We start from the raw sequence: 211,220 nt of genomic DNA, 5'->3' as shown, positions 1-211,220 counted from the left end.
AAAGGTAGGTTTGAAAGCAAAGGTTAAAAAGACGAGATCTTAAAGTATCTGTATACTTTTCAGGTCAAAGGCTAAGTTTGGGAATTGGAGCTACTGAGTTAAAATCTCTATCTGGGACAGCCTGGGTGTGCCACTTTGCCATGGGGATAGATTGCAGGCAGACAGGTTTTTTTTTTGTTTTGGGTTTGTCTGTGTGTTTTCCCTCAGAAACAGTGAGGCAGCTTGGAAGACTGTAAGAAGGCAGTTGTATCTGTCAGCAGCTGGAACAAAGGGCACTAGGAACCAGGGCTGTTCCTGAGCTGGAGTCACTAAGCAGGAATTGAGAGTGTTGTGCATGCTCAGAATGAAAATTCCAAATTCATGAGGAATTGAAATTGTCAGATCTATCTGGCCAAATTAGTGGAAGAGATTGCCAGTGGAATTCTCGGAGAGAGAGAGAGAGAGAGAGTGAGTTCTGGAAGTCTAAGTATCATACTAAAATACTGAGGAGGCTAAAGTGAATTCTTGAGAGTTGTGGCATACCTTGATTTGGTCCCAGGAGAAGTGAAAGGACCCTGATGATTATGGAAAGTATTGAGGTGGGATTAATGACAGAACAGGAAATGGTCTGTTAAGATGAAGAATAAGTGTTTGTGAAATATAGGCCTGAATATTGCCGTCAGCGTGTGGAATCAGGCCCAACATGCCGTTGCACAAAATGACGTGCGTTCCGACGTCATCATGTGTCATTTAGATCTTTCGTTCAGCAGGCGCGCGCCAGAGGCGGCCGTGCACCCGCCGATATGTCAACGGCCTATTAAAGCTATTAAAAAAAAATCAAGTTCATTAACAACGCTGCCTGTCCAACCTTAAAGTTGGCGGGCGGGCAAAAAGGCCAAGCAGCCTTTGTTTTTCAAGAAACCTCATCCATGGGCAGGGTGAGGTTTCCTGAAGGGTTTATTAAATAAATTTTTTAAAATTCCTGAAATATAAAAACATGTCTCATCTCATGTTTCACAGTCACATGAGGGGACATGTTTAGATAACTTTTTAAATGCTTTATTTAATTATTTTAATATCAATTTAATAACGCTGAGGCAGCTCCGTGCCTCAGGGAAATTGCTGCGTTCTTACGCGCAAATGCACGAAAGAACGCAGGCCCCGACTCCCCCTCCTCCCCCCACCCGTACAGGTAGCGCTGAGCACTACCGGTCGTGTGTCACACTGGACAGGCCTTAATTGGCCCGCGCACATAAAATGGCAGTGTGCAGCCGATCCCGACAGCAATCGGTTCCATGCCCACCCCCGCCCAGCCCAGCCCAGCCCACCCGACATAGGTAAGTTTCTGGCCATAGTGTTAAATCAGTAATTCTCGCTTTGATTCTTGTACAGTAGTTTTTTTGTTTAAAACGTGAAACCCCATGGCCTAATTCTTTCAGTTAATATCTGTAAGTTCAAATTTCATTTTAAAAAGTAATGGTTTCCCTCAAGATCAAAAGACTTCTAATTGAATTGGTGCAATGTTTAAAAAAAATAAATTGTTCCTATGTTGTTCTTATTTACTTGTTTGGACTGACAACCAATAGGAAGTGATGCTAATGTATCCATAGTTTAACATCAACAACACCTTTATTTATGGACAGTGAAGTGTAAATACAAGTATTTCACTTTCTGACCAATTATCTTGAATAAATTGCACTTATGATTAAACTTCAAAGTGAGAAGTGTTAATAGGATCCAAGCTGCTTGGTGAAGTCAAAACCAAGACACACAGCTTTTCTTTACAGAGAGAATTTATTGACTTTATTCAGTCTCACAGCTCTCCCCACACACGCAGTGTCCCAGCAGTCCCCGATTATGTGCTCCATGTACTTAATTAAACAATACCCTTCACCTGTGTTTCCTAACAAGTTAATTAACATACCATTAACAAGAAGACTGTACATTAACCTGCTATTCCAATTTGTGCACAGATGTAATCCTTTGACCTTTGGAACAGGCTGGAGAATATCTTTAGTCAGTTAGAGTTATTTTCTGAAACAAAAACAGAATTACCTGGAAAAACTCAGCAGGTCTGGCAGCATCGGCGGAGAAGAAAAGAGTTGACGTTTCGAGTCCTCATGACCCTTCGACAGAACTTGAGTTCGAGTCCAGTTATTTTCTGCTCTGACACACATGAAAGTCTTTCAGTATGTTTAACAATCTCTGAATAAAGCTACTGAGAGAGAAATTCAGATAGGTACATTTTCTGTTTGCTGAGTACAGACTGCACAATCTTTTCTCTTGGTAAGACCTGTGTAAATCCAGAGAGTGTAGATGTAAGTTTAGACTTAGTGATCCACAAGTGTCAGGGTCTGTTGGAATTGACCAGCTAAAATTATATTGCCATCCTGTAAAGAGCACCAAAAGCCCTCCAGCTGTATGTTCTATCTATTAAAATATTGGCTTGTACAGCCAACTGGAGCAGCGAGAAGAATCCCAGCCATCACTTACAGATCCATTCTCTCCAGTTTCCATAAATGAACCAAGCTGGCTGGTCAATCATCAAGAGTGCCCTGCAGTACTGTGTTTCTGCCTCTCTGACACTATCATATAAAGCACTGTCGCCATGAGAACTGCAAGAGGTGGTTTACTTCTCGAGGAAACCAGGGAAGGATAGCAACCGTGGCCTTAATTGTCATCATTGCTCAGATTTGTTCAGAGAGCAAATAAAATTAAAGTCCTTTTGGATCATGGGTTGTGCCTAGTGATTAACCTCCTATTACAGACTGCCTGACAGTACATCCTGATGCCTAGTAATATACAGGGTTACTGTTACATGCTCCCTTAATTCAAATGCAGCAAAGTGAAAAGGTCAGTTGCAGGAAATGATGTGATTTATTCTATCTCAGCTAAGCAAGGCTTCTCCTTTTTTCTCTCAAATATTGTACTATTACAGAATGATTACAGTACCATGGGAGACCATTCAGCCCATCATGTTCATTGCTGGCATTTTGCAGGACCAATTCCCCCTCCCCTGCTCTTTCTGTGTAGCCCTATTTCTTTTTCTTTTCAATGCTCATCCAATTTCCTTTTGAAAGTTATGATTGAATCCACCTCCACCACACACTTGGACAGTGCATTGCAGACTGTTACCACTTGCTGCATAAATAAGTTTTTCTCCCATGTCACCATTAGCTGTATTGCCAATCAGTACCCTCTGGTTCAAAACTTTTTCCATTGGTAGAAGGGTCTTGTTCTATCTGTTCTGTCTAGACCCTTCATGATTTTAAACACCCTCATGATTTGTTTCTATCAAATCTCTTCTCAACTTCCTCTTCTCTAAAGAGCACAATTCCAGCTTCTCCAATCTATCCAAATGACTGAAAACCCTCATCCTCGAAACCATTCTCTTAAATCTTTTCTGCACCCTCTCTAAAGCATTCCTCAAGTATGGTGCCCAGAATTGGACACAATGTTCCGGTTGAGGTCAAACCAGTGTTTTATCAAGATTAATCATAACTTCCTTGCTTTTGTATTCTATGCCTCCATTTATAAAGACCTGGATCCCATATGCCTTTTTATCCACTTTCTCAACTGTCCTGTCTCCTTTAACAATTGATGCACTTTTACCCCCAGGTCTCTCTCTTCCTGCACCCGCTATAGAATTGTACCTTTTAGCTTATATTGCTCTCCTCATTTTTGCTACGAAATGTATCACATCACACTTCTCTGCATTAAATTTCTTCTGCCACTTATTTGCCCAATCCACCACCCTGTCTAAGTCCTCATCATAGTTCACAATTCTTCCAAGTCTTGTGTCATCTGCAAATTTTGAAATTGTGCCCTGCAAACCCAAGTCTAGATCATTAATATATATCAAGAAAAACAGTACTGCAAGTGAAAGATAAATATTTTATCCGGGCCTTGTATAAAAATTCGTCATTCAATAGGTGTTACTCACTGGGTCTAATGGGTGAGCCACAAACTCTTATAATATGATATAATGTATATTTATGTTTTTATATACTTCACTTCAATCTATCTTCTGCTCACAACTCCTGAAAATTGAAGGTGTACCATATATTGCATCCTTTATTGAACAAAAATAATCCACCAATAGTAAATGAAATGTTTCCATATCTAGAACTGGAGTAAGTTTCATGTTTCTGATTTATGGTTTACTGCTGTTTAAATGAACAATTCACTTGAGTATTGCTGGAAAAAAGGGAAATGTCAAAGCTTTCCATCTTGCACTCATCAGGACACTTCACAAGAATACCAATTATAAGGGGAAAACAACAATTTATACTGTATGAGAAGAGAGCACTGACAAGTGGCAAGTTGACAAGTGGACGCTGATTGGTAGAGGTGTTGCCATGGTGAATGCACCAATTGATGGTGACTGACAGTTAACTGCCAAGCATTATTTGAAATTTAAACCAGGCAGCTTGACCCCGATTGGTGAAGGCATTATTCTGATGAATGAGTCAGCGAATGGTTGACATTTATTTTGTTTAGCTGAAACAGGTGCAATGTATGTATATGTTCAGTTTGCAAAGAATAGGGCCCTGTGTATTAATATATGTAGCTTCCAGTACACACAAATGCGCCATACTGAGTGCCTGACTGACAATCTTAAATTGTTTGTCCGAGTAATTCTTAGCAAACGGAGGATTAATTAGCAAATGTTGTCCAATCATGGAATCACATCTAATGTTGGCCATTGTGTTTTGAGTTTTGTAAACATGGGCTGGTTGGGTGCGGTCTATACCCTGCCCATTGCAAAAAGCGACTGGGACATGCTGTTTGATACGATCTGCCAGTCTTTGGACATACAGCCTACATACCTAGCATCACACTGGCACTGAAATTCATATACCACACTACTCATTTGTGTGATAGGCAGAACATCTTCTTGGCTTGACAGCAGTATCCTGTTAGTGACGAATTCAATTCATGTTGCTACTGCATAGTAGTAGCATGAAACAGCTAGCTTCACCTGTTGCTCAAACTTTTCAGATACCTTGCCCTTCCAGGTAAGGTATTCACTGCTACCTTCCAAGCTATTAACTGCCAAATTCTTTAATGTTTTATTAATCATGTACTTTGTAACATTTACACTCCTCATTTTTTTTTTTACAGGAAAATGCTCTGTTTGGTTTAAGTTCTTCTACGGATGCACCTCCATTAAGAACCTCCCTCCAACACCCCAACTGAGTGTGGGAATGTACCATGTTAAAATTGTAGGTGCACGTCTATCGTGTGTCACATTACAGTTCATATGGGTTACCATACTATGGTATAATCACAACATCATCCTGAGATCAACTTTTCTCGTTGATTTATAATTCAGTATCCAGAAATGCAAGCTAATATTAGATCATCTTTAACAGAAAAAAGCTTAAACATGGGATAGCTTCAGCCATAGAATGAAGTCCTGTACATTTATTACAGCATAAAAAGTTTCTACAGAGTTTTCCAGATTGGCTTTCAATAGTTTTTGGTGGTGGCATGGATAGAGAAGCTAACAGGAGAACACTTATGCTGTATAATTTTACACATATAAGTCATCTTGACCTGAAACACTAACTCTGTTTCTCTCCACATCTGCCGCCTGACCTTCTGAGTATTCCCAGTATTTTCTTTTAAGATTTCCAGCATCTACAGTATTTTGCTTTTGTAAACAATACTTTACTTGGTTGCCATATTAGAATGAGTGAGACTTAGCTATAAAGGTCCCAGTATAGTACTGAACCAAATGAATATTTAATTGGGCCCAAAAATAAATAGCCATTAATTTTAAATGTTGATTGTATATATAGACTGACCCATGTAAATTTGATCCCCAACTGAGTTAGATGATTACAGCAAGACTGTCAGAAGGGTGTGTTACAACAGACATTAGTGTTCTTGGGATTTGGGAATGGCAGAAAATATTAACCAATGTTTCCACTTCAGACTCATTCAGTGACCCCCACAGGATGAAATGCACATGGGGTGAGGACAGGATCAGATTCAGCTGCGACCCTCACTGCATTGGAACAGCCTGCCATCACATTATCAAAGCATACAAGAGGACCATCCACTTGAGAGCAGCAGTGGAATGCTGTCAGTACCACTGGAACTGGACTTAGTGGAAGTCAGCACTTTCTGTGGAAGAGGCAAGGAAATTAGAAGAAAGAACACTGGTTATGTCTCACTTTTAAAAATATCAATAATTTGGCAGAATGCTGCATATCTGACCTTTTTAAATTTATATCCCCCATTTTTTATTTGTTCTCTCTCCTGTGCCATTCAGCTAACTTACATTGAGGGCACTGCTTGTGCAAATATAGCCTATGCATAAAAGATGTGCCATGTTCAAATATTGAAAAGCCAGTTTATAACTTATCAGGGGTTTGGTGCACAGCCCCTTCCTCTCTCTCTCTCTCTCAGGCAATAAAGTGGGTGAGAAAAAAATTGTACAAGGCACATTATAATTGCCCCAAGTTGGAGATCTAGCAGGAGTAATGGGTGGAAGTTTGAATCCTCATGCTGCTTAGCTCCAGGTTTTATCAGGAAACCTGGCAAATGTCTTTTTGTCAGTTTTGTAAAAACTGGGTCAGTGTGGGTGTGGGGGAGGTGGGGTCAGCTTTCACCAACCCCTCAAGGTGTCCTGGGAATACAGAATTACAGGGTCCAAATACCCAAGTGAAAGGGGGCTAAGACTGATGCCAATGCGCACCTGTTCATGTGCATACATTTCCCAGCAGGGTTCACTATGGAGCAATCATAAGCAGGAACCTGGGCAGATATCCCCCAACTGCCCCCATCCAGGAGCACTAAGGATATCTATATCGCCCATGCTGATGCCAGTGTTGAAATCAGTTAAGTTAGCACAAGCCCCAGCCAACCACTGGATAAACTTAAATGAAGCAACGGCAGCAGGTTCACTCCGGAGAAGAGAAAATCTGAAGCAAAGTTTCCCTCTAACTGCTCCTGCCCTCCTTTCAAAAGTCAGCAATAGCAGAGAAAAGTGCTAAATTTTATCCCTTTTTAATTTTTTTTAAAGACTGGGGTATCAGATTTGATGGGGCCTTAAAAATATGCACCCATGGATTTTAAACGTTGATATGTATAGACAGTGCAGCAAGAAGCTGTCAATCAAGGAGAAAGCTGAGTCAATCAGGTAACAGATAGCCAATCAGGGAAGGAGGGTGTGGAGGTGTGGCGATTGTGTCCAATCATCTTCAGCCGATGGCTGATGTGCAATGATGGGCTGATGTGGTGTTATTGTTGAAAGGGGCAGGGCTTAAATCAAAGGGCCTGGCCAGTGTGTTGCAGAAACCAGTACTGCAAAGTTGTGAACTGAAGTTTATTCCCGGTCATTCACCTCAAAACACTGATTCAGGATCAGGAGATTGAAGGGTTACTAAAAGTCATTTATAGCACTGCCTAGCATTCGGGATACTGCGAAAATAGTGTTATCAGCATAAAACCTACTTTCTTTTACAAATCTGACAAATATTCTGTTAAAGTAAAATTACTGAATCAATGTTAAATACTTGAATGTTTAAATATAACCAAATGAAGAAAGAAATACTTCATAATATGTGATTCCCAGAGTCACTCTGAGAGGACATTTGGAGAGGGAAGAGTCTATTTAATCCTTACTGCTGTATTCCTACACTATTGTAGCGCTTCTGATTGGTGACGCCAACCATATTATTTTAGGAACTCAAAAGCTTTGCACATTTTAACATCAAGAGGACTTGATGAAAGTTCAGGTTGGCCGTTTCCGAAATATCAAATGAGAAGCACAATTCCCTGGGAAGATATCCCCAACCCCCACCCCCTTCCCATTTTCTCTCCCCCTCTCCTAGGGCCCTAAATCTTGCTGGGATATATATGGTTGCCAGATAGGGACCGACAATCCTTGGAGACCTTAACCACAGGTGAAGAACTACACATCCTTCCCGTGTGTCACAGAGACATCATGACACAAAGGAAGGTCATTTGGCCCATCGAGTCCATACCAGCTCTTTGTAAACCAATCCAGCTAGTCCTATTCCCCCTGCTCTGTCCCCTTAGCCCTGCAAGTTTATTTCCCTCAAGAACCTATCCAATTTCCTTTTGAAATCATTAACTGTCTTCACTTTCACCACCAGTGTGGGCCGTGAGTTCCAGGTCATTACCACTCGCAGGGTAAAAAAAGTTCTTCACTGTGTACCACTTGCATCACTTGCCCCAAACCTTAAATCTGTGTACCAGTAGCTAATGGGAACAGCTTTTTTTTGTTTATCTTATCTAAATCTGTCAAGTACATCAGCCGAGCCTGATCCACTTCTCACTTGGCGTTCACTCACATTGGGTGGGAGCCTGTCAGGCTAACAGTCAGAGAACCTTGGGGGCTGGGGACCTTGTCAATTCTGCAGTGGGAGCCTAACATAATCAAGTGCCTTTAAGTGGCCACCATCAGCTTACTGAGGTCTCTGGCGACGGAGGTCCCACACACCGAGAGCCGCCAGCCAACCAGAGGTCGCCAGTGCCAACAGGAGTGATGGCAGCTGCTGGCAATGCACCCACCAGAGGTCCAGGTTCATTGTGGACCCCCAGACCAAAGGAGGGTGAAGGCAGGATGGAGATCATGGGGTGGGTCATTGGGGGGAGGGGGGAGGGGGAGGGGGAGGGGGGGGGTGGAAGATGCAAGGCAGTTAGAGTCTAGGGCAGGGAGGGTGGTATTCAGTGTACCCACTGTTGATCTGTTGATGCTTGGTTCCTTGATCAGGCACAGAGTGCCTGACTACATGGGACCCCCCCAACACACACACACACACACACACACACACACACACACTGCAACACCCTTCCTCCTCTAAGATAAAATTAAAATATTGCGGATGCTGGAAATCTGACACAAAAACTGAAAATGCTGGAAAAACTCAGCAGGTCTAGCAGCATCTGCAGAGACAGAAACAGAGTTAATGTTTTAAGTCCGTATGACCCTTCTTCAGAATCTACTAGTGTAGAGGGGTTTTGTGTGGACAGAGATAATCTTCCAGTGGGGTTGGCCCATGACACTACATGGGGGAGGCACACCATGGGGCACAGAGTACCCGATCAGAATCCACAGGCAGACCTACCAGAGAATACCTGGTGGTGACCTTACCACATGACATGGCCCAACAACACTCCCCCCACCCCTCCCCCAGCTGAATATCAGCAGTGATGGGATAGGTCCCTCAAGTGGCCCTTAATAGGCCTAGGGATGGAAGGTCAACCAGGACTTTCCCAGCCCCTGACTCAATCGGGGGTGGGAGGTTTTGGGAAGGTGACATGCTCTCCACCCTCTGCCTTCTCACCCAATTTTACAGTCCCTGCATTTCCCAGCTTGATTCTGGGAGAGGGAACTAAATTCCACTTGGTAACTTTTATATTGGGACTCATTTCTCTAATAATACATCATACACAATTGCACCAACATCTCCTGCTTCTTGTTCTTCTGTTCATAAAAGGACATTCAAGCAATTATTTTTACTAAAGAAGCATCTTTTGCCCTCAAAATGCTGGGCATGTTGACATTCCTTCCCTCTCAAAAATGATCATTCTACACCAGTTGTGGATTAACTAAATTGCTATCACTGCACAATTTCTCAGGTCTTTAGCATAATTCAGATGTTAAACTGAGGCCCTTTCTGTTCGCTCAGGTGGATGTATAAAAACCTTTGGCACTATTTTTAAGAATAGGGGAGTTATTTCCAATTCCCTGGTCAATATTTATCCCTCAGTCAACATCACTAAAACAGATCATCTGGTCATTATCACAGTGCTGTTTGTGGGAGCTTGCTCTGTGCAAATTGGTTGCTGCATTTCTTATATTACAACAGTGCCTACACCTCAAGAGCACTTCATTTGTTATCCTTTTGGGATGTCCTGAGGTCATGAGAGGAGCCAAACAAATGCACATCTTTGAGAAACAAGAAACCATGTGATGAAGAAGACCATTTTTCTAATTTTAAATCATCTGTCAAGAACAACTCTATACTTCCCCAAATGATTCTTAAATGTTTCTAGGGTATCTGCACTACGTTCAGAAATCCATTCCAAATGTGGATCACTTCAGTGCATTCCTAAAAGTAAATCTAGTTTGAACCTGTTTCCCCTCCTATACTTACTGTTTATTTTAAAGCAATATTCCTCATTACTTTCTAACATCCCTTTGTTAGGTTGCCTCTCAGATGTCTCATTTCCAAGCTAAAACCCTGAGTCTTTCCATAATATCCCCCATAATTCATGATGGATCGACCTTGTGGCTCTTCTCTGAACAGGGTCCAGTATTTGAATGTCTTCCTTGTTTCTCAACAAACTGAACTGGACAAGGTACTCAGTTCGAACTCAACTTTCTACAGTTTTAAGTATGCAGTTTAATGTTCTGTTGTTTTGTTGAATTTCCCTTGGACATACTGGCCAGAATTTTCCTGTTGGCGTGTGGGGACAGCGCATAAAATGATGGGCAGTGACGTCAGGCAAGCGTCCCGACATCACTGCGCACCGTTGCGATATTTCATTGGGTGGGTGCTCATTGATCTCCGATGCACGGCCATCATTAATTAACGGGTCACTTAAGGCCCTTGAGAAGCCAATTTACGGCGATTTTTCGGCGCCTATGCAATTTTCGGGTTGGAGCACGGGTGCAGCAGACAGGCAGGATGAGGGCTCAGTGGGGTCATGAGTGTGCTCTGTCAAATATTGTTTTTTCAAAGTTGCTGAAACTTGCAATACTTCAAAACACATACCAGTTACTTGGCCTAGACTCACAACCTTCAGGTCAGCACTCTGCAGCGAGGAATCTTTTTTGGGCTTGCAGGCTTCAGGAAGCCTTCCCTTCACCCGTGTATAGGATCTGATCTGTCCAATGGAGGTAGCTCCTCTGAGGAGGAAGTGAGGGCTAGAAGAGGGAGGAGGCCAAGAGTGCACATTCAGCCTCCAGGGGAGCCACCTTTGGGAGTACAGGCACAGGCACAAGGGGTGCCAGGCCAAGAGATTGTCCAAGGCGGAAGGGGCCACAGAAGATGCCACTATCCTGCTGCCAGGGTATGCAGGCGGTGAAGCAGCTACCTCAATATGTCTGAGGTGCAGTGCCGAAGGAGGCTCCGGCTCTCAAGGGAGACAGTCAGCTATATCTGTCAGATGATTGGGCCTGAGATCCCCATGAACTGTGTGGGCAAACACTCCATGCCAGTGTCTCTAAAGGTCACAGCTGCCCGCAACTTCCATGCCTCTGGCTCCTTCCAGGGGCTGGTGGGTGATCTTTGCAGTGTCTCCCAATCAGCTGTCCACACTTGTGTCAAGCAGGTTATAGATGCTCTGTTCAGGTGCACACTGACCTTCATCTACTTCCGTTGGGACCAGGCAAGTCAGACACAGTGAGCCAGAGGCTTCGCGGCCATTGTTGGCTTCCCCCTTGTCCAGGGTGCAATAGACTGTACACATGTGGCCATCAAGGCGCCAGCAGGTGAGCCCGGTGCCTTTGTCAACAGGAAGGGCTTCCACTCCATGAACGTGCAGATAGTGTGTGATCACAGGATGCAGATTTTACAAGTCTGTGCAAGATACCCAGGCTACTCCCACAATACCTACATCCTCAGACACTCCCAGGTTCCGGGGCTCTTCAGTGCTCCAGCCCAACTGGATGATTGGCTGCTGGGTGACGAGGGCTATCCCCTCAGAAGGTGGCTCATGACGTCTCTCCGCCATCCAAGAACAGAAGCTAAGCAGCGCTACAATAGGAGCCACGGCACCACAAGGGCTGTGGTGGAGAGAGCCATCGGTCTTCTCAAGATGCGCTTCCGATACCTGGACCGCTTGGGTGCGCACTCCAGTACCCCCCAGATCGTGTGTCGCCAATAGTGGTTTCATGCTGCACTCTCCACAATCTTGCACCGGAAAGGGGGGACGCAGTGGACGATGAAGACGTAGACAAAGTGGCTGCGGCTGCACACGATGAGTCCAGCAGTGAGTCTGAGGATGAGCACGCACGGGGAAATACTGAGGGGGTAGATGCTGACCCGGGCATACTCCAAGGAGGCAGGGACACCCGGGAGGCTTTAATCCAATGAACCTTCAGCTAGCACACCACATACGGACCTCCAGGATAAGCCTAGGCTGCAGGCTCCATACTCGATACCTAAGTGCAAAATCTGCCTGGTGAGGAACATTAACCAAGGGCATTATTAATAAAGCTGAATGTCCCACAAAACACTCATAACATTATTGGAAACCATCCACCTGCTGAATAAAAGAGGCACCCTCAGCCATGGTGACATGTTTGAATATAATATTACAACCAAAGGAACTTATGAGAACAAAATGACAAAGAATCACACCAACTCATAAAGACCTCATTGCGGACCAACATAAAAGCACCAGTGATAAACCCGTGGTGTGCCTAAGGTGTCTTATGTTTACATTTTCGGGTGCTACATCTTGGCGCTGATCCCTCGCTGGGAGTGGCATCTGAGACAGCCTGTTGGCCTTGATGACCTTGGCGGCCATCCTCTGGCCCGTGGAGTCTGTGCCGGCCCCGTCTGGGAGGGAGCTGCCAGTTCCACAGCTGGCATCTGCCAAGTCGTCGCAGCCTCATCAGATGCACTGGTCACTGGCAGAGGGGTGGAGGAGTTGCTGCCCTCATCCGGAGTGCCCTGAGAGGAGCCCGCAGAGATGACAGGCAGCTGCTGCACCAATGTGAGGTCGCTTTGGACCTCCCTGCTCACTGTGGATGGATGGGCACCAAACTGGGAAACTTGGTGCCCAGACTATCTCCCACATTGGCAATGACTAGCTCTGGTCAATGCCAATGTGAGGGCTTGCTGCTCCGAACACATCCCCAGGAAGCCCTGATTGGTCCCATGGAGAAGCCTCTCCACGAGAGTCACCACTCTCTCCATGTAGAATGTATGGCGCTTGGCCATGAGGCTCATTGCTTTGGCGATGATCCGCGTAGACTCCTCCATCACGGACACCGAACCAAGCATAGCCTCATGTATCTCCACCAGATGCTCCTGCATACCTTGCTGCATTTCCTGCGTTTGCTGTGTCGTGGACGACTCCAGAGGCGCATCACCAGGCACCGACTGAGCATGTGCCTGGTCCCCTGCAGTCCTCCAACTGCTGGCGCTATGGCCGCTCTGTCTCTGCCAGCTCCTCCAGCGACTGTGAAATGCCCTCACCGCTGTGCCCCGGGACACTAGCCGATGTTCTAATTCCCACCGAGGTGCTAGTATCTGCGCTGATACCTGCCTGGCAGAAATGGTGTGACGCTGGTGAGACTTCCGGGCCCTCAGGTGTGACGGGGCCCTTGCTGCTCCTCCTCCTGGCCCTGCTCCGATGATGCTGAAAGGAAGAACAAGGTCACTGGATCAGTTAATGTGGAGACAGTTTCAATGTGCATCCCTGTCCCCTGGATCATTATGCGCTCATCCTTCCATAAGCAATGGTCAAGCCATGTTGCAAACTTCAATCACTGAACATTCAGCACTGCCATGGCTGTTGGGAGAACAATGGTGACCTCACTGGTAGGCATAAATACCTGGCTGTGGCACCCCAGCCACACCAACACCGGTGGACCTGGGTGCTTGGCGCCTCTCCAAATCTAGGTCCTCCTGCTCGAAGCGGCTGAGAATCGCCAGCTGTGCCGGGGCCATCGCCAGTCCTCACCCACTCGGCAGCATTATGTGCATTCTTCTCCTGAAAAGGAGAGAAGAGCATTGATTAGTGCTACGTACCTGGATTCTCTTCGCCCACCCCAACTAGAGTGGGACATTGCAGGGCCCCAGTGCCTCCTCACCCCGCAGCTGCTGCACACACACAAAAATGCCAGGCCTGTACCCCCCACCCCCGTGGCCACATCTGCCTACATCACATTAGGCACCACACGGTCTAACCTTCCATAGCAAGGAGGCGCAGCATGTGGAACACAAGAGGGCAGCAGATCGATTGGTGCCTTGCCACCTTGAAGCTCCCCTCCCAGAATGTCATCACCCTGACTTTGACATGTCCTGGAGTTCCAGCACTGCGCCTAGGTGCAGCTCCTCCAAGTTGTCCCCAAAACAGTAATGTGGGTCTCACTGTACCACATGCTGTGGGGGCAAAACCCCATCTTTTCACCAGCCTCTCAGGTTGACCTCAGCACAGGCAATATCTGCTAGCCCACCCAGCAAAGGACACATGCCATCAATGATACACTGCAGTAACTGCACTCAGAGGTGGGGGTGGGAGGGGCGCTGGGGGGAAAGCCTACCTGCTGGGTTAAGTGACCAATGCCAACATGGTACTCACCCTTCCAGAGCGCAGCAGGTCGTTGAAGCACTTGTGACACTGGATCCAGGTGCGCCCCAGCATGTCATGGGAGCTCACCATCTCTGCCACCTCCTCCCAGGCACATTTGGTCATGTGGGGGGGCCACCTCCTCCCATCCTGGCATATGAGGACCTCCCGCTGTGCTGCCACCTCCTCGAGGAGGGCAGCAAGGCAATCGCCTGAAAAACGAGGGGCACAGTGCCCCCCTGCCCTACCCTCCTGCCTGACCTGCTCACCAGAAGCGCTCTGGGAAGCCCTTCCACTGGCCGTGATCCACAGCCTTTGAAAGGCTGGAGCAACTTTTTAAAACAGGCCGCAGGGTCGCCATTGGACCTGGCAGTCACTACAGTCCCACCACCACCCACCCGCTCCCGCTGTCCTCGGGAGCCGTGATTCACACTGGGCAGGCCTTAATTGACCCGCCCGCGTAAAATGGCAGCATGGACTTCTGCGCCCCCCCCCCCCCCCCCCCCCCTCCAACCCCGCTCTGCCTGCCTGAAAGGCAGAAAATTCTGCCCTTTGTGTTTTCAGTCTACTAAGTCTCTGAGGCCTCTTTCAACTTAAAAATCTTACTCCTTCAACATCATTCATGGACTACGTATTGTCATCCATTTTTTTCCTTCCTACCATAGAATGACAAAGCCCAGAAGGAGGTCATTCAGCCCAAGGTGCTTGTGCTGGTTCTTCGGTGCGCTATCAGAATCCCACTCTCCTACTCTTGTCCTATAGCCCTTCACCTTATTTTCCCTTCATGTACAGGACAGGAGTGATTAAATGACAGGAGGGGCAGGGCTAAAGGGGCTGATATCTAGAAAAGTAACGAAACAAAAGATGGATCCAAAGGAGCGTAAATGGTTACAGCAGAATAACAAAGGGGTAGGCTAGCAGGAAAGGTATAGCAGAGAAGATGCCTGTGGCTCGGGAATATGCCAAAAGGATGATGGGTAGGCTCCAGGGTGCGGTCAATGCCACCAACCATGTGTCGAATAGATCTCTGTATTTGACACACAGAAGGTAGAGAAAAATGTTATGCTCGATGATATTCTTTCATTACTATTAAAACTGAACTTTAGTGCTTAGTTGTTTTATGATTTTGAGCCATCTAAATTTCATTAAATTAAATGTAAATTTTAGGTTTTCATACACAGCAGTGGAATTTTCTCAGTGTAAGCAAGTGTTTCAGTTTTCACAAGGTCAGCCTATGTTACAGAGTGTCCTTCACAAACATTTAATATTGCTGGGAAAAGATGTACATATTTTAGATGCTGCAAAGAATGATGCGTTATGAAAGGCCTTTTTAAAATCAAGGCCAATGATAGAAAATTCATGATTAGTTTGAATGAATACAATGTAGTGTTTTGCCCTCCTCTTTGTGTACATTTTAGAGGTCACTGGTTCAGATCATGTAATTTAAGTCTTACACAAAGCCATTTAAAGATTAATGAAAATTGAAAAAATTGATATAAGATTTAATTGAAACTACCACTACTGGTAGTCAGCTATGAAACCAACATATGCATTTGCATGTAAGCCTCAAATGAATTAAAAACTTAATATGTAATTCATAGAGTTAGTTAAGTTTATTAAGTGAAAATAACCATGCTGCTATATCGCAAAGTTATTTCATAAGGGTCTTTCATCTTTCACAAGATATAAGGCTATTTCATATGCATTAGCTGTATGTTGCATAAATTTTCCTCCTAAAATTATAGAATAGGTTCAATGATCACTGTATTCTATATTAAAAATGATTTAAATGAACAGGTTATTTATGTAGTAGTATGTAAAGCACTTGATAAAGGGCTCCACAACTGACTTGTGAGTAAAGTTAGAGCTCATGGAATAAAAGGGACAGTAACAATATGGATGCAAAATTGTCTGAGTTACAGGAAACGGAGTTAATGGTTATTTTTCAGATTGGAAGAAGGTTGATTTCAAATTTCAAAATTTGTGGATGATACAAATCTTGGAAGTATTGTGAACTGAGAAGAGGATAGTGTAGAACTTCAAGAGGATATGGACAGGTTAGTGCAATGGGCAGACAAGAGGCTGATGAAATTTAATGCAGAGCAGTGTAAAGTGATTCACTTTGGTAGAAGAATGTGGAGAAAGAGTATAAAATAAAGTGTACAATTTCTAAAGCGCATTAATTCTAAAATTCTAAACATATCATAAAAGGGCTGCAGGAGTGGATGGACCTGGGTGTATATGTGCATAAATCATTGAAGGTGGCAGGACAAGTTGGGAGAGTGGTTAATAAAGCATACAGCATCCTGGTTTGGCCTCAACTGAAGTATCCCGTTCAGTTCTGTACACCACACTTTAGGGATGTTGTGAAGGAGTTAGAGATGGTGCAGAAAAGATTCATGAGAACGGTTTCAGGATGAGGAACTTCAGTTACGTAGATAGATTGGAGAAGTTGGGACTCTTTTACTTCGAGAACAGAAGGTTGGGAGGAGATTTGTTGGAGGTATTCAAAATCATGAGGGATCTGGACAGGGATCTAGATAGGGATAAACTTCCCATTGGTAAAAGGATCAAGAACCAGAGGGCACAGGTTGGAGGTACTTGGCAAAAGAAGCAATGGCAACATGAGGAAAAACCTTTTCGTGCAGCAAGTGGTTAGATCTGGATGCACTGCTTGACAGTGTGGTGGAGGCAGGTTTGATCAAGGCATTCAAGAGGGAATTGGTTTATTATCTGAAAAGGAAGAATGTGCAGGGTTATAGGGAAAGGTGTGGGAGTGAATTTCTCCTTCAGAGAGCCAGTACAGACACATTGGGCTGAATGGCCTCCTTCTGTGCAGTAACCATTCTCTGATTCCATTCAACAGACTGGCAGGCTTCTCACTGGTGCAAGAAGTAAGTGATAGAATGCTTATGACATTCAAAGCCCCATAATGACAACCATCTTAATTTTATCTATGGAAATATCATTAATTCTATTAATGTCTAGCTTGTGCACAATGTCACTCACCTTATTCTGCTCGTCAATGCCAGGTACCCAGGAAGCTGCCATGGTCTTTATATCATGTGCAGTCCATAATTTCTGCGCTCATTTCAGAGCCATTAATTCAGATGGCTGAGTGGTAATTAGGACTATTCCCCGTTGTCATGGCTAATGACTCTAGCAAAGCTTTCACAGAAAGAACAAGGTGAAAGATACTCTGAGGCTCACTTCACTATAAGTATCATGGAGTAGAGAGTTCTATATGAACTCTCAAATGTGATGCAGCCCTGCAGTTTGGCCTAGAAAGAGATTCATGAAGCATTGTACCTTGCTTTGTTCTTTGTAACATGGCAATGAGGAATGGCTTGTGTTTCTCCAAGCTGAAGACGATGATAAAGGAGTGGATTTGCTTCTCTCCCCACAGAATGTTAAGGGCACACAGGGAGGAGAAGATGTGGGACAGGACAGCCAATATTCAATAGCCAGTGAAAGAAGATGCAACTGATAGCTCACTGATTTTAATAAATGAAAGCGTACTCACCAAATAAAGTCACTTCAGACCTCACAAAGTCCCTTGCTGTTGAAGACTTCTGCCAATTTCCCTCATTAGATAAAATATTCACATGCCAATATGCCAACCTGGTCAAAAGCTAAAAGCATCCACAGAAATAAACTCAGAACCCTGTGCGCACAAGTTATGCTTACTTCACACACACATTCTCCGAGAAATTCCAATCACCTTATCAACAGCCACTTCTTAAACTGTGTCTAGCCTTTCAGCTAGCTAAATTATTTCCTTGCACTCCTAATCTACTGCTCTGGTGAGGTGCTTCCTGATTGAGATGAAGCTGAGAGGTGGATAGTTGCAGGATGGTTCCCCCTGGGGTCATTAGAAGCCTGAGATGATGCACATCGCAGGAAAGCAGCTACCAGAGTTCCAGTGTTTGGTTGTGTTCCCCTTGCAGAGTTTCAGGTCCATGTTTGTAGTTCCCTCATGAGTATTGATCATTGAAAGTACAAGTCGAATAATTGTAACGAGCTCTTCGAATCCCTGTGAAAACTGTCCTATACAGATTACTATTAGCTGGCACTGCTTAGTAGTTGCTCCTAGGATCTTGATCTCGCAGAAATCTTCTGGACTATCATAGTCTCCAGGTTGCTTTGTAAATTGTGGAAAACCTTCCACAGTGCATTAAAGACTTGTGTGGAGCAAGAACATTGGCATAGACCTGTTGGGGTGAGTGTCCTGTTTCTATGCTTAGCTGCTTTATGATACTTTGTAATATGGACTTCTTCCATTTATCCATCATTTCCACCGTTTGCATAGAAATGTAGTTCATTGTCTCCATTGTGATACTGCTTAGCTTTTTAAATACTGGACATCTAGGACATTGACATTGTTGACAAATTATGTTTGAAAATCAAAACACAGAAACTGGACAGCTCCATGAGAGATCTGGGTTCCTATGCTCCTCAGTCAAGGGTGGTGGTTTCTCCTCCCTCATGTAGGAATGGCAGTCTCCTTTTCCACTCCCAGTTCCTCAGCCTCGGTGCTCAGTTTATCAGCCAGTGACGATCTTAATGACTCACAATTCACTTCCTCCTGAGTGGTTATCTCTGTGCAGGTGCTGGTGCAGATATGATGTTATGATGCAGTTGGTGAGAGCAGCAGCAGCAGCTGATAGACAATTCCCCTTCGAATGTGCCTGGGTGCTCATCATGTTGATTAGCTTATTCTTGTAAGGTATTCCCTGTGATGTGCGACTGAAAAGCTTGTTTATCTGGGCAGACAGGGTCATTCCTTCCTGAAGGCCCACGATAGTACAAGACATAGACTGACAGTACCTAGGGAGCAATTCAGCATCAGAGGCCTGGTCCACACTCTCATGTGAATGTAAACATGATATTTTCCAAAGATGAATAGGGAATTCTCCTAGAATCCTGAGTAACATTTATCCCTCAACAACACATTACTGATCATGTTTTTGAGCCTGAGTGTTTGCAAGTGAGTTGCCCTGACATCAAGATAAACATGTGAACTTAATAAAAAGTAAAGTAAAGGCTACCTTGAGTGGTAAAGGATGAATAATACCAATGTGGTTAGACTTACTGTAGTTACATTTATGAGGTCGATAAACCTCTCCCAGGAGTACAACAGTTTTTGGGATGGCAGGGGTAGCACTCCCACTAAATGGCCAGTTGTGGGTCTTTCTGCTCTCCGAGCCCGATGATCTTGCTCTTCTGGTCCTGCTAAAAGGACCTACAGGACCACCTCTAAGAATTTGAGAACAGTTCCAGCTGCATGGGACTCAGATGCTGGTGCTTCAGCCTTTCTTGCAAAAATACATAGCTGCCCTATTAAAGGTTGTAATCATATTATATTCCCCTCCTTACTAGTGGCAGCAAATCTATTATATGTGGTATTATTGTTACTGCTTCAAACTTGACTGAAAAATTAATGAGAACCCTAAAAATACAGCAGGTTAGGGATGGATTTACATTGGTGTTCATTATTGCCACTTCACTTTTAACGCAGAATTGAGGGAATTTCAAGTCAGCATATCTGGGCCCAGTTGCCAGATATCTGGTTGCCTCAAAACTCCCTGAAATCTACCAAGGAACCTCTAGGGGCTGAAGGTCCCAGGCATAATTATACTATCATTGTACAGCTTCTCCTTGTGATAAGTTGTAAGACAACCAACTAAGGGGGAAATGGAGTGGGGAGTGGTTGCTTGGGAAGTGTCTTAGAGGGTGGGGTCAGTGGTGTCAATGGGGGAAAACTTTGGTGGGTGACAGGGACATGGTATAAGGTGGTGAAGCAAGTTTGAAAGGTGACGCACACCATTTTTCCGAACTGACCTTGACCATGTAGTTAGTCAATCGGTGAGATCCCCTGAGGTGGGAGAAGGGTCTTTTCAGGTGGGTAGAATTCAAGGCCAGCACAAGTCAAGTGGCTGACTAAAGGGACACACTAATAATTGAGGCAACTGGATGTCAAAGATGCTCAGTTGTGATCTCTCTATGGTGAAGCCCACATTGCAGCAGGTTTGTTCCCGGCTCATGGATCTCATAACATCGAGAGGAGCTGCTGTTCATTCAGTGCTATTTGCCATCGGCTGCAGCCAGAGGCAGGGATAAAGGGAGGGAGGGAGGTGGAATGCCTCCAAGAGGCACAGATGGTGGACGCAGCCAACTCGCAACTACAAACCCCCATCTTCTTGGGTGAATGATCACGGCTGACAAGGGACAAGGTTCTTCTATGCTGCCAAGACAATGGTCTTTCTATAGCATCATGAGGGTTGTGGAGACAAGCAGAAAAGTGTCTGCATGAGGTTTCTTGCAAATGGCTCTCATCACCCTGGTCAATGAGCAATGTCTCCATACACATTAATTTATGAATGGGAGGAACACCCATCTCTGGTCTTCCAGGATGTCCTTTACCAGGAAAGGGTGGGGTTGAGATGCCATATCTAGATAGAGACCAGATGAAGGGTTTAGTACTTGCCGGCTGATTTTGAGACAGAGGGAAACCTGTAAAGGACATGCTCACTTAATGTATCACTTCAATTTGTTCACACATCCACTGAGGCGTTGATGCAGGCTGCAGGCAACCCTGCCTTGCTAATGGTTCTCATCCAGTTGAGGAGAAGGATGGCCCATCACCGTCTAGCAGAGGGTCATGAGAAGAAAAGGTCTGAGCAGCAAGAGGCAGTGGGGACTCTGTATGTTCAAGAGGCTGCGAACATGGACCACTGCAATAGCGAGCATTGGCCTGAACATGAGTGTATCATTGCAGGCGCTCTTATCTAGAGATGAGTGAAAGGCAATGCCGGAGGCACCCTCGTTATGTCCTGGGTTGTGCTTGCTCACATCTGCCAGCTTCTCAAGTACAAGCTGCCACTGCAAGGACTCTGGAGGAATAGTCCACAGCTCCTAGCCTGCAATGAGTGAATGTGTCTTAGTGCCCTCTAAATGTGGCGCCAGGACCTTCGACCCCATGAGGTAATGGCGGGGCGGGTGACTTCCTGCCTGCGCTACCATGAGATTCGCTGAGCTCCTTGTTGATGCATAATTAATGAGGTGAAAAGGGGAAGATTACGCTCGTTCACCCACCTCAACTTCCAGCAGGAATCACACTGACTTTTCTGGCCGCCGCTGGACTTAGTCTCCAGAATGGAAAATCCCAGCAGATTATGTTGACTGACAAGTTCATATAATTTTTCTTTTGCTGGTACTGACGATGGAGTAATGCTGGCCAGGACACTGGGAGAACCCCCTGCAATTCTTTGAGTACTTTCATTGGATCTTTAATTCCCATCTGCACCACTGGAACAGGGTTTTGGTTTAAACTCTCAACTAATGAATGGCAGCTCCTCTAAAGCAGTATTTCCTCAGTATCGTCAAAATTACATAAAAGTGGTGTTTGAACCTATAAACCTCTGATTTAGAAGTGACATTGTTTCCAATTGAGCCACACTAATAATTCCAGATTATGTCCCCACTGTTCATGAGTTGGAGTGCTTGTATCTGTCTATGGGGGTGGGAAGAAGTTTTCCCAAGTTTTACTGTGCATATAGAATTCTAGTAGTATAGGAATAGATATGTAAAGAGGACTGAGTTGTGCTCCCATAATATTAAAATTCTGTTCATAGTTTGACAGTAAAGTAACAATAGTACTTTATCAAAAACAACTGTTATATGGGAGAATTGTGCTGATATTCCTTTTCAAACTTTTTATAAATTCTTTAAATTTATAAAATAATATTACTTCCAAGCTATATTCAAAATCTCTCAATTTGTTTCTCATATTTTTAATATGCAACACCTTTACTGTTAAGGAACTGAACCAATGATTTCTTATTGATAATGCATGCAATGAACGTATGCATTAAGCCTTAACTTTTACTTTTAAATATGATTCTGCAGTAATCGATATTGGGATATTATGAAGTAATATTACATGAAGCATTACAAAAATAAGTTCATAAATAACTTTGAGGTCAGAAAAATTAATGCATCAAATTGTATGATCTGAAGAGCAGATACTGAGATCTAAGAAGTGCAGAACCACTGTTGAAGTGAGGGAATTTAAGTCAAAGCAGATAGAAAACCGGTTCAGAGTTTTCTGACATATTAAATCCATTGGCAGAAGATGGGATTTCCTTGTTTGGTCTATTCCATAATGATAACCTTTGTGAAAAAGACCTTGTTGGTACGTAACAATTTGTATTTATTATACAACAGAAGTTACCTTCGGAAACAAAATTCATATATTCACAAATAATTTGAGATGTAATTAGAAAAATACAGCAATTTTCTATGAAATATAAAACATCCGTTCTATGGTGCAACAATTGTAGCTGTTCATTCAGTTAATCAATTTTAAAATATAATTTAAAAAGTAGCCTGTTAAAACAGAGTTCATATGTAAATTCTGAAAATGTTGTAGATATTCAGCAGATTAGGAAGCATCTCTCAAGGAATGTAAGATTAATGTTCGAGGTTGATCTTTTGTTAGAACCAAAAAGAATATCGACCTGAAACATTAATCTATCTTCCACTCAACAAATACTGCCTGACCAGCTGAGTATTTTATTAATTTTTTGATTTTATTTCAGATTTCCAGAATCTGCTATATTTTCATTTTAGTTCTGCAAGTAAAGGGTTTGAGCCCAACCATGTGAAGAGTTTGAGGTTTTAGGTTGAAACTTCCATTCAAGCGATCCTATTTGGAGAAGTTTGATCAGTTGATTGGATTTCTAGGAATTCTATGTCAAAACGAGACTTTCCAGTTTAAGAATGCAAACTGATGGACCTTGTCTTGCTCTAGAAAACACAGCTCCTCATCATAAGTTCTGTAAATGACACCAAGGCCAAATTATTGTTTGTGGCCTAGGTCTATGGTTTTTAAAATTTTATGACTGAAGAAACACCTGCAAATATTGACACAATTGGGAACCAACTATTCTGAGAAACAGATTCAGCTGCACAAATAGGAAATTATTAATACGCAGCAACAGAATAATGAGCAAATGTACAAAATACTTGAGATACTATTGTCACTGCACATGGTAAGTTTGTGCCCTGCTGCATAAAGAACTGATTTTTTTTGCCATTTCCCATGCAGCAGCCAGCCAGATTGAGAGGCTGGTGAGCAGGAAGGCTTACACTTGAAGGCTGCAGCCAGAGACTGGAGAGGAGAGGGATAGTGGAGGGGTTGGGGGAGGTGGTTGCCAGGGAGAGCAGACATCATTAGGTGGGGGACACAGTGGGGGATTAGGTGAAAGGCTGATTGTGTTAGATTAGTTGGTGGACCAGGGAGAAGCGTTCCTGCTCCTTCTAACTCACAAGCAATGCTATAAAAGGCACTTATCTCCTGAATTCAGCAATTTGCTCCTCCCTTGAGCTGCCGGGTTTCCTGAACACTGGAACGCCAACCTGCAGCCATTAAAATCTAATAAGACTGCTAAAATATAACATATAGCCTCATTAACATAGTAAAATTATTGACCTGCTTCCAGAGAACAGACGACTTACCCTCCCTCATTCCTGGTTAAACTGGAAAGAGGTATACTGGGGGTCAGGTTTAAGATATTTTAGAATTTAACCTCCATTCCTTATCCTGAGGCTAAAATTCCACTGTCCACCCCACCTCCATGCCTAAGTTATGAGATTGAAATCTTATTTAGCTCAAAACAAATTAATTCCAAGAGATAGATTATATTTATCCCAGAATATTGAAAGAGATGAAGGAAGAGATTCATGAAACACTAACAATCATCATGAAGAAGGCTTTGGGCACTAGGAAAGCACCAAAAGATTGAAAACCTATCAATGTGACGCTCATATACAAAAAGGTGACAAAGCAGATGCAGTCAATTAAAGACTTAATCGTCTTACTTTCATTCCATGTAGAATAATCTAATTGATTATCAGAAATAAACCTCAGGATTTTCTGTAGAGCGATGATCTAGTAAACAATTGTCAACACGATCCAGAATGGGAAGGTTCTGCTTGACCAGCCTCCTTGATTCCTTTGAGGAAGAGATAACCCAACTGGATCTTGGTAAGTATTATATGATAGTCTCAACTTAAGAAAGCGAAATTCGACAAAGTTCCTGTAACATTGTTGAAAGTAAACTTGTAAGATTCCTGAAGCATATGCTTGTTTTCAGGAATCAGACAGTGACCAGTTTAGGAAGCTCAATGTGAGAAAAAAAAATCCTGTCTGGTAACTGTAACACTTGCACCTTTTGTTTCAGACTTTAGCTCATAAGAGACCTTAGTCACGGATATTGTAATTTCTAATCTTTGCAGTTTTTGATGAATGTTTCTGTTTTGTTCCAGTGGCAGTTAGGTGGTGAGGTTTTGCCTTCTTGTGGACACTAGCTTTAGCTCCTTGTAAGGTGTATATTGGTTCCATTCTGGCTTTCTCTATGGCGATTGTGTCTTGTGTCAACAGCACCGATTCTGCCTTATTCCCAAGTTTTCTTAGGTCAACATCATCTAGAAAAATAAACTTTCTTTTAAAGAAAATGAGTATGCTTGAAACAGTGTGTTTTTCCATCAGCTACAATTTAACAAATTAGTCTAGAAGATTTGATATAGTGTCCATTGTTATACAGTGGGGAATGACAAGTCCAGGTTTTTTACTCCTGGGTTGAGTGTGCAGAATTGGAAAATTTCCTGGCTCCACAAATCCAACTCAGGAAAAAGTGCCCCAGAAGTTGGGATTTTTGTTCCAGTGTGGTGGGGTTCTCTAGGAGTTGGGCCAGGCGACTCCAGAACAATTGCAGAGGCTACCAGGTGCACAGGCAGGCTGGGCGGGAGGCCTCTTTCTGTGCTCCAGCACTGTGCTGACATTTAAAAAAAATACATAAAACAGCCCTCCATCCCTCACACCCAACCCCCCACATTCTCCATGCTCTATCCATGCCAACCCAAGCCCCTGTCCCGACCCCATGGCCCCTTATACCCTCCATAACAACCTATGGTCCTCTGCTCAACCTCCGTCCCTCTGCTCAATCTCCATGGTTCCTCTTACCCTCCATGCCAACTCGTGGCCCCAACCAATTCCCAATAGCCCTTTATAGCCCCTATGCTAACTTAGTGCCATCCCATGTCCTTTTCCCTTACACCTACCATGCCAACTCACCCAGTATCCATCATCGGCAGACCTCAGAACTTTATATTATTTCAGCTCAGCGTGGCTCCTAAGTGTGTATTGCAGATTTTATTTTTTTTAAAAAAACACTCATTCATAAAAAGCCATTTACATTCCTTCAACTATATAACCCCTGATAAGAACAAACATTTAATTCAAGTGTATGATCCCTAATAAAAACAAACATTGGAATTCACAGCTCCCTACTTCAAAGGGTCTGTAACCATTTGTAGCTGTCACTCAAACTGAAATGGCAAGCACCCTGTGATAATGCAAGGTTGTGAAATCAGTTATGCAGCACTAATCCAATAATGGTAACCTTCAGGCATATGTCATAAACACTTTAATCATAGAAAATGGTTCATCTTCAAGGACTAAGAACATTCTGGAAGAATTTGTTTTTTTTTTAAAAAGACATTGTCCCTTAAAAAGTTAATGCTAGGACTCTGATTGCTGCTGGTTTTGGAAAAGACAGCATTTTACAAGAAAAAATAATTAAGCAGTTTTAAAGAAGCTGGAAACCTCTTCAATTCTGGTGGATCAAAAGGGTTATGTAGTGGTTTATGGCTTTGAAAAAAACTCCATGCCTGGAAACCTGTTTTTAAAAGTTGGTTTTGGATTTGCTTTGGGGGAGAAAACAAGAAGGATCAACTGCTTTGGTAAAGACGACAACAGCTCCTGAAGCTCCAGACCCAGTCCCAAAAGAGAGAGTGAATGGAAGTTGCTCCTAAATCGCTCTATGTTCTGAAAACGACTTCGAAATCCACCTGAAAAGTAGAGCAAGAGTCATCGACTGTTTTCCCAGCCAGTGCTGAGAAACCAACCGTATAACCCAATGCCATTTGAAGGACTCCACCATCTATCATTTTCCCTTGAACCATTGACTCTTAATCTGTTGGCAGAACTCCTGTTTTTTTTTGAGGTGTGTGTGTGTGTGTATATGAGAGAGCGCGAGTTAGGGTTTTTAGAAAGAATAATTATTGTACTCTTATATTTCATACTGTATGTTAATAAGCTTTGGCTTTCTGCCTGACAAGACTGGTTTTATAATAAACTAGTAATTTTGTTGTTTATTGAAGAAACCTGGGTACTGAGTGGTCATTCTGGAATTCAAATTTGGGCATTCAGCTAGCTGAAGAAATCATTTAACAATATGCTGTGACCAGTGGAGTAGTGAAACTAGAGACAGACAGTGCACTCCTCCCATCTCAGTTGAACAGTCGACATGACAGAGTGAAACAGCAATCAATATTTTTTTTCAAACACTCCAGACAATTTTTTCTCCAAAGATTTAAAGGGGAGGAATTTTAAATGCCTTGGTAATTGCTTTTTGACAGTTCATTTTGACATTTGACAGTTCCCATGAACTTTTTATGCACATATATGCCTACTTTTAACAATCCTATGGGACACCTTACCTCTCCCAAAGGTGTGCTGAGACCAGATCCAAAAGCTATCCTACCTCTCCAAAAGGGTACCCCACTTCTCCAAAGGATTCCACAAAGTTGAGACCTGTTCCTAACAGGTTTAACCTGCACAGTGTTTCCACACACCTGAGTCACCAAAATTAGACATGAGTGGAGGTAGCTGCTGTTTTACATGAACAGCTGCCTCCACAAAACGCGCATGAGCAAATTCTGCCCCGTGCCCATTCCCACCCCCCTGCGACAGTGGTAGGTGATGTGTTCAGGGAGCAGGACTTCCAACTTTCAGCCTCTTCCACCATTTTTGCAACTATGGAAAGGCGAAAACCCAGGCCTGTGTGTTCAAAAGGGCAAAACTCAAAATCCAAAGAATTAAGATAGAATGGAGCTTGGTCCCGAAATAGCATCTGTCTTCTGATAGCTTTCACTCCTTCCCCACATCCATCAGTATTAACTATAACCTGGGAAAACATTTGCAAATTCTTCCCCTTTCTCCTCCTATAAAAATCACCAATCCCTGATCCTTAATCCAGTAAAACCCACTTGAGATATTTTGAATGCACCTTTTTCAAAAATATGCTGATTATTGAATGCAGAAGGTATATAGAATTAGCCATAAAGTGTAGCACCTCTAAGAAATGCCATAGATGTAGAATGTAATTTTTTTTTGCACATAAAGCCTTTCAATTGTAACTAAATTATGAGTCATAATTCTTGATGATCACACTCAGTGTTTTGTATAGTGATACTGTTTAAAGTTAAGCAAACCTAACCGTTTGTCATACTTTGGAAATTTTGAGCATCAGTGACAAGCCTGATCTTTATTGTTCAGCCCTCGTTGTCCTGAGGTGGTGGTACTGGATTGCCTAGTCCAGTAACATAATCATTACACTAAGTTCCTAAAATTAGTAAGATTTAAACCATCCATTTTGCCCTTGCTGCTTCCCTCCCTTCCCCTGACACATCGGGTCAAACTTCCCTAACGTTTCCCCTACCCTAGTCCTGAACTCATGACTTCTATCCTCCCTCATGCCATTTCTGAGGACATCTTCTCCATGAGATACACCTCTTGATCCTATTCTCACAAGACTTCTGACAACTCGACTTCCCTTCCTAACCCTCATAATAGCTGATATTGTAAATCGCTCCAATGCCTCAGGTACTGTTCCCCTCCTTTTCAAATCTGCCATCATCATCTCTTCCTCAGAAAAGACCCTTGATCCTTCTTGTCCTTGCAAACCACCATCCACCTCCAAGCTCCTTTTCCTCTTTAGTTCTTAAACATATTGTCACCTTTCAAATCCATTATTCTTTCCCAAAACCACTGTTTACACCACTCTGGTCAGATTTTTGCCTCTGCCACATTACTGAAATAGTCCTAATCAAAGGACAAAATGACATTCTGAGAGATGTTGGCCATGGTGCACTATCCCCCCTCCTCCTTTTCAACTTGTCTGTCATTTTTGACACAATTGACCACATCATCCTCTTCTAACACCTCTCTCCTGTTTGTCCAGCTAAGTGAGAGTGCCCTCACCTGCTCTTACTTATCCAGTTATAGCCAATCTCCTGAAATGGATTCATCCTTGGCCCACTCCTATCTCTCCTCTATTAGTTGCTTTTGTGACATCGTCTGAAAATAAATGCCAGATTCTACATGTATGCTATTGACACCCAGTTCTACCTCAACACCGTCTCTCTTAACCTTTGTAAGGTCTCTTTGTTAACCAACATCCAGTCCTGCGTGAGCTGAAATTTCCTCCAATCAAACCACTGTCTTTGCCTCCCACCAAAAATTCAATTCCCTAGCCACTGCCTCAGACAGAAGCTGATGCTTCAAGACTCTGTGTTGCAGTTGAATCTGATCTCAACTTGCGTCCTTATACTCAATCCATCACTAAGAATGCCTACTTCCATCTTTGTAAAGTCTCCCCCTCTGCCCTTGCCTGAGCACATCTGCCACTGAATCCCTCATCTATACTTTTGTTGTTACCTCCAGATTCGATAATTCCAATGCTCCCCTGGCTAGCCTCCCAGCTTCTATCCAAAACACTTCTAACTCACAGTAAATTCTGTATGTTCAAGACCCTTCCTCTTGCTGACCACGTTGGCTTCCAGTCACCAAATACCACAATTTTAAAATTCTCAACTGAGTTCAAATCCCTCCAATGCTTCACCCCACCCCATCTCTGAACCTCTTCCAGCCATACAACCAGAACTCTTGTTCTGCCATGTGTCCATCCTTACTTCCTTCACTCTACCATTGGTCAGCCATGTCATCAGCCGCTTTGTTCTTAGCATCTTGTCCATCCCCTAAACTCTCTGCCTCACTCCTCATTTAAGACTCTCTTCAAAACATATGTCTGAATAAGCTTTTGGTCAACTATCTTAATGTATCCTTGGGCTCAATGTCAAATTTTGTCTGATAATCACTCCTATGAAGGGTTTTGAATATTTTACTATGTTACAGGCACTGTATAAATGTTCAAAAGCAAAATACCGCCAATCTGAAATAAAAACAAAAAATGCTGGAAATACTCAGCAGGTCAGACAGCATCTGTGTATTGGAACAGAGTTATCATTTGGGTCAAGATGACTTTTCATTTAAATGCTAGTTGTTGTTGTTGTTGGATCAAGCAGAGGCCAGTATTGCAAGGAGAATGCTTGGAGAGAGCAGGGCAAGTCCCTGTTCCAGGGAAAAACCACACCGGTGTTTTAGTACCTGCAAATCATTCATTGTTTCGTTCTTGCCAGAAACAACAAAGAAGGCATACTTATCTTCTTCTCCAAGTAGGAAAATAATTTTAACACCAGCCATTCTATACATGTCTCTAATCTGTTTTATCGTTGGAGTCTTTGATAAAAAAATGCCTTTATTGCTAATTAAATCCAGATTATACCACTGTGACAAATCAAGAATGGAATTTTAAAGAGAAGATTTAAGGTCTACTAGTAGTTTATCCAGTGAGTGCTTAAATTACACCCAATTCCCAGTCTGTGCAGAATTAGTTCACTGGAATGATGGGCACATGCTCAATATACGGGAGACAGTGGCATAGTGGTAATGTCATTGGACTGTTAATCTGGTGCCTCAGGTTAATGATCTGGGGGCATGGGTTCAATTGGCAGCTGGTGGAATTTTAACACAATGAATTAATAAATCTGAACCTGAAAGCTACTTTCATGGTCACCGTTACTGAGACTAGCTTTCAATTGTTGTAAAGACCATTTGGTTCACTAATGTCGTTTAGGAAAATCTGCCATCCTTACCTGGTCTGATCTACATGTGATTCCAGATCCACAACAATGTGGTTGACTCTTAAATGCCCTCTGAAAAGGCCTAGCAAGCCACTCAGTTCAAGGGCAATTAGGGATGGGCAACAAATGCTGGCCTTGCCACATCCCATCAAAGAATAAATAAATACTAAGGGAAAGATCTAGATTAGTCAGGTTCATGTTTCAGCAACCCAACTGGAAGTGCATATGTGTGAATAATAGATTAGAATCAGGGATGTTTCTGATCTCAGTTTTGCTTTAATAGCCTGCTTGAAACACTCTCTCAACACTCAACTCTTGAGTGACATAACAAAATGTGACAGCACTGGTGGAAAAAAGGAAGTAACTTCTGACAGGGCAGTAGGTGAGAAAATGACTGATAAATAAGGACTAATTCCATCAGAAATCTTTCAAAAATAAAATGAACAGTGTCTAAGAATTAAGACCATCATTGACATACAAGCCAGAACTTTTGAGGCCTTCAATGATGAAAAACATTTGTTATCTGAATGGGAAAGAGAAAGATGAAATAGAACCAGGTCTCCTATTTTTCCAATGATGAGCACTTACTTTTATAATGCCTGTGACTTATGGGATTCTGTGGTTTATACAGTAACTTATAGAAAGAAAGATTTGCATTTATATAAAGCCTTTCACAACCTCAGGGTTCTCAAGTTGCTTTGCAGTAAATGAAGTACTTTTGAAGTGCTGTAGAAAAAGTTACACTATCATTTAATGTTACATTTACACATATAAATGCAGCACAGAAATCTCATTTAGAGTTACTGCATCCAAAGCTGTATTGATTCCACTGATTCCAAGTCAACATATCTGCTTTGATTTAATACCAGGAACTGAAACATTGTCCAAAAGATGACATGAACCAGAGCCATCCTAAAACCACTGAACGGCATGATGCTGAGCATTTGATTTATTTACAATATGTATCTGCATGTAACAACAACCCACACTGGTTGATCTGACTTCTTCCAAAATGGAAGATCACATAAGAGCAGGAATATAGACATTGGAACATAAGAAACAGGAGCAAGAATAGGACATAAGGCCCCAGGAGTTGCACTGGCTGATTTTTACCTCAATGCCAATTGCCCACCCAATCCCTGACTCTACTGGCTTGTTGGCCTTGATGATCTTGGTGGTCATCCTCTGGTCAGTGGAACCCGTGCTGGCCCCCTCTGCGAGGTAGCAGCCAGTGCCACAGCTGGCATCTCACCAGTCATTGCAGCCTCATCAGATGCCACGGTCACTGGAAAAGAGGCGGAAGAGCTGCTATCATCCAGAGCACCCTGAGAGGAGCCCGCAGAGACGACAAGCAGGTTGTGTGCCAACATAAGATCGCTCAAGACCTCCCTGCTCACCATTGATGGATGGGCACCTGGGTGGGATACTGGGTGCCTCATCCATCTCCCACACTGACACTGACCATCTGAGGTCATTGGCTGTGTGAGGGCTTGCAGGTCTGAGCGCAACCCCAGAAACCCCTGATTCTCTCCCTGGAGCTGCCTCTCCATGAGAATTGCCTCTTTCTCAATGGAGGAGGCAGTGCGCTTAGCCATGAGGGTCAATGCAGTGCTCATGCTCCGCATGGACTCCTCCACAACAGAGACGGTGGCAGGCAGGCCCTCATGGATCTCCGCCTGATCCTCCCGCACATCCCACTGGACATCCAGCAGCTGCCACCTAATGGACAACTCCAGAGACACATCATCTGCCTTCGACTCAGCGTCGTCCTAGTCTCCAGCAGTCCTCGGATTGCCGGCGCCCTGGGCACTCTCTGCCTCCGCCTTCGCTTCAAGTGAGTGTGAAGTGTCCTCACTGCTGTGCACCAACATTTTAGCCACTGATCTAACACCCACCAAGGTGCTGGTATCTGCGCTGGTGCCTGGTTCAGAGAGCGGATGAAACGTGGGTGCATCTGAAGCCAGGCGCTCCTCTGGCATCAAGAGTGGCTCTTAGGCGTCTTGCAAACGAGTGTGTGCTGGCGAATCTAAGGGCGAACAATGACCTGTCATTAGTTTAAGTCATCACACTGTCATTGTGCATGCCAGGCACCCTGGTGAGACAATGGAGATCTGCATCATGGTGCCATAGTCTTTCAATAATCAATGGGCACTCCAGTTTTGAGGCTGCTATCAATGAAGAGTCTACACAAGAATCTTTGCACAATCTGAAACTCTCACCTCTGTCAACTGCACTCTTACGTTCATCAGGGATTCCTGCCACTCCACATCCGGCTGACCGAGGTAGGTGGAGGCTCTCCAGCTCCAAAGCGTCCATTCATACCTCATCAATATTAAGTTTGGGAGGGGGGCCTCTGCCTGTCCTTGACCTCTCTATGTTGTTATGGGTCCTCTTCTCCTGAAAGGACAGAGGAGCATTGATTAGTCCATTCTCTAGCTGCAGTGCCATTGCAGCCTGCCCAACCCCACCTGAGAAGCACCTTGCAGGGCACATCCGAGTCATGGCCCTCAAGCTGCAAGGCACTCAGGCCAAGCAGCCAGGGTTCACCCCCTCAGTCAATTCTGGCGTCATTGGCAGTTGGCACTCAAACTCTAACATCCCTGAGCTCCACAGGAGGAATGGCCAATGCTTAACACTTCTCCACACTGATCCATGCCAACGTGGTACTCACCCTTGCCGAGTGCAGCAGGTCGTTGAACCTTTTTGTGGCATTGCACTCGCGTGCGCCTCACGACGTCGTGGCTGCTGAACCCGGCTGCCACCTCCTCCCAAGCTGTTTTAGTCTGATGCAGTAGCTTTCTCCTGCCATCCCACTTGACACCCACCTCCTCCACAAGGACTATGAGGCACTCATCTGAAAAAATGGCGTGGGCGAGGGGAAGAGTGCCCAGCTGACCTGCCCTTCCACCTGACGTCTCCAGCCGCTGTTGAGGCCATTGCTCCAATCTCCAAACTACAGATTATAATTCTCCACTGGCATCCTACAGGGAGCTGCCCCTGCCGTTTGTACACTGCCTGTCAGGTCACCATTGGACCCCGCGCCCGACAAGGCCTTTCCCCCACTTGGCCCTTCCCGACCATTGGGAAGACGCGTTTCACGCTGGGTGGGCATTAGTTGGCCAGCCAGCGTGAAATTCCGGTTGTGGGCCGATCACAGTCAGGGGCTAGTTTCCTGACCGTTCCCGGGCCCATTGATCGTGTGCACCTGCCAAGGGAAAAATCAGGCCCAAGAATTTATTGATCTTAGCCTTCAATATAATCAATGATTGACCATCCACATACCTCAGATGCAGAGATTTCAAAAGATCCACAACTTCTGCGTGAAGAAATCTCTCCTCACCCAAGTCCTAAATGGCTGAGCCCTTGTTCTGAAGCTATGCCACCTAATTTGAGATACTTCAATCGGGTAAACAGCCTCTCAGCATCTAAAACAGGTCCTGATCAGCTGAAATTTCCTTCAATTAACCACTGGGAAAACTAAAACCAAAGCCATTGCCTTTGGCCTCTGCCAAAAACTCTACTGCCTCACCCTGAAAAATGCAATGGAAGATTCACAAACAATATATTAAATGTCTGGCATTTAGCACACTTTGTCACACACCTCCCTTAACATTTTTCTGCTTCTCTGTAACAAGAGTCAACCACAGTCAAGTTATTCACAGTCAAACTTAGTTTAGGCAATCGTATTTTAATGCACATTGGGAGATCATCATTCCCATATGATTGACACCTAAGCATTAGTCTTATCAATCCTGACTTCCAATTTTTCAAAAGCGGCAGCAGATAACATAAACAAAGTAAAACATTTGAAAGCTACAAACTTGGCCTTAATGGAGGAAAGTTTAAGCTTTTTAAACAACAATTCTTAGGATAGTCTACTCTTTTTACCTCTGCTCTTCAAATGACAAAATTTGGACTCGATCTGCTAATTTAACCCGAGACCTGAGCAGCCAGGCAACCTGCCAGAAACAGCAGCCAAGGCCAAAAGACAAGAGAGTTTGTAAAATTTTATTGAGTTCCTAGAGGGCCAGAAAGATCAGGGTCGGAGTCTTCAGCTCAGCAAGCGGGGCCTGCTTGCCGACACGTAAAATGACGCACGGTGACATCGGGTGTGCGCCCTGATGTCACTGCACATCATTCAGATTTTCAGTTCGACGGGTGCGCACCCAAGTCGGCTATTAAGGCCATTTAATTATCAATTAAGACAATAAACTGAGCTGCCTGTCCAACCTTAAGGTTGGTGGGCAGGTGAAGAGCCCAGGCGGCCTTTGCATTTATCATGAAACCTCATCCATGGGTGGGATGAGGTTTCACGAAGGTGCTTAAAGTTTTATAAAGATTTTTAATAACATTCATAGACATGTCCCAGCTCATGTGACACTTTCACATAAGGGGACATGTCTTAATTTTTTTTCTTTATTAAAATTTTCAGAACTTAAAACTAATCTCCCTCAGATTTCTGCGCTCTTTCATGCGCATGTGCGAAACAGCACAATCCCCGATTCAGCCTACTGCCCCCGGCTGCATAGGGAGCGCTCAGCGCTTCTGGGCGCACGACACATGTAAAATGGCGGCACCCAGCTGATCACGGGCGGCTATCTGTTGCGCACCTGCCCACGCCTGCTCCCGCCAAACCTCCCCGACGGGGAGAAAATTCTGTCCCAGGAAAACTTTTCTGAGCACCACATGAAAGCCTTAGTCCTTCCCTTCCCCAGCTCCCCACTGCCCCCTTCCCTACCCTCATCAAGGGACCATGATTCCATTGTCAGGCTCCAACAATCCACTTATCTTGAGCCAGGGACCATTTCTTTGGGTCCCCAGTGGCAGCCTCCCGTCACCCAATTTTAACGGCAGGGGACCTACTTCCTGTCAACTTACTGGCCTTTTTGGTTGGAAAGTTGGCAAGCGGAATACTAATCAGGCCCAGTCAGTAAGGAACAACCAAGCCAATCTGGTACCAGTTTGGAACACCCTCGCCACTTACTTCACCACATTCCTACTTCAGAGTTAAAAAACAAGAACATATATTCTGGATGTTTTGATTATGCACAATTGGCCAACCATCTCTGGGTATTTTCTGCATATCTACAGATTGTAATTCACCACCTGTTACCAGTTTGCGCTTTCCACTTATTTATTTACTCAGGGGAACTTATTATTTTCCTGATTCATTATTCATGGATCATCATGCAGATGCTTTTCGTATTTATAAAACAGTTCTCTTTTATAGTATTGTCAAACTGTTCACATAAAATTCACAACTGACAACAATTTCCAAAACAATATTTCCAACTGTATTATCTGTTCTTTTTTCACATCAGTTTGAAACAGAAGGAAATCACCAGCTGTCTGATTTCTTTTGAGTTTCATTATCTTTATGAAGATAAGAAAAGAAACCTTCTTTACATGTTATTTTTCCCTTCAGAATGAATAAATGTTACTTACTGGATCATACTCTGCATTTTTCTCTCACTTAATTCCTCTGCCCCACAAGATCTTGTTCGACAAAGCCAATGTCCTGTTGTTTTAATATTGACCCCCTCCAATCTAGAGTTCACTAGAAGTGTCTAACTCAATCCCAGCAAAATCCTTTTTAAAATTGATCCCTGATTACCAGAATGCATAGTATTCCCATGTTTGTTTCAAATCAAGTAACTACCTATTCAATCTTATTTAGCAAAAGTTGTTTGACAAAATACTTCATTGCTGTGCTTGTGTTTACAAAAAAATTAAAATATAATCTACATAAATAATGGGATTCAGCTATTTGTAGAATTTTATGATGGCTGATTTAAAGCTGTTAAATGGAAGTGGTTCCAAATTTTAATAAAAGGCAAAACAAAAATCAGTTTCTGAACATGGTGTTCATTTTTTTGTATGTAGAACGCTGCAGAAATTATACGGTTTACGTAAAACAGAACACATGAAATGTCTTAAACATTTTATTAATACTGAATTTTATACTTGTGTAAGGGCTAATTTGAAATAAATTAAAGAATAGCTTGTTGGAAAGTAGGTGAGGTAGTTGCAAATTCAGATCAAGCAATTTTGCAATGTCATATTTCATAAGTAAAAGAACTCTCTCCTATCTGAAACTTGTTGCATAATCCACCCACTGCAAATTAGGATAGTCTAGATTGTGGTCACCCCATGTGCTCAGCTACTGATATCTGCTAGTCTTGCATTGTCAGTCAATCATTTATTCAGTCAGGTTATCTGCTGACAGGCAACAGTTCCCTGATGTAGACACAATCTAAAGTATCATAATTATTTCAAATAGTTCCCAAAACTGATAACCTTTCCATCCAGTCAAGAGACAGTGGTGTGCAATCAAACTGTTCCCAAGATAAAAGTCTCTGCAGACCTAAAACAAACAAGTGCCTGACCTGAAATGTGCAACAAAGTTAAATTCAGTTCAATCTCAGGATTAAGGCTGCAATTTTGTTGCAAAACTTTTCCTTGAAATTCAGCAGAATGGTTGCATAAATGGCTGAGAGTAAATACACCATCCAATGTAACAAGGAACTATTACAGACCAGGAAGGGCTGGGGCCCCATTCGATACTGACGCTAATCTCAGCCACAAAGGCTGTTGGATTCCTCCAGCAGTCTGAGCTACGGTTCCTTCTCCTGGTCACTACATAATGACTGTATTTGCGTGTGCCTGCGCATGCTGAGAACAGGAAAAAGGCTCAGCTATTATGTCCTCTAAAGTCAATTCGTCTGGGTCACTGTCTTGGTTCAAACATGAATGTCCAACTGGGCAAGAAATACACACAGACGCAAAATGCAGGAAGATACACTTCTGTGAAAATCATCAATATTGTACGTATATCTCAATGATACTATCTCTTGCATCATGTGGGATTGCCAGATCTGCTCAGCGCACTCAGTGATCACTTACATCCCACATAGTATTTTAGCAACATGCTGCCTTGAAAGATGGTACAGATGTAGTGCCTTCCTCAGCTGTGAGTCTGCTGATAACCTTTATTGAGCATCATGTGTAAGGCATGGCAACTCTGTTTAGGTTCAGGTAGGTGACAGGATCCATGAAGCTATAATGCAACACAAGTCCGTGCCTTTAAAAAAAATGAGGATTTTAAAAAGTGTCCATTTTACATTTGAATCCTGCTATATTTTAGTTGAGAGTAATTAGTTATGACCAGGGAATTTTTTGTATTGCATTCAATGTTAAATAGGTTGGAAATTCAGTGTCCATTTATTTAAATTTAAACGTTGCTTTGGCCTTCAGTAACTTTCAATTTTATTGGGCAATAACATATATAGGACAGTCACACCCTGGATATAAAGAGTGAGAAAACAGTAGGGTTGCCAACCTTCCAGGACTGGCCTGGAGCCTCCAGGAATTGAAGATCAATCTCCAGGACACTGTTGGATGCAGCCCTGGAGAAATATCATAAGGGCATTAAAAAAAAAATGTTTCTTTCTTCATTTTCTTTGAACATTTCTCTTTACCAGATGTAAAAATATTGAAAATTGGAGAAAAGGCTGTTTAACTGACAGTCAAGCACCATCCGATTGGGCAATGAGTATTTTTGTTTTCCAATGGGATAGGAAGGGTGGATGCATTGGCTGACTAATGGCAGGAGTGTGAGGAAAGACATGAGGCAAAACTTCTGGAATAAATTTAATTGCAGTTGACAGCCCTAGAAAACACAGAGCTGTGTTGAGTGGTTGTTTCTTGGACTCGAGGGAGGTATACAGTGTTCCCCCAGGTTCAGTACTTGGACCATATACATTAATGACTTGGACTTGTGGGTATAGGGCATGATTGTGAAATTTGCAGGGAAGTGCAGGAACATGAATAGGACTGTGATAGTCCTCAGGAAGGCACAGACGACCTAGTGAAACAGGCGAATGCTTGGCGAATGAAGTTTGGCACAGAGGGGTGTGCGTGATGCATTTTGGTGGGAAGAGTGAGGAGAGACAATACAAATTAAATAGTACAATTTTAAAAAGGATGCAGTAACTGAGATACTTGGGGTGTTTGTACATTAATCTCTGAAGGTGGCAGGACAGTTTAATAAAACAGCTAATTTTGTTATATAGACAGAGGCATGGAGTACAGGGACCAGGAAATTGTCTGGAGTACCAGGTCAGCCCTGGCTGGAATGCAGTTCTGGGCATCACATTTGGGAAGGATGTAGTCTGTGGTGGAGATTTACTGCAGTGGTTCATCAAGTGACGAATTATAGTTGCTTGACTGGACAGGTGAGCTGGGGTTGTTCTCCTTGGAGCAGAGGAGGCTGGGTGGAGATTTGATAGATGTATTTAAAATCATATAGGATTTAGATAAAGAATAAGGAGCTATTTCCAATGGCTAAAGAGGTGATAACCAAAGGGCATAGATATAAGCCGATTAGCAGGTGACATGAGAAAAAGATTTTCTATGTTACAAGTGATTTGGATTTGCAATAGGAACATAGGAAATTGAAGCAGGAGAAGGCCATTCAAACCATTGAGCATGTTCGACAATCGTGGCTGATCATCTACTTCTCATGCTATTTTTTCCCACTCTCCCCATATCCCTTAATGTTATTAGTAGCCAGAAATCTATCGATTTTTGTTTTGAACATGCTCAATGATTGAAACTTCCACAGCCTTCTGGGGTAGAGAATTCCAAAGATTCATCACCCTCTGAGTGAAGAAATTCCTCCTCATCTCAGAGTTAAAAGGCCAGTCCCCCCATTTCAGGGCCATGTCTTCTTTGCAGCAGTCGTGGACTGGAAGCACTGAGAGGTGTGTGTGCGGCTGGACCTTAAATATGATGCCCAGTATGCTGAAATGGCGAGGTGATGGCTTGGCAGACGAATGAGTACCCGCTTGCCATGGAAACGGCATGTTTCCCAGGAGTGCATAATTATTACAGTGGGCTTGGGACGATATGGCGTGAAAAGCCGCCATTTTACCTGCCCACTGCTGGACTTAGGACGGAATTGTCCCAGATTTGCACTATCAGTTCTCCTAAAGAATTGAGGATTGGGGCAAGATTCCAGAGGAACTGACAGCTCTTCAAGTGGGTGTACTTCATTTGTGAGATTTGAAAGTGAATATTAGGTGTTTTGGCTTTGATATTAACCCTTGCCCTGGCAAGTGGGAGAGATTGGGGGCACCTTAAAGACTTTAATGTGGAGAACGTGTTCCCAACATACCAATTGTGCACCCACTGCCTTTTTTAAGGTGGCTGGTATTGTGGTGTCACAGCAGGACACTTCATTAATATAACAAAACTGGGCATCCACAGTGTAGTTGGAAGCCAAATTTAAAATTCACTGCTGCTGTGAAACAGAGGTGGGAGCTGCTGATTCCCCAATGTAATTGCCTTTGTCATCACTCTGTGTGGACTGTAGGGGGGTACTGCCCCTCGCCCTTCAATTAAGTCTTTGGACTTCCACACTGCAGATTGCAGCTTCTCTCTGCACTCTCCTCCAAATCGGTGAGCTCCCCCTTCCAGCCACGATGTCTGACCTTTACCATCTCCACTACAATTCTGATACTTCGTCACCCCCTACTTCCCCGCCCACCACACCAACTGTGATGGCTGATTTTCCATCCCCATCCTCACGGCCATTCTTCCGCTACATACTTTGCCGGTGACTGTCCCAAGGGTTGCCAGCTATGGCCTCCTGGCTACCAGGCGGGCTGTCAATTTGGTGAAAAACAGATCAAAAGAATGATCCTTAGTTGGATTCTTTGGCTGATTTTCTTGCCTTCCTGCACCTTTTTTGCCTTCCCATAAATATCAGTAGCTTTGAGTCTGGAGGGCATCACATCTAGATTGTAAATTCTCCACTGCAGTTCTCCAACCTGGGCAACTTTCAGGCTTGTGACATGTAACTATACAAGTACCAGGCAATGACCATCTCCCAGAAATAATCTAATCACTTTCCTTTGACATTCAATGGTGTCATTGTCAAATACCCCACTATCTATATCCTGGAGGGATCACCATTGACCAGAAATTTAACTGGAACACAAGAAATAGGAGCTGAGTAGACCATATGGTCCATTGGATCTTTTCTGCCATTCAGTATGATCATGGCTTATTTTAGGCCTCAACTCCACTTTCCCTATATCCCTTAATTCCTGAGAGACAAAATTCTGTCTATCCCAGCCTTAAATGATCGCGTAACCAAAGCCTTCTGGGGCAGAGAATTTCAAAGATTCACAACCCTTTGAGTGAAGTAATTTCTTCTTATCTCAGTCTAAATGATCTGCCCTTTATCCTGAGAACGTGCCCCCATGTTTTAGGTTCACCAACCAGCGGAAACAATCAAGCCCTTTCAGAATCTTGTACATTTCAATGAGATTGCCTCTAATTCTTCTAAACTCCAGAGAATATAGGCTCAATTTACTCCGTCTCTCATCATAGGACAACCCCATCATCCCAGGGAACAATTTAGCGAACCTTCACGGTGCCTCCAACGTAAGTATATCCTTTCTTAAATATGGAGACCAAAACTGCACACTGTATTCCACATGTGGTCTCACCAAAGCCCTGTACAATTGTAGCAAGTCTTTATTCCTGTACTTCAATCACCTTGCAATAAAGGCCAACATGCCATTTGCCTTCCTAATTGCTTGCTACACCTGCATGCTAACTTTCTGTGTTCCTTGTATGAGCACAGCCAAGTCTCTTTGAACATCAACATTTACAAGTTCACACTTTTAAAAAAATATCCTGCTTCTCTAATCTTACCACCAAAGTGAATAATTTCGCACTTCTCTACATTATTCTCCATTTGCCATCATGATATCCACTCACTTAATCTGTCTATATCTCTTTGTAGCCTCTCTGTATTTTCCCAACAGCTTGCCTTTCCATCTAGCTTTGTATCTTCAGCAAAATTAGATACAATACTCTCTGTCACTTCATCTAAGTCATTAATATATATGTAAATAGCTGAGGCCCCAGCACAGATCGTTGTGGCACTCCACCAGTCACAGCCTGCCAACTTAAAAGTGCCCCACTTATGTCCACGTTCTGTTTCCTGTCCGTTATCCTATCCTCCATCCATGCTAATATGTTACCCCTAACTCCATGAGCCCTTATCATGCCTATTAAACTTTGGAAGGGCATCTTACTAAATGCCTTTTGGAAATCCAAGTATACTACATCTACTGGTTCCCCTTTATCTACCCTGCCATTTACATCCTCAAACAACTCTAATAAATTTGTCAAACAGGATTTCCCTTTTGTAAAACCATATTGATTGTTCTAATCATACTACACCTTTCTAAGTGATTCTTAAGATATCCTTAATAACAGATTCCAGCACATAAATACTGTGGATAGAAGACCATGTCAGAGGCTCTTGATTCCTCAAAGCCTGTCCACCATAGACAAGATAGAACTCAGGAATGTGATGAAATACTCTCCACTTGCCTGGATGAGTGTAACTCTAACAACACTCAAGAAGCTCTACACCATCCAGGACAAAGCAGCCCACTTGACTAGTACCCTATCCACTACTGGTGCACCACACCTACAACCAATTGCAAGGTGCCCTGCAGCAACTTACCAACATTTCTTTGACAGTACCTCATTGAAGCTTGGATGAGCTTCCGAAGACTCTATGAAAAACGCTTGATAGGCAAATAGAAGACATGCTGTCATTTTTATATTGCTTCATTGTATTGTTCCTCCCTCCTGAAACCTAGCGCTTTCTAGTATAAAGGGGGTAGTTTCATGAAAAAAACTGAAAAGTTTCCAAAGCAGTTCTAAGTATTAACAAGATACTGAGTGCTTCTCCAGCTTATCCCAGCAAAACTACTCAGACAGCAAAAGCTAAACATTGATATAGGGGTGGTGGCAGAGTAAAGAACAGAAATGATAGTGTTCACCACATATAGGAACTGTTAATCTGATAGGACCAAGATATCTTCATGACCCTGATCAAATAAATTCTAGTCAATGTCCAGTTGGTACGACATCTTCATTGATTACTTAACAGCAATGTCAACAGATTGATCGCTGTTAGATTTGCAAAAGCAAATGTTACATAAGCAATGGGTGGAATTTCAGTGATGGCTGAAATTTGCTAAAACGAAGGACAAATATATATTGAAATATTCCATCGACCCTGTTGCATGTCCATCTGCTCTGAAGGTATTGATTCTTGCTTGGCTACAACTTTATTGGACCAGCTATCCTTCATTTTCCATCTGTGCAAGGGAAGAAAATTGGATAAGACCTGAAAATGGACACAAGAATCACAATACGTGATTAACCCTTGTCATTTGTTGTGATGCAGGCAGTAAGTGAACTTTGAGCTGCCTGCTAATTTAAATGATAGTGATGTGCAACCCAGTGCTAATGATGCTGCTGTGTGGCTGCCTATCTCTACAGGAGACCCAAGCTCGGGCAAGGCCAGCACCACTTAAAAGTGAAGTTCATTCTCAGTACAGAAGATGATACAACTGTATTTTTGGAAAAGTCTCTTAGCAGGAAGTGCAGAAATGGCACAACAGGGCAGGGTGTGTGCTCCCAAGGTTCACTGAACCCCTGGTGCAGGCAGTGGACAGAAGGAGAGAGGTCCTTTAGCCACACAGAGCCAGAGGGTTTCCAAACAGACACTGAGAAGGTAGTGAGAGCAGATAACCATTGCCGTCAATGGAAACGGTCTAACCCAATGACTTCGATAGAAGGAAGAAGGTTAATGATCTCACGTGTGGTCAAGGTCTCCGAATGCATCACCAAATTCCTTACAAATGAACCACTATCCTCATGGACTGCTCTATTCATCATCCACCCTTCAATCGCCTAGAGTCTCTGACAAACATGACTCAGGTCTCACATTCATAGCCTCATCTTGCCCTCACACACTTTGCAGTGCCACAAGCCTCAAAACCACATTTCACTACTTGCAGACACTGTGTTCAATTATGACAAGAACATCACGCAAATGCTTTGCAACACACTCACTAACTTGGTTTACTGTCTCTTGCAGGAAAGGTGGTGTATAAATGGAGCCATCAACACCTAACTGGTGGGGGACAGGCACAGCAGTATGTTCGGAGCCCTCCATGGGGGAGACAGTGCACACCATCGTTGGAGCAGTCACGAGGCCAAGGCCAGTGGTGAGACTGAAGCCATAGAGGATCACCATATGTTTCTATCTAATCCACTTTCTCATATCCCATTTTCCCCTCATCGCATGTTGTCTTCTGATATACAATCTGCAAATGGTGAAAGTAAGAGAGAGGCTCTTGTTTTCTCTCCCTTCCCTCACGGCAACACTACACTTGTGCTTCTCTCTTTACAAATACCCAAAAACTGCCACCTGGTTAAGCATTATTGTCCAATTTGAAGTCCAGAGCAGCAGGATACTGATGAAGAAGAAACACTGTCACTCGATTTCACACTTGTTGCCACCAGCTTAGATATTGGCACTGAGTGTACTTTAGAGAATAGCATAGAGGTGCAATCTGCACATAGTGAGTCACCAGGCACAAATGACCTGCAGCCAGGGCAGAGGGAAAGGGTAGCACAGGTGCCAACTCCTCTGAGTGTGAGGATGCACCTGAGTTCTGATACTGAGGACTCAGATAGGTATTTTGATCGAATGGTAAAAGGAAACAGGTTGATGGACATGCACAATGAAACAATTGTTGCATTGGCAGGCCTGCCAGAAAGCCTGCTGAAACTTTCAAGCAGCTTGGAGGCATCTGGCTCAAGGTTTGGCATGGAGTTTGAAGCCCTTCCTTTTCAGCATGGAATTGGTGTCCAACTCCATGAGAAAACTGGCAAACTGAAAATGATGCAGATTCTGATGAGTGATGTTTCTGCATCTGCTGCAGCATGAGCAGAAGCCACCCAATTTCTGGGTGCTGCAGTGGAAATTCAGAAGGGCCATGAAATCTCAGCTTGTCACCATGCAGGCTCAATATGCTCAAGGCTGCAGATACCATTGCTCAAAAGGGCTTGCAAGCTTGGAAATTACAGCCCAATGTTTCAGTACTTTCACCTCTCATTCTTTTAAACTCCAATGGATACAGGCCCAACCTGTCCAACCTTTCCTCATAAGATAGCTCCGTCATTCTAGGAATCAGCTAAATGAACCTTCTCTATACTGCTTCTAATATAATTATGTCCTTTCTTAAATAAAGAGATCAAAACTTTATGTGGAATTCCAGATGTGTTCTCACCAATGCCCTGTACCACTGTAGCAAAACATCCCTACTTTTATACTCCACTCCTCTTGCAGTAATCGACAACATTCCATGTGCCTTCCTAACCACTTGCTGTACCTGCATACTAACTTTTTGTGATTATGTACTGGTACAACCAGGTCCCTCAGGACCACAGAGTTCTGCAATCTCTCTCCATTTAAATAGTATACTGCTTTCCTATTCTTCCTGTCAAAGTGGACAAGTTCACACTTCTCCACAATATACTTCATCTCTCAAATTTTTGTCATTGACTTAATCTATCTGTATCGCTTTATGTCCTCTTCACAACTTATGTGCCTATCTATCTCTGTGTCATCAGCAAACTTAGCAACTATATATTCAGTCGCTTCATCCAGGCCATTGATACAGATTGTAAATAGTTGAGGCCCCAGCATTTATCTGTGTGGCTCTTCACTCTTTAAAACTTGCCAATCTGAAAATGACTCATTGCTGCCTACTCTCTTCTTGTGTTTACTAACCAATCCTCTATCCATGCTACTATGTTACCCCCTACACCATGAGCTCTTATTTTGTGTAGTAGTGTTTGATGTGGCACCTTGTCAAATGTCTTCTAGAGATCTAAGTACGCCATGTTCACAGGTTCCCCTTTATCCACATTGCTTGTTACTTCCTTAAAGAGCTCTAATAAATTAGTCAAGCACAATTTCCCTTTCCCAAAATCATGTTGACTGCCTGATTGTATTGAGATTTTCTATGACTTCCTTAATAATAGATTCCAGCATTTTCCCTACGGCAAGGTGTTAGACTAACTGACTTCACAGAATCACACAGTGCAGAAGAGGCCCTTCGGCCCATCGAGTCTGCACCAACACATGAGAAACACCTGACCTACCTACCTAATCCCATTTACCAGCACTTGGCCCATAGCCTTGAATGTTATGACGTGCCAAGTGCTCATCCAGGTACTTTTTAAAGGATGTGAGGCAACCCACCTCCACCACCCTCCCAGGCAGCACATTCCAGACTGTCACCACCCTCTGGGTAAAAACATTTTTCCTCACATCGCCCCTAAACCTCCTGCCCCTCACCTTGAATTTGTGTCCCCTCATGACTGACTCTTCAACTAAGGGGAACAGCTGCTCCCTATCCACATCCCTCATAACCCTGTACACCTCAATCAGGTCACCCCTCAGTCTTCTCTGCTCCAACGAAAACAACCCAAGTTGATCCAACCTCTCTTGATAACTTAAATGTTTCATCCTGGGCAACATCCTGGTGAATTTCCTCTGCACCCTCTCCAGTGCAATCACATCCTTCCTATAATGTGGTGACCAGAACTGCACACAGTACTCCAGCCATGGCCTCATGAAGGTTCTATACAACTCCAACATGACCTCCCTACTTTTGTAATCTATGCCTCGATTGATAAAGGCAAGTGTCCCATGTGCCTTTTTTACCACCCCACTAGCATGCCCTTCCGCCTTCAGAGATCTATGGACACACACGCCAAGGTCCCTTTGTTCCTCAGAACTTCCTAGTGTCATGCCATTCATTGAATATTTCCTTGTCAAATTAATCCTTCCAAAGTGTATCACCTCACACTTTTCAGGGGTAAATTCCTTCTGCCACTTATCTGCCCATTTGACCATTCCGTCTATATCTTCCTGTAGTCCAAGACACTCAACCTCACTGCTAACCACCCGGCTGATCTTTGTGTCATCTGCAAATTTTCTAATCTTACCCCCCCACATAATCATCTATGTTATTTATATAATTAACGAATAATAAGGGATCCTGCACAGATCCCTGTGGTACGCCACTGGACACTGGCTTCCAGTCACTAAAGCATCCTTCTGTCATCACCCTCTGCCTCCTACAACCAAGCCAATTTTGAATCCACCTTATCAAATTACCCTGTATCCCATGTGCATTTGCCTTCTTTATAAGTCTCCCATGTGGGACCTTGTCAAAGGCTTTGCTGAACTCCATATAAATGACATCAACTGCATTACCCTCATCTACATACCTGGTCACCTCAAAAAATTCAATAAATTTGTTAGGCCTCCCTTTGACAAACATGCTGACTATCCCTGATCAAACTTTGCCTCTCCAAGTAGAGATAGATTCTCTCCTTCAGAATTTTCTCCAATAGTTTCCCTACCACTGACGTGAGACTCACTGGCCTGTAGTTCCCTGGCTTATCTCTACAATCCTTCTTAAATAGCGGAACCACATTAGCTGTTCTCCAGTCCTCTGGCACCACCCCCGTTGCCAGAGAAGAATTAAAAATTTGGATCAGAGCCCCTGCGCTCTCCTCCCTTGCCTCCTTCAGCAGTCTGGGACACAAATCATCCAGATCTGGAGATCTGTCCACTTTTAAGCCGGCCAACACCTCCAATACCTTGTCACTCCCTGTATCAATTTGCTCAAGAACCTTGCAGTCTCTCTCCCCAAATTCCATACCTTCATCCTCATTCTATTGGGTGAAGACGGATGTGAAGTATTCGTTCAATACTCTAGCAATGTCCTCTGGCTCCACCCATAGATTGCCCCCTTGGTCCCTAATGGGCCCTACTCTTCCCCTGGTTATCCTCGTCCCATTGATATACTTATAGAATATCTTTGGATTTTCCCTACTTTTACCAGTAGGTGCTTTCTCATATCCCCTCTTTGCTCCTCTAATTGCTTTCTTAAGCTCCACCCTGCACTTTCTGTACTCCACTAATGTCTCCGCTGATTTGCTTCCCTTGTACCTTCTAAAACCTTTATTTTCCTTCTCATTGTATCCTGAATATCTCTGGTCATCCATGATTCTCTGGGCTTGATACTCCCTCCTATCACCCTAGAGGGAATATGTTGAGCCTGAACCCTCCCCATTTTCTTTTTGAACGCCCCCCCTCACTGCTCTTTTGTAGATTTCCCCACAAGTAGCTGTTCCCAGTCTACCTTAGCCAGATCCTACTAAAATCCGCTCTCCCCTCTGGCTTGTAGAACAAGACCTCAGGCTTGTAGAACAAATAATATTGCCTTGTTGAACAGAAAAGCTCAATCTGCTATTTAACATCTGACTAGCAGGCCACACAGAAGGAGCTCTCGGCCAGGTTGGATATCTGGCCCCATCTAACTTGCTTCTGCTGGAAGTTCTGTACCATCACCTCCAAGATTGATTCATCTCTGCATGCCTATCTCATCTTGTGAAATTCACACCACTGGAAAAGTGGATTCTACAACATCGTTTTTTAGATGCAACCTCCGTAGAGGAATACCTCACTGGATTTTGATTCTGGACTCTGGAACTCACATGAACCAATATTTATTTTCTCTGTGGTCTCCGTACTGGAAAACCTTCTTTTCTCCATCTCTCTCTTTACTGTCTGAGTCTGGAGGCGATGTATGACCTTCCCTTTGCATTTTGAATGTGTGCAATAAAGTAACCCTTTTTAGTTCATTCTATCTTGAGTTTACTGTGGGGTTATTAATAGAAAATTGGATCACACAAAAACCGAAGGTTTGGGAAATACAACGCTGCTTATAAAGAGGGAAACAAATCAAAACACATTTCTGTTTACGGATGGGTGGCAAGAGGAGAAATTAGTGCTGTTTAAATTAACTCCCCTCCTGTCTGTAAAAGAAATTGGGAGCTCAAATCCAGGATAACCCAGTTGAATTTGACCAGAGTCCAAGTTTAAGACATGAGCCAAATCTGATATAAAAGTGTCAACTGGAAGCCGAAAGGAAAAACCCGGGGGCAGGAACAAATTTTAAAACATAAGTAACTTACCATAGCAAATTTCTTTTCCCTAACACTAACAAAGTGACAACTTTGATGTCCAAATGTGGGTCAAGCAAGGAGATCTGAATGGTGAAACAACACTAAAACAGCACTGAAAGCTGTAGCTAGGGAGGTACAGTTAAAGTTACCCTGTAAGGTGAAGTGAACTGGTCCAGTTGTTGGTAGGACATTTGGATTTCACATACCTAACAGAAACAGGTAGATGAAGATCCCAACGATGACTTTGAATCTCCTCCCCTAGCCAATTTCGAGCTGGAAAAGCTCAGAATGCAGATAGAATTTCAGGAAAGAGAGAGAGAAAGGGAAAGAGAAAGAGGGAACAAGATAGGGAACGAGAATTCCAGCTCTGAAAATTGGAAATGGAGCTAGCAGCACAAAGAGAGAGACAGACCAGACAGTTGGAAGCTGCAAGGGAAAATCTCTCTCTATCTAATAGCAAGCCCTTTCTTCCTAATCTAGAACTGAGGCCCTCAAATATGCTAGACTAATTTCCAATTTTGAAGAGAGTGATGTGGAATCATTTTTTGCCACTTTTGAGAAAGTAGCTAGACAGTTAAAATGGCCATTAGATATCTGGGCCTTTTTAATTCAAGGGTAGCTGTCAGGGAGAGTCCAAGAGATCTACTGCATGCTGCTTCCTGATGTGTCCATGAATTATGAGTAGACCAAGCTGCCATCCGAAGTACCAACAAGTTAATCCCAGAGGCACATCGCCAGCAATTTTGGAAAGCTCATAAGAAGCCCACACAAACCTACGTTGAGTTCAAACAGTTGAAGCAAATCACGTTTGACCGATGGGCAAGGTCCTTAAGAGTCTCACGCACCTATGAAGGATTGCGCGAGTTGATATTGTTGGAGGAATTAAAAAATTGCTTACCCTCCAACTTATGGATGCACTTAGAGGAGCAGAGAATTCTTGCAACCAGGGTTGCAGCAGTCATGGCAGACAGGTGCGATTTGACCCACAGGCTTGGAAACTCAGGCGGACCCTTTCCAAACGATTATCATGCACATTGGAAAGATAAACAGGGTGATCTAGATTGGAGTGGCTTCCCCCACCATCCAGAAAAGAAAACACAAAGGACAGTGCAAGAAGCCCTCCTGCAGCCCAAAAGAACCCCCCAGAGACTGATGTGTTCCCATTGTAATAAAATGGGCCATTCCAGACAATTGAGTGCTGAAAATTGCGAGGAAAGGCTATAAGTCTAATAGGGCTCCATATGAGTAGTCCTCTGGGTCGTGTGGTAGAGCAGGTAGAGACTCTTGCTGCAGAAACTTACCTCTAGGAGGGCATGACACTATGTGTGCCTGAGCCACACAAACTCCCAGAGAGCTTCCAGAGTTTTGTCCTTTCAGAAACAGTGTCCCCTTACCCATCCCAAAACATGAGCAAGTCTGTTGCACTGCTTTGAGAAGCAGGAGCCACTCATAATGGTGGGGGAAACATAAATCTACCTCACCCCCTCTTCCCTCCCCCAACCCCAAATCCTCCCTAAGGCCAAAGCTCAATGGAGTGGGAGGAGGATCTGTGTTTGCACCCCTCCAAAGGGTCCACCAAGAGTGTGATCTTGTTTCAAGCCTTGTCATGGTAGGAATTGTCCCTGAACTACCAGTAGCAGGAATCGATTTCTCCCTTGGAAACGATTTGGAAGGCAGCAAAGTGTTAGCCAGAAATCTGCAGGAATACAGAAGGCTGGGGAATGTTCAGAGGCCCAAAAGGGTGAAATAAAACCCATAACCATTGAGCAAGAGCTGCTTGAATGTAACAAGGCCAAAGCCGGGCCAGTAAAGTTAAAATATAATGACAGAATATCCCAGGATTAAACAGGGACCAGGGAAGTTCCAAAAAGAGATAGTGAGGGAGATGCCCAATGTAGTCGAAGAGCCTGAAGGAAGGCAAGTTATTAAACCAGGCACGGAAAAGGTTAAGCAATTGCCAGAAGTGTGGCTGAGAGAAATCTTCTTTTCAAATTTAAATAGAGACCCAGGGAGTCCCCAAGCAGGTGAGCAGGTAGAGACAGATGCCTCCCCCAGCTGAAAAGCAACAAGGGAGCGTAGCTGGCGCTGCACCACCACTTGAGGACAGTGGTATTCCAGGTGACATGGAACCAGTTAGGTGAGCGCCCATTCCCAATCCAAAGGCACTGACTAAGAAGCCACTGATTGGTCTAGCCGAAAGCTTTATGGCAAATTTAAATGGGAACTACGCAAGTTCCCAAATCCACCCAGAAAGAGTGAGGGTTATGCCTCACTTAGTTGAAAGGCCGCAGGGAGGTACAGCAAGAGTTACCATCCACTAGAAGGCAGTAGTATTCCAAAAGACATGGAGCCTACTACCTAACTGACCAGCAGAGAGACTCCAACGAGGCCACACTGAAGGAGCTCTGGCCCAGGTTGGACACCTGGCTCCATCTAACTTGCTTTTGCTGGAAGATCTGTAACATCACCTTCTAGACTGATACATCTCTGCATGTCTATCTCATCTTGTGAAATTCACGCTGCCGGAAATGTGAATTCTACAACATTGATTTTCACTCTGCCAACCTCCGTGAAGGAATACCTCATTGCATTTTGATTCTGGATTCTGGAACTCAAGTCCACCAATATTTATTTTCTCTGTCGTCTCTGTACTGTAAAACCTTTTCTCTATCCCTCTCTTTACTGTTTCAGTGTAATGGGGATGTTACTATCTTCCTTTTGCATGTGTGCAAAAAATAACCCTTTTTAGTTCATCCTATCTTGAATTTGCTGTGGCTATCAATAGAAAATTGGATCACACAAAAGCCGAGGGGTTGGGAAATACGTCACCGCTTATAAAGAGAGAAACAAATTAAAACATCTTCCTGTTTACGAACGGGTGGTGAGAGGAGAAATTAGTGCTGTTTAAATTAACTCCCCTCCTATCCATAACAGGCGCCTTTACTATGAGGTCATTAATCAATCCTGCCTCATTGCACATTACCAGATCTAGAGTAGCCTGCTCTCTGGTTGGCTTTAAAATGAGCTGCTGTAAGAACCTGTCCCAACAACACTCTTTGAACTCATCTTCCAAGGTACCTTTGCCAATCTGATTCGGCCAATCTATATGTGAATTAAAATCGCCTATGATTATTTCTGTACATTTCTCACAAGCACTCATTATTTCATCCTGTATGTTCGTCCTACTGTGTGCTTATTGTTAGGAGGCCTATAACCTACTCCCACAAGTAACTTCACTATTTCTTAACTCTACCCAAACTGATTCTACATCTTGATCTTTAGAACTGAGGTCTTCTCTCTCTGTTGTGCTGTCATCCTTAATTAACAGGGCTACCTCATGAACTTTTCCTAGCATGCTGTCCTTCTGAAATGACATGTACCCTTCAAAATACAGGTCCCAGCCTCTGTCACCTTGCAGCCATGTCTCTGTAACGGCTATCAGGTCAGGCGTATTTATTTCTATCTGAGCTGCCAATTCATTCGTTTTGTTATGAATGCTATGTGTATTCAGATGCAGAGCCTTTAGTTCTGTCCTTTCACTATTTTCACAATCTCTGGCTTTATCTGCTGACGCACTCTTACGTCTTCCCTCTTTAATTTATCACATCTTCCCCCATGTGATCCCTTGCCCCCACTATATAGTTTAAAGCCCTCTCTACTGCTCAAGCTGACTCGCCACAACACTAGTTCCAGCATGGTTCGGGTGAAGACCATCCCAATAATACAGCTCCCACTTTCCCCAGTACTGATGCCAGTGCCCCATGAATTGAAACCCATTTCTCCCATGCCAATCTTTGAGCCACACATTTAACTCTCTAATCTTACTTACCTTACACCAATTTGCTGATGTCTCAGATAATAATCCAGAGATTATTATTTTTGAGGTTCTGCTTTTTAATTTAGTGCCTAATTGCTCATACTCCCTAAGCAGAACTTCTTTCTTAGTACTACACCTGTTGTTTACCTTCGTGGACCATGACAACGGGATCATCCCCCTCCCACTGCAAGTTCCTCTCCAGACCAGAGCAGATGTCCCCAACTCTAGCACCCCAGCAGGCAACACAGCCTTCTGGACTCTCATTCTTGGATGCAGGTCAATGAGGTAGTACAGCATAGGAACACCAAGACAAGCAATGAAAACTGCAAGACTGGCATCAAGGATATGTACAAGGGTGATTAGATGACTTTTGAATAGAATGTTAGTTGGTTTGTTGGATAAAGTTGGTTTGAAACAGCTGTCTTTTGGTGACTTTTATTTCAGCAGTGTAGCCAAAGGACATGGAAATGGACAGTACAAGGGGGCTTTGGGTTGTGTTCAGCGCAATCATAGTCAGATGAGGCGATCATGGATAGCATGGTTAGAAAGGGGTGAGTTGGTTGCTTCTTCCCTTCCTCCTGCTCCTGTTCCTGTTCCTGAGCTGCTCATCATAAACCTGGTGGCAAATGTTGTGCCCTCATGATGGCCAGGTTGTAGAGCATATGGCAGATCACGATGACTTGGGGGACACACTCCAGTGAGTACTGCAAGATTCCTCCAGATCAATCCAGGCAGTAGAACCATTGCTTAGGCACCCAATAGTCTGCTCTATGATGCTTTGTGTGATAACATGGCTCACATGATATGCTGGCCATGTGTGTTTGGGTTGCACACCAGAATCAAGAGCAAGGTGATAAGGGGATAGCCCTCATGATCATCCAGCAGGCACCCTCTGATTTGACTTGGTGGCTCATATACTGAGGGAATGGAGGACTTGCTCAGAATAAATGTATAACTACTGCAAAGACAGCGAGTACCCACCAGCATGATGTGTCAAATGTAGTTGCATAGTAACTGTACATTCAGCAAGTGGAACCCTGTGCAGGTGCAGTACATCTCAGCAGTTAGATACAGCACCCATAAAACCACGTGCATAAAGTCGATAACATCCTGCATAGGGGAAGTCCATTATCGTGGCAAAGCCCCGTGCATTTTCCACCTGCTTCTCACTGATCAGACAAACACAATGAACAATGCTCTCTTGATGTAAAGAGCATCAGTCTGTGCTCCATCTCCCTCTCATGCTGCAGGCTAGGGGACTGGGAGGCTGGCTACGCTCCCTTGTTGCTTTTCAACTCGGGGAGGCATCTCATTCAGTATATGCTCATCTGGTTGGGTCTCCCTGGGTCCCTATTTAAATTTGAAAAGGCCAGACTGGGAGCAAGTTGTCTGACCTGACACTTGGGGCTGAATTTTGCCCTTGATGGGTGGGCGGGCTCAACCGACTCGGTCGGGGGGCAGGCAGCCGATCGCCGCCGCCAAAACGGGCCCCACCGCCATTTTACATGGGCAGGCCAATTAAGGCCCACCCAGCCTGCCGCCTGACAGGAAGCGCTATGCACTTCCTGGACGGGCAGAGGTAGGGGAATTCCCCAACTGTGAGAGTGCGCTCTTTCGTGCATGTGGTGAAAGAGCGCACATCTCCCTGAGGCTAAGTGCTGCCTCAGGGAGATCGCTGAAAGTCTGTGAAACATTAAAAATAGAAAAAAAAAATCATGTCCCCCTCATGTGAAAATGTCACACGAGATGGGAAATGTTAACGAAGTACACAAAAACTTTATTGAACCTTTTTAATTCCGATATCAAACCTCATGAAGTTTGATAAAAGATCATTTACCCGCCTGCCCGTTGGGCCCGTGCACTGAGACAAAGTTCACACGGGCCCCTCAAAATCCTCATTGATTGGCGACTTAATGGCCTTAACAAGGCCTTTAGTTAATGGCAGGTGCGCGTTGCGCTGCATAGCACGCCCGCCGACCTAAACATCGTGATGCCGCGCGCTGATGTCGGGACGCTCATGCGACATTTAAGCGCTGACGTGCGGGCTCCGCTACCTGCACCCCAGCCAGAAGATTCAGCTCTTGAAGTCAGAACCAAGGCCTTCTCCATGTCCAGCATCACACCCTGTCAGCCTCACCAACTTTAGCAACTCTGGCAATCACCAAGCACTTTTACAAAACAGTAGATATTAATCAGCAACTAAGTGGAGAGAAGTGCAATTCACAGTGAGAATATGAGATCAGACATGGAGAAAGATGTAGAGGAAGAGACAGGTTCAGACAGAGCGGAAGAGAAAGTTAAGAAACACAGGAAGCTATGTCACTTAGGAGAGCACAAATGACCATATAGCACTTTATATTATAAGTACTCCATCTTATGCTGACATTAAGTTTTTAATATAAAAATATCTACTAAAATAACATTTGCTCTGTACCATTTTCACTATTGAACAAATGAATTAAACTAATGCTTTGCACTTTTCCTCATTCCCCCCAAATTACCTGGCTCACTGTTGTTCTGTGGAGTAAATATGGAAGGACTGGATCCTCCCTCTAACATCTGCCAGATATCTTGAATAGAACTGTCAGCTCCATAGGATGACATCAGTAGTTCGGATTGAGTGGATGGACCATGCATCATTGGTTGTGACTGGCTGGGTTCTGGTACAAGCAGATGTGACTGGCTAGTTTTGGAGACCACACTTTTTGTTTTGCTATTCACAGTATTTCCTGTTGGTGGGACAGTTGTGCTCTGAAAGTCAAAACAGAAAAAAAAAACACACACCTTACAAATTCAGTTGAAAAATTGACTATGCCTTTCATTTTCAGTCATTTACATATTTTGTCAACTCTCCCACTTGCTGAAGAAGTTGACATACTGCTGGAATATAATTCTACCAGCAGCAAGAACCTTGACCAAATGGCTATTATTTGCATCATCCTTTACAATGAGTTTCGACAGGGTAATTGACCACTGGAATAATAATAGCTAAGCCAAACCTTATCCCCATCATATGCCCACCGCTGTGTATTTCCAGCAGGAATCCATGAATAGTAATCAGGAATGGGAATGATTGACTCTTATCCTTCCAAAGTCCCTAACTCAGGAATGAGGAGGCTAACTGTATAACTCTTACTCTAACTAAAGATAAGTTAACTTAGCTCAGACTAGGGACTGGAGATGATACTTTCCTGGTCTGTGCTCAGCTACTTTTTGGATAAACTCAGTGAACCAAACAATCCTTTTAAACATGCCTTTCCTATACTGAAGAGTCATTCGGACTCGAAACGTTAACTGTATTCCTCTCTGCAGATGCTGTCAGACCTACTGAGTTTTTTCAGCTATTTTTGTTTTTGTTTCAGATTTCCAGCATTCGCTGTATTTTGCTTTTACCTTTCCTATACAGTTTGGCTTTCAGACGATGCAGTAGGAATATCCTTTCTCCCATGCAGTCACTTGCTAAAGGTGCAGGATGCTGGCTCCAACTACAAAATCCAATATCATTTGTATATTAAGAACTGCTTCTAATACCCGTTAAATCGCAATATTTTCTTTTGCTCTACCAATTTTCCCCCTTTCTTCATCTTCCTCTCTTGAAGGCCAACTCCTTATTGGGTTGCAGCTCCCCGAGTGCAGGCTGCCATTCCCATTTCATTAAACTGACCACCCTTTATGCATGAGCCCAGATAGTGGAAGACTATTCAAACATGGGGGTAATCGCAGATGAGCTCAATCTTCTCCTCACCCAATGTCCACGGTTGATTTCCACGCCTGAACCAAGTTGACACTGATACCAAATGCAGTCTTCCTAGATCTGCTTAAATGAGAATCTATCTGGGGCTTTCCTGATTTGTTTGGGTGGGGGGTGGGGGGGGGGGGGGCGTGGTGGGGGAGCATGTAAAAAAATACAGCACAGAAGGCAGTCATTCCATATTGTGCAGTGATTTACGCTTCAAATTTTGTGTTGTTATTTTACAGATCAGAAAAATGAAAGCAAACAGAAGAATAATCATAACTTTTTCCACCAACAGCAAGTTGCTGTTTAGCAGAGTTAGGATGGCAAGATTCCTGAAGGAGATCAGCCATGGATTTCCTCAACTGGCAAACCTCTGGGCTCGAATATCCAGAAAGTACAAAGTAAAATTCTAACATGACCCTGAAAGATAACTTTTCACCTTCACATTCGCAATGGGGAAGCCTGCTCACTAACTGTGCACATTGAGAATTCTGGTGCTTGCTAAGCACAATCTTCTAACAACTGATTTAAATGGTCAATCACGTACGTTACCCCTCAAACTTCCAAAAAACAAAGCCTACCAGTGGGTGAGGCATCCCACAGAAAACAAACTGTCAGAAAAAGATGCCTTTGCTCTTTGCAGAATCCAAGGACCGCTGTATGCAGGGCAGGCACACTGTATTTGCTGCCCTAGACGAACTTTCAGTCTGATGCCGCCCCCCACCCCACAATGAACTTTCCAAAATGGATACAGTAAAATGGTCCCACTCTCACGCAACCGCTAAAAATTGTCAAGTTCATGGATAGTTATCAGTGGCCTGCCCTCAGCCCTCGCTCCGGTCTCAGCCTCCCAAGTCCCCTTTGCTTCTATAGCACCATGTTCCCTCGGCACCGCTTAGATTTGGGCGCTCTGCTCCTTACGAGACTTCAACCCACATCACGAGATCATCACCTGGAGGGGCAGAGGAAGAGAAAGCAAATGGAAGCAATTGGATGGCCAGCGAGCACGTGCACGCAGAGGGAAACGGTTGGGAGGCTGCGAGCATGCTTCGTGGATGGCCCGGGGGGGGTGGGGGGGGGAGAGGCCTTGGAAAGAGTTGTCCTTGATGTTGCCTGCTAGAAAATTCCAGAGGGATAGAGGGGGAGTGAAAAGGGACTGTATTGAAACTGCGTAGTGCCCTGCCCCCAGACCCTTGGTTAAATTGCTCACACTAATAATCAAGTCATATTGATAGCATTTTAAAAGTTTCAGGAGTCAGAATTCAGTTTTTTTTTTCTAACCACAGTGCTGGCGTGCTGTAGGTGGTGGCCACATGTGTGCCATCTATGGCACCCTGGATGTGGGGGAAGCCAGCAATGGCCGCGAAGCCTCTGGTTCGCTGTGCCTGGCTGGCCTCATGCATGCAGTCAATGCAGGCCTGAAGAGAACGTCTGTAACCTGCTTGACACAAGTGTGGACAGCTGACTGGGAGATTCCACAAAAGATCACCCACCAACCCCTGGAAAATGCTGCCCTGTGTGAACGCCTAATTCTCCTTGCGTTTGCGCCAGCCTTGACTGGAATTTCAACAACTGAGCTCTGCTGGAACGAGCTTGATATTCGATGCCACCTATTGGCTAAGGTGGTATCAACATCCCAGAAATGTGAAACAATAAGTAATACCACAAAATACATACCGATGAGGAAGGTGAACTTGACGCTTCCATCCGAACAAAACTACAGTTTATTAAATTATTTGATGATTTTCATTTGCACTAACTCATAAGAAAATCCATTCCATTTGTTGACTGTTCTGTGTGCAGAATTACGACACAAGTCAGTACTAAATCTTACCTATTATTATAGTTTGAACCCATGCGCCATGATTTTTATGTTGAAGTGACAACAGAGAAGAGAAGTGAGTAGCTGGCTATTCTTTATTTAAGTAGCAAGTTTCACAATCTAATAGATAGAAGAATGGCAGGGCAGCTCCGACTTCTGGTGCGCACATCCTGTTCCATGTGGTAACTCCAGGACATTTACTGTGTCCTGGATAACCATATATGCAGGGAATGTCATCAACTGCAGCAGCTCAAGGTCTGGGTTTCGGAACTTGAGCAGCAGCTGGCATCACTGAGAGCTTTGTGGATAGCTTGTTTATAGATGTGGCCACCCTACCACTTAAGAGTATGCAGGGAAAGAAGGAATGGGTGATCACTTAGGAAGTCAAGAAGAAACAGACAGGTAGTGCAGGAGTCCCCCGAGTGCAACCAGTATTCAGCTCTGAATACTGATGAAATTGGTGGTCCATCTGGGGAGCGCAGACAGAGCCAAGTCCATGGCACAACAGCTGGTTCAGCTGTACAGGGGGGTACAAAGGAGATTGGAAGAGCAATAGTGATAGGAGATTTAATAGTTGGGGGAACAGACAGGAGTTTCTGCAGCTGCAGATGGTATGTTGTCTCCCTGGTACCAGGTTCAAGGATATCACTGAATGGCTGCAGAGCACGCTGAAGGGAAAGGGTGAACAGCTGGCAGTTGTAGTCCACATCAGTACCAATGACATAGTTTGAAAGAGGAATGTGGTCTTGCACTCAGAATATAGGGAACTGGTAGGAGATTAGCAAACAAGACCACAAAAGTTGTAATCTCCAGTTTACCACCAGCACCTCACACAAGTGAGAATAGGAATTGGAGGACAGAGCAGATGAATGTGTGCAGCTGCAGAGATGGTGCAGGAGGGACAGCTTTAGATTCTTGAGACATTGGGATCACTTCTGGGGGAGATAAGACCTGTACGGCCGGACAGGTTACACCTAAACAGAGCTGGGATCGATTTCCCTGCAGGTCAATTTTCTAGCGCTAGTGCAGAGAATTTAAACCAACTCAAATCAAAACAGTTACAGAACAGCTTTCCCTTATGCCTGCAAATACTTATTTTTTAACAAGATGCTTCCTCTGGGTCACAGGAATCCATATTTCAGGTTTTCTAAAGTACAGTGATAAATAATGGCAGTTTTGTACTGGAACTATTGCACTGACTGGCTTAAAAAGATCAGTTACAATTTGGGGACATTGGTTAACCTACATTCTGCACCGTATCTTCTGTTAAATCAAATTCTTGAAATGATTACTCAATTGGTAAAAATACTTTCATTTTAGTTCTCCAGCACCTTACCGAATTCCTGATTTGTGCTCTTGTTCCAATGTTCTTACTTAGGACATTCTGGTCATTTTCACTCTCCGATGAATTCTGCTGCACTGTGATGGGAACTTGTTTGAAGTGTTTCAGCTGTGCATATTGCAGCTCCTAAAATCACACAACACTTCTCTAAAGTTAAGAGTCTATAAATAAACACAGCAGTGAACTGATGATGGGGATAACTAAACACTAAACTAAATACAAACGGCAACCAGAATCTAGATATTACTCTAGAAGGGAGGAGCAAAGATTCTCAGCAAATTGCATCTATGAATAGCATCACACAATCGTCAAAGTAATCATGGGAGCTGTGGGTGACCAAGGGATCTAAAGGATAGGAAAAAACTACCATAAAAAAGGGCAAAGAAAAAAAAAGAAAATTTTTAGAAAGAGCATTTTTATGAAAAAGCATGAGGTAGACTAATGGAGAAGAACTTTATTTCAGTCAGGTGTTGAGAAATATTACAAACACTGAGAACATCATCACCTGTGTGGTGAGTTGGTACTGTAAGCGCTCCAAAGCAGACAGACGATTCTGTGCTTCTTGTGCTAGCTCTTTGGGAGACTGAGCAGGTAGATCTGAATGGCCTACAGTAACAGAGGGCTGAAAAACTGTAAGAGAAAAAAAGGCATAGTTAATGATTACAGACAACAGCATCTGCAAGATAATGTAAACATGATCATAAGATTTAAATGGCAGTGAAATGCAGAAAATGATATATCACTGTAACTGGAACTGAGCATGGACTGTAATGACAGAATTTATTACTTACAATTCTACATATTACAATTTTCTAAACCTAAAAACGATAAGTGATGTAACTGGTGATGTACCATCTAATTTAGGTCCAACCAGTTCTGCACGGAGTCGATTTCCCATCTCAATCAATTGCAATTTGTCACGGGATAGCTGACTGATGTAGCGAGCTGCCTGCTTTAGTTTGGCTTGCAAAACTGACGCGGTTGAGCTTTGCTGTTTTGAGGGGCTGTTAACTAATTGTGAGCGAACCAGTTGCTGTCGTAGTTGGAGAATTTCTCCCTGAAGCTCTTTGACAAGTTCACTCTGAAGTGGAAGAGGGACAAATAAGTAATCACCAATTTATTCCAAAATACTATAATAAGCATTTGATGAGATGAAAACAACAAAAACATGTGTGTAGGTTTGACATCTTTTTCCTGGCAATCTTCATGACCCCATTGCTTCCAAATTATTTCAAAGCATAAGGATATAACTTTCTTATTCCCTCTTCTTTGCTTTTGGAGGCAGCTACTCAAGATCCTGCCATTCGCACCTCCTCTAGACACATCTTTTGTTCCTTTACTTGTCCCGTTACCACTCCCTTTAGTCTGGCGCAACAAAACCTTTTGTCATTTAGCCTTTCCTACCTCCTAACCTCTCCCCTTTCACTTGCTCAAAACCTATTAAATTTCTAATTTTTCCCAGTTTTGATGAAAGCTCACAGGCCTGAAACCATAACTCTGTTTTTCTCTCCACATATGCTACCAGGCCTGCTGAGTATTTCCAGCATTTTGTGTTTTTATTTCAAATTTACAGCTTCTGTAGTATTTTACCTTTACATAGGATATAACTGGACTTGTATTCCATGGGATATTTGTGGGGGTCATTTATCAGAGCCTGTTGAAAATCTTCATTTCCTAGTATCCTTTGCAAAACCCTCAAAACAAAAAAAAAACTAGGGAAGCTTCCTATAAAGTTCAAAAGTGTAGTGGTACAGCCCAAAAGTGTTAAGCATCTTCATTTTCAATTGAAAACCAAGGTGAATGTCAAACTCGACCAGTGCAGACACAAAGTTAGAAAAAAAGGGAGAAAACAAATGTTATGAAAGCATACTTTATGCAAATGACTTACTTATTGATTGAAACAATCAATTTAATTTTTTTTTAAAGTCACATTCCAAAGACTTGAAATCACAGTTGAAGATGCTGAACATTTGCATCACCATATCTTCTACATTCCAAAGCCATTAAAATGGAGACAACCTGTCTTAAAAGCCTTGCAGGAACAACTGCCTCAAAGGAGTATGAATGGGTGCCATCTCCTATCCCATTAGCAAAACATCCAGACAATCACCTGGGTACTCAACTGGGTGGAGACAAACCATTAGACATAATCATTTGGACAAAGTGACTCTGGCTATGAAAGGAAAATGCCCAGATGTACAGGGGGTCCTTATTTAAAGTTGTGGCTGCGTTCCTGAAAATCACAACGTTAAGTGAAACAACGTTAAATGAGTCGTGAGTTCCTGTAGGAATCAATGTAAACGTCAGAGTTAGGTTCCTTTGGACATTTGTTGCCAGGAAAAAAAACATTGTTTAAGTTGAAATACTATACCATATGTGTGCAGCACTGTGCATTCTTAACTGAAATAACTTAAAAATAAAATAAATCATTACATATAAAAGAAGTACAATACATGGTATAATTTTAAAAAAATTACTTGCTACAGTAATTTTAGATTGACCAGGCTCCATCTGGTGGCAGCATTTGGTTTGTATAGGGAGCTGATGGAATCCTAGGGCTCTTTGCACTGACTAATGCCTGTCACTAGATGGAGCGCAGGAGCTTCAGAATCATTGCCAGGAGCGGAGCTGCTGAAAACAGACCCTCGTAAGAACAGAGAGGGAGGCGAGGGACGGAGGCAATGCCAGGGTCGATGTACGCCGGACAGCAATGTCAGGAGTGAGGAGGGGAGAGGGGGAAAGAGGGGGGAGACAGGCTGTCTGGAGAGCAACAGGGGAGGGGGAGGGGTATGGAAGCATACTGGAGAGTGACAGGGTTGTGGGGTGGGGGGGTGGGGGGTGTGTGTGTGTGGGGAAGGTGGAGGCACACTGGCCAGAGAGAAACATCAGGTAAGAAGGCGGACGGGCTGGACAGTAATGTCGGGAGGCAAGGGCGGTGGCGCTGCAGGAAATGTTTTGTGCGCAGGCAGGTCACAGAAGAGGAAGTCTGAGGCAAATGATTTTAAAGTGAAGCTGGCAATGTGAAATGGATATGCTGGCACTACTTTATTAACGACGTTAAAGTGAAATGATGTTAAGTGAGTCAACGTTAAGCGAAGACTTGGTGTGTGTGTGTGTGTGTGTGTGTGTGTGTGTGTGTGTGTGTGTGTGTGTGTGTGTGTGTGTGAGAGAGAGAGAGAGAGAAAGCTGGAGCGTTCTTACTATTTTTCTTAGACCAGGTTAAGTACAATTAAAACTCAAGGAAACCTGTCCGAATGTGTCTTTTATAGTCATAGCAGGTAAACAGTTAAAACACTCATTGAATTGGCAAGCACATATATTTTAAGAAAATCTTGTTGTGGTCAAACAAAGAGTGGGAAAAGAGGGAGGGCAACCTACCCCTCCTCACCTGGTCATAAAAATGAACCACAAATTAGAGGGCTTAATCGCAAAATGCAGCTCTGAAGCATCACTGGTTTTGGCATTGTGTGAGCCCGGAGTCCACCCCTATAGGCTTCCAGTGAAGCACATGCCAATCAGTGTGTTAGGAAAGGTAGATGCATTGGGCATCCCTTGACTGCTTTGGAAGCATGCAAAATGGCACATTGTGATGCCAATCAGCATCTAGCACTGATGTGGCACCCAACCTACCATTTTGGACCTTGCAGGTCCTGTTGATGTCTCTCTTAAACATGCATAAGTGGAAATGTTTTCAGTTGCAAAAGGTACCACCCCATTAGTACTATTTAAATAAAGGGATCACAATGGAGCTTACAGTGAGGTGATTTTGACTTTCTTTTGTTATCGCAGTTAGTAGAATTACTGGCTCAAAACTTACGTTCAGGGTTGGAACCCCTGTTTCCGACCCTGAACAGACAAAAAAAAAAACACTTACCTTCCTCCAATATTTCAGGGCAGTCTTCTGATCCTACAGAACTGCAATAAACCTCAGAGGGAGCAGCAGAGAGAATCTGTACAGAAACTATGCCCCCCGTTTATGGCACTTACCTACCCTTCCCCCTCACACACCATACCCCCTTACACACCCACTTACCTTACCCACTATACCCCTTACCCACTTACCATTCTCTCCGTAGGTTTTCAAAGAAGCTTTGGGACATTTAAACTCTTTACGTACAGAATACTCCCCACTAACCTGACCTGACTAGCCAGCCCCCACCACAAAATGACACCTCCGACTCTCCCGGCCAGCCAACTGCCTTACCCCCACCACCGACTCCTCCCGACCTGACCTGACTAGCCCCCAACTCCTGCCTTGACCCGACTCCCTCCGACCCGACCACCTTACCCATCCCTGGAGGATCTGGGCCATGGTGTATTGTGTTGTTGGGAGGAGCTCACGCAAGTTGTTTGAATTGGGAGTGGTGCTGGACCTTTGCAAGGAGCGGAGTGGGTTTTAAAGGGCTCTGAGCAGCAACCTTTAAAAGGTGCAAGCTGGTTTTAGGGCGCACTGGTTGCCTTTAACATGTGGTAGCCATCCACATACCTGGGCTGCTACTAAAGTGCGCAGCCTATCATCAGCATATTAATGCTGGTTTGCATGTCCTAATCTTGGATATGAGCAGGCAGCATGAAGTTTGCATGGTGTCTGCATCACCTCCATCAGGTGATGGATAGCTGCACATCCCAACACAATGCCCACAAATGGGCCACATCCAATTTTTAGCCTCTTGAATTTTAAAATACTTCTGATTTTATGACCATATGAATTATGAGCAGGAGTCAGCCATTTAGTCCCTTGAGCCTGCTCCACCATCCAATAAGATCATAGCTGATCTGATTGTGGCCTCAACTCCACATTCCTGCCCACACTCGATATCCTTTGACTCCCTTGTTAGCCAAGAATCTACCTAGCTCTGCCTTAAAAATATTCAATGACCCTGTTGCCATTGGTCTCCAGGGAAGAGAGTTCCAAAGACTAAAGGCCCTTGGAGAGAAAACATTTCTCTTCATCTCAGTCTTGAATGGGAGACTGCTTATTTTTAAACGGTGTTCCCTAGTTCTAGTCTCTCCCATAAGGATAAACATCCTTTTAGCATCCACCCTGCTGTTAAGTCCCCTCAGCATCTTATATGTCTCAATAAGATCACTTGTCATTCTTTTAAACTCCAATGGATACAGGCCCAGCCTATTCAACCTTTCCTCATAAGATAACACCCCCATTCCAGGTATCAGTCGAGTGAACCTGCTGATGAACCTATAATGCATTTATATCCTTTCTTAATTAAGGAGACCAAAACTGTACACAGTACTCCAGGTGTGGTCTCACCAAAGCCCTATACAACTGTAGCTAAACATCCTTACTTTTATATTCCATTCCGCTTGCAATAAACGATAACATTCTATTTGCCTTCCTAATCACTTCTTGTAACTACATTCTAACTTTTTGTGATTCATGTACCAGGACACCCAGGTCCCTCTGCACCTCAGAGTTCTACAATCTCGCTTCATTTAAATAGTATACTGATTTTCTATTTTTCTGGCCAAAGTGGACAAGTTTACATTTTACCAAATTATTTCCATCTGCCAAATTTTTGCCCACTCACTTAGCCTATCTATATCCCTATGAAGGCTCCGTATGTCCTCTTCACAACTTACATTCGTACCAAACTTTGTGTTAACAGCAAATTTAGCCACTCATACATTTGGTCCCTTCACCCAAGTCAGGGAAGAGAAAAATGTTGCACCAAGTATGGGAGGCAGTAGTGTAATGTTAATGTCACCAGACTAGTAATCCAGAAGCCCAGGCTAATGCTCTGGGGACATGGGTTGAATCCCACCATGGCAGCTAGTGGAACTTAAATTCAGTTAATAAATCTTTAAATAAAACCTTGGGCAGGATTTTCAGCTCAGCTTGCGGGTGCATGCCTGACACACCTGAGCGCGATGATGTCGGGCGAGCATTTCAACATCATCGCGCATTCATGCGATAATTCAGTTGGCAGGCATACGCAAGTGTCGACAGCACATCCGCTGACAATTAATAGGCCTATTAAGGCCCTTAAGCTGGTAAATAAGTTGAGTTTTTCACTGCCCGTCGCCGGCGGGCGAATAGGCCAAGTGACGGGATGACGTTTTCAACAGTGAATAAAACGATGAAAATTTTTTAATCTCATTTTTAACATGTCCCTGCTCATGTGACAAAAGCACATGTGGGGACATGTTTCCCTTATTTTTCAAATCTTTATTTTTAATTTTTAAATCCTTCAGCTCCCTGAGGCAGCTCTGTGCCTTCAGGGAGCTTTCAATGAGCGCGCATGTGCAAACTTCAGTGTGTGCACTCCTCCCACCCCCAGCCAGGCAGCACTGAGGCTCTGAGCATGCATTTCAGACTGGCTAGCTGTTAACTGGCCAGCCAATGTGAAATTGCAGTCTGGGCCCGATCACGGGCGGGGGACCATTTCTCGGCCGTTCCCGGGCCTGCCTGACGAGGGAAAATCCTCCCCTTAATCTCAATAATAACGACCATTGTTGTAGAAACCCGTCTGTTTCAATAATGTCCTTTTAGGGAAGGAAATCTGCTGTCCTTACCCATCTGGCCCTACATGTGACTTCAAACACACAGCAATGTGGTTGACTCTTAATTGTCTTCTGCCTAACAAGCCATTCACTTATATAAAACTGCTAAGAAGCCTACAAAAAGAATTGACATTGAAGGATCAATCAGCATCGACCTAGGCACCAGAAACAACGATACCGTAGGCGCTATGCCAGACTATGAGGTTACACGTTGTGGTTGCATACAATTCTGTTGCTGCTGATGGCCCACAGTGCCTCATGGATGCCCAGTTTTGAGATGACCCTGCAATGCCCTCGCTACTAACATCTGAGGGCTTGTGCTGAAATTGGGAGAACTGTCTCACAGACTAGTCAAGCAACAGCCTGACACTGTAAGGCATGATTCCGTGAGTATGACTATGTCAGGCTGTTACTTGACTAGTCTGTGGGACAGTTCTCCCAATTTCAGCACAAGCCCTCAGATGTTAGTAATGAGGGCATTGCAGGGTCATCTCAAAACTGGGCATCCACGAGGCGTTGTGGGTCATCAGCAGCAACAGAATTGCATACAACCACAATGTGTAACCTCATAGTCTGGCATAGCCCCACTCTACTATTATCATCAAACCAGGGAATCAACCCTGGTTCAATAAAAAGTGCAGACGGGCATATCAGGAGCAGCGCTAGGTATACCTAAAATTGAGGTGTCAACCTGGTGAAGCTACAAAACAGGACTACTTGCCAAACAGCAGAAGCAGCATGAGATAGACTGAGCTAAGCGATCCCACAACCAATGGATCTAAGCTTTGCAGTCCTGTCACAGTTGTGAATGGTGGTGGAAAATTAAACAATTAACTGCTGGAGGAGGAAGCACCAGAAATATCCCTATCCTCAACGATGGGGGATCCCAGCACATCAGTACAAAAGACAAGGCTGAAACATTTGCAACAATCTTCAGCCAGAAGTAGAGTGAATGAACCATCTCGGCTTCTCCTGTGGTCCCTGGCATCACAGATGCCAGTCTTCAGCCAATTCGATTCACTCCACGTGATATCAAGAAATGGCTGAAAGCACTGGATACTGCAAAGGCCAAGGGCCCTGAAAACATTCAGGCAATACTAGTGAAGACTTGTGCTCCAGAACTTGCTGTGCCCTTAGCCAAGCTGTTCCAGTACAGCTCCAATGCTGGCATCTACCCGGCAACGTGAAAAACTGCCCAGGTATATCCTGTCCACAAAAAGCAGAACAAATCCAAAGCAGCCAATTACTGCCCCAACAGTTTTCTCTGAATTATCAGCAAAGTAATGGAAGGGGTCATCAACAGTGCTATCAAGCGGCACTTACTCAGCAATAATCTGCTCACTGTTGCTCAGTTTGTGTTCTGCCAGGCTCACTCAGCTCCTGACCTCATTACAACCTTAGTCCAAAAATGGACAAAAGAACTAAATTCAAGAGGTGAGGTGAGAGTGACTGCCCTTGACATCAACACAGCATTTGACCAAGCATAGCATAGGGGAGCCCTAGCAAAACTGAAGTCATTGGGGATCATGGGGTAAAATCTCCACTGAGAGCACAAAGGAAGATGGTTGTAGTTGTTGGAGGTCAATCATCTCAGTCTCAGGATATCACTGCAGATTTCTTCAGGGTGTATCCTAGGCCCAGCAATCTTCAGCTGCTTCATCGATGACCTTCCCTCCATCATAAGGTCAGAATTGGGGATGTTCACTGATGTTCAGCACCATTCGCATCTCCTCAGATACTGAAGCAAGCATGTCCAAATGCAGCAAGGCCTGGACAACTTTCAGGCTTGGGCTGATAAGTGGCAAGCAACATTCATGCCACAAAAGTACCAGACCACGTCCATCTCCAACAAGAGAGAATCCAATCATCTCCCCTTGATATTCAATGGCATTACCATTGCTGAACCTCCCCACTATCAACATCCTCGGGGTTACCATTGACCAGGAACTGAACTGGACCAATCATATAAACACTGTAGCTACAAGAGCAGGTCAGAGAACAGGAATTCTACAGAGAGTAACCCACCTCTGACTTTCAAAACTCTATAGATTTTGGAAAGATTTCTGCTGACTGAAAAGTAGCAAATGTAACCCCACTATCTAAGAAAGGAGGAGAGGAAGAATGGAGAACTACATACCTGTTAGTTTGACGTCAATAGTAGGGAAAATGTTAGAATCAATTATAAAGGATGTGATAACCAGACATTTAGAAAAGAATGGTAAAATTGGGCAGAATCAATATGGATTTATGAAATGAAAATCATGTTTGACAAACTTGGAGTTTTTTGAGGATATTATTTGTAGCATTGATAAAAGAGAACCAGTGGATGTGGTGTATTTGGATTTTCAGATGGCTTTTGATAAGGTCCCACACAGGAGATTAGTAAATAAAATTAAAGCACATTGGATTGGGGGAAATATACCAGTATGGATTGAGAATTGGTTAACAGACAGAAAGCAGAGAGTTGGAATAAAAGGATCATTCTCAGGATGGCAGGCTGTTATTAATGGGGTACCACAAGGATAGCGTTAAGTCCACAGTTGTTCACAATCTATATAAATGATTTGTATGTGGGGACCAATTGTAATATTTCCAAATTTGCTGATGACACCAAACTGGCTGGGAATGTAATTTGTGAGGATAATGCCAAGGAGGCTTCAAGAGGACTTGGACAGACTAAGTGAATGGGCTAGAACATGGCAGATGGAATATGATGTGAATAAGTGTGAAATTATTCTCTTTGGTAGAAAAAATAGAAAGGCTGAATATTTTTTAAATGGTGAGATTGGGAAGTGTGGGTGTCCAAAGTGACCTGGGTACCCTTGTTCATGAGTCACTAGAAGTTATTAAGCAGGTGCAGCAAGCAATTAGGAAGGCAAATGGTACATTGGCCTTCATTGCAAGGGGGTTTGAGGACAGGAATAAAGATGTCTTGCTGCAGTTATATAGAGCCTTGGTGAGACCACACCTGGAGTTTTGTGCACTGTTTTGGTTCCCTTGCCTACGGAGCGTTATACTTGTCATAGAGGGAGTGCAATGTCACGAGATTGATCCCTGAGGTGGTGGGATAATTTTATCAGTAGCAATTGGGGAGACTGGGTCTGTATTCCTTAGAGTTTTGAAGCATGAGAGGTGATCTCATTGAAACTTACAAAATTCTTTCAGGGCATGACAGGGTGGATGTAGATAAGACGTTTCCCCTGGCTGGTGAGTCTAAAACCAGAGGATATAATCTCAGAATAAGGGGTAGGCCATTTAAAACTGAGACCAGGAGGAATTTCTTCACTCAGAGGGTGGTGAATCTTTGGAATTCTCTACTCCAGAGGCTGTGGAAGCTCAATCATTGAGCATGTTCAAAACAGAAATCAACAGATTTCTGGAGATTAATGACATAAAGGGATAATGGATTTAGCGCCAGAAAGTGGTGTTGAGGTAGATAATCAGCCGTGACCTAGTTGAATGGCAGAGCAGGCTCGATGGGCTGAATGGCCTATTCCCATTCCTACATTCTTATGTTCCCCAAAGCCTGTCCATCATCTACAAGGCACAAGTCAGGAGTGTGATGGAATACTCTCCACTTGCCTGGATGAGTGCAGCTCCAACAACACTCAAGAAGCTCAACACCATCCAGGACAAAGCAACCTACTTGATTGGCACCCCATCCACCACCTTCAACATCCACTCTCTCCACCGCTGACGCACAGTAGCAGCAGTGTGTACCATCTACAAGATTGTCTGCAGCAACTCACCAAGGCTTCTTCAACAGCACCTTCCAAACCTGCGACCTCTACTACCTACAAGGACAAGGGCAGCAGATGCATGGGAACCCACCACCTGCAAGTTTCCCTCCAAGCCACAAGACTTAGAATTATATTGCTGTTGCTTCACTGTCGTTTGGTCAAAATCCTGGAACTCCCTCCCTAATAGCACTGTTTGTGTACCTACACCACATGGACTTCAGGGGTTCAAGAAGACAGCTCAGCACCACCTTCTCAAGAGCAATTAGGATAGGTAATTAATGCTGGTCTAGCCAGCGATGCCATCTGTGAAGGAATAAAAAAAAAGTAGAGGTCCAGCCCTGCGATGGTAGCAGCTTCACGCAACTGGAATTCTCTGATTTTGCTTGAATGCAACAAATACGAATCTTTTGCCTCTCATGTCAGCAGTAAAACAGAGAACATCCAGTCCCACCCCCATTTCCCATATGCATCTTGGTTTGACAGCAAAGAAAGCCTTTCCAAAGTTGGTTAGGGGCAGTGAAAAGAACAGGTCAGTGCAGTGAATACCAGCCCAGATACACCAGAGCTATTCAATACCAGAAGTGGTTAAAAGTTACATCAAGTCAAGCTAGTTAAAATCAGTCAGTCATACATTCCAGAAACTGCAAGGCTAACAGGAAAGACAAGGAGTGGGACTAGTTGGATTGCTCTTGCAGAGAGCCTGTACGGGCTTGATGGGGCCAATGGCTTCTTTCTGTGTTGTACATGATTCAATGAATACAATGTACAAACATGTTAGTCACTTACAATGACATCCCCTCACACTTGTTAAAGAGCTTCAATCATTTAGCATGATGAGGTAGTGTCTGTTCATCCCCATTGCCTTTATGTGGAAGCATTTCTGTACTTCAATATTTTTAGTGCGTAAAACCCTTTTATGGTGTGTAACTAACTGCGGCTTGCATCACACAATATGGACTGCGCGTTGAGCAATGTGAATTACCGCATGGTCATAAAATAACATAAGAGATCCTTGGCTTGTAAATAGAGAAATAGGGTACTAAAGCAAGAAAGTTAAGTTAAACTTTTATAAGTCACTGGTTAGCCTCAGATGGAGTACTGTCACCAATTCTGTACACCTTAGGAAGGAAGACCTTGGAGAGATTGCCAGGGTGATGTAATAAAATGGTTCTAGAATTAATCAGTTTTGTGGAGAGACCACAGAAGCTGGGGATCCCTTTAGAGTAAAGGAAGTTAATGGCACTTTTAATAGAGGTGTTAAAATTTATGAGCAGTTATGATGAAGTAAGTAGGAAGGAATGTCTCCCCATGACAGGAGGATCAGTAACCAGAGGACATGGGGGTGGGTGTGAGGGGAATTTTTTTTCACACAATGAGCTGTTATGATCTGAAATGTACTTCCTGAAAGGGTGGTGGATGCAGATTCAATAGTAATTTTCAATAACAAATGGAATATGTACTTGAAAAAGAAAAAAATACAGAGAAAGAACAGGGGAGTGGGACTAATTGATAACTGATTCAAAGGGTTGGCATAGGCACCATTCACTGAATGGCCTCTTTCTGTGCAGTATGTTTGTATCATTCTAGGAGCTAAACTTGATTTGGTGCCTTGAGAGACAACACATGTCAATTCTATAATTGCTGCACCAAGGTGTACATAACAAACAGCCCCTGAATCTGTAGAATCTGATTTAAAGGGAAGCAATGCAACAAGCTGAAAATTTGCAAAATATGAGCTTTTAATGCTGTTGATTCGTTGCATTTTCTATTGCTAGAGGTCTAAAAGCAAACAATGAACAATGAAATAAATGCAACTAAGTGCTTGATGGGAAAAATATACTTCTTCAGAACTTACATTTTTCCCCATCAAGCATTTATTTTCTTTAGAACTTAAGTAGGCATATAAGGTGTTCATAAGATCCAGGTGTAGAAGTCCACATTCCTACAGTCTGAAATAAATTCAAAGAATTGACTTAATTATGAAGATATTGGTTATGTGTCTGTTACCATTGAAAAAGAATGCACTAAATGTAGGTTGGATATTTACTTTAATAAAGCATTGGTTCTGTCAAGTTTATTGCAATCATTGTTGACATAATTCATACTTAGAAATAATTTGACTTACAAAGCTCTTCAGAAACATTTGAAGATAAAAACACATTTGACAGTTTTAAACATTCAAATACTTTGAAAGCTTTGTTGTGCATTAGCAAAGATTCAAATTTGCTAGCCACAGATAGGTTATTGGATTTTGCAATTCTGTGCCATGTTATGCAGAGTAACACTGCAAGCACTTGGTTTGACTGCATTTCAATGTCACTACACATTAACAATCAGAACAATTTATCCCTGTGGACGATGGTATGTTAAACTATCCTATTGAAGGAAGCTATGTGGAGATGAGATCCTCCTAAAGGCAATATGGGAGGAAAAGGGTTACTCATTGCAGGATACCTTGTAAATAATAGTTGTGAAATAACCATGTACCTGTTCAACCACCACTGGAGCACGGCCACTCACCAAATCCAGCTTCAAAGCTGAAACCTGCAAAGAAGATTCACTTTTTGAGATGATGTTTTTCTTCTCTGTCCTTCCAAAACTGTTCATAGGTTACTCGGCATAAAAGCAGCAGGCAACCTGTTCTCTGGTCCTTCTCAATGGAACTCATAAACCAAACATGAGATATGCTGTACTTTATGGTGGCTCCTTAAAGAGATACATCTGACTTGCATCAAATGTCTCTCCTAACTAAAATTAGCAACTTTCCAAGAGTTTCTCTGAAACTGCATCAGCATGACAGTAGATACTAAGTGAACTTAAAGTACTTTTTTCAGAACAGGGAATGCTCATTCTCTTCTTTGTTGACATTTCAGGAATGTTTTGGCAGACCCAAAGAATAAATTAATAATTACCTTCTGGAATATTTTATTTTTTCATCCTAGCCAACAGCTTGTATTTATATATCACATTTAACATAGTAAAACATTCCAAGGCACTTCAGAGGAGTGTTATCAAACAAAATTTGATGCCAAACCACACAAGAATATATTAGGACAAATGAACAAAAGCTTGATTAAAGAGGTAGATTTTAAGGAATGTCTTAGAGAAGATGTAGGTAAAGAGGCAGAGAGGTTTAAGATAGGGAATTCCAGAGATTAGAACCTCTGTAGCTGAAGGCATGGTCACCATGGGGCGATTAAATTTGGTAACATGCAAAAGGCCAAAAACGGAGGAGTGCAGAGATTTTGGAGGATTGTAGAGCTGGAGGAATTTAGAGATAGGGAGGGGAAAGGCCATGCAGGGATTTGAAACCAAGGTTAGAATTTTAAAACTGAGGTACTGCTGCATCAGGGGACAATGTAGATCAGTGAGCACAGGGGTGGTGGTGAATGGAACTTTGTGCAAGTTAAGATACTGGCAGCAGAGTTTTGGACAAGTTCAAATTAATGGAGGATGGAAGAAGGAAGGCCGACTGGGAAAACATTAGAATAGTCAAGTCTAGAAGTATCAAATGCATGGATAAGAGTTTCAGCAGATGAGATGAAGTGGGGTTTTACATGCGATGTTATGGAAGTGGAAGTGGACAAGTCTAAATCGTGGAGCAGACCTGACTGATATGTGGTCAGAAGCTCAGTTTCAAATAGGATGCCAAGGTTGCAAATGGTCGGGTTCAGCTTTAGACAGTGACCAAGAAGTGGGGTAGGATTGCTGGCTAAGAAACAGAGTTTGTGGCAGGGACTGTAAACACTGACTTTGATCTTCTCAATAATGAACTGGACAAAGTTTCTGCCCATCCAAGACTGGATGATGAACAGGAGCATGAAAATTCACAGACATTGAGAGGGTTGAGAGAGATGGTGGTGAAGTAAAGCTGGATGTCATCAATGTACACTTGGAACCTGATGTTGGGTTTTCAGATGATGTTGCATGTGGATGTGAAAAAGGAGGGAGCCAAAAATTGACTCTTGGAGGGCTCCAGAGATAATGGTGTGGGAGTGGGAATAGAAGCCACTGCAGGTGATTCTCTGAATATGACTGGATAGATAAGAATAGAAACAGGTGAGTGCAGTCTCACCCAGCTACAGGACAGAGATGTTGGAGACATACAATAACAGGAAGAAAAATGGCCTCAAAGATGAAACACATTTATTTTGGGGTTTGCTCAGTGGTAGGATTTAGCTCATTACCTGATTTCCTAAAGCCACTGCTTCTGAGTTTTGTTGAAGATTACCCTTAAAGTATTCATCTGCCTCTCTGCGTGCTTCTACCAGCTGTAACTCCAGTTCAGCAATTCGCTCATTTAGTCTCAAAATTTCTGCACTTGTTCGCTGTTCCTGGCTGGTTAATTCATATCGCAATTGGTCAATTTCAACCTGTTTCTGGCGTGTCTGTGAAGAAGGACCAAGAGCTCAGAGTTGCACACTTAGTAGTCCAGGTAAAATAGGTAAATTTCAGACCTCCATTTAAACTGATATATGTGAATCAAAACACAGGGTTCCCCTGCAATCTTATTTGCAATTGGCAGTGAGGAGCATCCTGCATAGCACAGTGGATTTTATCATAACATCCAACAACTGTCAATAAACATGGTAAACTATGAAATTTATATTACCAAACTCTGCTCATGATACTAATAAAAAATTTAAAGAATTATGCTAGAACATAATGGGCTGAATTTTACAGGCCACCTGCAGGCAGGAAAGTAGGCAGATGGACCCCTATATAAGGCCCACCCATCCCCACCACGATTTTATGAATAGTGGGGGTGGGTTGGGTGGGTCGCCCACCTGTGGTCCAATTGGGTCCCTTAAGTGGGCATTTAGTGCCCAATTAATGACCTCATCCCATTTCTGCCCTTATTTAATGGGCAGCAGGAGAAACCAGTGCTCAACGTGCAGTCTGGCAGGTTTAACCCTGGCTGCTGGCCACTTCAAAGGAGGGAGGAGGTCAGGTTGCCTCTTGCTGAGCGCCAGTGCCAATTAGAGGCTCCTGATCACAGTTTTATTGTTCCATGTTCACCCTTACCCCCCACCCTGTCCAGCATGCCCCCAACACCCAATCTCCAGGGCCTGTCAGCCTGGCCCCAGGGAGATCCCAGGACATACCCGAATGTCTGGGTCCATCAATGAATGCCACCTCCTTAGCCTACCTGTAGCACCAGCAGTGGCCACTGGTCCTGATTGGCGCTGCCGGTGTGCAGTGCTGCCAGCTGTATGAGGCCGGACATCCTCCTAGAGATGGTCAGTAAGTCCTGCCTCATGCTAATTAAAGGGCTGTTCCCAAAAAATTAAAACGGAGCAAGGAGGCTAAGCAGAGGTAGGCTTGCTCCTGACATTTATGCTGGGATGCGGGGAGCCCGCAATAGGCATACAACCCAGCCCAATGTCATCCCATCACTGGAGCAATCAGGTGCCCCATATGTAAGATGGTAAACACTCTGCACAAGTTTGCAGTTGCCCAATTTATGCTAATCTGTTTGGATGGGATGTAAGTACATGAGTCCCATACATTTGTATTGGAATAGGACATGAAAAGAACAGAATTACAGAACCCAAGAACAAAAAAAATCAAACAGAAGAAAATTCTGATCACTGCGTCTCTAAACAATTTGACTACTGGATGACTATTCCAGTGGTAAAATACCCCTGTGATTTAAGGCTTCGGCCTCATTCACATTCACCAGTTGTACCAAGGTTGTCAAATAGGCACCATGCAAAGCTTATCTGATGCAGCAAAGCTCGTCAGATGTGCCAAAGCTTGTCAGATGCGGCAAAGGAAAAAGGATTGGAGCTGCTGCCAGGAAGGTAAGTCATGGAGGATGTGGCAGTCCCAGAGTGGCAGCTGTCCAGATTGTGTCTGTGAGCCCCAATTTGCCTTTGATGGATACCTTTTCTCTTCCATAACCCATGTAACTAATTGAAGCCTGCACTGCCTGAATTAGCAACTGTGGTGTTATTTACATCATAAGACCTTGATTTCCACATTAAATGGAAGCTCACATCTGAAATAGGTGAGCACTTTGAACACCCAGGTGAAGACCCTTTTTAAAATGGTATCGGCCACATCGCCAGTGTTCACAGGGCAGGAAGGCCATCAATCCCATTTTGAGCTGTTATCACCCAATTAATGTCTGGCAAAGGGAGTTAAAATCAACTCAACTGTGTTAGAGTTTTAGAAAAAGGAAGAGAGAATTAATCATGTTATTTTTTAATTCATTACAGTTATTTGACAGCAGTAAAAACAAAAATGGCAATTCATTACCTAAAGGAATCATAAGATGAGGGATAGAGCGGGAAAGTGGAGTTGAGATAGAAGATCAGCCATTATCTCATTGAATGGTAAAGCAGGCTCAAGGGATAGTATGACCTACTCCTGTTCCTTTTTTTAAGTTCTAAAGCCTACACTCCTGCTCACATTCTGTGATCTTTCATTTTGGAGGAAGTCATCAACCAATAAATGCAGTCAGTACATGCAGGCACATTTTATACCTCCAAATCAAATGGTCAGCTTCACATTGTTCAGTAGCTTTAAGATGGCTCTGGTCTATTAATTGTTTGGCAATATGTCGGCTCCCCACGTTAAACTAAAGTAGATATGTTGACTTGGCTCTCAGTAGAATCATCACGACTTTGGATTTAATGGCTCTAAACGAGATTTCTGAGCTATGTTTATATCAGTACAATTGTGAATGTGGCATGAAATCCGAGTGTGACTACACTTCAAAAAGTACTTCATTGCTGCAAGGCACCTTGGGTCATCCTGAGGTTGTATAAGGTTCTATCTGAATGCAAGTCTTCCTCTCTATAAGTTACCATTCAAAGCACAGAACTCCATTCTTCACAGGTATTATAAAAACAAATGCTCTTCAATGGGACAATAGATTTGGAAGCTTAAATGCAAGATACCTACATTGTTGGTGTCTGCATGCATTTAAAACCTTAAAAAATGCAATTATATTTCTTCAAGCAATCAGAATAAAATATATCTCATAGTCTAGACTTATGGAGTAGAAACTGGACAGCATCCAAAATTGGGCTCAATTCTGGCATAGCACAGTGATAGCAGTAGGTTAGCCTGAATAAAGTACTGTGACTTTGTGATAATTTTCATTGTCTAAGTTCATAGGATACATAGCGGACATTCCAGGTATTCTCCAGTAATCAATTTAATTGTCAAACCTGGGTTACACTAACTCAATATGTTGAGAGTGCAACAACCCAGGTTTCAGTTCATAGGGGTCTCCATGTTCACGGAAACAGTTGCCAAGCTGTTTACAACATAAACAGCTTAAAACCTGTGAAAGCAAGTAAGTGGTTTATAATGTTGCCTAAACTCTAGGTTGTGATAGCACCACAGAACACACCCAGATCTCCCATAATGGTTCAGCAAGTTTATCCAGTGACTAGCTGCATCATACAGGCTAGGATAGTTCTATATTCAATCTCCGGTCTGATTATCTCAGTCAGATTGCACTTGACCTCGATGTCCTCTAGCTTACAGAGGGAAAAATGAATCAGCCTGAACATTATAGTGATCCTGTTGGAAATGCATGTGAGTGAGAGTCAAATAAAGAAAGGATCAAACTCAGATGTAATGCCCCTGTTATTGAATAGTCTGACAATATTCATCAAGACTCACATATGAATATCAGCTATGCAGATGACACAAAACTTAAAATCATTGGCTGTGTCCATATGCAGCAAAACCTGGATAATATTCAGGCTTGGGCTGATAAGTAGCAAGTAACATTCGTGCCACACAAGTGCCAGGCAATGACCATCGCCAACAAGAGAGAATCCAACCATCTCCCCTTGACATTCAATGGCATTACCATTGCTGAATCCTCAATTATCAATATCCTGGGGGTTACCATTGACCAGAAACTGAACTGGCCTAGCCATGTAAATACTGTGGCTACAAGAGCAGGTCAGAGGCTGGGATTTATGCAGAAGGTGACTCACTTCTTGACTTCCCAAAGCCTGTCCACCATCAACAAGGCTCGAGTCAAGAGTGTGATAAAATACTCTCCACTTGTCTGGATGAGTGCAGCTCCAACAACACTCAAGAAGCTCGACACCATACAGGGCAAAGCGGCTCACTTGATTGGCACCAAATCCACCACCTTCAACATTCACTCCCTCTACCACCACCAATGCTCAGTGGCAGCAGTGTGAACCATCTACAAGATGTACTGCAGCAACTTACCAAGAATCCTTTGACAGTTCCTTTGAAACCCGTGACCTTTACCACCTAGAAGGATAAGGACAGCAGATGCATGGGAACACCACCACCTAAAAGTTCCTGTCCAAGTCACACAACATCCTGATTTGGAGCTATAGCGCCATTCCTTCACTGTCACTGGGTCAAAATCCTGGATCTCTCTTCCTAGCAGCACTATGGGTGTGCCTAATGTTTTGATGAGGTTTCAATTACTCTATGAGTGACTTGGAGGTAGTCAGCATTTAGTTTTTTGAAACTATTTATTTAGAACTATTTATGTCCAAGACCTCATGGTGAGCACATTGTTCTCAGGACACAAACTGAGCTGTGATAACCTGAATGTAAAGGCAGTGAAAACCAATCAAGGAAAAACTGATTCAAGAGAGAAACCTTCAGGACTCGAACAATCACAACCCCTTGAAAAGGAAGACAATTAACTGACATTTTGTCTGTAATCTTCTTCTGCATTGCACACTGGGGGATGGTAAAAGCACTGGCTTGAGAAAATGAAGCACTTTCAGCTCCTATGAAGAATTTTGCAGTGGCATCATTCACTGTTGCTGTGATAAAAGAAATATTCAATACCTGAGACATGAATGAATCTGGTAGACAAAAAGAACAAAGAATATCCTGAAGACACTGCCAGATACAAGGAAAGGAAGACTTCCCTACTACTCTTAGGGTAGAAATTTCACTTTCTGGAGACAGTGGTATCATTCAATGCTTGCTTCAGCATGAGGCTGCTCCGCTACAGACAATGGGATTCACTGGGTTCACATGAGGAAATAGGATTGCTTCATCATCAACAATGGAATAAACCTCCAGACCAGGATCTATAGGAAGTTCCTGGATGGTACTCTCCAGCTGTAGAAGATCTGTAGTTTGGGCCTCTGCTTCTTTACTGAAAGAAGGTTTGAGTGCATTCCTGACTTGCTGGTGAAATCCAAACGTGAGCTGCAGCTTACATTTGCACAAATTAATAAGCTCTGAACTTCCATGTTGGTTTGATACAACTTGGAGTTATGCATCTCATTCTCCTTGGATAGCTTTCTGCTGACTGCATGCAGTTATTATTGCATATCATCAGTGGGTTCAGTGGAATAAGTAGACAAATTCACCTCTTTATTACCTTCTGCAACAAAAGGATAATTCTCCTCAAAAGACACAACAAAGACTTCACAAGCATTGACAGTGCAGTCAAAGAGTGTAGAAAGATCTAGGACCTCTTCTTCCAACAGATCATCTGCTTCTGCGGTGGCTTCATACATTTGAACTCTGTCCCAAAAGAGCCAACCAAGGTTTGGAAGCTCCGATAGCCGATGGTCACTGTCTTTGTTAGTGCATCCTGTTTCAGCCTCTTCTAGCCTGTCTGCAAAGGGAAATGGGAGATCTGCAATTTCCTCCTGTGGTCCTGTGGATGGTGTTTCTGCCATAAAGACCAGCTCACTGTGTTGACTTCAATTTCTGCTGAAGTTTTGAGCTTTCCAAGTCCTTCAAGCAACTTTGGAAAATTCATCCCCGAGTATTTCTCTGCTGTCTTCTATTGTTACCTCATCAACCTTTTGTAGAAGACCAAGCTCTAGACACACTGACGGGCTAAGCAGAGAAATTTGCTGGCTCAATAAGATATGAAGAGTTTTGTTAATTTCTTTATCTTCATGCCTAAAGTCTGTAGTGATCTGACCATTCACTCTTAAAGTCTGCACTCCAAGGCCCCTGTTGCTTTATTTTAGATGGCTGGATTTCTACTTCCTTAAGCCAGTCCAATTTGTCCAATAAGACTGTGCACCCAGCCCTAGTGTCTAGTTTAAACTCTGTTCTGTATCCAGCTGTACAGACCAGAACTGCTTATCAGGATCTTTAAGTTCTCCTAGGAAATCGTCAGGTTGAAATGCTGTATTTCCAATTTCCTGGACTTCAAAATGGTTGGAAGCTTGTTCCAGCTTTCTTCCTCTAAATTGAAATCAGAGCTGCAAAATTGCTTAAAATGTCAGGGCTTGCCTCACAGAAAGCATTTGGTTCCCCCTGCTGGGCAGTCTTCACAGTGACACTGCCTTTTGTCGCCACATCTGGAACATTTTAAAATTGATGGAAGTGTTCCGCCTGCCCCTTTTTTGGCGGGCTTTCTTGTGGGTTTTTTGGTGGGCTGGGCTCCCAACTTTGGGCCTAAATACTGGATAGACCCCTCCCAAGCCTCGACATCTCCCCAAAGTATGCCCTGATTCTGATGTCGCAGCTCCATATGCCTTGCAAACTGTTCAGCCTTCTCTAATGTTAAATCCTCCTTGGTTTGCTAAATGTTCAACAGGCTGTTCTGTGTCTTGCTCCCTTGGAGCTTCTCGATCATCTGACTCTGATGTCCTGCTTACATCTTCATTAACATCTCATCATTGTCTAACTAATATAACGATTAACCCTTTGCTCTACACTATAACATATGGATAGCAGTGGTTTAAGGAAATTGCTACACTTTCTCAAGGGCAATTAGAGATAGGCAATAAATGCTGGCCTAGCCAGATATGCTATGACGAATAAAAAGAAAACTGTGAGCAGAATAGCAATAAAGCTCACGGGATATGGACAGGCTCGTGGACAAGTAACACATGAAATTTAATGCAGGTAAGTGTGAAGTGATTCATTTTGGCAGGAAGACCAAGGAGAGGTACTATAAAATGATGAGCACAAGGAGCAGGGGAAACTGGGGATATATGTGTACCAATTATTCAAGGTGGCAGGACAGGTTGAGGAAATGAAAAATAAAGCATATGGCATCCTGGGTTTTATCAACAGGGACATAAAATACAAAAAAAAAGGAAGTTTTGATAAACCTGTATAAAACACTGGTTCAGCCTCAACTAGAGTATTGCATCCAGTTCTAGGCATCATGCAAAGCACTTTAGGATATCCTTAGATCATGAAAGATACTATATAAATGCAAGTTTGTTCTTTCTTTTATTTAATGTTAAATGACTCTGTCATGGAGTTTCACAGGATGTGCTTAAAAGTAGAACCTTATGGAGGGGTATCATCAATATTAACTATTCTACCTCTGTCCATTAGTCAGCAATTTCAAAAATCTCCTATTTGATGGCAGGATTTTAAAAAAATTTCCCTTTCTTGCAATCTTATGGAGGAGATGCAAGTCAACTGGAATTGAATAAATTAATTGGGCTTTGACAACAAACAGTTTTACTGAATCAGCAAGAATTGGTAATCTTTTCCTTTATATTTAGTGTTTCAGAGTTGCTAGTAATTTTAGCCACGGTCTGGCAGGCAGGAAGATCAATGCATCTGTTTGGAGACATTTTCACTGTAGGTTCCCATATGATTTTTTGCAGAATATTACCTGCTGTGTGAGCTGTATTACCAGAGAGTCTAAATGTACAATCCGAGCTTCATGCTTCTTTGTAGTAGCAGCTGCAGAGACTTTTTCAGCACGAAGGCCAGCTAATATAAAGGGAAAGAAGGGATCGATGTATAAAATAATCTGCAATACAGAAAGGGTCATTACAATGTTTTTAAGGTACATTTAACAGTCAGTTGTTTTCTGATCACTTAACAAAAAGTTACGGGCTCAAGCTCCACGTTGAAGAATTTGAACTCTAACCCTGTGAATGCCCCAATAAGGGCTGTATGAATGTGGAATGCTATTCCATAGAAGGCCATGGATCCAAAATTGATAGAGATGTTTATATTCATATAGCATGTTTAACATAATAAAACATCCCATGGCACTTCACGGAAGCATTAACAAATATGCAGGCAGATATCCAACAGCTTGGTAAAAGAGATAGGTTTTAAGAATCATCTTAAGGAAGAAAGGAAGGAAGAGAGACAAAGAGGTTTAGGGAAGGAACTGCAGAGCTTAGGGCCTTGGCAGCTGAAACCATGGCTGTCAATACTGGAGTGATTAAAATAGGAAATATGCAAGAAGCCAGAATTGGAGGAGGACAAATATGTTGCAGTGTTTTGGAGATGGAGGAGGTTACGGAGAATGGGAGGGGTAACAGCATAGAGGAATTTGAAAACAAGGATGAGGATTTTAAAATTGGGTGTTGCTTAACTGAAAGCCAATCAGCATGCACAGGAGTGATGTGAGTTAGGACCTGAGGAGTAGAGTTTTGGATGACCTCAATTTTAGATGGTAGAACTCAGTAGGCCAAGGAGTATGTTGGAATAGTCAAGTCTAGAGGCGACAAAGGCATGGATGAGGGCTTCAGCAAATGGGCTGTGGGGTAGGGGTGGGGGGGTGTGCAGTCAGACAATGTTACAGAGGTGAAAATAGGCATGTTAGTGATGGGACAGAAACGTAGTTGAAAGCTCTTCTTGGATCAAACATGATTCCAAGGCTGTGAACAGTCTGGCTCAGCCTCAGACAGTTACCAAGGAGAAGGATGGAACTGGTTACAAGGGAATGGAATTTTTGACAGAAACGGTTTTGGTTTTCCATGTTAATTGTATAAATTAAAGTGTCTACTGGTCGGGGTTTGTAGAGTTAGGAGCCATACATTTGTAATGTTTTACTTTGTGAATAAAACTAAACTGAGTGAAGATGTATGGCTCCTAGCTCTACAAACTCCACCTGTAGAAACCTAACCTTAAGTTATACAATTGGCATTCCCAATATTTAGCTGGGAAAATTTCTATACATTCAGTATTGGGTGTTGAACAAGCAGTCTGACAATTTAGAGACAGTGAAGGAGTTAAAGGAGGTGGCGCTGATGTAGAGCTGGAGGGGTCACCAGCATACATGAGGAAACTGACACTGCTTTTGATACCGCTAACATGCAGCATGTAGATAAGAAATAGGAAGAGTGAAAGAGCAGGGAGATAAGTTGTTGCGGGTAATTCGCTGGCTACAACTGGATAGACAAGAATGGAACTAGGGGAGTGTGGTCCTAATCAACTAGACGATGGTGAAGAGATGTTGCAGCAGGATAGCATAGTCAACCTTGTCAAAGGCTGCAGACAGGTCAAGAAGAACAAGGACAGACAGTTTACCCTCGTCAATCACAAGGGTGACAGAAGCAAAACAGAACCAATCCACATAAAGAGAGGCAAAGAAGATGCCCATTTGAGGATTGGATAATTACCTTTACAGAAACATATTGTAGGGCTAAGGTGAAAAGGCAGAGGAGAAGGGTTAGCTGAGTTGCTCAACCTGCATGAAACCGATGGGCCAAATGGTTTCCTTCTGTGCTGTAACCATTCTGTGAATCTATCACCACTACCATTCAATATAACAATGGACCCTCTTATGTGCTCATTAAAACAAGCAAATAAGGCATGGCAGAGCATATAAATAACAGGTCCGTCAGCTCCACATTGCTTGGCTTTGTGGACAATATTTTAATCTTCTGTTATAATGATATGCTGGAATGACTGACAACCTCAAAATTGTACATCCATTTTGTAAAAACCTGGGGCTCAAGATTAAAGTTAAGAGAATGGCAAACTTCTACTTCAAAAGCAAGAGGAGGTCTTTCCTGTAGAACCACAAAGCGAATTGATGGATTAAACAGCTAACACAGGAGGTAAGGATTTTAAGAAGAAAGAGAAATGAATTGGGAGAACAGTGATGGTGAAAATGTGAAATCAATTTGTGGTAATGAGTTAAGAATATCATGCAACATTATTCAATACCTTGAAAACAATTAGTACCAATACATTAAATAAGGCTGCTGGAAAACAGTGAATTAGAGGATCTTTGTGACGGATGAAATTTTTAAAATTGCACCATTTATAATTCTGTTCGTTCCAAAAAAATTGTTTCTGCATTCTCACCTATTGTCTCATTTAAAGTACAGGTGTGGTTCTGGAGATAGGCATTATCTGCAGTAACAGGGAAGCTTGGGAGTGGAACCTTTGTTTTACTGGAAGTTTTTGAAATGTCCTCCATTTGTCCTTCCAACTTTCTGCACTTCTGTTTCAGTTCATAAACCTCATCTTCCAAAGATTTAACATACTCTGGAAGTGAAACAATATTACATAGTAACTTTGCACCTGTTTGTTCACATTATTGTACGCTTGGGGCAAAAGTAGAAAATTTGCCTCAATAAGTGCTGCTGGTTGGCAGAACGTACAGCCAGCTGATAAATGTGATGTCAGTGGATTTGATTCCAGATACAATCTGAGATTTTAGGTAGCTTCTTTTTCCAGCCTATTAAGCGTAACAGAATTCTTCTTTAACTGTTAGCAAATCCATTTTGACTTTATTAAGTGGAGCAGTAAAATCAGACTGAGATAGGAAGTAATTATAAAGTTGAACTACAATGAAGGACTTAATGTGAAAAGCAAATAAAATCACATCATCCAGACTAGCTGAATAAGTGGACCAAAGCAACACTAGGGCCAGGATTTTTCAGTCGGCAAGCAGGGGCGGGCCCGACATGCTGGCGCAAAAAATGACAGCAATGACATCGGGCATGCATCCTGACGTCATCACGCTGTCTCGCAATGTTTTGTTTGGCGGGCGCATGCTGGAGTCAGCTGCGCACCCGCCGATAACTGATAGGCCTATTAAAGGTCATTAATTAATTAATTAAATTGTTTACGGTGCCCATCCAACCTTACGGTTGGCGGGCAGACGAAAAGGCCAAGTGGCCTTCACATTTTTTAGGAAACCTTGTCCATGAGCGGGATGAGGTTTCCTAAAGCTTTTATGAATCAAATGAAAAAGTTTTCTGAAATATAAAAACATGTCCCATCTTATGTGACGCAGTCACATCAGGGGACATGTTTAATTAAATTTTTTTCCCATTTATTTATTTATTTCAATAGCGCTTCAATCTCCCTGAAGCGCAGATCTGCCTCAGGGAGATTGAAGCGCTGCTTCGCGAGCATGCTCAAAAGAGTGCTGGTCCTGACTCTCCCTCCTCCTCCCCCCATCCGCACAGGTAGCGCTAGATGTTATGGCTCGCGTCTTACACTGGGTGGGCCTTAGTTGGCCTGCCCACATAAAATGGCGGCGCGGAGCTGATCGCAGGCGCGGTCAGCTCCGTGGCCACCCCCGCCCTCTCCCATCGAGCCTGCCCGACGCAGGAAAAATTCAGGTCAAGGTCTTCACATTACACCCCATAGCAGCCCTCCCCATACCCCTTCTAAATCCCCGACTCACTGCACTGAGTATCAGTCTGCACCAAGATCCCATTCAATGTACTGGGTATTGTACTAGGCCCATGTTCAATTCCTGATTTATGTAAAGTTAACCAGTTTGGATAGTGCATGAATGACGTGTGAACTTCTCAAGCTGGAAAACTGCCAAATAGGCCAATTACTCCCCAGTGTTTGGGGCTGCAAGAAGTCAGGCCTCTTCCAGATCACTTGTCCTGAGGAGCTTTAGGTAACTTGTAGAGTCCTTGCTACCAATCTGGTAGAGACCATCTAACTGAGCACAAGCCAAGAATCAAACTGGGTCCTTCTGATCTATACTGCTAAGTTATACACTGCCTAATAAACTGAACATTTGGAAGAACTGTGAAGAGTTTCTTTGCATGATTGCATGTGTAAGGTTTAGCAAAATGCTCGTTACCTGAATTGTATGGGGTTATAGCATCTTTAGAAGCCTCTTTGGTGCTCTTGGGTGATCCTAATTCGTCAAATGATCTGTCCTGGCTTTGGTTGGCATGGATTTGCTCACTCAGCATCTCCATCTCTTTCCTCATTTTGGCAATAACTGTACGCAGGTTTAAGTTCTGCTCCTGGAGCTTCTGAATAACATCTGAAGGGAACTCTACCTTATTCACATTTCCTTTCTTGGGCAGTGCAGTCTGTCAAGGTGAAGACAAAATGTGATGATTGTCTGTTCAAACAGATACAAACACTCAGGCCACCGACAGTCATTCTGGCTCAGCAGGAGAGAAAAATAATTAATAAATACTGAAGGGACAAAAGACTAAGAAAAAACAGAAGAGACTGGAATTCATGACAGAGAAAGACTCAAGAAAACAGGACCCAGTAGAAGAGAAACAAAGTGATACTTCTGTGTAATTGAATAACACTATTCTGTTATTTATTTATTTCTTCGGTGCTGTGCGCCTTTTCTTTTGAGATGACAGGTTAATGTTTTAATGATTTTGCCTATTCATCTGAATCCTTGAGGCGATATGAATAGCAAGCCTTGGGACCAGGATTTCCTTTTCCTCCCAGAAAAAAAGGTTCTCAAAGAATCATAATTTAGACAAGGGAAGGGGATTCCCACACATCTTTTAATGTACTGAGCAAGTCTGTCACTTACAATGATCTCTCTCTCTCTCTCTATCTCTCTCACGTGCTGTTAAAATACTTGACTCGCGTATCATTAAATCCCAGGTAGAAGCATGGCATGTTTAACATTCCTAGCCTCTAACTAGAAGTGCTCCATGAATGACAATGCCACAAAAACTTTGGTGTAACTGCTTGTCATCACACTTAGCAGCAGCATGCAGACATCTGTGTGTTACTGCACATCATGACTACTGACAGAAATTTGGGTCATTCTGTTCAGTTGATAATACTCTAGTTTCCAAGCCATAGGACAAAACCCCACTACTGAAATTGCATACACCATCTGGGTTAATATTTCTGAGCAGTACTGTGGAAATACATGCATGTGTACATTAACAACATACAAAAAGAGGGAAACACACCATTGCCACCTCTCCTGCAATTCTTGTTTGAATCTCTGTTGTCACCTTTCTGCCACTCCCACAGCATCAAAATAGTCGTAAGCAATGTTATGGATGATATTCTCTGTGACTGTGGCACACTTATCTCTCCTCATTCTATCTGACTTCTCTGCAATCTTCATCCACTGGAATATTAATTAGCAAAGCAGAACATTGAAAGATACCTAACAGGATTCTACTGGAGTGCTACCCCAGGTCAAAGTGGGAACATTCAGAGCCCTTGTGGTCTCCTCAGTGACAAGCAGAGTGGCATCAATGAGTACCCAAGGGATCCTCAGGTTCCAAACAAGTGTCATCAGGCACTGAGGGAAAGGCCTTAGTCAATAATCAATTATCCAGAAACTTGCCTTTGACTCATGAATAGCACTGACTATAGGGACTGTTTTAAAATGAAATGGCAGATATGGCAGCTGCCTGAATAGCTTTCTTTTACATTCATAATGAGATGCTTTGCATTACACGTCAGCTGTGTATTGAGACAGTGATACTGTTTCCTGTAAGAAACCAGCTTTCTGAAAATGGGGAAGTATGGTTATATGGGTTTGTGTAACACTTCTGTATGTAAAATGAATATAGGAAATGAAATGGAGAGTTCACACAAACAAAGCATCAGTTACTTTCTGATACAGGAGTGGCAGCATATTGACTGAAGTTGGAAGTTACCTCTGTGCTGCCTGAAAAATGCTGACATAGAAAGGAGTGCCCCAGCAACTTTTAGTGCCATGTTAATGTTGAGCTTCTGGTGTAACTCTTTCGAGCACAAATAAATAAACTAAATTGACAAAATCAGGAACAAAGTAAAAGCCAGCCCCTTAAAGGGAAACTGCAAAAGACAAAATTTAAAGGAAACTTACAAACATTAAATCAAAATGTGATCAAAGGGGTCTATAAAGCACCCCAGTCCCCGCAGTGCCCACTGAGCACGGGAGGCCTCGACGTACACCAGCTCTTGGGCAAGCAGGCGGCAGATGTCTCCAATGGTGCTTGATGAGGTTTCCCTCCCCAAGTTTCTCTTCCTCATCTTACAGCTCATCGTTTCAAGGCGCAGGTACAACAGAATCCTTAATAGGAAAACTATTGTGCCCTCGACTTAATGGTTGAAATGATCTCTCCACGAACAGCAGCAATGCTGACACTATTGGTAAGTTGGAGATACCAAAATCTCCACGGCCAAGATTTCCCAGCCCCGCCGTGGAGGGTTCCCACACAGCAGATGTGACGAGCCATTCAAATGTACAATGGCTTTGGCAGAGCCAGAAGATCCCGCCAGTGGGAGGGGCCAGAAAATTCTGGCCATATAAATATACATATATATTTTTAGCCGCAAATACTGAACAAGTGCATTATTCTAATAAGAAAGCCTGTAGCAACATTTCTGCCTCTCTAATGATAGCTAGCAATGCTCCTTTATAAAATTAAATGGGAGTTATTTGCCCCTTCTTTTACGTACATGAAAATGCCCTCTGGTGGAGAGATTTACCTAAAACTGATTGGGGTTGAAAGTAGATCAGATTTTCCTGCTACCTGATGTCCACTTTGTGGCAGATTTGGGATGGACTATGGAAGAAAATTGGACAAGAATGGGCAATGACCACTGGCAATTTAAAGAAAAACACCCTTGACCCAAACTGACAAATTGGAGATCCCTCCCTCTAGCCAAAGCTAAGAAAATCTTCAAGCTTCGTTTAAGCCCTCACAAACTTGGCTTCTTCAATCCGAGCACAAGTTCCCACCCACATCCTGCATGGTGAATAACAGATATTTGCTGCCTCTTTCTCTCTGCTCTCTCTCTCAGATTCTAGCAGACTAACCGTGTCTGAGAGGTTCAGAAATCTTTTTAGAAGAAATCTGGAACCCAATCCTACAATGGCTTCCTATGGACTTCTTCCTTCCCAAACTCACCTCCATGGCAACATGAGCCACATGAACTTTGTATCCATGTAGAAATGCTAACTAGCTATCCTCTAGACCCTCAACTTCATTTTATCTTGGAATTAACTAGACAGTTTAAGGTATAACCATTTACAAAATTGACATTCCTAACACCTCCTGGAGACTAACAATTTGTACACTGTGAGCACAGCTACCCTGGTCATTGTTTGCAGGTGTGAATACGTTGCACCTTCTTCTCAGTAAGATAACCCGCCTGCCAATCCCCTTTAACCTTTAACAACCAAGGTCCCAAGACTGTTGTCGGGCGGGATGCAAAACAGGTCACATGACCCACTTCATTCCTCCATTTTACCAAATTACTGTCCCAAAACATAACAATCTTGTAAACTTCATTGTTGGAACAACTGCCTTGACATCACGTTCTCCTCACTTCATATATTTCAAAATTTCTCTTCCCAAGTTCATGAGCTCAGTTACGATTTACTCAAAGGCGTAACTTGTACCTCCTTTGATTCTTTATCTATATGCTGCTCCTTTTCCACAACCACGTGGTCAGCTTCGACATGGACACCAATGACTTTGAACTTTAGCCTGTTCCTATAACCTGCATGCTGGACCTGCAACTTAACAGCAAAAACAGTTCCAGACCAGCAACTCTACGCGCATGTGTCAACTCCACCTACCTCTCAAACAGCTCTCTCAGATTCAATTGACAGCTGCAGAATATTGATATCCTGCTCAACCCAGGAATAAGATTCAAACCCACAAATGGCCCACTTTCACCTCAAGGGCCTATCTATGCTGCATTACTACACAAAACTCCAACATCTTCAAAACTGCATGTCATGCATCCTATCAACACAAAGTCCCACAAAGTTATTTTCCTTTTCCTTGAGCACCTCCACTAGTTCTCAATCAATCAAAATATTAATTGCAAAATCTTCTTCCTTATCTTCAAGAACATGTTCCATGTTCTATCTCACCTGAACAAGCTTCACCAGTTCTACATCCAACAATCTGGAATCATAGAATTGCACGTCACTGATGGAGGCCATTTAGAACCACACATGCAGTGGGCTATAAGTAACTCAATTATTGCCCTGCACTCTCCCTGTATCCTTTTAAAAATCTCTTTTGCAAATGTTTATCGTGATTGATTGACATCCTTCCATCTGCGACAGAGGGTGGGAATGCAGCTCCAGAACTTTGGCGAGGTCATATGAGATCACCTGTTGTATTTTTGATGGTTAAACAAGCCGATTTTGGAAAGGGAAAATTTGCTACAAGTGCCACACATGAAGTTGTCCCTTGCTGGTGATGCGGGATGATATCTGCTGATGCCTCATTTGCAGGGTAGGTGGCTGCTTTGGAGCTTCTGAAACCACACGTCTTCATGGTGGCAAATACTTACCCACAGCTGATGTCACCATTTGTATTTTGCAATGCAAATCTTTTTCACTTCCTTTTTAAAAACTATTACAGATTCTGTTTCCAATACTATTTCTGCAAGGCCAATCCATGTCCTAACACCCTCCAAAAAGAAAAATATCTTAACCTCCCTTTTTGTTTCGAATCTTAAATTCATACTCTTTAGTTATCAACTCACCCATCCAGTGAAATAGATTTTCCTGATTTATCTGCAAAAAAATCCACAATAATTTTGCATCAGATCTCCTCTCGACATGCTTTGTTTTAATGTTCTAAACTTTACTAATGTCCCATCCCTAATATCATCTTTGTGAATCTCTTCTACACCCTCTTCATGGCCTTGACATCCTTCCCAGGGTAAGGCACCAAAGCTGGGCAAAATAATTTAGCTGTAGCCCAGCTAAAATATAGTACAGCTTTAGCATCATTCTTGGCTTTAGTGCGCTATACTCCTACTTATGAAACCAAACAACCTCTGTTCTTCCAACTCTAACTCATTCATGAAGCTCCCCCCTCTGCACCAGAATCAGTGGCACATACTTCAGCCTCACATCTGTCTTCTAAATTTAACTCCTCTAAACTTAACTCTTTGACTCTAACTTTGGCCACCTGCACTACCGTATTCCTTATTTCCTATTTGGTGCCCACCATTCTTCTTATAAAGTACCTTGGGATGTTTTGATACATAGAAGGCACTATATAGATGTAAATTGTTGATGCTGTAGTTTCATTTCTATAAGCAATTTAGTTCAGTTAAAGAAGAAAATGAGTGTTTAAGGGCAGTACAGAGCCACAAGTATATGTCCTACCACAGACTAAGCTAAATTTGTTTAGAAACACATGATCAATACTAAGACTGAGCCAAATATGTGACAATTGCTGGGAATTGATCTTTTTTCTAACTAGATTTTACCCTCTTTCTTCAGGAGAGTGGATTTACTCTTTCATTTGTCATACCGCAAAATTGGAGGTGCATGGGGACCCACCTGTTTTCCATCCTTTCAGGTCATGAAACAACCAATCTTGGCTGAACCCCTAGACTTGGAAGCACGGCTAAGACCGGAAAATCCAAGTATAAGACACTTAATTCTAATAACTCTGGATAAATTTTCCAATTTTTATTTTTCTGCCTTCATAAAAGCACGAAAAGCGAGAATTTTAAATCTGAAATTCAAACAGTTAAGCTCACAACCAATGATATTTGTCTGGTTCCTGTGAAATATTCTGTGTCAATTGTGTGATCAATAAACTGCAGGGATTAGGTACTGGAAAATGAACTACTTTAAACAATCTGTATAATTTTAAACAGGGCATGTGTAAGGTATGAATAACTTACTCCAATATTAAATTGGAGTTAGCTTCGAAGGGAATAATCTAGTATCAGGTTGGTTTGCGGAGCCTTGTATGAAAATCTCCTTTCCAGTGAGCTTTGTCAGAATTTTTATGATAATGGAGAGTCTGGACAATTTTGACAACTAACATTAAAGAAGTCCTGCTTTGGGGAAAACAATATCAGAGGCAAAGCTTGGTAAAGTCTTTCCCTTTTAAAAACAGAAAGTGGGGAAGGAAGCAGAATACAATGGGAGAACATTACTGGCATTATATCACATTAATGATAAATAATTTTCACCTGTGAATCTCGCTCTGGAAAAACACCATGCTCCTGCAGTGCAGCTATTGCTTGGTCTCTTTCTAGGGTCAATGTTTGAACTAATGTCTCCACCTCCTGCAATTTACGGTCTTTTTCTTGTAGTTCAGCCGTAACCTAAAGAGAATTGTATGGACAGGCAATCACTTTCAAGAACTTGCTGCAGAAGCTGGGTCAAGATCTAAAGAATGGTAAAATCACTCAGGAGTTCTCTTCTGCAGTAATTCTCAGCAGATCGTTCAATTTACCTTAAAAAAAAACAAATATTCTTGACAATTTTTAAAGGCAAATTTGTTCCCTTCCCATTTTCTTCTGATGGTCTTACCTTACTGGGTTACAGTTCCAAAAATGCTGGTTTCACTTTGGTACTTCACCCACATGGCCAATATTCATGCCATTAAAGTCAGGAGGGTATCACAGACAAGTCCAATTTTAACTAATTCGCCCTTCGTGCCCCAGAAGCAAAAGGGAACAAAAACCAATGCATTATTTCTCCTGACACCCAGCTTCTTTATATTCTTTCATGGGATATGGGCAGCACTGGCAAGGCCAGCATTTGTTGCCCATCCCTAACTACCCTTGAGAAGCTGGTGGTGGTGGTGAGCCACCTTCTTGAACCGCTGCAGTTCATCTGGTGGAGGTACACCCACAGTGCTATTAGGGAGTGAGTTCCAGGATTTTGATCCATGACAGTGAAGGAACGGTGACATAGTTCCAAGAAAGGATGGTGTGTGGCTCGGAGGGGAGCTTACAGGTGGTGGTGTTCCAATGTGTCTGTTGCCCCGAGTTCGCGGGTTTGGAAGGTGCTATCAAAAGAGCCTTGCTGAGTTGCTGAAGTTCATCTTGTATATGGTACACACTCCTGCCACTGTGCATGGTACACACTCCTGCTACTGTGCATTGGTGGTGGAGGGAATGAATGCTCAGGTTGGTAGATGGGGTGCCAGTCAACCAGGCTGCTTTGTCTTGGATAGTGTCAAGCTTCTTGAGTGTTGTTGGAGCTGCACTCATCCAGGCAAGTGAAGAGTATTCCATCACACTCCTGACTTACGCTTTGTAAATTGTGGACAGGCTCTGGGGATTAAGGTGGAGAGTTACTCACCTCAGAATTTAAAGGCTCTGACCTGCTCTTGTAGCCACAGTATTTAAATGGCTGGTCCAGTTCAGTTTATGGTCAAGAACTAATATCAATAAATTTCAATGCCAATTAACCTCTCACTATCCCTAAAACAGTGCTAAAACCGAAAGGATACTCATATATGCCTCCTATTCCTTCGCCAATTGTTGCTCTGTCAACAGACAATGCAGAAAGCTGATAGGAGCCATGGGAATTAGATTCAGAACACTGGATAACAGAGGAAGAACAGAGAGAGGGACAGAAATCTTGCAGTAGAATGCCATATAGTCAACACATCATACGTCAAAAATTCTGAATTCCAACCAAATTCCATCAATTCCATCCTTTGATAACAAAAGCACAGTGGAGGGATTGTGGCAAGGAGGGTGCACTTGCTGGAGCAGTTTGGATACATTCTGTACTCAGTAAGGGGAATTCCATTCTGGAATCAGGTCACTTCCGAGACTCGACCCTGCACCACAATGGTAACGTGCACATTGTGGTTTTGCTATGTAAGACAGTTATTTGGCCTAGTCATGTTTGCCGCCCAGTTAATGCCAGTGGACATGAGAAGACAGGACATAGGCAGCAGTGCACCCAATTTAAAGGCAGGGTAGCAGCCATTGCTGAGGCTTGCCATTTGTCTAAGGGATGGGAGGAGGGTGCAGAATGCATTGAGCAAGATGACCCCCAATCTCCCTGCAAGGGCAGCCTCCCTTTTTTCTGATGCTTTACTGGAGGTGCTGCTGAAAGCGATGATTTGAGCACCAAAATATTCTGTTCCCTGCCAGTGACAACGGAAAGCCTGCAAGGCTTACTGAGGGAGGTTGGCTGAAGGTGGCTCATGAGGGCTGCAATAGATGTGTGGCGACAAGTAACTGGTCTCAGTATTGGAAGCATTTCAATGGCATTCTCAGATATGGAAAGACGAGTCCACAGGTAAACCCAGATGGCATGCATCCTGGCCAGCAAAAGTGCAAAAGAGACAGGTATCCTGAGGGTGAATAGTGTTCTCCTGACGATGGGAGAGATGTGTGTTCAGCAGCCTTGATGACCCATAAACAAAAGTCAGAGCCCTAGTACTGTTGGTCAGGAGGCTGCAGTGCAGGCTGCAGCAATGTTCGAGAATGAAAAACTATGAGTGGTAAGGAAGAAGGGCATTGTCCTAACTGCATCTTTATTCACCTTGCAGGCCAAGTGTGAGTTAAATGCCAGAGAGAAAGAGAAAGAACACCTTGGCACCAGGGTGCCACAATGTCACTTACACACTTTGGCCAAATTAAGGGCCAGCTGCTCAAAGTGTCAAGCCACAAGAGACACTGGGGATGGAGAAACAGGGGTCTGCCGTAGACATGGTGACGTTAGGATATTTTTACCATGTTCAGGGGATGCATGGCAATGCTCTCCATGCTCCCTAAACTGTCAAAGCGTGAGCTGTCATTTCAATATTTTTAGGAGCTTGAGCACTTGTTGACTGTCCTGATCTCTCATAACCATCTTCTCTTATGTCTCCCTCAGAGTCGGCCACAGAGGGCAGGAGCCCACACCAAATAATGTTCCCAAGGAGTCAGGTGGAAGATACCTCGGGAAGGCACCATCAGATCTTTCCTAGGCTGCCTCCACCAGTGCAGGTATTCACACCTCAGTGGGTCCTCATGCATTATTAGAGAGTAGCACAGAATGAAGCGCACATCACATCAGAGCAGGAGGATGCAGAAGGAAGCAGATTTAGTGGTGGCTAGTTCCCCTTGGAGGACGGAAGACAAAGATGCAGGGCAAAGATGCAGAGTCTAAGGAATCACACAAAAGGTGGCTCTAACTGGAGAATGTCAGAGTCATTGGACATTAACTCTCCGCTGGTTGGAGTCAGACCTAGTTGCAGTTGTTAAAGGTGAATCATCTCAGTTCCAGGACATCACTGCAGGAGTTCCTTAGGGTAGTGTCCTAGGTCCAACCATCTTCAGCTGCTTCATCAGAAGGTCAGAAGTGGGGACGTTCGCTGACGATTGCACAATGTTCAACACCATTTGCAAATCCTCAGATAGTGAAGCAGTCCATGTCCAAATGCAGCAAGACCTGGACAATATCCAGGCTTGGGATAACAAATGGCAAGTGCAATTTGCGCCACACAAGTGCCAGACAATGACCATCTCCAACAAGAGAGAATTGAACAATCGCCCCTTGACATTCAATGACATTATCATTGCTGAATTCCCCCACTAACAACATCCTGGGGGTTACCATTGACCAGAAACAGAACTTGACTAGCAATATAAATATTGTGGCTACAAAAGCAGGTCAGAGACTAGGAATCCTGCAGCAAGTAACTCGCTTCCTGATCGCCAAAGCCTGTCCACCATCAACAAGGCACAAGTCAGGAGTGTGTTGGAAGACTCTCCACTTACCTGGATGAGTGCAGCTCCAACAACACTCAAGAAGCTTGACACCATCCAGGACAAAGCAGCCTGCTTGATTGGCACCCCATCCACAGATATTCACTCCCTCCACCACCGACACACAGTGGCAACTGTGTGTACCATCTACAAGTTGCACTGCAGGTGCTCACCAAGGCTCCTTAGAAAGCACCTTCTAAGCCCATGACCACTACCATCTAATGTTATCATTTGTTGCAAGGGGAATTGAATACAAAAGTAGGGAGGTTATGCTTCAGTTGTACAGGGCACTAGTGAGGCCACATTTGGAGTACTGTGTACAGTAATGGTCACCTTATTTAAGGAAGGATTATAAATGCATTGGAAGCAGTTCAGGGAAGGTTTACCAGACTAATACCTGGAATGGGTGGGTTGTCTTTTGAGGAAAGGTTGGACAGACTAGACTTGTATCAGCTGGAGGTTAATAAGAGGTGACTTGATTGAAATATATAAGATCCTGAGGTGTCTTGACAGGGGAGATGTGGAGAAGATGTTTCCTCTTGTGGAAGAATCTAGAACTAGGGGTCACTGTTTAAAAATAAGGGATAGCCAATTTTACAACAGAAATGAGGTGAAATGTTTTCACTGAGAGGGTCATGAGTCCTTCTGAACCCTCTCCCTGAAAAGATGGTGGAAACAGAGTCTTTGAATATTTTTAAGGCAGAGGTGGATAGATTTTCGGTAAGCAAGGGATGATAGGTTATGGGCAGTAGATGGGACGCAGATTTCAGGTTACTTTCAGGTCAGCCATGATCTTATTAAATGGTGGAGCAGGGTAGAGGGGCTGAATGGCCTAATCCTGCTCCTTGTTCATATGTTCGTTTTAAGAAGGACAAGGGCAACAGATGGATGGGAACACCACCACCTGGAAGCTCCCCTCCGAGTCACTCAGCATCCTGACTTGCAAATATATCACCTTTCCTTCACCGTTGCTGGGTCAAAATCCTGGAACTCCCCCCTAACAGCACTGTGGGTGTACCTACACCACATGGACTGCAATGGTTTAAAGGCGGCAGCTCACCACAATTTTCTCAAGCACAATTAGGGATGGGCCAGCCAGGAATGCCCCCATCCCATGAATGAATAAAAAAAAAATCTGAGGCACTGCGGAGTCATGGGATGAGAATGGAGGAGTCCATCCATCTCATGTGCTCCACAATGTATCAATGTTTTGAGCACATGAGCTCCTTCTTTGAGGGAGTGGTGAACCTCATGGAAAGCCATATTCGTCATCACTCAGAGTGGATGCAGGAATAGCGCAGTGACATGCCTGGAATCCATGCCACATTATGCGGCAAAGACTGGCCTGTGTTGTACACAACATAATGAAGCATGGAGTGGATGCGAGCAGTGCCCGAGCTAGTAGCTTTCTCCAGCAATCAAGGGTGCCAGGAGGCAACAAGTGATGGTGAGGAGCCACCGCTCACGGGGCTCTGTCATCATCATTCGCCTCCACAGCCCCTGCAGTGATGTTGGTGCAGCAGCCTTTGGTGTGCGCCTCCTGGTACCTCCATACTGAGGCCAACTGCCGCAGACATCTCAAGTCCAGACAGACACTAGCGAGCAGTCTGCCTTGATCTTATCCTCAGCCACAGTAGCAACACCATGTAGGAATGGCTGTGAGCCAGGCCACTTTGTGGGTCACTTGGGTGTCTCTGATGGAAATAATTTCACCCTGTACTTTAGTAAAGCACTGGGTATGTTTTTGCATGAAGGTAGAATTGTGAGTATTCATTTCACCATGGTGACAGTTGCTGCAAACCCTTAGATGACTGTGAACGATGGCACACATGTCAGCAACTGCCTGGACAGGCATAGCTGCTGTGACAATAATATTCCAACATTTTCATTTTTCCGTTGATGTTGCATTGCCTTCTTACCCATTGTTCCTGACCCCTGCTCTCCTGCTGCCCATGGATGTGCCTCTGCTCCTGTAGATGCCACTCTTCATTGCTAGTCAACCCTATCTCATTTTTGTTTTATTCTATGTCCTTTTAAGTGCTTCCTTCCTTCTAGCACCCTTCCTGAGCACCCCCTCTCATGAACCTGGGAAATCTCTAAGCAGAGGGCCCTGTCAACACTCCACCCCATCCTTTTCCCCGACCCAAGAGACCCCACCCCCCACACCCGCTCCATCCTCAAAATGCTGTGCAAGGGACAGGTTTAAGCACCCATCCACCCCAAAATCACCGTCTCAAACTATTAAAAATTCCACCCAATGATCCTGGGGAGCAATGCAGAAAGCCGTGAAGTAACAATTCCCACAAAATTAGTTCCATTTCGGATGAGTCTGCTTACTTGAAGCAAGTCTCCACAGCAAACAGTCTAGCATAATATTCCCACCTCATAGCAAAGAAGCATATTCCCCTGCTGAGTTGACAGATGTACATGCGGGTAAACACCTATCATATGCCAGTTAGACAAGGTCTCATCACCCTGGACCTTTTCTGGCAGTCTGTGCAGCAGCACCTTTTGAAGATTTCATTGAAACCACATGCTTTTATCTTTGTGGAAAGGGGAAAATAGTGCCAGGCAAAACAGAAGAAATGGCAATAATTAACTAAATGCATGGGAGAAAACAATCTAAATGGAGCAGAAATTAACACAACCACCAGACAATTATAGGCAGAACCCTTGACATAACAAATAGGGAGATCTCAGATTCAACCCCCAGTATATACAGAGTGACTAACATCAACAAGGACAGAGGTAAGGCCAATATTTGAGTCTCTAGACTGCAAAGAGGAAAATTAGCAATGGGATCCGAAAGTTGAATATCAAGCAACTCCTGCTGGGAGGGTGCACACAAAGCCAAGGTCAATAAAGACAGAGGAGAAAAAGTGAGATGGGAATAGGGTCATTATGGGACTCAGGTCAAAGATCACAAACAGCGACAGTGAAATATCAGAAATAATAAATAATCATTTTACTTCAGTATTTGGAAAGATGGACCAACTGAACATGACATTGGAACTTGAGAATAGAAATGATATAACTGTATTTAAAATAAAAAGAGAAATATTAACTGAACTAATTTATCTCAAACAGGATAAATCCCCTGGTCCGGACAGATCCGTGCATTACAAAAGAATCTAGGCAAGAATAGCAGAGGCACCGTTAAACACATTTAATAATTCACTAGAAAAGGGGTAGTACCAGATATAGCTAACATTACAGCTATATTTTAAGAAGTGATATGGATGGTGTCCAGGAAACTATAGACCAGTTAGATTAACATTAGTAGTAGGAAAAATAATGAAATTACTACTGAAGGAGAAAACAGAAAAATATCTGGAAACCAAAAATATAATAATGAACAGTCAACATTTAAAAGGGAATGTCTTGCTTGACCAACCTCACTGAACTGTTAGAAGAGGGACCAAAGATTAAATAGGTAAGGGTAGCACAGTAGATGTAATCTATAAAAGGCCTTTTGAAGATTTAGCTAAGGTACCACACAATGGACAAATGAATAAGATCAAAGCATACAGAGTCAGGGGACAAGTAATGGAATGGATAACTGGCTAGCTGAAAGACAAAAAGAAGAGAGTAGGGGTAGAAAGTAAGGAGATTGTACATTACTTAGAAAATAAGATTCCAAATGGGGTAGAGAAGCAAAGGGATCAGGGAGTACAAATACAGAAATCACTAAAAGTTGCAAAGCAGGTCAATAAGACAAACCCAAAAGCAAACCATGCACCACTGTTTACTTCCAGAAGGACAGAATTGAAAAGTAGAAGTTGTGCTAAACTTATATCAAACCTTGGTTGGGAGCACCATATACAGTTAGGGGTACTATATTATTAAAAGGGTAGAGGCACTAGAGAGAGTGCAAAAAAAAAAAGATTTACAAGGATGATATCAGAACTGTGAGATTATACCCAAAAGGAAAGAAGAGTCATCTGCACTCGAAATGTTACCTCTGTCTCTCTCTCTCCACCGATGCTGTCAACCTGCTGTGTTTTCCCAGCATTTTTTGTTTTTGTTTCAGATTTCCAGCATCTGCAGTATTTTGCCTTTATGTTAGGAAAGGACTGAGTTTCTTTTCTCTTGAAGAGAAAAGGATGACCTAGTGCAGGGTCTTTAAAATTATGAAATGTTTTGATACAGTAGACACTGTGTTTCCACTTGTGCAGAAGAACAAAACTAGAAAACATCAAGATAGGATGGCCAGGAAGAAATAAAAGGAACTTCTTTACCCAGAGAATGGTTAGAATGTGGAACTAGCAACTAGGGGAGTAGTTTAGATATATAGGATAGATGCATTTAAGAGGAAGCTATATAAGCACACAAGGGCTAAGGGAATAGAGTATTATGCTGGTACAGTTAGATTAGGAAAGACAGGAGAAGGCTTGAGAAAGCATAAATGCTGGTATGGACTAGTCGGGCCAAATGCCCTGGTTGAGCTATACATTCCATGCAACTGTAAATATGGAACTCATCTTTGACTCCATTCAATTAAATACTCTGCCAACACTCAATATCAGGGCATATATGTAAATAACTTACGAAGAGCTAGAGAATATCCCATGCATCTAGGACCATCAGAAAGAGAGAGGAGGAGAGAAAACTCAAGCAGAAAATTAACCACACACACAAAGCATGCAAAATATGTAAACCAGTGACAACAAATTATCAGTATATATTTCTGCAAAAAATGCTAACAAAATATATAATAAATCAATCAAATGGGAACGTTTTTGAAAAAAATACATTCATTCAATCGAGTTGATGCAAGTATCTCTACCACTGAAGTTGGGTGGAGGTAATGTTTTTGCCCTGTTAGGTTGGAAACAACCTAATAGACTATCTCAAAAAATAATGGACAGATTGCAATGCAAGTTGGTACACATATAGGGTATAGCCCAAGGAATAACTGCCAGTTTTTGGCAAAGATGCAGATCTGGATCCTGGAATTTCTTTAAAGGATTCATTAAGATTGGAGCACAGGGCAATTTGACTCTTGTTGAAGAATGTTGTGGGCTGTTTTATTTGGAATGTCGTTGCCGATTTTAGAATGTTGCGGATTGTCTTAGCTGCTGCTATGGAATTTGTCACAGCTGTCAAAATGTGAGCAGAGTTTTCAAAGCTGGTTGTTGTTTATGGATTGGCCTGAAGCCTCCTCACTGCGATGGAAGCTCTTAATAAAAAGTATTGTTTTTCAGCTTTGTAATTAGAGGACCAATCAGGCATGGAAAAAACTTAAAGAAGAGCTGTGTAATTGTATTAACATTGAGTTAACACAGCGTGATGGAGGTATGCGCTCTTCTGATTGCCCTCTTCACTTGTTTGGAATGTTTAAGGATTGACACCCAATCATATAAATTGGAACTGACACCTAAACCAGAATCCCAAAAATAATAATCTTGGGGAATGGACTCAGGTGCTTTGAAATGGGATGTCGAAATGGAGGTCTGATCTGGAATAAAACAAATTTACTGAATTTCTTTTCCGTGACTTACCTGGTCTCGGGCTAGGCTCAGACTATGAATAAGCTTTTCTGATTTTGCATACTGACTTCTTTCTATCTCCTCACAGTGCTGCTGCCAATCCAACTCTGCCTGTACTTTCATTTGTTCCAGATCCTGCTCCCTCTCCACTGCTCGGACAAGTTGTTGTTTATATCTAAATCCAGAATAGTTTCAGTATGAGAAAAGTAAAAATTTTTGAAAAAGAATTATCCAATCAGTTTTTAAAGACTGTGATTATGGCTGGCCCCGAATATGGAACAGTAATTTGATCTCAGGGAATTTGCTGGTAATTACAAATATCTGACATCTTCAGAACTGCTGAAGTGAATTATCTTGAAATCTGTTCCAACCTGCATCAAGCACAGTTTGTCCATCCACCTGGTCCTTGCTAAACTACAACAGTGATCATAACATTCACATTCAGTTTGAGGGTGAGAAAAATGGTTCTACGGCTAATATCTTAAATTTAAATAAAGATTATTACAAGGATATGAGGACAAATTTGGCTAAAGTGAACTGGAAAAATGGGTTAAAAGGTAGGACATTAGGGAAGCAGTGGCAGGCATTGAAGGAGATATTTCATAACTCTCAACAAAGATATATTCCATTGAGAAGGTGAGACTCTATAAGGATGCACTATCCATGGCTAACTAAGGAAGTTAAGGATAGTATCCAATTGAAAGAAAAAGTATGCAATACTGTGGGGATTAGAGGTAGGTCAGAGGATTGGACAGATTTTAGAAACCAGCAAAGAATGACTAAAAAAAATGGAGGGAGAAATTAGAGTATGAGAGACAGCTAGCTAGAAATACAGCTAGTAAGAGTTTCTAAGAGTATTTAGAAAGAAAAAGAGTAACTCAAGTGAGTGTTGGACACTTAGAGGGTGAGACTGGGGAATTAATAATAGGAAACAAGGAAATGGCAGAAGCGTTGTAATTCGTCTTTACTATAGAAGGCACAAAAAACATCCCAAGAATGCTTGAAAATCAAGAGGTAACAGGGAGGGAGGAATTTAAAACAATCACAATCTCTAGAGAAAAAGTACTAGGAAAACTACTAGGACTAAAGGCTGACAGGTCCCTTGGACCTGATGGCCTGCATCCGAGAGTCTTTAAAAAAATGGCTGAAGAGATAGTAGGTGCATTGGTTGTGATCTTCCAAAATTCCTTCGTTTCTGGAAAGGTCCCAGAGGATTGGAAAATCACAAATGTAACACCTCTATTCAAAAAAGGAGGAAACTATAGCCAGTTAGCCTAACATATGTCATAGAGAAAATGCTAGAATCCATTATTAGGAGGGTAATGGCAGGACATTTAGAAAATCATAATACAATCCATCAGAGTCAACATGGTTTTGTGAAAGAGAAATAGCGCTTGACTAATTTATTAGAGTTCTTTGAGACAGCAACAAGCAAGGTGAACAAAGGGGAACATGTGGATTTGGTATGTGGATTCCCAAAAGGCATTTGATAAGGTGCCACATCAAAGGTTACTGTACAAAATAAGGGCTCATGGTATGGGGGTAACATATTATCATGGATAGGGGATTGGTTAGTTAACACAAAGAAGAGAGTAGAGATAAATGGATCATTTTTGGGTTTGCAAGCTGTAACTAGTGGAGTGCTACAGGGATCAGTGCTGGGCCCTCAATTATTTACAATCTATATAAATAACTTGGATGAAGGGACCAAATGTATGGTAGCTAAATTTGCTGATGACACAAAGATAGGTAGGGAAAGTAAGTTGTCAAGAGGACAAAGAATCTATAGAATGATTTAGATAGGTTAAGTGAGTGGGCAAAAAATTGGCAGAGTATAATGTGGGAAAATGTGAACATAAATGAAGAGAGACTGCAGAACTCCACAACACCAGAGGGATCTGGATGTCCTAGTACATGAATCACAAGAATTTAGTATGCTGGGGCAGCAAAGGATTAAGAAAGCAAATGGAATGTTGGCATTTATTGCAAGGGGAATCAAGCATAAAAGTAGGGAAGTGTTGCTGCAGCTGTACAGGGCCTTAGTGAGACCACATCTCAAGTGCTATGTACAGTTTCAGTCTCCTTGTTTAAGAAAGGATATAATTGCATTAAAGATTAACTCAACAGATTCCTGGGGTAAACTGGTTATCTTATGAGGATAGGTTGAACCCATAGCCACAGGATTTTAAAAGAATGAGAGGTGAACTTGTTTAAACCTATGAGCTCCAGAGGGGACTTGACAGGTTGCTGAGAGGATGTTTCTCGTTGTGGGGGAGTCTAGAACTAAAGGACACAGTTTAAAAATTGGGGATCTCCCATTTAAGACCAAGATGAGGGGAAAGCATTCAGTCACCTTTTCTAATCTTTCCTTTTTAGACATGGTGTCAATTTCCTTTAAACCTTTTGTGAATTTACTTGAGATGTTTTTATGTATTAAAACTGCCATTGGATTGGTGCTTATAAGTTACTCTTTCGTACTTAGGTCAAACAAGGTGATAAAACTGGAACTAGGTGAGGGAAGAGGAGGAAGGATGTGAATGTGAATAGAATAATTGAATGGCTACAGCACAAAAGGTGGCCATTCTGCCCACTGTATCTGTGCTGGTTCTCTACAAGTGCAACTCATCTAGTCTCACTCCTCTGCCTTTTCCTTGTCGCCCTACATTTTATTTTCTTCAGATAAATATCCAATTCCCTTTTGAAAGCCATGATTGAATCTGCTTCCACCACACTCTCAGGCAGTGCATTCCAGCTCCTAACCACTTGTTGGCCGCTTCTCTGGCCAATCACCTTAAACTGGTGATCTCTGGTTTTGACCCTTTGCCAATTGGAACAATTTCTCCAGATCTACTTTGTTCAGACCTCTCATGATTTTGAGCACCTTTATCAAATATCCTCTTAATCTTCTCCAAGCTTCTCCAATCTACCCAGGTAAGTGGAGCTCCTCATTCCTGGAACCATTTCAGGAATCTTTTATTGCACCATCTCTAATGCCTTCACATCTTTCCTAAAGCATAGCGCCCAGAATGAGAAACAATAGTCCAGTTGAGGCCAACCAGTGTTTTTTGCAGGTTTATCACAACTTCCTTGATTTTATACTCTATGCTCCTATTTAGATAGGGGTACTGATAGAAGCAAGGGCAGAGCAAATATGGGAGGGAGAAGGCAGAGAGAGATGGGTGCAGAAGAGGGATTGGAGAGAGATGAGGGGGACATAGGTATGTGAGGTAAATTGATGGAGAGCAGGATGGTGAAGAGTAGGGTGGGAAGGGTGAGGAGGGATAGGAGAAGAGAAGTCCGTGATAGACAAGCCCATGTTCAGGTCTCCCTAGACATGTCCTGGAGCAACAGTATGTATATCATCCTAACATCACCCTCTCTTCTGACTTAAACTGCACTGGATAATTCTCTAAATATTAGCCACAGGTCAGACAGGCTTAGAGCAGTTGATTGGAAATAGTCAATAACTGAATTAATTACTTCACATCCATGGAGGGTTTCTGAAGCCCCCATCCCCGCGGTTAGCAACATGACTAATATTGAGACAAGTATTAATATTCAGGCCATTCCCCCTTTTCCCATTAAGCTTTATAACTCCTCTTCCACCTGCACAGTCATTATTCCCTGCCACCACAGTCTCCACAGAGAAGCATGGTCAGTATCTGCCTCATTCCCCCACTTACCATTAAATGTTGGCACATTACCACTGCTCTTAAGCCAGCAAGCAGCATGGCAAGTTTTAGAGTAAGCCATGAAGACCCCTCTTCTTTTCCTTCTCCTCCTCCCTTTCCTTACCCCTCCTGGACCTATCATCTCCCCTTCATCCTCCCTTTTGTATGCGCACACTTCTCTTCAACTCTGTCCATTCTACAGCGCTCTCAGAAGGGTGCAAGTACAGAGTGACTAATTTACATAAGCGCTTTTCATTAAAAATTCAGACACAAAAATTTAGAATAGAAATATAAAAAAGACAGACTGGATGACTGAAGTGAAGACTGAAAAATGTTTGCAAGCATTGGTAAAGTCTCAGCAGATTTACTTGTATGTATATAAAGTGTTTAAAATCTAAAACCTGTGCACATTTCATTTGTCAACTTTTTCAATGATAAATTCGGATATCCAATAGTCACAAACATATATTTATGGTCCTACAGATTTTAAGGGCAACTGTTTTAAAGTAACGTTTCTGTTTTCAAGCCTTTACATTTAGTTTCAAAGGCCAGAATTTTTCCGTCGGTGAGTTGACGGCGGGGCCCGCTCGCTGACACGAAAATGACACGGGATAATGTCGGGAGGAACCCCCAACATCATCTCGCCCCATTTAAATATTCAGGAAGGCGGTTGGACAGCAAAATCAGCTGTCCGCCCGCCAACCATGCATGGCCAATTGAGGCCATTGACAGGATAATTAACCCAGTTAAAGGCCCTGCCTGTCCAACCTTAAGGCTGGCGGGCAGGCCAGGAGCCCCGGCGGGCAATAGAAAAAACATGAGACCTCATTCACTGGTGGGATGAGGTTTCATGTCTGTTTTAAAAATCTTTAATAAACTTTATGTCATAGTTATTAACATGTCCCATCTCGTGTGACATTGTCACATGAGGGGAACATGTTAATAATTTTTTAATTTTTCTATTTTTGAGGTTTTTTAAACTGTCACCAATCTCCCTGAGACAGCACTTAGTCTCAGGGAGCAGTGTGCTCTTTCGCGTGCATGTGTGAAAGAGCGCACTGACAGTTGGGGAATCCCTTCCCCCACCCCCCGCACAGGAAGTGCATAGCGTTTCCCGTCGGGCAGCCCGCTGAGTGGATCTTAATTGGCCCGCCCACTCAAAATGGCGGCAGGGCCTGTTTCAGTGGCGGTGTTCGGCTGCCTGCCTGCCGCCAAGCTGGTAGGGCCCGCCTGCCCATCGGGGGCTAAATTCTGCCCAAAGCTTTTTTCAAAATGGAAGTATGGACAGGCGACTGTGTTTGTTCAGACCTTGTCAACCTCATATCTCTACAGCTGGCTATGAAGAGTCAGTAAAATGCAAAAGATTCCTCCAGGAATGTCCATTAAATCTTCTATAAGGTGTGAAAAACCCTTTTGCTTCTGAGGGTTCAGGAGACTGGAAGTTCAAAAGGGCTACAATGTAATTACCTTCTTTACCTAGTGAAACAATGACTCCTTGAAAATTAACATAGTAGCCATTTTGTGTTTCTTGAACTGAATAAAGGAGGCTGTCAGGAGCCATTTCATGAGGCAGGGTCTAGAATCCCTAGGAAGAGCTCTGAGAAATGACATCAGAGAGGGTTCTTGGCCTTCAGTGGAGGGGTTCTTGGCCAAGGGAGGATAAAGAGGAAGGTATTAAGAAATCAATTGCTGTTCTACCAAAAAAGAGTCTAGGCAATCTGTGACTGCCATAAATGCAGAATCAGTGAGGAACAGGAAACCTCTCTCTCTCTCCCAAAAACCTGCTGACCGACTAAGTCCACCTGAAAAAGGCAAACGCCAGCTAGTCTAGTCCAGGAGCCATCGTAGCTGCTAAACCGAACTTCAGGATTCAACCTCTTCACTTTGGAAAGAAGGAATTCAAGCAACAGGCCTGCAACGATATCTCACAGAGACCGGTCTGAAATCTAAATTTTACGTATCTTGTTTTCTTTATCAGCATTTTAATTTTTGTAGCTGTATTTTAGTTAATAACTTTATCACTTTTATGAAGTAACTTTCAGCAGTAGTTTTGTAATAAACTAACCAATTGTGTCCAATACTAGAGCTTCTCTGCTGGGTTATTTCTAAATTGAACCACTCATAAATTAAAAGGGGCCTGTATACACACACACAAATTCTTAGCTCACTGCCCACTTTCAGGAAAGGCCTTTTACTTGGTTGTGACACAATTTTAGAATAGAATGTAAACTTGCCATAAACTTGCTGTAAATACACTCTTCCACCAATGCTGGTACTCTGCCATTTCAATTTTGCACTGGCCAGCTCAAACTGCTTCAACTAACTCCACTTTTTTGTTTCCCCAAATTGCTGCCAATACTATCACAGTAATATATTAAAATAAGAGTGTACATCACACAAGATTATGTAGGATATACTGCACAGAAATATGCCAATTGAACCAACCAGTCCATGCTGGCATTTACACTCCCTTTGAGCTTCTTCTCATCTTTTCTCATCTAAATCCATCAGCATAACTTTATTTTCCCTTCTCCCTCACATGTTGTCAAGCATCTCCTTAAATGCATCTATATTTACTTGCTTGATGTACATTCTTTACCCTCAGTTGTTCCCTTATGTCTTTATTCATCCACGGAGTCTCTTTGGTGTTTCTTTTCTTCTTTCCTTTTGACAGAATATATTTTTGATGCACACCATTTTAAATGTTGCTCCATTGTTGTTTTACATTGTTGTTAGCCAATTTTGTTGGCAATTTTATCTTCTCATGTTCTATACTCAGCCCCTAAAAATATCAGCTTTTCTCCAATCTATTAACCTGATGTTCATTAGACTTATGTCCTGCTTTATTATCATCATAAAGCATATTACATAGTCACTAGATAGTCACTTGCAACCTTGAGAGTCTGAGATTAAATCAGTCTCTTTGCAACCTTGCTGTCACATTTGATCCTGAGATGAGCTTCCGACCTCATATTCGTGCCATCACCAAGACCACCTATTTGCACCTCCATAACATCATCTGATTTTTGCGCCTGTCTCAGCTCAGCTATGCCTGAAACCCACATTCATGCTTTTGTTACCTCTAGACCTGACTATTCCAACAAATTTCAGGCTGGTCTCCCTGTGTAAACTTGAAGTCATTCAAAATTCTGCTGCCCTGTGTCTTCACTCGCACCAAGTTCCATCCCTATCACCTCTGTGCACGGTTTGGCTCCTGATCTTAATTTTAAAATTTTAATCCTTGTTTTCAAATTCCTTCATGGTCTGATCCTTTCCTATTTTCGTAATCTCCTTCAGCACCACAACCCTCCCAGATATCTGCGCTTATCTAATTTTGGCCTTTTATGCATCCCTAATTTTAATCGCTCCACCATTGGTGTCCGTGCCTTCAGTTGCCTAGGCCTCAAGCTCTGGAATGTCATCCCTGCACCTCTCTACCTCATTTTTCTTCTTTATGACACTCGTTAAAACCTACCTCTTTGATTAAGTTTTTGGTCCTCTGACCTAATATCCCCTTTTGTGGTTCAATGTTGTTGCTGCCTGTTGTATTGATGGTGGTGCTGTTGGTTGCCATGCTGCCGGTGCATTTTCATCTGAACTTATTTGTTGCTTTGTTTTTGTATTTTACTTAAAATGGTAAAACTTGCCTTAATTCAGCATTTGGCTATGATGGCAGTTGACTTTAACAATTAATAATGTCATACCTTGCTTTATAATGCTCCTGTGAAGTGTCCTGAGATGCTTTACTTTTTTTAAAGGTGCTATATTAATTTAAGTTTTTGTTAAATGTTCCCCTTTTACTTCGCTTATCTTTTGGTTCATTCTCCATTTAGATCCAATAATGACTCTTCCTGTGTTGAGTTTTAAGCAAATGGGAGTAGAAAGGGTCTAGGATGTGCTGCCTGGAAGTGTGATGGAGGCAGGTTCAATCGAGGCATTCAAGAGGACATTAGATAATTATTTGAATAGAGACAATGTGCAAGGGTACAGGGAAAAGGCAGGGAAATGGCACCAGGTCATAATACTCATTTGGAGAGCCAGTGCAGACATGATGGGCCGAATGGCCTCCTTCTGTGCCGTTAAGATTCTCTGAAAGGATTCGTGCAGACATTGTAGGAACTCCATACCTTTATCCCTCTTCTGTCTAATTAATATTAACATAGTAAAGTCCTCATGATTATTAATCTATATTTTCTACTAAATTTATTAGTTTGTCTGTATATTTCTTCCTTCACTGTAGACTACAGTATGATTGGTCTGATAGATTGGTCTGTAGACTACAGTATGATTGATCATGTATTATCTTTTACCTCTGTCCATATGGATTCTATTTTTGTCTTGCTGATAACTGTGTATCGAGGCACCTCAGTGGAACATGTTGTATGCAGACAAGTTGAGTTCTGTTGCACTTTCTGTAACTTTCAAGTTGAAATGTTTTGCAATATACTTTTAGAAATTTGATGAATAGAATATATTTTTGGGGAAAAAAGATAACTGCATCCTTTTTTTCTCCAGCCATTATGACATTCCTTATAAGTATACTACTCCGCCTCCCCTTTTTTGCCTCTATCATTCGTAAATATGTTAAGCCTTGCAATGTTTAATTCCCAGCCCTGATTTTTCTGTAGCCGTGGTCTCAGTAATCCTTATGATGTCCGCTTCCTCCCAATGCATGAGCGCTCTCAGCTCTCTTGTTTTATTACGGACAAGGTGTGGATTGTTGTGCAGACAGCTTAACTAATTTTTAATAAGATTTCCTCTCATTTTATGTTTAACCATATTTTTAAGGACTAAGCACCTGTCATGACCTAGTTATTTCCTATAATCTTACCCCATATCACTTGAAGACCATGCTTGATCTTAACTCCCCATATACAACCTCACAGGAGATTGATCAGTAATTATAATACAGCTATTAAATATTGCAGATTAAGTGTAAAATATATGTGTTTTACATGTACCAAAGGTATCAATACAACAAAGAAGAGTTGAAGAGCTAGTTGTTTGCTCCCCTACAAATTCAAGTGCTGCTACACTAGAAAATAGATACAGGATGTTCTCAATTGTAAATTTTTCAGTTTATCAGCATCACTCCATAACTGCTAGCAATGGTGTAACTGAAGGAGAAATGTTTTCCCAGACCTTGTGAGGCAACACTTTATCACCCTGAGGCAGTCAATCTTGCAACTTAATCAAGAGCTCTTAAAAATATCCCCAATTAAGGGCAGGTGAATTGGAATGGCAATTTTGAAACTCAAATATTCCTACTGTGAGCTTCTCGACCACTAATCATCTATTTCAGAAAATCAGAGTTTAAGTTTACATCCTAAAAAGTTATCAATGGAACAGCAATTCCAATCCCACAGTGTTTTAGGAAACTCCAGGTCTTATTCCAAAAATAACTTATAATGGATCTGTATCTTTTCAAGTGAGAATGAGGTGCCACTTCTCAACTGATTGACAATGCAACTTACTTTTCCACATCCTCCTTGTATCTTGCTAACTCAATTCTCAGCTTTGAATCCTGGTCTTGCAACATTTTAATCTGCATGTCCTTAGTAACGGTCTCCTTGGAGATCTGCGTGATGTGACTATCCCAGCCAGTCTTCACTGTTGAAAGCTCCCCACGTAACCTAGATAAACAGGACAAAAAATAAATAAAATTCTGCAGCTCATTACAAAATAAAATAAATGCCCCCTCTTCAAGCCTCTATGAGATGAAACAGCTGCATTGTGCTACATTATTGAATATGTCACAGTGTCCATTCAGTGGCAACTCCAAACAATTACAGTACTATAGAATAATTTTCTGAAAACTGTTCTGTCATCATTTTATCTGCTTTTAAAAAGTGCACCTCATTAAAATTAATTAGTGCTTTTTCTATTCTGCGATAACACAGCCATGGTTTATTAATAACTGAAGAGTTCTGTTGTTCGACAGCTTGCATAGTGATCTAAACAATTATTCCATCTGTTACAGTGCATTCTCTGTTGATTGTGACTTTGAATGTAGAGCTAACAAAGAATATTCAGAAAACTCCTTTGCAAAGTTAATTTTCAAGTTACAATCAATGGTCCCAACTGAAATTGACATTTTAGTGGATAGAAGAGTTTGCGTAATTATCTAATCATAGGAGGACATACAAATTAAAAATAAGTCTTCTCTGTCAAACTCTCTCTAATAGAAATTTGATTTAAAATTATATCATGTACTTCTTAAAAGAATTTCCTGAAATTCACAAAAACAATTTCCTTCTTTAGGAGTATTTGGCTCCAAACGTCGTATTTAAACCAAGTCAAAAGCAAAGTATCTGGCAGTAAGCCATTCATGAAGTATCAAAGGCTATTGATTCAAACAGTGATAAATGGATCAAATCAATTTCTTTTAAGCTCCATTTTCTCTGCGTGAGACTCAGACTTGGACTGGTCGGATTCTGCAGGCATCAACAATCAATGATCATTCATCATGTGTTAGCCTGGTCTTCAACCTTTTCAGGATGTACACCCAGTCCTCATCTGACATTCACATAACCAAAATTTCCAAAAGAGGATACCGGATAGTGATCAGGAGTGGGAATACTAGCTAATGTTTCTCCTCCCAAGCCCAGGGACACAGAGAATAACCATGGTGCTTCCAATACCATGGCAACTGAGGTCAGCTACCTCTGCACAGAAATGGAATTGGAATCGTTGGTCATAAAGGCTCAGGAATACACTCTATGTTGCATTAACCTTTTGAGCCATTGTAGATGGATATTTTTGACTTGTCTCAAAAAAGGCAGGTGTTCCTCTAACAAAATAGCAGAGAAACGGAAATACTCTAGCTGTCTGCAAAAGTATGGATTTTTAGGAACAGGACTAATACCTACAGAAGTCCTTGATATTTTTGCTGCACTTCAAGCATACTTACCTTCTTCCAGGAATTTCTATATTTATAGTCACAAACCCTGTTGCTTAAAGTTATGAATTACACTGAAGTACAATTTCAAAAGGTGGTGTGTCAGCTGGTACCTCATCTAAGTGGCAATTCTTCACATATAAGATTGGACAGTGAGTGTAGGCATGTTATTTGACTGAAGAACCTTCAAAGCAAGAGCTTGCTGATTTTTTTGTATTCATTCATAGGATGTGGGTGTCGCTGGCTAAGCCAGCATTCATTGTCCATCCTTAATTGCCGTTAAGAAAGTGGTGATGAGCTGCCTTCTTGAACTGCTGCAGTCCACGTAGTGTAGGTACACCCACAGTGCGGTTAGGGAGGGAGTTCCAGATTTTGACCCAGCGACAGAGAAGGAACAGCAATATATTTCAAAGTCAGGATGGTGAGTGGCTTGGAGGGGAACTTTCAGGTGGTGGTGTTCCCATGTGTCTGCTGCCCTTGTCCTTCTAGATGGTAGAGATTGTGGGTTTGGAAAGTGCTGTCCAAGGGGCCTTGTTGAGTTCCTGCAGTGCATCTTGTCAATGACACACACTCCTGCCACTGTGAGTCGATGGTGAAGGGAGTGAATATTTGTGGATGGGGTGCCAATCAAGTGGGCTGCTTTCTCCTGGACGGTGTCAAGTTTCTTTACTGTAGTTGGAGCTGTACTCATCCAGGTAAGTGCAGAGTATTCCATCACATTCCTGACTTGTACCTTGTAGATGGTGGACAGGCTTTGGGGAGTTAGGAGGTGAGTTACTCGCTGCAGGATTCCTAGCCTCTTACCTGCTCTCGTAGCCACAGTATTTATACAAATAGTCCAGTTCCGTTTCTGGTCAATGGTAACCCCCAGGATGTTGATAGTGGGGGATTCAGCGATGGTAATGCCATTGAATGTCATGGGGCGATGATTAGATTCTCTCTTGTTGGAGATGGTCATTGTCTGGCACCTTTGTGGCATGAATGTTACTTGCCACTTGTCAGCCCATATTGTCCAGGTCTTGCTGCATTTGGAATAGGACTGCTTCAGTATCTGAAGCAATGGTGCTGAACATTGTGCAATCATCAGGTGCTCAATAATCAAGCTATCAAACAAATGCTGCAGAATCTGAAGAATATGACTTGACAATCAAGGGCGGTGGTCTGTACTAAGTGAGCACCTAAAACAGTAATTTACAAGGGAAAATATATTGGTTGCTGATGTCAAGCCCACGTAACCACTCAGTAGAAAATTACAACAAGAGTTTGAAAGACAATTCCCCTCCCAGCAATCTGTCAGAGATACATTTCACATCAAAGAAGGCAGTAGAAGCTTTAACTTGATCATTGTTCCTGGGACCATGTTGCAGCTCAATCTATTTTCACATTAACAAAGATATTAAGAATTGAAGGCAACCAGGAGAAGAAATTAAGCAGCATAGGTCTCAAAAAATATTGTACCTGATATCTCCAAAATGCTTCCATCAGATTAAAAGCTCATGAGCAAACCAAGAGCCTGAATGAAACAGAAAACTGGCTGTTTTGCACCCTGAGCAGCCTTCTGACAAACTGCTCTTTCCAGCCTCTGTGCAACATTGCAGTTGTGAATGGCTTGCAAAAACAAACATTTTTGTGAAAACTTTAAGTACAGATGTGGCGCCAAAAGGAAGTTTTATTGGTAGAGCTTTCCCTGAAATTAGAACCTCAGGAGCTTTTGATCCTGTTGTTCAAAGGCCGCCTGAAAGTAAGCAACACCAAAAATGTTTGAAGGCAGCTGGCTGTTCTCTTGAAAGGACTGCCTAGGTTATTTGAGACAAAGGACAATTTGAATTTCTTATTGTCAATTCAAATGGCATAGTTCCAGGTGTTTGATTGACACTTTGGGCTAACAAAGTAAAACTCCTCTATGCTTCCTGCTCAAATATGTTTCCCAGCACTAGATCCTCAAAATTATTCAACATTTTTTACTTCCTCGCTTAAACATTAAAGAGTAAGCTTAACAGATTCCATGGACTAAATGGATGTGATGATGCCCGGCATGTAGGCTACGTATGGCACTTTTTGGGTCTTAAATGAGTACTGTCATTTTGGATAAATATGGTGGAGCCACCTGGAAGGGTAGATATTCTGTTTCTTTTCCTTGTTTAAGGGGCAGTATTATGTTAGCACAGAGTTTTGATGCTGCTAGTATATGCTCAAGAAAGTCTTTAGTGTTTTTTCCCAAATATTTCATCAAATGAACCATTGCATAAAAGCCTTGCAGCATTTGAGAAAAATTTGCTTTCGGAAAAAATTCTGTCACATAAACCTAAATAGATCACCAAAAAGCATAGCAGAAAACCACTAAAACAAACAATAGCTAGCCCCCTCATTTAGCACTCCTAATGTGTTCCTAAAAAATGGCATGTTAAATTGAAATCACTTTTCCACAAAAACATAATAAGGATGGGTTACGATCCTGCCCTGTAATTTTTACGTTAAAAGCCTACAGGTTGCCTGGAACGAAACTGAACCAAAAATCCTCTTTCCACTTACTACTACCCTCCTGCTCACCACTACCTGCAACCCATTTGGTTGGCATCACGCTGGAGGTTTTGGAAATGGTGGAGGATGATCCGTTGAATATGGAGGCTGGTAGGGAGGAAAGTGAGGACAAGGAGAACTTTATCATGTTCTGGGCAGGGGAAAGGGTGAGAGAAGTAGTATTGCAGGAAATGTAACTGACACAGTAGAGGGTCCTGTGAACCACAGTGGAGAGCGGTCACCGTTGGTGGAGGAAAAGGAAGCACTAATACAAAGGGTGGCATCGTCAGAACAGATATGAGGGAGACTGAAAAACTGTGAGAATGGAATAGAATCTTTACAGGAGGGGTGAGAGAAAGTGTAATCAAGGTAGCTGTGGAAATTAGTGGGCATAAAGCGGATATAGGCCAATAACCAATGCCCAGATTTGGAGACAGAGAAGTTAGGGAAAGGAAGAGTCAGACATGGACTATACAAATGCGAGAAAAGCGTGGAAATCAAAAGCAAAGTTGATGAAATTTTCCAGTTCAGGGGGAATGCGGGAAATGGCACCGATACAATGTTCATCGTACCAAATAAAGAATAAAAGGAAGAGGCACCAAATAGGACTGGAATGAGGTATGTTCCATATATCCCAGGAAAAAAGAGGCATAACTAGGACTCATTCAGGCCTCTTTTATTTGGAGGAAGTGAATAGAATCAAGGAAGTTGTTTAATGTTAGAACATGTTCAGCTAGGCAGAGTGGCGTGCTGATGGATGAAGACTGCTTGAGCCTCTATTTAAGGAAGAAGAAAAGAGCTCTTAGGCCATCCTAGTAGGGACAGAGGCGTAAAGGTATCGGACATTCACGGTGAAAAGACAATGGTCTGGAACAGGAAACTGTTAAAATTGCAGAGCATGGTGTAATCTCATGGATGTAGGTTGGAAGAGACTGGGCAAAGGCAGAAAAAAATAGAATCAAGATAGGAAGCTTTCTGTAAAGATTCTATTTCATTCTCCCAGTTTTTCCATCTCTCTCACATCTGTTCTGACAAAGCCACCTCTGTGGGACAAGAACAAGTTTAATGGATGTGTCCGCCAGGATGATACTGTTTGTGGATCTTTGGAAGGTGGCCGAAGTGGGCTATGTGGACTTGATGGACTATAAGATTAGAGGCTGTGGGATCATAGTCCTGTGGGAGGTAGGAGGAGAGTAAAAGAGTTGGCATTCTACTCCAGTATATGCAAGTAGGTTCACCAAAATAACAACAGCACCACCTTTATCAGCACATTAGAGTTGGACCTGAGAGAATGAAGTGCTGTAAGTTTAGAGAGGGAGAAAAGTTTGAGTGCATGAGGGAAGTCATTATATTGAGACAGCTGGCAGTTTCCAATGAAAAGATCTATGAAGAGTTAGACACCTGAGGGAGGAGTCCAGGTAGAACAAGAATTCTGAAGACAGGAGAAAAGATCCATTGCGTGTGTGTGATAGGTAGACTCCTGGCTGAAGAGCAGAGGCAAGGGTAATAGAAATGACATTTTGTGCAATTAATGCATTGTGCATCTTGGATACTATGTATATGATGTGTACAAAAATGGCACAATTCAATATACCAGTATTATCTAAATTTTAAAAAACATAGTTGAAGGAAAGGGAGATGAAACACCATTCCGTAGCTGTCAAAATGCAGTGCTGCGCAGACACAGTAAAGATGAGGTATATTGGCTGAAAGAACCTTAAACTACACATTACATAATACAGCCCAATTAAAACTCACCAGGAAAGAATAAAATGTCCTTTTTATTCAAATCATGTCCATCAAGCAATTTCTGTTGAGTGGATGTGAAACAAAACTATGCCTGGGCAACTGCTCTACTTAAACTGATGTTTCTAATTATAGAATACCCTTTAACTGGCTTTTACTGTATTAGGAAATGTAATCCACATTGTAATTGACATTACAATCCTCGGAAGGACACACCAAAGGACATACATAGCTGTGGTTAAAGGAGCAGTAACTAGTTCTGTATTTCAAATATTTCATCTGATAAACATTAGTTGCAAATTATCCTCCTTGTTCCTCATAGATCCTAATTTAAGCATATCCCATCTAAAGCTTCATACAGGTATTTGTTGATCTCTAGAATCTGGTGCTTGAGGATCTGCCTTATTCATATTGCTGTCTGCATTTTGTTGTACCAAATTTGGAACTTTAATTATTTGGCAGGCCTTTCATGATGTAATGTACACGGCTTCAGCTCCCACCAAGGAACCACAGTACATGCTAAATCTAATATACAGTATTGCTCGTATTGTATATTTTTCAGCCTCTGTCTTAAGTGGTCTTTGTGTATCTTTTCTATTGGGTTTTATCATCACTTCCTTTAAGCCTTTTAATCACACCTTTCATGTTGTGTTACTCTTTCATTCATTCTGAATAAAGCATTCAGATAAATCACAATTAAAGGGAAACAAAGGAATGTGCAGTTTGGTACTGGTGCTTATTGTGTTACAATTTCTCCTACTAATCTCCCCATTTTTTTCTTGACTTATTTTGGTTAATTATTTGTCTGTTCAAATTTTTATCCAAAGTTCTTGTGGTTAAGTGCTAGTATATTGTTGAGTTCTGCAGTTGGGTGTATGATGCAATGGAGCGAATTTCCCCAGGGTTCTCCCACTGTAACTTCAGCAGAAACTCTAGAAAAATATAAATGGCAGATTTTAGCCATTTACATTGTTCACCCAGAGGTTCTGCCAATCTTTTGCTGGAGAATCGCAGCAGTAATTATAGCAATGCACATACCTATTGTCACGATGATTGTGTATTCTTATATTGTCTTTTTGTGGGCAGTTGTGGTAAACAGCATATTAATTACATTGTGTATTGTGTGCTATTTTTCTGTGATTTGGAAATCTAGGATGGGCTCATTGGAATTAATAGTCTTTCCCTATTCCTAATACTCTTATGTTCTTAAGGTAAAATACACTTACCCAAATTACAAACAGGTGAATGACTGTCAGGTTGGCTTAGTTGACAGAACCCTTGCCTCTGTATCATAAGATTGTGGGTCAAGCTCACTTCAGGATCTGAACACATAGGGCAGAATTTTGCTGTCGGCGAGCGGGGGGCAGGACCCGCTCGCTGACACTTGATGACACTGGGCGGAACTCCCAACGTCACCCCGCCCCATTTAAATTTTCAGGAAGGCGGGGGCGCAGCAAAATCAGCTGTGGGCCCGCCAACCTGTCAATGGACACTTAAGGCCATTGACAGGATTAATTAAGCAAATAAAGGACCTGCCCATCCAACCTGAAGGTTGGCAGGTCGGCCAGGAGCCCCGGCAGCAACTAGAAAAAACATGAAACCTCATCCAGCAGTGGGATGAGGTTTAATGTAGGGTTTTAAAAATTGTAATAAAGTTGTTATGGACATTGTCACATGAGGGGACATGTAAGGGAATTTTCTTTTCTCTATTTTTAATATTTTTAAAAGTCGAGGCGATCTCCCTGAGGCTGCACTTAGCCTCAGGGAGATGAGTGTACTCTTTTGTGTGCATGCGTGAAAGAGTGCACTCTCGATTTTAGGGATTCCCTCCCGCCCGCATGGAAGCCCTTCCTGGCAGACGTCATGCTGGGTGGGCCTTAATTGGCCCACCCACGTAAAATGGCGGCGCAGCCCCGATCGCTGGCGGCAATCAGCTCCGCGCCCACTGGTGATTGGGTCAGGCCCGCCCACCTGACACATGGAAAATTCTGCCCATGATGTTGCCTGACATTCCATTACCATCCCAAGGGTGTGCTGCATTGTTAGTAGTACCATCCTGCTTGTTCCAGTAGTTTAGCTGGATGTCACCAATCAAAGCAAGGAGTCCTATTGTTGTAATTTTGTAATTGACAGCACAAAAAATCAGTAATTTGTCTAACTGCTGTTTGTGGGATCCAACATACAATGCTAAAATTTTAAAAGCAATAAAGGAATGCTCTGACAAGAAACAATGATGCAAATGAAATCCATAATAGTTTTTAAAAGGGATGTGGGAAAAATACTTGAAAAGAAAAAATTACAGGTAACTTAGAAAAGAAAAGCAAGCAAATAGGTAGCTTTGTCAGAGAGCCAGCACAGATGAGATGGGTCAAATTAAGTGCTGCGCTGTAAAATTCTATAACTGCAGAGAACATATTACATCAGGAGTGTGGTGCTGCTGTAGCATCACTCTGGCACTTCCTATGAAAAGGCTTTAATGGCTAGTCCTGTAATCCACCACATTGCATGATTCATAGGGACGATAACGAATAGTTACCAATGCTGTTTTTTTAAAATTCACTAATGGAATGTGGGTGTCATTGGCTAGGCCAGCTCAACCCTAATTGCCCTCAAGAAGGTGGTGGTGAGCTGCCTTCTTGAACTGCTGCAATCCATGTAGTATAGGTACACCCTGCTGTTAGGGAGGGAGTTCCAGGATTCTGACCCAGTGACAGTGAAGGAATGGCGATATATTTCCAAGTCAGGATGGTGAATGCCTTGGAGAGGAACTCTAGGTGGTGGTGTTCCCACATATCTGCTGTCCTTGTCCTTCTAGATTATTGTGGTCATGAGGTTTGGAAGGTGCTACCTTAGGAGCCTTGGTGTGTTTCTGCAGTGCATCTTGTAGACGGTAAACACAGTTCATCGGTGGTGGAGGGAGTGAATGTTTGTGGATTGGGTGCCAATCAAGCTGCTGCTTTTTCCTGGATAGTGCCAAGCTTCCTTACTGTTGTTGGAGCTGCACTCATCCAAGCAAATGGAGAGTGTCCCATCACACTCCTGACTTGTGCCTTGTAGATGGTGGATAGACTTTGAGGAGTCAGGTGGTGAGTTATTCGCACCACGATTCCTAGCCCTGACCTGCTCTTGTAGCCACAGTATTTATATGGCTAGTCCAGTTCAGTTTCTGGTCAGTGGTAATTCCCAGGATGTTGATAGCGAGGGATTCAGCAACGGTAATGCCATTGAATGTCATGGGGTGATGGTTAGGTTCTCTCTTGATGGAGATGGGCATTGTCTGGCACCAATGTTACTTGCCACTTGTCATCCCAAGCCTGGATATTATCCAGGTCTTGCTGCATTTGGACATGGGCTGCTTCAGTATCTGAGGAGTCATGAATGGTGTTGAACATCCTCACTTCTGACCTTATGGAAGGAAGGTCATTGATGAAGCAGCTGAAGATGGTTGGGCCTGGGACACTACCCTGAGGAACACCTATGGCATTTAGGTGTCCTTCCTTAACTTAAAGAGCTCTTGGGTCAGCTCAACTTATCCAAATCCAGTCTCTTTTTCCTGACAACAATATAAAACGTTGCGAAGGAAGTGGAATCACTCACGAAAGACATATTAATATAAACTTCCAGAGATCAGTTGTGAATTTTAAAACTGACATGAGAACAGTCCCAAAGATTAATAGCTAGGAAATGTCATTGGTTTTTGAGTAATTTCAGCTCCAGCCTTACCCCACTTCCAATACTTCCTATTTTACCTCCGACACTTCCAATTTTAAAGGCTGGATGGTAAACTCGACTTTGCTGATTGGCCAGCCATTATACACCGCACTTGCTTTTTCTTTCCACTGATCTCAGTGGAATCCACTCAATTAATTGTCTGACTGGATTTTCTAATCTGTAAGATTGGTGTTGATTTTAATCCTCACTGCCTCCAATATTGAAGCTACTTGCTTCCAGGAGTAACACACGCAGGGAGGTTTGGCTTAATGATGGTAATCAGAATTGGACGGGAATCCTCTCGCAACCCTGTGGGGCTCCGTTGCTTGTGATGCAGAGGCAACTGACGCAGGGACCATGTCATGTGATTTCTACCTGCATTATTATGTGGGGCAGAAGGGCAATTTTGGCCATGAGTTCCTAGAGTTTGAGTTCAGGCCAGACAATAAGAGTTGACCAGAACAAAAACAGAATTACCTGGAAAAACTCAGCTGATCTGGCAGCATCGGCGGAGAAAAAAAACAGTTGACGTTTTGAGTCCTCATGACCCTTCGACAGAACTTGAGTGAGTCCAAGAAAGAAGAGTTGACCAGAATGTCCGGAGCTTGTGGTGTGGCTGTGAGTTGGAGCCTGGGGAGGTTAAGAAGTGGCGGATGGAAAGCCGCCCCCAGGGTCCTAAGCTTCCCGCTGCTACTGCTGAATGTCCCAGAGTCAATGTGCAACAGCAGCAACAGTAGTAACCTCCTGTACAGCTCCCTGATTGTAAAAAAAATTACAGACTTTACAACTGCCTGTACACAGCTCTCTCATAAACAGGCATTTCAGGGTCTTTGAAGCTTTTGGTTCCTGGGATCTAAAGCATCAATATCCCCAAACACCCTGCTGTGTTTGCCTACTGAAACACTAATTCCTTGCTGTGATTGCCAGAGGATGTGAAACGCAGTATCATGTTTGTAGTCCCAGCTGGCAGCTTTACGTGGAATTTATAGCACAGAAACAGGCCATTTGGCCCATCTCATCTATGTTGATGGTTATGCCTCACACAAGCCTCCTTACACTATCAAGGTAAACTTCAGCTTCTTTTTCCTCATGTGTCTATCAAGTTCATTGAATATATCTATACTAGAATCATAGAATAGTTATAGCACAGGAGGAGGCCATTCAGCACATTGTCTCTGTGTCAGTTCTCTGCAACAACAACTCAGCCACTCCCACTCCTCCAACTTTTCCCTGTAGCCCTGTAAAATCTTTTCTCTTCAGATAATTATCCAGTTCCCTTTTGAAAACTGCAGCTGAATCTGTCTCCATCACATGCTCAGGCAGTGCATTCCAAATCTAAACCACTTGTTGCATAAAGAAGTTTTTCCTCATGTCGCCGCTGGTTCTTTTGTTAATCACCTTAGGGTTCTCAACCATCTGCTGATGGGAATAGTTTCTCCTCATTTACTCTATCCAGGCCCTTCATCGTGTTCTCCAAGGAAAATAGCTCCAGCTTCGGCAATTTATCCACATAACTGAAGTCTCTCATCCTCAGAACATTCTTGTAAATCCTTTCTGCACTCTTTCTAAAACCTCATATCCTTCCCATTGAGGCTGAACCAGTGTTTTATGAATGTTCATAACTTACCTACTTTTGTATTCTGTGTCCCAATTTATAAAACCCAGTATTCAGTATAATTTATTACTGCTTTCTCAACCTGCCCTGCTACTTTCAATTATTTATTCACATGTACCTGTTGGTCCCTCTGCTCCTGCATTTCTTTATTTTACCCTTTATTTTATGTCACCTCTCCTCACTCTCCTGACCAAAATATATCACTTTACACTTCTCTATATTAAGTTTCATCTGCCTCGTGTCTGCCCATTCCACTAGCCTGTCTATATCCTCTCGAGGTCTATCACTATCCTCCTCACAGTTTACAATACTTCCAAGTTTTGCATCATCTTCAAATTTTGAAATTGAGCCCTGTACCAAGATCTAGGTTATTAATATAATTAAGAAAAGCAGTGGCCCCTCTACATATCATCACCCAGTCAGAAGTAAAGTTTTTTGTAATTCATGTTTTGAGCAGGCTTGAATTAAATAATTGAACTGTTGCATAATGAAATTCTAGCTATGTTAAAGACTAATGATTCAAAATACCACATAGTTCGAAATAAAATGCCTACTGGCACTAATATTTTTCACTTGAAAAGCATAGTTTTACTGAGGTTTGGGGACTCAAATGGTTAATACATAGGAAAACAACGTAATAGTAGATTTAGAAATGACATGACCAACGCATTTTCTTAAAATTCTGGCATGTCAAAATTTAGCATTACACCACTGTATTTTATGTAAAAAATATTGCCTAATCTCAGGATACTAAAAGGTGTTGAAGCTGCGGCTAATGCTGTGAACAAAACATTACCAGCCCCACCCCCTTGATAAATAGGAAATCAGCATCCTCCCCCAAATAAAATTTTGGTCATCCTTGATCAACCAGATTTTGACCAAACCCTCCCCACTGCTAGACTCTTCTCCTAACACCCCACAAGCCACCTAATTCCTGCTTTACTTCCCCTCTTACAATTACAATTACATACCTCCTCTGCACTTCTTATCTGCACTAACCCCACTCTCCACCAACTGCACTTCTCCTCCTCCACTGTTCCATGTCTCAATCCCCCAACCCTGTTGCTCTAAATTCCCTTTCCTTAGCAATCTCTTTCTTGTCCCCTCTTCTCTCTTCCTTTCCCACTCCCTCTCTTTGTGAGCCACTCTTTCTTTCCTTTCCCCTTCTCTACTTCCCATATTTTTCCTTCTTCACTGCCCTTCCTTTTCCTCAACTCCCTTTCCCTCCCTTACAACTTCCTGATGCCTCCTCCAGCTTTTCCTCTCTACTCCCCCACACTCATTTCATTATTCCCCCACTCTCTAATGACTTGTTAGCTGAAAAATTCAAATTGATCGTGACTACCCTCGTGCAATGGAAAAATTTAGCGATGTCCTAAATTCAGTACATAGGCTGTGCATTTCATGAAAATATTCATGGTAATTATTCTCCTATGGAATAAACCTATTGTGCTGCCTGTTGTAACCGTTAGACCTGTAGATGGTGCTGTAATAAATGTATTCTAAATATCGAGGAGGTTGCACCTTCGCCAAGCCTGGCACCTTACGCAGCAGGAGAGATTGTAATGGTAGGGGTTTAAATCTCTTTTTTTCTCTGATAGATGAAGGCAAAGCTTAACCTACATCAAACCCTGCCACTCCCCATCTGAAATTTCCATTCATGCTTAGACAGAAGTTCTTGGTTGCCCTTCTCTGAAGAGATAGATTGTTTCTCTGCCTCTGTTCTCTCCGTGCCCCATCTTTCCCATACCACCCCTGCCCAACCTTCTTCCTCATACCCCTTCTTCCAGTCCTTACCGCTATCTTCATCCTCCTCCTCTCACCTCCTTTTGTTCTAACTTCTCCCTCCCCTCTCTTATGCCTGGATCCAATTACTCCTCCACCTTCCTATCCTATGTAAACAGAATTCTGTACTTAGTGAATCTCTTATGGTATTGCACCAATTCAAGAAAAAGAACAACGTCACTTACTTCTCAATTACATCCTCCTTCTCCTTTATGGCATCTGCATGGTTCCATTCCATTCGCCTTTTCTCCATTTCAACTGTCTCCAAGCTCATTTGCAGTTCACGTACATTGTTCTCCAGCTCCCTAATCTGTTCTGTACGTAGTTCCTTTACAGCAGCAAGCTTTGCATCTCTCTCACGAGCAAAACGATCTAACTCGCAATGTCTAAAGAAATATTAGATTTTTTAATTTAACAGAATAAGGCAGTTAAGAAATTAGAAGCTTTTCTTCATTTTTAACTAAATGCCCATTAGTGTTAAAAACATCTCCAAGTTTGAGATTATAACAAGCTCCTGTAGGGAAAACACAATTCAAAACTCTCCGATGTTGTCAATAAAATGCATCTCAACATTAACCACAAAAAAGACCCTCCCAAACATCTTTCCTTAAAGAATGGCTGCTGAATTAGCACCAATTAACGTGAAGTTAATTTGTGTTTGAGGGAAACAAAAGGGAAACAGTATCTGAACTCCTCAAACTTGTTTCAACAGACGGTATCAACTCAAAGAAAACACAGTCATGCTCTTTGTCTTGATTTAACCAATGACCTCTTCTCATTTTCAGTTACAATGCTACATAACTACCAAAATATGTCAAATGGTTTGCAGTTTAATCCCATCAGCAATGTCATGAAGCACATGCTTTACAAATGATGCTCTATATAAAATGCTTTGCAAAAGGTTCAACGGCTGAATGATTCAGAGATGTAAAAATCCAAATTGAGAGCAGAAAATCAAACATATGTTAGTTGTGCCATAAAACTTGGGTATGATTTCTGAGCTGACTTGGCATTTCTCAGCAGAGTGGTGTCATGGGTACAACAAATGGTTTGAGCGATTCTGGACTGGGTGGGGAGAAATTACCCCACGTTCCTGCTCCTGATCACAAACAAGTAATTCCTGCTGAATGTAGGTGAAGACAGCATTCCGTTTAGCTGTGTCATATCCACCACTTCAGTAGTCCAACAATGTGACTGACTTAACTCACAAATTAAAAATGGCCCCTTGGCTGTGATGCTGAAACAGGTGCCCATAGAACTGTGCATTAGTAAGATGACAGCTCCTTCAGGAAAAAAAACAGGAGGGAAGAAAAATATGATAGGAAAGGAAATTTGAGAAAAGATGATTGGGAGAGGGTGTTGACTCTTAAGATAGGACTCATGGATTTGGACACCACATAATCAAGTTCAAAACACACGTTGCCTTCAATGGGTATTAACCAGACTGCCAAATATAGAAAGAGTATTACAATTTCAGTCCAGGAACAGGAGTATAGTTATATTGATTATTGGAATCAGTATAAACATAAACGATCAAATATTATGTGGAACACTGTGGCTTCCATGCAGCAGGGACCATGGAAATGTCACTAATGACTTGACTATTCCAATGCTTTCCTGGCTAGTTCCCAAACTTCAGCTCATCCAAAACTCTGTTATTCATATCAATTCTGCTGCCATAATCCTAACACACAACAAGTAACATTCACCCATCACGTCTATGCTCATTGACCTATTTTGGCTTGTGATCTGGCAAACCCTTTATTTTAAAAATCTCATCCTTGTTTTCAAATCTTTCCATCAACTCAGCCTCCCCATCTCTGAAACCTCCTCCAGTCCTACAACCCACTGAGATCTTTGCCTTCCTCCAATTCTGGCCTCTTGCACATCCCTAATTTTCATTAATTGTGGCTGTGCCTTCCTGGCCCTAAGCTCTAGAAATCTTCCTAAACCTCTCCACTTCTTTACCTCTCCTCCTTTACAATGCTCATCAAAACTTACCTTTTTAACCAAACCTTTGGTTACCTGTCCTAATATCTCATTTGGCTTGGTGTCAATGCTCCTGTGAAGTGCCTTGATACCTTTTACTATGTTAAAGGCATTACATATAAATGTAAGTTGCTGTTGATGATGGAATGGAACTGTTTAGGGTTGTACCATGTTGATTGTAATGTTAATTCAGAAAACATTGTTTTCTTCATTCCTTGAATGATAAGTATTCTCTATAAGAGTACAGCCACCTTGAGAGGTAAACCATGTTTGGGCTGCTAACTACCATCCTTTCCCATCAGAAGTTAAATAGCTTGACAATAATTACTAAATAAGTTGTTGCTGTTTACTATGTTATGGGAAGTGATATTGCAGAAGTTTAAAAACCATTTAGAAACACTATCCATTTCAGTTACATGTTATGCAAAATAATAAATTTTATACTGACCTAGATTGCCTGAGAACTTTATCAATTCTTCCTATTAAAGACTGGAAAATATAAATGAGGACATTGGCAAAACACTGCAAAACATATGTGCAGCAAGAGATTGGAAGAACCCTCAGAGAAACTACCGGTATGTAAATAATTTCTCCAAGATTTTCACCTCTTTCCCACTGAAATTACAATGGGAGATTCTCTGAGAAATTTCTCCCCCCAAATCATTCAACTTGTACAAGAGGGGTGCATCATTACACACCTAAAATGGGCCTCGAGGGGCTTGATTAGGTCTTCAGAAGAAAGCACTCGGGGACCAGTTTCTGGGTCTCAAAGGGGATTCATTCCAGGTCTCAGAATTGATGGTAGGTTCTATGGATTGCTGGGTTAAGCGGGAGTTGTAATGGGGATGAAGGTTGTGGGTTGGTTGCCGAGACCTACTGAGGCCCTTCTGTATGGAGTACTTACCTACAATGATGGGGGTGCTTCAGGGAAAACCAATCTTGGAGCAGGAACATTAACCATGTGTTAGGTCTCTTATTTGCATATGTCATGGGCCTGATGTCTGCTTCAGGCATGGGCAGAACATGTTTCATTTATCTTTATCCACCATAGCGGGCAGTGTACCTTTGGCCAGAAGTTTGCTTGCACACCATGCCATCATTTTGGAACCTTAAGTGTCCAAGCAGTGCCTGAAGAATAGGTGCTGTATGATGCAATTTCTAGGCCTAAGTATTCATTTATACGAGTGACCAGTGCCACTAAACCCAAAGGAAGGCAGTCCAGTAATTTATAACACAGATGTCCTTAGGCACCTCATACCATTCCAGTACACCTCATCCTCTAAAGGACTTGAATGGATGGCTCCATACAGGAGCTTTGAAGCTATGACTGCTGTAGTGACGAATGATCAAACATTTGAATTAACTTGTCACTTTCCAGTGGTAAGTATTACAGTTCTTAATAAATGACCCTATACTATGGATTTAGCCTAAATAAATACCTGTCTTAGAAATTTCAAATACTTACATTTTATCAAGAACAGTAGAACGTCCCTATGGTTTAGTCTTGCTACTAAAATGGCACATACATTATATTTCTCACTGACAGGCACATGGAACTATTCAGACTATTCATAAATAAGTGATATCATTAAGGTCAAAAATAGGAGGAGTGACTGGTTCAAAGCAGAAGGACATGCCCACAAATGAGGCATCTGATGTCTGCAGGTGAAGAAAAGAATATATATATCTAGTGGACTATTAATAAGTCAGGTGGCAGAGGTGTTTAGTGGAATAGGAATGTTGCCATTTAGTTTAACATTTTCTCAAGTTTGCGGGACTCCATTGAAAAAATCGCTTATTCAATAATTGTAGACAAGGCTGCTAGATTGATTCATTCCTTAAAACTGTTACAATTGTCCATAACATAAGATTTTTGCACCTTTAAAACATGCAAGTAATTGCAAAGCAGTTTATTTAATAGCTAACCTGGTTTGCAAAGAAAATGCCTATTTTACAACCGTCTGCTTAATACAGGAAAAAATGTGATGAATTCAGAAATACTATACAAAATTGATGCTTTGATCATTTATTTGATTGCTTTCAATATGTGCAATCTGACTGTCCTATTTCCTACATTACAACAGTGACTATGCATTAAAAGTACTTAATTAGTAAAGTGTTTTGGGATGTCCTTAGTTGTGAAATGTGCTATAAAAATGTAAAACATTCACACGTTTCTTTTAAAAATATTTACTAAAATTACAGCTGTGTGTGCTATGGATGTCTGACAGTTAGTCATTCAGGGGTAGAATAGCTGGTAACTGGCAGTATGGTAGCATTTTCTGGTGGGGTTTGTCAGAATGTGTCAAATCTAGCAAAGGGACCCCATAGAAAGGTTTACAAACTACTGTACTTGATGTTGCTAATAAGCTTAGGGCTGGATTTTGGCTACTGAGGTGGGTAACTTGAGTTGGAAATTTCTCAAGTTGCTGCGGGGTGGACACATGGGTGGGCAATTGCCGAGGCGAGCTGGTTAGAAGGCCTCTCTTGGTTCTCTGGGTTTCAGTCCTTGATGTTTTACTAGATCTGAAGCTCTCTAGCCCTCACCCCTCACACTGCCTCATTCCCCACCCCCCAATGGCCCCTCAACCTCCATGCCAACTCATGCCCCTCACCCACCCCCCCATGACTTCTCATACCCACTCCACATCAACTCCATGGCCACTCACCCAGTTCCACTGTGAGACGACCTCAGGAGTCATGTGGAGATGAAATAAAATAAATTTCTAAAAACTTTAAGACAATTTTTCCTACATAGACTTGGTGAAAAAAACGCTCATTCATTTTAAATCTCAAGTGGTTAATCACAAAAAAATGAAGTTTTGTTCATGCTATGGATCATTTGGTAGTTTCATCAAGCTATCAATCAAACTGTGATCTCAGAAACCTTGCTGAGAAAATTTAAGCTTTTGAAATTCAGCCAAGCATTCATAATGAATACCCCTCAGGGACATGTCAACTAAGAACTTAATTGAAACTGCTTAAACAGATGCTACACCAGCTGGCCCGGCAAAGCAGTCCAGCAGAGTTTTTGTTTAAACAATCACGATCAACTGCAGCCTTCTTTTTTACAATTTAAAGAATGGGGATCAAAAAAAATTTCAGCTCATGCTGGTTATATGGACCTTATCTGCCCTTCAATAGTGTTTATGTCTACTCCATAAATTAATGACTTCCACCCTGCAAGTTAAGGCCCTTGGAACAATCAAAATTGGGTCTGTTTGAACTTAGCAATAAATGGAATCTGTTGGACTTCTGCATCTGGGTCCATCCACCATTCTTACAAAGCTCCATGGAGTCTTCCCAACTCCACGAAAATCCAGCCTTAAAGTTCAAATCCAGCCCGAGAAGTTCTAATCAGTTTCTACCTAGAGTAACTGCATTGCATTACATTAGTCTTCAAAAGGTGCATTTATAAACATGTGTATTATTGTGAAATAAATATTTTGTAATTTTGCTTTTTCTCCTTACAGTTCTGCATCAACTTTCTCCAAGTAAAAATAGCTTTGCTTAAAATAAATCTTATAACGGGTTGTTGATATGCAGTGTTACAATCTCCATAGAGACTGATAACTTTAAAACAAAATTTGAGCTTGTAGCTGGAAGAATGATACTACAATATTTTATCTTTTATGACTTTTTTGTAACAAACAGGTCAGAAACATTATTAACTAAACACCATTTTAACTTATTCTTTAAACTACAGAACAGAACTTCCCCCTTTTACTTTTAGCACAACCAAAAAACCCACTTCACAGGTGTACTTTACACTGTCCTTTTAAGTAGTAACTTGATTTTCCCGTAGACTCAGTCCAAAATGATTCTCAACTCCTCTGGGTTTACTACCATTTCTTTCCTTTCCTAGTTTGGTAGCTTTTAAACCCATAACAATCTTCCACAATGATTGTTTTTTCATGAAGATTCTCCCTCTAATGCAAGATAGGCGAAGCTTCCAGCCTTGTTTCAAATCCTCACAAATTTGTTTTTTTTTTCCCCATTTTGAGCGTGAGCTCCCACTCACATTCCAGAGAGACTTTTGGCCTCTAGCTGCTCCATCGCCCAGACTCTGGCAGACCAACTGTGTCTGTGCTATTTAGTGATATTTTAGGAGAGCCTATGACCCGATCTTTACAAAGGCTTCCTCTGCATCCTTCACCTCCCAAAGCCCATGTCCATGGCAATGTGAATCACATGGGTCTTATATGCAGGTAGAAATGCTGGTTAGCTATTCTTTAGACCCCAATTCTATCTTAAGTGAAATTAAACGGACAGTTTAAGGTATAACCATTTACAACCTGACATTCTCAACATCTTCCTGGGACTGTGGAGACTAACAGTCTAACCACTGTAAACAAAATGCTGCTACCATTGTCTCAAAGTATGAACCTTACACGTTCTTCCCAGGAAAACAATCTGGGCGTTCCTTTAATCTTTAACAGCTCCCTCAACCTGTTGTCAAACGGATTTCAGAACAGATGACGTGACCCCCTTCATTTTACTCTAAATGAGAGGCACAGTACCAAAACATAATAATTTTATAAACCTCATAATTGTAACAGCAGTGCTGTACTATTGACCTGCAACAAGAGTCCCTGATATTAAGCTGCAGGATTTAAAGCTGTGTAAGCTTTTGTTGTGTTGTTTCTCAAGGGGAGAACAAATATATAATGTAGTCCTTTTCTCAAAGCTTTGTTCACTTAATCTGGTCATAATCACTAATTATAAACCGTGAATAGAGACCTTGTGGTTTGGAATATATGTTCATGTAAGTGCCACATGTATTTTTCTTAGTTAAGCTCAACAGGCTTCCACGTATACTTCCAGCATTGGTTAAACTGAATCAGTGTGCCAGTTGTCAATGTTAGAAAAAATTATACTTTTGAATGCATTAGAGGACAAGCAAGAAATATTGAAGCAGAGTTGATCAAGGAAAGCTGAAAAAACTTACTGGAACTGTCATGATAATAAGAATTTTTTCTCCTATGGGATGTATCATATAAATCATTTTAAATTTATGACACTGTCAAAGTAGTGTTCAAGAGTGTCCTTGCAAAATTGTAAGGACTACAACAGACAGTGGTCAGGATTTCCTGTTCCCACATTCCGAGATAGATCAGGAGGACATATGGTAAGTTCTGCAATTTAGCCTATGATTTTCTGATGGTGCAGAACATCTTGATATGCACTGCTGGCATGTGGATACCCAGGAGCACTGAAGCAAAAAATTTTGGCAGTATTTCTGTGGGAAAGAATAAAATACCTGTCTTCAAAAACCAATCAACTTAAAGTTATCTTGATGGTTGGACAGTTTATTTGAAATGTTAATGCATGCGGCTGAACAATGGAGTTCTGATCAGGTCTGAAGATTAAACTGAAGAGAAATTGCGTGTTTAGGCCATTACAGTACGACCTCTCCTGCCCATTACTACAAAACAACTGTAACATGAACAAAAAACAAAATCCCAAAAATGCTGGTTGCTGCTGCTTAAAGCTTCTCCTGTCATGGAATGCCAGACTCATCTGTCTTGCGCCATCCTCACATATCCACTGTAGCTCATCTGCAACCACTCTGACATCCACCTACTCCTCGGTCAACCCCTTTTTCTGCTGCCCTCCACTTTTGCCCTCCAGCAAAAATCTCTGTAGCTTTTCAGCTCTGATCAAATGGCCAAAATACTAACATTTTCTTTTCTGGATGTCACTTTTTAGAATTCTTTTCGCTCTTGCTATTTCAAGTACCTCTGCGTTTATCTTTTGGTCTTTTAGCATACATCTTAGCATCCACATTTCTTCCAAAGGTCTTTGCCTATTGTCCGGGTTTCTGAGGTATACAGGAAAGTGGATAAAATATAGCATCTTATGAGTTTTCCCTTGTTACAAACTGGAGTCTTGTTATTAACACACCTTTCATCTTCACAAAATTACTTCCGGCTATCCCTAACCTTCTAATTTCTGCACCACATCTGCATCTTCTGTTATCATTTGTCTTAAATATACAAAGTTATCTACTTGTTCCAGTGTGACATCATCTACTTCAATCTTTATTGTACATGGCTGTAGGAGGACATGGATTAGAATCTGAATATTGAAGCATACAGGATATTTAGGAAGGACAGGAAGCAAGGAAAATGTGGAGGGGTGGCTCTGTTAGTTAATGATGGTATTAGCACAATAGAGAGGGAAGATCCTAAATTCAGGAAACCAGGATGCGGAAATGATTTGTGTAGAGATGAGAAATGGTAAAGGCAAGAAGTCACTTGTGGGAGTTGTGTACAGGCCCCCTGACAGTCATCACATGGTAGTGTGGAGCATAAAGGAAGAAATAATTGGAGCTTGTCAGAAAGGCACAGCGATAATCATGGGAGATTTTAATTTACATATAGACTGGAAAAGTCAGATGGGCAAAGATAGCCTAGATGAGGAATACATTGAATGTTTTCAGGATGGTTTCTTAGAATAGCATGTTCTGGAGCCTACCAGAGAGCAGGCTATACTAGACCTAGTGTTGTACAATGAGATCGGAGTAATTAATGATCTCATAGTGCCGGTGCCCCTAGGTAGCAAGGACCATAATATGATTGAATTTTACATTCAGTTTGAGGGAGAAAGGAATGGATCTGAGACGAGGGTTTTAAACTTAAATAAGGACAATTATGAGGGTATGAAAGCTGAGCTGGTTAAAGTGAATTGGAAAATTAGGTTAAGGGATAGGTCAATAAACTTGCAGTGGCTAACATTTGAAGTGATATTTCAGAATGCACAGAATAGATGTATTCCAACAAGTAAGAAAAAGTCCAAGGGAAGGACACACCATTTGTGGTTAACTAGAAAGGTTAAAGATAGTATCAAACTGAAAGAAAAGGCATATAATTGTGCAAAGAAAGGTAGCAGATCAGAAGATTGGATAGAATATAAGGAACAGGAAAGAATCACTAAAAGGCTAATAAGGAGAGAAAAATTAGAATATGAGATAAAGCTAACCAGGAATATGAAAACAGACAGTAAAAGATTTTATAAATATTTTTAAAAAGAGGAGTTAACAAAGTGAGCGTTGGTCCTATAGAAACTGAGTCTGGAGAATTAATAATGGAATACAATGGCAGATGGCAGATGAATTGAAAAGGTATGTTGCATTAGTTTTAAACATAGAGATACAAGTAACATCTCAGAAGCAGCTATAAACCAGGAAATGGAAGTGAGGAAGTCAGTCAGGAAAATTACAGTCACCAGAGAAGTGGTACTGAGTAAATTGTTGGAGCTGCGGGCTAACAAAAGCCTGGGTCCTGATGAACTTCATCCTAGGCTCTTAAAAGAATTGTCTAGTGGAGTAGTTGATGCATTGGTTTTAATTTTACAAAACTCCCTAGATTTGGGAAGGTCCCAATAGATTGGAAGATAGCAAATATAACTCCATTATTCAAAAAGGGAGGGAGACAGAAAGCAGGAAACTACAGGCATCTGTCAAAATGTTAGAAGCTATTATTAAAGAAGTTACAGCAGGGCACTTGGATTACCTCATTTATATAAATGACTTGGATGAAGGGGTTGAAGGGATGGTTGTCAAATTTGCTGATGACACAAAGACAGATAGGAAAGTAATTGGTGAAGAGGATATAAGGAGGCTACAAGAATAGATAGGTTAAGTGAGCAGGCAAAGATCTGGCAAATGGAGTACAATGTGGGAAAATGTGAAATTATCTATTTTGTCAGGAAGAATAAAAGAGAAGCATATTAACTAAATAGTGAGAGATTGCAGAGCTCTGAGCTGCAGAGAGTTCTGGGTGTCCTACTGCATGAATCATAAAAGCTCAAGGTCATCAGGAAGAGTCAACATGGTTTTGTGAAACGGAAATCGTGTTTAACCAACTTATTGGAGTTCTTTGAGGAAGTAACGTGCTGTGGATAAAGGGGAACTGGTGGATGTACTGTACTTAGATTTCCAGAAGGTATTTGATAAAGTGCCACATCAAAGGTTATTACGATAAATAAAAGCTCATGGTATAGTGGGTAACAGACTGGCATGGTTTATGATTGGCTGGCTAACAGGAAACAGACAAGCAGACAGTAGGCATAAGTGGGTCTTTTTCAGGTTGGCGAGATGTAATGAGTGGTGTGCTACAGGAATCAGTGCTGGGACCTCAATTGTTTACAATTTATATAAATGCCTTAGATGAAGGGGTTGAAGGGATGGTTACTAAATTTGTTGATGACACAACGATAGGTAGGAAAGTAAGTTGTGAAGAGGACATAAGGAGGCTACAATAAGATATAAATAGGTTAAGTGAGCAGGCAAAGATCTGGCAAATGGAGTACAATGTTGGAAAATGTGAAATTGTCTATTTTTGGCAGGAAGAATAAAAGAGAAGCATATTATCTAAATGGTGAGAGATTACAGAGCATTGAGGTGCAGAGAGATCTGGGTGTCCTAGTGCATGAATCACAAAAGGCTAGTATGCAAGTACAGCAAGTAATTAAGAAAGCTAATAGAGTGTTATAATTTATTGTGAGGGGAACTGAATACAATAGTAGCAAGGTTATGCTTCAGTTGTACAGGGCACTAGTGAGACCACATTTGGAGTACTGTGTACAGTGTGGGTCACCTTACTTAAGGAAGGAGGTAAATGCATTGGAAGCAGTTCAGCGAAGCTTTACCAGACTAATACCTGGAATGAGTGGTTGTCTTATGAGGAAAGGTTAGACAGACTAGACTTGTATCCACTGGAGTTTAGAAGAGTAAGAGGCGACTTCATTGAAACATATAAGATCCTGAGGGGTCTTGCCAAGGTGGATGCGGCAAGGATGTTTCTTCTTGTGGAAAAACCTAGAATTAAGGGTCACTGTTTAAAAATCAGTGGTCGCCCATTTAAAACAGAGATGAGGTGAATTTTTTTCACTCAGAGGGTCATTAGTCTTGGGTATACTCTTCCTGAAAAGGTGGTGGAAGCAGAGTCTTTGAATATTTTTATGGCAGGGGCAGATAGATTCTTGGTAAGCAAAGGTGTGATAGGTTATCGGGTTAGGTGACATGTAGGTTTCAGACAACTATCAAATCAGCCATGATCTTATTAAATGGACAGTTTTCTTTTTGGTTGCTTAAAGATGTTTTCCACCATTAGATCATTTCCTTGGCAAAATTGTATCAGTTTCTCTCTTTCATTTCTCAATCCAAGACCATGTTAATCGACATGCGTTCCTAAGGTTCCTTCATCAATTTTAGCATTTAAGTCTCCTATTACAATTGCCACATCAATTGATTTAACTTGAGCATAACACTTCAAGATGTCACTATAAAATGCCTCTATTTCCTGCTCACTGTGATCTTGTGTCAGGACAGAAACTTGTTTGACAGCCAGGTCAAAATGCTTTCCTTTGATCGTAATCATGATCACTCTTTCTGAGATTGGCCAATGACTTTAACCTGATCTCCTGTATCTTATTTTTACTAGGATTCCTACTCCATTCTTATATTTCTCAGGTGGTGAAAAACAAAGCACAGGATTCTTCTTTACAATCAGACAAGATTCTAACCATCTTACTTCTGCAAGTCCTAATAAGTCAAATATCAAGCTTTCCCACCTGATACAAAGTCTTTATATTCCACATTCCTATTCTCAAGAAGCTACCTCTTCCATTTGGTGTAACAGGCTCAGAAGCTGATCTCTCTTGTAAGTTTAGGTCAACTTTGTCATAAATTTGTCAGTTACTTCATTGGGCAGGGGCTTCTCCTTCCCTGTCACTAGTGTACATAAAAAGCAGAATAATGTTGGAAGTTTGAAACTAACACATTTGATAGTATTTTCAACAAGCTTCTCCAGATTAAAATCCGATCAAAATGAACCTCACAAAAAACTGTTTAACAAATGGTGTAGAATTTATTTCAGAAATCAACACCTAGAAACTAAAACAAAATTACCTGGAAAAACTCAGCAGGTCTGGCAGCATCAGCGGAGAAGAAAAGAGTTGACGCTTCGAGTCCTCATGACCCTTCGACAGGGTCATGAGGACTCGAAGCGTCAACTCTTTTCTTCTCCGCCGATGCTGCCAGACCTGCTGAGTTTTTCCAGGTAGTTCTGTTTTTGTTTTGGATTGCCAGCATCCGCAGTTTTTTGTTTTTACCCCTAGAAACTAAGACTAGATCGGAGGATAAGACTTCCAATTATAAGTCTAACAGTAAATAAACACCTTTCAAAAATGTCCTAAGGAACTCTGCATGCAAATGAATTACATTTACTGCTGTTAGGTAAATAAACCTTGACCTGCTTTAAGTACAACATCACACAAACAGCAACTAAGCTAATCTGGTTATGCAATGTTGGTTGAGAGCTGAAAATTGATCAGGCCAACATGAGGACATGGGATTTTAAGGTTGACGTGAGGGAGCCACAATCTAACATTCCATCTAAAAACTGGCATCTTCCACAATGTACGTGGGCTTAAATATCAGCTAAGGATAAGCACTCAAATGGTACTTGAACTTACAAATTTTTGGCACAGGTGACAATTAGCGTGATAGAATAGGTAAGTAACTGAATGACAACAATGATGCATGTGACAATTTTAAGATCAACACAATAATTTTACATATTTTTTAAAAAATTGTTGCTTCCTTCCCCCACATTAATAATAACCATTCCCTGGTCAAAGGAGAAAGGAGACAATTTGTTTCCACAACCTGTTATAGCACTAACAAATAAGCTTCAAAAACATGCAGTAATAAGTGATGATCATTTACTTATTCATTCTCATCGGCCCTCAGCTTTCTTGAAAAGTAGAGAGCTCAGATCTTCTCGTCCCTTTGACAATATGGTCACTCATTAAGTGAATTAAGTTACTAATTTTGCAATCAACCTTTTTGTGACACAGCACAATTAAGTTCAGGTCCTCAGGACATCCTGATAATATATTGGCATTAAAGCAGTATATTATTTAAATGGAGAGAGAAAGCAGTATATTTTTTAGATGGAGAGAGAAGCAGTGTATCATTTAAATGGAGAGAGATTGCAGAACTCTACATACAGAGGGATCTGGGTGTCCTGGTACATGAATCAGAAAAAGTTAGTATGCAGGTGCAGCAAGTGATGAGGAAGGCAAACGGAATGTTGTTGTTATTGCTAGGGGAATATAATATAAAAGTAAGGAAGTTTGCTACAGTAGTATAGTGCATTAGTGAGACCACATCTGGAGTCCTGTGTACAGTTTTGGTCGCTTTACTTAAGAAAATATTTAATTGCATTAGAAGCAGTTAGGAGAAAGTTCACTCTACTGATTCCTGAGATGAAGAGCTTATCACATGAGAAAAGTTGGACAGGTTGGGCCTGTATCCATTGGAGTTTGGAACAATGAGAGGTGATTTTATTGAAATATTTAAGACACCAAGGGAACTTGACAGGGTTGATGTTGAGAGGATGTTTCCCCTTATGAGAGAGGCTAGAACTAGATGACAGAGTTTAAAAATAAGTGGCCCCCATTTAAGAGGGGATGAGGAGAAATTGTATCTCTCAGAGGGTTGTTGGTCTATGGAACTCTCTTTCCCAGGGAAACAGGGTCATTGAATATTTTTAAGGCTGAATTAGATAGATTCTTGTTTGATAAGAGAGTCAAAGGCTATGCAGGAAGGTAAAAAAAGGTAAGAAAGTGCAAAAGGTAGACAGGAAAGTAAAGTTAAGGCCACAATTAGATTAGCCATTATCAAATGGCTGAGCAAGCTCGAGGAGCCAAGAGGTCTACTCCTAATGTGTATATATGTTTGCACATATGCTCGGATCCCAAAGTAATTTATAGCCAGTAAAGGACTTTCAAGTGTAGGCTCTATTGTAACATAGAGAAATAAGGCAGCTAAATTCTGCACAAATAAATGGCCAGATAAACATTGAAGGATAAATGTAGGCCAGGGCACAGGCTAAGCACTGTAATATCTTTATTATCTATCCTGGGGGGGCCTCGTTTTAACATTTCATCTTAAAATGGAACTTCCAACAGTACAGTGCTAGCTCTATACTGCACTGAAGTATCAGTCCAGTCTCAGTGAGGCTTGAATGCATGATCTTCACACTCAGAGGCAGGAGATGGTGGATCCTGTCGGATGGTTCCCCGAGCAGACTGTCAAAGTCATTTGGGAGAATGCCTCATTGTCAGAACTTTCCAACAAGCACCAAGATGTGGCTTGGCTGGTGGCGAGAAAGGCCCTCCCCATCAGAACCTTCCAACACACCCTCTGCAGGTTGCCCTCGAGGTGGCTGTGGTCGGGACGAGACCGTTGTTCACCTCCTTGTGGATTGGGCCTTTGCAAAGAAGGTCTGGAGAGAAATGCCATGGTTTCTTCAAGGTTCATCCCAAGCAGCGCAGTGACACAGGACTTTGTGCTCTACGGGCTGTTCCCAGGGACACACACCAAGACAAACATCAACTGCAGCTGGAGGATCATCAACTCAGTGAAAAACGCTCTTTGGTCTGCCCAAAACTTGTTGGTCTTCTAGTGCAAAGAGTTGTCCCCAACCGAGTGTTGCAGACTGGCACATTCCAAGGTCCAGGGCTACGTGCTGAGGGACGCACTAAAGCCGCCGCAAAGGCACGATGGGGAAAGTTCACTGTCTAAGACCTTTCTGCCATAGTACGCCAAAGAACTGGGAAAGGTATAGGCCCCTCGGGCTGTATGGCTCACAAGGAATGTATGCATTGAATACTAATTGTATTAGAATTGTATTGAAGCACCTCAGAGTGCAACCTGACGTATGTTGATAACTCCAATATCATTGTATTGTCTGTAATGACCATTTTGAAATGACTATAATATTCATTGATTATATTGAAGCACCTCGTGATCCATGTGTAAAAGTTGAATCTGATTGCACTTTTTGTGATGGAGATTTAGAAATGTTTTGTAATGTTCTTCCAGACTTATTTTATGAATAAAGTATATTTTTCAAAAAAAAATCTTCACACTCAGAGGCATGGATTTGGCTTTTTCTGCTTGCCAATTTTGTTATGGTGGTAGTATGAATGAGCTATGATACCACTTAGTGATTTTTAATGTAGTTTAGTTTTCTCCCCTTATCTCTCCTGCTGAATATACTAAAATCCCTGCTGCCATGCTGTTCCACAGGTGCTGGATATCTCAAGTACCTCAATCAACATCCATACATTAGCACTTCTAGCACAAGTTCCTCGATAGCAAATAATAATGGAAACACTGGTTGATTTTCCCCTCATTAGTTTGAGGGGACTTAAACTCACTGTGCTTCATTGCCATTGTTACTCCAGCTGGGATGAATTAAAGATTACAAAACTGAGTGAACTAGAACCTGTGTGGTTGAACTACTCACTGAATCTCAGGGAGCCCACCAAGTCTTTGAACAGTTCACAAAATATTAGAATATATCCGGGAGGATACCAAACTACTATGGTGTTTACCTATCATATTTGATGTATTGCTCTGTGATTTCAGTTTTGTTAAAAAAATATTTTTATAGTCATAAAATTATTAAACACATTTCTAATAAAACTATTTCATGTCTTAAACATTTTTCATAAAAATATTGTCCTACTTCGGTAGAATGATTACCGCATAGTGTTAAAATGACAAAGGCAGCACTGAAGTCCACGTCAATCTGTGAGCTATTAACCTAATTACTGCTTGCATAATATCATATTAAAGTGGGTTAGTGAGAATCTGACCTATTATAAGACTCAAAAGCAAGTTTCCCATTGCAGTCACAACAGTCTGAATCCAGTACAAAAGTAAAGGACTTTTTTTTTATTTCCCTGTATCAATATTTTTCGTTCCATTCAAATTCCTGGAAATCAGGGTTAGCTGTTAACTTGAGTTATAATCCTATTGATGACTTTAATGTCAACATCCTTCGGTGAACAGCTACTAAGTGGCATCTGCCCCACAACACCCACTATGCTGAGACACTCAGCAACTGATTAAACACCAGAAATCTTGCCAAGAGCTGAGAACTGGTGCATTACACACATGACCAATGTACTTTGAATAACACTTGATCTTTGAGACGGAAAGCTAGATTTCCAGTGCAAGATAACTCAGTGGCACTCTCTCACCTCCTGAGTCAGAAAGCCATTACTCCAGAATTTGAGCACATAATCCAGGTTGATACTTCAGTGCCAATTTAGAGAATGTGGAGGGGTCGAGAGAGGTGGTAGTGAGATAGAGTTGTTTGTTGTCATTGTACACATGAAACCTGATGTCGCGTTTTCAATTATGTTATCAAGGGGCAGCATGAAGATGAGAAACAGGAGAGGATCAAGGATAGGATCCTCTCCTATTTCTCATTTTCATGCTGTCCCTTGGTGACATCGTTGAAAATACAACATCAGGTTTCATGTGTACAATGACAACAAAGAACTCTACCTCACCACCACCTCTCTCAATCTCTCCACCTTCTCTAAATTGAGGGTCAGCAAAGGCAATGGTGCAGGAGTGGGATGAGAAGCTATTGTAGGTGATTCTTTAGCTATGACTAAATAGGTAAGACTCCAGGCAAGTGGAGTCCCACCCAGCTGGCGAGGGAGGAGAGGCATTGGAGGTGTGGTTGACCATGTTATAGGTTGTAGATAAGCTGAGCACAGCTATGGCAAGGGCAGAAATCTTATTGGAGCGTTTCAAACATGGAGTTCTGGGAAAGATGAGCACAGGTTTGGGAGGTGACAGCACATTCAAAGATGTTGGAGAGGAAAGGGAAATTGGAGATGGATGGAAGTTTAAAAAGACAGAGGGGGTCAAGGGTTGGTTTGTTGAAGAAATGTTAGACCCAAGTCCTATTTGTCTTTTAGGTGAATGTAAAAGAGCCCATGGCACGACTGGTAAAGGAAAAATGGAGTTCTGTCCTGGCCAACTCCGATCCCTCAAACACCACTACCAAAGCAGATTAACTGATTATTTCTCTCTTTTTGCTGGACCTTGTGCATAAATTGATTACCATGCCTGTTACACTGGCTCTGAAATGCTTAAGGTGTTTTTACAAGTATCTAAATAGAAAAGAGTGACTAAAGCAAGTTTTAATTCTCTAGAAAGAGAGTCTAGAGAACTGATAATGGAAAACAAGGAAATAGTGGAGACGTTGAATGTGTCTGTCTTCAATGTAGAAGATTTAGAAAACTTCCCAAAGACACTTGAAAAATCAAAATGTGAAAGGGAGGGAGGAGCTTAAAACAATCACCTTCGCCAAGGAAAAGGTGCTGCCAAAACTAATACACCTAAAGGCTGACAAGTCTCCAGGACCAATTGGCCTGCATCCTAGGGTCTTAAAAAAAGTGGCTGCAAATATAATAAAGACATTGATTATAATCTTCCAAACTTCCCTAGATTCTGAAGGGTCCAGTCAGATTGGAAAATAGCTAATGTAACACTTTTATTCAAGAAAGGAGGGAGATAGGAAGCAGAAAATATGGGCCAGTTAGCCTAATATCTGTCATAGGGAAAGTGCTAGAATTCACTATTAAGGAGGTCATAGCAGGATATTTAGAATGTGATCAGGAAGAGTGAACATGGCTTTGTGAAAGGGAAATCATGTTTAACTAATTTACGATTGCTTGTTATTTCCTCAAAAAAACAATGTGAATAAACGGGAACCTGGAGATGTGGTGTACTTGGATTTCTAAAAGCCATTTGATCAGGTGCCACACAAAGGTTACTAAATAAATTAAGGGCTCATGGTGTAGGGGTAACATATTAGCATGAATAAAGGATTGTTTAGCTAACAGGAAGCAGACAGTAGGGATAAATGGATAATTCCTGGGTTGGCAAGCTGTAAATAGAGGTGTGCCACAGGGATCGCTGCTGGGGCCTCAAATATTTACATTCTACATCAGTGACTTGGATATCGGGACTGAATGTATGGTCGTTAAATTTGCTGACGATACCAAGATAGGTGGGAAAGTAAGTTGTCAAGAGGATGTAGAGAGTTTGCAAAGGGATTTTGAGAGGTTAAGTAAGTGGGCAAAAATTTGGCAGATGGAGCAGAATATGGGAAAATGTGAACTTTTCCATTTTGGCAGGAAGAATAGAAAAAGAGTATGCTATTTAAATGGAGAGAGATTGCAGAATTTCGCAGTACAGAGGGACCTGTGTGTCCTGGTACCTGAATCACAAAAAATTGTATACAGGTACAGCTGCTGATTAGGAAGGTAAGTAGAATGTCAGTGTTAATTGCTAGGAGAATGGAATATAAGAGTGGGGAAGCTTTACTGCAGCTGTACAGGCCCTTGGTGAGACCACAGCTGAATTACCGTGTACAGTTTTGGTCTCTTTATTTGAAAAAGGGCATAATTGTGTTAGAAGCAGTTCTAAGAAGGTTCGCTTGACTGATTCCTGGGATGAAGGGCTTATCATAAGATGAAAGGTTGAACAGGTTGGGCATATGATGTTTAGAAGAATGAGAGGTGATCTTAATGAAACATATAAGATCCTGAGGGGACTTGATAGGGTAAATACAGGAAAGAGGTTTCCTCTTGTGGATGAGACTAGAACTAGGGGACACAGTTTAAGAATAAGAGGTCGCCCTTTTAAAACGGAGAGGAGAATATTTTTCTCTGAGGGTCATTAGTATGTGGAATTCTCTTCCCCAGAAAACAGTGGAGATTGGGACATTGAATTTACTCAAGGCAGAGTTAGATAGGATTTTGATAGACAATGGAGTCAAGGGTTATGAGAGAGGAAGACAGGAAAGTGGAGTTGAGACCACAAGCAGATCAGCCATGATCTTATTGAACGTCGGAACAGGCTCGAAAAGTTGAATGACCTACTCCTGCTCCTATGTCCTAAGACATTTTGTGATGTGAAAGACACTATGTAAATGCAGGTCTGTTCTTCCACTCCCATTTCTTTTAGGATAATATGTGTGAAATTCAATTCTACGTCATTAATTATGACTTTTAAAATATTCTATAAATTTGAATTACTATGGGGTGATATTTATACTGCAGCCTAGCACTTTAAGTTGCCTGCCACATGCTAACATTTTAAAATCATAGGCATGTATTTTTAACCACAATGTTTGAAATATTTATGGGAATAGGGGTTGTTTTCTAAATAAACTCGACAATTTTAACAATACAATCTTTTATCAGGTCATCTCTTCTGTCCTGTTACATAAGGATTCTGTATTTCACATGATGCATACTAATTGATGATTCAGGAATATAAATTTTAATACATTTACTTACTTGCGTTGGAATATTTCTTCTTCTTTTTTCAATTTAATTTCCATTCTATTGACTTTGCCCTCCAGTTCTTTTATCCTGATAAAGAGAAACTCAGAATATATAAAGCTTCCTGATTTCTACAGATTCACTCTAAGGTCTAACAAGCTCAAAACTTTGAAAGAAAATGGAGCTTCCATTTTGCTTTGCAAGGATAGTAACATTTTAAAATCACAGCTTTATGACCTTAATGCTGGAGCATTCATAACTCATTGGGCAGAATTTTGCTGTCGGTGAGCAGGGGGCGGGGCCCGCTCGCCATTGCGTGAAATGACACAGGATGATGTCAGGGGTTCCCCCCAATGTCATCCCGCCCCATTTAAATTTTCAGGAAGGCAGGGGCACAGCAAAATCAGCTGTGCGCCCGCCAACCTGTCAATGGCCATTTGAGGCCATTGACAGGATCATTTAAACAATTAAAGGACCTGCCCATCCAACCTTAAAGGTTGGCGGGCAGGCCAGGAGCCCCAGCAGGGAATAGAAAAAACATGAAACCTCATCCATGGGCAGGATGAGGTTTCAGACAGGGTTTTAAACAGTTTAATAAAGTTTTACTCTAATTTATGAACATGTCCCATTTCATGTGACATTGTCACATGAGGGGGACTTAAGGTTTTTTTTTTCTATTTTTAATCTTTTTAAAAGTGTCAGTGATTTCCCTGAGGCAATACTTAACCTCAGGGAGATGTGCGCTCTTTCATGTGCATGCACGAAAGAGTGCACTCTCGCTTTTGGGGAATCCCCCCGCCTGTACAGGAAGCGCATAGTGCTTTCCGCCAGATGTCACACTGGGTGGGCCTTAATTGGCCCACCCACATAAAATGGCGGCGGGGCCCGCTTCTCCAGCAGGGATCAGCTCCCCGCCCACCGGAGATTGTGTCGGGCCCACCCGCCTGACAAGCAGAAAATTCTGCCCATTGTAATCCCTTCAGTCTCTGGCAAAGGAATTTTGCAACATAATTGAATGAAACGTTGCTGCAATAGCAAACAGTTTATAGTTTACTCAAGAGTATAAATGTGATTAGTTGAAAAGATATGAAATGATTAATAATTGTTATGCTAATCCACTAACTGAAATCAGCAGACAGTCCTCAGTGACTGAAATCTGCCAGCAACAGGTCAAGAGCCCAATAGTCATTAGTATTACAATACACAGATGTAGATGAACATAAATCACTGTTTTCAGATCAATTTCGTATTTGAGCTTGCCTCCCCAAATATCTTCTCTCTCCTCATGAAGGCAGTGTCCCATGCTGTTCCATGCATGCCAGTGGTTCTCACAAGTGGCTATCAAATCTTGTGTGACATTTGACAGTAAGCAATAGTGAGCTATTTGAACTTAGAGAGGAAGGATGGATAGAAATTACAATTAAACCCATTCCTGTCCTCACCCAATGTCCATATGCAAACTTCCAGAATAGGAATCCCTCATCTTCCCAATGTACTGGCCAACTATGGTACACCTGCTGAAATCAGCTAAATCAGAATAGACCACAAGCTGAATCCTATTTCTCATAATGGAGGAGATCACCTTGTATGAAGATATGTACAGTATCACATTGATCAGGTCTCCTGGACTAGATGGAGAAGAATAATTTTCCAGGTCATTTTTCCTCAAATTGGTCAGGGCTTTTATCTGGTTTTTCACTTCTCCCCTACTCTACTCTAGGCTACTCTAAAACACTTTGTTCAAAAGTTTCCCAGTGTAATGCTCAATGTCAACCAATATACAACAAAAAGGTATATATTTTTTCTTTAACTGTACAATGCTTACACAAGAACACAAGGGCTAACAGCAGTAGACCATATGAGACATTGAACCTGCTCCGCCAATCAGTATGATCATGGCTGAGCTTGGGCATCAACTACACTCCCCAAGCTCCCCAAGATAAAACCTGGACTACAGATAAGAAACTGGTATAAGAGAATTAAGCAATAGTTACTTCTTGGGGGTGTGGTGGGGGAGGTGATGAAGCTAGGCAAAGGGAAAGCAGTACTTTTGTGAATGTACCAGCAATCAGTGCTAGGGTTTCTACTATTTCTAATTTTATATCAAAGCTGTGGATTCATAAACTCAATGTAAACAGTTTTAATTCAAAGATGACACTAAATTGAAAGAAGGGTAATTCTACAAAAAACGTCTGGATTAAAACTGTAGCAGAATTTTCCAGATTATTCTTCCCAAATTGGTCAGAGTTTTTATCTGGTTTTTCACCTCTCCCAGGCTACGCCAAAACATTCCTAGTGTAATGTTCAATGTCAGTCAATATGACACAAATAGGTATATTTTGGGGGGCAGAACTGTAGCAAATGAAATTCAAAGCTGAGTTGTACAAGGTACTACACAAGGGAAATGAAAATGAATAACACTTGTACTCCATGAATGATCGAAAAGTTAAAAAACTGCAAATACTGGAAATATAAAATAAAAACAGAGGAGGCTTGGGTTGCTCAGCAGTTCGGGAAACATCTGTGGGGTGAACGGATAAATTAACAATGTGAGTACAGAGTCTGCCAAAAGTTTTGGCAAAGAGTTTTGAGAAAGGCTCCACACCCAAAATATAACCTTGTTGATTTTCTCAACAAACACTACCTTGCCTAACAATTACTTCCGATTCCATGAATCATACCGAATTGGCTGAAGTTAAAAGAGATCTAGTTGAGGTAGTAAACTTTGCACTTAGCATAGTTAATCAGTATGAAGCAGCAAGTAACAAAGTAAATAGAATGTTGCATTACTGAGCATCAGTCCAATATAACTTGGGAAGATATCATGCTGAAGTTGTGAAGCGCTTTGGGCATTCCACATCGAGAACAGCATGTAATTTTTCCCACCATGAGATGTGAAGCTTTCAAGCCCTATTAGTGGTATAGAAAAGAGCTAAAAGGCCAATGATCTGTGTCAAACGGTTTAATCATGAGGCAAGACTGGAGAAACTCAGGCCTTCAGCACTGAAGGAAGTGATTGAGCAGGAACTTAATAGGAGTATGAAGTGGTACAGTAGTTTGTTTTTACATCCACAATAAATTATCGCTCTTAAACATTTGCCCATCCCTTCAATTTGTCACGATGACCTTGAGTGCACTCAATTGGGCACCTGGTTAATAGAGTTTGCTGATAGAGCCAAGTCATCAATAAAAGCATTAGATTCCATACCCATAACAAATAGAGTAATCCGTGAATCCAGAGCATGCTAGTGAATGGAACTCTTTCCAGTTCAGCCTTTACTTCTGCCTCTGTTAGCTTCAAGTTCCTTCTGTTCTGCCCCAACAATATGCCACAGCTCCAACCTCCAAAAAATATCAATTTCGCACATCGATCATCTGAACTTATAAATCAGATTTCCAATTAATAGGGCCAGTTGTAAGTCCATGCCCTCAGAAACAGGAACGAGAACATCCAAACCCATTTCCAAAAGGATTGTTACACTTTCATTCCATCAGTCTGGATTTTATCCTTATAATAATAAAAACAAAAAACTGCGGATGCTGGAAATCCAAAACAAAAACAGAATTACCTGGAAAAACTCAGCAGGTCTGGCAGCATCGGCGGAGAAGAAAAGAGTTGACGTTGAGTCCTCATGACCCTTCAACAGAACTAGGTAAATCCCAGGAAGGGGTGAAATATAAGCTGGTTTAAGGTGGGGGGGGAGAGAAGTGGAGGGGGTGGTGTGGTTGTAGGTAAAAGCAGTGATAGGAGCAGATCATCAAAAGATGTCACAGACAGCAGAACAAAAGAACATATAGATGTCGAAGTTGGTGATATTATCTAAACGAACGTGCTAATTAAGAATGGATGGTAGGGCACTCAAGGTATAGCTCTAGTGGGGGTGGGGGAAGCATAAAAGATTTAAAAATATTTAAAAATAATGGAAATAGGTGGGAAAAAGAAAAAACTATATAATTTATTGGAAAAAAAAAGGAAAGGGGAAGAAACAGAAAGGGGGTGGGGATGGTGGAGGGAGGTCAAGACCTAAAGTTGTTGAATTCAATATTCAGTCCGGAAGGCTGTAAAGTGCCTAGTCGGAAGATGAGGTGTTGTTCCTCCAGTTTGCGTTGGGCTTCACTGGAACAATGCAGCAAGCCAAGGACAGACATGTGGGCAAGAGAGCAGGGTGGAGTGTTGAAATGGCAAGCGACAGGGAGGTTTGGGTCATTCTTACGGACAGACTGCAGGTGTTCTGCAAAGTGGTCGCCCAGTTTAAGTTTGGTCTCTCCAATGTAGAGGAGACCGCATTGGGAGCAACGAATGCAGTAAACTAAGTTGGAGGAAATGCAAGTGAAATGTTGCTTCACTTGAAAGGAGTGTTTGGGCCCTTGGACGGTGAGGAGAGAGGAAGAGAAGAGAGAGAGGAAGTCCCTTGCTTTGGATTTTATTTTTGATCCTAGAGGTGAAAGACCACTATCCTCCACACTTCTAAAATATCTTCATAACTCTTTTAAAAACTTCATGTACAGAAATAAACAACTAAAGTCCTCATACATTCGCAAAAAATCCAGAAGATTATAGATATTGTCTGTAAATCATATCTTAAAAGAACTAAAAAATATATAAACGTTTTCATACAACACAAACCTGACTTCTTTTAAGGCAACTACATCTTTCAATTCACACTCTTTTCTTTGAAGCACTTTCTCCATTTGACTGTTTGTTTTCTCTGCCCTTTGAAGTGATTCTGTAGCCTTTACTCCTGCCTCCTTCAGAAGTTCCAATTCTCTTGACAGAAGTTTCACCTGTAGTGGGAAATTATAGGACAACATAGATTTAAAACAATAAAGAAACATATTTAGGCCATGGCAATATATGCGAAGAATAACATTTTTCAGCTACACCTTGCTAAGAATTGATATAGACATTACATAAAGTGGAACCACAAATAACTGCACTATTGATTGTTCAAAAGAATTTTCATGGAAGTTTGAGCTTAGATAACCATACATCAGCTAAATACAACTGAATATTTTTAAATATACAAGTTGATGTCATCTCCTCCCTCTTCCTTGCTTGTCCCATTTCTTCTTTTCGATTCCCTCCTTATCCATTTTAAATCTAGTTGACCTAAAAACTAAGATAAAAACAAAAAACTGCGGATGCTGGAAATCCAAAACAAAAGCAGAATTACCTGGAAAAACTCAGCAGGTCTGGCAGCATCGGCGGAGAAGAACAAAGTTGACATTTCGAGTCCTCATGACCTTTCAACAGAACTAAGTACAAATAGGAGAGGGGTGAAATATAAGCTGGTTTAAGGTAGGGGGGTGGGAGGAGAGAAGTGGGGGAGAGGTGGTTGTAGGGACAAGCAAGCAGTGATAGGAGCAGGTAATCAAAAGATGTCACAGACAAAAGAACAAAGAGGAGTTGAAGGTGGTGATATTATCTAAAAGAATGTGCTAATTAAGAATGGATGGCAGGACGTGCAAGGTACAGCTCTAGTGGGGGTGGGGTTAATTAAGACTAAAAAGGCATAAAAGGTATAGATTTAAAAATAATGGAAATAGGTGGGAAAAGAAAAATCTATATAAATTATTGGAAAAAACAAAAGGGAGGGGGAAGAAACGGAAAGGGGGTGGGGATGGAGGAGGGAGTGCAAGATCTAAAGTTGTTGAATTCAATATTCAGTCCGGAAGGCTGTAAAGTGCCTAGTCGGAAGATGAGGTGCTGTTCCTCCAGTTTGCATTGAGCTTCAATGGAACAATGCAGCAAGCCAAAGACAGGCATGCAGGCAAGAGAGCAGGGTGGAGTGTTAAAATGGCAAGCGACAGGGAAGTCTGGGTCATTCTTGCGGACAGATGGAAGGTGTTCTGCAAAGCGGTCGCCCAGTCTGCGTTTGGTCTCTCCAATGTAGAGAAGACCGCATTGGGAGCAACGAATGCAGTAGACTAAGTGGGGGGAAATGCAAGTGAAATGCTGCTTCACTTGAAAGGAGTGTTTGGGCCCTTGGACGGTGAGGAGAGAGGAAGTAAAGGGGCAGGTGTTGCATCTTTTGTGTATGCATGGGGAGGTGCTGTAGGTGGGGGTTGAGCAGTAGGGTGTGATGGAGGAATGGACCAGGGTGACCGGGAGGGAACGATCCCTACGGAACGCCGCCGGGGGGGTTGAAGGGAAGATGTGTTTGGCAGTGGCATCATGCTGGAGTTGGCGGATATGGCGGAGGATGATCCTTTGAATGCGGAGGTTGGTGGGGTGATAAGTGAGGACAAGTTTCTGGGAGGGAAGAGAAGGCATGAGGGCAGATGCGCGGGAGATGGGCCGGACACGGGTAAGAGCCCTGTCAACGACCATGGGTGGAAAACCTTGGTTAAGGAAGAAGGAGGACATGTCAGAGGAACTGTTTTTGAAGGTAGCAACATCAGAACAGATGCAACGGAGACGAGGGAACTGAGAGAATGGGATGGAGTCCTTACAGGCAGTGGGGTGTGAGGAGCTGTAGTTGAAGTAGCTGTGGGAGTTGGTAGGCTTGTAACGGATATTGGTGGACTGACTATCACCAGAAATTGTGACAGAGAGGTCAAGGAAGGGAAGGGAAGGGTCAGAGATGGACCATGTGAAAATGATGGAGGGGTGGAGACTGGAAGCAAAATTAATAAATTTTTCTAGGTCCCGACGAGAGCATGAAGCAGCACCGAAGTAATCATCGATGTACCGGAGAAAGAGTTGTGGGAGGGGGCCAGAGTAGGACTGGAATAAGGAATGTTCCACTTAACCCATAAAGAGACAGGCATAGCTGGGGCCCATGCAGGTACCCATAGCCACACCTTTTATTTGGAGGAAGTGAGAAGAGTTGAAATTGTTCAGTGTGAGAACAAGTTCAGCCAGACGGAGGAGAGTAGTGGTGGATGGGGATTGTTTGGGCCTCTGTTCAAGGAAGAAGCTAAGGGCCCTCAGACCATCCTGGTGGAGGATGGAGGTGTAGAGGGATTGGTGAACAGGAGGCGGTTGGGGCCAGGGAACTGGAAATTGTTGATGTGACGTAAGGTGTCAGAGGAGTCACGGATGTAGGTGGGAAGGGACTGGACAAGGGGAGAGAGAATGGAGTCAAGATAACGAGAAATGAGTTCCGTAGGACAGGAACAGGCTGACACGATCGGACTTCCGGGACAGTCCTGTTTGTGGATTTTGGGTAGGGTTTAGAAGCGGGCCTTCCGAGGTTGGACGACTATCAGGTTGGAAGCTGTGGAAGGAAGATCTCCAGAGGAGATGAAGTCAGTGACAGTCCTGGAAACAGTGGCTTGTTGTTCAGTGGTGGGGTCATGGTCCAGGGAGAGGTAGGAGGAAATGTCTACGAGTTGACGCTCAGCCTCTGTGAGGTAGAGGTTAGTGCGCCAGACAACAACAGCACCACCCTTGTCAGCGGGTTTGATGACAATGTCAGGGTTGGACCTGAGAGAATGGAGTGCAGTAAGTTCAGAGAGAGACAGGTTAGAATGGGTGAGAGGAGCAGAGAAATTGAGACAACTAATGTCGCACCGACAGTTCTCAATGAAAAGATCAAGAGAAGGTAAGAATCCAGAGGGAGGGGTCCAGGTGGAGGGAGAACATTGGAGGTGGGTAAAAGGATCCATTGAATGGGGAGGACTCCTGCCCAAAGAAGTGAGCACGGAGAGGAAGGCGGCAGAAGAAGAGTTCAGCATCGTGCCGAGCCCGAAATTCATTGAGATGAGGGCGTAAGGGCATGAAACTAAGTCCTTTGCTGAGCACTGAACGTTCAGCGTCGGAGAGGGGAAGGTCAGGGGGTATAGTGAATACACGGCCGGGGACGGAGGGACAGGCAGGGGTGGAGGGTCCTAGATGGGTGTTGGTGTCGATGAGTTGTTGGAGCTTGCGTTCCTTAGCACTTGAGAGAAAGAGAAAAAGTTTCTTGTTGAGGCGTGGATGAGACGAAGAATAAAATGAAACTGGGGGCACGCGCAGTTTTGAAAAAGGGTGCGTCAGTGCTGCTGGAGGGAGAGGTCGAGTGTGTTCATTTGGTGGCGCATGGCACTGAGTGTGGATCTCAGAATGCGACGGGAACAGCAGTCTGAGAAACGTTTTATGTCCCGGAGATACCTGTAATCCTGGGTGGGTTCGAAACATGATGGATGGAATTTCAGTTGAAATCCACGTGGGGTAAGTTGGAGACGGAGACAGTCACTGAGAAAGGAAATATGGCTGTGAAAGTGGGCTTTAGTAAACACCTTGTCAAACACCAGGAGTGAAATGGAAAGCAATGAAGGTGAACAGGGCAAAAGGCCCCCTCCCACAACTCTTTCTCTGGTACATCGATGATTACTTCGGTGCTGCTTCATGCTCTCGTCGGGACCTGGGAAAATGTATTAACTTTGCTTCCAATCTCCACCCCTCCATCATTTTCACATGGTCTATCTCTGACACTTCCCTTCCTTGACCCCTCTGTCACAATTCCTGTGATAGACTGTCCACCAATATCCATTACAAGCCTACTGACTCCCACAGCTACCTCGACTACAGCTCCTCACACCCGCTTCCTGTAAGGACTCCATCCCATTCTCTCAGTTCCTTCGCCTCCGTCGCATCTATTCTGATGATGCTACCTTCAAAAACAGTTCCTCTGACATGCCCTCCTTCTTCCTTAACCAAGGTTTTCCACCCACGGTCGTTGACAGGGCCCTCAACTGTGTCCGGCCCATCTCCCGCTCATCCGCCCTCATGCCTTCTGCTCCCTCCCAGAAACATGATAGGGTCCCCCTTGTCCTCACTTATCACCCCACCAACCTCCGCATTCAAAGGATCATCCTCCGCCATTTCCGCCAACTCCAGCATGAGGCCACCACCAAACACATCTTCCCTTCATCCCCACCCGGCGGCATTCTGTAGGGATCGTTCCCTCCGGGTCACCCTGGTCCACTCCTCCATCACCCCCTACTCCTCAACCCCTACCTACGGCACCTCCCCATGCATACACAAAAGATGCAACACCTGCCCCTTCACTTCCTCTCTCCTCACCGTCCAAAGGCCCAAACACTCCTTTCAAGTGAAGCAGCATTTCACTTGCATTTCCCCCAACTTAGTCTACTGCATTCGTTGCTCCCAACGCAGTCTCCTCTACATTGGAAAGACCAAACGCAGACTGGGCGACCGCTTTGCAGAACACCTTCCGTCTGTCCGCAAGAATGACCCAGACCTCTCTGTCGCTTGCCATTTCAACACTCCACCCTGCTCTCTTGCCACATGTCTGTCTTTGGCTTGCTGCATTGTTCCAGTGAAGCTCAACGCAAACTGGAGGAACAGCACCTCATCTTCCAACTAGGCACTTTACAGCCTTCCGGACTGAATATTGAATTCAACAACTTTAGATCTTGCACTCCCTCCTCCATCCCCACCCCCTTTCCGTTTCTTCCCCCACCCTTTTGTTTTTTCCAATAATTTATATAGATTTTTCTTTTCCCACCTATTTCCATTATTTTTAAATCTATACCTTTTATGCCTTTTTAGTCTTATTTAACCCCACCCCCACTAGAGCTGTACCTTGCACGTCCTGCCATCCATTCTTAATTAGCACATTCTTTTAGATAATATCACCACCTTCAACACCTCTTTGTTCTTTTGTCTGTGACATCTTTTGATTACCTGCTCCTATCACTGCTTGCTTGTCCCTACAACCACCTCTCCCCCACTTCTCTCCTCCCACCCCCCTACCTTAAACCAGCTTATATTTTACCCCTCTCCTATTTGTACTTAGTTCTGCTGAAGGGTCATGAGGACTCGAAATGTCAACTTTGTTCTCCTCCGCCGATGCTGCCAGACCTGCTCAGTTTTTCTAGGTAATAATTCCAAAGGAATCCAAATACTATGATTTTATGCTATGTTACAATGTCATGTAAGTTGACATAGCCGTGTCAATTTAATAAAGCCAACACCAAATTTATAGAACAGCATGATAGACATCTGCTTATGCTATGCATTTTACTTCATCACATAACAGATAAGATGCAACACCCATGCTATATAGAAATAAAGGAATAGGAGCTGGAGAAAACCATACAAGTTGAGCTTGCTCTGCCATTCAACATGATCTTGGGCTTCAACTCCACTTCCCCACCTTCTCCCAATATCCCCCGCCTTCTCCTAATATCCTCCGATTCCCTGAAGGACCAAAAATCTGTCTCTCTTAGCCTTTGATACATTCAATGATGGGGCATTCACAACTTTCTGGGGTAGTGAATTGCAAAGATTGTAAAGAAATTTCCCCTCATCTCAGTCCTAAATAACCAGTTCCTTATCCTGAAACTGTGCCCCCTTGTTCTAGGTTCCCCTGTCGTGGAAAAAGTCTCAATATCTGTTCTGTCAAACTCTTCAGAATCTTGAATGTTTCAATGAGATCACCTTTTATTCTTATAAACTCCAGAAAATATAGGCCTAATTTACTCAGCCTCTCATCATATGACAACCCTCTTATCCCAGAGACCAATCTAGAGAACACTTTGCTGTACTGCCTTCACTACAATTATATCCTTCCTTAAATTTGGAGACCAAAATTACACACAATATTCCAGGTTTAGTCTCACCAAAGCACTATACAATTGTAGCAAGTCCTCACTATTCTTGTACTCCAATCCCCTTGCAATAAAGGCCAACATGCCATTTGCCTACCTAATTGCTTGCTATACCTGCACGCTAAACATTTTGTGTTCCTTGTACGAGTACATCCAAATCTCTCTGAACATCAACATTTACAAGTTTCACACCTTTAAAACATATTCTGCTTTTCTATTCTTACAACTAAAGTGAATAATCTCACACTTTCTGCATTATACTCCATTGGCAACCTGTTGCCTACTCAATTAACCTTGGCTATATGTCTTTGCAGCCTCTTTGGTGTCCTCCTCATAGCTTGCATTCACACCTAGCTTCGTATCGTCAGCAAACCTGGATATATTACTCTCTGTCTCTTTCTCTGTCATTAATATAGATTTAAAAATGGCTGAGGCCTTGGAACTGATCCATGTGTCACAGCCTGCCAATGTGAAAATGCCCCATTTATCCCTACCCTCTGCTTCCAGTCTGTTAACCAGTCCTCAATCCATGCCGCAACTCCATGAGGTCTAATTTTGTGTATTAACGTTTTGCGTGGCACCTTATTGAATGATTTTTGGAAAACCAAGTATAATACATCCACTGGCTCCCATTTATGTTTCCTACAACTTACATCCTCAAAAAATTCTAACAAATTTGTCAAAAATCATTTCCCTTTTGTAAAACCACATTTACTTGAGGCTAGGAATTCTGTGGCGAGTAACTCACTTCTTAACTCCCCAAAGCCTGTTCATCATCTACAAGACACAAGTCAGGATTGTGATGGAATACTCTCCACATGCCCGGATGAGTGCAGCTCCAACAACACTCAAGAAGCTTGACAGCAACCAGGACAAAGCAGCCCGCTTGATTGGCAGTCCATCCACAAATATTCACTCCCTCCACCACTGACGCATAGTGTGTACCATCTACAAGATGCACTGCATCCTTAGACAGCACCTTCCAAACTCATGACCTCTACCATCTAGAAGGACAAGGGCAGCAGACACATGGGAACACCACTACCTTGAATTTCCCCTCCAAGCCACTCACCATCCTGATTTGGAACTATATTACTGTTCCTTCACTGTAGCTGGGTCAAAATCCTGGAACTCCCTCCCTAACACTGCTGTGAGTGTACCTACACCAGAGGGACTGCAGAAGTTCAAGAAGGCAGCTCACCATCACCTTCTCAAGGGTAATTAGAGATGGGCAATAAATGCTGGCCTAGCCAGTGACACCCACATCCCATAAATGAATAAATAAATTTTAAAATCCTATTATGCTTTTCTAAGTGCATTGTTAAGACTTCCTTAATATTAGATTCCAGCACTTTCCCAATAACTGATGTCAGGCTAACTGGCCTGTAGTTCCCTGTTTCCTCTCTCCCTCCTTTGTGGAATAGAGATTTTATATTTGCTAACTTTCAATCGGCAGCGACTGTTCCTGAATCTAGGGAACTTTGAAAAAGCATAGCCAGTGCAGCCATTCTCTCTACAGCTATCTCTTTTGAGAACTTGAGGAGGTAAGCCATCAAATCAGATTTGTCAGATTTTAGACCCCTGAGTTTTTCCTTTCTCTTCTCTGCTCTAGTTCTGGTATGTACCTTCTGTCTTCTACTGTGAAGACAGACACAAAATATTTGCCATTTCCTTATTCCCCATGATAATCTCTCCTGTCTCTGCTTCTAAGAGATTTTATTCTCAATGGCATGTATTTTTGTTAAACATGTTAAATCGTTTTTTTTTAAATGTTTCCTACCGTTTATTCCCTCCATACCTTTCAGCCTACAGTAATTCCTCCCTTAATTTTGTAATTGCATTCCTGAAAAGTCCAACTTTAAATGAAACATTGAGTGAATCAGATTTTACCATTACAACCAATGTAAACTGTAGTTAGGTACTGTAGTACCATTCTCGTCATAGAAATTATTAAAAAATTACACCCTGTAATTTGAAATACTGTTCATTCCTAAATTCCTATATTAATAGATGAAATATTTTATAAAAAATTATTTAAAAATATAAATGAAATATGCTGCCCCTTTCTAATCAACCTCCTGCTTGCCGACTCACTTGCTCACCAATCCTCCCTTTCACCACTTCCCTCTCCCACTCCCTCTTGCTTGCCACTTCCTCCTCTCAAACACGCGTTGTGTGCAAGGGCATTATTGTTAAACTCTCCATCCGGGGGGGGGGGGGCGGTGTCATGAAAAGTAGTTCAGAGGGGAAAGAAACTGAGATGGAATTAGAAGTTAAAACACAAGTAAACATGAGTCTGGAAGGTAGAGGAAATTTAGGCTAGATAAGAAAAGAGTGAGTTCAGTAAGGCTAAATGGAATATATTTTAATGCAAGGAGCCTGAGGAATAAGACAGACAAGCTGATGACAGATAGGCACGTGGGAGGGTGATATCATAGCTATGACCAAGACTTGGCTAAAAGGGCAGGATTGGCAGCTCAACATTTCTGGTTATAGGGTAATCAGGCGAGAAGTGGGGGGTGGGGTGCTGCAATATTGATCAAGGAATCAATTATAGCAGTGAGGAGGGATGATATCTAGGAAGGATCATCATCAAATGAGGCCATATGAGTAGAAGTAAAAAGCACAAAAGGGGCAAACACACTGTTGGGGGAGTACTATAGGCCCCCAAACAGTCAGGGAGAGATAGAGGATCAAATATGTAATCAAATTTCAGAGAAGTGTAATAGTAAGGCAGTAATAGTGGGGGATTTTAACTAATCAAATATTAACTGGGATAGTTTTAGTGTGCAAGGTAGGGGGAGAGCAAAATTCTTAAGTTGCATCCAGGAGAACTTTTCTAGCCAGTACATAGAATGACCAGCAAGGGAGGAGGCAGTTCCAGATCTAATATTCGGAAATGAGCCCAGGCAGGTGGAAGGCGTATCAGTAGGGGAGCATTTTGGAGATAGTGACCATCATTCAGTTAGATTTAGGACAGTTATGGAAAAGAATAAAGTTGGGCTGGGACTAAAAGTTCTAAACTGGAGAAACGCTAATTTTACTAAGAGGAGATGCAATTTGGGCCAAGTGGACTGGGAGCAGCTACTTGCAGATAAAACTGTCAGAGCAGTGGGAGGCATTCAAGGAGGAAATAGTGAGAGTGCAGGGCAAATATGTTCTCTTAAACACAAAGGGGGGAACCAAGTCCAGAGAACCCTGAATGTCAAGGGTCACAAAGGTTAGGATTAAGAAAAGAAGATTATGGCAGATACCGATGGCTCAATACGGCAAAGTCACTAGAGGGGTGTAAAAAGTGCAGAGGGGAACTTAAAAAGGAAATTAGGAAAGCTAAGAGAGTGCAGGAGAAAGCATTGGTGGGCAGAATAAAGGAAAACCCAAAGGGGTTTTTTAAATATATAAAGGGCAAGAGAATAACTAGGGAAAGAGTAAGGCCAACCAGGGACCACAGAGGTAATCTGTGTGTGGAAATAGAAGACGTGGGTACAGTCCTCAATGAATACCTTGCATTGGTCTTCACAATGGAAAAGGGTGAAGCAGGTATAGGCATCAGGGTGGTGGACTGTGAAATATTAGAGGAAATTAACATAGAGAGAGAGGAGGTACTAGCAGATTTAGCGGCCTTAAAAGTGGACAAATCCACAGGCCCGGATGAGATGTGTCCCAGGCTGTTGATGGAGGCAAGAGAAAAGATATCAGGGGCCCTGGCAGTAATTTTCAAATCCTTCCTGTCCACAGGTGAGGTGCCAGAGGACTGGAGGACTGCTAACATTATCCCGTTATTAAAAAAGGGAGGAAAGGATAGACCAGGAAATTACAGGCCAATCAGAGTAACCTCGGTGGTGGGGAATTTACTAGAAAGAATTCTGAGGACCAGAATATACCTGCACTTGGAGAGACACAGATTAATTAGCGTTAGTTAGCATGGATTTGTTAACTGAAGGCTGTGTTTGACAAATTTGATCAGATTTTTTGAGGAAGTAACCAGGAATGTTGATGAGGGTAATGCATTTGATGTGGTCTATGTGGACTTAAACAAGGCTTTTGATGAGGTCTCTCATGGCAGACTGGTTAAGAAAGTAAGAGCCCATGGGATCCAAGGCAAAGTGGCACGTTGGATCCAAAATTGGCTGAGTGGCAGGAAGCCAAGGGTAATGGTAGAGGGATGTTTCTGTGACTGGAAGTCTGCTTCCAGTGGGGTTCCACAGGACTCGATGCTGGGGCTCTTGCTGTTTGTGGTGTACGTAAATGATATGGACTTAAATGTAGAGAGTATGATCAAGAAGTTCGCGAATGACATGAAAATTGGTAGGGTAATAAATAGTGAGGAAGATAGCCAGAAACTGCAGGAACTTATCAATGGACTGGTCGGGATGGCAGAGCAGTGGCAAATGGAATTCGACCTGGAAAAGTGTCAGGTAATGCACTTGGGGAGGGCTAACAAGGTAAGGGATTACGCTATAAATGGTAGGGCCCTGGAAAGTGCTGAAGATCAGGGGTACCTTGGTGTGCATACCCACAGATCCTTGAAAGTAGCCGGGCAGGTAGGTGAGGTGGTTAAGAAGGCAGATGCCTTTATTAGCCAAGACATAGAATACAAGAGCAGGGAGATTATGCTGGAACAGTATAAAGCGCTGGTTAGGCCACAACTGGAGTACTGCGTGCAGTTCTTGTCACCACATTATAGGGAGGATATGATTGCACTGGAGAGGGTGCAGAGGAGATTTACCAGGATTCTGCCTGGGATGGAGGGTCTGAGCTATGAGGGAAGATTGGATAGGCTGGGGCTGTTTTCCTTGGAGCAGCGAAGGTTGAGAGGGCACACGATAGAGGTGTATAAGATTATGAGGGGCATAGAAAGGCACTTTTCCCGTTAGTAGAGGAGGCAATAACCAGGGGGCATAGATTTAAGGTAAGAGGTAGAAGGTTAAGAGGAGAGTTGAGGAGAAATTTTTTCAGAGGGTGGTGGGAGCCTGGAACTCACTGCCTGAAATGGTGGGTGAGTCAGAAACTCTTGTAACATTTAAGAAGTATTTAGATATTCACTTGTGTTGCCATAGCTTCCAGGGCTAGGGGCCAAGTGCTGGAAAATGGAATTAGTGTAGTCAGATCTTTGTTGATCGGCGTGGACATGATGGGCCGAACGGCCTCTTCTGTGCTGTAAATGTCTATGAGTCTATAAGTTTATAAATCTCCCTTCACCTGATACCTCCACCCCCTCTGTTAGGTTAAGGCCATTTTTCCCTATTCTGGCCATATTTGCTGGTGGATTGACGTGTCAATTTTTCAATTTGTAGAATTATGAAGTGAATGAATGCTGTAATCATTATTCATGTTGATCATCAATGGAAAAGTATTTTTTGAAAGACTAATCTGCATTGCAAATACTTCAGCTGCAGTAACCTCACTAAAGCTAACCACATATCATTTTTGTTTGAAACAGCTGTTCATCTTGGCATTGCCAACAAAAGTATGTTTTTTCTATTCGAGGCAAGTTTATCCAAAGTAAACTGGAGAGTGAGTAGAACATTTTGATCGAAGTCTTCCAGAAGAAGTGTACAATGAAGTTTTATATATATATATATATATATATGGGTAGATTATTTATAAACTTTTCCTGTCTCGATTTACAGTAGTTTAGCTTTTGCTATAAGTGCATAATCTCTCTCTCAAACAGCTGCAAGTATTGGGTTAGTAACAAGCCTGACAACATAACAGGAAACAGCAATGAAAACTCCCCACAAACCTTCAGTTCACTGGTAAGTACCACATTACTCATTTCATCTGCTCTGAGTGTAAACTCATGTTCTCGACACCTCAACTCAGCATCAAACTCTGCCAACATTTCCTGAAAGAAAACAAATGTATAAATTAATACTGAGGTGCCATATTAGCTTTAATTAAAAGCATTTTTAAAAAGTGCAAAACACTTCTCATCTTTACTTTTTATTGAATGTTCTCTAAGTATTTCAAAACATGCGTTCCTATCCCATGTGCAATAACAATAAGGAAGAGTTGCATTTATGTAGCGCTTTTCACAGTTACCAGACATCTCAAAGCACCTTACAGCCAATTTGGTACTTTTGAAGTGTGGTCACTGTTGTAATGTAGGAAACGCTGCAGCCAAGTTACACACAGCAATCTCCCATAAACAGCAATGCAATTATGACCAAATTCTCTATTTTTTTGTGATGTTGTTTAGCAGATTGAGCTTCATAGAGCTTCAGCACAAAAATCAAGGCTAACACCCTGGTGTAGTACTGAGGGAGTATTGCACTGTGGGATGCTGCTGTTATAATACCTTTACAATATTCCATATTACAATATTCCATGTGTAACAATTCATATTGTATTAATCTTAAATTGAATTGTAATCAACAATACCCTGCTAACACTGGAAAGTCTGGAGTGTATTTGATCTGACGTCTGCAATGTAAAATTAGCAGGGTATACTGTACACAATATTTGAGCGACTTTGAGCACACTGAGTGGCTGGTTTCCTTTTTCTCTTTTTGGCCGGCACAGACATGATAGGCTCAATGGTCTCTTTCTGCACCATCATTTTTCTATGCTTCTATGCTTCAGACATCTCAAAGCACCTTACAGCCAATTTGGTACTTTTGAAGTGTGGTCACTGTTGTACATGTTCTTTCTGTCTGCAAAGAACAGGGCCCTGTGTATTAATATATGTAGCTCCCAGTACACACGAATGCATCACACTGCAAGCCTGACAGACAATCTTAAATTGATTGTCAGCATAATTCTTAGCGCACTGAGGATTATTTAGCAAATGTTGTCCAATCATGAAATCACATCTAACGTTGGACTCTGTGTTTTGAGTAGGCCATACGCCCCAAAGACTGACAGATCATATCAAACAGCATGTCCCAGCCGCTGTTCGCAACGGACAAGGTACAGATCGTACCCAACCAGCCCGCACTCGCAAAACTCTCACTCTTTGTATTTATACTGCAAACACTTTGAACCCCAAGCAATGGTCCCACAAGCTAATCTTACAAAACCATAGTCGGCATCTATTATTTTTAGCTGTGTAAAAAAATCATTACTTCTGTCTTGGGAATCAAATCTGATAATTTATACATTGATGATATGGGTGTTGTAGAAGGTGGCTGATTGGTCACCCAACTAGTCCAACACTGAAATAGATATTTGATTTTTGTTACATGCTTTTCCAACAAGGAGTATCATGAGGCTGCATAGTATGATTTCCTTGTACTTCACTTCACCAGATTATCTAGGCTCTGAATGGCCACAATTATGTGAAATCAGCAGATACCGCATTGATCCCCAGAGCAAATCTACTAAAGTAAACAAGGGAACAGTGTAATGGGAAGCAGTGACAAATCTCCAACAAAGTGCATTTTAGACTTCAAGGAAATTATTTGAGTGTTAATTGATAACTTTAAGAAGAAATAATTTGGCTCATCTGAGGCTGCATTTACACTACAACTGCAGCCTTTGTGCAAAGCAAAACTTTTTCCCATTGACGTGGCAGTTATAGCGCAAATAGATGGAAATCCAGAGTCTGGAGCAAAGCAATGAGAGACTACCTGGAGGAGGGAGCATGACCCTGCTTCATTTCGTGACACCCAATATACACTCAACACATTTAACATTGGTGCAAAGATGAAACTACTATGTACTAGTGCTAAATTTCCAATGTTACTACATCCTGACAAACAGACATTTCAAACAGCAATGTGACCCAACAAGCCATGCAGTCCTGCTACATTCCCCCAAGTTCATTTCCTAGTCTGAGCTGCATTTATTGATCCATAATGGATAGAGTGGGGAAATGAGACTTACTGGGTTATTCTATAGAAAGCTGGCGTGGACTTAATAGCCTCCTTCTGTGTCATAATGACTCTACGATTTTTAAGTTCTCAAAGAACTGCAATTGATTTTATCACAAAACATGTATTTATTCATTAACTATTTTATTTGTATAATGACATTATGCAGTACAATTTGAATAGCTCGGTAAAAAGGTGACTATTGTCAAGGAAGAAATGGTCTATTTGGATCAAAATTTCAGTAGACTAACCTAGAGCTTCCTCTGATGGTTCAGCATTTTGGCCAGTTCATTGCAATGCAGACGAGAAAAGTCCCAGTTTGCTGATGGTAAGTTACCCAAAATCAGCTGTGCGTTGGTAAATATGTTACCACTGGCTTCTGTGCCTTTGGGTTAAAGCAATGAAAAATTTGCTAGGGTTTGGTCTCCTGACTGTTATTCACAAACCCCTCCTGGAAAGGCATGTGTCTGGACATTGGATTAGAACAAATCAGGCTTGGCTGTGATAGCCCTGTGGTAAAACAGCCTTCTGAAGGCTCACATATAATGCTTGCTTAAATGAGGCACCAAACAATCCATACCCTTGGAAGAAGTTCATGCCCTCAGAAGAGGGATGAAAATAGAAAAAGATCATAGCATTTGTACTTTAATCCTTTTAATTACTTATGCAAATGAGCCTAATTTTTTAAAAGAAAAGCACAGAAAAGAAAGCAAGGGAATACTCAATAAATGGAGAGTTATTGAGAGGGGATGAGGAAGTGAGACACCTTGGAGTGTATGTCCACAGGTCCTTGAAGGTGGCAGGACAGGTGGACAAGGTGGTCAAGAAAGCATATGGAATGCTTTCCTATATTGGGCAAGATATTGAATACAAAGGCAGGGATGTAATGATGGAACTGTATAAAACACTGGTTAGGCCACAGCTGAAATTTTGTGTACAGTTCTCATCATCATATTGGAGGAAGGACATAATTGCTCTGGAGATAGTGCAGAGAAGATTTACAAGAATGTTGCCAGGGCTTGAAAATTGCAGCTATAAAGGAGAGATTGGACAGGCTAGGGTTGTTTTCCTTAGAACAGGAGAGGCTAATGGGTGACCTGATTGAGGTGTACAAAATTATAAGGGGCCTAGATAGGGTAGACAGAATACTTGTTTCCCCTAGCTGAGGGGTCAATTACCAGGGGGCATAGATTTAAGGTGATTGGTAGAAGGATTAGAGGGAATATGAGGAAAAACTTTTTCACCCAGAGGGTGAAGGGCATCTGGAATTCACTGCCTAAATTTGTGGTTGAGGCTGAAACACTCAACTCATTTAAAAGGCACCTGGATCTGCATCTGAAGTGCTGTTACCTGCAAGGCTACAGACCAGGTGCTGGAAAGTGGGATTAATATGAGCAACTCTTTTCGGCTAGCGCAGACACGATGGGCTGAATGGCTTCTTTATGCACCATAACTTTTCTATGGTTCTATGATTCTAGAATAAGAATCTGCAAAGATGCTACTGTGCAGAGCATGACTGCAATGTGATGAGCAAAAAAGTTTACAAACTAAAATATTTAGCTTTTGTTCATGAATTTGAAATGGAAATCTATTAGAACCATATTTGGATCAAATGTACAAATGATGAAAAAAAATCAAGTTCTTTTAAAAAAATTATATTGTCCTTTTAGGCACTTATCTCAGTTACAAATGTTCTGATGAAATTTATTAAAAGTTCATGTATTGTAAATCAGTTGACCCAACATTTCCTAAAAGTGCAGAGTTGCCCATATATTTTTTGTTAAGTTTTGTGTGAAAGGAGTACTATTGCCTGTTGCTACAGATACTTTTGGGTTTTATTTAGCTCTGGACACTGCTACAGTTAGTCTTGTGGTGTCACTTTGGCTGTTCTTGTTTTTTTCTTACTTCTGAGATGTTTGTGCAAAATTTATAGAAGGTCCATTAACCTGGTGTCAGTTTTCTCATACTCATTTCAGCAGGTTGATTATATTTTCACCATTGCTTTTCTTTAAACATGATCAAACTTGCTGAGAATTACAACAAAGCTTCAGCAATAGTGTTTTAAGACTTCCTTGATAACTTAGTGTATGTTTCAAGTTTTCACCATGAAGCAGAGGGTGTGGGAACAAGAGTCCACACCACTTGAGTACTTTAATGTCCTGGGTGACCTTCAGTGATTAAAGGTAAAAATAGTATAAAGGTACGAGTGAATCATATGGGAAATCATGAGGATGTTGTCCCAATAAAGACCTGCATTGTTACAATGAACGTGTGTTTAAGGTAACAAGATGAATTTGAATGAGAAAGCAGCCCTACGGGGGTGTCTTTTTAAAAAAATTAAAAGGCCAGTCTGATCATAGCACCTGTTGCAATTATGAGTTGCCTGTCTTAACTTTAGTTCACATTTCATTCTTGTTAGCTTTTGTTTGTGCTATTTACTTGTTCAGAAGGCACAGAAATGCCAACTCTTTCATAAATCAAGAGATAAAGTCAAAAATAAAGAGATTTGGTATATAAATCATGAATTGCCTTTTTTTCCCTCAAACATAAACCAATATAGAGAAAGTAAACCCAGAAAAGATAGATACAAAATTTTCAAAAAGGAAAATATATCTCCTGTCAAATATTCACTAATGAGATCAGGTGCCCTCTAGTACCATACCACAGATATTTGTAAATCTAGATAGTACTTAACAAATTAAAATGCTCTAAAAGGAAATATTTTCAAATCCCTGGCTTTGGTGATCTGGAGGTTACACCGAACTGGAAAAACAGAAGTCAAAGGAGCTGGAAAACCTATGAATGCAAAATGCAGTTATTTGGACAAATAGTTTCTCCTGTAGAGGCTGGTTCTAAGTAATAAACTATTAGATATTTACACATTACTAAAGAATCTTGGAAAAATGCATACCATGGATCTTACAAGTTTTTCACTAACCTTCCATTGTAAAACATGAACAATTCAGAGAAAATGAATAAAACTTGTCTAAAGTTTATAATGTTTAAAAACACATGAGTACCTGATCACTAGCACAGCAGTGGTTCTCAATTTTTATTGGCTGCAGGACCCTCTTTCATTGGCTAGCTAAAAGGAAACAGAGTAGGCATAAATGGCTCATTTTCTGGTTGGCAGGATGTGACGAGTGGTTGCCTCAGGGATCAGTGCCAGGGCCTCAACTCTACAATTCATATAAATGATTTGGATGAAGGGACCAATGGTATGGTTGCTATAAATTTGCTGATGACACAAAGGTAGATAGGAAAGTAAGCTGTGAAGAAAACATAAGGAGGCTACTAAAAGATATAGATAGGTTAGATGAGTGGGCAAATATCTGGCAAATGGAGTATAATGTAGGAAAATGAGAGATTTTCCATTTTGGCAGAACAAATGAAAAAAAGAGGCATATTATCTAAATGGTGAGAGATTGCAGAGCTCTGAGGTGCAGAGGGATCTGAGTGTCCTAGTGCATGAATCGCAAAAGGCTAGTATGCATGTGCAAGTAAATAGCAAAGCTAATAGAATATTATTCTTTATTGAGAGGGGAATTGAATACAAGAGTATGGAGGTTATGCTTCAGTTATACAGGGCATTAGTGAGACCACATCTGGAGTACTGTGTACAGTATTGGTCTGCTTATTTAAGGAAAGATGTAAATGCATTTGAAGCAGTTCAGAGAAGGTTCAGTAGATTAATACCTGGAATAGGTGGGTTATCTTACGAGGAAAGGCTGGATGGGTCAGGCTTGTATCCGCTGGCGTTTAGAAGAGCAAGAAGCAACTTGATTGAAATGTATAAGATCCTGAGGGGTCTTGACAGGGTGAATGTGGGAAGGATATTTCCTCTTGTGGGAGAATCTAGAACTCAGGGTCACTGTTTCAAAATAAGGGGTAGCCCATTTAATTGAGGAAAAAAATTCTCTCAGAGGGTTGTGAGGCTTTGGAATTCTCTTCCTCAAAAAGGTGGTTGCTGCAGAATCCTTGAAAATCTATAAGGCAGAGGTAGATAGACTCTTGATAAGCAAGGGGGTGAAAGGTTATTGAGGGTAGGCAGGAATGAGGTTAAAATCAGATCAGCCATGATCTTATTGAATGGCAAAGCAGCATGAGGAGCCAAGTGGCCTACTCCTGCTCATATGTTCATTGAAATTATATTACATAATTATCCCAATAAAAGTGTTGCACATAAACAGTACTTCAGCAATACTTAGAAGAAAACTGGTATTTATTTAGAGCAGCAAATTGAGGACTATTTCACTGATGTAGACAACGATGAGACAGACCTGACAAACCACAACTTATATTTATATAGCTCCTTTCACATTTGAGAAACCAGAGGTACACAAGTGTAGCTCCACTATTATTCTATTCTAAGGGGAACTGTCTCAGGGCAAACAACGTCAAGGTGGTCAGTACAAACAATACAAGGACACGCTAAAATCAAGCCTTACAAAATTTCTGCACTGCAGACCAACTCTCTTGAGCAAACACTACAGCTGACCGGCCCATGTGGAGGCAAGCACTGAAATTTGGTTCAGGATGCTTTGAAGACCATCTGTGCCAAACTTGTAATGTGCCCAGAGGAAGGTGGGAACTGCAGCAGTTCTCCCAAACCCATCAACATGAATTGACGGTTGAAGAACTAATACTGGGAGAACAAGGCTGCAGAGCTTCAGGAAGCTGCCGACAAGCATGACCTGAAGGTTCTCCTTGAAGGTCTCCAATCTGTCTATGGTCCCAAAACTAACAGTACCACACCTGCAGACACCAATCAGTTCCTATCAAACAAGCATGGGATTCTCTCTCATTGGCCAAGAATCCACAGTGTGCGACGACACCTTTGAATCACTTCTATAGCATCACATTCTGGACAAGCTTGCCCTCGATCCATCTCAAGCCAAAGTCACTAAGGCCATAATGTAATTGTTTGTGGATAAAGTCTATGGGGGGAGCCGATGGCATTCCACCTGACATACTCCAAGTACAAAGGATCTCCCATGTTAATGAAACTCAGCACCTTCTCGAGGACAATTAGGATTGGGCAATAAAAATACTGGGCTCATCAGCAACGTCCACATCCCATGAAAGAATAAAAAAAAAAGTAAAACTGTCGTAATGGTTCCCATTCTGCTTGCCAGCTACTTTTTGGCCATGTTTTTGTATGCACCCGACATATGAGTACATATTCAGTTCAGGACAGTCTGCAACCTTTTCAATCTTCAAAGGCTCAAAGTTCATACAAAGATCACAGCACAGCTACTAAGTGAACTCTTGTTTGCTGACTACTGTGCTCTCAGAGCACACACTCCGGAGGACATCCAGCTGCTTGTCAACCGCTTTGCTCAAGCCTCAGAATACTTCAATCTTACAATAAGTCTAAAAAATACAGATTTTATACCAACCTGCCTCTGGACATGAACTCCAAAAACGCACAGTCGCTATCAACAAGACGCCCCTCAACTCAGTTCAGAAGTTCTATTAACTTGTGAGTACTCTCTCCAACAATGCCATGTTGGATGATGAAATTGACTATCACCTGGCAAAATCCAGCTCAGCATTCAGCAGGCTTACTTACAGACTTTAGAGAGAAAATGGAGTTTGTCTCAAAATACAGATGAAAGTCTACCAAGCAATGGTTCTCGCATCACCTCACTTTGGCATGAGGTATGGACAATCCACTGGCATCACAAAACAACTAGACGCATTCCTCCTTTGTTACCCAAAACCTATCTGCAACATCAAGTGGCAGGACAGAATCCCATACACAAATTTTCTTACAAGGTGCCACATACCTGGCACTGAAAGCAAGTCATTAGAGTTCAGCATCACTGGGTTGCATGGAGGATTCCCGCATACCAAAGATGGTATTCTATAGCAGCTGAGCACAGGAACCTGCATAGGATGCCCCTAACTCAGAAAGCCAATCTCAGACACTCCAAGTTGGACTCAACTACATGGGAAAAAACAACTCTAGACAGATCCAAATGGAGAAGTCTCTGTCATCAAGCAATCTCAACGTTTGAAGAGAACAGTCAGATCTCAAAAGGACAAGCAAGTACACTGCAAAGTCAATGCCTTCACCTGCCTCTCCCATCAGAGACTTCATACATAATCACAGAATCACAGTGCAGAAGAGGCCCTTTGGCCCATCGAGTCCGTACCGACATGTGAGAAACACCTGACCTACCTACCAAATCCCATTTTCCAGCACTTGGCCCATAGCCTTGAATGTTATGACATGCAAAGTGCTCATCCAGGTACTTTTTAAAGGATGTGAAGCAACCCGCCTCCACCACCCTCCTGGGCAGCGCATTCCAGACCATCACCACCCTCTGGGTAAAAAAAGTTTTTCCTCACCTCCTCCCTAAACCTCCTGCTTCTTACCTTGAACTTATGCTCCCTTGTGACTGACCCTTCAACTAAGGGGAACAGCTGCTCCCTATCCACACTGTCCATGCCCCTCAACCTTGTTCACCTCGATCAGATCACCCCTCAGTCTTCTCTGCTCCAATGAAAACAAACCAAGTCTATCCAACCTCTCTTCATAACTTAAATGTTTCATCCCAGGCAACATCCTGGTGAATCTCCTCTGCACCCCCTCCAGTGCTATCACATCCCTCCTATAATGTGGCGACCAGAACTGCACACAGTATTCCAGCTCTGGCCTCACCAAGGTTCTATACAACTCCAACATGACCTCCCTACTTTTGTAATCTATGCCTCAATTGATAAAGGCAAGTATCCCATATGCCTTTTTCACCACCCCACTAACATGCCCCTCTGCCTTCAGAGATTTATGGACACACAAGCCAAGGTCCCTTTGTTCCTCAGAACTTCCTAGTGCCATGCCGTTCATTGAATACTTCCTTGTCAAATTACTCCTTCCAAAGTGTATCACCTCACACTTTTCAGGGTTAAATTCCATCTGTCACTTATCTGACCATTTGACCATCCTGTCTATATCTTCCTGTCGCCCAAGACACTCAACCTCACTGTTAACCACCCAGCCAATCTTTGTGTCATCCGCAAACTTACTAATCCTACCCCCCACATAGTCATCTATTTCATTTATAAAAATGACAAATAATAGGGGACCAAGCACAGATTCCTGTGGTACGCCACTGGACACTGGCTTCCAGTCACTAAAGCATCCTTCTGTCATTACCCTCTGCCTCCTACAACTAAGCCAATTTTGAATCCACCTTGTATTACCCTGTATCCCATGTGCATTTGCCTTCTTTATAAGTCTCCTTGTCAAAGGCTTTGCTGAGATCCATATAAACTACATCAACTGCACTACCCTCATCTACACACCTGGTCACCTCCTCAAAAAATTCAATCAAATTTGTTAGGCCTGACCTCCCTCTGACAAACATGCTGACTATCTCTGATCAAACCTTGCCTCTGCAAGTGGAGATAGATACTCTCCTTCAGAATTTTCTCCAATAGTTTCCCTACTACTGACGTGAGACTCACTGGCCTGTAGTTCCCTGGCTTATCTCTATAACCCTTCTTAAATAGCAGAACCAAATTAGCTGTTCTCCAGTCCTCTGGCACGTTCCCCGTGGCCAGAGAGGAATTAAAAATTTGGGTCAGAGCCCCTGCGATCTCCTCCCTTGCCTCCCTCAGCAGTCTGGGACACAAATCATCTGGACCTGGAACTTTGTTCACTTTTAAGCCTGCTAACACCTCCAATACCTTGTCACTCAAATATATATTGTAAATAATAATTGTGGCCCCAGCACCGATCCCTGTGACATTCAACTAGTTAGAGATTGCCATCCTGAAAATGCCCCCCTTATCCCAAATCTCTGCCTTCTATTAGTTAGCCAACCCTCTATCCATGTTAATATACTACCCCCAACATCAGGGGCTCTTATCTTATTAAGTAGCCTTATGTGCAGTATCTTATTGAACGCCTTTTGGAAATTCAAATATATTACATCTACTGGTTCCCCTTTATCTATCCTCAAAGAATTTTAATACATTTGTCAGGCATGATTTCCCCCTTCATGAAGCCATGCTGACTCTTCTTGTTATACTATGCATTTCTAAATGTCCTGCTATTACATCCTCGATAATAGATTCTCACATTTTCCCAATGGCGGATGGAAAGCTACGTTAAGCCTATAGTTAGCTGTTTATTGTCTCCCTCCCTTTTTGAATAAGGGTGCTACATTGGTAGTTTTCCAATCCTTTGGTACTTTTTTGGAATCTAAAGGATTCTCGGAAGATTGCTACTAGTGCATCCACCATCTCTGTAGCTACTTCCTTTAATATCCTAGAATGCAACCCATCAGGTCAGGGGACTTACGGGCCTTTAGCCCCATTAGTTTCCTTCGTACTTTTTCTCTAGTGATAGTGTTTATTTCCTCCTCTGCTTTTGCCCTTTGATTATTTAGTATATTTGGAATGCTATTAATGTCTTCTACCGTGAAAACTGATGCAAAGTACTTAATCAACTCCTCTGCCATTTCCTGGTTCCCCATTATTATTTCCCCAGCCTCATTCACTAAGGGGCCTTTGTTTAATTTGGCCTCTCTCTCTTCCTTTTTATATATTTAAAGAAGCTCTTACTATACATTTTTATATTACTTGCTAGTTTACCCTCAAAGTTTATTTTCTCCCACTTTATTATTTTTTTGGTCTTCTTTTGTTGGTTTTTTATAACTTTCCCAATCCTCTGGTTTACCACTAATCTTTGCCACATTGTATTTTTTTTCAATTTGATACAATTCTTAACTTCCTTGGTTAACCATGGTTGGTTTATCCCCTTCCTAGAATCCTTCTTTCTCACTGGGATATATCTTTGTTGTGAGTCATGAACTATCTTCTTAAACATCTGCTATGGTTCTTCAGCCAACTTTTCTGCTAAATTCCTTTCCCACCCCAGTCTCAGCCAATTCTGCCCTCATTCCTTTGTAATTAACCTTATTTAAGTTTAGCGCAGTTGTTTCCGATCCGAGTGTCTCACTCTCAAACTGAATGCTAAATTCTACCATATTATGGTCACCGTTTCCTAGGGGATCTTTCATTCTGAGATCATTTATTAAACCTGCCTCATTACACATTACCAGATCCAATAGCCTGACCCCTGGTTGGATTCACAACATACTGTTCTAGGAAACTGTCCCAAATACACTATGAATTCTTGCTTGTGGCTACTTCTGCCAATTTGATTTCTCAATCTAAATGACAAATAAAGTCATCTATGAGTAATGTACTGACTTTTTTACATGCCCTCATTATCTCCTGATTTATTCTCTCCCCTACAGTATAGCTACGGTTAAGGGGCCTATAGACCACTCCCACCAACATCTTCTTCTCCTTGTTATTTCTTACCTCCACCCATATGGATTCTACATCCTCCAATCCAAGATCCTTTCTTGATATCGTACATATTCGATCTCGTACCAACAAAGCTACCCCACCATCCTTTCCTTCCTGCCTGTCCTTCCAAAAAGTCACATATACCTGAATATTTAGTTGCCAGCTTTGATCTCCTTGTAACCTGTATGTCTCTGTAATGGCTATAAGATCATACCCATTAGTCTCTACTTGTGCTGTTAATTCATTTATTTTGTTCCGGATACTATCTGCATTTAAGTAAAAAGCTATTAATTTTGCCTTTTTACCATTTCTTCCCCCTTTGATTCTATATGTTGCTGTTTTTTTACGTCTGTCACACTCTGAGTATCATTATCTAAATAGTTGCCCTGCAATGCTGCCCATATCCTTTTGCTTTATAAGCCTGCAAGTCCCCTATCCAGAATCCTCCCCTCCTCTATTTAATTTAAAGCCCTCTCTACAGCCCCAGCTATTCAATTCGCCAGGACACTGGTCCCAGCATGGTTCAAGTAAAGCCCATCCCACCAGAACAGCTCTCTTCTACCCCAATACTGGGGCCAGTGCCCCATGAACTGAAACCTATTCCTCCCACACCAATCTACGAGCCACATGTTTAACTCCTTGACATTATTTACCCCATGCCAGTTTGCCCGTAATCCAAAAGTTATTACATTGGAGGATCTGCTTTTTAATTTAGCTCCTAACTGTTCAAATTCTTTCAGCAGACCCTCCTTTCTAGTCCTATCAGTGTTGCTGGCACCAACATGGACACGGACAACTAGATCCCTCCCCTCCCATTCCAAGTTCCTCTACAGCCCTGAGGAGATATCCTTAACCCTGCCATCGGGCAGGCAACACAGCCTTCGGGACTCACGCTCACAGCTGCAGAGAACAGAATCTATCCCCCTAATTATACTGTTGTTCCTTACCACTCCTAGATTCCTATTACCTCCCCCACTCCCAGTACCATGGTGCGGTGGTCAGTTCACTCATCTTCCCTGCAGTCCCCGCTCTTGTCCACGCAGCTTGCAAGAGCCTCATCATAACTGTTGGGCAATTGCAGGGGCTGAGACTCCTCGAGCGCTATCCCCTGGATCCCCATACCTGCCTCGCCTGCAGTTACTCCCTCCCATCCCTGATCACAGACCAAATTTGAATTACCTAATCTGAGGGTTGTGACCCCCACTCCTGGAGCAAAGTGTCCAGGTTACTTTTCCCTTCCCTGACGTGGCACAATGTCTGCAGCTCGGACTCCAGCTCCTCAACTCGGATCTGAAGTTCTTCGAGCTGCATACTCTTAGTACAGATGTGTTTACTCTGGATCACCTTGGTGTCTAGCAGCTCCCACATGCTGCAGCAGCAAGACATCACCCGTCCTGCCATCACTATCATATTTAATTTGATTTATTAATTAATTACTCTAGTATCCCTGCTGTTTACACTTTATTGTAATTATTTTTTTTTTTACACCAGTATCTTTCTTATGCTGTTTCAAACTGTGAAGCTCCCGGCTCTCCTCCCACCGTTTCAAACTTTGAAACTCCCGCTCTCCTCTCGTTGTTTCAAACTGTGAAACCCCCGCTCTTCTCTTGCTATTTCAAACTGAAAATCTGGAAAGCAATATTAGGCTGGATAACTCCCTTTTTTTTTTAAGCTGGCACAGGCATGATGGGCTGAAAGGCCTTCTGAGGATAAATTTTCTATACTTCAATGTGTAAAAAATGGGCGTGGATGTAGCAGAATGACTCCTCAACCCATTTCCTGTCTCCACCTTCCCCAATTCTAGTGAAAAGAAAACAGCAGAAGGAGGACATCACATTTAGGCAATAGAGTTTAGTAAGGGCAAGTACACAATACCCACATAATCCATTCATGATGAAGACTGTTATAGCTCACGTATCAAGTAATTGTTTTCCACCGTTACCCATTGTGTAACCTCCATTTCTATTGAATATGCAATTGGCAGGGGTGTGAACCATCTGTGAATTCCCAGGGTCATCCCTCAATTCCTGCACTAAATGTCCTGGATTACAAACGGTTTCAATATTGTCTCCACTGAAGTGACCTTACTATAAAATGGATCACTCATGCACAAAAACAAAAAAATCTGAGACCAGCCTGAACTGGGACAATGAAACAATGCTCTGCACTATGCTTTGGATAAAGTATTTTCTATAGCAACAGTAAAAGGACTATTATTCTGGCAGGGTGTCCCTGAAATAAGCTTTTGAAAGTTGAAATGTCATAGATGCAAATTAATGGGCAAACTATGGTAATGTGGCTCAACACAAAACAAGTGCTCACAGAAATGAGTGATTTTCAACTAATGAAAATTTTAGCTAGAAAGGACAAATAAATATGCAAATTTTATTAGATCAGGAAATTCAAGTTTGATCAAAAAATCAGGAATCAATAGTTTTGGTCATTAAAGGAAAAAGATTATTGAATCAATCAAGAATGCCCTCAAAACGTAATCACTGAGAATTGGAAGACAGTTCTGAGCCAATTGAATTCAGTTTTTCAAGGAGGTACACTTCCATGGACAAGGGGATGATGTTGTTAGGCCCCAAATAGTACAGAATGCATTCAATAGATTTCAGTCATTATTTAGCAGTTGAATTTCTGTACAAATTTACCTTAACAAAAAAAATTGGATTTCAGAATAGACAAAATAAAACATATTCCATAAGGAGATTTTTGCAGTATGAACTTTTTTAATGGGGTTCTTTTAAATCTACTAAATCAAACAGCAGGTGCAAACCATTGCAGCATCTTACTTACAAAAGTGAGGTTTATAATATGCAGAAAAGTACAAGAGTAAAAACATCTTTACTCTTTCATTTGTTGTCTTCCCAATAGATAGCCCCTGCTTTTGGCAGTATAAGGGATGTCAAAGCCGAAAATAGAACAATCCCTATTTCAGGCACCAAGGGCTAAATGTTGAGATCTGCCAGGGGCATGAATAGAGGTGGATGAGATCAAAAACGTCAGCGCCGGGGCCAGTTTCACTAGGTTCACTGGGGGCAGAGGGGTTGGCCGTGCAGGGCGGCCACAAGATCCCACCTCATCCATTATCAAGGCCAATTAAGATAGTTAACAATTTCACTGCGAGCTCATTAAGGGGCTTATGATTTTCACGGGAACACGTGGGCTGCATGTGCTGTCTGAGGCAGACAGCAGAAGAAAGGCAGACATGCAGTAATGAATCAGTCATGGCTGGCCCAGGGAATTAGATGGACCCAAGGAAAGGGTGAACAGCACAAAGAGAAACTTGGTCACTAGGAGTGGGAGACAGGTGCTAGTGGCTTATTCGCAGCGGACGGGAATGGGGGGAGTGGGTAGTAAGCATTCAGGTAGGGCAGGGGACTGTTAGCCTCCTGGCATTGTGGAGGCATAACAGCAGGAGGCAAGGCTGCCAAACCTAACTGGGGGCCACCTGAGCACAGGAAAGCAGCAGCTGGCAAGGGAGGCATGATTGGGATGAAGGAATCGAATGTATCTTAGCCAAATTTGCTGATGATACAAAGATGGGTAGGAAAGCAAGTTGTGAGGAGGACACAAAGAGTCTTTGAAGGGATTTAGAGTTAAGTGAGTGGGCAAAAATTTGGCAAATGAACTATAATGTTGGAAAATGTGAAGTTATCCATCTTGGTGGGAAGTATAAGAAAGCAAAATAAATGAAGAGAGACTGCAGAAGCTGCAGTGCAAACCAACCTCCCTCTGAGCTTGCAGCACCCTGCTCACTCAGGTCCAACCCCAACATTGTCATTCAACCTACTGTGTGTGGTTAAAATCTGTTACGTTACTAATTTTTCCAGTTCTGATGAAAGATCAACGACCTGAAACGTTACCCAAATGTTAAATGTTTACAGATGCCACATGACCTGCTGAATACTTTTAGTATTTTCTGTTTTTATTTCATAGAATCAGAGGCCATTTGGCTCATTATGTCTCTGCCATCTCTCTGCGAGAGCAATTCATCTAGTGCCACTCCTCTGTTCTTTTTATATAAATTTATGAACATACAATTTAGAAGCAGGAGTAGGCCACTCAGCCCCTTGAGCCTGCTCCGCCATTCAATAAGATCATGGCTGATCTGATTTTAACCTCAACTTCACATTCCTGCCTATCCCTGATAACCTTTCACCCCCTTGCTTATCATAACAGATGAACTGATAGCATAAATAGAAATAAATAAGTATGATCTGATAGCCATTACAGAGAAATGGCTACAGGGTGACATAGACTGAGACCTGAATATTGAAGGGTATGTGACATTTAGAAAGGACAGGAAGTTCAGAAAAGGTGGAGGGGTGGCTCTGTTAATTAATGATGGTATTAGCACATTAGAGAGGGATGATCCAAGTTCAGGGAATCAGGATGTAGAAGCAGTTTGGGTTAAGATCAGGAATGGTAAGGGCAAGATGTCACTTGTGGGGGTGGTATACTGGCCCCCTAATATAAAGACATAATGGATGCTTGCTGGAAGGGTACAGCAACAATTATGGGGGATTTTAATCTACATATAGACTGGGAAAATCAGATGGGCAAAGGCAGCGTAGACAAGGAGTTCCTAGAATGTTTACAGGATGATTTCTTAGGACAGCACGTTCTGGAGCCAGAGAGCAGTATACAGTAGACCTGGTATTCAGCAACGAGATAGGATTAATTGATAACCTCCTAGTGAGGGCAACCCTAGGTAGCAGCAATCATAATATGATTGAATTTTACATTCATTTTGAGGGAGAAACGAGTGTGTCCAAAACTAGTATTTTAAACTCAAATAAGGGCAATTATAAAAGTAGATCCAGAACTGGCAAATGAGATTACGGGGTATGTCAATAGAAGTTCGGTGGCAGACATTTAAAGGGGTATTTCAGAATACACAGAATAGATACATTCCAATGAAAAAGAGAAATTCCCAGGGGAGGGCCCATCATCCGTAGTTAACTAAAAAAGTTAAAGACAGTATCAAACTTAAAGAAAAAGCATATAATTACACACAGACGGGTGGTAGGTCAGAAGATTGGAAAGAATATAAAGAAGAGCAAAGAATGACAAAATGATCAATAAGGAGGGAAATATTAGAGTATGAGACAAAGCTAGCTAGTAACATAAAGACGGATACTAAGAGTTTCTATAGATTTTTAAATAAGAAGGAGTTAACAAAGTGAGCGTTGGTCCTATAGAGAGTGCATCTGGGAATTGATAATGGAAAGTAGGGAGATGCCGGATGAATTAAACAGGTATTTTGCTTCAGTCTTCACTATCGAGGGCGCAAGTAACATCCCAGAAAAATCTGTAAATCAGGAAATGGAAGGGAGAAAGGAACTCGGAAAAATTACAATCACAAGGGAAGTGGTATTAAGCAAGTTGTTAGGGCTTAAGGCTGACAAATCCCCAGGTCCAGATGGACTTCACCCTAAGGCTTTGTAAAAAGTGCACTGGTCTTAAGTTTTAAAAATTCCCTAGATTCGGGGAAGGTTTCATTAGATTGGAAAATAGCAATATAACTCCCTTATTTACAAAGGGAGGCCAGTTAGCCTAACATCTGTCATAGGAAAAATGTTAGAAGCCGTTGTAAAAGATGTTATAGCAGGGTGCTTAGAAATATCCATGGCAACCAGGGCGGAGTCAATATGGTTTTGTAAAAGGGAAATCAAGTTTCACCAATTTATTGGATTTCTTTAAAGGAGTCGCATGTGCTGTGGATAAAGGGGAACTGGTGGATATACTGTATTTAGATTTCCAGAAGGCATTTGATAAAGGGCCACATCAAAGATTATCGCAGAAAATAAAAGCTCATGGTGTAGGGGGCAACACATTGACATGGATAGAAGATTAGCTAGCTAACAGGAAGCAGAGAGTTGACATAAATGGGTCTTTTTCTGGTTGGCAAGATGTGATGAGTGGTGTGCCACAGGGATCAGTGCTGGGGCCTCAACATTTTACAATTTATATAAATGACTTGGATGAAGGTACCAAAGGAATGGTAGCTAAATTTGCTGATGACACAAAGATAGGTAGGAATGTAAATTGAGAAGAGGATATAAGGAGACTACAAGGTGACATAGGTTAAGTGAGTGGGGAAAGACCTGGCAAATGGAGTATAATGTGGGCAAACGTGAAATTATTCATTTTGGCAGGAAGAATAAAAAAGAAGCTTATTACCTAAATGGTGAAAGATTGCAGAGCTCTGGGATTCATAGGGATCTGGGTGTACTAGTACATGAATTACAAAAGGTTCGTAGTACAGCAGGTAATTAGGAAAGCTAATACAATGTTCTAATTTATTGTGAGGGGAATTGATTACAAAATTAGGGAGGTTATGCATCAGTTGTACAGGGCATTGGTGAGACCACATCTGGAGTACTACTTAAAGAAAGATGCAAGTGCGTTAGAAGCAGTTCAGAGAAAGTTTACTAGGGTAATGCCAGGAATGGATGGGTTGTCTTATGAGGGAAAGGCTGGACAGATTAGGCTTGTATCCACTGGAATTTAGAAGAGTAAGAACTGACTTAACTGAAACCTTTAGGATCCTGTGGAGTCTTGACAGGGCGGGTGTGGAGAGGATGTCTCCTCTAGTGGGAGAATCTAGAACTAGGGGTCACTATTTAAACACAAAGGTCGCTCATTTAAGACAGGGGTGAGGAGAATTTTTTTCCTCTCAGGTGACTGAGAGTCTTTGGAACTCTCTTCCTCAAAAGGCGGAGAAAGCAGAGTCTTTGAATATTTTTAAGGCACAGCTAGCTAGATTCTTGATTAACGGGGGGGTGGAAGGTTATCGGGGGTGGTCAGGAATGTGGGGTTGAGGTTACATTCAGATCAGCCACGATCTTATGGAATGGCGGAGCAGGCTCGAGAGGCCAAGTGGCCTACTCCTGCTGCTAATTCGTATGTTCATACAGAAGAACCTATCTCCCTCTGCCTTAAAGATATTCAAGGACTCTGCCTCAACCATTTTTAGAGAAAGAGAATTCCAAAGTCTCAGAACCGTCTGAGAGAAAATATTTTTCCTCATCTCTGTAAGCAGCGCTCTTGCTTTAAGACACAGAAGTCTCGTTGGCCAATATGGCAACCGAACCCACAACATTGACATTATTAGCACCACGTGCTGAGCAAACCAGCCACCGCTTTTCTTGTTGCCCCGCAAATGTTTCCCTTCAGATAATGATCCAATTCTCTTTTGAAATCGACAATTGAACCTGCCTCCACCACACTCTCAAGCAGTGCATTCCAGGTCCTGACAACTCATTGCATAAAGAAGTTTACCCTCATGTCACTATTACTTCTTTTGCTAATGCCTTAAATTGGTGTCCTCAGGTTCTCAATCCTTCCAACAATAGGAACATTTCCTCTCTATCTACTCTATCTATTTTGAATACCTCTATCAAATCTCCTCTCAACCTTCTCTTCTCCAAGGAAAACCTGGAGCCCCAACTTTTCCAATCTTTCTATGTAACTGAAGTCCCACATCCCCGGAACCATTCTCGTGAATCTTTTCTGCACCCCTTTTAATGCCTTCTCATCCTCCCTAAAGTATGGTGGCCAGAACTGGACATAATACTCCAGCTGAGGACGAACTAGCATTTTACACAAGATTATCATAAATTCCTTGCTTTTGTACTTTATGCCCCTATTAATAAAACTCAGGGTCCCATACACTTTACTAACCTTCCCTACCACCTTCAATGATTTGTGCACAGATGCCCTCAGATTTCTTTGCTCCTTCTTCCCCATTTAGAATTGTATCCTTTGTTTTATATTGTTTCTCCCCATTTTTTATGTCAAAAATGAAGCATTTCAGATTTCCAGCATCCACATATTTTGCTTCTGCATCCATTACATTAACTGGTTATTTTCTCATTGCTGTTTGTGGAACCTTGATGTTCGCACATTAGCACATTTAGCTACGTACTAACAGCGGCTACAATTCAAAAGCAATTCATTGCTGGTGAAATGCTTGGGATGTCCTGAGGGTGTGAAAGGCACTGTATGAATGACAGTTCTTTCTTTGATGAAATTGCATGATTTTATTCCCTTCTAGAACATGATTGTTCATTTACTGATGTGTAAATTGCTTGCCATTTTCAATGTACTGATTGGCACTGCAATATCTGAAGTGTTGTGAAGCATTTAAAAAATGCAAGCTGCAAAATTGAATCAGCCAACAGGTAGGAATTCTATTCCAAATTTAGACAGTTTGAAAGGCTGATGTCTTGCCATGCGGAACATTTTCTTGGTGCCCAAAATTTTCAGTCACTCTTTAGACAGCTTCAGTTTCTCTACCATCCCAAACTGAAACTTCAAACAGTCAAAATTCATGCCTCATTACAATAGGATGAATGTCATGCATAATGAATAGTTCACCTCACCAAAGAACAGCTAGAGATTAGCAATATATCACGGTGGCGTAGTAGTAATGCCAGGCTAATGCTCCAGGGACACAGGTTCAAATCCCACCAGGGCAGCTGGTGGAATTTAAATTCAATTAATAAATCTGAAATTGTCATCATTGTTGAGACTAGCTTTCAATGACAACTATCATGGATTGTTGTAAAAACCCTACGGAAGGAAACCTGCCATCCTTGCCCAGTCTGGCCTACATATGACTCCAGACCCACAGCAATGTGTGTTTGTCTCTTAATTGCCCCCCTGAAATGGCCGAACGAGACACTCAGTCCAAGGGGCAATTAAGGATGGGCAACAAATTCTGGCCTTGCCAACTACATCCACATTCCATGAAAGAATTAAAAAAATGTCACTTGTGAGGAAGCCCTAATGTATACTGTCCACCACAGGTATTCAATTCATTTTTTTTTTTTAAGTGATGTAACTGCTGAAGAATAACCTGCATGTGTTATCTTTGAAGTCAAAGTGTTCTAAGAAGACAGGTCTGGGAATGATGTTTAGAAGCAAGCCAACCCTCTGTGCTGACTCATTAATCACTAATCAAGACAGACAATTCTGCCATATTCCAGGCTCCTTTTGAGGACTAATAAACCAACCTATCTTACCAACAGAATCTGAAGAAATTGATCCATTAAGGAGGGACATAGATCCTACTTGCTCGACTCCAAATAACTCCACAAGTCAATACCCCAAGGCTAGGGTACTCCTGACATGTAGCAGGAAGCAGACCATGGTCTGGTGTTGGTAGGCTGCACAGTTCTAGCAGCTTAAAATTAGTCTGTACTGCTGCACATACCTGAGGGGTCGAAATGTTAGACACTACCAACCTGCACCAAGAAACTTTCTGAACTTAGGCAAGAGTTCCTAGGATAGGCTTTTCCTCTATATTGGGCAAACAAACTACTTTTGGTTTCTAGTTTGGTCTGGAGACTTGAACCTGTTGAAGGCTTTTAATGTCAGGTGACTAAAAATAAACACAATGACTTAAGCTAATAATACTCAGGCATTATAGCTTGCAGTAGTTTAATATAGTTCGTTTTCATTCAAAATAGCTTGATCTTCAGTAAAATCTTTAAAATGGTAAAATGTTGATTCCTCCCCACTGTTGAAATGAAATGGAATTAAATTGATTACAGTAGTTGACCCTGCCTCAATATTGAAGACATTTTTTCTAGGTAGTGTTTACTAAATTGCTCAGATATTACATTTTGCTTGGAGCAGGGTATACTTCAAGGTTGAACTCAGGCTAAATAGGCTTGTCACCATACCTGTTTTTGTAAAGCAAGTTGTCCTTCTACTTCTTGGACTTTGCGTTCAAGATCTTGTTTTAGGTTCTTATACTCTTCACGCTGCCCATCAATCTTAGAGTCTTTTGAACTATATTTAAAATAGAAAAAACAGCAGTTCTGAATCACAAATTATTTTTAACTATTGAAACATAATAAGGAAGGAAGGAAGACAACAGTCCTAAAACTGGACATAAAACACATTTAAATATGCATAGTTATAGAGTTGGTGACTTGTATAATTTATATTATGTAAATTTACTGACAACAGAAGGTTAAAAGGACAGCTAGTGCAATCTGTTGACTCCAATCAGGCTTTAAAATTAAAACTGCTGATACAGTATTTAATTTTTAATTGTCATACATAGACAAACAATTAAAAGGCATCCAATGTCTCAAAGTGTCTATCCAACCCGTAGGTGAGCCACAATGAAGGATCAGGTACAATGCACAAAATTATGCTGAGTTAGCTAGTTTTAGCTGAGATAGCAGTCGACTCAATGTCCCAAAGTTATGGCAGTGGGGTGGTTGGGGGAGAAAAACAGGGAACCCATTTACACTTGGTAACTCTTAATATGAATGCGCTCGTAGTCCTCTGTTGAGGATAAGCGCAGGCTCTTCTGTGAAGCTGAGCCCATAAAGCTCATTCCTGGTGTGTATTGGAGAACAACAAATGTCCTAGCAACCCAAACCCAGGAAGCTGTCAATACCTTTGGAAAGAAGGGAAGAAAGTGAACATTGAAAATGCATAGCTTTGGAAGTCTAATAGTTACCTTCAAGAAATTCTGCCACTTACCCTAGCATGAGTTGAAACGTCAACCTCAGTCAAGTAGGAAAATGTGTCTCAAAACTGCAAGAAGAAACTGGCCATTGCTGCTTTCTGTAATCCCAAAACACCATTCTCCATTCACATCTCCATTTAAAATTGCTGTAGTGACTTTAAATTTCTGTTCTAGTGTCACTTTTACATTAGGGAAAGGTATATATGGACTAGGAATATATAAAACCATGCTGTTGATCGATACAGAGCTCAATCTACATGTAATCAGTAAAAACGATGATTAATGGCATCTATTCTCACTATTCTTCATTGGTCCTTGAGAGCCTGACATGTGAGCCAGTAGCATTATAACAAAACACAAAGTCTGTGCAGCATAGCAGCTTCAAATAGAAGGGAACAAAGATCATTTAAGGGGCAGAGCAGCTTTTCCATTCCGACTGGGCGCATATGGTGAACCTTAACATTGTATTTTCAAAAGGCAAGCAGATAAGTGCTTGGGATTAGAATTGCTTACGGAGAATTCTAGATAACACAAAATGGGTTTCAAACAATATTCAATTACTGATGAACCATAATATTTCTAACACCATAACAGCACTATCCACAAACCCACAGACATTCTTATGCAAAATTACTCTCGGCTTGACCATACCTGCGTATTTTCTCTATTTCCAGTTGATGTGCTTTTAGTGTCTGTTGGTGCTGGAACTGCAGATCCACCCGTGTCTTTGTCTCTTTAGCAACAAGTTCTTGCATTTTGTCAATCTGAATTTGCAGATCACTGATCTCTGCCTGTTTACAGTTTTCTGTAACCTTTAGTCGTGCAAACATGGCATCATACCGTTCCAAATCTCGATCTCGTTCCTCCAGTACTTTTAGGTTGAACATAAAGTCCTCTTTCAATATGTTAAATTTTTCTTGCTGTTCTTTCAGTTTTGTTTGTGAATTTTGAAGTGCAGTCTCTAGTGACTGAATGCGCCATACCTGCAGGTCCTTCCATTCCTGTTCCTTTTGAGCAAGGAGCTTATCAAAATTATCTTCTTGAAGCATCCTGGGAAGTTGCACCCTATAAATATAACAAAACAGGTTACTCTAGGATATAGTTACACTGAGCAATGAACGTTACTTGCAGTTCCCAAAAGAGAAAAGTTTCAGCATCACTGACCAAAATGTTAAACCATCTTATGTTCAGTACAAATACTGACTGACTTATTATGTACAATCCAGTTTTTCAGGAGCTGAGATGTACCCGGTTAGGAATGGGTTGGATAATTATTGGATGAGATAATCAATTTAATAAATACTCCACCAGCCACAATGGTTTGAGGCTCAAAATAGAGCTACTTTCTTTTTTCTTGTTTCCAAAAATATACATAATTCATTAAATTTGTAATGACGCATTATGGTACAATCTGACTGTGGAACTTCACATACGGACCAATTATGTTTAATACAGTACATGAAACACCAAGGTGCCTCAATCCACTTACAATGAAGATTGCATCTACATTAACATTACATTAAACATTTTCTGATACATACAGAAAGAAGAGGATTCACAGAATTGATGGCCTACCAGCAGCAGTTGATGCTTGTCTCAAATATGCATCCCTGTGAACAGTCCATAGATCATACAGTCCTATATGGAGCTGATCAGGATGAATCTTGACAAAAACCACTGCATCTCTTCCCGGACGCTCTTACACATGTACATTTCAGAAATAGATGGAAAACAATCCAGTAGGATCCACCATCTTCTTTTTCCCACTGGGGATAAAGGCTTTTATGTACAGATCACTGCCAGATTGACCAACGGCCAAATGAGCAAAAGGTGCTTACACCTTGGAAACCGATTTTGGACAGCATATCCATCTTATACATCTGCAACATTCTATCAAAGGCCTTTTTCGGACCCAAGTTGCTAAAACAGGTGCCCACACTCCTGTCCCAAATGTAGGTGAACTGATCCATGGGTCGTGTGAGGCTATCAGAGATGATTGGTGCTGTGGGGAGGAAATCAGTGGTTCAATTTTGACCCCATTTGCAATGACTTTGGATAAAATTTGTAGTTTAAGCAGTGAAATGGGCTGTGGTCTCTTCTCCCTTGCCCTCTTGTTTGTAGATGAGATTGATGAGTCTTTTTCTCATGGATTTTGATATGCTGCTAGCCAGAAGCATCCCCTCCAAATATTTACAGCAGATCTGCCGATTCAGTCCCACACAGCCAAATACAACTTGACCAGTAAACTGTTGCTTACAGGAATTTTACTCATCTCAAAAGGACTGGGTGGCCTTTGTCAGCTCATCCAGAGTTAGCAGGAGATCCAAATTCTCCCAATTATTGTCTAAACCTTGGAGATAGAGAACAGGGAAGACTATGAAAGCATGCTGTCCATGGGTTTTAATTCATACAGCCTGATGTAAAAGGATTTGCTGATTCTTAGTATATGAAGCTACAGGCCACCAAGCTGTCTTCTTCCTTCAGGTTGCTGATCACAGAGCTCTCTATGTTATATTTTGAAAGAAGAAATCATGCATTTCTCATCCTGCTCCATAGAGTGGACTGTTGAGGAACTCAAAAGAGATTACACAAATTGTAGAACCATGAAACCCTTCGCTGATTCTCCGACGCACTGGTGGGAAACCATTGAGGTGAACATGAGATTTGTCATCCTCAAATAAGAAAAGATTTGCACTTATATACTGCTTTTCACAATCATAGGACATCAAAGCAATGAAGCATTGAAATTCTTTTTTGAAGTAAAATCGCTGTTTTAATGTAGGAAATGTGGTGCTCACATGGCAAGAGAGACAGAGGAAATGTCCTGACTCCAGAAAGGCACGCAGAATCTGTTCCTACTGCATGTTTGGGAAGAACATCATAGGTGAAGAGCCAGGAAGCTTTACTTTATGTCTGAGTCCTCCAGGATCCAGTCCAGTTGGACCTGAACTTCCTTGGAGTGGCAATCAGTGTTGAATTGTCACTCTGCTCCTAGTTTATTACCAGAAATCATGTCTTGCCCGACCTTCCAAGTAATGCAATACATCAGCGTCGAGTGCAGCTCTGTTGGATGCAGGCCACACTCCCTTTTTTACAGCAGCAAAAAGGGGGAGTTGGTTGGATTAGGTTTCGGGGTGTGTGTCAGGTCAGTTCAGGCCTCAGGGCAGTTGCGGCGGGGGGGGGGGGGGGGGGGGGGGGGGGCCGCTGTCGTCGGGCCTATCAGGGGCAGGGAAAAAAAAATGAGAGTCCACCTGGGTACGGGGGAATCCTTTTGAGGTTTTAGTCCCTTCAGTGGGGTTCAGGATGGTAATTGGGGGGGGGGGGCACTACTATTCAGGGGGTTGGGGGATTGAGGGAGTCCCATGGGCTGAGGGTTGGGGGGCTGGTGGTTATTGTGTTACCCAAATGTTAGAGGAGGTTTTAATTTTTCTAACTTTTTCTGGGTAAATATTGATGCTATCCAGTTGGAACCATCCAAACTTTGTGATTTAAAATCGCATTTTTGGATAATTCCCAGTGCAGGGCAATTGCCCTGGGCAAGTTTACAGGCAGCGGGGGTGGAGGGGTTCCCAGCACACCTTTGGGGTACCCCCCAGTACAACATCCTGGAGCTCGGAAGTTATAGCCCAATGTTTTCTGGGGTCAGCAATTTCATGTTCAGCTTCCATTTCCCTTGGCCAACCTTCCAGTTTTATTTGTGGGTCACAGTTAACCAGTAGGAAGCAATAGCCAGAGAAGACAGCAGCATGATGTCAGTGAATCTGCTCATGAACGCTTGGGACACAAGCCTATTCTGGAATGGAGTTACCTGTCTGATCAGGCCCAGTTCTGTCTGCATTTTGTTGAAGACATTGTGCAGGATGGCATCTTTTACTGCTTCTATTAGGAGTCTGATCTTGATAAGCCCTATAGTCAAAGGCTTGCACAATAATGGGCACACATATAGAATAAGAGGCCCTTAACACGTAAACAGTACCTTAACAAAGTGTCACCATTTTCAAGAGGTGGAAGAGGAGTTCCTTTGCAGGGGAACAACGGTCAGCATTTTATATTTTCTGACTGCTGTCTCATGTGGAAGCTTGTTAGGAAAATTTTTCCTTTACATACAGTAAATCAATTAAAAAGCCTGTCCCGTCCAGAAGACAGGAAGGAAAATATATATATCTACATCAGCCAGGCTGCTTTATAAAAAATTATTTTTTAAATGGACAAATGGCTGGACTAATTAAATGGCCACCACTGACCAGATGATGGTAGTTCTGGAATTTTCTGAGCAGCTTAAATATGGACAAAGGATAACACATCAAACCCCTGGAATGTAACATTCTTTGCATTGTATAAACTTTTCAGCCAAGCCAACACAATGGATTAGTAGACAAGACATCTGCACCAGCCAGCTATGGACAAAGACAGAGCTATTTGCGACTCATCTCCAACATTGTGGTAATGGTTCTAGTTACCTGTTCAAAACACAATGGGTTTTAACAAGGGACCTAGTTAGCTGAATAGCATGACCTGAAACTACCCTGTCACATGACCGAGACTTGAGCTGTTTGAATTAGACAGCTTTTGAATTTTATCTTTGGTTATGGTTTAACCTCTGGAGAGAACCAGACTCTAGACTAGCAGCCTGTCTTTGACCTCCATCTCTCTTGAAGTCTGACTTCTAGAAATAACCCTGTATTTTACCTACTGAGTGAACTAAATTCTAGAATACAAGAATACTTTGTTGCATCTTCAACAGACTCAACCTGCAACTGAGTTCCTAGGATCAAGACCAGGAATTTTGCCAAACAAAGCCATCTAAAAAAACCTTCATTGGACAATGACTTAGTGGACTCTGGATTCAATGAAACCATAATTCTTATTTTTATCGTGGTCTCTGCCCTGAACCCTTTTCTTTCTCTTATCCCTCTTTTATTGTATGAATGCAAAAAGGGGCAGATGTCACAAAACCTCTTTCCCACGTTTTGTTTGTATATGTAAAATAAACCAACCCTCTTATTTTACCTTATCTCAAGTTTGCTGTAGGGTTCTTAATAGAGGATTGGATCACTCCAAACCGAAGGGTTGGGGAACATCCACCACCATTTATAAAAGGGGGAAATAAAAAATCAAAAACACCTTTCTGCTTATGGATGGGTAGAGAGTGGAGAAATCGGGGCTGTTCTAAATTAAGATAAAAGCAAAATGCTGCGGGTGCTAAAAAATCTGAAACAAAACAGAAAATGCTGGAAAAACTCAGCAGGTCTAGTAATATCTGTAGAGAGAGAAACAGAGTTAATGATTCGAGTCCGTGTGACCCTGCTTCAGAGCTGCCAAGGAGGGTCAGATGACTTTTAAAAAGATATTTGAATTCCAGTGACTGACCGAAAAGATCACAAGAGATCGCAAGTTTTAAGACTTTTACAGTAATAAACAAGCTAAAAGCAACATTTACTAACACTATTGTTCCAACTTATGAAAAGATTCTTCCGGGTATCTTTTAACAGACCAACAATCCAAGGCCACACACATACTTTACTCTGTCCCTTAGTCGGCCAGGTTATTCTCCCGGAACCAGTCCAAAGCTATTCTGCACTCCCAATGGCCTGCTTCCTTTTTCCTTTCTCAGTCAAGTAAATTCTAATCCCTGAACTGACTTTCACAATGAAGGTTGCCCTGGAGATTCCTCCCTCTAACCAAAACTTGGTGCAAGCAGCCATCCATCTTCTGAGTGATGAATAATAAGGAAGGCATCTCTCTGCTTCAGGTGCAGGACTGGTTGCCTCTATCTCTCTGCTTTCGCTCCCTCCCTCATACTCTTGCAGACTCACTGCATCTCTGAAGTTCAGGAATATCTTAGGAAAACCTGCAACTCAATCTTACAATGGCTTCCTATGGGCTGTTCTCCTCTCAAAGCCCATCAGCATAACAATATGAATCACATCGGCCTTGCATCCAGGTAGAAATGCTAATTAATTATCCTTTAAACTCCCAACTTCTTGCAATCTTAAAATTAAACAGACATTTTAAAGTATAGCCAATCATAAAACCTGACATTACTAACACTTCCCTGTGAGACATGGAGACTGACAGCCTACCCATAGTCAGCCCAGATCCTCTTGCTATTGTCTGCAGGTGTTAATATCTTGCACCTTGTTCCCAGTAAAACAACCTGGGCCCTCTAACAATCAAACCACCCAAGCTTGTTGTCGGGCAGAATGGGAAGAGGTCACATGACCCCTTTAATTCTTCCATTTTACCCTAAATTAAAGGGGCAGCCCCAAAACATCATAATCTTACAAACGTTGTATTTGTAACACATGGTAGTATCATATAATTGACTTTCATGTTTGCAACAACTCTAAAACTTCTTCAATGTAGATGGCATTGGTGTTACCCATTGGTTTGAATGGCCTTGAAAAGGAACGTTAAAAGTGCAATGGTCAGGCTTTCCAGTCTATTCAGAAGAGCCTTTAAAGTATATTTCTTTCAGCACTTTGTGTTAGAAGAGTACAGCTGATGGCAACATAATTGCACGTAGGCTGTCAGCAGCATTTCTAAATATACACAATCCACCTTTACTGCAAAGACCAAAATTTTCTAGGAGGGTTTTGTGAAAGGGTCTCCTTTTGAACGTTCGAAGCCAAATTCCTCTACTTGTGTTAATGGGAATCCTAGTATTTGCAGTGGTGGCAGCAGTTTAAGTAAGCTATAAGGGGATGGTATCCCAAAATAATTAATGTACTGATCCAAATACATTAACATATATAACTTTGTTTTTTTCAACCAGAACATTGGTCAATTGCTCAGCCAAAGCAATAGAATCTACAACACGTTTAAGTGTATATTTTGTTATCCATAATAGTACCTGAATGGCTGAATCAGACATCTGTATTGTTCTATGGCATGCCACTATTAGCTGGCCAGCTACACAATTAAGTAATTAGCAAATTAATTAGCCAGCACAGCATTAGTAGGAGATTTGATGGCATAGGGACATAGACCATATGCTGCAGACAATGATAACGCTCCAATCTCAAATATCTTTTCTAGCTTCTGGTAATAAGACTACATAAAAGTCTCATTGTTTGAAATAAGAGTAACTCTGATGAAGTGTGGAATGCAACAGCAGCTTCAGTATTACTCAGCAGTTTCATGCACCTTCTTTGAATAGTACCTAAGTGTGCTTGCTTTGCATTCTCAAATATTTCCATAGAATAAATTACAGAATTAACTGTGAAGGGATTACATTTTCTTTTACAACCACGAGAAAGATCCACAACATGAAGGCTTTTCAGTGAAACATCAGCACCAATGATGTCACCAATATGAAATATCAGTCATCTTCATATCCTTCTAAACATAACTATACTAAAACTGATAAAGAACTACTGAGCACCAAACATAAGTTTTAATACAAGACCCAAGTGTGACACATAATGGCTGGGATTATTTGAATTTTCACTGTCCAATCAAATTTATTCAAAGAAAAATTGTCAAAACTAGAAGCATAGGGTTAAAAAGAAAAACCATACATTTTGTTCTATAATTAAGCACTTTTCCCCCCTATACTGAACGCTAAAGTGTCTTATGTGAAAAATTTGAAACATGTTGTTTGATTTGGAATCTGCAACGCAACCCTAAAATATACATTGTGCACTTAGTCATTGTTTGTGCTCGGTTTAAGGTATTTCCAAAATGTTCTATCTAGTACAAGGACGTGATTAATTTTGTGTTTTTATTGATAATGGTTCGAGTTTAAATGACTTTTCCCATAACTTATTTATGTTGCTGTAATATGAACAATTACGAGTCAGTGAACAATGGAGAAGAAACAGCAGGCTGAAAATAGGCTATTGTAGTTAGTATACATCTGCAAATGAGTGACAAAACAGACAAAGGCAGCTAGAAGAGCTGAATTCCAGAGGTGAGGTGAGTGACTGCTGTTGACACCAAGTTGGAATTTGACAGAGTGTGGCATTAAGGAGCCCTAGCAAATCTGAAGTCAATGGAAATCAGGGGAGAAATTCTCCACTGGAATCAAATCTAACACAAAAGAAGATGGCTGTAGTTGTTGGAAACCAATAATCTCAGCCCCAAGTTGTCACTGCAGGAATTAGTCAAGTGAATGTCCTAGGCATTACCATCGCCACTATCATTATCAATAACCTTCCCGTCATTAAGAGATCAGAAGTGGGGATGTTTGATGATGAATGCACAAAGTTCAGTTCCATTCACAACTCCTCAGATACCAAAGCAGTCTGTGTTCGCATGCAGAGACCTGGACAGCATTCAGTCTGGGGATAAGCGGCAAGTAACATTCACATCACATAAAGGCCGGGCAATGACCATTTCTAATAACGTTGAGTCTAACCACATCCCCTTGACATTTAACAACTTTACCATTGCAGAATTACGTCCCCAGCATAACATGCAGGGGGTCACCATTGACAAGAAACGTCATAGGATCAACCACGTAAATAGTGGCTACAAGAGCAAGTTAGAAGTTGGGTATTCTGCTGCGGGTGACTCGTAGTTTAACTGCCCAAAGCCTCTTCAGCATCTATAAAAGATATAATTCAGAAGTGTGATGGGAGTACTCCCCACTTATCTAGTTGAGTTCTGCTCCAACAATACTCAAGGAGCTGGACATCAACCAGGAAAAAAGCAGCCCACTTGATTGGCACACCATCCACCACCTTAAATATTCACTCTTGCCATCATCAGTGCACACCATCCACCACCTTAAATATTCACTCTTGCCATCATCAGTGCACAGTGGCTGTAGTATGAACCATTTATAAGATGCACTACAACAACTTGCCAAGGTTTCTTCGACAGCAACTTTCAAATCCAAGACCTCTGTGGCCTAGAAGGTCAAAGCCATCCCCACACCTGGAAGTTCCCCTCCAAGTCACACACCATCCTGACTTAGAAATATATCACCATTCCTTCACTGTCACTGGGTCAAAATTCTGGAACTCCCTAACAGCGTTGTGGGAGTACCTACACCGAACATACTGTATCAGTTCAAAGTGGCAGCTTTCAAGGATAATTAGGGTGGGTTATAAATGCTATCCTTGCCAGCAATGCTGGCATCCCTTAAACGAATATCAGAAATAATATCTAGTAAGAAGATGTATAGTGCACAATAAATTTATAAAACTCTTCAAGGTTCTGGAACAGTGTCAGGTTATTGATACCACAGTCTAAACATATTTACATGTTTTTTTTTCCTTTTTCTACAAGCATTATTAAATAGTTTAACATAAACAGATGAATTCCTCAGTTTAAATACTGTAGCTGACAATTTCTGTCATTAAATCAATATACTATTCACAATGTGCAATGTCAAGGTCTAAACAGTTTTAAAACTTTTTAGCAGTGTGGATGGGCCAGACACTATTGGTAACATAGCAGTGAGGTTAATATGCACTTCATTACCACTATGTAAATTTTCCTGCAACCCACTCAATCTCTAGTGCTTCAACAGGGAACATATGAAACTCTGAAGTCTCAATCCTGCGGGTAGTAACTCGTTCTTAGTGATTTATTTCCTTTAATTCCTATTTTTCCTTTCTCTTTATTCAGTTTTTCTTTCCCTCTTATTTTTTCTATATCTGCTTTAACTCTAATTCACTCTACTCTCTTCTCAGTCAATTCCATGCTTCATTCACACATCATAAATCTCATTGGTTAAAGAGATGGAGCATTGGTCCCTTTTTTCACCACAGACCCAGATGCTCCAGTATCCTCCTTGACATCAGCTTGCAATTCATGGACTGCAGCAGTTCAAAGAACCAGCTCACCATCACCTTCTCAATTAGTGATGGGCAATAAATACTGGCCTAGCCAGCGATGCCCATATCCTGTGAAAAAATAAAAAACAATTGCAGTGTGAAAATTTTTAGAGCTGAAAGGTGAGGGGAAAGGGCTAAGTAACATGGAATAATTCAGCAATTCTGGGCTGATAAGTTTGTCGTCCAGTCACACCATTGTTCTGGACACTGTAGAACCATGTCAGTTATCATTGTTCTGGCTTAAAGAAATAGCTTTGAATCACTGTTAGTTCACCAAGCCCATGTTTTAGAAAATAATTCCAAAGGGGACGGAAGAAAGAAAGGGGGTTATAGCAAAAAGTTTAAAACTTATTTTTTTAAGGAATGGGTCTAAACTTTTCCTCAAGATGGTTTAACAAAGTTAAAACAAAAAAAAATCAAATTATGTTTTAGGAGTTTATGCTGTAAAGGAATAGAGGTCAAATAACATGGAATTTTTTTACCAGAGTATTAGGTAAAAGTTACTATGGGTAAATTCACAGTAAAACATTTAACAGGAGTCAAAACTAACATGACAGCAAAGTTAACTCCCCTCACAATAATGTGAATTTACCAATAAGAAATACATACACCTAAAAAAGTTCTTTATGCTTTTTGCCATTAGCACATACAATGCTACTCCTCATAGTTAAAACCACAATCAGGTAAAATAATGCTAGGCTTCAGGTCTTATTAGCTTACTGAACACTGTACCTTGATTAAGCAACATTGCCCAACATGACTGTTACGTAAAGTCCAGTTTTGAGGAATAAATTCAAAATAACATTTCCTACAAATTGAACGGGCACCCTCATTATAATAGCGGGTCCATCTACCAAATATAGGATACCAATTAAGGGTGGTCGATTATTGATCAAATTAACATCTTCTAGGTAACCGTTAATTATACAAGACCAAAAAACCTTATAAGTATCTCAACCTAAACTCGAATTTTCAGATTCGTTAGATTCTCATAGGTTGACTTTAGACCTGTTGAGCCCAGCGAATCTCACATACTCAGAGGTCAAAGTAATATTACCTTAATATTTTATGGATATCCTTGTTTTCTTTTGAAATGCTATATCTGTAACAAGTAAAGTCTAAACCTAGGATTCTCTTACAGAAATAAAAAGTTTTCTTTTTGGGGTTTATCTAGTTTGCAATTTATATCTTTTGTATAATCACCACAATTGCAATCTTATTATAGTAAATTTGTGTGTGCTTAAAACTTTAACTGTCTCATTTAGACTTCTGTATCAAAGTCTCACAGACCCCCACTCCAGTTCTCTTGTGGTAAGAGAACATTTACTGAGAAGTTTCACCCAGGCCCTTATAATATCCAGGAAATTAAAATCAAATTAAGAAATAGTTGTAAAAAGTCTATCAAGGAGAAGATAATAATTCTGGTCGGTTTCAATCCTTCATTCAGAGATTGAACAGGGCCCATAACCCAGTTACGTGTCCTTGGGTCTAGCTCCCTCTGATTGAAATTATGGGGAATTAAAAAGGTACATTGCAACTTGAATAAACTTCAAATATTAATAAAGATTGTAATACACCACAATACATATAGCCAAGGGTTAATATTACAATAATGAATATACTTTTAACATATGAATAGCTTTAGTCTTAAAGTGTTTCAGTATCCAGCATGTGATCTGAACATTACAAACCATATACAGTTGTGGTCCCATTAACTTCACTTGAAAGTATTAATGAAAACTTACTCTACAAAAGGAGAAAAAGGTTGCTAAAGCTTTCCATCTAATTGTTTGCTGACTGATGGGCAAGTTTCATAAACTTCAGTTAACCATTAGGATTGCTAATGCCTTCTCCATCCCCCACTACCATGCAACAAAAAATAAATGTAGTCAAGGTTTTGATTCTATTGATCCTCATTAGAAGGAATTATTCTTAAGACTCTAAGCTTCAAATACCTCTCCTGCTGAGTGGTTTCCTTTGTCTATAATAACACCATAGGCATGTTCACAGTATAAAATAAAGGATACTATTCTAAAGGTTGCGCAGGAGCCAAGATACCTGGGTGTACATGTACATAAGTCATTAAAGGAGACAGGACAGTTAGAGAGAGCTGTTTCTAAAGCATGCAGTATACTAGGCTGCATTAATAGGGGCATAGAGTACAAGAGCAGGGAGGTTATGATGAACCTATATAAGACACTGGTTAGACCTCAGCTGGAGTATTGTGTACAGTTCTGGGCCCCACACTATGGGAAGGATATGAACGCATTGGAGGGCGTACAGAAGAAGTTTATGGGAATGGTTCCGGGGATGAGACGCTTCAGTTATGAGGAAAGATTGGAGAAATTGGGACTGTTTTCTTTGAAGAGGAGAAGGCTGAGAGGGAAGTTTTCAAAATAATGAGCGGCCTGGACAGAGTAGATAGGGAGAAGCTGTTTCTGCTCGTAAGCAGATCAAGGACCAGAGGGCAGAGTTTTAAAGTGTTTTGCAAAAGAAGCAAATGAGAGGTGAGAAAAATCTTTCTCACACAGTGAGTAGTTAGGGTTTGGAATGCATTGCCTGGAAGTGTGGTGGAGGCAGGTTCAATTGAGGCATTCAAAAGGGCATTGGATGATTATCTAAATAGAAACAATGTGCAGGGTTACGGGGAAAAGGCAGGAGATTGGTACTATGTTAAAATGCTGAGAGAGCCAGTGCAGACATGATGGGCTGAATGATATCCATCTACACCATAACAATTCTGTGATTCTGTGAACCAAAAATATTCAACCACAGTATTAACCCTCATATCATATTCAGAAGTCACTGCCAGAGATATCCTGCTCCACCACATGGCGCTCTGCTACAGTCCTCACCTCAGCAGAATGACTGCAATGGCGTAAACTTGGAGTATTTGCCCACAAGTTCAGCACCAAAAATGGCTGAAAGATTTAGTGCTGCTGCATTCAGGAATGCATTTTTGATGGCATAATAAGTGATAATTACTGAACAACTTCTCTGTCCCTAATAATTAACTTTACAAGTGTGGAATCTCATTCTCATAGAAGAAAATAAAGGTTGCAAATTTTTTAAAAATTCAAATAATTTTTAAAATGATTTTTATGCCGGTCTCTTTTTTGCTTTCCCTTAATCCGATCTGTATTTCCCACTTAGATCGAATTTATACTTCCTAGTTTGGACTGTCTCAGGAAGGATTCTTCAATCTGACGGTTGGCGACCCTCACTGTTTCGTGCTCTGCTCACAGATGCCAGCGGTCCCTGTAGAGGGGGCCCACACAGAACCAGAATTAGTGGAAATCTCTCCTAACAAGCCTACAAGACTTTTGTGGGCAACTGGCAGCAAGGCAAACAGCATCATGCCTTTGCACTGAGTACAAAATTCAGGCCAATATCTCATTCAGAGTAGCAATTATGAAGATACTCCCATCGTCCACTTACTCATTCAGCCGATTTGATCATGGTTTACGAAAAAATCACTATTTCATTTCACCACAGTTAACTGACTGGATGTCTGAACTCAGATTTTAAAAAGTTAATATTGCACCTGCTCCGACTACCTTTCGGGCAGTAAATTCCAAATGAGTTGAAAAATTCAAGATCCAAGGAAAGATTCTCTAAAATGAAAGCTTCTTTTTATTCTTTAATGGGATGTGGATCTCACTGACAAGGCCAGCATTTGTTGCACATCCCCAGTTGTCCTTGAGAAAGTGGTGGTGAGTCGCCTTCTTGAACTACTGCAGTCCATCTGATGAGGAAGGGAGGAATTCCAGGATTTTGATCTAGCAACGGTGAAGGAATAGCAATATAATTCCAAATCCGGATAGTGTATGGCTTGGAGAGGAACTTGCAGGTGGTGGTGTTCCCATGTGTCTGCTACGATTGTCCTTCTACGTTGTGAATTCTGTGGGTTTGGGAGATGCTGTCGAAGGAGGCTTGGTGAGCTGCTGCAGTGCGTCTTATAAATTGTACACACTGCGGCCACAGTCCGTCAGTAGTGGAGGGAGTGAATGTTTAAGATGGTAGATGGGGTGCCAATCAAGCAGGCTTCTTTGTCCTGGATGCTGTCGAGCTTCTTGAGTGTTGTTGGAGCTGCATTCATCCAGGTAAGTGGAGAGTTTTCCATTATACTGTGGCTTGTGTCTTGTAGATTGGGGAAACAGGATGCAGAATTCCCAGCCTCTGACCTGCTCTTAGGATCTCAGAAAATTTACAGCAGAGAAAAGAGGCCACTTGGCCCGTTACGTCTGCACTAGCCGAAAAATGAGCCACTTAGCCTAATCCCACTTTCTAGCATTTGGTCCATAGTGCGGCAGGTTACAGCACTTGAGGTACATATCCAGGCACCTTTTAAATGAGTTGAGGGTTTCTGCCTCTGTACCATTTCAGGCAGTGAGTTCGAGTCTGCCACAACCCTCTCGGTGAATAGATTTTTCTACATCTCCCCTCTAATCTTTCTACCAATTACTTCAAATCTATGCTTCCTGGTCATTGACCTCTCTGCTAAAGTAAATAGGCCCTTCCTTCCACTCTATCCAGGCCCCTCACAATTTTGTGCATCTCAATCAAATCTCTCCTCAGCCTCCTCTGTTCCAAGGAGAACAACCCCAGCCTATCCAATCTTTCTTCAGAACTGCAATTTTCCTGGCAACATCCTTGTAAATCTCCTTTGTACCCTCTCTAATGCAATTACATCATATGATGAGGTGACTAGAACATAGTACTCAAGTTGTGGCCTAACTAATGTTTTATATAGTTCCAGCATAAATTCCCCACTCTTATATTCTATGCCTCAGCTAATAAATGAAAGGATTCCATAAGCTTTGTAGCCACTGTATATAAATGGTTCAATTTCTGGTCAATAGTAACACCCAGGATGTGGATCGTGGGGGATTCAGTGATGGCAATGTCGTTGAATGTCAAGGTGAGATGGTTGGCACTTGTTGGAGATGTGGCACTTGTATGGTGCAAATGTTACTTGCTCATTTGTCAGCCCAAGCTGTCCAGGTCTTGCTGCATATGGATGTGGACTACTTCAGTATCTGTGGACTTGTGAATGGTTTGGAACATCATGCAACCATCTGCTATGGTGCTATAAAATTGATTTAATTGTAGAAGCATTTGACATTGCTATTATGCTGTGTGACATGATTGGGCTTTCAGAAGATGTATCGCTTCTATCTTCAGGACCAAACATTATACGCAAACAATACATCTTACCAAAGGTGAAACTGTACTGCAGGCCTTTGAACTAACTTGAGAGCTGCTCTAAAACTGCCCATCCCTAGGAAACAGTTTTAATGGTTTGGAATGCAGGTTCTCAGCCTGTAGCAGTTTCCTGAAATTACACAAGCCAAGGGGAGTTCTCCAACAGTGATATTTAGAATGGAGTCATGGCTGATGCACAGAAGCCTGTTGGGCATATAGCACCAAGACAACCTATCAGACTGGGAAACCTAATATGGACATCTCCATGTTGGTGAAAAAACATTACACTTTCAAAATCAAAATGTGAATCAAAGATCCGCCTGATGCTAATATTTTCTTCAATTATCAAGAGGAGTAAGAACATAAGAACATAGGCCAAATTAATCCTCAAGCACACCCTGCTATTCAATAAGATCATGGCCATCTTGAACTCATTCCACTTTTGCACCCATTTCCCATAACTCTTGACCCTATGGTTTAAATATCTGCCTATCTCAGCCTTGGATATATTCAGTGACTTAGCCTTCACAGCTCTTTAGGGTAGAGAATTCCAAAGATTCAAAATCCTCAGAGAAGAAATTCCTTCTCATCTCAGTCTTAAATGGGAGGCCCCTTAATCTGAAATGATGACCCCTAGTTCTAGATTCCCCCACGAGGGGAAACAACCTCTCACCACTTACCCTGTCAAGCCCCCTCAGAATCTTGTATATTACGATAAGATCATCTCTCATTCTTCTAAACTCCAATGAGTATAGGCCCAACTTGCTCAACTTTTCCTCAGAAGAAAATACCTTCATCCCAAAAATCAACCTAACTAACCTTCCCTGAAATGCCTCCAATGCAAGTACTGTATGGCCCTTCTTAAATAAGGAGACCAAAACTACATGCAGTACTCTAGATGTGGTCTCACCACTGCTCAGTTCAGTTGTAGCAGGACTTCTCTATCGTTATACCCCATCCCCCTTACATTAAAGGCCAACATTCCATTTGCCTTCCGAATTACTTGGTGCACCTGCATGTTAACTTTTTGTGATTCATGTATGAGGGCACTCAGAAATCTCCGTATTGCAGCATTCGCAGTCTCTCTACATTTAAATAATATTTTGCTTTATTATTCTTCCTAACAAAGTGGACAATATTCCATTTGCCAAATTTTAGCCCACTCACAACTTATCTATACCCCTTAGCAGATTCTTCGTATCCTCCTCACAATTTGCTTTCCCCACCTATCTTTGTATCATCAGCAAATTTGGATACAATACACTGGAACACTTCATCCAAGTCATTAATATAGATTGTAAATAGTTTTGGTCCCATCACTGTGGCACTCCACTAGTTACAGTTTGCCAACCTGAAAATGACCCATTTACCCCAAATCTCTGCTTCCTGTTAGTTAGCCAATCCTCTCTCTACACTAATATACGACCCCAAACACCATGGGCTCTTATCTTGTGTAGTAACCTTTTTTATGACACCTTTTTGAATGCCTTTTGCAAGCCCAAATACACTCCATCTACTGGTTCCCTTGTATCCACCCAGCTCCTGAAATCCTCAAAGAATAATACGTTTATCAAACAAAATTTTCCTTTCATAAAACTGTGTTGACTTTGCTTGATTGTACTTTGATTTTCTAAATGTCTTGCTACTGTTTCCTTAATAATGGATTCCAACATTTTCCCAATCTCAGATGTTAGGCTTACTAGCTTATAGTTTCCTGCTTTTTATCTCCCTCCTTTCTTACATAGAGACATTACATTTGTGGTTTTTCAGCTCGCTAGGACCCCCCATCCAGAATCTTGAAAATTTTGGAAAATTACAACTTTGAACAAAATTTGCTCCACCTAAAATTTCCTTCCTTTTTAAATGAATGGCAATGCTGCCCGCAATTCACTGCAACCAATTCTGAAAAGTAAACAATAGTGTAGTACAACTTCATAGAAGGGCATTAAACATAATGGTGACATCTCAACTGCAGGATTACAAAGAAGTATATTTTGGAAGTTGACACCTAGTCATAAATTTCCATCAGATTCACAAAGTGTGGAATTTGGGATGTCCTCTCTGAAGCTGATTGTGTCACCCCTACTGGAATGTTACTGAGCTCAGCTAGCTTCGTAACTCTCAGAAGGTGGGACCTTCTCAATTGTACGGCCAGGTTCGAACTGCTATTGTGAAATTCTGTATGTAATCTTTGTCAACGTGACTCTTTGCTTAAACGCTGTAACCTTAATTGCCTTATTAGCTCCAACAGTCATGGAACCAGAATGCTGCTATGCCTCCTTCCATCTATTGTCATTCCTGCTTCTCTGATTGTTCTGTTGAGGGCTGTGTCCATTCAAATAGACTAGAAGTGAAACCCTGACCTTGGCACTGGTAAGAAACATAACTTAAAAAGAATTCAAACTTACAAAATATAGCATTTTTATTAACTCAACACCTTTAGTTTTCTAACTTATTAGAACATGTTATTTGTTTAGCACCTGAGTGATTTAAAGTAGTGTCAGCTTTACTTGTTTTTGTTCACATAGAAAGTTCTTTCTGCCTAACTGCCAAGTCCTCAGTTTTTTTCTTCTATCACTAATTTCTTTCCCTGTATAAATCCCCACTGCCCCCCAACAATGCTCTTGATTCAGTGCTAGAATACAGCTATTCAGGCAGCCTGTACAATATGTTATCTTTCCCAAACAGCCATTATTCTTGAGAGCCTTAAATTCAAGTACTGCCAGCCAATTTTGCCACATGGTAGGCATCAGAACTGAACTTAATGCTGTCCTCACTCATCACAGGTCAGCAGCATGAACCCTGGCTAATGCTCTCAATGAACAGAAATTTCCTCAACTAAATAGTAGGAAGGCCGAAGCCTTTGTTTTTTGGTTTCTGACATAAACTCTGCTCCCTAGCTACCGACTCCATCCCTCTCCCTGAAAATTGTCTGAGGCTGAACCAGACTGTTTTCAGCCTTGGTTTCATATCAGACCCCAAGATGAGCTTCTGACAACATAGCCACATCATCACTAAGACCACCTGTTTTCACTTCCATAACCATAAACATAGCCCAACTCTGCTCCTGCCTCAACTCATCCTCATCCTGAAACTGTCATCCATTCCTTTGTTACTTCTAGAATTGACTATTCCAAAACACTCTTGGCCATCTTCCCACATCCTACCCTCTGTAAACTTGAGGCCATCCAAAACTCTGATGCTCATGTCCTTACTCACATCAAGTCCCATTCAGCCAACACTCCTGTGCCTGCTGACCTACGATGGCTCCCAGTTAAGTAACACTTTAAAATTGAAGTTTTCATCCTGGTTTCAAATTTGTCTATGGTCTCGCCCCTCTCTTTCTCTGTGATGTCTCCCAGCCCCAGAGATCTGCGCACACCTCTAATTCTCGTCTCTCTGGCAAACCCAATATTAATTGGCCACTATTCATGGCTGTACCTTCAGCTGCCGAGGTCCTAAGCTCTGGAATTCCCTCTTTAAATCTTACAATCTCTTTACCTCTCTTTCCTCTTCCAAGACACTCCTAAAACTATTTCTTTGAAGAAACTTTTGGTCATCTGCCTTGATATAGCTTTATGTAGCTAGATGTCAAATTTTGCTTTATAATATTCCTGAGATAACTTAGAAGATCTTGCTTCAAACCTGGGGACTTACTGATCTACATGGCTCAACTCTCAATCATCAAAAGTTATAGTTTAAACAATACATTTAGTTCCATTATCCTAATTATGATCTTCATCGGTTTCTCCTCTCGGTTGTTTGTTTTATTAAATGGCTGCCCTCAGCATTTACCGGTCTACTTACTTTCAAATTTTTTGCCTTGTGCACCCATGAGACACAGATACTGCACACATCTTTTGTTTTCAAAACAAAAAAGTGAAATGAATTCAATCATTTGGAAAAATCTAGGTTCCATAACCCTCGGTTAGCAGACACTCTCATGGAACAATTTTGATTTTAACCAAGCTGTAGAAACACTCAATTAAAGCTATAGCTGCGTACAGATCAAATTAAAAAATTACTAATACAGATTTTGACATTGGTAACTGATTTTTTTTTTTATTCATTCATGGGAGTGGGCATCACTGGCTAGGCCAAAATTTATTGCCCATCCCTAATTGCCCTTGAGAAGATGGTGGTGAGTTGCCTTCTTGAACTGCTGCGGTCCACATGGTGTAGGTACACCACAGTGCCGTAAGGGACGGAGTTCCAGGATTTTGACCCAGTGACAGTGAACAAACGGTGATATGTTTCAAACACAAACATAGAAAATGCCTGGCAAAACTCAGCAGGTCTGACACCATCTGTGAAGAGAGAAACAGAGTTAACACTTTGAATCCATATGACCCTTTTTCAGTTTGATGAAGGGTCATACAGACTCGCAACTTTAACTCTTTTTTTCTCCACCGATGCTGTCAGACCTGCTGAGTTTTCCAGCATTTTCTGTTTTTATTTCCAATTTCCAGCATCCGCAGTATTTTGCTGTGATACGTTTCAAGTCAGGATGGTGAGTGGCTTGGAGGGGAACTTCCAGGTTGTGGTATTCCCATGTGTCTGCTGCCCTTGTCCTTCTAGATGGTAGCTGTTGTGGGTTTGGAAGGTGCTGTCTTGGTGAATTCTTGCATTGCACCTTGTAGATTGTACACACTGCTGCCACTGTGCGTTGGTGGTGGAGGGAGTGAATGTATGTGGATGGGGCACCAATCAAGCAGGCTGCTTTGTCCTGGATGGTGTCAAGCTTCTCGAGTGTTGTGGGACCTGAATTCATTCAGGCAAACGGAGAGTATTCCATCACATTCCTGACCTGTGCTTTGCAGATGGTGTACAAGCTTTGGGGAGTTAGGAGGTGAGTTACTCGTTGCAGGATTCCTAGCCTCTGACCTGCTCTTGTAGCCACAACATTTATATGGCTAACAAAAACAAAAATTGCTGGAAAAACTCAACAGGTCTGACAGCATGTGTAGAGTAAGACAGAGTTAACGTTTCGAGTCCATATGACTCTTCGTCAGAACTAAAGAGAGGTAAAAATGTGGTGAAATATATACTGTTTAAGGGGGGGTGGGACAGGTGAAGCTGGGTAGAAAGCTAGCGATAGGTGGAGGCAAAGGAGAGGTTGCGAAATATGTCTTGAACCAAAGGTCAAAGGAGTGTTGATGGTGGTGATACTGGCTAAAGGAGGTGCTAATGGTGACATTAAGAGTAGAAAACAGGATGAGCAAGAGACAGATGGCCCTGGTGGGGGTGAGATGGCGGGAGGGGATGGTGTGGGAAAAAAGATCGAAATAGGCTAAAAGGTGGGGATAAAACAATGAATGGAAATAAATTTTAAAAATAATAGTAACAGAAATAGGTGGGGAAAATATATAAAAATAAAAAAAATAAATATTTGAAAAGAGGGGATCAATTAGGGGTGAGGATGGAGGGGAGAGTTCATGATCTGAAGTTGTTGAACTCAGTGTTAAGTCCGGAAGGCTGTAAAGTGCCTAATCAGAAGATGAGGTCCTGTTCCTACAGTTTGTGTTGAGCTTCACTGGAACATTGCAGCAGGCCAAGGACAGACATGTGGGCACAAGAGCAGGGCGGTGCGTTGAAATGGCCAGCGACAAGGAGGTCTGGGTTATGCTTGCAGACAGACCGAAGGCATTCCGCACAGCGGTCACCCAGGCTGTGTTTTGTGTCGTCAATGTAGAAGAGACCATGTTGAGAGCATCGAGTACAGTAGACCAAATTGAGGGAAATGCAAGTGAAGCACTGCTTCACTTCAAAGGAGTGTTTGAGCCCTTGGACAATGAGGAGGAGGGATTGCACGGGAAGGTACCATGGGAGGGGGTTGAGGTGTTGGGGGTGATGGAGGACTGGACCAGGGTGTTCCGGAGGGAACAGTCCTTACAGAATGCTGAGCAGGCGTTGAAGGGAAGATGTGTTTGGCGGTGGCATCATGCTGGAGTTGGCGGAGAATGATCCTTTGAATGCGAAAGCTGGTGGGCTGAAAAGTGAGGACAAAGGGGACCCTATCGTGGTTCTGGGAGGGAGAGGAAGGTGTAAGGGAAGAGGCCCAGGAGATGGGTCGGACACAATTGAGGGCCCTGTCAACACCATAGGCAGGAAACCTCAGTTAAGGAAGAAGGAATACATGTCAGGAGCACTGTTTTGGAAAGTGGCATCATCGGAACAGATGCGACGGAGGCGAAGGAACTGAAAGAATGGGATGGAGTCCTTACAGGAAGCAGGGTATGAGGAGTTGTAGTTGAGGTAGCTGTGGGAATTGGTGGGCTTGTAATGAATATTGGTGGACAAGTCTATCACCAGAAATTGAGATAGAGAGGTCAAGGAAGGGAAGGGAAGCATCAGTGATGGACCATGTGAAAGTGATGGAGGGTGGAAATTGGAAGCAAAATTAATAAATTTCTCCAGATCCAGACGAGAGCAAGAAACAGGACGAAAGAGTCATCAATATACCGGAGAAAGAGTTGTTGGAGAGGGCCCGAGTAGGACTGGAACAAGGAATGTTCACATACCCCATAAAGAGACGGGCAGAACCGGGGCCCATGCGGGTACCCACAGCCACACCTCTTATTTAGAGGAAGTGAGATGAGTTTAAGGAGAAATTGTTCAGTAAGAGAACATGTTCAGCGAGTCAGAGGGGAGTTGTGGTGGATGGGGATTGTTCAAGGAGAAGCGGAGAGCCCTGAGACCATCCTGATGGAGTTGTAGAGGGATTGGATGTCCATGGTGAAGAGGAGGCAGTTGGGGCCAGGGAGCTGGAAATTGTTGATATGATGTAGGGCATCAGAGGAATCGTAGATGTAGGTGGGAAGAGACAAGGGGAGAGAAAACAGAGTCTAGAAAGAAAGAAATGAGTTCCGTGGGACAGGAACAGGTTGACATGATTGGTCTACCAGGACAGTCCTGTTTATGGATTTTGGGGAGGAGGTAGAAGCGGGCTGTCCGAGCTTGGGAGACTATGAGGTTGGAAGCTGTGGAGGGAAGATCTCCAGAGGAGATGAGGTCAGTGATAGTCCTGGAAACAATGGTTTGATGTTCGTTGGTGGGGTCATGGTCCAGCGGGAGGTAGGAGGAAGTGTCTGGAAGTTGGCACTCAGCCTCTGCGAGGTAGAGGTCAGTATGCCAGACAACAACAGCACCACTCTTGTCAGCAGGTTTGATAACAAAGTCAGGGTTGGGCCTGAGAGAACGGAGTGCAGTAAGTTCAGATGGAGACAGGTTAGAGTGGTTTATATGGCTAGTTCGGTTTCTGGTCAATGGTAATGCCCAGGATGTTGATTGCTGAGATGCAGTCACTTTATCCTGGTTTATTCATGCTGCTAGGAGATTACTGAACACATATATATGATGACAACTGTCATGCAGCCTGTGCAGTCAACATGTCTTCAAGGGAGCAAACTGAGACTGGAAGGACAAATGATCGTCGAGCACCTCGAGATTATTGTTGAATAAAATTTTTAAACAGACGCTAATAAAAAATGAACAGTTTGCACCTTAAGTTTCAGTGATATTGAGGGTCAGAACTAGAACTCGCTAGTGATTCTTATCAATGTGAACCTTTCAGGAAGCTGAGGCTGCAGCACCTCCAAACCAGCTTCCCCAGAACTCACTTTCCAAACTTACCTCTCTCGCCCACCTGCCGGGCTGTAGTTCGACCGCTTTGCTTTTATCCTTCTGCTGGGGAGGGGGAGGTGGGGAAGGGTGGTCACAAGCCCGCTGAAATAGGCCGCTGGTTTCCCGTTGTCATGGTGACGGTGTCGCAGTCAATTCCCTCCGGATCCGGCGTAACCGCGATCCTTGTCCCCCTCCCCCTCTCTCTCCTCTCCTAGGGCAGGAAGAGGATTTGTGGCACCGGCAACGGTTCAGCATTTATTTGCAAGGTTAATTTTTGTTATTTTTTTTTAAATGGAATAAACACAGAACACACTGAAAACAAATAGCAAGAGTGCTGAGAGATTCTGCCCACCACCACCCCCCCACCCCCATCCTTTTTTTAAAAAAATCTTCTCATTGATCCCGGTCCACAATGATTCTCTCAGTGGAAATGCATTTTATTTTACGATCAGCCTCGCAGGAGCTTCTTAAGATCGCAGAGACAGTGGTTGGATAGTGGCCGGCGCTGGATTTTCAGAATATCACATCCCCTGCGTGATGGAGCCGGCGAGGGGAGGAGTGAAGCTAAAGCAAGCTCCCTCCCTCCCTCCTTCCTAAAGCTCAGATTGTTTGTATTGAACCATTCAGAGGGAGCTGCCGATCTGCACGTATTCAGAGTGTGACCCCAGTCTCTGCAACAACAAAGACATGCTGGAGGATCCCAGAATAATAATTAAAAAAAAACAAAGACTGCTGATTGATGAAAAGGCACTTCATGCATTTACACGTTTTTGTTTCGGGTCCAGATTTCCTAACAATGGGCCCTTTGGTAGTGAGAGTCCGATTCCAGAAATACTTAACATCTTCATAGCGAAGAATGCGTGAGAAACAAGCATTAGCTCGTTTGCATTCGCCCAGTATGGTCTGCAAGTGGGATCTCATATAAAACCTGGATATTATTTCTGACTTCGTGAATCTATGTGTGAAAAAGAATACACATAACCGGGATATTATTTCTTTGTGAACATATATGTGAAAAAGAATACACATAACAGGGATATTATTTCTTACTTTGTGAATATATGTTTGAAACAGAATGCACATTACCCAATCACATGCGCGACCTCTAGGCTACTCATGTCTGGTAACCATCCATCATTTAACCTCAAACATAAACGGACAACGTAGCATTCATGCTGAGAGAAACAGTTAACGCTTTCGTTCGGTAAACTTTCATCAGAACCTCGCTGAAATGAACTTCTTTTTTCTGGGCCCCCCCCCCGCCCCGAATAAATGCAGGTTCATTTTACGAGCACGAGAAACAGGCACCGAATGGAAGCAAGTGTATCTTTGTTCTAATTAGTCTTTCTTTCGAAATTTATTGATTGGGTTATGGCGAAGGAAAAGGGAATGTGGATTCCTGTATGCTTTCCACTGAGTCATAGTGTAATGAAATTTCTTTTACTATAATAGGAAAATGCAATTCATTTACAACCATTGGGTATTTCCTTCTAATCAGTTTCCTAGAATGTACGTCATACAATGTAGCGTCATTCCTATTTCACAATAAGAGGGAGACCGAGGTATTACATACCAGGAACAAGAAAAGTAACTTAAAACCAGACAATGTAATAAACGAAATAGACCAAATGGATACACCTGACTTGCAAAGCTTTGTAGTGAAAAATAGGAAGATTTTAGAAAGAAAGAACTTGCATTCAGTGAGTGAGAAATACAAAGACAAAAATTAGGAGTTCCACCTGTAGAAAGGATGTGATTAATATTAGCAAAGGGACACATGCCATGGAAGTCACGAAAGGGCGTCATCTTCAACAACCTTTTGCTACGAACTTCTACTCATATTGCTAAACATTATCAAAAATTGTCTCCTGAAGCATAATATGCCATAATGCACAGATAGAAATAAATAATTTCCAAATATTTGTGAGTCCTGACGAAAGATCATTGACCTGGAAGGATAACTCTGTTTCCCTCTCCACAGATGCTGCCTGGCCTGCTCAGTATTCGGTATTTCCAGCATTTTGTTTTTATTTCTGTTTTCCAGCACCTGTAGTATTTTGCTTTTGCATACATTTGTATTTGCAACAACAGACGTTTTCCAGAGGAGGAAAAATGCAAGTTGTGGCATAAAAGTAATAAAAAGGAATGGGTAATTAGGAATCAACCTTGACTCAGTAGCAGCTGTTATTTTCAAGTTAGAAGGTTACTGGTGGTGTCTTTTAGATGAGACTTTAACCCATCTCAGGTCCAATCTGCCCTCAGTGGATGTAGAAGACACTATTTGAAAGAGATACGGGGATCATACCTGGTCAATATTGTTATAAAACAACAGATCATCTAATCATCATCTCATTGCTATTTGTGGGACCTGCTGTGTGCAAACTGACTGCCACATTTCACACACCAAAACTGTGACCACACTTTAGAGGTTTAATTAACATCAAAGCATTTGGGGCACCTTAATGTTGTGAAAAGCACTATATAAATGCAAGTTCTTTCCTTATTTAAATAGATCATTGAATTATTACGTGGGCATTTCTTCTTTGTCAGTAACATTTTACTTTCTGACTTTCTTTTATATATAACATAAAAAATAAACACAGATTTTCCCCAGTTCACTTGGTAAAGGAATTGTCTACCTAAGCCATGCAAATAGAAGATCCATGGTTTTATTCCCAATTAGTTTTGAGTTAGTTTATCTCAGGTGGGTTGACAATAAAAATGCTGCTATTGCTTCAGTGCCTCGGAATTAGAGCAGGGAATACAAGGCAGTGTTCCCAGTTCTTGTTCACTAGCCAGTGTCCCTTGCTGGAATGAATGTATGTATGGATATTGAGTGAAGATAAGAATGAGTTTAGCTGAAAGATCTCTAATTAAATCGATGCCAAAATTCACTACTTTGACTCACACATGAAGAAATACTTGAAAGCACCTGTGAAATTGTACCTCAGCATAATTCAATGACTAAGAGAGGAGAACAGAATTATAGGAAGTGGGCAATCAAGCCAAGGATTTCTCTTTTAGAGTTAGAACAGAATAGTAAATTAACTTTTTAAAATTACTTAAATTGATTTTTCATTTGGTATAAATGTTAATTAAATGTTAATCACTGGCAATTGACTTTAAAAAACATTAAGTCAAGTCTAAACCCTGTTTGCTTATAGTTTATAATGGTTTAAATATACTGTAATGTAGCATAATATCATCTTCCTTTGTGATATAATGATACAGTAGCTCACATATGGAATGTGGATCAGCACCCAAGATTTCCCCATGTTGTGAGTTCTTAATGATATTATATTGTGAAGGAAAAGCCACATTAAAACCAGGTATTTTCTGACAATGAGAGAATGAGAAGCCAGAAGTGACTCAGTTGGGTGTACATCTTAGCACTTAGTTCCAGTGTGGCTAGAGGGAATGGTGTCCAAATTTGTGGACAGTATTAAAATAGCAGCATGGTAAATCATCCTGGGGATCAAAGGAAACTGCAAGGGGATATTGTGGAATGGGTCACAAATGGCAAATAGAATTTCACAGTCTGAGTGTGAGGTGGTATATTTTGGTTAAAAAAAAACTTTTAATGGGAGGAAGCTGGGTGATGTGAAAAACAAAGGATTTGGGTCTTCAGGTTCAGAAGACATTTAAAACACTGCCTCAAGTGGATAAGGACATAAAGCTAATGAAATATTGGGTCTTATAGCAAGAGTTATAGATATTTATGCCTTAGTCATATATACATATGTATATATATATATATATGGTTCCTATAAGGTACATATACACTTAAATAGAATCACAGTTAGAATGCCTGTGTGAATTTGGGCTTCACACTATATGAAGGATGCTGAGGCAATACTGAGTAGAACGCAGATTCATTAGGGTGATGCCTGGTATAAGGGAATGGAAGTTTGAAGAAATGTTTGAAAAATTGGGGCTTCTTTTTCTCAACAGAAAAAATTATGGGATAATTTTCTGGAGCATGTTAGAATTATGAATGGATAGTCCCAAAGATGGAGGTCTTGTGGTGCCATGGGAAGCATCCCTGCCTCTGAACCAGAAGCTCCAAGTTCAGATTCCACTCTAGGATCTGATGGCCAAGCAAGGTACATTCATAATGTGGCCAAACAGGTTGAGGATCAACTTGTAAATCCTTCCGATATATACCAATGGCAGGCGGTAAGAGCAGGAGAGATTCTAGGTCAGCTATGTGATGGAAAGAAAAGCAGAGCCTCTACCATCACTATCCATTGTGCCAGGTTACAGCATGCATGTAAAAGTGTATGTTGGGGGGGGCCAGTTGGTTCAGTTGGCAAGATGACCAGTGTAGATCAGATTGGTGCCAACAGCTCAATCTGGCTGGGATGGATTCAGGACCTGTCTCCTTGCTATATGAAGAAGGAAGCAATAATGTATATATTAAAAACATGCATTTGTGACAGAACAGAGATACAGCAGGCTGGTGCCAATTTCCCACACAGCAGATCATTACAGCTTTTGAAGCGCTGGTAAATACAGAGAGAAAACAGCCTGAGGAGAGGGAGGAAAAATTAGATGGTGAATTGCCATCATGCCTCATTTTCCTGTACATTCCCCTCCAATTTTTCCATTTTGATGCAATCTCAGTAGAAAAGGACTTTAGGGTTGAAATCAAGCACCTCTCCAATTGGAGGAACACAACAGCACAAATATAAGTGTTTTTTTAAAGTAAGAAAATGGCATAGGATTAGTATTGGAGGTCGTCTGGCTGCAGCAAAAATACTTCCACTTTTTACAGCTGCTGCAGGCCTCTGAGGCTTATAGCAACAGTGGACTTTCCTCCTTTGCTTCTGGGTGCTAAATTCTGCCAGGACACATGCCTGCAAGAGACAAAAACCAAATGTGGGTGCATTCAGTTCTGGTCAGGTGTTAGTCACTGTGGGTGCAGTCCACCTGACTAATTCACAGGTTGATGGAAAAAGATAAATCAGTCAAATGCATCAGTAGATTAACAAATACAGGCAAACATAATTCTGACAACTGGTGTTGAGAAATCTGCTGAACTCACAGAACACCTGAGATTTCCTGGCCTACCGTGTAGGAGATATAGCCTCTAAGTTGAAAACAGCAAAATCACGAGTAAACCAGCAGCAGTGACAGCATAAAAAACTTTCTAAAACCCACAGTTAACCCTCAGATAGGGAACCCAGCTTTAAACCAAGAGGGCTAAGCCTTTGAAACAACCTAACTCCAATCATGTTTTTCCTCCATGGTGGCTGCATGGGAATGCAATGTTTTTTTAAATTCATTTATGGGATGAGGGCGTCGCTGTCTAGGCCAGAATTTATTGCCCATTCCTAATTGCCCTTGAGAGGGTGGTGATGACCTGACTTCTTGAACCGTTGCAGTCATTGTGGCGCAGGTACACCCACAGTGCTGTTAGGGACGGAGTATCAGGAATTTGACCCAGCGACAGCAAAGGAACAGTGATATATTTCCAAGTCAGAATGATGAGTGGCTTGGAGGGGAACTTCCAGGTGGTGGTGTTTCCATGTGCCTGCTGCCCTTGTCCTTCTAGATGGTAGTGGTCCTGGGTTTGGAAGGTGCTGCCTGAGGAGACTTGGTGAGTTTCGGCAGTGCATCTTGTTGATGGTACATACTGCAGCTACAGTTCATTGGTGGTGGAGGGAGTGAATGTTTGTGGACGGGGTAGTGATTAAGTGGATTTCTTTGTCCTGGATGGTATCAAGCTTCTTGAGTGTTGTTGGAGCTGCACTCATCCAGGCAAGTGGTGAGTATTCCATCACACTCCTAACTTGTGCCTTGTAGATGATGGACAAGTTTTGAGGAGTCAGGAGCTGAGTTACTCACACAGGATTCCTAGCCTCTGACCTGCTCTTGTAGCCACAGTATTTCTGTGGGAAGTCCAGTTAAGTTTCTGGCCAATGGTAACCCTCAGGATGTTGATAGTGGGGGATACAGTGATGGTAATGCCATTGAATGTCAAGGGGGTGATGGTTAGATTCTCCGTTGTTGGAGATGGTCATTGCCTGGCACTGGTGTGGCATGATTTACAAGAATGTTGCCAGGGCTTGAAAATTGCAGCTATGAGGAGAGATTGGATAGAACAGAGGGGGTGGCTTGATTGAGGTGTATGAAATTATGAGGGGACTAGATAAAGTAGACAGAAAAACTTGTTTCCCTTAGCTGAGGGGTCAGTTACCAGGGGGCATAGATTTAAGGTGTTTGGTAGAAGGATTGGAGGGGACATGAGGAAGAACTTTTTAATCCAGAGAATGGTGGGTGTCTGGTGGTTGAGGCTGAAATGCTCAACTCATTTAAAAGGTACCTGAATCTGCATCTAAGTGCTGTAACCTGCAAGGCTATAGACCAGGTGCTAGAAAAAAGGATTAAAATTAGCAGTTGGTTTCTTTTTTCTCTTTCTGGTCAACACAGACATGATGGGCTGAATGGCCTCTTTCTGCACTGCAACTTTTTAATGGTTTCTATGGTTCACTTGCCACTTGTCAACCCAAGCCTGGATATTGCCCAGGTCTTGCTGCATTTAGACATGCACTGCTTCAGTATCTGAGGAGTCACGAATGGTGCTGAACATTGTGCAATCATCAGCAAACATCCCTATTTCTGACTTTATAATGGAAGGAAGGTCATTGATGAAGCAGCTGGATATGGTTGGGCCTAGGGCACTATCCTGAGGAACCTCTCCTCTTGCAGTGATATCCTGGAACTGAGATAATTGACCTCCAACAACCACAACCATCTTCTTTTATGCTAGTAATGGCCCCAACCAGCAGAGAGTTTCCCCCCGATTCCCACTGACTTCAGTTTTGCTAGGATTCCTTGATGCTACACTTGGTCAAATGCAGCTGTGATGTCAATGGCAGTCACTCTCACCTCTGGAGTTCAGCTCTTTTGTCTATGTTTGAACCAAGGCTGAGGTCAGGAGCTGAGTGACCCTGGAGGAACCCAAACTGAGCATCAGTAAACAAGTTATTGCTAAGCAAATGCTGCTTGATAGCACTGTTGATGACCCCTTCCATCACCTTGATGATCGAGAGTAGACTGATGGGTGGTAATTGGCCAGGTTGGATTTGTCTTGCTTTTTGTGGAAAGCACATACCTGGGCAATTTTCCACATTGCTGGGTAGATGCTGGTGTTGTAGCTGTACCTGGAACAGTTTGGTTAGGGGTGCTGCAAGTTCTGGAGTACAAATCTTCAGTACTATTGCTGGAACATTGTCAGGGCCCATAGCCTTTGAAGTATCCAGAGGCTTCTGCTGTTTCTTGATATCACATGGAGCAAATCGAATTGGCTGAAGACTAGCATCAGTGATGCTGAGAAACTCCGGAGGAGGCCAAAATGGATCATTCACTCTGCCCTTCTGGCTGAAGATTGTTGTGAATGCTTCAGCCTTATCTTTTGCACTGATATGCTGGGCTCCTTCATCATTGAGGATGGGGATATTTGTGGAGCCTCTACTTCCAGTGAGCTGTTTAATTGTCCACCACCATTCATGACTGAATGTGGCAGGACTGCAGAGCTTAGATCTGATGCGTTGGTTGTGGAATCACTTTATCTCTGTCTATAACTTGCTGTTTATGCTGTTTGGCATACAAGTAGTCCTGTGTTATAGCTTCACCAGGTTGACATCTCATTTTTACGTATTCCTGTGCTGCTCCTGGCATGCCCTCCTGCACTCTTCATTGAACCAGAGTTGATCCCCTGCTTGGTATTAATGGTAAAGTGGAGGATATATTGGGCCATGAGTTTACAGATTGTGGCTGAGTACCATTCTGCTGCCGCTGATGGCCCACAGCGCCTCATAGATGCCCAGTCTTGAGTTGCTAGATCTGTTTGAAGTCTATCCCATTTAGCACAGTAGTAGTGCCACAAAACACGATGGAGGATATCCTCAATGTGAAGATGGGACTTCATCTCCACAAGGACTGTGCGATGGTCACTCCTATCGATACAGTCATGGACAAATGCATCTGCGACTGGCTAGTTGGTGAGGATGAGGTCAAGTACATTTTTCCCTCACCACCTGCCACAGTCCTAGCTATGTCCTTTAGGAACTCAGTCTGTGGCGGTGCTACTGAGCCACTCTTGCTGATGGACATTGAAGTACATTCTGTGCCCTTGACACCTCAGTGCTTCCTCCAAGTGGTGTTCAACATGGAGGAGTACTGGCCCATCAGCTGAGGGGGTGGTACATGGTAATCAGCAGGAGGTTTTCATTGCTCATGTTGGACCTGATGCCAGGAGACTTCATGGGGGCTGGAGTCGATGTTGAGGACTCCCAGAGCAACTCCCTCCCGACTGTACACCACTGTGCCACCGCCTCAGGGATGGTGATGGTGGCATCTGGGACATGATCTGTAAGGTATGAGAATGACTATGTCAGGCTATTGCTTGGCTAGTCTGTGAGACAGCTCTCCCCATTTTGACACAAGCCCCCAGATGTGAGTGAGGAGGACTTTGCAGGGTCGACAGTTTGCTGTCGTCATTTCCAGTGCCTAGGTCAATGCCAGATGATTTGTCTGGTTTCATTCCTTTTTATTGGCTTTTTTTGTAGCAGTTTGATTCAACTCAGTGTCTTGCTAGAGGGCATTTAAGAGTGGATCTGGAGTCAAAGTAGGCCAAACCAGATGACGATATTAGATTTCCTTCTCTAAAGGACATTAGTGACAATGGTGATAATCAATAATGGTTTTGTGGTCATCATTGGACTACCATGGTGGGATATGAATCCGTGGCATTACTCTTGGTCTCTGGATTACCAGTACAGTGACAATACCACTACACCACCAACACCAGCACCACCTCCCCCCTGTGCAACAGACAGTAAATTCTCGAGAAAGTTCTCTTATTGTGCTGTTCAGGAATCAACTGTGCATGATGAAATATTTGTTGGGAGAAAATGCTGCAGTTTGTTTGATGACAATTGCTAGTTTCCCACACACTGGGTTAATCAACGAAAATGGAGAAACAATAAGCTCCTTATACAATGGTATTAAATTAATGAACTGGAAGGCAGGTAAGCATTCAATATATTAAGCAGGCAAATCCAAGTGTTTACTAAGTAAAGGTGCTGTAGAATTTAGAGAGTGATATGTTCTAAGGCAGGGATTGTAAACCTTATAGTATGGAACCAAGAAGAGAACCTATGGTATTGACGTTTAGCTCCCATCAACCAAAAGTACCTGATATATCAAGCATAGGAGGAGGTACCTGGAATCAGGCAACATCAGTCAATCATCACACTGCCAGACATGATTGGCTCACAGAAGAGTCCTTGTAATGGACAGCCAGGAGTTCCAAGGCCACCAGAATCCCAACAGGCTTTCAGTGAAACATTACAACCAACTGATACACATACTCCTCCTATTAGGGAATAAGTGAGTAAAATGTACAATATCACATGGAATCTGTTAGGCCAAGCACCATGACAAAGC

General features: G+C 42.1%; 1 protein-coding gene across 5 annotated transcripts; it reads right to left on the bottom strand.

Moving 5' to 3' along the window:
- Positions 1–22,460: 22,460 nt before the first annotated feature.
- Positions 22,461–201,901, bottom strand: ccdc57 (coiled-coil domain containing 57). 5 transcript variants are annotated; one of them, XR_005946643.1, is made up of 21 exons: positions 201,777–201,901; positions 179,806–180,219; positions 178,355–178,463; positions 157,262–157,363; positions 145,583–145,740; positions 140,971–141,045; positions 121,983–122,183; positions 108,997–109,155; positions 99,864–100,026; positions 90,835–90,969; positions 84,749–84,986; positions 83,002–83,184; positions 80,564–80,664; positions 73,185–73,385; positions 71,485–71,541; positions 59,591–59,819; positions 59,244–59,368; positions 58,733–58,864; positions 54,340–54,589; positions 32,313–32,490; positions 24,656–24,753 (listed from the first exon to the last, which is right to left on the bottom strand). XR_005946643.1 is itself a non-coding variant. In XM_041217393.1 (20 exons), exons 2-20 carry the CDS (start codon positions 180,201–180,203, stop codon positions 24,530–24,532), a joined length of 3,240 nt encoding a protein of 1,079 aa, XP_041073327.1. In that variant the 5' UTR covers positions 180,204–180,219; positions 201,777–201,901; the 3' UTR covers positions 22,461–24,529. The 5 variants fall into 5 exon arrangements, 3 of the variants coding, with proteins under 3 accessions (XP_041073327.1, XP_041073328.1, XP_041073329.1); XR_005946644.1 differs by lacking the exon at positions 24,656–24,753 and adding an exon at positions 32,003–32,119; XM_041217393.1 differs by lacking the exon at positions 32,313–32,490 and having other exon boundaries at positions 22,461–24,753.
- Positions 201,902–211,220: the final 9,319 nt, after the last annotated feature.

This window comes from Carcharodon carcharias, chromosome 22, assembly GCF_017639515.1.
Source record: "Carcharodon carcharias isolate sCarCar2 chromosome 22, sCarCar2.pri, whole genome shotgun sequence".
NCBI classification, from domain to species: domain Eukaryota; kingdom Metazoa; phylum Chordata; class Chondrichthyes; order Lamniformes; family Lamnidae; genus Carcharodon; species Carcharodon carcharias.
This window is presented reverse-complemented; position numbering and strand designations above follow the sequence as displayed.

Excerpts from the sequence above, each read along its gene's own strand:
- ccdc57 (XM_041217393.1), bottom strand. The coding sequence starts at position 180,203 with ATGCTTCAAGAAGATAATTTTGATAAGCTCCTTGCTCAAAAGGAACAG. Across the intron at positions 80,665-83,001 it reads TACTTTAAATGAGACAATAG|CTGGCCTTCGTGCTGAAAAA; the intron begins GTGAGAATGCAG and ends CCTTTATATTAG. Across the intron at positions 54,590-58,732 it reads GAGCACAAATCAGGAATTCG|AGCACAACTGTCCCACCAAC; the intron begins GTAAGGTGCTGG and ends TTTGACTTTCAG.